This window comes from Genypterus blacodes, unplaced genomic scaffold (genome assembly GCF_046128005.1).
Source record: "Genypterus blacodes isolate CSIRO-AG114 ecotype Tasmania unplaced genomic scaffold, CSIRO-AGI_Gbla_v1 ptg000040l_1, whole genome shotgun sequence".
Classification (NCBI taxonomy): Eukaryota; Metazoa; Chordata; class Actinopteri; order Ophidiiformes; family Ophidiidae; genus Genypterus; species Genypterus blacodes.
The window spans coordinates 653,333-933,525 of record NW_027466853.1 but is presented as its reverse complement, the minus strand read 5'-3'; the positions used below and the strand labels follow the sequence as shown (position 1 = coordinate 933,525).

At 44.9% G+C, this 280,193-nt stretch overlaps 19 protein-coding genes, 5 long non-coding RNA genes, 2 other non-coding genes and 2 pseudogenes across 41 annotated transcripts in view; 16 read left to right on the top strand and 12 right to left on the bottom strand.

Annotated features, from left to right (window-relative positions):
• Positions 1 to 7,729, bottom strand: part of adcy3a (adenylate cyclase 3a) — a 17,961-nt gene extending 10,232 nt beyond the window's left edge. Inside the window, exons 1-9 of the mRNA XM_076148464.1 lie at positions 7,514 to 7,729; positions 5,320 to 6,559; positions 4,922 to 5,071; positions 2,934 to 3,064; positions 1,859 to 1,970; positions 1,249 to 1,376; positions 848 to 1,006; positions 494 to 659; positions 1 to 16 (exon numbers count right to left, since the gene is read on the bottom strand). The exon at positions 1 to 16 is cut by the window's left edge and continues 104 nt beyond it. Coding sequence (XP_076004579.1) covers positions 1 to 16; positions 494 to 659; positions 848 to 1,006; positions 1,249 to 1,376; positions 1,859 to 1,970; positions 2,934 to 3,064; positions 4,922 to 5,071; positions 5,320 to 6,003 — 1,546 coding nt within the window. The 5' untranslated portion in view covers positions 6,004 to 6,559; positions 7,514 to 7,729. The remainder of the gene's footprint in view (positions 17 to 493; positions 660 to 847; positions 1,007 to 1,248; positions 1,377 to 1,858; positions 1,971 to 2,933; positions 3,065 to 4,921; positions 5,072 to 5,319; positions 6,560 to 7,513) is intronic.
• Positions 7,730 to 11,994: 4,265 nt separating this feature from the next.
• Positions 11,995 to 16,617, top strand: preb (prolactin regulatory element binding). The gene is made up of 10 exons (XM_076148476.1): positions 11,995 to 12,177; positions 13,295 to 13,481; positions 13,694 to 13,898; positions 14,061 to 14,314; positions 14,555 to 14,635; positions 14,729 to 14,856; positions 15,560 to 15,733; positions 15,995 to 16,067; positions 16,186 to 16,345; positions 16,483 to 16,617. The coding sequence occupies exons 2-10, from the start codon at positions 13,344 to 13,346 to the stop codon at positions 16,575 to 16,577; spliced, it is 1,308 nt and encodes a 435-aa protein (XP_076004591.1). The 5' UTR covers positions 11,995 to 12,177; positions 13,295 to 13,343; the 3' UTR covers positions 16,578 to 16,617.
• A 2,178-nt stretch (positions 16,618 to 18,795) lies between these two features.
• On the bottom strand, positions 18,796 to 23,882 carry LOC142999080 (uncharacterized). Its single transcript, XR_012963257.1, has 3 exons — positions 23,775 to 23,882; positions 22,349 to 22,641; positions 18,796 to 22,240 (listed from the first exon to the last, which is right to left on the bottom strand). It is a non-coding gene; the product is annotated as an uncharacterized LOC142999080 (long non-coding RNA).
• Positions 23,883 to 49,252: 25,370 nt separating this feature from the next.
• Positions 49,253 to 57,075, top strand: LOC142999078 (uncharacterized). 2 transcript variants are annotated; one of them, XR_012963255.1, is made up of 3 exons: positions 49,253 to 49,331; positions 53,413 to 53,582; positions 53,668 to 55,140. It is a non-coding gene; the product is annotated as an uncharacterized LOC142999078 (long non-coding RNA). The 2 variants fall into 2 exon arrangements; XR_012963254.1 differs by lacking the exon at positions 49,253 to 49,331 and adding an exon at positions 56,961 to 57,075 and having other exon boundaries at positions 52,865 to 53,582; positions 53,668 to 54,441.
• Positions 50,240 to 50,345, bottom strand: LOC142999179 (U6 spliceosomal RNA). Its single transcript, XR_012963293.1, has one exon. It is a non-coding gene; the product is annotated as a U6 spliceosomal RNA (small nuclear RNA).
• A 2,293-nt stretch (positions 57,076 to 59,368) lies between the features above and the next one.
• Positions 59,369 to 59,437, bottom strand: LOC142999181 (U6 spliceosomal RNA; annotated as a pseudogene).
• Positions 59,438 to 65,751: 6,314 nt separating this feature from the next.
• On the bottom strand, positions 65,752 to 70,384 carry LOC142999079 (uncharacterized). Its single transcript, XR_012963256.1, has 3 exons — positions 70,356 to 70,384; positions 66,090 to 66,173; positions 65,752 to 66,004 (listed from the first exon to the last, which is right to left on the bottom strand). It is a non-coding gene; the product is annotated as an uncharacterized LOC142999079 (long non-coding RNA).
• LOC142999178 (U6 spliceosomal RNA) lies at positions 69,343 to 69,448 on the top strand. Its single transcript, XR_012963292.1, has one exon. It is a non-coding gene; the product is annotated as a U6 spliceosomal RNA (small nuclear RNA).
• Positions 70,385 to 88,665: 18,281 nt separating the features above from the next.
• Positions 88,666 to 111,526, top strand: dnajc28 (DnaJ (Hsp40) homolog, subfamily C, member 28). Its single transcript, XM_076148462.1, has 33 exons — positions 88,666 to 88,809; positions 89,626 to 89,887; positions 90,360 to 90,382; positions 90,627 to 90,876; positions 91,138 to 91,181; positions 91,272 to 91,545; positions 91,711 to 91,790; positions 92,059 to 92,332; positions 92,875 to 92,912; positions 94,010 to 94,316; positions 95,059 to 95,096; positions 95,704 to 95,965; positions 96,478 to 96,500; positions 96,745 to 96,994; positions 97,256 to 97,299; positions 97,390 to 97,663; positions 97,829 to 97,908; positions 98,177 to 98,450; positions 98,993 to 99,030; positions 100,128 to 100,434; positions 101,178 to 101,215; positions 102,329 to 102,635; positions 103,379 to 103,416; positions 104,519 to 104,825; positions 105,179 to 105,216; positions 105,305 to 105,372; positions 106,171 to 106,385; positions 106,506 to 106,762; positions 106,939 to 107,067; positions 107,155 to 107,281; positions 107,378 to 107,413; positions 108,109 to 108,210; positions 110,280 to 111,526. Exons 2-33 carry the CDS (start codon positions 89,635 to 89,637, stop codon positions 111,413 to 111,415), a joined length of 5,931 nt encoding a protein of 1,976 aa, XP_076004577.1. The 5' UTR covers positions 88,666 to 88,809; positions 89,626 to 89,634; the 3' UTR covers positions 111,416 to 111,526.
• Positions 111,527 to 111,577: 51 nt separating this feature from the next.
• On the bottom strand, positions 111,578 to 112,949 carry LOC142999076 (potassium voltage-gated channel subfamily E member 1-like). 2 transcript variants are annotated; one of them, XM_076148483.1, is made up of 2 exons: positions 112,810 to 112,949; positions 111,578 to 112,296 (listed from the first exon to the last, which is right to left on the bottom strand). In XM_076148483.1, exon 2 carries the CDS (start codon positions 112,247 to 112,249, stop codon positions 111,794 to 111,796), a length of 456 nt encoding a protein of 151 aa, XP_076004598.1. In that variant the 5' UTR covers positions 112,250 to 112,296; positions 112,810 to 112,949; the 3' UTR covers positions 111,578 to 111,793. The 2 variants fall into 2 exon arrangements, with proteins under 2 accessions (XP_076004598.1, XP_076004599.1); XM_076148484.1 differs by having other exon boundaries at positions 111,578 to 112,277; positions 112,810 to 112,944.
• Positions 112,950 to 113,789: 840 nt separating this feature from the next.
• Positions 113,790 to 117,626, bottom strand: LOC142999075 (sodium channel regulatory subunit beta-1). 2 transcript variants are annotated; one of them, XM_076148482.1, is made up of 6 exons: positions 116,675 to 117,626; positions 115,891 to 116,057; positions 115,161 to 115,395; positions 114,603 to 114,762; positions 114,015 to 114,071; positions 113,790 to 113,929 (listed from the first exon to the last, which is right to left on the bottom strand). In XM_076148482.1, the coding sequence occupies exons 1-5, from the start codon at positions 116,715 to 116,717 to the stop codon at positions 114,026 to 114,028; spliced, it is 651 nt and encodes a 216-aa protein (XP_076004597.1). In that variant the 5' UTR covers positions 116,718 to 117,626; the 3' UTR covers positions 113,790 to 113,929; positions 114,015 to 114,025. The 2 variants fall into 2 exon arrangements, with proteins under 2 accessions (XP_076004597.1, XP_076004596.1); XM_076148481.1 differs by having other exon boundaries at positions 115,891 to 117,626.
• A 1,282-nt stretch (positions 117,627 to 118,908) lies between these two features.
• Positions 118,909 to 143,774, top strand: gramd1a (GRAM domain containing 1A). 4 transcript variants are annotated; one of them, XM_076148467.1, is made up of 21 exons: positions 118,909 to 119,364; positions 119,786 to 119,926; positions 122,242 to 123,271; positions 130,300 to 130,516; positions 131,547 to 131,567; positions 131,918 to 132,002; positions 132,211 to 132,314; positions 132,550 to 132,645; positions 132,984 to 133,064; positions 133,543 to 133,661; positions 134,265 to 134,583; positions 135,245 to 135,398; positions 136,060 to 136,206; positions 137,262 to 137,383; positions 137,710 to 137,852; positions 138,510 to 138,613; positions 138,989 to 139,213; positions 139,751 to 139,835; positions 141,234 to 141,341; positions 141,910 to 142,030; positions 142,136 to 143,774. In XM_076148467.1, exons 3-21 carry the CDS (start codon positions 122,802 to 122,804, stop codon positions 142,223 to 142,225), a joined length of 2,811 nt encoding a protein of 936 aa, XP_076004582.1. In that variant the 5' UTR covers positions 118,909 to 119,364; positions 119,786 to 119,926; positions 122,242 to 122,801; the 3' UTR covers positions 142,226 to 143,774. The 4 variants fall into 4 exon arrangements, with proteins under 4 accessions (XP_076004582.1, XP_076004584.1, XP_076004583.1 ...); XM_076148468.1 differs by lacking the exons at positions 118,909 to 119,364; positions 119,786 to 119,926 and adding an exon at positions 121,007 to 121,094; XM_076148469.1 differs by lacking the exons at positions 118,909 to 119,364; positions 119,786 to 119,926; positions 122,242 to 123,271 and adding an exon at positions 120,725 to 121,094.
• Positions 143,775 to 145,058: 1,284 nt separating this feature from the next.
• Positions 145,059 to 156,255, bottom strand: scn1ba (sodium channel, voltage-gated, type I, beta a). The gene is made up of 7 exons (XM_076148435.1): positions 156,218 to 156,255; positions 155,243 to 155,460; positions 147,765 to 147,937; positions 146,748 to 146,985; positions 146,197 to 146,338; positions 145,933 to 146,004; positions 145,059 to 145,851 (listed from the first exon to the last, which is right to left on the bottom strand). Exons 1-6 carry the CDS (start codon positions 156,253 to 156,255, stop codon positions 145,938 to 145,940), a joined length of 876 nt encoding a protein of 291 aa, XP_076004550.1. The 3' UTR covers positions 145,059 to 145,851; positions 145,933 to 145,937.
• Positions 156,047 to 161,195, bottom strand: LOC142999142 (uncharacterized). Its single transcript, XM_076148579.1, has 5 exons — positions 161,027 to 161,195; positions 158,196 to 158,555; positions 157,834 to 158,091; positions 157,647 to 157,688; positions 156,047 to 157,175 (listed from the first exon to the last, which is right to left on the bottom strand). The coding sequence occupies exons 1-5, from the start codon at positions 161,112 to 161,114 to the stop codon at positions 157,036 to 157,038; spliced, it is 888 nt and encodes a 295-aa protein (XP_076004694.1). The 5' UTR covers positions 161,115 to 161,195; the 3' UTR covers positions 156,047 to 157,035.
• A 2,194-nt stretch (positions 161,196 to 163,389) lies between these two features.
• Positions 163,390 to 170,029, top strand: psmc4 (proteasome 26S subunit, ATPase 4). 5 transcript variants are annotated; one of them, XM_076148524.1, is made up of 11 exons: positions 163,390 to 163,476; positions 164,153 to 164,251; positions 165,145 to 165,331; positions 165,730 to 165,876; positions 166,137 to 166,246; positions 166,553 to 166,646; positions 166,869 to 167,036; positions 167,299 to 167,375; positions 168,153 to 168,321; positions 169,428 to 169,483; positions 169,636 to 170,029. In XM_076148524.1, the coding sequence occupies exons 1-11, from the start codon at positions 163,444 to 163,446 to the stop codon at positions 169,747 to 169,749; spliced, it is 1,254 nt and encodes a 417-aa protein (XP_076004639.1). In that variant the 5' UTR covers positions 163,390 to 163,443; the 3' UTR covers positions 169,750 to 170,029. The 5 variants fall into 5 exon arrangements, with proteins under 5 accessions (XP_076004639.1, XP_076004638.1, XP_076004642.1 ...); XM_076148523.1 differs by having other exon boundaries at positions 163,396 to 163,476; positions 164,157 to 164,251; XM_076148525.1 differs by having other exon boundaries at positions 163,411 to 163,559.
• A 1,156-nt stretch (positions 170,030 to 171,185) lies between these two features.
• LOC142999100 (beta-1,4-galactosyltransferase 3) lies at positions 171,186 to 185,999 on the top strand. Its single transcript, XM_076148519.1, has 8 exons — positions 171,186 to 171,434; positions 171,680 to 171,905; positions 179,700 to 181,082; positions 182,869 to 183,104; positions 183,599 to 183,786; positions 183,925 to 184,047; positions 184,174 to 184,278; positions 184,362 to 185,999. Exons 3-8 carry the CDS (start codon positions 180,809 to 180,811, stop codon positions 184,603 to 184,605), a joined length of 1,170 nt encoding a protein of 389 aa, XP_076004634.1. The 5' UTR covers positions 171,186 to 171,434; positions 171,680 to 171,905; positions 179,700 to 180,808; the 3' UTR covers positions 184,606 to 185,999.
• A 1,112-nt stretch (positions 186,000 to 187,111) lies between these two features.
• LOC142999099 (uncharacterized) lies at positions 187,112 to 191,544 on the bottom strand. The gene is made up of 5 exons (XM_076148518.1): positions 191,215 to 191,544; positions 189,561 to 189,741; positions 189,141 to 189,279; positions 188,834 to 188,941; positions 187,112 to 188,411 (listed from the first exon to the last, which is right to left on the bottom strand). The coding sequence occupies exons 2-5, from the start codon at positions 189,701 to 189,703 to the stop codon at positions 187,494 to 187,496; spliced, it is 1,308 nt and encodes a 435-aa protein (XP_076004633.1). The 5' UTR covers positions 189,704 to 189,741; positions 191,215 to 191,544; the 3' UTR covers positions 187,112 to 187,493.
• A 158-nt stretch (positions 191,545 to 191,702) lies between these two features.
• Positions 191,703 to 195,567, top strand: LOC142999101 (uncharacterized). Its single transcript, XM_076148520.1, has 10 exons — positions 191,703 to 191,860; positions 192,300 to 192,324; positions 192,631 to 193,154; positions 193,510 to 193,572; positions 193,795 to 193,833; positions 194,033 to 194,278; positions 194,509 to 194,541; positions 194,702 to 194,746; positions 194,943 to 195,014; positions 195,151 to 195,567. The coding sequence occupies exons 1-10, from the start codon at positions 191,815 to 191,817 to the stop codon at positions 195,162 to 195,164; spliced, it is 1,107 nt and encodes a 368-aa protein (XP_076004635.1). The 5' UTR covers positions 191,703 to 191,814; the 3' UTR covers positions 195,165 to 195,567.
• A 500-nt stretch (positions 195,568 to 196,067) lies between these two features.
• lsr (lipolysis stimulated lipoprotein receptor) lies at positions 196,068 to 203,779 on the top strand. 2 transcript variants are annotated; one of them, XM_076148515.1, is made up of 11 exons: positions 196,068 to 196,307; positions 197,360 to 197,689; positions 198,192 to 198,311; positions 198,569 to 198,625; positions 200,078 to 200,224; positions 200,462 to 200,659; positions 200,885 to 200,941; positions 201,101 to 201,217; positions 202,006 to 202,303; positions 202,498 to 202,957; positions 203,046 to 203,779. In XM_076148515.1, the coding sequence occupies exons 1-11, from the start codon at positions 196,268 to 196,270 to the stop codon at positions 203,079 to 203,081; spliced, it is 1,860 nt and encodes a 619-aa protein (XP_076004630.1). In that variant the 5' UTR covers positions 196,068 to 196,267; the 3' UTR covers positions 203,082 to 203,779. The 2 variants fall into 2 exon arrangements, with proteins under 2 accessions (XP_076004630.1, XP_076004632.1); XM_076148517.1 differs by lacking the exon at positions 198,569 to 198,625 and having other exon boundaries at positions 196,070 to 196,307.
• Positions 203,780 to 216,436: 12,657 nt separating this feature from the next.
• Positions 216,437 to 221,970, top strand: mag (myelin associated glycoprotein). 2 transcript variants are annotated; one of them, XM_076148554.1, is made up of 10 exons: positions 216,437 to 216,482; positions 216,867 to 217,235; positions 217,381 to 217,677; positions 218,962 to 219,219; positions 219,591 to 219,851; positions 219,957 to 220,265; positions 220,390 to 220,489; positions 221,092 to 221,188; positions 221,473 to 221,526; positions 221,812 to 221,970. In XM_076148554.1, the coding sequence occupies exons 1-10, from the start codon at positions 216,437 to 216,439 to the stop codon at positions 221,968 to 221,970; spliced, it is 1,950 nt and encodes a 649-aa protein (XP_076004669.1). The 2 variants fall into 2 exon arrangements, with proteins under 2 accessions (XP_076004669.1, XP_076004671.1); XM_076148556.1 differs by lacking the exon at positions 221,473 to 221,526.
• Positions 221,971 to 225,712: 3,742 nt separating this feature from the next.
• Positions 225,713 to 231,482, top strand: LOC142999140 (sialic acid-binding Ig-like lectin 5). Of its 2 annotated transcripts, XM_076148575.1 has the most exons (9): positions 225,713 to 226,131; positions 226,366 to 226,449; positions 226,793 to 227,125; positions 228,084 to 228,404; positions 229,206 to 229,499; positions 229,615 to 229,890; positions 229,975 to 230,086; positions 230,179 to 230,248; positions 230,660 to 231,482. In XM_076148575.1, the coding sequence occupies exons 2-9, from the start codon at positions 226,389 to 226,391 to the stop codon at positions 231,032 to 231,034; spliced, it is 1,842 nt and encodes a 613-aa protein (XP_076004690.1). In that variant the 5' UTR covers positions 225,713 to 226,131; positions 226,366 to 226,388; the 3' UTR covers positions 231,035 to 231,482. The 2 variants fall into 2 exon arrangements, with proteins under 2 accessions (XP_076004690.1, XP_076004692.1); XM_076148577.1 differs by lacking the exon at positions 226,793 to 227,125 and having other exon boundaries at positions 225,731 to 226,131.
• A 1,396-nt stretch (positions 231,483 to 232,878) lies between these two features.
• Positions 232,879 to 234,077, top strand: irgq2 (immunity-related GTPase family, q2). Its single transcript, XM_076148406.1, has one exon. The coding sequence runs from the start codon at positions 232,879 to 232,881 to the stop codon at positions 234,016 to 234,018; it is 1,140 nt and encodes a 379-aa protein (XP_076004521.1). The 3' UTR covers positions 234,019 to 234,077.
• Positions 234,078 to 234,487: 410 nt separating this feature from the next.
• Positions 234,488 to 241,398, top strand: LOC142999145 (B-cell receptor CD22-like). Of its 3 annotated transcripts, XM_076148581.1 has the most exons (15): positions 234,489 to 234,580; positions 235,105 to 235,179; positions 235,283 to 235,672; positions 236,129 to 236,380; positions 236,766 to 237,026; positions 237,253 to 237,528; positions 237,929 to 238,207; positions 238,320 to 238,589; positions 238,891 to 239,157; positions 239,434 to 239,515; positions 239,600 to 239,672; positions 239,797 to 239,933; positions 240,120 to 240,251; positions 240,346 to 240,418; positions 240,821 to 241,398. In XM_076148581.1, the coding sequence occupies exons 2-15, from the start codon at positions 235,131 to 235,133 to the stop codon at positions 241,031 to 241,033; spliced, it is 2,754 nt and encodes a 917-aa protein (XP_076004696.1). In that variant the 5' UTR covers positions 234,489 to 234,580; positions 235,105 to 235,130; the 3' UTR covers positions 241,034 to 241,398. The 3 variants fall into 3 exon arrangements, 2 of the variants coding, with proteins under 2 accessions (XP_076004696.1, XP_076004697.1); XM_076148582.1 differs by lacking the exon at positions 236,766 to 237,026 and having other exon boundaries at positions 234,490 to 234,580; positions 240,821 to 241,395; XR_012963271.1 differs by lacking the exons at positions 239,600 to 239,672; positions 240,346 to 240,418; positions 240,821 to 241,398 and having other exon boundaries at positions 234,488 to 234,580; positions 240,120 to 240,247.
• Positions 241,399 to 247,964: 6,566 nt separating this feature from the next.
• LOC142999095 (uncharacterized) lies at positions 247,965 to 261,522 on the top strand. The gene is made up of 5 exons (XR_012963258.1): positions 247,965 to 248,224; positions 248,717 to 248,983; positions 249,239 to 249,327; positions 249,423 to 249,489; positions 261,401 to 261,522. It is a non-coding gene; the product is annotated as an uncharacterized LOC142999095 (long non-coding RNA).
• On the bottom strand, positions 251,038 to 258,828 carry LOC142999037 (B-cell receptor CD22-like). Its single transcript, XM_076148428.1, has 11 exons — positions 258,655 to 258,828; positions 258,105 to 258,186; positions 257,279 to 257,641; positions 256,893 to 257,189; positions 256,094 to 256,345; positions 255,751 to 256,011; positions 255,402 to 255,668; positions 254,708 to 255,004; positions 254,538 to 254,619; positions 253,781 to 253,850; positions 251,038 to 251,633 (listed from the first exon to the last, which is right to left on the bottom strand). Exons 1-11 carry the CDS (start codon positions 258,679 to 258,681, stop codon positions 251,604 to 251,606), a joined length of 2,028 nt encoding a protein of 675 aa, XP_076004543.1. The 5' UTR covers positions 258,682 to 258,828; the 3' UTR covers positions 251,038 to 251,603.
• An 11,931-nt stretch (positions 261,523 to 273,453) lies between the features above and the next one.
• On the bottom strand, positions 273,454 to 275,601 carry LOC142999045 (myelin-associated glycoprotein-like; annotated as a pseudogene).
• A 2,524-nt stretch (positions 275,602 to 278,125) lies between these two features.
• LOC142999096 (uncharacterized) lies at positions 278,126 to 280,084 on the top strand. The gene is made up of 3 exons (XR_012963259.1): positions 278,126 to 278,582; positions 279,108 to 279,182; positions 279,286 to 280,084. It is a non-coding gene; the product is annotated as an uncharacterized LOC142999096 (long non-coding RNA).
• The window catches only part of LOC142999044 (B-cell receptor CD22-like), a 5,173-nt gene continuing 5,063 nt past the window's right edge, over positions 280,084 to 280,193 (top strand). Inside the window, exons 1-2 of the mRNA XM_076148434.1 lie at positions 280,084 to 280,087; positions 280,132 to 280,193. The exon at positions 280,132 to 280,193 is cut by the window's right edge and continues 190 nt beyond it. Coding sequence (XP_076004549.1) covers positions 280,084 to 280,087; positions 280,132 to 280,193 — 66 coding nt within the window. The remainder of the gene's footprint in view (positions 280,088 to 280,131) is intronic.

Genomic DNA, 280,193 nt, shown 5'->3' with positions numbered 1-280,193 from the left:
AGGTTACAGACAGCTTCTAATGGGAAACAAGCAGTTAACAAGTAATTAGTGACAATGAGTCTATAAATAAGGTGTTAAAACATGACTGTCTAAGTCTCAAAATTGGTTATTCACAACATATCTCTGGTATATAAATCCGTTATCAGAGCTGCATGGTTGTGTCTGATTGAACTGGGCTGTGGTACATTCACAAATACACATTCAATAACTGCACCCCAAATTTGCTTTGCTACTTTAGCTGTTTTGTGTTTTAATGTCAAATGTTTGTGATGTTGCAGTGGATTTAGCAGAGTAGGGCAGATGTTCTATGTTGTTTACCAATCTGCCTCTTTGTTCATGAGGTCTCTAGGCAAGGACAGTAACTATCTCCCTGTCCTATCCATTCCAATTCAATGGACAGTCTGGGATAGGGTCTTTATTTCAGGTAACCTGGAATTCCCCTTAAGCATCCAGCTTTTCTTTTCTGTTTATGGTGATCATTTAAGTCACTCACCACACCGCTGATGCCATTCTTGCCCACAGGTCCTTTGGGTACGATCACGAGGAAAGTCTCAATCCCTCTTTCTCTCAGGTAGTCACAGCGGTCACCTCCATTTCCCGGCTCCACGTCAAACTCCCCATGAAGACACTCCATGGTGCTCTGTGAGATATGGACACGACTGGTCCAGGCAAAGAGAGGGGTCAAAGTTCAGACACAAGAGTGGGTCCACCAAATAGCATTGGAAACAATTCTGTGATTTATTATCAGGATACTCAGGACTGCATATTGCTCTGAATTGTGTGGTTTTCACTTCATGCTAATTCCTTATAGACATATTTTATCTTTTGTTGGAAATAGAAGTATTACCCAGGTATTCCTCCTGCCTCCATTTTGTTGGCCACAGTGACGTCGGTGGACCAGACATCGTACTGCCAACGTTTCTGACCCAGGACTCCCCCAAGGACCGTACCACTGTGTACTCCAACTCGCATGTCAACGTCTGTCTGCGTTTTCTCACGGACATACCTGTTGTTGGTTAACAAAGCAACCAAAACACAAACATCAGCAGGGAAGACAGCTTACTTACTTACTTTAAATCACCAACCCACTCAGCCAACCTCACAGATATCCACACAGAAAGGAGCTAACAAATACAGAGACAGACAAACAGAACCAGGCTCCAAGTTGTGATCAGAGCTCATAAGTAGCCCGGTAAAATGCAATCTGCACGGATGCAATACATTCATTCACTTCATCCCTCTACTCACGAGATGGCCTCTACCATGGCCAGGCCCATCATGATAGAGCATGCAGCGTGGTTCTCCCTGTAGTCTGGCAGTCCACAGATACAATAGTAGCAGTCTCCCAGAATCTTAATCCGCAACTGGTGATATTTCTGACAAAAAAGATGATATTTTGTTATGTACATGAAATGTGCTAATGTAATCAATGATCTAAATAGATTAAACATGTTGCACCACAGATTATGTGTTTTCAATCAAAGGTCACCAGTGGCCACTCCAAAGACACACACAGGCAAGGTCTCTAACTATTCAGGAGGAAGAGGATGCAACAGTGTTTTGTGGCCACAAGGGTTTCTTCACTTACTGCCAAGTAAATCCAATTTTCCAATACATGTTCTGTGGAGTAAATTACTTATTCTCCTTTTCAAATGCGAGTCCACTGTGTGAAACATGGGGTCTAAATTTCAGGCTTCATTCTGTCATTCCATTATAAAACCTTCCCTCTTTTCATGCATGCAAATGATACATCATGATGTAGAAATAGAAATGGAAGATTAATACACAAATATGATTAAAATGTATCACTGGGAACATGTAAGTATCATAAGGCAGTTAGGTAATAGTTAAGACTTACTGCAGCCAGTTTGTCAAAGCGAGCAAAAAGCTCATTGAGCAGCTTGACCAGCTCGTGAGCACTGCAGGACGATGACAGCTGGGTGAAGCCGACTATGTCTGCAAATAATATACTGCACAGCAACAAGAGACAACAGAGAGAAATACATCACTATCATTCCATAATCACAACATTACACTGCACTCTACAGTATACTGGTGCTGCAGTGTTTGGCCTTTATTTCCAACATGACAATGAATAAGATAAGTTAACTAATAATCAAATACATAACATAGCAACCACAGACTGAACAGGGAGAGCAGCCTACAGCCCACAGTACTAAGCTGAAGTGAGATTATCTGTTGGGTCATTTATAAGGATATTTACACTGATCATTGAAAAGACACTATGGGGGTGAAGCATCACAAATGAGGTTCCCTTTAATCATAAATGTATAATGTTTGCCTTTTAAGTTATATTAATGCAGTATATTGTTGGTTAAAGCTACAAAATGTAACTTTGAAAATCCTGATATGAACCATATGCAGAGTGCTCTAGGTTCTAGGCAGCAGCTCCTCCTAATGGAATTATATTTATACAAAAACTAAAGCCCGTTTCAGCCTGACATATAATTCCATCAGTATGAAATCTGGGTGATGTTTTTAAACTGTATTTGTCGGGATATTTGAATGGTTTGATCTGATCTTCTATACATGCTGCAGGGATTTTGCTTCCTTTCAGCCTTAACATCATTACATCATTAATTTGGGGCTATTAAGACATTGTTCCGTGTCACACTGTGCGGGTTTGAGGTCAGGAGTCTGCACAGTGCACATGGCCGTGTTAAGCTTGTGTACTGCTCCTCATGTAACAAGGCACCTGATGAACAGATAAGCTGTTTGGAAGTGATGCAGCTGAGGACAGCAATCACCTGCTGTCTCAGCTTGTGTGGCCTACTGCTTTGCCGAGCTATTGTTGCTGACATTACACATGTGCGAGCCATTATCCTTTAAGGAAACATGCTGGGAAAACACAAAGCAGCAACACAATAAACAGAAAAGATCTCTGCCCTGAATGTAAATATGAGGCAAGTTACCTGACATTTTCGTGTCTGTACATGTACATGGTGTTGAACTGCTGCATCTCTTTCTGACTGGGCTCTTTCTTCATGTCCTGGAGCATCTCATCAGCTATGTGCTTTGGAAGGATGGACAGCAGCAAACGTTCCTGGGGAGGGGACATGTCCAACATTTATAGTGAGCACAAGATGCAGTACTTCCAATCTAATATCACCTGACCCTGTGAGTGTTCTCAAACTCCGTATATCACCTATAATCTAGTTATTTATTATAGACTCATTGTCCAAAGCCGCCAGGGACAACGGTGGAGATCCAGTCAGAACTCATATTCAGTGTTTTGTCTAGAGAGATGAAAGGTGAAAAACTCCAGTAACATCTCTTCTTCTTTAGTCATTAGCAGCAATTTGATCTTGGGATGTTAAAGCAGACCTGAGCGGTGATCAGTAATGTTTGGCTTTATGAGATGAATAGTGATATACTGTATGCATAGAAACAAATGACATCCACATCTTTCGTAATGAGTTGGGTTTGCAGGAGAAATCACAAATGTCCTACAACATGGTATCTGGAGAGTGGGAGTGTAATTTTTCTTGGAGTACATTTGTTATTTCCTCCACACACACACACACACACACACACACACACACACACACACACACACACACACACACACACACACACACACACACACACACACACACACACACACACACACACACACACACACACACACACACACACACACACACACACACACACACACACACACACACACACACACACACACACACACACACACACACACACACACACACACACACACACACACACACACACACACACACACACACAGCTTCCTGTGCTCCGGCAGGTTTGGTAACTAGTTGCACTTTGTCCTGACAGTTGCTCGTCTTTGTGTTTTAAATACTCAACAGGTTTTCCTTTCAGCTCCACCTCGTTGGCGATTCACCAAAATCAAACACTTAGAGAAGAATCCAAATCCAATCCTGTGTGAGGCACTAAGATCCAAACCAATGCTTTTTTCGTTTTTTTTTTTTTTTTTTTTTTTTATATAAATCAACCAAGCAAAAATGTAACCAGATACATTCATAATTGACATATTTTGCATTATTGCTACTACTGATCTGATACAATCACTAATCCAAAAGGCGAAACGGTTTGGCTGAGAAATACTGTGTAACAGTAATACCACGTTAGCACTCATACGTAACAACGCCACAATGTGTGACATTATGGGAAAATATTGTTTGCATACTGAAGGCTCTGGCCCAAACTTTCAACTATTATGACTACAAATGAGTGAATTTTCATGCGTAGCAAATTTACAGAGTCTGCCGAGTGCTTACATGTAGAGCAGTTCACTTGTAAAGTCACTACAGTCATTTGTGGTGTCAATAAATAAATGGATTACATTGGGCCGGGAGCTAAATGGCCTCAAACTGTCAGTCAACACACACGTATGTTCTATGTAAATAAAACACAGTCGTGCACTTGATCAGTACATTTTTTAAATGCAAACGGAGATCTAGTTGTAATCACCGAGTGCTGAGCTTTAATATCATTATCATAACTGTTGGCTGGTGGGTGGTGGGGGGCGAACAGGCTAAGCAAGTTGACTGTGTGATTACAGCAGACAGACACAATCTCTAGAGGGCAGTTACCATGGTAATCAGCAGCAACCAGAAGCTTTTTACCTGGTTGGTGGCCCTCATCTCCCAGCAGCCCGTGCTTCACAATTAGCATTCTGGAAGTTTAGCCCACCACTATTGTTGTTTTCATCTTAGCCTCACCCTCTCTCGTTGAGGCTACCCCTCATCTGCTCCCTTACTAAGTCATCTTTCTTGAAAATATTTGGATCTCTCACTACAACCCTGTGTTGATGTCAGTTGGAAGGGGGGGTCACTGTGCACAACTTGCTCTCACACATACAAAACACCAGTTTTCATTCATAACAGGAACCAAACCCCTTTGCTGCCCACCTCACCTGTTGCTGGCTCTGCTCCTCCAGGTTGAGTTTGACCTCCAGGGACTGTCTGGCCTCCAGGAAAGCCTTACGATGCTTGCGGTCAGCCATGTAGTATGACATGACCCCCACGGTGATGGCACACACATATATCACAATATTGGCCAGAAGCTTGTCAAAAAAGATATGAGGCAACAATTAGGGGTCATCATAAAACACACTAAAATACACCAACACACACATACATTATCCTGGAATATACCTATATTTCTGTATCTTTATTCATTTGTTCACAATGTCAAAGCTCCATAATAGAACTGACTTGAATCACAGTAACCTTAAGAACTGAACTGCAGCTTTATGCAGTATTCAACAATGGGATCAGGAGTCCCCTACTGTATTTCCTGTTCCGCTCTCACCTGTTTGCCCAGTGCTGCCCCCTGGATGTCCTCCTGCTGCTGCTGGGCAATGGTGACACCCAGAACCAGAGTGTGGACCCCACAGGACACAGTAGTGATGAGCACAATTGGTGTCAACCTCAAAGGCAGTGTGAGGAAAAAGGAGAAGCTGAAGAAAGCCTGCCAGCCTACAGTGTCACTGGCTTGGTGGAAGCGAGCGTAGTTCAGACCTAGGTAGCAAAATATCTGCGCTGCTATGAGAACCCACAGTGCGTAGGGCACAACCCGCCGAGAGATCCGGTCCGGCAGCAGCTCGAATCGGCACAGAAGGTAGAGGACGATATCTGCCACCAGTCCCACTGAGGCCACCACCACGGAGGCCAGCTTGTCGCTGGTGTAGACCACAGCGCACATGACGATGATGTAGCTGTCAAAGAGGGCAGCGAACACCACCAGCACCAGCAGCGTTTCGTGTCTCTGCCGTCTGAAGTAGGTCTGGTAGAGGTTCTCCAGCGACTCGGGCGCGAAGGTGAGGCGCATGAAACGTGGCAGGCAGAGGCAGCATCCTGAGCTCCGGACCGTGACTTCATGTGTCCTCCCCACCGCCTGCCCGGGGTCAGACGGCAGGGTCACCGAGCAATCTGCCGAATACTCCGCCGAGTACTCCGGCTCGGAAAAGGCCCGGTTCCGAGGCATATTGAACATTTACTGGTTGGCCTTGTTGTCTTTCGCTTTAATTAAATAATAAATGGACGCCCGTTTGTTGTCCTACAGGACTCTGAACCTTCGGGCAGACATTGGGTCCTATCATCTGATTCTTTCTGTTCTGCTCAGTAACCACCCATTCACCCTGAGAGGCCACATACAGTACGTGTCATGAATCACAAGTAGTGTCTTGATTGTCAGTCCCTGAAAACCGGTCATGTATCTTCTTACATGGTTGTGCTGATTGTCACTCTTAATGACGTGTTCTGACTGAGTTAACACCGTGTCATCTGCACAGGTTGAGCAGGCGGACACATCAGTGCGGTCTTACTGAGAATACCCACTTCTTGTTTCACCATCCAGCTGTTTTATGAATGAGACGGTTTCACCGGTGCTTTCCCAAATGTGTACTCCATATCTGTGTGCCATGTCAGAGTCCATGGTAAAGTCATCCAGGGTGTGCCAACACATATTATGTTTCCATGGCGTCCTCTGTTTCCATTCCTCTGGGTTGGTCCATCTTGTTTGGCGCTCCCATTGTCACACCTTACATGACCTAAATCAAAAGGAGACATGACGAGGAAATTACCTTCAGGATTAAACACAGATGTGTTTGTTCTGCGATCTGCAAAACTTGACAATCGGGTTAGACTACAGTACAATCATTCTGCTCACCCTCTGCTCTATGAACAAACATCATATCAACATCCGTGTAGAAGTTATAACTGCTGGCAGAAAGACAACTAAGAATTTACATATCTTTTATATCTAAAAGGCTTTTTGTTCTGGTAAACATGAGTCCAAAGTGATATCTTCTGTTGGTCAGACCGACATATTTACATTTACATTTTGTTGAAACATTGATAAGCAACTACAACCAGGAAATATGAAAATTTAAATGTCAGATTAGATTAAATTTAACAGATTTTTATGGCGGATTATTTCTACGTCGTAGCTAAAATGTAAATGAGGAAATCTTAACCGTTATGCCGGCAATCGTGCAAACTAAAGTGTCTGTTATTTACCGTCGTGGTGTGCACACAGGAGCGTGTGTGTGTGTCTGTGTGTGTCTGTGTGTGTGTGTCTGTGTATGTGTGTGGTAGGCCTTCCTAGCGACATGTTGCGCTCCATCTGAACAATGTAAATACAGGAGTTCTGACAACAAAATCAAACGAAAAATCCGTCCACAGTGTCGGGACATGTTCTCACGATGATTACTGTGTACAAGCAGCAAATCGCGGTGCGGAGATAGAAGAGAGAGAAGCAACGTAGAGCCGAATACGCCACTTATCACCCAACAAACTGCTTCAAATGGCTGCTTTAGCATCTGGAAGCCTAACACAGATGCTGCTGAAACAGGATTTTCACTTTCGATAGTCATGGCGTACGTGTCATCTCATTCCCATTCAGCTTTTCGGTTGGAAATTGTAATTTTAGTCCTCAACTGTCCAGATGCGGTAAAACACATTTGTATATACAGTATAGAATCAATACTGCTGGGTCCGTTTACCGTCTGTTCATCCAGTTTTCCAGTCTCCTTTTAGGTGCGAGCCATTCCCGTTAAGGTGTCATCGGTCATCCTTAAACACGACTGCGTACATGTTCAGCTTCGGTCTGTTGTAAATCGAACATGGCTCATGGAAAGTCAGCCTCCCAATCTCCCGCACCTGGCTGGCTGTGTGGCTGTTTGCTCGCCACTGTTTTCCGCAGACGACACGGTACTGCTCCACTGTCAAGACACGTGGACTCCTTATACAACTTCCGGTCAATTTCAAAATAGAGCTCTTCGACGAGGCCAGGCTTACCCGTTGGCACGTTGTTATTGTTTTGCAAGTTCACAAGTAAGCCTCCGGACATGGACCTCAATTCCCCCCAGTCAAGTCCATACTCGAGACAGGCATGTCACAGGTAAATCCTGATAAAGCCAAGTCAAGTCATGAATCTTAAACTATTAAGTAAAATTAACCCACTAAGCCATATCACTCCAATCTCCTCCAAACTTGGCAAAAAAAAAACATTAGTTTAAGGTTCCTGCATTTGCATAGGGTTCTTTTCATTTCATTTAAATACAATTGGCAGTTTTATTTTCTATTTGCATAGTAGTGGGGTACATGAGTGGAACCACCCTTCTTTTAACAGGCAGAAGTTCCCTGGCTGGCTGGCTTTTGCAATAATCTTTAACAAAGGACAGGGGTCTAGAGAATGAAGGAGCTAGCATCTACTTTCCTCAGCCTGTGTTTGCTCAGGGCCATGCAGCTCTACACAGCCTTCTCCTGGGGTAAGATGAGGCTGTGACCATAGCACAAAAACAGGCAGTGAGAATCAGGCCAGGCAGGGGTGCACCGAAGCAGGCAGCACCCAAGCTGCAGGCTGTGCAAAGAGGCCACATAAAGAATGTAGCACATAGTGGCAGTTTGCAAAATGCAGGTAAGAAAAGCATTTACTGAACATCACTACCAAGTGACCAGGCTTGTGTACAAGAACCTGGTCCACATGGGAGACAGCCTAACAGGTGGTTGAGGAGGACGGAGGGAGGAGGAGGACTTCCTGATACTGACAAACAAATGAGTACTGGCAAATCAACCATTGCGTTGGTGCCAGATTGCAGGGTCATTTTGTTTTGTCTTGTCAACATATCAATGTGTCCTGATCTTGAACTCATTTCCATTTGATTCGGATTGTCCTGACATTTGAATACTTGTGCATTGGCACTCAAATATAAAGTAACTGTTTGGAGTAACTTAAGTGAGCTCTGTTATCAACAGTGCAGGTAACTTTGACATGATACACGTTTAGCCTAATTATCTTGATAGACCATTAACATCAACTATCATTTGGTAGTAACCTTTGGTTCATGCAAAAATGGAAATGAATAACAGCAACTGCATGCTCAGGGTGCCACTGCGGTGTCGGTGAGTGGTAAAAGTGTGTGTATGTACAAAGATATGCATACATACTTGGCTAAAAGGGTTGGTTCCCTTAAAATAAGAACAAAAAAAAACATTTTTTTCTGAAACACCTTGAATCTGACCAAAGTAATCAGCACCCGGCATTTATTATTCCATATTTAATAGAGCAGACACTTTGATTACTGATCTAACATATTATTTTAAATAATAAACCAAATGAAAATGGCCTGTACAAAATTATTGATACTCATTAGAAGTGATAAAAACTACACTGTGAATTAGTGATTCTAGACATAACACAATGAAATTATCAACATTTTCAGAAGAAAACAAATTCCCCAAATAGTGCTTCATATTGCATTTTGTACATAGTAAACAAACAAACAAATCAATCATTCAAATCAATTAATAGACTATATCTGAAATGGGACAGGGTGTATAAGTATAAGTCTTACTCCTAATAGCTAGTATCCAATCACCGTTTACTTTATGTCACCTACAACCTCATAAAACACAATACATACTTACGCGACCATAAATCTGCATTACTTTGAAGGGACAGCGACAATGATTCCGGTTTTATTGTGCCAACTTAACGCGTCTAACGCTGCATCTCTTATACTCCAGGATGGCAGAGTAAACCATTCATGAAGATCATTGTGTTTCTTCACTTTTTGACTCGCATGTCAATAAATCAGGTCACATCAAGGCAATTAACTCTTTGCAGGGAATCATGGCGCTGCAGAACCGAGTGTCCGCCCGCTCGGATCGCTCGCAGACCTAAACCGAACCACCGAGTGGCCTCAGGCTGCTGCGGAAACCATCACCATCCCCTCCTGCAAGCTCATTACAAGAAAGCAACGACAACATCAATAATTTTGCCTACTTGTGCCACAGATCAGACTATTTTCATTCTGAACAGTGCTACACAAACTGCATGTGTTCCGAGCTCTGAATCAGCTCAGGATGTGTGCTCACTGCTCAGATCAGCGTGTTTACTTCTCTGCTTTATATGGTAGAGGAGAGGCGGCTTCATGTGTTCGTAAAAATAACACGTGAACATCATGATTCGCAAAGGATCTAATTGATTTCACGAAGAGACGGGAAGTGCATCAGGATCAGGTGCAGCCAGGTTCCTGTTTCTGAGCTGTGCCAGACACCAATACTAATGCACCATCACGTTATGTAGTAATGCACGGCCACACTTAGACCTTTATGGAGAAGCTTCCATTTAAACTAAGCTGAAGGGGAACATATCATAATCCAATTGTTTTCAAGCAAGATGTTTTATTTTATATTTTCATTTGCAGCCTACAATGTGACTAAAGGTCATGAATCTGAAAATGCATTTGTCAGTACAGTAAAGTAAAATTCTCCTCTAGCCGTATACTTGATTGCATGTCATGGATCTGTCACAATTTGTTTGTAAACTTAACAACGCTGGCATCTTTCTCTGACACAACGAGCAAGCCTCTATTGATGTTTCCATTGAAACCCTGGAAACTCTAATCAATACCTGTTGTAGATTGTTGTCCATCAACCAGAAGCATTTCATCAGCATCATCTTCCAGTTTCAATGCCTCAAAATAACTCACAAGGTCATAGTAGTTTAAACACTCAGATCCACACCCACCCACACACACACGCACACACACCTACTACACCCACACATACACACGTGCCTGCTATGGCAAATGTAGATTAAGAGTTGAGACTACGTGATAGGGAACATGTCAACTTTACCCTGGGGAATAATTTGATTGGACCTTTGCCTCCCAAGTGGTGTAGCCTATAGGGAATTGCCATATGGACATGTCAACTATAATCAATTTACTGCGGGATTTTCCTAATGATGTTAGTGTGAGGATACAGATTACCACAGAGGACAGCCAGTACCATGATTAATATACTGTATGCTTCAGCTGCAGCAGCCAGTGGAGACAGATGAAGCGTTAGATGAGGCATGACTGCCTTTCCCGACAGAGGACGGCAGGTTTGGGTTCATGGAAAGATGGTTTGGTTTATGGTACGCAAACAGATTTCAATTACATACTGATAGATTAAAATGACCACCTATGTAAAAATGTTGGGGATAACATTCGAATATTTATACACACTTTTTTGTCACGTTTTTGAGGATAATAAGACCTTTCTTTATTTCTCTAACTTCTTGTGAGTGGGGCTAATGAGAAGATTGAAGTACATGAGTGTGGGGCAGAGGTGAAAATGGCAACAGCTGGTGTTCAGGTGGGGAATGTCAGTCCCAGAACAACTACAAAAATCTGTATATTCAAGTTATTTCACCCAACAGGAAGTAATCTCTGCTGTACACTGTTTATGGAATATACTGATGACGTACTTGTTGCTGTACTGTTTTGGCAATTACATTTAATGATGAAGCAGTGCTTTCTCTATCCTAAATTCTAAAATCAATAATAATGTATCAACCTCATAAATTTGACACTGTAAAGGAAAACAACAACAAAAAACCATCACGACCAGTTGAAGTATATTCTTTGAAGAAGCATAAGATATGGTTGAATTGTGTTGAATGTTTTGATTTAAGTGAGGAATATTCTTTTAAGTTTGAATGTGAAATGCATTGGTAAAAGATGTGATGGATGTGGATGACCGAAAGAAACACTGGTCATCTTCATTTCATTGTATTTAAATATTTGGCTTAGAAAGACTGAATGGAAGACACAATCACAAGCTGAAGGGGTTAACCAATATAATATAATATAATATAATATATTAGATTATGTGTTACTTTGTAATTTTATTCATTCTAACTAATTTTATAATAATTAAGTTTGTGATCGCCATATTGAGATTTAAACGTGCTAGTAATATAATACTATTTTGATTTTTGCAGATGTGTAAATAAAGTATGTTCACATTTATTTTGATCATCCTGATTATCACACTCGTCGTTTTATTATGAATGACAATAAAGTCAATATTACATTATCAAATGAAGTACTGCTATATCAGTTACCTTGTAATACTGTTTATTGTAATACATATGTATTGATTTAAAGACCAAATCCAAAGAGGCGGATAGTGACGTCATGACGTAGCGTACGTCGCTGACGTGTAGGTAGGGAAGTGGTGGCTCTGTGGTTGAGCTGTCGTTAGCTGCTAGCTGTTAGCTAATCCCTTTCATTCTAAACATTTGCGCCACTGACAGCTCACAATGGAGCTACATGTGTTAGAACTGAGCCCATAAGCAGAGGACGGAGGAGACACCGAAGCAACCGGCCAGGTATGGAACACAGCATGAAGGGAACAGCGAGACCGCGATAGGCAACTTGAGTGCTAATTGAAACTAAAATAGCTAAAGCTCGCTGCTGAGTTGGCAACATGACAGTCCTTAAAGCCATGATTCTATGATAAGAAAGCATTCTGGACTGTCACTTTTACGCCGGTATCGAACTGATGGCTGTCAGCAGCTTAAGCTGATCAGGCATCAGTGCAGAGGTGAGCAGTGCCTCCTGCACCACCTGAGCCCGCTCCGCTCCGCTCCGCTCTGCTGCAACCTGTATTGTTTAACACAAACCACGGTGTTGACACAAACACAGCGCAAACGTAAAGAGCGTAAAGAGAGCTGTCGCCTCATGTTTGAATACTTCGAGCGTTTTGTCTCACATTTAGCTTTAGTCTCTGTGTCAAGTGACTCACCGTTAGTTTACTTAACACTTAGAATGGCTTCATGCTTCATGTTATGATTGTAGAAACGAAGGCTTCAATCAAAACAAGCGTCTAAAAAGCTTCTACACTAACAAAAGTTTTTGGCTTCTTGAGTATACATTCAGAATGGCGACATCTGCTGGTCAATTGAGTATTACACTACACGCAGGCTGTCAAGGTGGCAATCGGGGCTGCGCCAAATGGAGAAAGATTGCGATTATATAAGTAACATTAAGCTGTGCACAATCCATGCAATGAAGGGTAGAATGGACTGTATATGATAAATATGTAGAAAAACTTGAAACATTCACACATTTATTTTGAAACTAAAAAGTAAACTTGAAATTCCGCAACCATAGAACTCGTGGTGTGTGAGGAAGTGGTGAAAGTCATGGAGCAGATACCTTATCTTATCGGTTATACACTGTCAATCAAATCTGCCCCATCAAAAGAGGCTGAAATGTCACTGAAGGGTTGGATTAGCATGTAATTGATGTAAATTATCTGATACCCATTGATAACATATGAAAGAATTTTAAGCGATGTGCCGCTCCGCTCCAAATAGGGGTTTAAGTTTTAGAAGAGTCCATCCCTACATTAGGCCAAAGCATCCTATAGATACACTTCAATACGTCACCAATTGAGCTGTCGTATCCAGTGTGCGCCATTTCTTAACCCTCTACTCCCTACAGGTGGTGTTGTCAGTGGTTTTATGAAACTATCTAACAGACTTGCAACACAATGATGAGAAAACGGAGGGTGCCAGATCTGTACAGGGCCCCCTTTCCCCTGTACACCATCAAAGTGGACCCGGAAACTGGATTGGTGATCACAGCGGGAGGAGGAGGGCCTTCTAAAACAGGCATTAAGAATGCTGTGGTAAGCAGTGTCAGACAAATGGACACATATGGTATCATTGAATATGCATGAATTGTTATAATTAGTGTCGGCCTGTGTGTAAACCATGAGGCTGCTAATGCTGTGCAGAAACAATGTCACCAATTGAGCTTATTATATTTCACACTACATGACACGAGTACATATGAAAAGACATGTGGCGCATCAGCATGACTTGTGACTTTGTGTTTCAGCACTTCCTGGATTTACAGTTGGTTGGAGACCATCAATACACTGCCACACTCGTCCACTCCCACGATACCGACACACGTGCCACCATGAACATGGCAGTAGGCAACGGTGTGATCGCTGCAGGGCAGGATGGGACCTGTTGCCTGATGCAGCTTAAGCACGGCCGTCCAACAACTACTGCTGCTGCTGCTGCCGCTGCCAAAGATGGTAATTTGAAATCCAATTCCAATTTAAAATGTAAGGAAAAGGTTTGTATTTACAAAACCTTTAAATGTGGGGTTTGTCTACATGTAAATAGTTATCCTTCAGTGACTGCAGGCATTTGGAATATCTGATGATTTGATGAACAAGTGTGTGTCGTCCCTACAGCTGGTAACAATGTGCAGCAGGGAAATGCCAGGAGACGAGCAGGGAAAGAAGACAAGGGAGGACAGGGCAAAGCAACAAGCGGTGGAGATGCGGGACATATGAAGGACGAGACGGCTCAGATCTCTGTGACGGGTCTGGCAGAGCTGCAGTCAGACCTCAACCCCGATGACCCTCTTCAGAAGGTTGTTAGGTTCAGCCGGGACTTAGGCCTTCTGCTGACCGGGGGCACAGATGGGCACATCCGAGTTTGGGAGGTAAACATGACATCATCCCCTAAGACCGGAACACAAGGTTACTGAAGTTGTGTTTGAATGAAAGGTGTAAAAGGATTACATGCAAACGCACACATGAAACAAATACTGTGTATGGATTCTAAAGGTTCTATATTCCACTGCATCACATCCATGCCTAAACCTTCCCCTCTCCCATATCACAGTCTGCTGCAGACCTCTTAACTTTCAGCAAACAAACTTGTCCTATCCACTTTCCCATAGTTTCCGTCCCTAAAGAAAGTGTCTGACTTCAAAGCACATGAAGGGGAGATTGAAGATTTGGATATGAGTCCACAGAACAAGGTTATTCACTCACACCTCTTCCTCACATTTCATTTACATTCCATCTTGATTCCCTATAACAACTAACATCTCGCTGTCTCTGTTCCCATGTAGCACCTTGTGACTGTTGGTCGGGACTTTGCGTGCAGCGTGTGGAGCGGCGACCAGTTGGCCATGAGTCTTCAGTGGCATGAAACCATGACCGACATTGGAGAGAAGACGTACCGCTACATGGGTTGCAGGTAAAAATGAGAACAATCAGAATATTCATTGATTGAATCACAATCTTGCAAATGGAGACTTGTGATTGGTCCAATACATTTCAGATATGAATGCATGATATAAAAATGCTGATGTTGCAAGGTTTACATTATCTTACGATCATTTGGCAGACGCTTTTATCCAAAGTGACTTACATTACATTACCACCCACTACAGAGGGGGGAGCAATTGAGGGTTCGGTGCCTTGCTCAGGGGCACCTCGGCATGGACTCGAACCGGCAACCCTCCGAGCGGAAGCTCTACCCACTGGGCAGTAGTATGTCAGTAGTGTGTCAGCATGAACATCAAGCTGCTAAGATATGCTCTCATAGCTTTCACCTTCATCATGTTTTGCAGTGTTTTTGCTCCGTCCTTCCTCTCTCCTTTTCTCTTGTCCATGTTTAGTGTGCACACAATGACACCAAACAGACATATTTGTGTATTTTAAGTCTAAAATTGACTGTTTGCAAGACCAAAAATCCTCTTCACAGGCTGTGTTTTATGTTCCTAGTGCATAGAAAAGTTCATCTGTGAAACTGTGATTATTTGTCAAACTTGCACCGTGACCTCTTTAGTAACTAAGTCATGTGCTGTATGAGCGTAGCAAAGCTATAGAGTCACATCTGCTCTTTATTTCCATATGAAATGTAGTTGAGTGTTTGATTGTGTTTTGGCCTCTTTTAGATTTGGAAAGGTAGAAGATGAGAAAGATTCCCTGAGGCTTTACACCGTCCAGATCCCCCATAAACGAGAAAGAAAGCCACCTCCTTGTTACCTCACCAAGTGGGACGGCAAGAGCTTCCTCCCCATGCTGACGGCTCCCTGCGGCTCTGAGGTCATCTCCAGCCTGGCCGTTAGGTAAGAGCCGGACCTTTCATCCCACCTCAACTGTTTTGCCACAGACCTGCATACAGTTGCTGTGTAGCCAAATCAACCAAACTTCCTAACAAATTGGGTCGAAAGCGACTTGAGGCTTACGTGCGTCGAAATTCAAGGAATGATCATTTTGCTCTTCTTCTTACAGTTAGGAGTAAGTGCCGTGTGCCGGTGTTAGTTAGACATTGTCCTCGACTCGCTAAGTGTTAATCTAATCTCCAACTTCATCTTTATCTTTCACAGTGACTCTGGAACATTTCTTGGCCTTGGGACTGTGACTGGATCAGTAGCTATCTATATCGCTTTCTCACTGCAGGTCAACATCATTTTTGTATACGTTTCCCAAACCAATGACTGGTGATTAAATAGCTGAACTGCTCATTGATCTGTGCTAGTGCATCTGATCATCTGCTGCTGTGTCTTTGTGTGTGCAGAAGTTGTATTATGTGAAGGAGTCCCATGGCATCGTTGTGACAGACATCGCCTTCCTGCCTGACCTGCTCAAAGGCAAAAACGTCAAAGGCAACAATGAGACGGCCTTGCTGAGCGTCGCTGTGGACAGTCGGTGTCAAGTCCACGCTGTACGCAACCGAAGTAAGACACTCTTGATACTTTGTGGGTAATTAATAAGAATCACAGACAGCTACAGCAGCACCATGCGAACTGACCAACAATTTTAAACTCAAACTAGAACTAAACTAAAAGTGTTATTGTCATTTTTTCATGGGCAGGTTCTTTCCCCCTCTGGTTGGTGCTGTTCCTGTGCGGCCTCATGGTGGTGGGAGCAGTCCTCCTCCTGCAGAGCCTCCTGCCCGGATTCATTTAAGTCAGAGCCTCCACAGATCTCCGCTTGACTTCAATATCGGCACGGAATAAACATCTGAATCATAAAGGGTCTCCAAGCCTGACCACCGACTAGTTTTGATGTCGCTCTGTGTTCCCCCTCAGCTCTTTGCCCAGTGTTGTTCCTCTTTTACTGTCATAACCCAGCAGAATCACACCAGGATTGACTTTGGGCATCAGTCTTCAGGGTGGAGTTTCAGGAAACACCAATACCAATGTGTGTGTGTGTGTGTGTGTGTGCAGGGTGGGACTTTTATCAGGATGTTTAAGGAACAGTGTATAATATATAAATACATGTGAACTGATTCATAGACAATGGCTCTCATTTTCTTTTTAGCACTCCTCTTTGATTTAACCATGCAAATCCTTTATGAAGGACCTTTTTGTACTTTGATCAGTGTTATCTCACTGCATCCACTAGATGGCAGCAAACACTGTACAGCTCACGGTGCTCTGGCTAGAGTCAACGTTCCACTCATTCAGTGTATCCGTGTAAACATTGGATTTTTGCATTCAAATATACAGCTGCAGATTGTGCTTGCTTGCCTTCTTTAAGTCTGCTGAGCATTCAGAGTTTATCAGCAATACCCTATTTGCTACAAATCTACAAACATACGAGATATCTGTTTTGAGCTAACTTTAACATTTCTTTACTTTACGATCCTTCTTACTATGACTATATTGCACAAAACGTGTCTGAAAGTGAACTGAGACTTTAAGTAACCTTTTGATGTTAGGGTCCAGATGAAGTCCGTTATAAGGATGATGTCATATGTAAAGATGCGGCATAAACTGGTCTAAAGCTCATAATAGCCACATCAAATAGTTCGGAAATGAATTTATAGTGAGACGAGATTCAGACTGAGCTCAACTACAAATTGTGCCATGTGATGTTTCCACCCCTGACAGTGATTAAAACAACATTTTTATATATTTGTTCACTATAGAAATCATAAGCATATTACTGCGTTTGGTCAGGACTTTTTATCCATAAACATTAAGATTTCACATTTATGTACAATAAACATTCCAAACAAACCAAATCAATCATTTACAACCGCAGGGGAGCCTCATGCCATCTCATTCAACCTTGCCCACTGCGTGTGTGTCTGGCTGGAGCTTCCCCTAGAGGTCAGTGTGTGAGAGAATCGTGATTATTATTTAGAGGTTTTGTATATTTAAATATGAATGCCTTGAGTTACGTGGGGCAATCGATTTGGCTGCAAATCATCTTGGCGGCACAGGAAATAGTGGATCAGCACTTTATTGAAGCTGAACGCAACATTGAAATCTACTGTCTAAACCACGTGACTGCAGGCAAACCGTGGTCCGGATGTCATGTTGGTACCGTTGGCCACTGTGTTGCACACTTGGGCACTCAAATGCACTGAGCACTTTCCAGGTTGCGTCTATTTATTTCTGAGGACTCTTTTATCATGACATATAACTTATATTTGTATCGTTTTTAATTAATAGTGTAGGTGACTGGAGGCTTGAATGTTTTTGGTGTTTTCTGGTATTTGTCACGACTTCCCACTGGCACTCACTGTTGGCACTGTAGCCCATTTTACCGCACCTCTTTGCTTTATGAGAGTAAACCATCAGCAACTAGCATAAGCTAATTGTAGTGAGACTGAATCACTTTAATATATTTGCTGAGCTACAGTGAGGCACAGATAAATATGTCCTTAAAGTGATACTGAAGTACTGATGACTCATTTACATGTCAACTAGGTCACTACCTGTTTTTTGTAAGTTGGAGCTTTCTGGATGTGTTGCTCGAAACATGTTGGCCTTTGAGTGGACCTTTACACACCCCTGTGCTGAAACACTGTAAAGCCTCTCTACATTTATTCTAAGTTTGCAGTAGTTGGATAAATATAATAAATATATTGTGTTGTCTGTTGCTTCATAAAGATGATTATCCAATGATATTTTACCCTGAAATGCATTTCTAATGTCAAGTAGCTGAGAGATTATTGTGGAGGAAAAACAGCACGTGTGGTATTATGAACCTCTATCTTCAGGGTCTTTTCAGAGGTGTGTGGACCTGAGTTGAAGGCAAATATCTCCAGAATGATACAAAAAACAACGTCAGTAATCGAGTTCAGATGTAAAATATGAAGACAATTGATATTATATACTGTATTTATTTCTTAACATACAAACCCCAATTCCAATGAAGTTGGGACATTGTGTAAAATGTAAATAGAAACAGAATACAATGATTTGCAAATCCTTAACCTATATTCAATTGAATACACTGCAAAGACAAGATATTTAAGTTCAAACTGATAAACTGTATTGTTTTTTTGCAAATATTCACTCATTTCGAATTTGATGCCTGCAACACGTTCCAAGAAAGCTGGGACAGGGGCAACAAAAGACTGGGAAAGTTGAGGAATGCTCAAAAAACACCTGTTTGGAACATTCCACAGGTGAACAGGTTAATTGGAAACAGGCGAGTGTCATGATTGGGTATAAAAGGAGCGTCCCCGAAGTCGCTCACAAGCCAGGATGGGGCGTGGTTCACCACCTTGTGAACAACTGCGTGAGCAAATAGTCCAACAGTTTAAGAACAACGTTTCTCAACGTACAATTGCAAGGAAATTAGGGATTTCATCTCTACAGTCCATAAAATCAGCAGAAATCTCTGCACGTAAGCGGCAAGGCCGAATACCAACATTGAATGCCTGTGACCTTCGATCCCTCAGGCGGCACTGCATTAAAAACCAACATCATTCTGTAAAGGATATTACCACGTGGGCTCAGGAAGACTTCAGAAAACCATTGTCAGTTAACACAGTTCGTCGCTACATCTACAAGTTAAAACTCTACCATGCAAAGCGAAAGCCATATATCAACAACACCCAGAAACGCCGCCGGCTTCTCTGGGCCCAAGCTCATCTGAGATGGACTGACGCAAAAGTGGAAAAGTGTGCTGTGGTCTGACGAGTCCACATTTGAAATTGCTTTGGGAAATCATGGATGTCGTGTCCTCAGGGCTAAAGAGGAAAAGGACCATCTGCATTGTCAGTGATGCTCTTATTAGTTTTGTTCAGTTAAATGGTGTGCAGGATTACACATTAGGAGGAGGAGATGAAGGAAACGTAGGGAGTTTGACTCTTCAACTACCTACTACTGCCTACCTATGTTGAACACACTTATTGGAAGTCACTTTGGATAAAAGCGTCTGCTAAATGACCGTAATGTAATGTAACTACAGACCTTTTTGTTTGTTTGTAGAGGACAAGGTGGTGGGTCAATTAAGCTCAGAGGAGGGTGGCGTGCATTTATTTGAGGAAGTCTCTTTACGTGGTGTCTTTATCTTTACTTTGAGCTTTCAGTAAGGGAAGTTCGAGTGTAGGCGAAATAACACCGTCATTTGGTAGCTGAGAGTAAAATTGTCGACCAAAACAACATTGTGCGCAAAGGAAGGCGAGGGCGCCATGACAGTTTGGGAGCTCGTGTGGAACGCTTCACAAATTTGCGTGTCATCCTTGCGCCCAGAGGGGAGGGATGTTCTGTTCCAGTTGGCAGTTTCACCCGAGTTTCCGACATACGCGATTGTCTTATCTTATTTGGCCCTGAACTCTACAAGCGAGAGGTGTGAGCGAGCGCCACTGCTGTCATTCATCTGTCGTTTCTACTAGAGAGAGCGCGCAACACAATTGCAAGTCATTTGAAATAACTTTCAGCTACAAACTCGAACCAGGCAACGTATTACAACCTACTAATTTAATGGTCTTTTTTGTCTCCCAGCAGCCAAAGTAGTGTCTGACAGCAGAATTCCAAATTTCATTTGAAATTATTTCAAGCTACAAACTCGAACCAGGTAAGAACATACTACCTACTCCTTGCTTATATTTTTTTGTCCCCCAGCAGCCAAAGTAGCGTATTAAGTTTGTGTAAAGAAGAAACTTGTAATTAGTGCCGGCTGGCTGGCTAAGCTATGTCCACGCACATGTCCCTAAATAAATAAATTTGTGTTTGTGTGTCTTCGGTAAGGAGGACGACCGTTATGATAACCATACTTCAATGTTGCAGTGATATATTGAAGTGTTAAGTCAAGTGCGGCGCTGGCTACGCTGAAATGTAATGTTCTGTCGAATATAGTGTTTGTACTTGGTCATTGTCTTAATTTGACTGTTTTTAAGGGTTAAAGTGGTTTATTTCAGTGTGTTTTTGAAGTTTCTGCCGTGAATGGACAAATGACGTTGAGAATGCTGGCGAGTTTGAAATGACTGTGTGGGTCTATATATATTTTATCGTATTTTCCTTGCTGGATGTGTCTTTGTTTATCTACATTTTTTTACCAATAAAAGTAATTGCAGTGTGTGTGCGTGTCCCTGAAGTACTGTAACTGTGGGTTTCACTGTCGGTGATGACGGTCAAGTGCGTGCCGCAGCTATTATGATTTGTCAATGAAGGTGTTTTTTTTCCTTTCTAGCAGTATGGACCACAGACCGAAGTTTGTGCTGATAGCGGGCTCCACCAACATCAGGCTCCAGGCCACGCCAGAGGCCCTGGCTCCGGAGAGGAGCGGGCAGGCCCAAGACAGCAGGCGCATGTGCAAGGCCCCAGCCACGGTCTTGAGGGAGGCGGTGGAGGGGGTCCGAGAGGCGGGCGGCAACCCGGCCCACAGAGGCCAGGTACTGAGCCAGATGACTGTTCAATTTGGGCGGTACTACGGCCAAAACTTGGCGAGCCACCGGAAGGAGCGCGAGGCGGGCAATGTCAGCAGCAGTCCCCTCATGGTCAACAAGGACGCGCTGCTGGAATACGCTCGCCTCTACCCGCCCATGGTGGCCTCCCTCGCCAACAAGGGGAGGACGGGTACCGTGGCAGAGGGCGACTGTAAGGTGGGCTTCGGCCCGCACGCAGAGCTCACTTACAGTCAGCTGTACAAAGGGCAGAGCACGGAACTCACCAGGTAAGATGACGGCATGTGAAGCGCACAATGAACAACAATGCTGGCATAGTTTCATGCTTCTCCCACATTTCCTTTCATCATAGTTACAGGACAAGGCTGGTGACGCTGGGCACCCGGTTGGCCCTGCTGCAGCGCTACCTGAAGCGTAGGGACCGTGAAAGGCGGCGGCAGCAGCAAGCCGGGAAGCTTGTCTCTCCCCTCAACCTCTGCTTCTGCCTCCACTTCGTCCCTGGCTGCTGCGGCGGCACCACCACATCGAGCCAAGAAGCAGCGCTCGGCGGACCACGTCCCATCTGGTGAGTAGCCATTTCCCGTCCCCTGACAATGAAAAAGACTATTCGTGACCCCGTATGCTCGTGTGACTGTTGTCGCATAATGCATCAGCTTCCCGGGGCGCCAAAACATGCTCCTCAGACTCCTTTCGCTCCGGCCGCTGCCCTCCCCCGCCCCCTCATTTTGTTGAGTGGTAATGACATAGTGGGCCGGCCGTTAAACAGTGTGTTTCAATCAAGCGTGTCCTCTGGAAGAAGATCCTCTGGCTGCCGGGGCACTCTGCCCAGAAGGACCCGGGGAGGGGATCCTCTGGCAGAGGCGCCGACGGAGGGAGCGGATCAGTGTGGACCATGGGGTGCCGGGCTTGGGGAGCAGCACTCGTGGCGGGGATGGCGTCCACCAACTCGGCTGTTAACCGGGCAGTCACACCCCGCTTGTGCCTATGGAGTCATATAACATTGGTTGTAATCCAAAATTGTAATCCAAATAAAGACGTAGCACACACACACAAACACACACTCACTCACTCACCCATCCATTCTTCTTACCACTGTGCCAGAGTGTGCTGGTTGACGCTGAACAGTTAGATCCTGGTCTGGGATGATGCTATTGTAGTTCTGGAGCATCAGAGTCCACCTGGTGACTGTCATCCCCTTCAGCTTGCGATTAGCAGGATGGAGGACGCACAGCTGCCTGAAGATGGCCATGGCCATGCACGTGTGTGCGCCCGCTGACTCCTGCCTGCTCGCTCCTCACCACAGCCAGGACCTCTGGCGTGGCGTGGAGCCTGATGTTGGCGGAGCCCGCCTTCAGCACAAACCTTGCAAACACGTCCGTACTGCTAGAGAGGAAGCAAAGGAAAAACAAAACCCTTCTTTGACAAATCATAATAACAGAACATGATAACACTCATGACACAGGAAGGATGAAGAGGTGCTGTGATTTCAGTGGCAAAAAGGTCTAGTTCACTCAGGACTTTTACCCCCCCCCCCACACACCAATACAGAGTCTTACACACACTGTCAGGATACAAGCAAGATAATGTCAATTATGTGGACAAAAAACACACAACTACCTCTTTTCAGACACGAGTGTGGCTGCACTTGACCGTGGTCACCCACAGTGAAACACACAGTTAAAGTACTTCAGGGACACGCACACACACTGCAATTACTTTTATAGGTAGAATAATGTAGATAATGTCAAAGAAAATGTACTATAACCATGACGATATTATAGTACTGGTATGTAAGTGAACCATGTGTTCTTGGAAATCATTTAATATTATGTATCTGTTCAGTATTAGAAAGGAAGTACACAGTTTGTCCTTAACCTTGAGTGTTTTACCAGAATCATTCATCCATCATCAGCGAGGAAGCGACATTAGGTCTTGGCAGGTCACTGTGACAGGGTTACTAAGGTAGCCAGGGCCAACAATAGAACAATGGAAATGCCCCCACCCTGATAGAAAATTATGTTGGATCTTGGAAGAACTCAGTGTTTGCGCGTACGTGTACTCACAATGAGATGTGAATGAATAAAGAGAAAGAAGCCTCAACCGTCTCCACAAATTGATATATAGAATTATACTAAAACACAGACACAATCCAGTAAGGAAAATACAATAAAATGTTTTTTTTAATACACAGTCAAACAGTCTCTCTCACACACGGTCTCACACAGACACACACACACAGTTATCATTCCAAGCTCGCCAGCATTCACAACGTCATTTGTCCGTTCGCGGAGACTTCAAAAACACACTTCAACCCTTAAAAAAACGGTCAAATAAAGACAACGACCAAGTACAAACACTATATTCGACAGAACATTACAATTCTTAACGGACATGTGCGTGGCCTTACCTACGGCTTACCGCACTTGACGTTAGCCGGCCGGCACAAATTACGAGTTTCTTCTTTACACAAACTTAATACACTTTGGCTGGGTGGGGGGAAAAAAGCAGTGCCTTACCTGGTTCGAGCTTGTAGCTGAATATTATTTGAAATTACTTGCAATTATGTTTTTCTAGTGGAAACAACAGACGAATGACAGCGCGCGCTCAAACCTCTCGCATGAACAACTTAGAACCGACTGAGCTCCCTCGATTAAAATGTATCACTGCGAGGGCGGGGCCGTCCCTCCAGCCAACGAGCGCCGGGGAGGGGGCGCGGCCTTCCAATTGACTGAGCCAATGTCGCTATCCGGCAAAATGTCGTGATCCCAAAACTCACTGCTCCCGCTGAACTGAGGTCCGTTTGGTTTCGACTTTCGAGGCGCCTGACGTCACCGCGGTCACCTGGCCGTGTGCATCGCTCCGCCTCACGTTATTTAAACGCTGCTCACCCCTATTATACACGCACTGGTGAATCTGCACACAGCACTGATTGTTCCTGAGCTAGTCACCAAAGAATCTCACTGTGTGTATGATTGTGTATGTGATAATAAATATTATTTGATTTGGGGTGGAGGAGACACTGAGACTAATCAAGACAGTGTGAGCATATAAACGTTACGTCACGCGTGCAACATGGCTAATGTTATACCAAACGCATACAGATAACTGACTTGAAAACTTTGTCACTAAATTTGGACTAAAATTAATAAATGTCATATGACTAATATCTGACTTAAATCACAAAACAAATATCTGTGGCTGAGTCCAAATCTCAAATGAAAATCCCTGTCGAAATCAACAGGCATCAGCTCATTAAGGGTGAGAACACAGCTGAGCTTCCTTAGGAAGCTGTGTCCGTCCACAAGCGGCTTCCTGCACTTTCCCCGTCTCCTTATCTGGAATACTGGAATACTTCCATCAGTTGTTTCACTGCCCCTAATAAGCAGCACAGTGTGGCACTTTATTGCCTTTTCCTCCTTTGTGAAGCAGTTACTAATACTGGCTTTTCACATGCTCACCTATGAGCTGTAAACATGTTTTAGGTAGATTGAAGCGAGCAGGGACGAAGATTGAAGCGTGCCAGGACAAACTGGGCAGAGGCTGCATGACCAGTAGAGACGCTGGTTACAAGATGACACAAAGCTTCTGGATGGTGGAGAGGTACAGCGTGGAGGGGATCATCCAGTCTGCTCTGCTCCTCTACCAGAGAAGCACGGGAGAAGAGAGACACAAAGCTGCAAGTGTCCCACAGCACAACTTGCGACAGAATATGGAGAAGCATAAAAGATGAAAGCACTATAGTACGACTTGTGTTATCCAGATGAGGTATATGATGCTGAAAGTAAAATACGAATTACCAAAGTAACTTGTAAATGCAGTGCTGTAGAATGTAGAAGAATGAATGGTAACAAGCCAGCATAATAGACATCAAGGTCATATGAAGAAAGAATCAGAAAGCTGCAAACTGCAGTCAGACTCAATGATCAACGGCAAGCACTGATAAACCGCACAATTCTTTATCATTGGGGGTAGATTTAATCCATCAGACAGTAAATGCAGTAAACATACTTTTTCTTTCGTCATCAGCTCATCTGGTTTTTCTGCAACCTCTGCTGGAACAGACCACAGTAGCAGTGCAAACAGGATGACAAACCCTGATTCTACACCTCAATCCACTCTGCGGAGGTTTTGATTGATGATTGATGATTGATTTTGGAACCTTTTTCTTTTTACACAAGTCATGTTCTCTATAGCAAAGTCCTTTTAAGCGATCATTCCTGGATACACGTTTTAAAACTCTGTAATGATTTACTCGATTCAAAATTCAACATTATTTATACAACGCCATTCGCAACAAACTATCTATTACTGTTATTTATTGTCCATTACTTATCTTATGCAGTGACACTTGATGCTCTTATTAGTTGTGTTCATTTAAATGGTGTGCAGGATTACACCTTAGGAGGAGGAGGAGATGAGGGAAGTTTGACTCTTCAACTACAGACGCGTCCTCTGTGTGGGGGCGGGGCGGGGCGCTCACTGCCGGGCTCCTGGCTGGAAGTGTGAAGAAGAGGAGGGGCGCGAACAACTTGGCTGCCGTCACCTGCGCTACTGGTGAGAAACCTCTACTGTAACATTGATTGGGACTCTTTCATTTGATTAATTGACAGTTAAACTTTCTCCAGAAGTTTCGTCACAGATTGGGTTTGCTTCATTAGGTCAACGGCCTCATTTCGGGTTCTTTTTGTTTGTAGGGGACAAGGTGGTGGGTCAACTAAGCTCAGAGGAGGGTGGCGTGCATTTATTTTAGGATGCTTATGGTATCTTTACGTGGTGTCTTTATCTTTACTTTGAGCTTTAAGTAAGGGAAGTTTCGAGTGTAGGCGAAATAACACCGTCATTTGGTAGCTGAGAGTAAAATTGTCGACGAAAACAACATTATGCACAAAGGAAGGCGAGGGCGCCATGACAGTTTGGGAACTCGTGTACTGGTGTCCATCCGACTCGGATGGACACCAGTCCACGACCAGTCCAATGCCAGTGACATTTTGGATAACACTGACATTCGGAACACCATGGCGGAATTTGCATATATTCCAATATCGGTGTCGCACAGTCTGCAAAAGGTGAGTCTGGGACGTTCTATTTGTAACTGCTGCCGCTCGTACGCCGTTGGTCACGTTAAATTTTTGTAAACATGGAATGCTGCAGTACTGCTCGCGGCCTGAATTGTGAGAGGGTTCGCGGACGTTGCGCCGTTTGACCGCTGAACCTAACCGGGTTGAAAATGAGTCCTGTGTTTGTTTGCCAACGTCTGTTTTGGAGAAAAATGGCAGATTTGGGGCGCAATTGTCTCCCAATCCTCAACTGGTTCACTAATGATGGTTTGTGTATGTAATGTGTATGAATGTGAGAAGCTGCAGTACCGCTCATGGCCTGCAGCTGGCGGTAATGCAAGCGGGGGTGGCGCTGTTTCACATGGAAACAAACCGGAAGTAAACAAAGGCTGAATGAATGATTCTTTCTTTTGAGCTAAAACTGTTAAAATGTGGAACGCTTCACGAATTTGCGTGTCATCCTTTGCGCCCAGACGGGAGGGATGTTCTCGGTTCCTAGTTCCTACTTTACTAGAAACTGCTTGAGCATGTAAGCCTACGGGAGTGCCTACTTTTGGGTGAGAGTCTAATTGGCCTGGCGTTTGAACCTGAGAGCCAGATTGGCTGAGATAACTGGAAGGCCGCGCCCCCTCACCGGCGCTCATTGGCCGGAGGGCGCGGCCCCCATAAACCGCCGTGAGCGAGCTCAGTTTGCCTTGAACTTTGCAAGCGAGAGGTGAGAGCTAGCGCACGCTGCCGTCATTCATCGGTCGTTTCTACTAGAGAGATAGTTATTTCAAATGACTTGCAATTGTATTGCGCTATACAATTGCAAGAAATAACTTTCAGCTACAAAGTCGAACCAGGCAACGTATTACAACCTACTAATTTAATGGTCTTTTTTGTCTCCCAGCAGCCAAAGTAGTGTCTGACAGCAGAATTTCAAATTTCATTTGGAATTATTTCAAACGACAAACTCGAACCAGGTAAGAACATACTACCTACTCCTTGCTTATATTTTTTTGTCCCCCAGCAGCCAAAGTAGCGTATTAAGTTTGTGTAAAGAAGAAACTTGTAATTAGTGCCGGCTGGCTGGCTAAGCTATGTCCACGCACATGTCGGTAAATTAATTACTTAATTTGTGTGTGTGTTTCTTCGGTAAAGTGATTTATTGAAGTGTTCAGTCAAGTGCGGCGCTGGCTACGCACATGTCCGTAAGAAATGTAATGTTCTGTCGAATATAGTGCTTGTACTTGGTCATTGTCTTTATTTGCCCGTTCCGTGTAACGTAAGTGTTGAAGTGGTTTATTTAAGTGTGTTTTTGAAGTTTCCGCCGTGAATGGACAAATGACGTTGAAAGGAAAGCCTTTTGAAAGTAATATAATAACATATAATGTTATGATAGATATATATATATTTCTTTCTCCTTGCTGGATGTGTCTTTGTTTATTTACCTTTTTTTACCAATAAAAGTAATTGCAGCGTGTGTGCGTGTCCCTGAAGTACTGTAACTGTGGGTTTCACCGCAGCCATTATGATTTGTCAATGAATGTGTTTTTTTTTTTTTCCCCCTTTCTAGCAGTATGGACCACAGACCGGCGTTTGTGCTGATGGCGGGCTCTACCAACATCAGGCTCCAGGCCACGCCAGAGGCCCTGGCTGCCGGGAGGAGCATGCAGGCCCAAGACAGCAGGCGCATGTGCAAGGTCCCGGCCACGGTCTTGAGGGAGGCGGTGGAGGGGGTCCGAGAGGCGGGCGGCAACCCGGCCCACAGAGGCCAGGTACTGAGCCAGATGACCCTTCAATTTGGCCGGTACTATGGGAAAAACTTCCAGTGGCTGCTGACCCACGACGTGGGTTACGTCGCCAGTCTGCTGGTGAGCCACCGGAAGGAGCGCGAGGCGGGCAATGTCAGCAGCAGTCCCCTCATGATCAACAAGGACGCACTGCTGGAATACGCTCGCCTCTTCCCGCCCATGGTGGCCGCCATCGCCAACAAGGGGAGGACGGGTACCGTGTCGGAGAGCGACTGTAAGGTGGGCTTCGGCCCGCACGCGGAGCTCACTTACAGTCAGCTCTACGAAGGGCAGAGCACGGAACTCACCAGGTAAGATGACGGCATGTGAAGCGTACTGTGAACAACGATGCCGGCATAGTTTCATGCTTCTCCCACATTTCCTTTCATCATAGTTACAGGGCGAGGCTGGTGATGTTGACCCCCCAGGGTGCGGGCACCCGGTTGGCCCTGCTGCAGCGCTACGTCAAGCGGAGGGACCGTGAACGGCGGCGGCGGCGGCGGCAGCAGCAGCAGCAGCAAGCCGGGAGCTCGTCTCTCCCCTCGACTTCTGCCTCCACTTCCTCTCTGGCTGCGGCGGCGCCACATCGACCCAAGAAGAAGAAGAAGCAGCAGCAGTCGGCGGACCACGTCCCGTCTGGTGAGTAGCCACTTCATAGCAATGAAAAAGACTACACTATAGGCGACCTCGTACGCTCCTCTGACTGTTGTCGCATAATGTCAGCTTCCCAGGCCTCCTCCACTTCCTCTCCGGTTCCCGCTGCCAAGAGGCGACGCTCGGAGGACCACGTCCCGTCTGGTGAGTAGTCATTTCCCGTCCCCTGTCATTGTGAAAGACTATACGTGACCCCGTATGCACGTCTGACTGTTGTCGCGTAATGTATCAGCTTCCCAGGGCGCCGCTTTGGATAAGCAAAAGCCTGACGAAGATGACCGGTTGATGATGGAAGCTGCAGACGCATGTGAGGAGAGCATCGGGGCTTCCGGTTAGTATTATGCGCCTGTAGTATCAGCTCTTACCATTTGTACTGCAGGCTGGCCTGCGACACGAAGGTGATTGAGCAGATGAAAAGGAAGACACTTTGAAACAGCGGCACACGCCTGCTGTTTTTTTGACAGGTTAACACGTGAATTTCTCATCACATGTGAATTTCTTCTCAGGACACGCTCCTCAGACTCCTCCCGCTCCGGCCGCTGCCCTCCTCCGCCCCGCTCCCTCGCCAGAGGTTTGTATTTGTGCCAAGTGGAAATGACGTAGCCGGCCGTTAAGCGGTGTGGTTCACTCAATCCCGCAATCAATGTCCTCTCGTGCCATTTCAGATTGCCTTGCCAGAGCCCTGGAAGCGATCTCTGCCACGAGAGCAGCAGGCGTGGGTCAGCGAGGCCCTGTTCACCCGCGACAGAACGGGAAGGGTGGTTCTGAGGCAGGACCCGCAGATGATGAACTGCCCTCCTGAGCTGCGCAGAGAGTACAGCCAGCCGCCGTCCAGCCCGGATGCTTTCTTCCAGCGCCCCTTCTTCCTGTGGGCCCCGTACCGCCTCTGGCGCGTCAACCTGCAGTGCCCCTTGTGCCAGCACAAGCTCACCGCCTGTGGGTTTTACAAGACGGTGCGCAAAGTGCTGGACAGGGACGGCTGGTACTACATGGGTACAGAGTACCTGGAGTGCCAGTACTGTAGGAAGAAGGTGGCATCTTGGGCAGACTGCATCATCTCCCAGCTGCGCCCTCGCCAGAGGCGGTGCTTCCCAGCTGTGCTGACGTACAGGTAAGAAAGCATCCGGCGTTCCTACACGTGGGGAAAATGCATCGTCGCACATTTGAAATGTAACCGTCTGCCCCGTTTGTGCGGCCGCAGGCTGGCGTGCGACAAAAAGGTCATCGACCAGATGAAGAGGAGGACGCTCGGTAACAGCGCCACCAGCCTGCTGTCCGTCATACAGGATCAGCACGAGACTGACTGGAACGAGCGAGCCGGCCTCTACCTGGACATCATGCGGGACTTTGGCCTTCCCATGCCACAGGCCGCGGCTCCTCTTCCCGTGCCGGCCATGCCTGCGTTGCCCAGCTACCAGTGGATGCTGTCTGTTTACGCCAAGGCCACATTCGGTAGGATAGACGAGCTCAGGGCCAAAGTTACGTCTGTCTTCGGCTCTGTCCTGAAGTTGGACGCCACGAAGAAGGTAGGTAGCTTTTTTTTGAACCCGGGCTCCTCTCACTCCATCCGTAATGTCAGCAACACTTTAACACCGGATACTGTCGTCCGCAGGTGACCAAGAAGCTGGCCGGGGCCGACGCCGGCACCGCAAAGTGGTGCGTCAACGTGGGAAACGAACAGGGCCAGGTGCTCATGTCCGTCCTCACTGCGGCCGAGGGCTACGGTCTAAGGGACATGGCCGACGGCCTCCAGGAGCGGTACCGGCGGGCGGGGGTGGAGCCGCCGTCCCTCCTCTATGTGGACCGGGACTGCTGCCGGAGTGACGGGGGGAAGTGCGCGCCGGCGGCTCTCTTTCCGCGGTGGAGCCAGTTGCAGGTGAAGCTGGACATCAAGCATTTCATCCGCAGGCTGGCGTCGGGGGTGGTCACGGACAGCCACATCCTCTATCCCGCTTTCATGCGGCGGCTGTCCATGGCCATTTATGAGTGGGACCCGGAGGACCTGGCCCGCTTGCGGAGAGCCAAGGGGGCCTCGGCTGGCACAAACCCGCTTCGCATCCAGGAGATGGCTCGGCACTGTCGCCGACGCACGCGGGGCGCGCGGGAGACGGAGCGTCTCCTGGAGGAGGCGCTGGCAGATTTCGGCGTGGCTGTGGACCAGATGGGCGTTCCCCTCCTGGACAGCGCCCGCATGGCGGCCACCTGGGCGACAGAGAAGCGGCATCTGCCTTGTATCCAGGTAATATGCGCGTGCACAATACGTCGACCCTGTCTTTACATTGCCTCGCATCTTACCCCCGTGTGTGTCGTCACGTACAGGACCCACCGGGCATCCCGCTCTACGCCAGGGTCGGACAGGTGACCAAGGACGGGGTGGTGCTGCCCGTGTTCAGGTGCGCGCGCGGCTCTACGTCCTTGGAGTCGTTCCACCTGCACCTCAACAGGTTCATTCCGGGTGAGCAGAAGCGACAGCCACTTGAGGCTCTGACTGTGAACTCAGACATTTGATGTTGTGTTTGTGTCATCGTTACTGTCAGGATAATTCTTTTCTTCAGGCACGGGGACTTCAGAACACTTGGGTTGAGAATTTATTGCTGCAGCAAGAGTCAAGTCAGTTACAATGTGTGGTCATTGCAGTCTGGGTTGACTGATTTTCTATAGCTCAAATCGTCATCCTCTTATACATGGTTGCCAGAGAACTTTGTCCCTGTCACTCACAGTCTTGATCAGTTTAACAATATCAACAGGACACATTACCCGAGTAAATCACAAGTTATCAATATCAGTAGGAAACATCTTGGTGCAGACTGTCTGAGTCAATCATAAGACTCTAGTCTCTAGTCAGACTGCTCGTTTCCTCCTCTACTGGACTGCAGCATGCTCTTATCCCATAGTATAACTCAATCAAACAGTTACTCCTTAGGCTAAGTACAGATTTAGCAAGGCCGTGAGAGATGCTAAGAAACGGTACTCGTGGAAACTGAAGCAGCAGTTTGCAGCCAGTGACACTGCATCTGTGTTGAAGCCTGTCACTTTAACTATAAACCTGTCAGTCTCTATCAGTCTCTAAATGATCTGTGCCTCGTTGAAAGGTTGAATGAGTTTTACTGTCGCTTTGATGGTCAAGCTGTTAGTGCTGACACCGTCCCACACGACACCTACAGCTATCAGCAGCCTCCACCTCCTCACATATGGCCCTCACATCCACCTCGTCAACGTTCCTCTCACCTCTAGAGAGGGACGTTAAGGTGCTGTTCACGAGACAGAACCCCCGCAAAGGTGTTCACCGTCACCTTTAACACCTCATTGGAGACATGCCATGTACCAGCCAGCTTCAAAGCCTTCACCCTCATCCCCATCCCCAAGGACCACTGGATTTAAGGACTACAGACCCATTGCTCTGAGCGCCTGGTGCCCCCCCACCTGAAATCCCTCAACGACCCGGCCCCCCTGCAGTTTGCCCTCAGAGCGCCCTCACCAAATATGTTGTTTGATTCTTGTCTTTTTTTTTACATGTTATATGTACGCACCAAGGACCAGAGCATGTTCCTCTTAAGTGTAAACTTCATTGGCGAATAAAGTTATTCGGATTCTTACAGGCACGAGTGCAAACGGCTTGCACTTCCAAATGTACCTGTTGGACGGGCTGGCGGCGTGGAATGAGGACAGGGCGCGTGTCGCGGCGCGTGCCACGACTGACGGGCAACTAACTGAGCGGCGGCGGCGCGGCTACGCAAGCCAAGATGTGCACACATTAAACCAGATGGCCATGGAGATGTACGGGCACATTCTGGTGGAGACGTACATGCAGCCGCTGGAGTACACAGGTAGCAGAGCATTTTCACCCTTTGCAGGGAAGCCTGGTGCTTTGCGTCCCAAAAGCTCATGTGGTTTTCTCCTCCCTCAGGCGAATTGATCGGCATGGACTACCTGTACGCCCAGACCGGCCGGCCCCTCCAGGAATTTAACGATGACCCGGATGAGCCGGACAACCTGGAGGAGCTGGAGGGACAGGGGTTTGAGGAGGAGGAGGAGGAGCAGCGCGCGAAGCTCTCAGATGAGGTGTTTGAGGATTTCCACCTCAATCTCACTGATGACAGGTTTTGGCGCCCCTCCCAGCCTCTCATACCTGCCAGCTGTGCTGCTGCTGTCATCCTCAGCCCTGCTGCTGCTGCTGCTGCTGCTGCTGCTGCTGCTGACGACGCCACCGCCACCACCACCACCAGCTCGGCGAATGTCATCGCCCGCCCTGCTGCTGCTGTCATCGCCCGCCCTGCTGCTGCTGACAACGCCGTCGCCACCACCAGCTCGGCGACTGTCATCGCCCGCCCTGCTACCGATGCCGCCTCCACCTCTGCTGCTGCTGACCACGCCCAGGGGGACAGCGTGGATCCACACGGGGTTCCCGGCTACCAACATGTGGTCAAGCTGGCAAAAGCTCTGGTGGCGCTGCGGGGTCAGGGCTTTGTCACACAGGGCCAGGTGGAGGAGCTGGTGGCTTTATGGGAGAATCTCCCAGAGTCAGACAAGGGCCCTGTGGTGTACCCCCCTCGTCACAGGACCGAGCTGGTGAAGGGGAGATTCAAAAAGTATCGGGCCAGCAGTCGGGCCACGGCTCAGTGGCCCGACTGCAGCCGGCTGGTGGATGCCATCTTCCGCCAGCTGTGCGTCCTCCATCCGGCCAATCGCAGGCTGAGGGGGATGACGGTCACCAGGTGGACCCTGATGCTGCACGATTACAACAGCATCAGCAGCGCCGTGGAGGTACACCCGGCGCTGCGGTCCCGCACCAGGATCCGGCTCTTCAGTGTCAACCAGCACACTCTGTCGCAGTGGTAAGAAGAATGGATGGATGGGTGACTGTGTGTGCGTGCGTGAGTGTATGCTACGTCTTGAGTTGGATCACAACTTCACCAATGTTATATGACTCCATAGGCACAACCGGGGTGTGACTGCGCGGTTGACGGCCGAGGTGGTGGACGCCATCCCCGCCATCCCCGCCATCCCCGCCATGAGTGCTGCTCCCCAAGCCAGTCAGGCCATCCTGCCCACCAGGGAAGGCACGACGACGACGACGACGACGACGACGGCGGCGGCAGCGAAGGGGCCTATGGTGTACAAGGCGGCAGCGAAGGGGCCTATGCTGTACAAGGATCTGCCCCCTCCTCCGCCGGCCCCAGTTTGTGTGGTCGCCGCCATCCCCGCCGCAAGTGCTCCTCCCCGGGCCCGCCTGGTCCACACCGATCCGCACCCTCCGTCGGCGCCTCTGCCAGAGGATCCCCTCCCCGGTCCTTCTGGGCTGAGTGCGGCGGCCGGCGGATCGCGTTCCCTTTCCTCTTCTGTCGCCACAGCCCTCTCGGTCGTCACAGACGCCCCTGTGTTGGCCAAAACGACGGCGTGGCGCAGAAATCAACTGGAACGGAGGAGAGCGGAGGCGGCGCTGAGAGGGGTGACTCTCAAGCCTCGCAAAACCTGGACCATCACCTGCAAAGACTGTGGCCAACCCAAGACTAAAGAACTGGGCCACAGGGTGTTGAGAACCGCGTCGGGGCAGAGGGTTTACTTCTGCCCTGTGGAAGCTGCTGGGAAGTCCCCGGAGGAGTGGCTTGCCTCCCTCCCTCCTTAATTGCACCGCTTTTTCTTGTTGTTTATTTATTGTTATGTTTTGGCCAAAATGTTGTCAAAATATAATTTTGCTTTCCACCAACTGGCTGCTTCGGGTTGTCTTTTTTTTTTTTTTTTTTTTTTATACGAAATGAGTTGGATGCTGACAAACAATGCCGGCTTTATTAGGAGGACGCATTGTCAAACCAACCAATACAGCGGCAACGACTAATTGACGTTATTGACGAATACAATTCATTCAGAGTTACAATTGACACACCGACAAACACAACACATTAGTCAAACGTCGTCTTTATTATTATTATGTCGTGGAGCGCGAGGAGCACTCCGTTGAGTGCGAGGAGCGCTAACAATAACAAAGGTTCCACGTGGAGGGGCGGGCCCCGGTCAGCTGAAGACAGTCCCCCCGTTTTGTTTCGACTTTCGAGGCGTCCGACGTCACCGCGGTCACCTGGCCGTGTGCATCGCTCCGCCTCACGTTATTTAAACGCTGCTCACCCCTAGTATACACGCACTGGTGAATCTGCACACAGCACTGATTGTTCCTGAGCTAGTCACCAAAGAATCTCACTGTGTGTATGATTGTGTACTTGATAATAAATATTATTTGATTTGGGGTGGAGGAGACACTGAGACTAATCAAGACAGTGTGAGCATATAAACGTTACGTCACGTCTGCATTTTGGCTAATGTTACACCAAACGCATACAGATAACTGACTTAGACTTTGTCACTAAATTTGGACTAAAATTAATGAATGTCATATGACTAATATCTGACTTAAATCACAAAACAAATATCTGTGGCTGAGTCCAAAACTCAAATGAAACTCCCCGTAGAAATCAACAGGCATCAGCTCATAAAGGGTGAGAACACAGCTGAGCTTCTTTAGGAAGCTTTGTCCGTCCACAAGCGGCTTCCTGCACTTTCCCCGTCTCCTTATCTGGAATACTGGAATACTTCCATCAGTTGTTTCACTGCCCCTAATAAGCAGCACAGTGTGGCACTTTATTGCCTTTTCCTCCTTTGTGAAGCAGTTACTAATACTGGCTTTTCACATGCTCACCTATGAGTTGCAACCTTTAACCAATAACCATCACTTACTTCCCTTGTAATGTTAAATAGCAGGGCTTCGGTTTGTCTGTCACAGAAGGTGTTTACCAGTTTATACCTAGCCTCAGTATTTACATTGTTCATTGATTTATGTTTGACCCATGCCAAAATATGATCTGTGATACTGTGCATGTGATCATGTGACATTTCACAACACGACAATGGATTGTGGGCCTGTGACAAATGCAAAGATGCACCACCTGTGTCCTCCAAATATGAAGAAGTGAAGGTGTTTTTGAAGGTATGACTCTCTGCATCAGTTGTTATGTAGGCAGTGAAATGTGGATTTAGAGCCCAGCAGTAGTCATGTCTTGCGATGCTCTGAGGATTCACTGCTTTGTGGTGTTCATTTTGGCATTTTTTTGATGTAACAAAGTCCAGGCTGTGCTGCTTTATTGCTCTCAGTTTTGCTGCACGAGAGCCTTGGTGGTTTGTTGGACCTTAATGCTTTTTCTTTCTTACCTCTTACAGTGTGCACATGTAGAAACTGGTTCAACATGGACGCCCAGTAGCTGAGCTCTTCTGTCCTTGTTGTGGTTCCACTGAGGAAGCCCATAAGCTCCATTCAGAGACGAAAAGATGACCTACTCCTTCTTTTGTCCCGATTCTCTGACTAGCCTCTGATTGGCCAATGCTTCAACGTTTTCAGCGGTAAGGTAGCGGACCGAGGGGACCCACCGCTCGGTTCGTGTAGTCACTCACCGATTGATTTTTAGCAACTTCTCTTAGGTTTTTGTGTAATTCTATACAAACTTAAACCAGGTAAGGACTACCTCTATTCTCCAGTGAACGCATATTTTGCGTCTGTCGTTCGCCTCGAACGGGAAATAACTTTGTTAATGCAGACGGGCTAGCTATGGATGTTTTTATGAATGCCTTCTTGTTGTGTTTATTTGACCGTGAAAGTGGTTTAAGTGCGTTTGTCCCCGCAAACGGACACATAACTTGCTCAATGCTGGTAAGCCAAGGAGCGGAGACATTACTTGGTTAATGCTGGACCTTTGCTGGATGTGTCTTTATTTTCCCGTGGATTTGAGTGTGTGTACGTACCCGCGAAAGTTGTATTAACTGTGTTGCACCACGGAGGACGGTCAGGTACGCACACACGGCCGCAAAAGGTTAGAGATGCCCCACACGCTTGATAAATGTGAATTGGACGTTACATTACATTACAGCAGGTATCATGACAGTGTCATAATATTTTGTTATTATTTATAAACGGTGGTTGTTTTTGCTTTATTTTCTGGAGATATGGATCACAGGCCCGAGTTTGTGGCGCAAGCAGCCTCTGCTGACCTGAGGCGCCAAACCACGCCGGACCAGATGAGGACGGGGACCGCAGCAGAGGGCCGAGCTCACCTCAGGTCAGCTGTATGAGGGGAAGAGCAGAGATCTCACTTGGCCAGATCTTAAGATGAGATACTTTATTCATCATCATGTTGCATGCAATTCACAGCAAATCGCATGCAATTGCAATTTAACTCGCACCCCCTCATATCACACACACACACACACAAACATTACACACACACATGCATTACAGAGGGGGTGCAGGGCAGCCCTTCTTCGGCGCCCATGGAGTAGTTGGGAGGTCGGTGCCTTGCGCACGTGCACCTCGGCAGTGCTCTGGAGCCAAACTGACAACTTACCAGCTACCAGTCTGCTGACTTGGTCCACACGGGGGACTCGAACCGGCGAACCGATCAGCTAGTTTTTGAGAATCCCGTGTGCATGTCTTCCTGTGCCGTTTCAGATTCCGTTTTCTCCCTCAACCTGGATGACTGCAAGCCCTGTTGGTGCGCAGGAGGAGAACTCAGATGAGGACGGTCATTCCCCAGGGTGTTTCCTTTGCTTCTTTGGTCTGATTTGGCTGGTTGTTTTCATTGCTATTAGAAGTGAGCTCTTTTTCACTGACGTGACTGCTCTGTGTTACACAGGACAGCCTGGGTCCACCTATGACCACCTATGACTCCATAGGCACAAGCAGATATCGAGTGGCAGGACGACGTCCACCCTGGTTAGTGCCGTCCCCAGTATGAGTGCTCCTCCCCCAGCCCCTGTGCCCATCTGGGCTGCAATGGAAGGCACTACGAAGGCAGCAGCCCAGCAGCCCGTCATCCTCGGAGACCTGCCCCCGCCACCGCCACCGGAGGATCTCATCCCCGATCCTTTGGGGCTGAGTGCCCCGGCCACCGCCTCCACCTCTACTGCCTCCGCTGCCTTCTCTGCCAGCACTGGGATTCCAAGAACAACTGCATGGAACAGGAAGTGTCTGGAGAACAGGAGAGCAGAGGCAAAACAGACAGGGCTGTCTATAAAACCACACGCAACCTGGTGTACAACGTGCAAACATTGTGTCCAACGCAAGCTAAAAGAACTGGGCCACAGGGTGTTGAAGAAGCCATCCACCGGGCAGAGGGTTTACTTCTGTCCGTCGATAGGCGGTGGGCATAAGTCTCCAGAGGAGTGGCTTGCCTCCTTGGTTTAAATGTTATGATATTGTTATGGTTATTAATGCACCTTGAGTTTTTATCTATTACTCCTTCATTTATCATTGGAATTTGCATTGTGTTGCTGTTGCACAATTACTTGTGTATTAAGTTGAATGCACTTGCGTGTTTTATGCAATTCTGTATCTGTATCTAAGATGTTTCTGTAAGAGTAAATTTCTTTGGGGAACTCCAATCCTTATCCTCTAATCCTTTCATTTTTATTGAATAGGAATTTATGTTCAACAAGGACGCGCTGCTCTAAACGTACTGACTTCTGAACACAGTAACACTTTCTTTTCAACCAGCCAATCCTCCACTGAGAGGCTTTTCTGCTTTGAAGCTCTTGGGTCTTCTCACCTCGTCAGTCTGATACAGCACACGTTGACATAAGATGAAGTCCATCAATCATTATGATCTTGTTTATCAGCTTGTGTCCTTGAACTGATTGGTTTGATTTATAGGACTCAGTTGTAAACAAATATATCTTATTTCATGGGGCGTGTTGCGTCGTATCAACCTGTATGTTGAGTTTGTTTTACAGTTTTCTAATCAATATCACCCATGAGCAGAGGCTGCATGACCAGTAGAGACGCTGGTTGCCAGATGACATCCGTCACACAAAGCTTCTGGATGGTGGAGAGGTACAGCGTGGAGGGGATCATCCATTCTGCTCTGCTCCTCCACCAGAGAAGCACGGGAGAAGAGAGACACAAAGCTGCAAGTGTCCCACAGCACAACTTGCGACAGAATATGGAGAAGCATAAAAGATGAAAGCACTATATTAAGACTTGTGTTATCCAGATGAGGTATATGATGCTGAAAGTAAAACACGAATTACCAAAGTAACTTGTAAATGCAGTGCTGTAGAATATAGAAGAATGAATGGTAACAAGCCAGCATAATAGACATCAAGGTCATATGAAGATAGAATCAGAAAGCTGCAAACTGCAGTCAGACGCCATGATCAACAGCAAGCACTGATAAACCGCACAATTCTTTATCATTGGGGGTAGATTTAATCCATCAGACAGTAAATGCAGTAAACATACTTTGTCTTTCGTCATCAGCTCATCTGGTTTTTCTGCAACCTCTGCTGGAACAGACCACAGAAGCAGTGCAAACAGGATGACAAACACTGAATCTACACCTCAATCCACTCTGCGGAGGTTTTGATTGATGATTGATGATTGATTTTGGAACCTTTTTCTTTTTACACAAGTCATGTTCTCTATAGCAAAGTCCTTTTAAGCGATCATTCCTGGATACACGTTTTAAAACTCTGTAATGATTTACTCGATTCAAAATTCAACATTATTTATACAGCGCCATTCGCAACAAACTATCTATTACTGTTATTTATTGTCCATTACTTATCTTATGCAGTGACACTTGATGCTCTTATTAGTTGTGTTCATTTAAATGGTGTGCAGGATTACACATTAGGAGGAGGAGATAAGGGAAGTTTGACTCTTCAACTACAGACGCGTCCTCTGTGGGGGGGCGGGGCGGGGCGGGGCGCTCACTGCCGGGCTCCTGGCTGGAAGTGTGAAGAAGAGGAGGGGCGCGGACAACTTGGCTGCCATCACCTGCGCTACTGGTGAGAAACCTCTACTGTAACATTGATTTGGACTCTTTCATTTGATTAATTGACAGTTAAACTTTCTCCAGAAGTTTCGTCACAGATTGGGTTTGCTTCATTAGGTCAACGGCCTCATTTCGGGTTCTTTTTGTGTGTAGAGGACAAGGTGGTGGGTCAATTAAGCTCAGAGGAGGGTGGCGTGCATTTATTTTAGGATGCTTATGGTATCTTTACGTGGTATCTTTATCTTTACTTTGAGCTTTAAGTAAGGGAAGTTTCGAGTGTAGGCGAAATAACACCGTCATTTGGTAGCTGAGAGTAAAATTGTCGACGAAAACAACATTATGCACAAAGGAAGGCGAGGGCGCCATGACAGTTTGGGAGCTCGTGTACGGACACCAGTCCACGACCAGTCCAATGCCAGTGACATTTTGGATAACACTGACATTCGGACCACCATGGCGGAATTTGCATATATTCCAATATCGGTGTCGCACAGTCTGCAAAAGGTGAGTCTGGGACGTTCTATTTGTATCTGCTGCCGCTCGGACGCCGTTGGTCACGTTAAATTTTTGTAAACATGGAATGCTGCAGTACTGCTCGCGGCCTGAATTGTGAGAGGGTTCGCGGGCGTTGCGCCGTTTGACCGCTGAACCTAACCGGATGTAAATGAGTCCTGTGTTTGTTTGCCAACGTCTGTTTTGGAGAAAATATGTCAGATTTGGGGCGCAATTGTCTCCCAATCCTCAACTGGTTCACTTATGATGGTTTGTGTATGTAATGTGTATGAATGTGAGAAGCTGCAGTACCGCTCGCGGCCTGCAGCTGGCGGTAATGCAAGCGGGGGTGGCGCTGTTTCACATGGAAACAAACCGGAAGTAAACAAAGGCTGAATGAATGATTCTTTCTTTTGAGCTAAAACTGTTAAAATGTGGAACGCTTCACGAATTTGCGTGTCATCCTTTGCGCCCAGAGGGGAGGGATGTTCTCGGTTCCTAGTTCCTACTTTACTAGAAACTGCTTGAGCATGTAAGCCTACGGGAGTTCCTACTTTCGGGTGAGAGTCTAATTGGCCTGGCGTTTGAACCTGAGAGCCAGTTTGGCTGAGTTAACTGGAAGGCCGCGCCCCCTCACCGGCGCTCATTGGCCGGAGGGCGCGGCCCCCATAAACCGCCGTGAGCGAGCTCAGTTTGCCTTGAACTTTGCAAGCGAGAGGTGAGAGCTAGCGCACGCTGCCGTCATTCATCGGTCGTTTCTACTAGAGAGAAAGTTATTTCAAATGACTTGCAATTGTATTGCGCTATACAATTGCAAGAAATAACTTTCAGCTACAAACTCGAACCAGGCAACGTATTACAACCTACTAATGTAATGGTCTTTTTTGTCTCCCAGCAGCCAAAGTAGTGTCTGACAGCAGAATTTCAAATTTCATTTGGAATTATTTCAAACGACAAACTCGAACCAGGTAAGAACATACTACCTACTCCTTGCTTATATTTTTTTGTCCCCCAGCAGCCAAAGTAGCGTATTAAGTTTGTGTAAAGAAGAAACTTGTAATTAGTGCCGGCTGGCTGGCTAAGCTATGTCCACGCACATGTCGGTCGGTACATTAATTACGTAATTTGTGTGTGTGTTTCTTCAAGTGCGGCGCTGGCTACGCACATGTCCGTAAGAAATGTAATGTTCTGTCGAATATAGTGCTTGTACTTGGTCATTGTCTTTATTTGCCCGTTCCGTTTTTTGTGTAACGTGTAACGTAAGTGTTGAAGTGGTTTATTTAAGTGTGTTTTTGAAGTTTCCGCCGTGAATGGACAAATGACGTTGAAAGGAAAGCCTTTTGAAAGTAATATAATAACATATAATATTATGATATATATATATATATATATATATATATATTCTTTCTTTCCCCTTTTTTTTACCAATAAAAGTAATTGCAGCGTGTGTGCCTGTCCCTGAAGTACTGTAACTGTGGGTTTCACCGCAGCCATTATGATTTGTCAATGAATGTGTTTTTTTTTTTTTTTTCCCCCTTTCTAGCAGTATGGACCACAGACCGGCGTTTGTGCTGATGGCGGGCTCTACCGACATCAGGCTCCAGGCCACGCCAGAGGCCCTGGCTGCGTGGAGAAGCATGCAGGCCCAAGACAGCAGGCGCACGTGCAAGGTCCCGGCCACGGTCTTGAGGGAGGCGGTGGAGGGGGTCCGAGAGGTGGGCGGCAACCCGGCCCACAGAGGCCAGGTACTGAGCCAGATGACCCTTCAATTTGGCCAATACTATGGGAAAAACTTCCAGTGGCTGCTGACCCACGACGTGGGTTACATCGCCAGTCTGCTGGTGAGCCACCGGAAGGAGCGCGAGGCGGGCAATGTCAGCAGCAGTCCCCTCATGATCAACAAGGACGCGCTGCTGGAATACGCTCGCCTCTTCCCGCCCATGGTGGCCGCCATCGCCAACAAGGGGAGGACAGGTACCGTGTCGGAGGGCGACTGTAAGGTGGGCTTCGGCCCGCACGCGGAGCAGCAGCAGCAAGCCGGGAGCTCGTCTCTCCCCTCGACTTCTGCCTCCACTTCCTCTCTGGCTGCGGCGGCGCCACATCGACCCAAGAAGAAGAAGAAGAAGAAGCAGCAGCAGCAGTCGGCGGACCACGTCCCGTCTGGTGAGCAGCCATTTCCCGTCTATGAAAAAGACTACACTATATGTGACCTCGTACGCTTGTCTGACTGTTTTCGCATAATGTCAGCTTCCCAGGCCTCCTCCACTCCCTCTCGGGCTGCCACGGCGACACATGGACCCAAGAAGCAGCGGTCGGCGGACCACGTCCCGTCTGGTGAGTAGCCACTTCATAGCAATGAAAAAGACTACACTATAGGCGACCTCGTAAGCTCCTCTGACTGTTGTCGCATAATGTCAGCTTCCCAAGCCTCCTCCACTTCCTCTCTGGTTCCCGCTGCCAAGAGGCGACGCTCGGAGGACCACGTCCCGTCTGGTGAGTAGTCATTTCCCGTCCCCTGTCATTGTGAAAGACTATACGTGACCCCGTATGCACGTCTGACTGTTGTCGCGTAATGTATCAGCTTCCCAGGGCGCCGCTTTGGATAAGGAGAAGCCTGACGAAGATGACCGGTTGATGATGGAAGCTGCAGACGCATGTGAGGAGAGCATCGGGGCTTCCGGTTAGTATTATGCGCCTGTAGTATCAGCTCTTACCATTTGTACTGCAGGCTGGCCTGCGACACGAAGGTGATTGAGCAGATGAAAAGGAAGACACTTTGAAACAGCGCCACACGCCTGCTGTTTTTTTGACAGGTTAACACGTGAATTTCTCATCACATGTGAATTTCTTCTCAGGACACGCTCCTCAGACTCCTCCCGCTCCGGCCGCTGCCCTCCTCCGCCCCGCTCCCTCGCCAGAGGTTTGTATTTGTGCCAAGTGGAAATGACGTAGCCGGCCGTTAAGCGGTGTGTTTCACTCAATCCCGCAATCAATGTCCTCTCGTGCCATTTCAGATTGCCTTGCCAGAGCCCTGGAAGCGATCTCTGCCACGAGAGCAGCAGGCGTGGGTCAGTAAGGCCCTGTTCACCCGCGACAGAACGGGAAGGGTGGTTCTGAGGCAGGACCCTCAGATGATGAACTGCCCTCCTGAGCTGCGCAGAGAGTACAGCCAGCCGCCGTCCAGCCCGGATGCGTTCTTCCAGCGCCCCTTCTTCCTGTGGGCCCCGTACCGCCTCTGGCGCGTCAACCTGCAGTGCCCCTTGTGCCAGCACAAGCTCACCGCCTGTGGGTTTTACAAGACGGTGCGCAAAGTGCTGGACAGGGACGGCTGGTACTACATGGGTACAGAGTACCTGGAGTGCCAGTACTGTAGGAAGAAGGTGGCATCTTGGGCAGACTGCATCATCTCCCAGCTGCGCCCTCGCCAGAGGCGGTGCTTCCCAGCTGTGCTGACGTACAGGTAAGAAAGCATCCAGCGTTCCTACAGGCGTGGGGGAAATGCATCGTCGCACGTTTGAAATGTAACCGTCTGCCCCGTTTGTGCGGCCGCAGGCTGGCATGCGACAAAAAGGTCATCGACCAGATGAAGAGGAGGACGCTCGGTAACAGCGCCACCAGCCTGCTGTCCGTCATACAGGATCAGCACGAGACTGACTGGAACGAGCGAGCCGGCCGCTACCTGGACATCATGCGGGACTTTGGCCTTCCCGGGACACAGGCCGCTGCTCCTCTTCCCGTGCCGACCATGCCTGCGTTGCCCAGCTACCAGTGGATGCTGTCTGTTTACGCCAAGGCCACATTCGGTAGGATAGACGAGCTCAGGGCCAAAGTTACGTCTGTCTTCGGCTCTGTCCTGAAGTTGGACGCCACGAAAAAGGTAGGTAGCTTTTTTTGAACCCGGGCTCCTCTCACTCCATCCGTAATGTCAGCAACACTTTAACACCGGATACTGTCGTCCGCAGGTGACCAAGAAGCTGGCCGGGGCCGACGCCGGCACCGCCAAGTGGTGCGTTAACGTGGGAAACGAACAGGGCCAGGTGCTCATGTCCGTCCTCACTGCGGCCGAGGGCTACGGTCTAAGGGACATGGCCGACGGCCTCCAGGAGCGGTACCGGCGGGCGGGGGTGGAGCCGCCGTCCCTCCTCTACGTGGACCGGGACTGCTGCCGGAGCGACGGGGGGAAGTGCGCGCCAGCGGCTCTCTTTTCGCGGTGGAGCCAGTTGCAGGTGAAGCTGGACATCAAGCATTTCATCCGCAGGCTGGCGTCGGGGGTGGTCACGGACAGCCACATCCTCTATCCCGCTTTCATGCGGCGGCTGTCCATGGCCATTTATGAGTGGGACCCGGAGGACCTGGCCCGCTTGCGGAGAGCCAAGGGGGCTTCGGCCGGCACGGACCCCTTTCGAATCCGGGAGATGGCTCGGCACTGTCGCCGACGCACGCGGGGCGCGCGGGAGACGGAGCGTCTCCTGGAGGAGGCGCTGGCAGATTTCGGCGTGGCTGTGGACCAGATGGGCGTTCCCCTCCTGGACAACGCCCGCATGGCGGCCACCTGGGCGACAGAGAAGCGGCATCTGCCTTGTATCCAGGTAATATGCGCGTGCACGATACGTCGACCCTGTCTTTACATTGCCTCGCATCTTACCCCCGTGTGTGTCGTCACGTACAGGACCCACCGGGCATCCCGCTCTACACCAGGGTCGGACAGGTGACCAAGGACGGGGTGGTGCTGCCCGTGTTCAGGTGCGCGCGCGGCTCTACGTCCTTGGAGTCGTTCCACCTGCACCTCAACAGGTTCATTCCGGGTGAGCAGAAGCGACAGCCACTTGAGGCTCTGACTGTGAACTCAGACATTTGATGTTGTGCTCGTGCGTGAGTTTTTTGTGTCATCGTTACTGTCAGGATAATTATTTTCTTCAGGCACGGAGACTTCAGAACACTTGGGTTGAGAATTTACTGTGCTCACCAAGGACCAGAGCATGTTCCTCTTAAGTGTAAACTTCATTGGCGAATAAAGCTATTCTGATTCTTACAGGCACGAGTGCAAACGGCTTGCACTTCCAAATGTACCTGTTAGACGGGCTGGCGGCTTGGAATGAGGACAGGGCGCGTGTCGCGGCGTGTGCCGCGACTGACGTACAGTCTGGGCAGCGAACTGAGCGGCGGCGGCGCGGCTACGTAAGCCAAGATGTGCACACATTAAACCAGATGGCCATGGAGATGTACGGGCACATTCTGGTGGAGACGTACATGCAGCCGCTGGAGTACACAGGTAGCAGAGCATTTTCACCCTTTGCAGGGAAGCCTGGTGCTTTGCGTCCCAAAAGCTCATGTGGTTTTCTCCTCCCTCAGGCGAATTGATCGGCTTGGACTACCTGTACGCCCAGACCGGCCGGCCCCTCCAGGAATTTAATGATGACCCAGATGAGCCGGACAACCTGGAGGAGCTGGAGGGAGAGGGGTTTGAGGAGGAGGAGGAGCGCGCGGAGCTCTCAGATGAGGGCTTTGAGGATTTCCACCTAAATGTCAATGATGACAGGTTTTGGCGCCCCTCCCAGCCTCTCATCCCTGCCAGCTGTGCTGCTGCTGTCATCGCCCGCCCTGCTGCTGCCGCCGCCGCCACCGCCACCAGCTCGGCGAATGTCATCGCCCGCCCTGCTGCTGCTGTCATCGCCCGCCCTGCTGCTGCTGCTGTCAATGCCGTCGCCACCACCAGCTCGGCGACTGTCATCGCCCGCCCTGCTACCGATGCCGCCTCCACCTCTGCTGCTGCTGCTGACCACACCCAGGGAGACAGCGTGGATCCACACGGGGTTCCCGGCTACCAACATGTGGTCAAGCTGGCAAAAGCTCTGGTGGCGCTGCGGGGTCAGGGCTTTGTCACACAGGGCCAGGTGGAGGAGCTGGTGGCTTTATGGGAGAATCTCCCAGAGTCAGACAAGGGCCCTGTGGTGTACCCACCTCGTCACAGGACCGAGCTGGTGAAGGGGAGATTCAAGAAGTCCAAAGCTCCCAGTTCGGTTCCCGGTGTGGAGAGCATGAGGCGGTACGTTTTTTATCGTTGTTGTTGTTGTTGGCTTGGCAGTCTGGCTGTTTTTGCACCAGCTTGTGTACCTGGGTGCTCATTCTCATCTCATCCTAGGTGTCTTGGAAGACAAGGGATCGGTTCCACGGCTCAGTGGCCTGACTGCAGCCGGCTGGTGGATGCCATCTTCCGCCAGCTGTGCGTCCTCCATCCGGCCAATCGCAGGCTGAGTGGGATGACGGTCACCAGGTGGACCCTGATGCTGCACGATTACAACAGCATCAGCAGCGCTGTGACGGTACATCCGGCGCTGCGGTCCCGCACCAGGATCCAGCTCTTCAGTGTCAACCGGCACACTCTGTCGCAGTGGTAAGAAGAATGGATGGATGGGTGACTGTGTGTGCGTGCGTGAGTGTATGCTACGTCTTGAGTTGGATCACAACTTCACCAATGTTATATGACTCCATAGGCACAACCGGGGTGTGACTGCGCGGTTGACGGCCGAGGTGGTGGACGCCATCCCCGCCATCCCCGCCATGAGTGCTGCTCCCCAAGCCAGTCAGCCCATCTTGCCCACCAGGGAAGGCGTGACAACAACGGCGGCGGCGGCAGCGAAGGGGCCTATGCTGTACAAGGATCTGCCCCCTCCTCGGCCGGCCCCAGTTTGTGTGGTCGCCGCCATCCCCGCCGCAAGTGCTCCTCCCCGGGCCCGCCTGGTCCACACCGATCCGCTCCCTCCGTCGGCGCCTCTGCCAGAGGATCCCCTCCCCGGTCCTTCTGGGCTGAGTGCGGTGGCCGGCGGATCGCGTTCCCTTTCCTCTTCTGTCGCCACAGCCCTCTCGGTCGTCACAGCCGCTCCTGTGTTGGCCAAAACGACGGCGTGGCGCAGAAATCAACTGGAACGGAGGAGAGCGGAGGCGGCGCTGAGAGGGGTGACTCTCAAGCCTCGCAAAACCTGGACCATCACCTGCAAAGACTGTGGCCAACCCAAGACTAAAGAACTGGGCCACAGGGTGTTGAGAACCGCGTCGGGGCAGAGGGTTTACTTCTGCCCTGTGGAAGCTGCTGGGAAGTCCCCGGAGGAGTGGCTTGCCTCCCTCCCTCCTTAATTGCACCGCTTTTTCTTGTTGTTTATTAATTGTTATGTTTTGGCCAAAATGTTGTCAAAATATAATTTTGCTTTCCACCAACTGGCTGCTTCGGGTTGTCTTTTTTTTTTTTATACGAAATGACTTGGATGCTGACAAACAACGTTGGCTTTATTAGGAGGACGCATTGTCAAACCAACCAATACAGCGGCAACGACTAATTGACGTTAGTGAAATACAATTCATTCAGAGTTACAATTGAAACACCGACAAACAACGTCACATTAGTCAGACGTCGTCTTTATTATTATTATGTCGTGGAGCGCGAGGAGCACTCCGTTGAGTGCGAGGAGCGCTAACAATAACAAAGGTTCCACGTGGAGGGGCGGGCCCCGGTCAGCTGAAGACAGTCCCCCCGTTTTGTTTCGACTTTCGAGGCGTCTGACGTCACCGCGGTCACCTGGCCGTGTGCATCGCTCCGCCTCACGTTATTTAAACGCTGCTCACCCTTAGTATACACGCACTGGTGAATCTGCACACAGCACTGATTGTTCCTGAGCTAGTCACCAAAGAATCTCACTGTGTGTATGATTGTGTTCTTGATAATAAATATTATTTGATTTGGGGTGGAGGAGACACTGAGACTAATCAAGACAGTGTGAGCATATAAACGTTACGTCACGTCTGCATTTTGGCTAATGTTACACCAAACGCACACAGATAACTGACGTAGACTTTGTCACTAAATTTGGACTAAAATTAATAAATGTCATATGACTAATATCTGACTTAAATCACAAAACAAAAATATCTGTGGCTGAGTCCAAAACTCAATGAAAATCCCTGTAGAAATCAACAGGCATCAGCTCATAAAGGGTGAGAACACAGCTGAGCTTCCTTAGGAAGCTGTGTCCGTCCACAAACGGCTTCCTGCACTTTCCCCGTCTCCTTATCTGGAATACTGGAATACTTCCATCAGTTGTTTCACTGCCCCTAATAAGCAGCACAGTGTGGCACTTTATTGCCTTTTCCTCCTTTGTGAAGCAGTTACTAATACTGGCTTTTCACATGCTCACCTATGAGCTACTGTAAACATGTTTTAGGTAGATTGAAGCGAGCCAGGACAAAGATTGAAGCGAGCCAGGACAAACTGGGCAGAGGCTGCATGACCAGTAGAGATGCTGGTTGCAAGATGACACAAAGCTTCTGGATGGTGGAGAGGTACAGCGTGGAGGGGATCATCCAGTCTGCTCTGCTCCTCTACCAGAGAAGCACAGGAGAAGAGAGACACAAAGCTGCAAGTGTCCCACAGCACAACTTGCGACAGAATATGGAGAAGCATAAAAGATGAAAGCACTATATTAAGACTTGTGTTACCCAGATGAGGTATATGATGCTGAAAGTAAAATACGAATTACCAAAGTAACTTGTAAATGCAGTGCTGTAGAATATAGAAGAATGAATGGTAACAAGCCAGCATAATAGACATCAAGGTCATATGAAGATAGAATCAGAAAGCTGCAAACTGCAGTCAGACTCGATGATCAACGGCAAGCACTGATAAACCGCACAATTCTTTATCATTGGGGGTAGATTTAATCCATCAGACAGTAAATGCAGTAAACATACTTTGTCTTTCGTCATCAGCTCATCTGGTTTTTCTGCAACCTCTGCTGGAACAGACCACAGAAGCAGTGCAAACAGGATGACAAACACTGAATCTACACCTCAATCCACTCTGCGGAGGATTGTATTGATGATTGATTTTGGAACCTTTTTCTTTTTACACAAGTCATGTTCTCTATAGCAAAGTCCTTTTAAGCGATCATTCCTGGATACACGTTTTAAAACTCTGTAATGATTTACTCGATTCAAAATTCAACTTTATTTATACAGCGCCATTCGCAACAAACTATCTATTACTGTTATTTATTGCCCATTACTTATCTTATGCAGTGACACTTGATGCTCTTATTAGTTGTGTTCATTTAAATGGTGTGCAGGATTACACCTTAGGAGGAGGAGGAGATGAGGGAAGTTTGACTCTTCAACTACAGACGCGTCCTCTGTGTGGGGGAGGGGCGGGGCGCTCACTGCCGGGCTCCTGGCTGGAAGTGTGAAGAAGAGGAGGGGCGCGAACAACTTGGCTGCCGTCACCTGCGCTACTGGTGAGAAACCTCTACTGTAACATTGATTTGGACTCTTTCATTTGATTAATTGACAGTTAAACTTTCTCCAGAAGTTTCGTCACAGATTGGGTTTGCTTCATTAGGTCAACGGCCTCATTTCGGGTTCTTTTTGTGTGTAGAGGACAAGGTGGTGGGTCAATTAAGCTCAGAGGAGGGTGGCGTGCATTTATTTTAGGATGCTTATGGTATCTTTACGTGGTGTCTTTATCTTTACTTTGAGCTTTAAGTAAGGGAAGTTTCGAGTGTAGGCGAAATAACACCGTCATTTGGTAGCTGAGAGTAAAATTGTCGACGAGAACAACATTATGCGCAAAGGAAGGCGAGGGCGCCATGACAGTTTGGGAGCTCGTGTACTGGTGTCCAGTCCACGACCAGTCCAATGCCAGTGACATTTTGGATAACACTGACATTCGGACCACCATGGCGGAATTTGCATATATTCCAATATCGGTGTCGCACAGTCTGCAAAAGGTGAGTCTGGGACGTTCTATTTGTATCTGCTGCCGCTCGTACGCCGTTGGTCACGTGAAATTTTTGTAAACATGGAATGCTGCAGTACTGCTCGCGGCCTGAATTGTGAGAGGGTTCGCGGGCGTTGCGCCGTTTGACCGCTGAACCTAACCGGATGTAAATGAGTCCTGTGTTTGTTTGCCAACGTCTGTTTTGGAGAAAATATGTCAGATTTGGGGCGCAATTGTCTCCCAATCCTCAACTGGTTCACTTATGATGGTTTGTGTATGTAATGTGTATGAATGTGAGAAGCTGCAGTACTGCTCGCGGCCTGCAGCTGGCGGTAATGCAAGCGGGGGTGGCGCTGTTTCACATGGAAACAAACCGGAAGTAAACAAAGGCTGAATGAATGATTCTTTCTTTCGAGCTAAAACTGTTAAAATGTGGAACGCTTCACGAATTTGCGTGTCATCCTTGCGCAGGGGCCATGCTAATCTTCTCTGTATCGTTCCAATTTTAGTATATGTGCTTCCGAAGAAACACAATTACACCACCCGAACTCTCCCCTTATGAACCGGGACCGACAACTATGCAGCCACAGTGCTGGTTGGGACGTCTGGAGCCTGCCAGGGCTCGGGAAGACGGTTTAAAAACAACCTGCAAACTATACAAAACACATGGCACTGATTTACCACCATAGAGTGTATCATGTGGACATAATATGTCTCAACAGTGACGTTAAACAGATCTACAGTAAACGATGATGATGCCATCCAAAGTGATGTGATGTGAAACAGACTGTACAGCGTACTAAACGATAATGACGCTATCCAAACTGACGAACTCAAAACAGTGATTTTCTCTACATGATTTTGGCCGCCAAAACAGCCACACAAGTCTTAGTAACATGATTCCTAACGTGTAGGCATTATAAATACCTACATGTTAGGAATCTAGGTCCACTCTGACGTCGCGCGTGCTGTGTGGGCATTGTGGGAAATCTATGATAAGCATGCGTGACCTCAGCTCCGACGGTTGGACGGCTTCGTGGGCAGGAGACACAATCGTATGGATTTCTACATTACTACATTATTTAAAGGATCACGCGATGTTTGCTTTAACCTCTAACTCTATGCTGAGTTTAAAGGGAAAGGAAGTGTAGTTGATTCCCCTCACATTGTGCAAATCGGTCTTAGACTGCCATCTAGCGGTGATCGCGCGGCATTACAATGGAGTGACCTACTCGAATCAGAAAGTCCACACTAAACACACAGCGTGCTGTTCACACAATTCTCACAATGCCAAAGCTGCGTATATTGGGTAAGTGCAATGCACATTCGGCGCGACATTCAGGGGGACCCCCGTGCCACGCACATTGATCTTCAGCCAAATCTTTTTTGTTTTGTTTTCTTGTGGTTATTTTGTAGATTGTAGTTGTGCTCCTTCAGTACCATTATACTTCCCTTGATTAGCTCAATATTGTTGTTTTACGTAGCAATGCAGTGACTAGAAGCTTTTTAGCTTTTCTTTTTTAGCTTTGCTAATGATGTTTTAGTGGTGGCACATTCCTTCATTTTTATTGCATTTGTCACAATAATCCTCAAGAGAATTTGTCTCTTATTTTCTTGTATGTGTAACCAGTTGATTGAACTGCGGAGCAAACCTTGATTTTTTTTTGCCAGAAAGTGACTCAAACTTCATGATAGCAGAGCAGTTTGGACGCAGTTTGCACACCATCCTTAAGTTTAGATCAGTTATCGTCTATGAAATGCTGACACATAATACACAGTAGTATTATGTTTAATACTGATGCACATGTATATAAGCTTCAAGCTTTTAATGTAGAAAAAGATAATGCTACTAGCAACAGAAGTAATACATGTGATGAATTGTAGTCCTTATATTAGGGGTAACAGTATACGGCTAGCGTAGTAGCGATCGATCTTATCAGAGTGTGGTGAACCAAAACAAAGAAAAGACAGAACAATTAAAATGCGACTGAAGTTGTGTTCATCCCAAACTTGGTGTGTGTTGTTGAAGAAGAATGCAGTGAACAAGTACTAGTAGGATTGGTGATTATACATTGAAGAATAAAATGAATGACAGTGGTTCTTCTGCTTCTTCTTCTTCTTCTTCTTTTCCTTTCGGCTGCTCCCTTCAGGGGTCGCCACAGCAAGTCATCCGTCTCCATCCATCCCTATCCTCTGCATCCTCTTCTCTTACACCTCATATCCTCCTTCACTACATCCATATATCTCCTCTTTGGTCTTCCTCTAGGCCTCCTGCCTGGCTGTTCCCACCTTAGCATCCTTTTCCCAATAAATTCACTATCCCTCCTCTGTACATGTCCAAAACCATCTCAGTCTGGCCTCTCTGACTTTAGCTTATGTACTCATTCCTGATCCTATCCATCCTTGTCACTCCCAAAGAGAACCTCAACATTTTCATTTCTGCTACCTCTAACTCTGCCTCCTGTGCCTTCCTCAGTGCCACTGTCTCCAAACCATGCAGCATCGCTGGTCTCACCACTGTCTTGTACACCTTTCGTTTCGTTCTTGCTGAGACTCTTTTGTCACACATCACTCCTGACACTTTTCTCCACCCGTTCCAACCTGCTTGCACACGTTTCTTCACCTCTTTTACGCACTCTCCGTTGCTCTGGACTGTTGACCCTAAGTACTTCAAATCCTCCACCTTCTTTATCTTTTCTCCCTGTAACCTCACTGTTCCACTCGTGTCCCTCTCATTCACACACATGTACTCTGTCTTCATCCCTCTTCTTTCCACTGCATACCTCCACCTCTCCAGATTTTCCTCTACCTGCTCCCTGCTCTCACTACAGATCACACTGTTATCTGCAAACATCATGGTCCATGGAGATTCCTGTCTGACTTCATCTGTCAATCTAGCAAACAAGAAGGGGCTCACGGCTGATCCTTGTGCCTTCCTTGTGCCGGTCCCAAGCCCGGATAAATGCAGAGGGTCGTGTCAGGAAGGGCATCCGACGTAAAACCTACGCCAAAAAATCAATGATGCAAGTTAATGAATGACAGTGGCTACAATGGGGAAATTAACAGTAGAACCACCGGTTGCCTGCTGCAATAGACGTTGTGAGCATGTAGAATATTGTTGGTGTGAGTGCGTTTTTGAAGTCCTAATGAACAGAGAGAACTTCAGTTTTATGCCAGTAACGTCAATGTTTACATGTGCAGTTGATTCCATTTTGACCCCAGTTAACCTGCAGCTGCCATTGCTACGTCAGGCTGATGTGCTTGTCTCCATTAGTTCAAACTTTTCTGCATGCCTGCAGTCCTTTTTTGTGTGCAATTTGGTGCATTGAATTAGCCCATTTAGTGTAACTGTGTAACTGTAAACCAAAGATTAATGAAAACAGTCAAATGAATAACTCCAGAAACCAGCCTTATGTTCAGTGGGAACACTCAAACAGTAACTTTATCAAAGTAACTGTAACACAGAAGTGACAGTCGGTCACAAATTACTTGATAGTTCATGTTAAAGACAGATTGCAATTGAAGCAACCGAGTGCCCAATGAAATGACTGCGCCTCCAAGTGTCACAGCGCTGACTGTCCAGTTCTCCTCCTAATTAGCAGCTGAGGTTGCAGGGGTCAGCGGGAAAGATGTCGGCTGTGAGGAGGCCTCAAAACTCAGTGTTCCCCAAATTGTCATCCACTAGCTCCTCCATCTCTCCAAAGTCGTCCTCCAGCTGTTCATCCATTGTTAAAAGTCCATGAGCAAGTGGCCAGTCTGCGCATACAGGGTAAGGGAAAAGAATATTGGCTTCTATAATTCCACAAAATACATGGATTTGTGTAAATGAGCTTTGCAAACTTTTCTTTTCAAAGTATTTTGCGCAGGGAGCTTTGGACCTCTTAAATCTCCCCTTCACCAGCTCGCTCCTGTGACGTGGGGGGTACACCACTGGGCCCCTGTCCCCTTGGGGAGATTCTGACACAAACCCACAAGCTCCTACACCTTGCCCTGGGTTATGTAGCCCTGCTCCATCAGAGCGTTGGCCAGCCGGACGACGTGATGGTACCCGGGAACCCCGTCAGGATCCACGCTGTCCCCCCGGGCGGCAGCAGAGGTGGCGGCGGCGGCGGCGGCAGCACAGCTGGCAGGGATGAGCGGCTGGGAGGGGACCCAAAAGCCGTCGTCGTCCAGATCACGGTTGAACTCCCCAAACCCCTCGTCCGGGAGCTCTGCCCGCTCCTCCTCCTCCTCCTGCTTGTTGTCGCCCTCCTCCCCCGGCTCCCTTGAGGTTGTCAGGCTCATCCGGGTCATCGTTGAATTCCTGCATGGCCCGGCCGGTCTGGGTGTACAAGTAATGCATGCCGATGAATTCGCCTGAGGGAGGAGAAAACCATATGAGCTTTTGTGACGCAAACCACCAGGCTTTCCTGCAAAGGTTGAAAATACTCTACCTGCTACCTGTGTACTCCAGCCGACGCGTGTAGCCTTCACCAGAGTGTGCCCGGAAAACTCCACGGCCATCTGGTTCAACGCGTGCACACCCTGGCTAGAGTAGCACCGCCGCAGCTCAGTCCGCTGCTCAGACTGGCTGTCACTCGCCGCATCGCGCGCGCGGTCCTCGTTCCACGCCGCCAGCCGGCCAACAGGTACAGTTGTGTTCAAAATAATAGCAGTGTGTTTAAAAAAGTAAAGCTCAAAGTCCTTACAATAGTTTACAATCATTTATTTTCAAAACAGTAAGTTTGAAAATAAAAGCACAATTCACTCAATGATGTTGCAATATAATACAAAATACAATAAATCAATCATCAAACTCCCACCATCATAAACAACACAAAGGGCAGCAGTAGTGTACTCCAACCGTGGGCAATGTTGCCTCAACATCAACAAAAAGTGCAGGAACAAGTGCAATTGTTGCCACAAATTGAAATACTACCAAAACAAAAAGTGCTCATTATTATATTGTGACAACATTTTGGCCTAAATTCACAATGAAGAGTGCGCACTCAATGATGCTGCATAAATTATACCAGGAGTAGTGTACTCGTGTACTCCAACCGAGGGCAATGTTGCTTCACCAACAACAACAACAACAACAACAACAACAAAAAGTGCAGGAACAAGTGCAATTGTTGCCACAAATTGAAATACTACCAAGTGCTGCATAAGTACTAGTAGTAGTAGTAGTAGTATTACTCCAAGGGCAATGTAAACAACAACAAGTGCAGGAAAATTGCACAGCAAACTCGTACAAATACTACCAAAGCAGCAGAACAACAAAGTGCTGCATAAGGAGTAATAGCAGCAGTAGAACTAAGGGCAGCATTGTTGTTGCAAACAAATTAAGGAGGGAGGGAGGGAGGGAGGCAAGCCACTCCTCTGGGGAGTTTTGGCCGTTATACCGGCCAGTGAAGTTTCATCTGGCTCAGTACCTGGCCTCTGTGGGCCGGGTCGCCGCCCGCCGATCGGACCCCCCCCCCACCGCCTCCCTCAGGACTGCGGCCGGGGCCTCGCACGTGCGCCTGCTGACTCTGGCCTGCCCGCTCCTCACCGCAGCGTGCCGTGGCGTGGAGCCTGATGTTGGCAGAGCCCGCCTTCAACACAAACTTTGGCCTATGGTCCATACTGCTAGAAAGGAAGGAAAGGAAAAACAAGCTAGGGCTGCACCTAACGATTAATCTACAGATTATTTTTTGGATTAGTCGATTAATCTATAGATTCTATTTATTACGCAATAAAACAAGGTTTTCCCCCAAATTACATATTTATCACATTAATTATTCAATATTTTCTTCAATCATCTTCTCTTGAAAACAAACAAATGTAACAAAGATTTGCAGTCCATTATTCCACAACTAGCCAACTTTTGACTGATAATCTTCGTTTTACAATCCAACATATTGCTTATTCAAGTGAAAGTGATCGAGAGCAATCTGCATTCCACAACAAAACTACATGAGTCGCAGGTCAGTTTGGTCTGATGGGGGGGGGGGCAGGTCAGTTTGCGCTTCCGCACGTCAGCTGGCAAATAACCGCTTGCGGCTAGCTAATACACTACTTTGGCTGCTGGGGGACCGATAAACAGGCAGGTAGTAGGTAGTAGTTCCTTACCTGGTTCAGGTTTGTAGCTGAAAATTTTGGGAAACTACTTGCAAACGACAGATGAATGACAGCAGCGTGCGCTCACACCTCTCGCTTGTAGAGTTCAGCACCGACTGAGCTTTCTCGCGAAAATTTATCAGGGGCCGCGGCCTTCTAATTGACTGAGCCAATGTTGTTCTCCCGCAAAATCGCTAAGCCAATCGCGTGTGCCGACAACTCGGGACTCTGCTCCGTAGACTTGCCTGTTGCAACAACTGGGCCCTGTAAACTGGAACAGCAACTGTCCTTCCCCTCTGGGTGCTGCCTTCGGCCGCCTGTTTGACACTGTTTGATTTCACCAATTGAACTCCACACTGCTATTATTTTGAACTCGCAGCTTTCAATCTATTCGATTCAATTACACAGAATAAGCAGCAGGCTTGTCATGACTGTTGGCTCTATTGGTTTTCTATGACTCTACTACACCTACTAGTAAATTATTTGCCATGTTGATAAATAATTTCGACCAAAAACAGTTGTTTATCTGGTTAGTGATGTTAACCTGCTATTATTTTGAACACAACTGCACATCTGAAAGTGCCAGCCGTTTGCATTCATGCCTGTAAGGAGTCACGGTGACACGCGTGCGCACGACATCAAATGTCCCCGAGTCCACAGTAGAGGGCGACACGGGAGTGGATTTGCACTCCTGTCCTGTCCCACTCCCACAGAAAAAAATCTTGTCCCGTCCCAGAGTAAAAAAGAATTCCTCTCCCCTCCCAGTAAAATGACTCCCACTCCCGTCCCGCTCCCATTTTTTTTTCTTTCTAGTCTTTAGGCAATACATTGAATTTGATTTGATCTTCTCCCCATTCTTTTTTAGATATCTTTGTGTGCTGCAGTTTTATTTAAAAAGATATGGCAACAGGAACAGTTCATCGGTGGTAGTATAGGGAGGCATCTATTGCCTTAATCCAAGCAAAAAACCTTCACTGAAGGGCACAAAATAATCTAGTGTAAGGAAATCTATAGATCATAGACTACTGCATGATATCAAGGTAACATTTTTGTATTACAATAAAAGTGTGGAGTGACTCCAAGGGCCGCGCGCACACCTGAAGACTGGCAGCACCACCCCGCCCTTTGGCTGACCCTGGTGTAGAGCCCGATGACGGGGGGTCCCGGACGTGACGACACACACGGGGTAAGTGCCGGGTCACGGCGGCAACGCAATTAAAGACAAGGTCACTGTATTGTACACGCATATTACCTGGATACAAGCCAGATGCCGCTTCTCTGTCTCCCAGGTGGCCGCCATGCGGGCGCTGTCCAGGAGGGGAACGCCCATCTGGTCGGCGCCAAAATCTGCCAGCGTCTCCTGGGCGCTCCGTCTCCCACGCCTCCCGCGTGCTGCGGCGACGACAGGGCCGAGCCATCTCCCTGATGCCAAGTGGCCGCACGCACGCGTAGGCCCCTTTGGTGGCCGCGCACTTCCCCCCCGTTGCTCCCGCAGCAGTCCCGGTCCACGTAGAGGAGGGACGGCGGCTCCCCCCCCGCCCGATGGTACCGCTCCTGGAGGCCGTCGGCCATGTCCCTCAGACCGCCTCCCTCAGCCACCGTGAGGACGGACAGGAGCACCTGGCCGTGTTCGTTCCCCACGTTCACGCACCATTTGGCGGTGCCGGCGTTGGCTCCGGCCAGCTTCTTGGTCACCTGCGTATGACGTTATCCAGTGTGAAAGTGGAATTGACATTGCGGTGCAAAAAGGTCCCTACCTTCTTCGTGTCGTCCAACTTCAGGGCCGAGCCAAAGACGGATGTGACTTTGGCCCTCAGCTCGTCTACCCTGCTGAACGTGTGCTTGGTGTAGATGGACAGCACCCAGTGGTAGCTCTGCAAGGGGGGCATGGTCAGGACGGGAGGATGGGCCGTGGCCCGGAGACATCAAACTGCCGACGGGCAGCTAGGTAGAGGCTGCTTTCGATGATTCCAGTTGTGGAAGTGCACAGCCTCCAGTGAGCCCAGCAGGCTGGTGGCGCTGTTGCCAAGTGTCCTCTTCTTCATCTGTTCCATCACCTTCTTGTCGCACGCCAGCCTGCGGCACAAACGGGACAGACGGTTGTGTTTCCAATGTGCAATGATGTTATTGACCCAAGCTCACCTTACAGTCGCCCTCTGCCGCGGTGCCCGTCCTCCCCTTGTCGGCGATGGCGCCGCCCGCCATGTGCGGGAAGAGGCAAGCGTACTCATTACATTACATTACGAGCATTTAGCAGACGCTTTTATCCAAAGCGACTTACATTACATTACCACCCAGAAAGTTACAGAGGGGGGAGCAATTGAGGGTTCGGTGCCTTGCTCAGGGGCACCTCGGCAGGGACCCGAACCAGCAATCCTCCGGTTTCCAAGCGGAAGCTCTACCACTGAGCCACTGCCTCCCTCCACTACTCCAGCAGCACGTCCTTGTTGTCCATGAGGGGGGGGGCTTACTTGCCCTTCGTACCGCTTCTATTACTACTTATGCAGCACTTTATTGATCTGCTTTGGTAGTATTTCTAATTTTTAGAAATTAGTTCAGAAATTTGTTTCTTTGTTTCTTATGCTGCGCAATTGCACTTGTTGTTTTTCCTGCACTTACTGTTGTCTACATTGCCCTTGGACTACTACTACTTATGCAGCACTTTTTGTTCTGGTAGTATTTCTATTTGTGGGAGTTTGTTATTGTTATTTATGCTGTGCAAGCAACATTGCCCTTGTTTGGAGTAGACTACTTATGCCGCACTTCTACTACTTCTACTACTTGTTCTTGTTCCTGCACTTTTTGTTGTTTATGGTAGGAATGTTGTTATTTATCTTGAGCAAGCAACATTGCCCTTGGACGACGACTACTACTACTGCAGCACTAATTGTTCTGCTTTGGTAGTATTTCTGTTTGTTATTCGTTTAATTTCACTTGTTTTTCCTGCACTTTTTGTTGTTTATGGTGGGAGTTTCAGTATTTATTTATTGTAGTACTTTGGTTGTATTTGTATTATGTGTGCAACATCATTGCACTGTTAATTGCCACTGTTGATTGTTAATTTGGTCCACAATGTTGTCATAATATAATAATCTTGCTCTCTGAAGTTAACGACTGGCTGGCTGCTTTGGGTTGTCTTCTGTTCTATATGAAATCTTGGACACTTACAGCAACGTCACAGTCAAACGTCTTTATTATAACACATTGTTAAACAAACCAATACAGCACCAACATCGAAATCAAATTCATTAAAAGTTACAATTGACAACAGTCGGTCGTCCACCGGCTCGCTCCCTCAAACGCGCACTAACTCTAATACGCTAGTGTGCGTCAATAACAACAACAGAGGGTACACGTGGAGGGGAGCTAGCTAGCTAAAAAGGTAAACATGCGGTGCTCCCTCTCCCGAAACAGCTGACAAACTCGAGCAAACCCCCCCGTAGTGGCATCCCGCAGCCGCGGGAGGACCGAATATTTTGCAGGGGTCATGCTTATCTTCTCTGTATCGTTTAAATGTTAGTATGTGTGCTTCCGAAGAAACACAACAATGTAACGAGAACTCTGATGAAATTCTGGGACCGATAACCATACACACAACTGGGTGGTAGGGACGTCTGGAGCATGCCAAGGCTTGGGAAGACAATGTTTTTCTCTAAACTAACAGTTACAATACATACGTTAGGAATCTAGGTCCAATCTGACCCCGCGCGCGCTGTGTGGGCATTGTGGGAAATCTATGATAAGCATGCGTGACGTCAGCTCCGACGGTTGGACGGCTACTTGGGCAGGAGACAAAATCACATTGATTCCCACATTACCACATTATTTAAACGATCGTATGATGTTTGATATTTACTCCAAGTCTATGCTGAGTTTAAAGTGTTATGGTGCTGAGTCTATGACTCCAGGCAGCACAACACGTCAAAGGAAGTGTAGTCGATTCCCCTCACACTGTGCAAATCAGTCTTAGAGTGCCATCTAGCGGTGCTAGCGCTGCACTACCATGGTGTGACCTACTCGAATCAGAAAGTCCACACTAAACACACAACGCGCTGTTCACACAATTTTCACAATGCCAAAGCTGCGTCTATTGGGTAAGTGGGGGGCGAGAAAATTTTCTTATCTACAGAAACAAGGGAAAGAAATCAAAGACAATATGGTCGTAACAGTGTAAACACATGGTAATATACAAGAAACAAACAAACAAAAAAGCAATAGGTATCAGTGACAAATAAAAAATGTAGGGCAAATTAGTATGAAGAACCCTTCAGAAAAAGTTTGGTAACCACTGAGAAAAAGATAGTTAAATAAAAGTAATAAAAGTAAACATTTGCAATATGAACCTGTACTTCTTTGCACTAAAAAAAAGGGGGGAAAACTTGGGGTTTTCCATTTACATCCATTTATAGGTTGTTATGCTACAATTTTACTAATCCGGTCCACTTGAATCTAAATTGGGCTGAATGTGGCAGAAAACTAAAATGAGTTTGACAACCCTGCACTAGCTCCTCCATCTTTCCAAAGTCATCCTCCAGCTGTCCATCCTCACCAGGTTGCTCCTTGCTGCTGTCTAACTCATCTAGGTCACGGTTAAAAGTCCAAGAGGAGGTGGCCAGTCTGCGCATACAGGGTAAGAGAAAAGAATATTGGCTTCTATTGTTCCACAAAATACATGGATTTGTGTAAATGAGCTTTGCAAACTTTGTTTAGTATTTTGCTACTTGTGTTGTAGTAAAGATTCCCATTTTCTTTCAATCTGACTTTTATTTTCTCCACCTTCCTCAATTACCTCACTTCCTTCCTATCCTATCCTTCACTCAGCACTGATTGAGTTCACCTGTTCACTCCTGATTCAAACCCTGCTCACCCTTTCACTCACTCTTTTCCTGATCACCACATGGGGCGTCTGTGTTGGCTGAGAGGGCAGTGGCAACAGAAGAAGATCCGGTGGCCGGGGCACTCAGCCCAGAAGGATCGGGGACGGGATCTTCTGGCAGAGCGAGCGCTCCGGTGGACGACCGACTTGTCAATTGTAACTTTCAATGAATTTTATTTCAATGTCAATGTTGGTTCTGTATTGGTTGATTTAACAATGTGTCATAATAAAGACGACGTTTGACTGTGATCTTGTTGTTGGTGTCCAAGTGATTTCATATAGAAGAGAAGACAACCCAAAGCAGCCAGTAGTGGAAAGCAAGATCATTATTATATTGTGACAACATTGTGGACCAAATTAACAATGAACAGTGCAATCAATGATGTTGCATAAATAATACAAATACAACCAAAGTACAACAATAAATAAATAATCAAACTCCCACCATCATTAACAACAAAAAGTGCAGGAAAAAGAACAAGAACAAGTGCAATTGTTGCACAGCATAAATAACAATAACAAACTCCCACAAATAGAAATACTACCAGAACAAAAAGTGCTGCATAAGTAGTAGTAGTCCAAGGGCAATGTAAACAACAATAAGTGCAGGAAAAACAACAAGTGCAATTGCGCATAGAAATACTACCAAAGCAGATCAATAAAGTGCTGCATAAGTAGTAATAGAAGCAGTACTAAGGGCAAGTAAGCCCCCCCCCCTCATGGACAACAAGGACGTGCTGCTTGAGTACGCTTGCCTCTCCATCGCCGACAAGGGGAGGACGGGCACCGCAGCAGAGGGCGACTGTAAGGTGAGCTTGGGTCCGCACGCAGAGCTCATGTACAGTCAGCTGTATGAAGGGCAGAGCAAGGAACTCACCAGGTAAGATGGCGTGTAAAGCGTACAATGAACAATGTTGGCATAGTTTAATGCTTCTCCCACATTTCTTTTTATCATAGTTACAGGGCACGGTTGGTGACAATGACCCCTCTGGTTGCGGGCACCAGGTCGGCCCTGCTGCAGCGCTACGTGAAGCATTGGGACCGTGAAAGGCGGCAAACAAAAACATCATTGCACATTGGAAACACAACCGTCTGTCCCGTTTGTGCCGCAGGCTGGCGTGCGACAAGAAGGTGATGGAACAGATGAAGAAGAGGACACTTGGCAACAGCGCCACCAGCCTGCTGGGCTCACTGGAGGCTGTGCACTTCCACAACTGGAATCATCGAAAGCAGCCTCTACCTAGCTGCCCGTCGGCAGTTTGATGTCTCCGGGCCACGGCCCATCCTCCCGTCCTGACCATGCCCCCCTTGCAGAGCTACCACTGGGTGCTGTCCATCTACACCAAGCACACGTTCAGCAGGGTAGACGAGCTGAGGGCCAAAGTCACATCCGTCTTTGGCTCGGCCCTGAAGTTGGACGACACGAAGAAGGTAGGGACCTTTTTGCACCGCAATGTCAATTCCACTTTCACACTGGATAACGTCATACGCAGGTGACCAAGAAGCTGGCCGGAGCCAACGCCGGCACCGCCAAATGGTGCGTGAACGTGGGGAACGAACACGGCCAGGTGCTCCTGTCCGTCCTCACGGTGGCTGAGGGAGGCGGTCTGAGGGACATGGCCGACGGCCTCCAGGAGCGGTACCATCGGGCGGGGGGGGAGCCGCCGTCCCTCCTCTACGTGGACCGGGACTGCTGCGGGAGCAACGGGGGGGAAGTGCGCGGCCACCAAAGGGGCCTACGCGTGCGTGCGGCCACTTGGCATCAGGGAGATGGCTCGGCCCTGTCGTCGCCGCAGCACGCGGGAGGCGTGGGAGACGGAGCGCCCAGGAGACGCTGGCAGATTTTGGCGCCGACCAGATGGGCGTTCCCCTCCTGGACAGCGCCCGCATGGCGGCCACCTGGGAGACAGAGAAGCGGCATCTGGCTTGTATCCAGGTAATATGCGTGTACAATACAGTGACCTTGTCTTTAATTGCGTTGCCGCCGTGACCCGGCACTTACCCCGTGTGTGTCGTCACGTCCGGGACCCCCCGTCATCGGGCTCTACACCAGGGTCAGCCAAAGGGCGGGGTGGTGCTGCCAGTCTTCAGGTGTGCGCGCGGCCCTTGGAGTCACTCCACACTTTTATTGTAATACAAAAATGTTACCTTGATATCATGCAGTAGTCTATGATCTATAGATTTCCTTACACTAGATTATTTTGTGCCCTTCAGTGAAGGTTTTTTGCTTGGATTAAGGCAATAGATGCCTCCCTATACTACCACCGATGAACTGTTCCTGTTGCCATATCTTTTTAAATAAAACTGCAGCACACAAAGATATCTAAAAAAGAATGGGGAGAAGATCAAATCAAATTCAATGTATTGCCTAAAGACTAGAAAGAAAAAAAAATGGGAGCGGGACGGGAGTGGGAGTCATTTTACTGGGAGGGGAGAGGAATTCTTTTTTACTCTGGGACGGGACAAGATTTTTTTCTGTGGGAGTGGGACAGGACAGGAGTGCAAATCCACTCCCGTGTCGCCCTCTACTGTGGACTCGGGGACATTTGATGTCGTGTGCACGCGTGTCACCGTGACTCCTTACAGGCATGAATGCAAACGGCTGGCACTTTCAGATGTGCAGTTGTGTTCAAAATAATAGCAGGTTAACATCACTAAGCAGATAAACAACTGTTTTTGGTCGAAATTATTTATCAACATGGCAAATAATTTACTAGTAGGTGTAGTAGAGTCATAGAAAACCAATAGAGCCAACAGTCATGACAAGCCTGCTGCTTATTCTGTGTAATTGAATCGAATAGATTGAAAGCTGCGAGTTCAAAATAATAGCAGTGTGGAGTTCAATTGGTGAAATCAAACAGTGTCAAACAGGCGACCGAAGGCAGCACCCAGAGGGGAAGGACAGTTGCTGTTCCAGTTAACAGGGCCCAGTTGTTGCAACAGGCAAGTCTACGGAGCAGAGTCCCGAGTTGTCGGCACACGCGATTGGCTTAGCGATTTTGCCGGAGAACAACATTAGCTCAGTCAATTAGAAGGCCGCGGCCCCTGATAAATTTTCGCGAGAAAGCTCAGTCGGTGCTGAACTCTACAAGCGAGAGGTGTGAGCGCACGCTGCTGTCATTCATCTGTCGTTTGCAAGTAGTTTCCAAAAATTTTCAGCTACAAACTTGAACCAGGTAAGGAACTACTACCTACTACCTGCCTCTTTATCGGTCCCCCAGCAGCCAAAGTAGTGTATTAGCGAGCCGCAAGCGGTTACCTGCCGGCTGACGTGCGGAAGCGCAAACTGATCTGCCCCCCCCCCCCCATCAGACCAAACTGACCTGCGACTCATGTAGTTTTGTTGTGGAATGCAGATTGCTCTCGATCACTTTCACTTGAATAAGCAATATGTCGGATTGTAAAACGAAGATTATCAGTCAAAAGTTGGCTAGTTGTGGAATAATGGACTGCAAATCTTTGTTACATTTGTTTGTTTTCAAGAGAAGATGATTGAAGAAAATATTGAATAATTAATGTGATAAATATGTAATTTGGGGGAAATCCTTGTTTTATTGCGTAATAAATAGAATCTATAGATTAATCGACTAATCCAAAAAAGAATCTGTAGATTAATCGTTAGGTGCAGCCCTAGCTTGTTTTTCCTTTCCTTCCTTTCTAGCAGTATGGACCATAGGCCAAAGTTTGTGTTGAAGGCGGGCTCTGCCAACATCAGGCTCCACGCCACGGCACGCTGCGGTGAGGAGCGGGCAGGCCGGAGTCAGCAGGCGCACGTGCGAGGCCCCGGCCGCGGTCCTGAGGGAGGCGGTGGGGGGGGGTCCGATCGGCGGGCGGTGACCCGGCCCACAGAGGCCAGGTACTGAGCCAGATGAAACTTCAATTTGGCCGGTATAACGGCCAAAACTCCCCAGAGGAGTGGCTTGCCTCCCTCCCTCCCTCCCTCCTTAATTTGTTTGCAACAACAATGCTGCCCTTAGTTCTACTGCTGCTATTACTCCTTATGCAGCACTTTGTTGTTCTGCTGCTTTGGTAGTATTTGTACGAGTTTGCTGTGCAATTTTCCTGCACTTGTTGTTGTTTACATTGCCCTTGGAGTAATACTACTACTACTACTAGTACTTATGCAGCACTTGGTAGTATTTCAATTTGTGGCAACAATTGCACTTGTTCCTGCACTTTTTGTTGTTGTTGTTGTTGTTGTTGTTGTTGTTGTTGGTGAAGCAACATTGCCCACGGTTGGAGTACACTACTGCTGCCCTTTGTGTTGTTTATGATGGTGGGAGTTTGATGATTGATTTATTGTATTTTGTATTATATTGCAACATCATTGAGTGAATTGTGCTTTTATTTTCAAACTTACTGTTTTGAAAATAAATGATTGTAAACTATTGTAAGGACTTTGAGCTTTACTTTTTTAAACACACTGCTATTATTTTGAACACAACTGTACCTGTTGGCCGGCTGGCGGCGTGGAGCGAGGACCGCGCGCGCGATGCGGCGAGTGACAGCCAGTCTGAGCAGCGGACTGAGCTGCGGCGGTGCTACTCTAGCCAGGGTGTGCACACGTTACACCAGATGGCCGTGGAGTTTTCCGGGCACACTCTGGTGAAGGCTACACGCGTCGGCTGGAGTACACAGGTAGCAGGTAGAGTATTTTCAACCTTTGCAGGAAAGCCTGGTGGTTTGCGTCACAAAAGCTCATATGGTTTTCTCCTCCCTCAGGCGAATTCATCGGCACGCGTTACTTGTACACCCAGACCGGCCGGGGCCATGCAGGAATTCAACGATGACCCGGATGAGCCTGACAACCTCAAGGGAGCCGGGGGAGGAGGGCGACAACAAGCAGGAGGAGGAGGAGGAGCGGGCAGAGCTCCCGGACGAGGGGTTTGGGGAGTTCAACCGTGATCTGGACGACGACGGCTTTTGGGTCCCCTCCCAGCCGCTCATCCCTGCCAGCTGTGCTGCCGCCGCCGCGGCCGCCGCCGCCACCACCTCTGCTGCCGCCCGGGGGGACAGCGTGGATCCTGACGGGGTTCCCGGGTACCATCACGTCGTCCGGCTGGCCAACGCTCTGATGGAGCAGGGCTACATAACCCAGGGCAAGGTGTAGGAGCTTGTGGGTTTGTGTCAGAATCTCCCCAAGGGGACAGGGGCCCAGTGGTGTACCCCCCACGTCACAGGAGCGAGCTGGTGAAGGGGAGATTTAAGAGGTCCAAAGCTCCCTGCGCAAAATACTTTGAAAAGAAAAGTTTGCAAAGCTCATTTACACAAATCCATGTATTTTGTGGAATTATAGAAGCCAATATTCTTTTCCCTTACCCTGTATGCGCAGACTGGCCACTTGCTCATGGACTTTTAACAATGGATGAACAGCTGGAGGACGACTTTGGAGAGATGGAGGAGCTGGTGGATGACAATTTTGGGGAACACTGAGTTTTGAGGCCTCCTCACAGCCGACATCTTTCCCGCTGACCCCTGCAACCTCAGCTGCTAATTAGGAGGAGAACTGGACAGTCAGCGCTGTGACACTTGGAGGCGCAGTCATTTCATTGGGCACTCGGTTGCTTCAATTGCAATCTGTCTTTAACATGAACTATCAAGTAATTTGTGACCGACTGTCACTTCTGTGATACAGTTACTTTGATAAAGTTACTGTTTGAGTGTTCCCACTGAACATAAGGCTGGTTTCTGGAGTTATTCATTTGACTGTTTTCATTAATCTTTGGTTTACAGTTACACAGTTACACTAAATGGGCTAATTCAATGCACCAAATTGCACACAAAAAAGGACTGCAGGCATGCAGAAAAGTTTGAACTAATGGAGACAAGCACATCAGCCTGACGTAGCAATGGCAGCTGCAGGTTAACTGGGGTCAAAATGGAATCAACTGCACATGTAAACATTGACGTCACTGGCATAAAACTGAAGTTCTCTCTGTTCATTAGGACTTCAAAAACGCACTCACACCAACAATATTCTACATGCTCACAACGTCTATTGCAGCAGGCAACCGGTGGTTCTACTGTTAATTTCCCCATTGTAACCACTGTCATTCATTAACTTGCATCATTGATTTTTTGGCGTAGGTTTTACGTCGGATGCCCTTCCTGACACGACCCTCTGCATTTATCCGGGCTTGGGACCGGCACAAGGAAGGCACAAGGATCAGCCGTGAGCCCCTTCTTGTTTGCTAGATTGACAGATGAAGTCAGACAGGAATCTCCATGGACCATGATGTTTGCAGATAACAGTGTGATCTGTAGTGAGAGCAGGGAGCAGGTAGAGGAAAATCTGGAGAGGTGGAGGTATGCAGTGGAAAGAAGAGGGATGAAGGCTAGCCGCAGTAAGACAGAGTACGTGTGTGTGAATGAGAGGGACACGAGTGGAACAGTGAGGTTACAGGGAGAAAAGATAAAGAAGGTGGAGGATTTGAAGTACTTAGGGTCAACAGTCCAGAGCAACGGAGAGTGCGTAAAACAGGTGAAGAAACGTGTGCAAGCAGGTTGGAACGGGTGGAGAAAAGTGTCAGGAGTGATGTGTGACAAAAGAGTCTCAGCAAGAACGAAAGGAAAGGTGTACAAGACAGTGGTGAGACCAGCGATGCTGCATGGTTTGGAGACAGTGGCACTGAGGAAGGCACAGGAGGCAGAGTTAGAGGTAGCAGAAATGAAAATGTTGAGGTTCTCTTTGGGAGTGACAAGGATGGATAGGATCAGGAATGAGTACATAAGCTAAAGTCAGAGAGGCCAGACTGAGATGGTTTTGGACATGTACAGAGGAGGGATAGTGAATTTATTGGGAAAAGGATGCTAAGGTGGGAACAGCCAGGCAGGAGGCCTAGAGGAAGACCAAAGAGGAGATATATGGATGTAGTGAAGGAGGATATGAGGTGTAAGAGAAGAGGATGCAGAGGATAGGGGTGGATGGAGACGGATGACTTGCTGTGGCGACCCCTGAAGGGAGCAGCCGAAAGGAAAAGAAGAAGAAGAAGAAGCAGCAGAAGAACCACTGTCATTCATTTTATTCTTCAATGTATAATCACCAATCCTACTAGTACTTGTTCACTGCATTCTTCTTCAACAACACACACCAAGTTTGGGATGAACACAACTTCAGTCGCATTTTAATTGTTCTGTCTTTTCTTTGTTTTGGTTCACCACACTCTGATAAGATCGATCGCTACTACGCTAGCCGTATACTGTTACCCCTAATATAAGGACTACAATTCATCACATGTATTACTTCTGTTGCTAGTAGAATTATCTTTTTCTACATTAAAAGCTTGAAGCTTATATACATGTGCATCAGTATGAAACATAATACTACTGTGTATTATGTGTCAGCATTTCATAGACGATAACTGATCTAAACTTAAGGATGGTGTGCAAACTGCGTCCAAACTGCTCTGCTATCATGAAGTTTGAGTCACTTTCTGGCAAAAAAAAATCAAGGTTTGCTCCGCAGTTCAATCAACTGGTTACACATACAAGAAAATAAGAGACAAATTTCTTTGAGGATTATTGTGACAAATGCAATAAAAATGAAGGAATGTGCCACCACTAAAACATCATTAGCAAAGCTAAAAAAGAAAAGCTAAAAAGCTTCTAGTCACTGCATTGCTACGTAAAACAACAATATTGAGCTAATCAAGGGAAGTATAATGGTACTGAAGGAGCACAACTACAATCTACAAAATAACCACAAGAAAACAAAACAAAAAAGATTTGGCTGAAGATCAATGTGCGTGGCACGTGGGTCCCCCTGAATGTCGCGCCGAATGTGCATTGCACTTACCCAATATACGCAGCTTTGGCATTGTGAGAATTGTGTGAACAGCACGCTGTGTGTTTAGTGTGGACTTTCTGATTCGAGTAGGTCACTCCATTGTAATGCCGCGCGATCACCGCTAGATGGCAGTCTAAGACCGATTTGCACAATGTGAGGGGAATCAACTACACTTCCTTTCCCTTTAAACTCAGCATAGAGTTAGAGGTTATAGCAAACATCGCATGATCCTTTAAATAATGTAGTAATGTAGAAATCCATACGATTGTGTCTCCTGCCCACGAAGCCGTCCAACCGTCGGAGCTGAGGTCACGCATGCTTATCATAGATTTCCCACAATGCCCACACAGCACGCGCGACGTCAGAGTGGACCTAGATTCCTAACATGTAGGTATTTATAATGCCTACACGTTAGGAATCATGTTACTAAGACTTGTGTGGCTGTTTTGGCGGCCAAAATCATGTAGAGAAAATCACTGTTTTGAGTTCGTCAGTTTGGATAGCGTCATTATCGTTTAGTACGCTGTACAGCCTGTTTCACATCACATCACTTTGGATGGCATCATCATCGTTTACTGTAGATCTGTTTAACGTCACTGTTGAGACATATTATGTCCACATGATACACTCTATGGTGGTAAATCAGTGCCATGTGTTTTGTATAGTTTGCAGGTTGTTTTTAAACCGTCTTCCCGAGCCCTGGCAGGCTCCAGACGTCCCAACCAGCACTGTGGCTGCATAGTTGTCGGTCCCCGTTCATAAGGGGAGAGTTCCAGGGGTTTAATTGTGTTTCTTCGGAAGCACATATACTAAAATTGGAACGATACAGAGAAGATTAGCATGGCCCCTGCGCAAGGATGACACGCAAATTCGTGAAGCGTTCCACATTTTAACAGTTTTAGCTCAAAAGAAAGAATCATTCATTCAGCCTTTGTTTACTTCCGGTTTGTTTCCATGTGAAACAGCGCCACCCCCGCTTGCATTACCGCCAGCTGCAGGCCGCGAGCGGTACTGCAGCTTCTCACATTCATACACATTACATACACAAACCATCATAAGTGAACCAGTTGAGGATTGGGAGACAATTGCGCCCCAAATCTGACATATTTTCTCCAAAACAGACGTTGGCAAACAATCACAGGACTCATTTACATCCGGTTAGGTTCAGCGGTCAAACGGCGCAACGCCCGCGAACCCTCTCACAATTCAGGCCGCGAGCAGTACTGCAGCATTCCATGTTTACAAAAATTTAACGTGACCAACGGCGTACGAGCGGCAGCAGATACAAATAGAACGTCCCAGACTCACCTTTTGCAGACTGTGCGACACCGATATTGGAATATATGCAAATTCCGCCATGGTGGTCCGAATGTCAGTGTTATCCAAAATGTCACTGGCATTGGACTGGTCGTGGACTGGACACCAGTACACGAGCTCCCAAACTGTCATGGCGCCCTCGCCTTCCTTTGCGCATAATGTTGTTCTCGTCGACAATTTTACTCTCAGCTACCAAATGACGGTGTTATTTCGCCTACACTCGAACTTCCCTTACTTAAAGCTCAAAGTAAAGATAAAGATACCACGTAAAGATACCATAAGCATCCTAAAATAAATGCACGCCACCCTCCTCTGAGCTTAATTGACCCACCACCTTGTCCTCTACACACAAAAAGAACCCGAAATGAGGCCGTTGACCTAATGAAGCAAACCCAATCTGTGACGAAACTTCTGGAGAAAGTTTAACTGTCAATTAATCAAATGAAAGAGTCCAAATCAATGTTACAGTAGAGGTTTCTCACCAGTAGCGCAGGTGACGGCAGCCAAGTTGTTCGCGCCCCTCCTCTTCTTCACACTTCCAGCCAGGAGCCCGGCAGTGAGCGCCCCGCCCCGCCCCCACACAGAGGACGCGTCTGTAGTTGAAGAGTCAAACTTCCCTCATCTCCTCCTCCTCCTAAGGTGTAATCCTGCACACCATTTAAATGAACACAACTAATAAGAGCATCAAGTGTCACTGCATAAGATAAGTAATGGGCAATAAATAACAGTAATAGATAGTTTGTTGCGAATGGCGCTGTATAAATAATGTTGAATTTTGAATCGAGTAAACCATTACAGAGTTTTAAAACGTGTATCCAGGAATGATCGCTTAAAAGGACTTTGCTATAGAGAACATGACTTGTGTAAAAAGAAAAAGGTTCCAAAATCAATCATCAATACAATCCTCCGCAGAGTGGATTGAGGTGTAGATTCAGGGTTTGTCATCCTGTTTGCACTGCTTCTGTGGTCTGTTCCAGCAGAGGTTGCAGAAAAACCAGATGAGCTGATGACGAAAGACAAAGTATGTTTACTGCATTTACTGTCTGATGGATTAAATCTACCCCCAATGATAAAGAATTGTGCGGTTTATCAGTGCTTGCCGTTGATCATCGAGTCTGACTGCAGTTTGCAGCTTTCTGATTCTTTCTTCATATGACCTTGATGTCTATTATGCTGGCTTGTTACCATTCATTCTTCTATATTCTACAGCACTGCATTTACAAGTTACTTTGGTAATTCCTATTTTACTTTCAGCATCATATACCTCATCTGGGTAACACAAGTCTTAATATAGTGCTTTCATCTTTTATGCTTCTCCATATTCTGTCGCAAGTTGTGCTGTGGGACACTTGCAGCTTCGTGTCTCTCTTCTCCCGTGCTTCTCTGGTGGAGGAGCAGAGCAGACTGGATGATCCCCTCCACGCTGTACCTCTCCACCATCCAGAAGCTTTGTGTCATCTTGCAACCAGCGTCTCTACTGGTCATGCAGCCTCTGCCCAGTTTGTCCTGGCTCGCTTCAATCTTTGTCCTGGCTCGCTTCAATCGACCTAAAACATGTTTACAGCTCATAGGTGAGCATGTGAAAAGCCAGTATTAGTAACTGCTTCACAAAGGAGGAAAAGGCAATAAAGTGCCACACTGTGCTGCTTATTAGGGGCAGTGAAACAACTGATGGAAGTATTCCAGTATTCCAGATAAGGAGACGGGGAAAGTGCAGGAAGCCGCTTGTGGACGGACACAGCTTCCTAAAGAAGCTCAGCTGTGTTCTCACCCTTTATGAGCTGATGCCTGTTGATTTCGACAGGGAGTTTCATTTGAGTTTTGGACTCAGCCACAGATATTTGTTTTGTGATTTAAGTCAGATATTAGTCATATGACATTCATTAATTTTAGTCCAAATTTAGTGACAAAGTCTAAGTCAGTTATCTGTATGCGTTTGGTATAACATTAGCCATGTTGCACGCGTGACGTAACGTTTATATGCTCACACTGTCTTGATTAGTCTCAGTGTCTCCTCCACCCCAAATCAAATAATATTTATTATCAAGAACACAATCATACACACAGTGAGATTCTTTGGTGACTAGCTCAGGAACAATCAGTGCTGTGTGCAGATTCACCAGTGCGTGTATAATAGGGGTGAGCAGCGTTTAAATAACGTGAGGCGGAGCGATGCACACGGCCAGGTGACTGCGGTGACGTCAGACGCCTCGAAAGTCAAAACAAAACAGGGGGACTGTCTTCAGCTGACCGGGGACCGCCCCTCCACGTGGAACCTTTGTTATTGTTAGCGCTCCTCGCGCTCCACGACATAATAATAATAAAGACGACGTTTGACTAATGTGACGTTGTTTGTCGGTGTGTCAATTGTAACTCTGAATGAATTGTATTTCACTAACGTCAATTAGTCGTTGCCGCTGTATTGGTTGGTTTGACAATGCGTCCTCCTAATAAAGCCGACATTGTTTGTCAGCATCCAAGTCATTTCGTATAAAAAAAAAAAAAGACAACCCGAAGCAGCCAGTTGGTGGAAAGCAAAATTATATTTTGACAACATTTTGGCCAAAACATAATAAATAAACAACAAGAAAAAGCGGTGCAATTAAGGAGGGAGGGAGGCAAGCCACTCCTCCGGGGACTTCCCAGCAGCTTCCACAGGGCAGAAGTAAACCCTCTGCCCCGACGCGGTTCTCAACACCCTGTGGCCCTGTTCTTTAGTCTTGGGTTGGCCACAGTCTTTGCAGGTGAGGGTCCATGTTTTGCGAGGCTTGAGAGTCACCCCTCTCAGCGCCGCCTCCGCTCTCCTCCGTTCCAGTTGTTTTCTGCGCCACGCCGTCGTTTTGGCCAACACGGGAGCGTCTGTGGCGACCGAGAGGGCTGTGGCGACAGAAGAGGAAAGGGAACGCGATCCGCCGGCCGCCGCACTCAGCCCAGAAGGACCGGGGAGGGGATCCTCTGGCAGAGGCGCCGACGGAGGGAGCGGATCGGTGTGGACCAGGCGGGCCCGGGGAGGAGCACTTGCGGCGGGGATGGCGGTGACCACACAAACGGGGGCCGGCGGAGGAGGAAGCAGATCCTTGTACAGCAAAGGCCCCTCCGCCGCCGCCGCCGTCGTCGTCGTCGTCGTCGTCGTCGTCGTCGTCCCTTCCCTGGTGGGCAGGATGGCCTGACTGGCTTGGGGAGCAGCACTCATGGCGGGGATGGCGTCCACCACCTCGGCCGTCAACCGCGCAGTCACACCCCGGTTGTGCCTATGGAGTCATATAACATTGGTGAAGTTGTGATCCAACTCAAGACGTAGCATACACTCACGCACGCACACACAGTCACCCATCCATCCATTCTTCTTACCACTGCGACAGAGTGTGCTGGTTGACACTGAAGAGCCGGATCCTGGTGCGGGACCGCAGCGCCGGGTGTACCTCCACGGCGCTGCTGATGCTGTTGTAATCGTGCAGCATCAGGGTCCACCTGGTGACCGTCATCCCCCTCAGCCTGCGATTGGCCGGATGGAGGACGCACAGCTGGCGGAAGATGGCATCCACCAGCCGGCTGCAGTCGGGCCACTGAGCCGTGGCCCGACTGCTGGCCCGATACTTTTTGAATCTCCCCTTCACCAGCTCGGTCCTGTGACGAGGGGGGTACACCACAGGGCCCTTGTCTGACTCTGGGAGATTCTGCCATAAACTCACCAGCTCCTCCACCTGGCCCTGTGTGACAAAGCCCTGACCCCGCAGCGCCACCAGAGCTTTTGCCAGCTTGACCACATGTTGGTAACCGGGAACCCCGTGTGGATCCACGCTGTCCCCCTGGGCGTGGTCAGCAGCAGCAGAGGCGGCATCGGTAGCAGGGCGGGCGATGACAGTCGCCGAGCTGGTGGTGGCGACGGCGTTGTCAGCAGCAGCAGGGCGGGCAATGACAGCAGCAGCAGGGCGGGCGATGACATTCGCCGAGCTGGTGGTGGTGGTGGCGTCGTCAGCAGCAGCAGCAGCAGCAGCAGCAGGGCTGAGGATGACAGCAGCAGCACAGCTGGCAGGGATGTGAGGCTGGGAGGGGCGCCAAAACCTGTCATCATTGAGATTGAGGTGGAACTCCTCAAACACCTCATCTGAGAGCTCCGCGCGCTGCTCCTCCTCCTCCTCCTCAAACCCCTCTCCCTCCAGCTCCTCCAGGTTGTCCGGCTCATCCAGGTCATCGTTAAACTCCTGGAGGGGCCGGCCGGTCTGGGCGTACAGGTAGTCCATGCCGATCAATTCGCCTGAGGGAGGAGAAAACCACATGAGCTTTTGGGACGCAAAGCACCAGGCTTCCCTGCAAAGGGTGAAAATGCTCTGCTACCTGTGTACTCCAGCGGCTGCATGTACGTCTCCACCAGAATGTGCCCGTACATCTCCATGGCCATCTGGTTTAATGTGTGCACATCTTGGCTTGCGTAGCCGCGCCGCCGCAGCTCAGTCCGCTGCCCGTCAGTCGTGGCACGCACCGCGTCACGCGCCCTGTCCTCATTCCACGCCGCCAGCCCGTCCAACAGGTACATTTGGAAGTGCAAGCCGTTTGCACTCGTGCCTGTAAGAATCAGAATAGCTTTATTCGCCGATGAAGTTTACACTTAAGAGGAACATGCTCTGGTCCTTGGTGCGTACATATAACATGTAAAAAAAAGACAAGAATCAAACAACATATTTGGTGAGGGCGCTCTGAGGGCAAACTGCAGGGGGGCCGGGTCGTTGAGGGATTTCAGGTGGGGGGGGGCACCAGGCGCTCAGAGCAATGGGTCTGTAGTCGTTAAATCCAGGGGTCCTTGGGGATGGGGATGAAGGCTTTGAAGCTGGCTGGTACATGGCATGTCTCCAATGAGGTGTTAAAGGTGACGGTGAACACCTTTGCGGGGGTTCTGTCTCGTGAACAGCACCTTAACGTCCCTCTCTAGAGGTGAGAGGGTCGTTGACGAGGTGGATGTGAGGGCCATATGTGAGGAGGTGGAGGCTGCTGATAGCTGTAGGTGTCGTGTGGGACGGTGTCAGCACTAACAGCTTGACCATCAAAGCGACAGTAAAACTCATTCAACCTTTCAACGAGGCACAGATCATTTAGAGACTGATAGAGACTGACAGGTTTATAGTTAAAGTGACAGGCTTCAACACAGATGTAGTGTCACTGGCTGCAAACTGCTGCTTCAGTTTCCACGAGTACCGTTTCTTAGCATCCCTCACGGCCTTGCTAAATCTGTACTTAGCCTAAGGAGTAACTGTTTGATTGAGTTATACTATGGGATAAGAGCATGCTGCAGTCCAGTACAGGAGGAAACGAGCAGTCTGACTAGAGACTAGAGTCTTATGATTGACTCAGACAGTCTGCACCAAGATGTTTCCTACTGATATTGATAACTTGTGATTTACTCGGGTAATGTGTCCTGTTGATATTGTTAAACTGATCAAGACTGTGAGTGACAGGGACAAAGTTCTCTGGCAACCATGTATAAGAGGACGATTTGAGCTATAGAAAACCAGTCAACCCAGACTGCAATGACCACACATTGTAACTGACTTGACTCTTGCTGCAGCAATAAATTCTCAACCCAAGTGTTCTGAAGTCTCCGTGCCTGAAGAAAAGAATTATCCTGACAGTAACGATGACACAAAAAACTCACGCACGAGCACAACATCAAATGTCTGAGTTCACAGTCAGAGCCTCAAGTGGCTGTCGCTTCTGCTCACCCGGAATGAACCTGTTGAGGTGCAGGTGGAACGACTCCAAGGACGTAGAGCCGCGCGCGCACCTGAAGACGGGCAGCACCACCCCGTCCTTGGTCACCTGTCCGACCCTGGTGTAGAGCGGGATGCCCGGTGGGTCCTGTACGTGACGACGCACACGGGGGTAAGATGCGAGGCAATGTAAAGACAGGGTCGACGTATTGTGCACGCGCATATTACCTGGATACAAGGCAGATGCCGCTTCTCTGTCGCCCAGGTGGCCGCCATGCGGGCGCTGTCCAGGAGGGGAACGCCCATCTGGTCCACAGCCACGCCGAAATCTGCCAGCGCCTCCTCCAGGAGACGCTCCGTCTCCCGCGCGCCCCGCGTGCGTCGGCGACAGTGCCGAGCCATCTCCTGGATGCGAAGCGGGTTTGTGCCAGCCGAGGCCCCCTTGGCTCTCCGCAAGCGGGCCAGGTCCTCCGGGTCCCACTCATAAATGGCCATGGACAGCCGCCGCATGAAAGCGGGATAGAGGATGTGGCTGTCCGTGACCACCCCCGACGCCAGCCTGCGGATGAAATGCTTGATGTCCAGCTTCACCTGCAACTGGCTCCACCGCGGAAAGAGAGCCGCCGGCGCGCACTTCCCCCCGTCGCTCCGGCAGCAGTCACGGTCCACGTAGAGGAGGGACGGCGGCTCCACCCCCGCCCGCCGGTACCGCTCCTGGAGGCCGTCGGCCATGTCCCTTAGACCGTAGCCCTCGGCCGCAGTGAGGACGGACATGAGCACCTGGCCCTGTTCGTTCCCCACGTTGACGCACCACTTGGCGGTGCCGGCGTCGGCCCCGGCCAGCTTCTTGGTCACCTGCGGACGACAGTATCCGGTTTTTAAAGTGTTGCTGACATTACGGATGGAGTGAGAGGAGCCCGGGTTCAAAAAAAGCTACCTACCTTTTTCGTGGCGTCCAACTTCAGGACAGAGCCGAAGACAGACGTAACTTTGGCCCTGAGCTCGTCTATCCTACCGAATGTGGCCTTGGCGTAAACAGACAGCATCCACTGGTAGCTGGGCAACGCAGGCATGGCCGGCACGGGAAGAGGAGCAGCGGCCTGTGTCCCGGGAAGGCCTGTGTCCCGCATGATGTCCAGGTAGCGGCCGGCTTGCTCGTTCCAGTCAGTCTCGTGCTGATCCTGTATGACGGACAGCAGGCTGGTGGCGCTGTTACCGAGCGTCCTCCTCTTCATCTGGTCGATGACCTTTTTGTCGCACGCCAGCCTGCGGCCGCACAAATGGGGCAGACGGTTACATTTCAAACGTGCAACGATGCATTTCCCCCACGCCTGTAGGAACGCTGGATGCTTTCTTACCTGTACGTCAGCACAGCTGGGAAGCACCGCCTCTGGCGAGGGAGCAGCTGGGAGATGATGCAGTCTGCCCAAGATGCCACCTTCTTCCTACAGTACTGGCACTCCAGGTACTCTGTACCCATGTAGTACCAGCCGTCCCTGTCCAGCACTTTGCGCACCGTCTTGTAAAACCCACAGGCGGTGAGCTTGTGCTGGCACAAGGGGCACTGCAGGTTGACGCGCCAGAGGCGGTACGGGGCCCACAGGAAGAAGGGGCGCTGGAAGAAAGCATCCGGGCTGGACGGCGGCTGGCTGTACTCTCTGCGCAGCTCAGGAGGGCAGTTCATCATCTGCGGGTCCTGCCTCAGAACCACCCTTCCCCGTTCTGTCGCGGGTGAACAGGGCCTCGCTGACCCACGCCTGCTGCTCTCGTGGCAGAGATCGCTTCCAGGGCTCTGGCAAGGCAATCTGAAATGGCACGAGAGGACATTGATTGCGGGATTGAGTGAAACACACCGCTTAACGGCCGGCTACGTCATTTCCACTCGGCACAAATACAAACCTCTGGCGAGGGAGCGGGGCGGAGGAGGGCAGCGGCCGGAGCGGGAGGAGTCTGAGGAGCGTGTCCTGAGAAGAAATTCACATGTGATGAGAAATTCACGTGTTAACCTGTCAAAAAAACAGCAGGCGTGTGGCGCTGTTTCAAAGTGTCTTCCTTTTCATCTGCTCAATCACCTTCGTGTCGCAGGCCAGCCTGCAGTACAAATGGTAAGAGCTAATACTATAGGCGCATAATACTAACCGGAAGCCCCGACGCTCTCCTCACAGGCGTCTGTAGCTTCCATCATCAACCGGTCATCTTCGTCAGGCTTTTGCTTATCCAAAGCGGCGCCCTGGGAAGCTGATACATTACGCGACAACAGTCAGACGTGCATACGGGGTCACGTATAGTCTTTCACAATGACAGGGGACGGGAAATGACTACTCACCAGACGGGACGTGGTCCTCCGAGCGTCGCCTCTTGGCAGCGGGAACCGGAGAGGAAGTGGAGGAGGCCTGGGAAGCTGACATTATGCGACAACAGTCAGAGGAGCGTACGAGGTCGCCTATAGTGTAGTCTTTTTCATTGCTATGAAGTGGCTACTCACCAGACGGGACGTGGTCCGCCGACCGCTGCTTCTTGGGTCCATGTGTCGCCGTGGCAGCCCGAGAGGGAGTGGAGGAGGCCTGGGAAGCTGACATTATGCGACAACAGTCAGACAAGCGTACGAGGTCACATATAGTGTAGTCTTTTTCATAGACGGGAAATGGCTGCTCACCAGACGGGACGTGGTCCGCCGACTGCTGCTTCTTCTTCTTGGGTCGATGTGGCGCCGCCGCAGCCAGAGAGGAAGTGGAGGCAGAAGTCGAGGGGAGAGACGAGCTCCCGGCTTGCTGCTGCTGCTGCCGCCGCCGTTCACGGTCCCTCCGCTTGACGTAGCGCTGCAGCAGGGCCAACCGGGTGCCCGCACCCTGGGGGGTCAACATCACCAGCCTCGCCCTATAACTATGATGAAAGGAAATGTGGGAGAAGCATGAAACTATGCCGGCATCGTTGTTCACAGTACGCTTCACATGCCGTCATCTTACCTGGTGAGTTCCGTGCTCTGCCCTTCGTAGAGCTGACTGTAAGTGAGCTCCGCGTGCGGGCCGAAGCCCACCTTACAGTCGCCCTCCGACGCGGTACCCGTCCTCCCCTTGTTGGCGATGGCGGCCACCATGGGCGGGAAGAGGCGAGCGTATTTCAGCAGCGCGTCCTTGTTGATCATGAGGGGACTGCTGCTGACATTGCCCGCCTCGCGCTCCTTCCGGTGGCTCACCAGCAGACTGGCGACGTAACCCACGTCGTGGGTCAGCAGCCACTGGAAGTTTTTCCCATAGTACCGGCCAAATTGAAGGGTCATCTGGCTCAGTACCTGGCCTCTGTGGGCCGGGTTGCCGCCCGCCTCTCGGACCCCCTCCACCGCCTCCCTCAAGACCGTGGACGGGACCTTGCACGTGCGCCTGCTGTCTTGGGCCTGCATGCTTCTCCACGCAGCCAGGGCCTCTGGCGTGGCCTGGAGCCTGATGTTGGTAGAGCCCGCCATCAGCACAAACGCCGGTCTGTGGTCCATACTGCTAGAAAGGGAAAAAAAAACAAAACACATTCATTGACAAATCATAATGGCTGCGGTGAAACCCACATTTACAGTACTTCAGGGACACGCACACACACTGCAATTACTTTTATTGGTAAAAAAAGGAGAAAGAAAGAATATATATATATATATATATATATCATAATATTATATGTTATTATATTACTTTCAAAAGGCTTTCCTTCTAACGTCATTTGTCCATTCACGGCGGAAACTTCAAAAACACACTTAAATAAACCACTTCAACACTTACGTTACACGTTACACAAAAAACGGAACGGGCAAATAAAGACAATGACCAAGTACAAGCACTATATTCGACAGAACATTACATTTCTTACGGACATGTGCGTAGCCAGCGCCGTACTTGACTGAACACTTCAATAAATCACTTTACCGAAGAAACACACACACAAATTAAGTAATTAATTTACCGACATGTGCGTGGACATAGCTTAGCCAGCCAGCCGGCACTAATTACAAGTTTCTTCTTTACACAAACTTAATACGCTACTTTGGCTGCTGGGGGACAAAAAAATATAAGCAAGGAGTAGGTAGTATGTTCTTACCTGGTTCGAGTTTGTCGTTTGAAATAATTCCAAATGAAATTTGAAATTCTGCTGTCAGACACTACTTTGGCTGCTGGGAGACAAAAAAAGACCATTAAATTAGTAGGTTGTAATACGTTGCCTGGTTCGAGTTTGTAGCTGAAAGTTATTTCTTGCAATTGTATAGCGCAATACAATTGCAAGTCATTTGAAATAACTTTCTCTCTAGTGGAAACGACCGATGAATGACAGCAGCGTGCGCTAGCTCTCACCTCTCGCTTGCAAAGTTCAAGGCAAACTGAGCTCGCTCACGCCGGTTTGTGGGGGCCGCGCCCTCCGGCCAATGAGCGCCGGTGAGGGGGCGCGGCCTTCCAGTTAACTCAGCCAATCTGGCTCTCAGGTTCAAACGCTAGGCCAATTAGACTCTCACCCGAAAGTAGGAACTCCCGTAGGCTTACATGCTCAAGCAGTTTCTAGTAAAGTAGGAACTAGGAACCGAGAACATCCCTCCCCTCTGGGCGCAACGGATGACACGCAAATTCGTGAAGCGTTCCACATTTTAACAGTTTTAGCTCAAAAGAAAGAATCATTTATTCAGCCTTTGTTTACTTCCGGTTTGTTTCCATGTGAAACAGCGCCACCCCCGCTTGCATTACCGCCAGCTGCAGGCCGCGAGCGGTACTGCAGCTTCTCACATTCATACACATTACATACACAAACCATCATAAGTGAACCAGTTGAGGATTGGGAGACAATTGCGCCCCAATTATTTTCTCCAAAACAGACGTTGGCAAACAAACACAGGACTCATTTACATCCGGTTAGGTTCAGCGGTCAAACGGCGCAACGCCCGCGAACCCTCTCACAATTCAGGCCGCGAGCAGTACTGCAGCATTCCATGTTTACAAAAATTTAACGTGACCAACGGCGTACGAGCGGCAGCAGATACAAATAGAACGTCCAAGACTCACCTTTTGCAGACTGTGCGACACCGATATTGGAATATATGCAAATTCCGCCATGGTGGTCCGAATGTCAGTGTTATCCAAAATGTCACTGGCATTGGACTGGTCGTGGACTGGACACCAGTACACGAGCTCCCAAACTGTCATGGCGCCCTCGCCTTCCTTTGCGCATAATGTTGTTCTCGTCGACAATTTTACTCTCAGCTACCAAATGACGGTGTTATTTCGCCTACACTCGAAACTTCCCTTACTTAAAGCTCAAAGTAAAGATAAAGACACCACGTAAAGATACCATAAGCATCCTAAAATAAATGCACGCCACCCTCCTCTGAGCTTAATTGACCCACCACCTTGTCCTCTACAAACAAAAAGAACCCGAAATGAGGCCGTTGACCTAATGAAGCAAACCCAATCTGTGACGAAACTTCTGGAGAAAGTTTAACTGTCAATTAATCAAATGAAAGAGTCCAAATCAATGTTACAGTAGAGGTTTCTCACCAGTAGCGCAGGTGACGGCAGCCAAGTTGTTCGCGCCCCTCCTCTTCTTCACACTTCCAGCCAGGAGCCCGGCAGTGAGCGCCCCGCCCCTCCCCCACACAGAGGACGCGTCTGTAGTTGAAGAGTCAAACTTCCCTCATCTCCTCCTCCTAATGTGTAATCCTGCACACCATTTAAATTAACACAACTAATAAGAGCATCAAGTGTCACTGCACAAGATAAGTAATTGACAATAAATAACAGTAATAGATAGTTTGTTGCGAATGGTGCTGTATAAATAAAGTTGAATTTTGAATCGAGTAAACCATTACAGAGTTTTAAAACGTGTATCCAGGAATGATCGCTTAAAAGGACTTTGCTATAGAGAACATGACTTGTGTAAAAAGAAAAAGGTTCCAAAATCAATCATCAATCATCAATCAAAACCTCCGCAGAGTGGATTGAGGTGTAGATTCAGGGTTTGTCATCCTGTTTGCACTGCTTCTGTGGTCTGTTCCAGCAGAGGTTGCAGAAAAGCCAGATGAGCTGATGACGAAAGAAAAAGTATGTTTACTGCATTTACTGTCTGATGGATTAAATCTACCCCCAATGATAAAGAATTGTGCGGTTTATCAGTGCTTGCCGTTGATCATCGAGTCTGACTGCAGTTTGCAGCTTTCTGATTCTTTCTTCATATGACCTTGATGTCTATTATGCTGGCTTGTTACCATTCATTCTTCTATATTCTACAGCACTGCATTTACGAGTTACTTTGGTAATTCGTGTTTTACTTTCAGCATCATATACCTCATCTGGATAACACAAGTCTTAATATAGTGCTTTCATCTTTTATGCTTCTCCATATTCTGTCGCAAGTTGTGCTGTGGGACACTTGCAGCTTCGTGTCTCTCTTCTCCCGTGCTTCTCTGGTAGAGGAGCAGAGCAGACTGGATGATCCCCTCCACTCTGTACCTCTCCACCATCCAGAAGCTTTGTGTGACGGATGTCATCTGGCAACCAGCGTCTCTACTGGTCATGCAGCCTCTGCCCAGTTTGTCCTGGCTCGCTTCAATCTACCTAACATGTTAACAGCAGAGTGGACCAGACCAAAGCCTCCATCCCATCCATCTTCCAGGAAGTCCTCAAGATTGGCTCCACCAGAAAGGCCAGATAATGATCATGGGTGATATTGATTAGAAAACTGTAAAACAAACTCAACATACAGGTTGATACGACGCAACACGCCCCATGAAATAAGATATATTTGTTTACAACTGAGTCCTATAAATCAAACCAATCAGTTCAAGGACTCCCTGAGACAAGCTGATAAACAAGATCATAATGATTGATGGACTTCATCTTATGTCAACGTGTGCTGTATCAGACTGACGAGGTGAGAAGACCCAAGAGCTTCAAAGCAGAAAAGCCTCTCAGTGGAGGATTGGCTGGTTGAAAAGAAAGTGTTACTGTGTTCAGAAGTCAGTACGTTTAGAGCAGCGCGTCCTTGTTGAACATAAATTCCTATTCAATAAAAATGAAAGGATTAGAGGATAAGGATTGGAGTTCCCCAAAGAAATTTACTCTTACAGAAACATCTTAGATACAGATACAGAATTGCATAAAACACGCAAGTGCATTCAACTTAATACACAAGTAATTGTGCAACAGCAACACAATGCAAATTCCAATGATAAACGAAGGAGTAATAGATAAAAACTCAAGGTGCATTAATAACCATAACAATATCATAACATTTAAACCAAGGAGGCAAGCCACTCCTCTGGAGACTTATGCCCACCGCCTATCGACGGACAGAAGTAAACCCTCTGCCCGGTGGATGGCTTCTTCAACACCCTGTGGCCCAGTTCTTTTAGCTTGCGTTGGACACAATGTTTGCACGTTGTACACCAGGTTGCGTGTGGTTTTATAGACAGCCCTGTCTGTTTTGCCTCTGCTCTCCTCTTCTCCAGACACTTCCTGTTCCATGCAGTTGTTCTTGGAATCCCAGTGCTGGCAGAGAAGGCAGCGGAGGCAGTAGAGGTGGAGGCGGTGGCCGGGGCACTCAGCCCCAAAGGATCGGGGATGAGATCCTCCGGTGGCGGGGGCAGGTCTCTGAGGATGACGGGCTGCTGTGCTGCTGCCTTCGTCGTGCCTTCCATTGCAGCCCAGATGGGCACAGGGGCTGGGGGAGGAGCACTCATACTGGGGACGGCACTAACCAGGGTGGACGTCGTCCTGCCACTCGATATCTGCTTGTGCCTATGGAGTCATAGGTAGTCATAGGTGGACCCAGGCTGTCCTGTGTAACACAGAGCAGTCACGTCAGTGAAAAAGAGCTCACTTCTAATAGCAATGAAAACAACCAGCCAAATCAGACCAAAGAAGCAAAGGAAACGCCCTGGGGAATGACCGACCTCATCTGAGTTCTCCTCCTGCGCACCAACAGGGCTTGCAGTCATCCAGGTTGAGGGAAAAAACGGAATCTGAAACGGCACAGGAAGACATGCACACAGGATTCTCAAAAACACACTGATCGGGTCGCCAGTTCGAGTCCCCCGTGTGGACCAAGTCAGCAGACCGGTAGCTGGTAAGTTGTCAGTTTGGCTCCAGAGCACTGCCGAGGTGCACGTGCGCAAGGCACCGAACTCCCAACTACTCCATGGGCGCCGAAGAAGGGCTGCCCTGCACCCCCTCTGTAGTGTGTGTGTGTGTGTGTGTGTTTTGAGGGGGTGCGAGTTAAATTGCAATTGCATGCGATTTGCTGTGAATTGCATGCAACATGATGATCATCTTAAGATCTGGCCAAGTGAGATCTCTGCTCTTCCCCTCATACAGCTGACCTGAGCTCAGCTTGCAGGCCAAACCCCACCTTGCAGTGGCCCTCTGCTCCGGTCCCCGTCCTCATCTGGTCCGGCGTGTTTTGGCGCCTCAGGTCAGCAGAGGCTGCTTGCGCAACAAACTCAGGCCTGTGATCCATATCTCCAGAAAAAAGCAAAAACAACCACCGTTTATAAATAATAACAAAATATTATGACACTGTCATGATACCTGCTGTAATGTAACGTCCAATTCACATTTATCAAGCGTGTGGGGCGTCTCTAACCTTTTGCGGACGTGTGTGTGTGCGTACCTGACCGTCGTCCGTGGTGAAACACAGTTAATACAACTTTCGCGGGTACATACACACACTAAAATCCACGGGAAAATAAAGACACATCCAGCAAAGGTCCAGCATTAACCAAGTAATGTCTCCGCTCCTTGGCTTACCAGCATTGACAAAGTTATGTGTCCGTTCGCGGGGACAAACGTTATAGCACTGTCATGAAACAAACCAGCAATGTTGTTAACACGGTCACTTCGCGCGCGGGAACAAACACACTGAAAAACTAAAACGTCCTTAGCTAGCCGGCCGGCATTAACAAAGTTTATTTCAGTTCGCGGCGGACAACACACACACTTCATACACTTTTATTTGAAAATAAAAACAATAACAAGGTGGTTCTTACCTGGTTAAGGATTGTGAAATATACAAAAACCAACGCAAAGTAGCTGGAAATGAATCGGTGAGTGAGTTAACGAGTCGAGGTGTGTTCGCTACTTAACTGATACGAGGTGAAAGACGACAGATGCGCTGCGCTCGCCCCTTTAGTGTAATTGCCAGGCCCCGCCCATTGGCCAATCAGAATTCACAAAGTCAAGGCCGACTGAGTTCGCTCGCTTAGAAGTAATGAAATTGCGGGAGCGGGTTGCAATAGACTAGCCAATAGGCTTCTCCCAAAAAGGCGGATTCGAGCCAATAGGCTTCCCCCAAAAACTTTTGCAGTATGGTCTGCGGGCCGTATGGTGTGGTTATCGCGGGCCATTTGCGCCCCGCGCGCGCTGTGTGGGAATTGTGGGAAATCTATGATAAGCATGCGTGACGTCCTCACCGACGGTTGGACGGCTACGTGGGTAGGAGACTAAATCATATGGATTTCTACATTACTACATTACTTAAATGATCAGGTGATTCTTACTATTAACTCTAACTCTATGCTGAGTTTAAAGTGTTTTAGTGCTGAGTCTATGTTGCCTGCTGCAATAGAAGTTGTGAGCATGTAGAATCTTGATGTTGTGAGTGCATTTTAAAGTTCTAATGTACAGGGAAAGACAGATTGCAATTGAAGCAACCAAATGCCCAATGAATGAATGTGCCTCCAAGTGTCACAGCACTGACTGTCCAGTTCTCCTCCCAATTAGCAGCTGAGGTTGCAGGGGTCAGCGGGAAAGATGTCGGCTGTGAGGAGGCCTCAAAACTCAGTGTTCCCAAAAAATCATCGTCCACCCGCTCCTCCATCTTTCCAAAGTCGTCCTCCAGCTGTCCATCCTCACCAGGTTGCTCCTTGCTGCTGTCTAACTCATCTAGCTCACGGTTGGAAGTCCAAGAGAAGGTGGCCAGTCTGCGCATACAGGGTAAGAGAAAAGAATATTGGCTTCTACTGTTCTACAAAATACATGTATTTGTGTAAATGAGCTTTGCAAACTTTGTTTAGTATTTTGCTACTTGTGTTGTAGTAAAGATTCCTATTTCCTTTTATTCTGACACTAATTTTCTCCACCTTCCTCACTTGCCTCACTTCCTTCCTTCCCTAAGCACTGATTAGTGGTGGGCGGATCGATCCAAATATCGATAGTATCGATACCAAATCGGTCTCGGATCGATACTAGCCTGGTGAGATCGATTCTTTACTTTAAGTTCCGCTCGTTTGCGATGCTGCGGTTTCGGCAAAGCAGGCAGCCAGGTCGCCGGACTCGCCGCTCCTGTGTCAGCGCAGAGCAGGCACCCTTTGCTCCTCCTCCCCCCTCTTGTGTTTAGGTGTTGCGCCGTCACGTAAGTCACGTCACGTGACTTAGACGAGCTAAGCAAACAATTAAGTTGCCGGCTTAGAGCCACTGCCACCAGCTCTGCCGCAACTCCTGAAACTACCTCAAGCTCGTCTGGAGGGGCTGCTTCATCCCCATCTGCAGCAAAAGGTGGGCTATGGAAAGAATTTGATTCTAAAGTCCTAGCCTCTCAGCAGCATCGGACAACTGGCACTGATGCCCAAATTGAGATGCGCAGGTACACTGAGGAAAGGTCAATTCCTCGGGATCAGGATCCACTACTTTGGTGGAAAAACAACGAACAAACATTCCACTCTCTGAGCAAACTTGCCAAAAAATGCCTGTCAGTGGTTGCAACATCAGTGCCAGCTGAGAGGATTTTTTCAAAAGCAGGGCAGTTAGTGAGTCACAAACGAAGTGCATTAAAAGCAAAACATGTTAATATGATACTGTTCTTGAACCAAAACCTGTAACCAAAACGTTTTTGGTTTCCGTTCTGCACAGACTAACTAAAGGCTTTGGAGGTTGTTAAGTTGTTTACATATTATTTATATTATCAGTTGTTTTTGTTGTTGAGAATTTTTATTAAATTTTTGTATTATAGTTTACAGTTAACAGTACTTGTTTGTTTCAATTTGTTTACTGGTTTGTGTACACTTTTTATTTAAGATTTTTCTGAAAATTATTTTATAATAAAGCATTTTCTATTTAATTATAAACTGTCCTAATTCTGTTCTGGGTTTCAACTATTTAATGATAAAAGAGGAAACATCACAAAAAACACCTAAGGTAATGAAAATTAATTGAGATTTAGCAATTCAATGACGCATCCACCTTATTTATTGAAAAGTATCGGTATCGGTATGGACGATACTGGCCCGTATTTACTTGGTATCGGATCGTTACCAAAATATGCAGTATCACACCACTAGCACTGATTAAGTTCACCTGTTCACTCCTGATTGAAACCCTGCTCTCACCCTTTCACTCACTGTTTTCCTGATCACCACATGGGGCGACAGTGCTGGTAAGCGGTTTCTTTACTTTTATTCTATGCATGTGAGTAACTCAGTATATAATTATTATTAATATAATTACTGTAGTAACTTGCACGTTTAACTTTATTTAATTTAGTTGATTTATTTAATTTCGTGTGTCATAATTACATTTTTTGCACAGTTGTTTTATATGTTGAACACACCAACGACCAGTACACATTCCTTTTAAGTGTAAACTTGATTGGCAGTTCCACTGCGCCAGTGTATGCTGGTTCACGCTAAACAGTTGAATTCTGGTCCAGGGCAGCAGCACTGGGTGTTACGCCATGGCGCCGCTGATGGCGTTATCGTCCTGCAGCATCAGAGTCTACCTGGTGACGGTCATCCCCTAGGGCTTGCGGTTGGTAGGATGGAGGACGCACAGCTGCCTGAAGATGGCATCCACCAGCTGGCTGCAATCGGGCCACTGAGCTGTGGACCAGATCCCTTGTCGTCCCAGACACCTAGGATGGGATGAGAATGAGCACCCAGGTACGTAAGCTGGTGCAAAAACAGCCACACTGCCAACAACAACAACCAAAAACGTACAACCTCATGCTCTCAACGCCGGGAACTGTCCTGTCCTTGACTACTTAGTCACTTCTGAACTCCTCTGATAATCACCCAGAGTGTCTGCAGCCAGTTGGGGGTCACAAAATGATTGCAGTGTGTTGGTGTGCTCTCATCAGTGCATGGGGGGTGTGAGTGGTCAGAGGGGGATGGGATGAAGTCAGAGTGGCTCCAGGTAAGTCTTTATGGTAGATGGAACACATTACAGATTATTATTGCTTCAGTATGTTTCAGTCCACACACAACTATCATCTTCTGCTCGTACCATAATCACTTAGCTCTGGGAGGATTATGCTTGAGCTTTAAATTCCATTGATGAAAAGGAAAATTTTGTTTTATCAACAATCAACCCTTTCTATCAATATGTATGTAATGTAGCAAAAGGATATAATGAGATTACAGTAATCAAACATTAGTAGCCACCAATAAATAAAAGTCAGTTCTGCTTTCAGAGCAATGTCCTTAGCCGAGTGAATACTACAGTTTTCATGTTTCATCTTATATTGGAGTACAAGGTCCTTCATAGGTTGAACAAATTGGGCAAAGTGTGTTTTCACACTTACTGTAGGTTCAACTGGACCAGGATTAGTTTCTCTCTTGAGACTGTGCTGTTCAGACAGGTCAGAACACAGTAATCCTGTGGCAGCACAACCACACTGACAGCTTGTGATGGTGCTCTCAGTCTGGTCTCAAGTGAACGGCTCTTTTGTGGCATGAACATGACCTGCTCTAACAAGCTTACAACTAACTAACCAACTTCACATCATGTTGACCTCATGACTGAAGCAGCTGAATGCAGCTGTGCACTCTGTGTAGAAAGCAAGATTGTTGTATTGAACGTATGATCAGCTTTAAACGTATTGAAAGAAAGAGGACAATCATTGTTTGAAGAATGAATGGTAACAAGCCAGCATAATAGACATCAAGGTCATATGAAGAAAGAATCAGAAAGCTGCAAACTGCAGTCAGACTCGATGATAAAAGATGAAGATTATTCGTATCTGCTGTAGATGACACTTGTGTGTAGTTGCTCAGGTTGAAGGCATTACAGTGGTTGATGCTGTGCTGTCGCTGACAAGTTGTAACATATGCAGGGAGGAGCCAACGACCCTGTCGGTTTCCTGCTTTCTGACTTGAGGATTCTTCACAACTGTTTGGTTGCAGAGAGGAGACAGAGACTCGGTGAGTTTACATTTTTATGTCCGGTGAAGCTTACATCAGTCATCAGGACGCCGATTAAATCAGCAGCAACAATCAGTAAGGAGGGTCTTTACTTTTGCTTTTACTTTTGATGGTGGCGCTTCTTCTCTATCGGCCTGCATGTGAAATGTTTATATGTGAATGTGACGGAAGTCAAAGCAGGTTTCAGAGTTATGATACTTGTCTTGTACTATTTAAAGTTGGACACACACTTGTTGCTGTGCTCAGTTGGTGCTTTAAAGATGAACTAGGTGGAGAGGAGACTCTCCCAGGGTGTACTGAGCCCCTGAGCAAGGCACCGAACCCTCAATTGCTCCCCCCTCTGCGAAGGGTGGTAATGTAATGTAAGTCGCTTTGGATAAAAGCGTCTGCCAAATGATCGTAATGTAATATAATGTACTGCGCTCTGGCAGCTTCCCGCAGGCCTGTAGTAGTCAGCTAATAATTGACGTTTGCACGCAGCGCCACTATCGGTAAGGGGTAGTACTGTGCCGTACTACCTGCTGAGTCGCATTTAAATTTTTTCATGGTTCAGTTTTTTTTTACCACAGTTTCAGAATCCCTGGTTTAGCTAATTTTAGAATAGATGATCTACTATAGATGAACTACTATGTGCTTCCCCTGGATAAAATCGGTCTACACTTATTAACAAGTTTCATGTCTGAAAATATCCATTGGTGAGTTTATATCTAATGTGAAAAAAAAGTTGATAAAAGAGGAAACTAAGTAATACACCTTTACAGTAATATTCTATATGTTTCAATTCAAGTGTTGATTTGTATTAATCTCACATCTGTAAACAAATAACATATAATTTTCCTGGCAAAGTGTTTCCATGTCTTTAGAGTTGAGTCTAATATTTGTATTTACCAGGAAGCAACGATGGAAACCAGGCAGATGCTTTTGGAATCACTGCAACGTCTGAGTGATCCAGAGCATGAGAGATTCAAATACGTCCTGATAGACCGACCTCATTGCAGAAAGAGAAGGATGATGGCTGAGATGCAGAGCACAGTTTTTCAGATAGTGCTGACTTTCCGCAAACATTCTGTGAAGATGATCTCAGATATTTTAGATAAGATACACCGGAGCGATCTGGTGCGGAGGCTGTCAGGCATCAGCCTGGGTCCTCCAGGTTAATATGAAAACTAACTAACTAACTAACTAACTAACTAACTAACTACATACATACATACATACATACATACATACATACATAACTCTCTCTCTCTGGCACTTTGTCAGCCAGATGCAATTAATTTAGCAATTTAGCCAAATGTTTCAAATCAAATTAATCAAAAATTTGTAGAATAAAAATTTAAAACAATTCAGAACGTTCCAGCAACATTTATGTGGCACCTGTGTGCAATGGAGTAAAACCTGTTTCCCTTCATATGAAGGTAATTTTTAATTGCATCAAGTTGTATTTTTAAATCAACTTGGACTCAAATCCACAGGCCCAACTGCACAGAGTTTATTTGGCTCTTTTAGCTCACTGTTTTGGTGTTCTTATTATTACATAGTTTACTTGCATATTTCTTACCAACTCTTGTGTTGGTGCAAACAGCTTCATAACATGTAAGTATTTGTTTTTCCTTTCTCCTCAGGGAGGACCTCTGTGGATGAGAAGGTGAGAGTTACAGCAATGTTAAAGAGGAAGTCTGACGTTACTATTGTGCAATTCTACCTTCTACCTTGTTGTTACCATTGTAACAACAAGGTAGAAGTAATCAGTATAATAAGTAATCAGTAGCCTAAGTTTCCTCAATTAATATGATAAAAGTTGTTATGATGTTCATATAATCCTCAGATGTCCAAGATTCTAACATCCATTAGACAGCACAAGTCTTTAATAAATCATTTCAATTTTACAGGTAGCATCAATGAGGACCATCACTGAGAGGCTTTTGGAAGCACAAAATGATTTGACCATTGTAGAAATGTATGCATTCAGAGAGCATTACAGTGGAGAGTTGGGAAACAGACTGACCACTGTCTCTCATTTGATGAAGTTATATGGGAAAAAATGTGTGCATGTGACCAGTAGGATCCTAGACAACATACACAGAGAAGATCTAGCACAGAGGTTAGACTCTCTCTCACACTGGAGGGTGGAAGATCAAGGTAAGTTGTTCAAAGACAAAATCATCATAAATATCATCATCAATCATAAAAAGTACTGATCACATTATACAGTGTGGCACGTAAGGACCAAGCCAGTGGGGATTCTCTCTCCTTGTTTGTTTTGTTTCCTTTAACATCTGATGCTGATGTCATTTTGGTGTTTGTGCAGTAGACCACAGAGCAAAAGTTTGTTGATCTCAACATTACTCATGTACCAGGTTTTGAAACAATTAAGAAGTAAATAACCTTCTTTCTCCTCAGAGAAACACAGTGTGGATAAACACCAGACTGCACTGATCCAGAAAGTAAGAATTCTTTTTCTATTTATTTTAAGCAGTAGTATTATTAGTAGTAATCATTTCATCATTTCAGGAAGTGAAATCTTTGAATTGCAGGTAGCAACTGTGGCTGCAGTTAAAGATCTGATTTTGGGATCACTCAATGATCTAAGAGATGGTGACTTTGAGACTTTCAAAGTGCTCTTGCTGCAGGAAGACCTCCCAGGCCCCCTGATTGGGCCACTGGGAATAACACACAGGAAAACTGTGATGGATCTGATGGTGGATCGTTTGAGCGAACGGTCTCTAGAAGTGACCGAAAAGATTTTCAAGAAGATGAACAGGAATGATTTGATACAGAGCTTCTCAAACCTCGGTTTAGGGCACACAGGTAAGTACACGTTACAGAATTTGCCTTTAGCTCAGATGGAACTCCTTTTTCTCTTCCTGTCTTTCTTTAAACATAATGCAATTGTCAAATACTGCAAAAGCTCGAAGTCTGATATATGTTGATTACAACATGATGTTTAATTATTTCCAATGTCCTTTTCTCCAGAGACATGCCAGTCTGCATTGATCAAGAGAGACACACACGTCTCTGGCCTCACAGCGATTTCATTGCACTTTAATCATGCGGTAAATAAGGGATAAATTCTTTGTGATGTCACTTTATACAGTACAGCTTCCATCACATCATAATCAGGTTGTGATTATAATGCTCACACAAATCGAATGCTTGATTTAATTGGATGGTTCTTCTGGTTTTGCTGGTTAGTGCCACTCTAACGTGCACAAACAAAGAAAATGAAAAGTGAAAGCAGTGCAGAGTTAACTGTTAAACTATTGTTTTAAACATTTAGTCAGTATACAAATGATCTAAGAGACTGACTAACTCCTTACCCAGGAAACAGCTGAGACGGCCATCATAGAACTGCTTTTGGAAATACTGAATGAGTTGACTATTGATGAGCTCAAGAAGTTCACGCACCACATGAACACACTCTATCCCTGGGGAAGAATGGAGGATCTGAAGGGGGCAAACAGACTGAGCACCGTGGATCTGATGATAGAGACCTATGGCCAAAGGTGTGTGGAGGAGGCCGGGGACATTTTGCAGATGTTGTCAGACACCAGCTCATCATCTGAAGATGAGTCTGGAAGAAAAACCTCTGTTAAAGGTAATAACTACATAACTGTATTTATAATAATATATTACCAAAGGGTTCATATGTAGTGTGAGTGATTGTCTGATTGTGATTGACTACAAAAGGGGGGGCCCTGCAGAAAAAGTTTGGCAACCATTGCCTTATACTAAGCACTGTTGTCATAACTTTTGTTTTAGTTGCAATACTAGCAGCATGAAACACAGGAAGAAGCGAAGGTAAATTTCAGCCTTCTGTTGAGAATCTGTAGCGTTGGTAATGAACATCCTTGGGGAAATGAAGTTGGCTGATGTGTGTTCCCTCTTGTTCTTATAGATCTTGTTCGTCTTTTATTTTGTCTACTACATCTTTGATTACCTGCTAGTTTTTTAGTCGGCCTGAACGTTTGGACTTTGCCTTTTTGGATGCCTGCCATTATGTTGAGCTTTGTTTTGGAACTGTTGTTTAAATGCACACTGCTCCATATCCTTACTGCTTGTGTTTGAGTCCTCACTCTGTAACTATGTTCCAGTGACAGACATCAGACTAATCTGGTTCTTTCTTTCCTTTCTCCTCAGAGAAACAGTCTAGGGTGGCATTCCCATCTGCACACAAAGTGAGCAATGTGATTTCATACATTACAATTTTCAAATCAGATGTGTGTTTGTGACTCACCAAAACATGGCGTCAGAGAGCTTTCTTTAATACGAGCGAGCTACGAACAGTTAACAGCAAATGTGCTGACAATAATTGAGGGTGTAAAAACAGGAACATGGAGTTCAAAACTCTGTTTAAGCAGATAAAACATCTACCACACATGCAGAGAGGAGAATGCACTCATACTTGCCAGTAGAACGCTTGTATTAGGATACATTCTGACGCCATGCTGAAGGGATGAGGTCATGTCTCGTACCGAACTACGGCACTCTGGGAGTTTCACCCAAAGAAAGAACTTTGGCCAAATGATCGTAATGTAATGTAACTCAACATGAGCTTTAAATCACCTTAACTAAAGACCTGAAGGTTTCCAACACACAGGTAAGAGACGGGAGGTTCAAGCTGATTTGTTTTTAGAACAAAATGTAAACAAAATGTAAAACACCAAGCTGGAGATTGGAGGCAAAGTTTATCAGCAATTAGACAGTCAGAGGAAAGTTGTTAAAAAGGTGTAAAGCTAAAGAAGGTAACTGACTGCTCCAGAAATAACAATGTTCAAACATGGAAGGCTGCAGTCCGACTGCTGGGGCCTTGTACATTCACACAGGGACGAACGTTTCACTGTCACGCGTGCTCCAGATGTCAACACACACACGGCACACACACTGCCTGATTCAGTGCACTGTGACCCTGTGTGCTCAACGCTCAATAACAATACAAAAGGAGAATGTCTGCATACTAACATGAGTACGGCTCATAGGAAACCTTCCATAGTAGAAATCACAGTTTAACCTGGAGGCAGCAGGAAGAACAGTAACACACCTGTTCAGACAATCAATGATTTAAAGGCAAACATGAAGTAGCTGTGGGAGGGGGCGTCTGAACTACAGCTGCAGAACAGAACTACAGTGGCTGAACTGTTCAGTTTAAAGAAATTGGAGATGTATTTCTTCTGGTTACACTCACATGATTAATATTCTGACAATAATGAAATAAATGAGAGCGGTGAAATTACTTACATACATGCTCTCTGAACATTTGCTTTATATTTACCAGGAAGAAGCAGAGGAGACCAGTAGAGAGAAGCTTAGGAGAACATTTAGGTGTTTGAGTCGACAGGGGCTCCAAACATTCAACTGCTTCCTGATTGGAAGATTTGACCAGATGGGACTATTCCTGCATTTAGGAGGACGCGGAGGTGTAGAGGACACAGTGGATCTGATGATGAGGACCTTTGGCCAACAGTGTGTGAACGTGGCAGAGGATATTCTGATAAAAATGAAAAGGCATGATCTGGTGCAGATGTTGTCAGACACCAGCTCAGGACCTGAAGATGAGTCTGGAGGAAAAACCTCTGTTAAAGGTAATAACTGCATTACTGTATTTATAATATTATATTACCAAAGGTTCCATATGTAGTGTGAGTGATTGTGATCTGTGTTTGAAATCTGTGACCTGCTTTGAAATCATGCTGATGCCACAACATCAAGCTAAACTGCCTTGTAGTCCTGAGGGCTACGAAGGGAGTTTGTGCTTCAAATCGGAGTTATTGGGACTACGGGTGTGATTTCAAACGTGGGCGTGTCGCCGTGGCAATTTACACTCGGAGTAGGGGCCTGTATGAAGAAGGAAGCGAAGATTTTCTTATCTACAAAAGAGGGGCCTGCAGAAAGAGTTTGGCAACCATTGCCTTATACTAAGCACTGTTGTCATAACTTTTGTTTTAGTTGCAATACTAGCAGCATGAAACACAGGAAGAAGCGAAGGTAAATTTCAGCCTTCTGTTGAGAATCTGTAGCGTTGGTAATGAACATCCTTGGGGAAATGAAGTTGGCTGATGTGTGTTCCCTCTTGTTCTTATAGATCTTGTTCGTCTTTTATTTTGTCTACTACATCTTTGATTACCTGCTAGTTTTTTAGTCGGCCTGAACATTTGGACTTTGCCTTTTTGGATGCCTGCCATTATGTTGAGCTTTGTTTTGGAACTGTTGTTTAAATGCACACTGCTCCATATCCTTACTGCTTGTGTTTGAGTCCTCACCCTGTAACTATGTTCCAGTGACAGACATCAGACTAATCTGGTTCTTTCTTTCCTTTTTTCTCAGAGAAACAGTCTAGGTGGGCATTCTCATCTGCACACAAAGTGAGCAATGTGATTTCATACATTACAATTTTCAAATCAGATGTGTGTTTGTGACTCACCAAAACATGGCGTCAGAGAGCTTTCTTTAATACGAGCGAGCTACGAACAGTTAACAGCGCGCTGTGAAAATAAACCAAATGTGCTGACAATAATTGAGGGCGTAAAAACAGGAACATTGAGTTCAAAACTGTTTAAGCAGATAAAACATCTACCACACATGCAGAGAGGAGAATGCACTCATACTTGCCAGTAGCATTCTTGTATTATGATACATTCTGACGCAATGCTGAAGGGATGAGGTCATGTCTCGTACCGAACTACGGCACTCTGAGAGTTTCACCCAAAGAAAGAACTTTGGCCAAATGATCGTAATGTAATGTAACTCAACATGAGATCTAAATCACCTTAACTAAAGACCTGAAGGTTTCCAACACACAGGTAAGAGACGGGAGGAAACTAAGTAATACACCTTTACAGTAATATTCTATATGTTTCAATTCAAGTGTTGATTTGTATTAATCTCACATCTGTAAACAAATAACATATAATTTTCCTGGCAAAGTGTTTCCATGTCTTTAGAGTTGAGTCTAATATTTGTATTTACCAGGAAGCAACGATGGAAACCAGGCAGATGCTTTTGGAATCACTGCAACGTCTGAGTGATCCAGAGCATGAGAGATTCAAATACGTCCTGATAGACCGACCTCATTGCAGAAAGAGAAGGATGATGGCTGAGATGCAGAGCACAGTTTTTCAGATAGTGCTGACTTTCCGCAAACATTCTGTGAAGATGATCTCAGATATTTTAGATAAGATACACCGGAGCGATCTGGTGCGGAGGCTGTCAGGCATCAGCCTGGGTCCTCCAGGTTAATATGAAAACTAACTAACTAACTAACTAACTAACTAACTAACTAACTACATACATACATACATACATACATACATACATACATACATACATACATACATACATACATACATACATACATAACTCTCTCTCTCTGGCACTTTGTCAGCCAGATGCAATTAATTTAGCAATTTAGCCAAATGTTTCAAATCAAATTAATCAAAAATTTGTAGAATAAAAATTTAAAACAATTCAGAACGTTCCAGCAACATTTATGTGGCACCTGTGTGCAATGGAGTAAAACCTGTTTCCCTTCATATGAAGGTAATTTTTAATTGCATCAAGTTGTATTTTTAAATCAACTTGGACTCAAATCCACAGGCCCAACTGCACAGAGTTTATTTGGCTCTTTTAGCTCACTGTTTTGGTGTTCTTATTATTACATAGTTTACTTGCATATTTCTTACCAACTCTTGTGTTGGTGCAAACAGCTTCATAACATGTAAGTATTTGTTTTTCCTTTCTCCTCAGGGAGGACCTCTGTGGATGAGAAGGTGAGAGTTACAGCAATGTTAAAGAGGAAGTCTGACGTTACTATTGTGCAATTCTACCTTCTACCTTGTTGTTACCATTGTAACAACAAGGTAGAAGTAATCAGTATAATAAGTAATCAGTAGCCTAAGTTTCCTCAATTAATATGATAAAAGTTGTTATGATGTTCATATAATCCTCAGATGTCCAAGATTCTAACATCCATTAGACAGCACAAGTCTTTAATAAATCATTTCAATTTTACAGGTAGCATCAATGAGGACCATCACTGAGAGGCTTTTGGAAGCACAAAATGATTTGACCATTGTAGAAATGTATGCATTCAGAGAGCATTACAGTGGAGAGTTGGGAAACAGACTGACCACTGTCTCTCATTTGATGAAGTTATATGGGAAAAAATGTGTGCATGTGACCAGTAGGATCCTAGACAACATACACAGAGAAGATCTAGCACAGAGGTTAGACTCTCTCTCACACTGGAGGGTGGAAGATCAAGGTAAGTTGTTCAAAGACAAAATCATCATAAATATCATCATCAATCATAAAAAGTACTGATCACATTATACAGTGTGGCACGTAAGGACCAAGCCAGTGGGGATTCTCTCTCCTTGTTTGTTTTGTTTCCTTTAACATCTGATGCTGATGTCATTTTGGTGTTTGTGCAGTAGACCACAGAGCAAAAGTTTGTTGATCTCAACATTACTCATGTACCAGGTTTTGAAACAATTAAGAAGTAAATAACCTTCTTTCTCCTCAGAGAAACACAGTGTGGATAAACACCAGACTGCACTGATCCAGAAAGTAAGAATTCTTTTTCTATTTATTTTAAGCAGTAGTATTATTAGTAGTAATCATTTCATCATTTCAGGAAGTGAAATCTTTGAATTGCAGGTAGCAACTGTGGCTGCAGTTAAAGATCTGATTTTGGGATCACTCAATGATCTAAGAGATGGTGACTTTGAGACTTTCAAAGTGCTCTTGCTGCAGGAAGACCTCCCAGGCCCCCTGATTGGGCCACTGGGAATAACACACAGGAAAACTGTGATGGATCTGATGGTGGATCGTTTGAGCGAACGGTCTCTAGAAGTGACCGAAAAGATTTTCAAGAAGATGAACAGGAATGATTTGATACAGAGCTTCTCAAACCTCGGTTTAGGGCACACAGGTAAGTACACGTTACAGAATTTGCCTTTAGCTCAGATGGAACTCCTTTTTCTCTTCCTGTCTTTCTTTAAACATAATGCAATTGTCAAATACTGCAAAAGCTCGAAGTCTGATATATGTTGATTACAACATGATGTTTAATTATTTCCAATGTCCTTTTCTCCAGAGACATGCCAGTCTGCATTGATCAAGAGAGACACACACGTCTCTGGCCTCACAGCGATTTCATTGCACTTTAATCATGCGGTAAATAAGGGATAAATTCTTTGTGATGTCACTTTATACAGTACAGCTTCCATCACATCATAATCAGGTTGTGATTATAATGCTCACACAAATCGAATGCTTGATTTAATTGGATGGTTCTTCTGGTTTTGCTGGTTAGTGCCACTCTAACGTGCACAAACAAAGAAAATGAAAAGTGAAAGCAGTGCAGAGTTAACTGTTAAACTATTGTTTTAAACATTTAGTCAGTATACAAATGATCTAAGAGACTGACTAACTCCTTACCCAGGAAACAGCTGAGACGGCCATCATAGAACTGCTTTTGGAAATACTGAATGAGTTGACTATTGATGAGCTCAAGAAGTTCACGCACCACATGAACACACTCTATCCCTGGGGAAGAATGGAGGATCTGAAGGGGGCAAACAGACTGAGCACCGTGGATCTGATGATAGAGACCTATGGCCAAAGGTGTGTGGAGGAGGCCGGGGACATTTTGCAGATGTTGTCAGACACCAGCTCATCATCTGAAGATGAGTCTGGAAGAAAAACCTCTGTTAAAGGTAATAACTACATAACTGTATTTATAATAATATATTACCAAAGGGTTCATATGTAGTGTGAGTGATTGTCTGATTGTGATTGACTACAAAAGGGGGGGCCCTGCAGAAAAAGTTTGGCAACCATTGCCTTATACTAAGCACTGTTGTCATAACTTTTGTTTTAGTTGCAATACTAGCAGCATGAAACACAGGAAGAAGCGAAGGTAAATTTCAGCCTTCTGTTGAGAATCTGTAGCGTTGGTAATGAACATCCTTGGGGAAATGAAGTTGGCTGATGTGTGTTCCCTCTTGTTCTTATAGATCTTGTTCGTCTTTTATTTTGTCTACTACATCTTTGATTACCTGCTAGTTTTTTAGTCGGCCTGAACGTTTGGACTTTGCCTTTTTGGATGCCTGCCATTATGTTGAGCTTTGTTTTGGAACTGTTGTTTAAATGCACACTGCTCCATATCCTTACTGCTTGTGTTTGAGTCCTCACTCTGTAACTATGTTCCAGTGACAGACATCAGACTAATCTGGTTCTTTCTTTCCTTTCTCCTCAGAGAAACAGTCTAGGGTGGCATTCCCATCTGCACACAAAGTGAGCAATGTGATTTCATACATTACAATTTTCAAATCAGATGTGTGTTTGTGACTCACCAAAACATGGCGTCAGAGAGCTTTCTTTAATACGAGCGAGCTACGAACAGTTAACAGCAAATGTGCTGACAATAATTGAGGGTGTAAAAACAGGAACATGGAGTTCAAAACTCTGTTTAAGCAGATAAAACATCTACCACACATGCAGAGAGGAGAATGCACTCATACTTGCCAGTAGAACGCTTGTATTAGGATACATTCTGACGCCATGCTGAAGGGATGAGGTCATGTCTCGTACCGAACTACGGCACTCTGGGAGTTTCACCCAAAGAAAGAACTTTGGCCAAATGATCCTAATGTAATGTAACTCAACATGAGCTTTAAATCACCTTAACTAAAGACCTGAAGGTTTCCAACACACAGGTAAGAGACGGGAGGTTCAAGCTGATTTGTTTTTAGAACAAAATGTAAACAAAATGTAAAACACCAAGCTGGAGATTGGAGGCAAAGTTTATCAGCAATTAGACAGTCAGAGGAAAGTTGTTAAAAAGGTGTAAAGCTAAAGAAGGTAACTGACTGCTCCAGAAATAACAATGTTCAAACATGGAAGGCTGCAGTCAGACTGCTGGGGCCTTGTACATTCACACAGGGACGAACGTTTCACTGTCACGCGTGCTCCAGATGTCAACACACACACGGCACACACACTGCCTGATTCAGTGCACTGTGACCCTGTGTGCTCAACGCTCAATAACAATACAAAAGGAGAATGTCTGCATACTAACATGAGTACGGCTCATAGGAAACCTTCCATAGTAGAAATCACAGTTTAACCTGGAGGCAGCAGGAAGAACAGTAACACACCTGTTCGGACAATCAATGATTTAAAGGCAAACATGAAGTAGCTGTGGGAGGGGGCGTCTGAACTACAGCTGCAGAACAGAACTACAGTGGCTGAACTGTTCAGTTTAAAGAAATTGGAGATGTATTTCTTCTGGTTACACTCACATGATTAATATTCTGACAACAATGAAATAAATGAGAGCGGTGAAATTACTTACATACATGCTCTCTGAACATTTGCTTTATATTTACCAGGAAGAAGCAGAGGAGACCAGTAGAGAGAAGCTTAGGAGAACATTTAGGTGTTTGAGTCGACAGGGGCTCCAAACATTCAACTGCTTCCTGATTGGAAGATTTGACCAGATGGGACTATTCCTGCATTTAGGAGGACGCGGAGGTGTAGAGGACACAGTGGATCTGATGATGAGGACCTTTGGCCAACAGTGTGTGAACGTGGCAGAGGATATTCTGATAAAAATGAAAAGGCATGATCTGGTGCAGATGTTGTCAGACACCAGCTCAGGACCTGAAGATGAGTCTGGAGGAAAAACCTCTGTTAAAGGTAATAACTGCATTACTGTATTTATAATATTATATTACCAAAGGTTCCATATGTAGTGTGAGTGATTGTGATCTGTGTTTGAAATCTGTGACCTGCTTTGAAATCATGCTGATGCCACAACATCAAGCTAAACTGCCTTGTAGTCCTGAGGGCTACGAAGGGAGTTTGTGCTTCAAATCGGAGTTATTGGGACTACGGGTGTGATTTCAAACGTGGGCGTGTCGCCGTGGCAATTTACACTCGGAGTAGGGGCCTGTATGAAGAAGGAAGCGAAGATTTTCTTATCTACAAAAGAGGGGCCCTGCAGAAAGAGTTTGGCAACCATTGCCTTATACTAAGCACTGTTGTCATAACTTTTGTTTTAGTTGCAATACTAGCAGCATGAAACACAGGAAGAAGCGAAGGTAAATTTCAGCCTTCTGTTGAGAATCTGTAGCGTTGGTAATGAACATCCTTGGGGAAATGAAGTTGGCTGATGTGTGTTCCCTCTTGTTCTTATAGATCTTGTTCGTCTTTTATTTTGTCTACTACATCTTTGATTACCTGCTAGTTTTTTAGTCGGCCTGAACGTTTGGACTTTGCCTTTTTGGATGCCTGCCATTATGTTGAGCTTTGTTTTGGAACTGTTGTTTAAATGCACACTGCTCCATATCCTTACTGCTTGTGTTTGAGTCCTCACTCTGTAACTATGTTCCAGTGACAGACATCAGACTAATCTGGTTCTTTCTTTCCTTTCTCCTCAGAGAAACAGTCTAGGGTGGCATTCCCATCTGCACACAAAGTGAGCAATGTGATTTCATACATTACAATTTTCAAATCAGATGTGTGTTTGTGACTCACCAAAACATGGCGTCAGAGAGCTTTCTTTAATACGAGCGAGCTACGAACAGTTAACAGCGCGCTGTGAAAATTAACCAAATGTGCTGACAATAATTGAGGGCGTAAAAACAGGAACATGGAGTTCAAAACTGTTTAAGCAGATAAAACATCTACCACACATGCAGAGAGGAGAATGCACTCATACTTGCCAGTAGAACGCTTGTATTAGGATACATTCTGACGCAATGCTGAAGGGATGAGGTCATGTCTCGTACCGAACTACGGCACTCTGGGAGTTTCACCCAAAGAAAGAACTTTGGCCAAATGATCGTAATGTAATGTAACTCAACATGAGCTTTAAATCACCTTAACTAAAGACCTGAAGGTTTCCAACACACAGGTAAGAGACGGGAGGTTCAAGCTGATTTGTTTTTAGAACAAAATGTAAACAAAATGTAAAACACCAAGCTGGAGATTGGAGGGAAAGTTTATCAGCAATTAGACAGTCAGAGGAAAGTTGTTAAAAAGGTGTAAAGCTTAAGAAGGTAACTGACTGCTCCAGAAATAACAATGTTCAAACATGGAAGGCTGCAGTCCGACTGCTGGGGCCTTGTACATTCACACAGGGACGACCGTTTCACTGTCACGCGTGCTCCAGATGTCAACACACACACGGCACACACACTGCCTGATTCAGTGCACTGTGACCCTGTGTGCTCAACGCTCAATAACAATACAAAAGGAGAATGTCTGCATACTAACATGAGTACGGCTCATAGGAAACCTCCCATAGTAGAAATCACAGTTTAACCTGGAGGCAGCAGGAAGAACAGTAACACACCTGTTCAGACAATCAATGATTTAAAGGCAAACATGAAGTAGCTGTGGGAGGGGGCGTCTGAACTACAGCTGCAGAACAGAACTACAGTGGCTGAACTGTTCAGTTTAAAGAAATTGGAGATGTATTTCTTCTGGTTACACTCACATGATTAATATTCTGACAACAATGAAATAAATGAGAGCGGTGAAATTACTTACATACATGCTCTCTGAACATTTGCTTTATATTTACCAGGAAGAAGCAGAGGAGACCAGTAGAGAGAAGCTTAGGAGAACATTTAGGTGTTTGAGTCGACAGGGGCTCCAAACATTCAACTGCTTCCTGATTGGAAGATTTGACCAGATGGGACTATTCCTGCATTTAGGAGGACGCGGAGGTGTAGAGGACACAGTGGATCTGATGATGAGGACCTTTGGCCAACAGTGTGTGAACGTGGCAGAGGATATTCTGATAAAAATGAAAAGGCATGATCTGGTGCAGATGTTGTCAGACACCAGCTCAGGACCTGAAGATGAGTCTGGAGGAAAAACCTCTGTTAAAGGTAATAACTGCATTACTGTATTTATAATATTATATTACCAAAGGTTCCATATGTAGTGTGAGTGATTGTGATCTGTGTTTGAAATCTGTGACCTGCTTTGAAATCATGCTGATGCCACAACATCAAGCTAAAATGCCTTGTAGTCCTGAGGGCTACGAAGGGAGTTTGTGCTTCAAATCGGAGTTATTGGGACTACGGGTGTGATTTCAAACGTGGGCGTGTCGCCGTGGCAATTTACACTCGGAGTAGGGGCCTGTATGAAGAAGGAAGCGAAGATTTTCTTATCTACAAAAGAGGGGCCCTGCAGAAAGAGTTTGGCAACCATTGCCTTATACTAAGCACTGTTGTCATAACTTTTGTTTTAGTTGCAATACTAGCAGCATGAAACACAGGAAGAAGCGAAGGTAAATTTCAGCCTTCTGTTGAGAATCAGTAGCGTTGGTAATGAACATCCTTGGGGAAATGAAGTTGGCTGATGTGTGTTCCCTCTTGTTCTTATAGATCTTGTTCGTCTTTTATTTTGTCTACTACATCTTTGATTACCTGCTAGTTTTTTAGTCGGCCTGAACATTTGGACTTTGCCTTTTTGGATGCCTGCCATTATGTTGAGCTTTGTTTTGGAACTGTTGTTTAAATGCACACTGCTCCATATCCTTACTGCTTGTGTTTGAGTCCTCACTCTGTAACTATGTTCCAGTGACAGACATCAGACTAATCTGGTTCTTTCTTTCCTTTCTCCTCAGAGAAACAGTCTAGGGTGGCATTCCCATCTGCACACAAAGTGAGCAATGTGATTTCATACATTACAATTTTCAAATCAGATGTGTGTTTGTGACTCACCAAAACATGGCGTCAGAGAGCTTTCTTTAATACGAGCGAGCTACGAACAGTTAACAGCGCGCTGTGAAAATTAACCAAATGTGCTGACAATAATTGAGGGTGTAAAAACAGGAACATGGAGTTCAAAACTGTTTAAGCAGATAAAACATCTACCACACATGCAGAGAGGAGAATGCACTCATACTTGCCAGTAGAACGCTTGTATTAGGATACATTCTGACGCCATGCTGAAGGGATGAGGTCATGTCTCGTACCGAACTACGGCACTCTGGGAGTTTCACCCAAAGAAAGAACTTTGGCCAAATGATCGTAATGTAATGTAACTCAACATGAGCTTTAAATCACCTTAACTAAAGACCTGAAGGTTTCCAACACACAGGTAAGAGACGGGAGGTTCAAGCTGATTTGTTTTTAGAACAAAATGTAAAACACCAAGCGGGAGATTGGAGGCAACGTTTATCAGCAATTAGACAGTCAGAGGAAAGTTGTTAAAAAGGTGTAAAGCTAAAGAAGGTAACTGACTGCTCCAGAAATAACAATGTTCGAACATGGAAGGCTGCAGTCCGACTGCTGGGGCCTTGTACATTCACACAGGGACCACCGTTTCACTGTCACGCGTGCTCCAGATGTCAACACACACACGGCACACACACTGCCTGATTCAGTGCACTGTGACCCTGTGTGCTCAACGCTCAATAACAATACAAAAGGAGAATGTCTGCATACTAACATGAGTACGGCTCTTAGGAAACCTTCCATGGTACAAAACACAGTTTAACCTGGAGGCAGCAGGAAGAACAGTAACACACCTGTTCAGACAATCAATGATTTAAAGGCAAACATGAAGTAGCTGTGGGAGGGGGCGTCTGAACTACAGCTGCAGAACAGAACTACAGTGGCTGAACTGTTCAGTTTAAAGAAATTGGAGATGTATTTCTTCTGGTTACACTCACATGATTAATATTCTGACAACAATGAAATAAATGAGAGCGGTGGAATTACTTACATACATGCTCTCTGAACATTTGCTTTATATTTACCAGGAAGAAGCAGAGGAGACCAGTAGAGAGAAGCTTAGGAGAACATTTAGGTGTTTGAGTCGACGGGGGCTCAAAACATTCAACTTGTTCCTGGTTAGAAGATTAAAAAAGACGGGACTATTCCTATATTTACGATGGAGCAGAGATGTAGAGGACACAGTGGATCTGATGATGAGGTCCTTCGGCCAACAGTGTGTGAACGTGGCTGAGGCTATTCTGATAAAAATGAAAAGGCATGATCTGGTGCAGATGTTGTCAGACACCAGCTCAGGACCTGAAGATGAGTCTGGAGGAAAATCATCTGATAAAGGTAATAACTGCATTACTGTATTATTTATGATATATTTCATGCTAAAGGTTTCATATTTAGTGTGAGTGTTGATATTGATCAGTGATCTGTTTTTGAAGTTTGTGATCCTATTTTAAATTTGGCAGATGCCCCAACATCAAGCTACACTCTGCTGTCGTCCTGCTAATGACATGTTTGACGTGTCTGTGCAGAAATTGATTTCCACCTTAATTAACAAGAAGCTCACACGTTAGCATTTCTCAAGATTCAAAGAAATCTCTGTTATTGTCTGGACAGAGACACAAAAATAGTAGAGTAAATCACTCTTTGTCCATCTTCTCACTGGACAGCAATGTACGTTTCTCTTTGTTTAGGACCTGAAGAGAGTCCTGAACCATGTGGCAGTGTTGTGGTAAATTCATACATTTACTTACTCATTTCAAAATGATTGATCAGTATTGATCCCTCTGATCTATCAATCCATTTTCCTTACCCTGAAGCAGAAGTCTGCCGTCTGGACCAAAGTCCAAGCTGAAGTCAGCAGTGTGGACGAGACTCCAACTTACAGGTGAACTTTATATATTTAGCTATATGTTACAATCATCAGACCTGATGGAAAAACCAAAGATATGGATCTTGGAAGATTTGACAGACCAATGCAACATTAATGATAATATAAAGCTCAAACTGATTGTAATAATCTGCCTGCTTCTATTAGATCTTTTACTTTTTTTCATATTCACAATTTATTCTTGACTACTCAGTGAACTCATGACTACCAACAAACATCCAGCTCCTGTTTAGGAGTCAAAAACTCACTTAGTATGCATGCACATTCATTTTTTAATGTATATAAATGTATATATTGTTTGTATATTGCATATTTATATTGATCTTTTTCTACAAAATGTGTATCTTTGTCCCATACAAAGTGCTGGTGCATATACTACGGGTCCCAGGGGTAGATTTGGCCGCAACAGACATTTTACCTGTGTTAAGGAGGTGAACGGCAGAATCACTAATCGGTCAACCAGTCTGAAGGCCCTGAGTGCTTTCCCATTGATTCCCCCCACGCAACCGGAACAAATTCAAACCTTCCACCCCCCTGATATGCGCAAATAAACACCTTAAACTCAAATAATACAGTGACAATTAATATAGACAGAAGTACTTTAAAATTAATTGATCAGGTTTCTTTTCTGAATAAGATACATTCATACAGTAATCCAAAATGAGATTAAAAGGGTTTAATCCTCATGTGGTCAAGGAATATTGGGTGTGCCACACATAACGTAACTATTCAAATGAATGATGTTGTCAATATTCAGCATTGAACATTTAATGTCATTCTGTTCTTTTCTTTCAGCCTTCAGTCTGAAGCAGGTCACTTTGAATGCAGTATGTCTGGTTTGCGCTGGGTTTGTCACGAAAGGGTCACCATCAAGTACCAGTTAAACACTTGGCTGGAACACAGGGAGAGACTGGCAGGCACAGGGTACACACCTGCAGGTCCCCTGCTGGACATCACAATTGCTGATGGAAAGTTAGAGGAAGTGTATCTGCCACACTGGATCTGCATCGGTAAGCGGATGTTTAATGAAATCGCATGATTTGTTTGTTGTTTAATACCATGTGTGTAAATGCTTGCATGGGTACGATCAGTATGTCCTCACCAGACTTGTTCATTTGTGTGTTGTGTAGAGGACATCTCTGATGTGTCTGACAAGTTTGCAGTCCTACACATGGATCTCTGTGGAGATGCTGTGGAAGTGGAACAAGTGTCTGAGGTCACACCATCCCATGTCAAACTGACAAAGCCCCACTTCTCTCTTAAAGGGATCCTGATAAGACTTGGCTTTCAACAGAGAGTTTACTGTTACATGTTGATATATAGCTCCAGCGAAGCCTTCCTCACGTTACATGTGTATCTGATCCAACGAGATCCTGGACTACGACAGGTTATTAATTTCATGTCTCCCTCCCAGCACAAATCACAACAGGTGCAAGACGGCAATTATCAATACAATATTAAACCATAGTCATTAAGGCACTTTATCAAGGCACTAGTTATAATTTCAGAATAATACTTTTATTTCATCATAAGACCCCCCTTGTGTTTTGTCTTTTTCCTCAGGCTATCAATAAGGAGAGGTTGTCCTCTGGGTACAAAATCATTGTAAAACCTCATCCAGTGGAACCTCTGAAAATCAAAAACCGTTTCTTCCTCACAGCAAACTTGGACACTGCAGTTATTTCTCCTGCGGTAAGGTTTGAACCTTCTTGTAACAGTTGAAATAATCACTTATGAAAAGTTAGAAACTCCTTCATTTCCCTCCATGCTCTCCCACAGGCAAACCTTCTCACAATAGAAGAAGACCCAAACTTCTACGAAGTGTTCGTTGAAAATCCAGACACTCACATCATGCTCACACTCGGAAATAGTCGTGGACCAGTATGGACCCACGAAATCCGAAAGGGTCAGTGATTTTAATTTGCAGTGTTAATGAAGCAAAGGCTTACACAGTTACTGAAATCAGCTAAATATCAAATCTAAAATCTGCCTTTTATTTCAGATGAATACCAAAGCCGAAACCCTGCAGCTGCACCGGGTGAGATATGATGATTCCAATTTGTTTGAATTTTCCTGCAAATCAGCGCCGAGGTCAAATGCAAGATGAGATTAATGTAAAGGATGGACGATAAGCACTTGGCATCATGACCCATCTCACACTCGTTGCTCCCTGCACAAAGATTCACTCAAGTATTGGATGGATATGTAGCATACACAAGTGCTTCTGTGGACTGGTTTAGGTTTTACATAAATGTAAACAAATGATGCTGACACAACTATAGAGGCCGCCAAAAATGACTTACAGCTGCTTTCCAACAGCCTAAATACTTACTGTGCAAACTGGGAAGACATTTTAGATGGTGACATTAGTGATAGTTCACTATTTTATTCGATAAAATGTTGATTTGGTGTTCAACCTGATAGTCAATAGATACTGAAGCGACTTCAACAGCTGTGAGTCATTCTCATTCCCTCTGTCCCAGGGAGCCAGTTTGTGGATAAACACCGATATGACTTGATTCAGAGGATGAGCAACATCAAGATGATTAGACAGCAATGGAAGAACATGTATTGAGCAGATTTGTAAAAGAAGATTACCCAAGAAAAATATTTTGTTTCACCTGCCCTGATGATTAAAGAGAGCGATCATTTTGTCACTGCTAAACTGAATGATCAGTAAATGTATTATGCCATTGTAATTCCCCCTCCTCTTTCCTTGTCTTTGTCGTCTAGCAGCTGGTGGATCCTCATCTGGAGCAGCAGGAGGATCCGCATCTGGAGCAGCTGGAGGATCCTCATCTGGAGCAGCTGGTCCTCTTTCCACTGTACAAGAAGGTAGGTGCACTTATTCACTATACAGGCTTATTAATGCCTCTCAAAGTGACACATGGCCCTGTTAGTCCTCACTGGGCTCAGACCATCTACAACAAGCTGAAGGAAAACACACTTTGACTTATTTTCTCACTTTGTCAGAGAGTGGAATGTTTTTTTTTTAATAAATGGGTAAACGTAGGTTTTTAGTGGACTGTGTAATGTCATTTTTTATCTATCGACATTTATTTGATCCCAACTATTAAGACTTGCCACATTATTTAGGGGTAAAATCAGTGCAGTTGGTAGTTGTTTAGTTAATGTGATGTGTAAATGTTTACAAACCCAAATGACATCACTCAGCTTTGCACATTTCTTTCTCTCTTTTTTGATGCATGTCATCTTTTTGTTGTTGATACCATGCCATGTGAGCATGTTGAAGTCTGTAATTAGTGGTTTTATTTTGTATTTATAAGATGTTGCTACTATTCTTGTTGCAGATTCTAAATAACGACATAAGGGGTAACAAATATTAGAAACACATAGAAACAAAGTACAATCCATTTCAACAGCCACGCAAAATACAAACCCAAATATGACCACAGTGTGGAATCAACAAATAGAATTACAAAGACAGAAGTTATTCCTGTGCTCTTGTATTTGATTGCACTGGATTGAAAAGTTTGACTGTCGCCTCATAATTCATAAACATCACATTTCTTTCCATCTTTCCTCAGTGGAGGACTTTCTGGAGAACAATGAAAAAGATCTGATCCAAAAAGTGACTAAAATAAATGTCAAACAGATTTTGGACTCCCTGAAAATGAAGAGGGTTATCGATCGAGAATGTTACGGTACAATCCAAGGGACCGGTAGCTCTCAGAATCAAATGAGGGAGATCTTCAGAGTGATAAACACTCAGCAGGGCAAAATGGAATTCTACAAGATACTTGTGGAAAAGGAGCCTTTGCTTATGGAGGAGCTGAAGACAGAGATGTAATTGTCAGGTTGAATCGCTCCTTCAACCTAGCATCGGGCCAAAGTGTTTCTTTGTGGTCGTGTCTGTGAAATTATGAATGGATGTTGTAATATCTGTCTGGATAATGGGATTGTCTTAAAATTGTTATGATGTTGTATTTTTAAATGTGTCAATGCAAAGTCAAAACCATTTTACTGTAGCAGTGGGTTTGTACTTCATTAAGAGATTTACATCAGACTCAAATAAGACTGATTGAAGAAACAGCCCAATGATTGTGAAACAAACTGTTTACATTTTACTTCACTTCACTTCACAAAAAGAGTTTTTTGAGTTTTTTTTTTTTTTTTAAAGATTTCGTTCCCATCCTGCCATTTTTCCCTTTGTGACATTGTATGGGATATTGGGCTATTCAAATGAAATGGACTTGATGGACCTCATCCAGTAGGGGGCAATAGAGCAAAGGAGCCAGGATGCTGCCCGCTGAGTTACACGCGAAGAAGACCTGAAAACAACAAACCGACCTGTCTGTCTGTATTTTGTAACGTCATTTAGTCGGAACCGACGGAACCAGAACGGGTTTGTGTTCCACCACTCAGTTTTATGTTTTTAACGGCCTCGTTGTTAGCAGAGAACATTCATGTGGCCCTGGCGTTCATTGGTTCCATAACTGTTTAAATCTGCAGTCATAATAAATGCATTAGTTATCTGAATTCTTATTTCCGTTTTTGATCATAAACCTTCATGTTTTAATGTGAAATTGCGTTGCATTGTTTAGCTAAAATATCTTAGTCGCGTTGCTATGCGATTTGCACAGCCAAATGTTGGGACATTTGATTTTAAAACAAAACGATTGCCTACATAAAATGCATATTGACATTTTATACATCCAGCATGAAGGGCTAATTCAGAACTGATGTGTTTGGTAAATATCAGGTTAGTTACCCTTAAATATCTCACATGTTCTTAATTATATCAGTACTAATTTACTTCTAAAGTCTTCAGTCTGTGGCTGCCATAGAAACATGACATCTTGTTTACCTTGTCAATGAAACCCGATACTGGTTGATACTTTCTATCCACTGCAAAAACTCAGTCTCCTGACTTTCCTCCACAGTGGCCAGCATGAGTTGTACTTTCAACCTTCTACTTGTTCGCAAGAATATTTGCCATGGCCGTCTTCTGCTCACGTCGGCTCGGTGGTCTCTGATGGTCCGGACACTCAGCACTGTTCCTCAGATCAGCCGCAGTCTGCGAGAGAGCTACATGCTGCTGCAGCTGCCTGATGAGGGAAGCAGCAGCCCTGCGCAGGTTAAAGAAGCGTACCTGCGCCTGGCCAAGCTCTACCACCCAGATTCAAGTGCTCCAACCGCAGATGCTGCCCTGTTTGCTCAGGTTGAGGGGGCCTACCGCGCTGTGCTGGCACACCAGAGCCAGACTAAGAGATCTGAACCAGAGAAAGAAGTGGATGATGATGGGAAGTTCAAAGGTGCTGCACTTCAACACAGACACTACCTCAACTATGAGGGTGTGGGTTCTGGCACACCCAGTCAGCGTGAACGTCAGTACAGGCAGGTTCGTGTGGATCGTGCAGCTGAGCAGGTTTTAAACCACAGGCAGAGGGAGCATGAGAGGGCTGCAGCTTCAGACGGGGCGTTGGTGGAAAGGGACATGCGTCAGCGCAGCCAGAAGATCAAGCTCACTCAGGCAGTGGAAAGGCTGGTGGAAGACCTGATCCAGGAGTCGATGGCCCGTGGAGACTTCAGGAATCTGAGTGGTGCTGGAAGGCCGCTTAACAAGTTTGAGCACAATCCTTACGCTGATCCAATGACCCACAACCTCAACCGCATCCTCATAGATAATGGCTACCAGCCATCATGGGTCGTCACGCAGCGCGACATCCGAGAGACCAAGACTCAAATCCGTGACAGGCTACTGGAGGGGAGAGCCAAGAAAGGTGACCCCATGACCCCGAAAGAGCACAGCCAGTGGGAGCAGCTGTGTGCGTCGGTTGAAGAGGACCTGGGGAAACTTAACAAGATGGTGGACAATTTCAACCTCATTGTACCGACGCTCAGCATGCAAATGGTTCACTTCAGTCTGTCTCGGGAGATCGATCGCGCAGAGACAGGAGCCAGTCAGGAGAGAGAGAGGAAGAGGAGGAGGGAGGAGAATAAAAGAGGCACAGCAAAAAACAAGCCTGAGAACTCTAAACAAGGGCTGATGTCATGGATGCAGAATTTACTCAGATGACAACACAAAATGTAAATGTAAACATGTTGGAGTCCATATTTCATTGATTTATTTGAACAGTCACTTATTACAGAGCATGGGGCAATATGTCATAAAGACCTGAACTCAGTATTTAGACATCAGTGCCGCTGATCAATGTTGCTGTATGCTCATGCTGTGATTTCTCCACATAGACGGGATATAGATTTGTTTGTTTGTTTGGAAAATTTCAGAATCATGGTCCTGATGTTGTGTGAATGCCTCTGCTGTAAAGGAAGATGGGAAGGCTGCATGTGTGGCAAACTAGTTTCTGTGAAATTATAGCTTTGAAAATACAGACAAACATTTTTAACATTTGGCTGCCATGTGACATTCAATGATTAAGTCATTGGAAACATGTCAGCGCTGAAGCTGAACATCTTGGCGTGACGCTTTCCCGCCTGCTAGTTGCTCCATTGTTGCAGGGTTGCAGATGACCACAGGCTCCTTGCCACAGGACCCGCTGCCTGTTGTGACCCTGTGCAGTGCCTGAGCGACGGCCCTGGATGGGCTCATCACTTTGCTCCAGTCGTGGGCGATGTACTGGTGATAAGGATCGTGGGAGTTCTCCAACTTCTTTGAGCGAATGTAGCTGAGCATGATGCCAAACGTGAAGAAGCTGAACATTCCCACCACCAGAAGAATATACATGATGCCCTGAGACTGGGGGTGAGCCCTGGACGTGGCTGTGTGGTGCAAAGCCTGCTGGATAGTGGAGTTCTGAGGTATCCAGGGAGTCAGCACGCCTGTGCGGTTGAGGCAGTGCTGCAGAAAGAGCAGGAGCGACTGCAGCTCGGTGGTGTTCATGTGTGACATCGCTGACCTCTGTTGGGTATTCAACAAACTGCAGGCAGAAGGGAGAGCTGTCGGTAAAGCCAAGCATAGTTCAATGTTACTGCTGGGGTTTAAAGCCATTTCATGGTTTTTAACATTCTGGAGATATTTGCACTTTTCAAATGAGGCTGGCAGGTGTAACACATATCTGCCCGTATGCAGGGTTTCTATGGAGATCTCATCGGAATATTTGACTGATCTGTAGAAGGAATTTGTTATGGAAAAGTTGGAATTTTTTTAACCTTTACATCAGCACCGTTTTGTAGATGATTACATTCACACATTTCAATTACATGTAGGATGAATGAAATTTAAGGAACGAGATAATGTTGTGAGTGGTCAGAAAATGTTCCAAATGCCACGTTCATATCAAACAAAACTCATCTCTCATCTCTCTCTCAGCAGCTGGTGTGATTCGAAACGTTCTAGTGTTCGGCTTTAAACAACTTTGAGATGTAGATTTATCGCCATGTGAGTGTAGCTGAAGGTGGAATCGAGAATTGTGTAGCATTTTCCCTGCAAATAAGATGTGTCTGTCTTACCTTTCAAGCACAGCGAGTTACTTCATGTTTCCATAAGCATCCTCAGTCTATTATGTGTCTCCACAGGCAGCAGGGCTATAAGCTGCCCTCCTCCCATAATGCCCTCCTATCTGTCGCTTGTTCGGTCGACGCAACATGTTCAACGTTTCAACACATTTAATGAAACGCGGAGGTCACAGGGCAATGTCAGAAGCTCCGTACAGGGCGGGACTGTCGTGGTCAGTACGGGTCTGTACGGGAAAGCCGAGTCTGCGTTTGGGTGCTGCATGTGCGGGGGTGTGTGTGGTCATCGATGGGACGCAACCAGCCGCAGGAGGAGAACAAAGCTGCTTTCAGACTGGAGGTAAAGTAGACACACTGCAGCTCAGACCAGATTGAGTTACAGCACAGTCTCCTCTAAACGTCCTTAAGTCCCTGTCACCACGTGTGTGTCTCCGTGTCTCTCTGTGTGTGTGTGTGTGTGTGTGTGTGTGTCCTTATTTCTGCCTAAAACCAAAAATGAATAGGCATTTAAGAAAGTTATTTGAAAGTTACTTTTGCTAGTTTACCCTTTTAATTTGTCCAGCGTTCATAAAGGAGGAACTAAATCCTGAACTTCATCAGGTTGAGTCAAGAGTTTAATGTATTTTCTCCCTAAACATGTTCATGAGGTGTTTAATTACCAATACACACAACACCCTGTAAAAGCTTTATAATAGTTAGTTCTTCCTATGCAAGTCAGTGTCAAAAAGAACATTTCTTTGTCATAAATCTGTATTTGAGTACAGACGGTAGACAGAATACAGCATAATCACAAACAAATCAAATCAAACTGCTGCTTGAACCTGTTGAGACACGCATACAGACGAGACAAACCTGTTTACAGCTCAGTGAAGGATGTGTCACCCAACAAAGTTAAGACATCAGGGTTCCTGCATTTATATTATTAAGAAATCAAGACTTCTCAGATACGCTTGAACTGATTTAAGACCTCTCACAGTGTCCCCCTTTACTGTTTACATGGTTCGGTTGTTCCGTACAGGTTCCATGTGACCAAGACTTAAGCCTCTTACAACTGAATCATTTGCAGTGAGAGTCTTGGTGCAGTTATGATGGCAGATGTATTGGAGGATCTTTTCACCTGGTGGAGACAAAAGCATGAACCGTCTCTATTGTAGTCACGTGTGTAAATAATAGAAAAATCAGAGAGGAGAGATGTTACGTACAGGCGGTGGCGTTACTCTAGCTGCACTCCATCACAGCTGTCTTTGGATTCTAATAGTCTGGAAATAGAAAAGAGGACAAATGAGAAAACGGGAGTCAACTCTGGGTTTTTACAAATCAGGCACTGGAAGGGTTCAGGGGAAGAGATCGCTCATGCTGGAATCAGTGCCACACTGCAGTGGATCAGGGTCCCGTTAGACCTGGAATATCAGGCCAAGTCTTCAGTTGAGAGGTCCTCCCCCTGAACCAAACACAACTCTCCATTCTCACCGGCAAACTTCTCTGTTTACTGCCAATTCTTTCTCTTAGGTAACTTTCACTTCATACCGAAACATACATTCTTCATTAGAAAAGAGAAAGTGTAACAAATATCCTGCTGTGGAAATACATTTTTTTTCAATTTACTTAAATTGGAAATAGTGTAATTTTAACTATGTGATTAAAAATAAATAAATAAACGATTGAAATTTTGCGATTCACCTTGATCTCTTGATCTCAGTCTCTCTTAGAAAAGAAAAGAAATGTAAGTAAATACGGTAGTCACACACAATAAGTTGTCAATATGATCAGATGAAGGAGACATGACTCACTCCTCCTGAGCCTTCAGGGCCTTGCGGGCCTCGCGAGCCTCATGCTCGCCAGAAATCTTCTTGTAACAGTAAACCAGAACCACAATCAGCCAAAGCTGGACGACCACAATCAGCACGCACATCATTATCTCTGAGATCACTGACGTCAGCTCCCGATTGGCTAGGGGCGTAAGAACCAACAAGAAGAAACAATTATTGCAGCAGAATGTGTTTATATTATACTTTCAGCTCTACAAACACAGTTGACACCTGCTGGAGGAGGCAAATGTTGATTTACAGCAAAATCCAATCTCCAAATATGACGTGGCAATTAACTGTTTTCATTCATTAATGGAATGTGTGATTTGGGATGTCAGCAGGGCAGGTAATGGTTAGGAAGACTTAACCCTTAAATCAGGATTGATGATCAGAGTACAAGGTAGACGTTTTCGATGATTATGGAATGTCACTTGGATTTAGAAGGATATCTGGCGCCCTCTACTGTTTATCTGATCCGACTCATCCTATAAAATGAAAGATAGAGTGATTTTTGTTCATGTACAATATGAAGAAGCTCACCTACAGCCACCACGTTGAGCTCCACCTCCTTCTCCACAGTGACTCTCTCATCAAAGTGTAGCATAAAGAGGGTGCGGTGGAAGGTGCACCTGAACGTGCCCGTGTCATTAAAGGTGACGTTATTGATGTAAATGGCTCCAATCTGGAGGTCACGGCTTCGTGTTCCGTGCCAGTCCAGGCGGCCTGCAAAGTCGTCGTGCAGGATGTTGGCGCTGGGGTGCTCATAGTGGAAGATCTGAGAGGCGAGGAGAAGGAAATGAAGAGTTTAGTGGCACTCGGTGTGTTTCCTCTTCACCGGAAACTGTTACATCAGTGATGTCCTCCAAACTAACAAAGTTACAACAGTGATGTCATATTTATACCTTACCAAATTGTCTATTTTAGACTAAGAATGACTAATCATAGTTCATTTGGCTCTTATTTAATGATCCAGCAAAGTGCAACTACACTTTTAATCGCCACAATGATTACAGAATATGTTGTGTGTCCTACTTTAGTGGTATCATTTTGTTACTAATGTTTTACTAAAACGCAATAATATGGTTTTATAATATTAACCTTAAATCTTCAAATTAGGGCTGGAACACATGGAAACACCATCACGCTTCCCCTTTCACATCCCTAAATGTGTCCCTACACAGATCCACCTGGAACGACGCACCTATAGAGCCAAACACTCACACTGCAGTTCAAAACATGAGCAGTGAGTGTTGTTGTTGTCTGCGCTCACATGTTTGAACTTCTCGTCTCCTAGCGGCTTGAAGTGCCAGTCCAATGTAGTCCGGGCAGCGACCTCTTCTCTTTTCTTGCAAGAGATGCAACCGAGTTTGAATCCCTGTCCTGCCACAGCCTCCGTCATAGAGTCCACCTCTGCACAGCCGCCATGGCACTGAGACACTGAGCAGAAGAGGAGGAAGAAGAAGAAGAAGAAGACGACAAGTCGCACAGAAAAAAAGGTAAGAAGAAGCATAAGGAGAAAAATAAACAAATAACACAATACATAATAGTAATGCTATTCTTGAAGAAAATGTGCAGTGATTTCTGTGTGTGTGTGTATGTGTGTGAGAGAGTGTGTGTTAGTATGAGAATAGCTTGGTAATGTGTGTTCGTTGTGTGTCTCTCAATCAAGTTTAGTTTTTTCCAGCTGTTTGTTTGTACACACAAGTGCATGCAATTACAGACAAAGACCGCTGAGTCAAAAGGCAGGAAATGCCTGAATCTATCCATCTATCTATCTATCTATCTATCTATCTATCTATCTATCTATCTATCTATCTGTCTGTCTGTCTGTCTGTCTGTCTGTCTGTCTGTCTGTCTGTCTAATACAAATACATAAACATACATTCAGTGCACAAATGAATCAGTATTATATAGAAAATATACTTGTTACTTTGTTTATAGTCTGTTGATGATGATGATGATCTTGATTTCAGAGAGATTGAAAAGCTCTGAAACTGAACTATCAACAGCAGAGATGTCTCATAAATCAAAAACAGGAAGACTTTAGCACTTACCTAAAAGATGAAAGAAAACTAAAACACACAATTGACGCATCATTCCCTCTGCGGCTACTCTTTTTTCCCCAGAGAAGTGGAATAAAACTTTGAGCTATGGCGTTAAACTGCTGTTTAGATTAAGCTCCCATTATTCCACCCGCTCCCAGATTCGTGTCATCTTCCTCTTCGTTCTTCACTCAAATGAACAAACTGTCATTGCTTCATCTGTTGCAAACAGCTGTGTTAGATTTCACAAATCTGTTTTCAAAAATCTAAAAACATGGATGAAGAAAAGTGGAGTGTCAGTAGCTCTGTGTTGTTAAGTCTCCCCCTGCAGCCGGACTTTAAGGCAGCTATATTTAGAGTGTGGAAATGCAGGAGACTCGGTGGACGTTTGAAGGGTTGAAAGCCAACAAGGAACCTGAGAGGACGAGACCTGATCCGCAACTACGGCACGAACGCCCGACTCAGGACTACAGACTTTTACTACTGATTTGTTTTTCAAAGTACGCGGTGTCGCAAACAGGAAGCATTTCTGTCATGGTTCTACTTCATTGGTATGGTTTATATGGATCTCCGCTGACATTTGTTCTTTATTAAACAACAGCAGCAAAGTCTGACATGCAAAGTCACCCTCCAAGTATTTTGTTAAACAAATGATGTTGGACAAGCACCTGCTGGCAGAAGTAAAGCCTCCCATGCAAGGTTAACATGTCAAGCTCACGCTCTTAGCTCTGTTTTAATGCATTATCATACTTTATTTTTGTCTGCTGGGAGGTTTTCTGTCTTTATGTCCTTCTGTACAGGTCAGAGGTCATGCTTAGTTTCAGAGGAGTGTGTGTTTAACTGACAGGGCTTCTGTGTTTTGCTCAAGGACACAAGAAGAGTGTGATACCCCTGGCGTTGAGTTGCACAGTATGTTTGTCTTTGTAGAGTTTTGTGCAACTCTTTCTTCTCCTCACCCCAAACTGAATGGATGTTGAAAATGTCTCAAGTTCAGCTTGACATGATCTTTGCAGATCCATCACACCTTTTCCCCCTCTGGGTTAACATATATAGATTGTGTGCAGGATGAGGACAGAATGTGGAATGGTCTCAGCTACAGGACACTTTTCAGCTGTGGTTTCATAACATGTCACACATCCAACATGTCTGTGTATATGCTCAATGTTTCATTTTATTTATGTTTTGTTAGTGTTCAGTCATCCATCCTTCATTCCTTCATTCAACGTATTTCATGTGTAATGTGTCAGATGTACATTAAATTGACTTCTGTTCTAATTTAGCCATTTTGTGCACATGCATCAAATTCCATTTGCCTCTGACTGCTGTTGTTTGTAGCTGTTGGTGAGCTTTAATTGATCTTTGGTGGATTGCTTGGCTGCACTGTTGTGTAACACAGAGCAGTTCAGTGCCAACTCTGATTGGTAAACATGCAGCTGTTTTTTGTAATTAGCCATGAGACAGTACAGAGTGGAAACCTAGGACTCGGCAGTATGGTGGCTTCTTCATGGAAACGGCCCTGATGAGTTAAATGATGATAAACTCACCAAAGGCCATGGCTGAACACATCACTCTTATCAGCTGCATGTCTGTATTTCATGAAACTTGTCTGTTTGTCTTGTGTGCTATTTCAATTTGTTCTTGTTTTCCTGACTAACTTGCCTGCTAACAAAATATTATTCTCCATCAGGTGAACTTAGAGACCTAATGTGTTGCTTGCAGTTCTTTCCAGTCGCATGTCGTCATTCATTCTAACTGGTCCACCGTTGTTCTTATCAAATTTGATCTATGGTGGTCTGACAGTCACTCGGTGACATCAGCCAATCAGCAGAACAAGGCCATTGAAGTCAAGGTTGCCAAAACAGACAGTGACCATTGACTGAAGGCCTCAATTTACGCACTGAGTTGAGTGGCAAAGATAATGACGCCGTAGATACAAGCAGAGCACTGATAGGGTCGATAGGAAAGGGGTCTCTTTTTTCGAGGGGGTGGGGGGGGAATCATTTGCAGTTGCTTCAACACAAAATAGACACATGATTGACAGGATAAACCTACAGGCAAGGCTGTCTTACTGTCTTGTGATTTACTTGGATGACGTGGAAAAGCTTTACACTTGGAGGGAGGGCGAGAGAGGAGGGTGGGAGGGAGAGAGAGAGGGAGGGAGCGAAGGAGGGGGGGGAGCGAGTGAGTGTGGGAGAGAGAGAGTGAGAGAGAATGAGCAAGGGAGCGAGAGAGAGACCTTGGTTTTGCAAAAAACATGAGGGGCGGGCAAACTTCAAGGAAATGTTGACATGATAAACCCCCATGCAAGTGTGCGTTGCATATTTGGGGACAGGCCTGCTCCTCTTTGACCCTACACACACACACACACTGACAGTTAGCGACACACCTCCTTTCTCTCTATGCTGGTGATGTTTTTTTATTTTTAGCACAGCTCAGGTTTCCAGTCTCCTATTCAGCAGCAGGAAGCGCTCAGCTACACAACTCTGAGAGGAGAGACCCGGCTCGCCGTCTACATATGCAACCATCACATTCCCTGCCGCTCAAGTCGCAACAGTCAGGCAGGTGGAATGAGAAGCGAAGAAGATGCCCGTTACACTTACGGAGAGATTTGAAATTGCCAAGTCATTGTGATGCTCTGTCATTTACTGGGAGGCAAAGGACACTGAAGAGGCTGCTGGACAAACCTCAGCTCTGACAGGCAGGTGATGGAGCACACGTGCTTTGGAGGATATACTGTACAGTATGTTGCGCGTATTCCTTTTTTACTTAGAAAACCTATTTAAAAAAGATGAAGCGACTTTTTCCAAGGCAGGGCTGTAATTTGCTGTAGTTTATAGGATCTAAAATGGTGTTGATGGTGAAGTATAATTAAAAAAAACTGTTTGTAGAGAGGAATGGGAAAGTAGTTTGAAAAGGAATCTTAAGAGACCGTGTATATGTTTGTGATTAAAAAGAAGGTGAAGCAAATGTACTGCCTTCTGCTCTACACACCATATCTGATACATCAGTTTAAATTTGCAGCAATTTTTTTTTCGCAACATTTTATGGCACAATTTATATGTAATAGTATATTTAAGTCCCCTCCTGTAAACGATTTAGCAATATTTCTTCTCTTTTTTTCAGCGTCTGTCAAGGTGACCTGTCCACCGTCCTGTGTATTGTATTGTTCCAGTGGTAGAAGATATCAAATGTCTTTCGGGCTGCACCTGAAATACACTGATTCAGGCAAATCATATGAAGCAATGCTGCTCCAGGAGGATCACGGTGAGCTGAACGATGGCCATATAACTATTTATTACGTATCACATTGTTTTCTGTTTCAATTAATGTTTAATAACTTTCTTGAATTAAAGACAAAATGTGCTCAATTGAAAGACGTAACCCATGACAACAGCAAAGGCTCAGGCTACAATTTTCAGGTTACAAACTGCACTTAGCCTTTTTGGGCACTAGGGATCGCACTGTGTCTGTCAATCCATTTCAATAGACAAACCGCAACTCCCTTCAAATTAACTCTCAAAATCTGCTAAATCTGTGGACGAACTGCACTGTGACTGTATCGCTGTTGTCTCTTATAGTTTGAAAACTACTTTGAATTAATAGCAAAATGTCTACATTAACGAAACAGGAAAAAAGCTACTTCACGCGTCGATTTAGATGCAGTCTGTGCTACTTTGCTGAGTTAATTTTGCATTCATTGAACTTATTATTGTTGATTATTATTGAATTCGTTTTTGTCGGATTTAGTTACGCTTCCAGCTGTTAGATGAACGATATCAAACACTCTCGACTCGCCACATCCTCTGAACAGTTATTTCCCCGGACTGTACCACAAAGTTTGTTGCAGGGGTGATAGTTTTGTTTTTTGTGGGATTCTATAAATGTATGTACAAGGTGACAAAATGTCAAAGTCGCCTTTATTAGTTGTTGTGGTCTTTTTAATGATTAATTGGTGGTTTGTTGATAACCACGAAACTATAACTGTACTTATGCCGGTTAGATTTCTTCCAACCCCCCTGTTTGAAATGAACGAACCGAATGTCTGCCTCCGTTCCATTTCACTTTTCGACAAAAAGCTTATTGTCATGAGAGTTTAATGGCTTGTTAGCTACCAGTGCTAACTCGGTCCTGGTGCTTAGCTTGTGTTTTATATTAAGGCGCCACTGTGCCTAAAATGAAACACGTCGTTATGGTTCTTTCGGTGCTGGCAAGATAGTCTTGTTCTTTTGGGAGCTGTCGGTCCTCGGTGGTCGGGGTTTGCTAAGTTACTAGCCGAGGCTAACTGTTAGCTGCAGCCGGCAAATGCCCGTCGAAGAATGTTGATGTGTTCCTGTGAGAAGGTGGATTTCAATATCACTCCCCGCACCGTCGCCCGGCTCGTTTTCGAAGCCGAGCAGGACAACAGGAACGGAGGGAACTCGTCAAATGGCAGGTAGGAGCTCCGTGTTTGGTGTTGTGGTTCCATAGCGGATTCACATGACTTCATGCTGCCCTTTGGCTACTGTTTGTCACCACACAGGGCGACATCAACAGGTGCTGTTTGTGTCTGCTGGTGTTCTGTTCTTACTTAAGACGACAAGATTCGATGAGCAATGTTAATAAGTGCTGAAACCCGGGGATTAGCTGTTCCTCTAAACTTGCCTCATGTCGCTGAAATCCGAGAACCAGAGCTTGTGTGGACGATGTTGGGCTGGATCAGAAATGGCCGAGGTGGTGCGATGTGTCCCCTTTGTAATGTCTTTGGAACAGCTTGAGCTGACCAAAGTGTCGGCCGAAGTGAGCCGGTAGCACAGGATCATACTGGATTACTGTAGACATGCAGGCCTGTGCCAAGATTGTTTTTATTTAAAGCAGATCTCAGCAAATACTGTCTGATTTGCTGCGCCCTTGTTTTTAGAAGTGCCTGCTTTGATGGCAGACAATGGTGTGACACTGAGACACACACACACACACACACACACACACACACACACACACACACACACACTTCCCTGCGAGCCATGGTGGCAGTGAGACCTTGAAATACAAATTTTCAAAATACCTGTGTGACTTGTGCTGGGTGAAGTGAAGATCATTTTTGTTGTTTTGGAGCCATTTTGTAGGATTAGTTGTACTTTTGCATGTGAGGTGAAGTGTGGAAATGCTGGCAAACTACCAAAGCACCAGTGAAGTATTATGCTATAGCGTTTTCATCCAATCGCTGCGTCCTGAAACTTGGCAATCTTATCTATGTGTTAACCAAAGATTTGGCAATTTCTGAGTTGATTCTTGAAGGGAGCAAAAACATGATTAGTATGTCATGAACGCAATAACTAGATCGCTCGCAAAGGCAGAGCAATATGAAGCATAGGATACTAACAACAATCCCACCATACATCAATTCAATCTGTATATTGATTATCTTTGTGAAACCATTTGTCATACTGCCCATAACTGATAAGGAACAGACAGAAATAGCCTAAGCATTACAGACATTTAGCACAGTTGATAGGTTTAACAAGTACTACAGTTTTAGGATGGTGTACTGAGATGTAGGCTGGCCTTTTGAATGCAAAGTTTCTCCTCTGTTTACTTCCTAGGTAGCTACTTCCTGGCGTAAATCTTATGTTTTCTAAGATTCAGCTGTTGCAGGGATAAGGCTGCTTATGCAAATACAGAGGTGAAGCCTGCCAAAGGGAGGAAGCAGACACTGGACCGTGCAAGAGGTGTATAGAAGAAAGGAGTGAGGCACGTGAGAACTGGATGACAAAGCATCCTAGGCGGTCTCAGTCTGCAGACTGGGCCCCCAGAAATGGGACGTCTTTTAAAAGTTGATTTGAGAAGGCCCAAGCAATGACCTTTCAGACCTTCTGTTGCATCCTTCTTCACTTTGGAGGAATACCCACGACACTTTCACCTGATGTCCTCTGCAGTTTCCCAAGTTACAGAGAACCTTGATGTGAAAATGTTTCCTGAAGATTTGAATCAGCGAATCATCTTTGGTCATGTTTAATGTTATTTAATAGACTTCTGGTGCTTTGCATGGAGAGGCATCATTCTTTCCAGACCATTATTTTGCAAGCATGACTGGAATGTTTATTTGGTCATGATCTAAACATCCTTGAGTGAAAGTGAAGATTACCCAAGAAAAAGTCTGACAATGACTATGTCCTCACCTGTGGGACTAGAAGGAAGCACGCTGGCTGGGCCCATCCCCATTCCAACGCTGACTGTCCTTCCACCATCCTCCGACACAGAGTCCTGGTCTCACTCACCCAGCCCCAGACGGTCCCGCATTGGCCACCATAGTCGATCTCATCGTAGCAGGAGCCGAATCAAGAAAAGGAACGAGCAAGAGCAAGGTGCCTCTGCTAAGCCGCAATGGGGTGAAACCCCACAAATTGTAATAGAGGATGCTGGGGAAAAGCTCAGCATTAGACACCTTAGCGCCTCACCCTCACCCTCAGTAGCTACTGAGAAGGATGGAGGAGAGCCAGATGAGGGAAACCGTTCACAGGACCTCCTTCTACCACCACCTCGGTCCTGGTCACGTAGCCCATCCCCCAGCCGCCGCTCCCGTTGGTCCCTCAGGAGCCTGCTCAGCAGAGACTCCGACTGGGAGAGTTGCAGGTTAGTGTGCTGGCTTCCTCCCACATAAACTGCCAGTGAAGAGAGGATCATGCTCTTTCGTGCAGCAGAAATGTCATTTTTGTGGTGTGATGCAGTTAAAGGCTTCCCTCCTTCCAACGGGGATCACTTATCTTGCAGCACTACCATGTAAAGTTCAGTGGCTTAGAACATAGCGTCCCCACGGCCAGTGCTATGTTTGACAGTCACGTGGGTGTTCTAAGCTTATAGCTCTGTGAAACCACAGCCAGTTTGCATTCAGGCCTGCTGAGACCAGATTTGCCTGCACTGAGAGACTGGGGGGAGGGGGGGGGGGGGGGGGGGGGGATATCGCCTGCCTGCCTGCCTGTTGTGCATGTTGGTGTAGAATCAAAATTAGGCCTTAAAGCTGATAGAGATTTATACTGAGTTGACTTTTATCTAATCTCTGTCCAGGTCAACTATTTTGGAATGTGGTGGTGTTGATTATCTAACAGCAAAAAAACAGAGGACAGATTTGACTGCTAACACCCTGATAAAATTTTGTGTTGATTCATGCTATGATCTGATGCCAGAGAACCAGCAGGCCAGGGACCACATGTTATAAATTCAATGTGGTGGATGAATGCATGTACAACCCTGTATTCACAGTGATGACATTTGAAAGGAATGGTACAGGTGGCCTCTCTTTAAATGAGGGGAAACAGAAAGTTAAACTCATTTGTACACAATGAAAGCGAGTCCGCTGTTATCAAGGGAGGAAAACTGAGCTGGGTCGGTCACAAGGAGCCACAGGCGGGGCTTATGCGCCACTTAGCACTCGTCTGAAGCGTGACGTCAGCTTCAGCCAATGGGAGCAGTCTGATGATGTCATGTATGTCCAATCAGGGGAGGTCTCCACACTGCTGCAGTGTGTTCAGTGGGCTACCAGGGCAAGTGGAGGGTGATTGTCTCCTGTGCTGTACACGAGCAGCTGTGCCCTTGTCCTCCTCATTTACCAGCCGTGTTGTTGTCGTGTCCAGATCACACAAATGTCTGAGGACTTCCAAAGCGAGAAAACGTCTGAGCTAATTAAAATAAAGGATCAGTTATTTCAGGACTATATGACCCTAATCACACAGAGTTCTGCCATGGCTGTCAAGTGATCTCAGGAAGCTTCAGATTTGAGGCAGCTTGACCTTCATGATGAATTCGGATGGGGATGCGATTGCTCAGACGGTATTCCGAGGTTGGTCGTAGACAAGTCTGACCAGCTATCATGTGCACTGTGAATGCAAATGTTTCCATCACTGCACGGAAGGATTGTCTTGCTAACCTTAGGGTGTGTGCATGCAGCAGGACAAAAGCCTCCGTCACACATCCACCCTTGATTTGTGGAACAATAAACTTCCTAATTGATTGGCCTTCCCAGACAATTTGGACGGGGGTGTAACGTCTGCACTAAATGCAAAATAGCAAGTCATCACTGCTCTTCTCTCTTTTCTAGGTGTATAATCGACGGGAAATGCCCGTTTTTTTCTGTTTTGCCATGGGAGAATGGGAGAGAACATCCAAATTGAAGATGGAATTAAATTTGAGACATCAGTGATGCATTCTGAGGCCTGTCTAAACTTCATGTCAATACCATTTGGGCATCCGGTACATATAGAAAGACTCTCACCACTTCATTTCTGTTTCTGATATGTGAACATGCTGGAGGTTCCACCCTCATTTTCCCTCCTGATGCTGGTTTGCTGATACTTGGGCCTGGTTTAGAAGCTGCTTCACTGCGTCTGTGTCGTGTCCTAAAGCTAGTTTATTGAACTGAGCATCGAATGAAATCTTTCTCAAATCAGTAGTACTATCTGCATTGCAACAAGCGGGTGCTTTGTTTGATTGCAGTTTGGTTGAATCTCATGGTTTTCCTGTGTTGTTGTTGTGTTTTGCATGTTGCGAGCTCCCAGCCTGTATGGGCGATCAGAGCTTCACCACCTCTGCATTCTCACATTGTCCTTCCTTTTGTTTTTTTGCCACAACACTGTTTTCTTTTTGCATAACTCTGTGCCCTGTTGCTGTGTGAAGCTCTGAGATTATGATGGACCGTCAGAAAAGCAGATTACGCACAGGGAGACAGAATGCTGGAGATGTGGGCCTGGCCCAAGACCAGCGTGGATTATAATGTGGACTCTAATCCATGGGAATGGTCAGAGGGATTGAGGGTTAAGAGATTGGGTGGCCGGCCTCTGGGCCTCGGCCATGTGGTTTTCACTACAGCCTCCTTGTTCATAATGTTAACCATGCCAAATAATGAGCCGATTTTTCCACGCGTGATAATTGCACGTAGTGATCGAGCTGTAGCACCGACGGCGAGGAGTCGGTCTCATCGATCCCAGGTCTAATGTACGTCTGCGTCGCTGCTTGGCCTGTGCGGTCCCTCTCGTTTCTCCAACCCACGAAAGCGAGATGAAACATAATCTGTAAGGACGTTAAACTTGACACCAAAGGCTGATTTGTTTTGAGACCTCTTATATTGGATTATCTCCCTTATAGCTGGATTTAACGATGGTTCTGCTGTATTGTCTGAATCGGGGCATGTGTGTTCCCCTTCTTTCCGTCTTGCTTCTTTGTGCCCTATATTGCAACCTTAACCTCCTCTTGAAATTGTCTTCTTCCATTTGTAACAGGTTGAGCCTAATTGTGAGCCTGTAAGGATCTGTCTGAAAGGTTGGCCTACGCAAGGATAATTATTTAAACCCAGACCTTTCAGTCAATCGTCATCTGACAACATGAAGCCATTTATCACAAAGTTTAAAAACAACAACAACAACTACCTTTTATTTGAGGCATTTTATCAGCCTGTGTGTGTGTGTGTTAACCGATTGACCATAGAGGAGCAGGGAGAGGCTGTAAACGGTAAAGAAGAAGCCATTCACCACAAAGATAACTGAGGGTGGGTGAGCAAGCGACCGGCTGTTTGTGAACCTGGATTCAGATAACGCCCCTCAGTTTGACCCTCCTCCTTCTGATTCTTAGCGCCCCCCCCCGTTCAGCACTGACTCGCTGTAAGCAAGACCTCAGTCACCACATGGAGCCCCCCCCCCCCTCCTCCTCCTCCTCCTCCTCCTCCACCACCCTCCCTCCCTGTCTCTCCTCTGCCTCTCTGCCCATTTACAACGGGGATTACGAATGGACGCGGCGACGGCAACCCGTTACCGGGTCCAGGAAACCGCATAGAGAGTAGCGGTCCGTCCGGTACCTGGCCGCGAGGTGGAGGGTTGTCGATCGAGATGGGGAATTGAACACCCGGCCGCGGGACGGTGCACGATGGGCGCGTTTTTACCCCGGAGCTAAGCGACGACAACACGGCCAGAGAGCTGACATAACGTCCGGAGCGGCCGGCCGGCTGGAGCTGCACACACACACACACACACACACAACACGGAGCGCCGGGTGCCGTTAACGACACGGGGGCAACGCGTTTCTGTTCGGAATCATTTGGATCGCGAACACCCCATGACATGTTCGAGTAAGTAACACGAATAGAGTGTGTGTGTGTGTGTGTGTGTGTGTGTGTGTGTGTGTGTGTGTGGGAGGGAGGGAGGGAGGGAGGGAGGGAGGGAGAGAGAGAGAGAGTAGAGTCCCTGTCTGCTCTTACTGCGCTCAGACTGGAACATGGGAGCGACACACGGAGAGGTTCCCTTCTAAAGCCCAAGTGGGCGCTCACAGGCTGCTGTAGGCGCCGTGAACAAAACAGCCCGCAGGTTATTGTGTTCATCCCCACCAGGTTCACTCGGTCAGCCGGTGACTGAGAGCTCAGCCCCTCCCGTCCCGATCTGCACCGCGTAGCTCTTAGTAACTGAAGGTGCTTTAGTCCTCAGTCAGGTTCTGTCCTCCCTTATCTCATGGGGGACAAAGTAGCTGAACTGATCTAAAGAGCTGTAGGTCAGTCCGCTTTGATAATGTGTCAGGAGGGACTGGGTTTAGTCAGAATACTTACTGAATTAAATCTGAATGGTAACAACAAGGCGCTTGTTTACAATAAAATGCATCATACAGAAATCATACGTCGGTAATGTGTATTTGGTTGATCCCATTTATTGAAGTGGGTTCTCAAATGCACAGATTTAATGACTGCGCCCACAAAGAGTCCTTGAGGTTGAGGTTTGATCTTCACGGATAGAAACCGACGAGGCGATGAACAAATACAGCCGAGTCCAGCGGCTAAGGCAAACTGCAAAAATGACCGTAGCCTCCAGAAGGTTGCCCACGTCAGGTGAACAGATCAGTGTGTGTGTGGGAAGCCTTCACACTGCTGCCATGGATGGTGTTCCATTTAGGCTCAGGCTGGATTGAACTCTAGTTTCTGTAGACACACACTGACACATACACCAATCGCACTGACTGACCGCACAAGAAGCTTATTAGCGAGATCCGCCGTCTGCCTAGTGCGTTTATCTCAAAATAGGTTATTACCGCATAATGGCACATACAGTAGGCCTACGAGATTTGGCAGTCTTTCCTTTTTAGTCAATATTTTACTGTTTTGTAGCGCCATGAAGCTCCTTAAACACGTGAGCAATGTATCACCCTGAACAATCTAAGAAGACCATAATACACAATGTTGTACTGATGAGTGATTGGAGTATTAATCAAGCTGGAAGCCAGCCAAAGCTCAGGTTGGTGATTGCATGTTTACTCAGCCATCAATGGGACAGTGACACCTGATTCACTGTGTCTACTTAGGGAAACGCAATTGATCAAATAAGTTGCCTCTGTTGACAGTGTGTTACCTTTTCATAACGCCAACTGAAGGAACATCGGTGGAGAAGATGTGGCAATGTGTGAGATGTTTATAACACAGATCTGATGAGGTATACGAATGTTGGCTTCCCTGCGGTGATTGAGGGTTCAGGGCCATGTGGTTTATGCCTTCACTAGTGTTCCCTGGGCGACGCTCATATTGACCGACGGCGTCCCCTTTCCCGTGTTGCTCTTGTCAGTCTGGTTGGCAGGTTATAGGAACATAACTGAAGCTCTTTCACGACGAGCTCATTCTGTGGTTCAAAACAACAAATCCTCGTTAAAATGAAGTCAGCTGAAGAACATTTATAGTACTGTTTGTCTATTGCAATGCTGCTGCTAATATGCTGCTGATAGTCTACTGATAACATTTAATCTAAAGCATGTTTATGCCTTTATTTCGACCATGAGCGCATTTGGTAAGTGATTTTGACACATATAGGTATATTTCACCTGTTAGCTCAGACTGAGAAAGCAGCACAAATTGTGACAACACTGAAAAATGATTTGGTGAAGCAGCTGAGGCAAAGCAAGGGTTAACGTGGGAACAATTGAGGAAAGAATTGCTTTGGCTGTGGAGAGCAACAGGGCTCCTGACGGGTTATTGAAATGTTGAGTAATCGATTTAGAACAATTCTTTTCAACTGTCTTCACACCAAGAAAGAGCCAATGAGGGAGCACACCCGTGTCGAGGGAGTGAGTGAGTAAGCAGAGGATTCATGGAGTTGCAGGGTTTGTCACTGCATATTTACTGATTTACAGCCACCTGGTTGCTGCTGCCTGCTGTGGGAAGTTTCATTAAAATTGTGATAAATAGATGTTTGTCTTTCTGACTGATGGTGGTTGTGGCACACCAACAAGCAAGCAACCAAGGCAACTATGTTCTGGCATACATAAAGCTGTGTTCTGGAACAATTTGGAAGGAAAGTAACAACAGGATGATTTTGAGGGGCTTTGTTAAACAACCCAAGTCTGCTGGCACCATGTTTGTGATTCATATAAGATGGCAATCATACCGGCTACAAGTTTTAACTCAACAATTGATCAGAAACATAACGGCTTCAAGGCCACTAACACACAGAAAAGCAAGCAAATAACATCTATCATTACATTATAATTTTTTTTTTGCAATTTGTTTTTTATTGAAGCAGACATTGTACATGACATTGTGCATACAGGTGTAGGATATTTTGGAGATCATTTTTTTATATAGAAAGAGGGGAAAGAGGAGAGAGAAAGATAGAGAGAAGGGAGGAAGGTTGTATTATCACTACAATTGTTGTTGAACTTTATATATAGACCCTGAGGTAGAGTACAAGTAGACTGGAGTTGTAATGATGTCACAGGGTACATACAGAACTTACAGGATGATGTTAAACAGCAATGTAGGCTAGTACAAATCGCATCATAGGTTGTGATAGAGAGAGAGAGAGGGGAGAAACAAACAGGAAAGAAAAGAACCGGAGAGAGGACATCCCACCCCGAAACCCCACCCAACCCCACAGTCACACAACCCCGCATTCACACACCCCGTCCTGGCCTGCCTGAAATGCAAAATAAAATGAAAAATAAAATAAAAAGGAACTGCTCTGTGGTCTGGTATTCAGTCACTGGTCTGGCATAGCCTGTAGCTCTGTGAAATAGGAGAGGAAAAGTTGCCATCTCTGATAGAATTTATCAGTGTGGTTCCTCAAAGTGTATTTGATTGTCTCGAGTCTAAGAAAGTACTTTGTATCCTTAAGCCATTGCGAAATAGAGGGAGGGGAGAGGGATTTCCAATGTAGGAGCAGGCGTCGTCTGGCATGCAAAAAGGTGAACATGATTTATTTGGTGGGGTGTTAAAACGGTGTAGGTCATACGGAGTACCGAAGATGGCAATATAAGGGGAGGGTTGAACTTGCATTCCCAATATGATGGATAGTATGTTAAAGTGACAAGCACATGACACATTTGTAATCAAAATTCAGAGTTTTTATCATCTGATTGTTTTTCATCGCTGCCTGTGTCAAGTCAAGATGCCAGTGCAGCTTTGACCAGGGGATACTTTGTAAATCTGAGGGTCACATCAAGCACAGAACGTCTGATGAATTCCCCACTCAGCAATGTTTTACTCTATTGTTGAAACTGCTGTGTTTCATGTTGTGTGTTTGTTGGTGTTTGGTATCTCGTCCATTTAGAAGCGACCTGGAGCTGTGAAAAACTTAGAAATGAAATATGGCGTCGTGCCTGTGTTGACCCCGAGCTAACCTCACTGTGTCTCCTTCTGTCCACAGTACGGCCAGTAACTCTCCGCGCAGCACGCCTGGCAGCTCTCCCTCCCTGCGGCGTAGGGTCCTTGGAGGAGGCAGGGCCAGTGAGGGTGAGGGAGGGGGCGAGAAGAGCAGCGGGGGAGGAGGTGGTCCAGATAGCCCCCTGCCCTCCGTGGCCTCAGCCTCCTCCCTGACCTCTGCTTACCCCGTTGCTTCTCGCCATTTCACACGCAATGCCAAGGTAATGGAGAACAAACCACTGGTAGAATGATCCAACCTGATTGAACAGACACTTGAGTTATGTACGTTGTCTTCCGTATTGTTCTGATGATGACGTACATCTTAAGGAACCTTTCCGACTGACGACGGCACACAAATCATTCCTGCGTCCTCTTTCATTTCAGTCAGACTACATTAATGATGTGATCTTAATGGAGGCTGGTAAACAATACAGAGTATTCCAACAAAAACGCACTTCAAGGTCATCCTAAAATCTGCATTTGCAAATCAAATACATTCAAACGCCGCTAGAGTGTACGTACACCTCACAGTACGTACACACTCTAGCATCATAAAGTTCCAGACTTATTCACCACAGAAGCTGGATCACAACTAGTTTGAACCGCTGTGCAGGCCGGAGTACCAGTTTGTGATCCAACTTCCACCTGTGCTGTGTAGCAACACGTCCACACCAACGTATACTTGCAACATGGCACTGGGACACACCGCCTCCACACTAGTACACTCTCAGCCATGATGGATATCTGCATGTAGACGATATCTTTTACCTTTTTAATTGAGTCATATCAGCTTAGTAAACAATAGCTGCAATTCACAAATGGTTACGTCGGCAGGCAAATGAATAACTAGCAATCCGGTGATGACTTGGCATATGTAGCATGTTATTGAGGCCTTGGATGACCTGTGTGTTTCTGTGTTAGTCCCCTTTAGCCTCTTTACTGTGTAAGCCAGAGCTGATTGTCTTCCTTATACCAGGTCAATGAAGCATAACCGGTCAAAATGAAGAAGTGCAGCCAGTTTGGCAGATATAGAAAACGTGTCATGATTACGTAAAACACACTTGGCACAGGGACTGGAGTTTCCCACCAACATCCAGCACGCCTACTTGAACGGCTTGCTTGTAGATTTTCCATATCTGTATAAAATCAGGGTTTGAAATTGCACTGTTGCCCAAAGCCATTGCTGCTTTTAATGCTACAGAGAGCGTTGTGTACTGCTCGCCACTGAATGTGCTGTTCTTTCCTTTGCAGAAAATGCAGAGCTGGTACAATGTAAGTATACATTAACAGGCCCTCATTTGGCCTTTCTGCTGTAAGGCGCTTTATATTGCTGACGGTGTAGTCCGAAGTGGTGGACCTAGTTGACATTGGGAAATCCTCAGCATTAGAGCTGAAGACGGAGCTTTTGTCTCCCACCCTCACTGTGCATTTCTATCCACACAGTGCTCAATTATTGGCTTTGTTTCTGATTACATATTTTGGGCAGAAGTCCCCTTTTTTTACTCTTTTACTATGACCTTAACTTAGTCAGGTGACTCATTCTAGCCCACAGCTCTCAGCTGTAACACAGGCTAGTGGGGAGTTTGAGTAACTAGTTCTTCTTTCCCTTTCGTCCTCCTCAGGTGCTCAGTCCCACATACAAACAACGGAACGAGGATTTCCGTAAACTCTTCAAGAAACTGCCAGATACGGAGCGACTTATCGTGGGTGAGTGAAAGACAGAGTTACATAAACATGGGAGACGTGTTGACGTACAATTAATGCTGTTTGTGCTGAGCTCTCTGGGGTAAGCCTGCACCTGCGTCATAATACACTGCAGCACCTTCAATCCTTTCTAGAATCTGATAGAAGCACAAGTCAAGTTAGGTTGTCGGTGTGTCTTTCTGTTGACTGACCTCATTTTCTCTTTGCTCAGACTACTCCTGTGCTCTGCAGAAGGACATCCTGCTCCAAGGGAGACTCTACCTGTCAGAGAACTGGCTCTGTTTCTACAGTAACATCTTCCGCTGGGAAACAACTGTAAGTCATAAAGGCACTGCCGCTGTGTAAACAGTCACACGCGCGCAATCAAACAAACGTTTAAAGCTGGTTAATGTCACACTTTGAATCAGATAACAGGTCCTTTTAGTGCAGGTATTTGCAGAGTCATATAGATAGGCCCTGGCTATTGGTAAGATAAGAAAGAGTGTTACACAGACAGGCGGTATACACGCGGAGAAATACACACAGTAACTCCTTTCCCTTCTCCATTCAGATCACTATCCTGCTGAAAGACGTGACCTCTCTGACCAAAGAGAAGACTGCCAAGCTCATCCCCAATGCCATCCAGATCAGCACTGATAATGAGAAGGTCAGACACAAGCGCGCTCACAAGGCCACTCACCTTTCCCCATTAATGTTGGAATTCACAAAGCAAACTGACAACAACACCATTAAGCACAAGAGACTTGAATTAGCCAGTCTGTTCCTCTGCCAGTCTTCTCTGCTCAGTGAAGCGTCAAAGTGCCAGTTAATTGTTGATTCTGTTTATTACAAGTCGTTTTTTTTGTGCCAGTGAAGCAGTATGAAGTCCAGCTGATTCTGCATTTTCTCCACTGGCCCGTGACACAGCAAACCAACCTATCAACCGTCACATTTGTTTTTCTTTCCCTTCTTTCCTTCCTGTCACACTTGTATTCACCTTCTCAGCACTTCTTCACATCTTTCGGAGCGAGGGATCGCAGCTACATGATGGTCTTCCGCCTGTGGCAGAATGCACTGATGGACAAGGTACATCCTCCCTCTCCCACTCCTCTGATGGTTTTTGCCACAGCCTCATGTGACACGGCTGGTAGTTAAAGTCTCAAAATAGAAGACGGTGTCAAGGAGCAGGATACAGCCACAAACATCAGCTTTGGGCTAGAATCTAAATCACTAGTATTTGCTGAATGCTATGAAGGTAGAGATATTTATGGGAAAACTGGTGCAGGGGCACTTTGGCAGATTAGTGCATCACAGTACACTCTGATACTGCAGCATAATAGACTGTAGGCTATATATCAGAGTCTGCAATTAACTTCATGCTCCTTCTGCCAAGAGTTTGTGTACTTTCAAACTAAATAGCTGCCAAGAGCAATCATCTAATGCGTAATTGTGTTGAGAAGCAGTGTTCTTCCTAAATGAAACGAGAAGGATAATGAATCATAACAAACCATTTCAGTGTCCTGATTAACCTCATATACCAAGTGTCTCTCTGTGTCCCTCTCAGTCCCTGTCCCCTAGAGAGCTGTGGCACATCGTACACCAGTGTTACGGCACCGAGCTTGGCCTCACCAGTGAAGACGACGACTACGTCTCCCCCACCGCCGAACACATGAACGGCCTACTGTGAGTGTTCCATTGCTGCTATCAGAGTATAATGATATCTCATCTGGAATCCCATTTCTGCCCTCACTGCCTGACATTTCGTGCTGTTAAGTGAAATACAAACATTACATCTAAACTAATCGATAATAACTCATTGATCTAAACAGCGCAACTATTACTATAAGTGAAGTAAACGGATAAATGCATTGGTGTAAGGAGAGAGTAATGCTTTTATTTTTGTGTCTTGAGCTAAGCACTACTGAATGTATTTATAAATCACTACTCTTGGTAATTCATACCGTTCACTCCGTCTCAGATTGACGGAGTGAACGGCCCCATTTCCTGTTGTCTTTGCTTTCACCCTCTTATGCAAGTGAATACACGACTGCTTACAAAAGAGAGATGTCAGGCCAGTGGTTATACTTTGTACTCAAGCCTGTCATTGCTGGTACTCTCTGAAGCATTTACCGCTTTACATTAAGCCGTGTATTTGGTGTTAGCCAACATGACGATTCAGTGAAAGATTCCCAGCCCTGATGCATGAACATTTGTCTTTGTGGCCTCACAGTGACACTCTCTCTGTTTTGTGTTGTCTCACTTCTTCTCCCCCCTCTCATTAACCAGGCCAGTAGACGAGTCGGTATCAGTCACCGATCTACTAGACCTGAGCTCGGTGTCGGTCCCTTCCACCTTCAGCTCCCCGCCATCCCTGGTGTCCTGCAGTCTAGCTAGCCCTTCATCAGCCGCAAGCCTGGTGGGCTCTTCTCCCCTCTCCTCTTCCTCCTGTCTGCCCATAGACGTGCCCTCGTCATCCAGCCACAGACTCAACTCTGACAGCCTGGAGCCCAGCCCGCCCAGCTCCCACGGCTCGCTGCAGTCCGCCACTCACTCCGCCTCGGCCTCTGCCTCGGCCTCTGCTCCGGCCTCTGCTTCTGCCTCATTTGTGAGTGCAAATGCTCCACAACCACATCCACTGACACATGCGGGTTTGCAGGAGATGACGTTCAAGATAAAGCAACACATAACTGTAATGGAGCCATCGTCCACATTTTAAAATGATTTGATCTGAGTTGATCTTTGGAGAAAGCCATTTTTACCTACAAAGTCCTGCTCATATATTCAGTGCAGTTAGTATTATAGTGTTGCATACTACTACTAAGGGCATTCAATTGCAAAGTACTTAGCCCCTCTAGGAGATTAGAAACTCAACCTCATTGCCTTTTCTGCAAAGGAACATGTAAGAGGGAAAGTTTCTGGAGCATTGCACACGTCACTGAAATATAAAATTGCACTAGACACACACTTGAACACAAATGTACTTCTTGACCTAATATTGGCTGTGTGCCAAATCTGTCCTGCTCAAATACAGCTGTGGTTTGTTTTCATACAGCTTTGTCTTGATTTGATCTATCAAAGTGTTCTGCTGACTGAATTAGTTTCAGATGAATTGCATGTCTCCATGTCTATGTTTGCTCAGGCTGTGTCAACACACCTTCAGGTCAGCCCAGGCCTTCACTCTCTCAAGTCATATGACGATGGGGTGATTTCCTTAAAAAGCTCCGGGTAACTCTCCTCCGCCGTGCCTTTTCCCCTCACTGCTCTAGATTCTGGGAGAAGGCGGGGACAGTCTGTCAGAGTCGGCCAATCACATGCTGCCCCCTCCAGCCACCAGCCTGGGAAACCTCTCCTCATTGGACATCGCCAATGACTACGACCTGCCCACTGACCCCAGCAATTCTTCTGACACACAGGAAGAGAGTGAGTGTTGTTGGTCTGTCTGAACGCCACAACTTAATGTACATGCAGATTTACATCAAGCGGATAAAGGGACAGATGATTCAACATGACTTGATTAATTTAGTCTTAAACCTGTTTTTCTAGCCCATGAAGCACACAGTTATGCTGTTATGCGCTTAAGAAAGCTCTGTGTTTTTATCTTTTCATATTCCTCATTCCCTCTCCTGATCAACTGACAGCTAAGCTAATGTGACACCGCACAACTAAGAACAGTGTGGCTTTTAAAGGTGTAACTGTGAAGCTATTAGCTGCAGGTTATCTCACATTCCCCTGAACCAAATCTCAACAATGACCTCAGGAGTTTTATGTCTGCTGCTGAGAACAACTTGTGTGTCGTTACAGTCGGGTGATGCCTGTTTTGGTCTGTTTTTTTTTTTTGCTTTGGCACAGACGGATGTTTAACCTGAAATCAACTTCATGTTGACAGATGATTAAATACTTGCTTGGAGGTTTAAGGCGTTGTTTGAAGTTCCTAGACAGCCCAGTGGCAGCACACTCCACACTTCATCAAAATGTCAAAGTGGCACCACTGCTGGAGACTCTGTAACTGGGAACAAAACAGGAGTGAATATTGATCCACCATTGAAATCGGAACACAACTCTTGCTTTTCTCTGTCTTCAGGTGAAGTGGAATCTTTCTGTGCTAACCTGAACGGGCGGCTGCACATCAACACGGTGGTCCGCATGAGTGTGGACAAGCTGCACGACCTGCTGTTCTCCGCTGACACACACTTCATCCGGCACCTCTTCTCCCAGCGACACTTCACTGGTAATTGAAAAACACTTGCGCACACACGATCATTTCTGATGACAGAAAATGGCCGCACAAGGAACTTAACTTTGCTTTTGTGACGCTGAGCCCTTTGGCGAGAGACGGTGCTTCTACGCCGTGAATCAATTGTTAATGAGAATTCTATTTCAGCAGATGGTGCGTTCAATGGATCCCATTTAAATTGTAGTGATGTGGAGTAGGCACTACATGTTTTGAAGCAGAGTAATGTCAGATGAATGTGTTGACAGTTGGTCACCTCTAGTTACACTCACCTCTAGTTACACTCACCTCTAGTTACACTCACCTCTAGTTGTGAGATGTCACCCAGCAGCTGTGATCTGGTGCAAATCCAGGTAAGACTCTGGATGTTATGGAGGGAAACACAATAGTGTTCAATTTTTCAGACAGGGCTCACATTAATTGAGTTACTGTGAAGTACTAAAAAGGGACAGACACACACACCCATCACTTCCACCATGTAGCCCAGATGAAGCCGATTCAGTGGCCATTCATTTCACTTCAGTTCAGCTCCCTCTGCCTGCCACGCTAGCCCCTTGGTATGCCCCTACACTCGCCGTGGGGCTGCACCGCTCAGTTTAAGAACCACCAACCCCCCCCTTAGAGACTACACTGCAGCCCACTGTGTTGTGGCACTCGCTCTCTTTCTCATGAAGAAGTGTGGATTGACCCTGTCTTCATTTCTTTCTTCCCCCCCCCCCCGAATGCTCTTCATCTCATGATCCTCATCTTTCATTCATAGATTGCTGACTTTTGCTGTGTTTTTGCTGTCTGTCTGTCTGTCTGTCTGTCTCTCTCTCTCTCTCTCTCTCTCTCTCTCTCTCTCTCTCTCTCTCTCTCTCTCTCTCTCTCTCTCTCTCTCTCTCTCTCTCTCTCTCTCTCTCTCTCTCTCTCTCTCTCTCTCTCTCTCTCTCTCTCTCTCTCTCTCTCTCTCTCTCTCTGTCTCTCTGTCTCTCTGTCTCTCTCTCTGTCTCTCTGTCTCTCTGTCTCTCTGTCTCTCTCTCTCTCTCTCTCTCTCTCTCTCTCTCTCTCAGACCTGTCGGTGGGCGAGTGGCAGCTGGACAGCAGCAGCGGGAGTACCAGCCGCGTGCTTTGCTACACCATCGCCCTCAACAACCCCCTCGGCCCCAAGACCGCCCCTGTGGAGGAGACGCAGGTCAGTCCGTCATGAAAACACAGACCGTCACTCATCTCCAGGCTCATCCCGTTTGTTTGGCGGCTTTATTAGAAGCAGAAGTGCAGAGAGGATTTTGCTTTATGAGGCAATTGTGTTTTTGTGTTTTTTTCGACTTGCATCCCTTCCTGTTATGTGGTTCCTGTTAAGTTCATTTCCTGCGTGTAATTGTTTTTGTGATGTCATTGTTACCTGTACCTGTACATGGTGAGGTATGTTAAGCCGCTGCGTTATAAAAGGTGTTTGTATGCATGTGTGTGCTCAAAATTCTTCTCCCGTCTTTACCTCCATCCTTCCTGTGCTTCCAGACATTGCACAAGAGCAGTGCCCGGGGCGAGTGCTACGTTGTGGACTCTGAGGTCATCACCTCCGGCATCCCGTACCAGGACTACTTCTATACCATCCACAGATATTGCCTCACCTCCATCAACAAGCACAAGAGCCGACTCAGGTGTGTTGTCTTTTTCCCGCCCAACTTGCAGTGTTTCCCCTCAGAAGCCGATAAAGGCACAAGTCATGGATATTCGGTAAAGGCGCAATCCCGTTAATTCAGCCCATGCGTACCTCTCTCTGCTCTTTATTGCAGCACAGACCAAAAAACGTAGCGACAGCAGTTAATCATTTTTATCAGTGGAGGATAAAGTGAATGAGCTAAATGGAAAAGGCATTGTGGCATTCTTGTAAGGTGTAGAAAGGAGATAATCAGAAAACACAAGCACACAGAGAGAGCAGCTGACGGTGACGGAAGCCGCTTACCCCGAGCTGGCAGCAGGCACAGGAGTCACTTTGGGCCAGAACTGTGAATAAAACACAATTCCAAATACAGGAACCATGAGATCCATCACATAACCACATTTCAACACTTTGGCTTCATCCCATCGCCCCATTTCGAATAGATGATGCAAGCTGTAATTAAGAGGCCTGTGAGGACCACAAACCCTCCCTGGTATGAACCAATCCTACCAGGGCTTTCTCCCAATTGTCTCGTCTGGCCTTCCTTGCTGCTTTCCTACTATTTAAAAAAAGAAAAAAAAAAGGGCCGTCATGCTTTTGTGTCTGCATATTGTGAATTTTCTAAGCTGGCTTTGTTTGCTTTTCCTCTCCCCAGGGTTTCCTCAGACATCTGCTACAGGAAACAGCCGTGGAGCCTGGTGAAGGCCCTGATTGAAAAGAACACCTGGAGCGGCATCGAGGAGTATTACAGACACATGGGTGAGTCACATGCTCGGCCTCTGAGTGAGCTATTCAGGTTTATTTCCCTTTCCCTAAAGCACAGAGGCAGATCGTGCAGAGAGTCAGTATGCAGTTGAGTCTTTGCTACGCATAATGAAAGCTTGTTTCATAGTCCGCTGCCACTCACTTCAGTTAGTCAGGATGTGTTGTTACATGCCGCACTCTGTTCAAATCAGGAAATATTAATATAAAGTCAACCCAAGTCGGAATCTCAGCCAAGTATCAGATGACAGCTTTCAGCTCTGAAAATGTAGGAAGGATTTATACACAGCCTTACCTAAGCCAGTCTGTCGGTACTGTTCCTGTATTATGTGTTTACTAAACATTGTCGCTCTCTCTCCCTCCCCCGCGCAGAGAGCGAGGTGTGCAAGCTGGAGACTCTGTTGCAGTCCGAGGTCTCCGTGGTAACCACAGGCGAGACGGCCGGCCCCGACTCTGCCAAGACCCCGCCAGCCCTGCGCCGCCGCAAGCGCACGTGCTCGCGGCGGCCAGGCGACAGGGAGAGGGAGGGAGGAGGCTTGGGCGCGAGCGAGCGAGGAGAGAGAGGGATGGGAGAGGAGAGAGACAGGAGAGAAGCCAGTAAGTCGGCCAGCATCACTGGTTCAGGCAGTGTGGGTTAATGTCGGAATTTCTGTCCTTGCCATCAACAGTGAAGGTCACCGATCCAAAGGGACTAAAACCAGGGTCCATCTTCTGTGCAATGCTGACCTCTAGTGGTCGTCTTTGAAACAAATTGTTCTCGTTCTCCCCTTTCACATACATTTTTTGCTGAATATTTTTTCTGAAGAAAGCCTGTGACACAATAATGAGCATCAAGTTATGGGACAACTTTGGATCTGGTTTTTAAACATTCAGAGTGAAAGAAAAGCAATGGAGTGAATCCGGATCTGTCACGTCCGTGTGAATGAAGGCAAAGGGATAATAAACAGAGTGACAGCAGCTAAGCACAGCCAGTAAAGATATGGAATAGGAAATGACATGACGGTGTCACCGTGGAGTTTCAAATGACTTCAGTGTTGCTACTAAATTTTGGCTTAAAATGATTCAGTTCTTTTAAAAGAAAACGTAATGATGCATTAACAGTGTTTCAGCCTGGGTGTGTGTTTGTGCTTCCAGGTGCTCCGTTTCTGAAGCTGGGGGAGCGATCTCGGGGCGGAGGACACAACAGCATATCCACCGTCCTCCTCATCGTCAGCTTCATGTAAGTCCAGTGTGAATAGTGGTGATGTTCATGCCGCTGAACCCCCCCGGTTATTTTCATGTATGACAGTTTCCAGAGTCTTGATCTTTATTTCACTGCATACTGAAGAGATGAAGATGCTAGATTGTCCCTCCAGTCATCACACACACAGTGAGCAGACCAGAGTGTCTCTGAATGGAAGTCTTGCTGTATATATTATAAAGCTTTTCTGTAGGAAGTCGGTACAGGCTACACACAAAGGTTGCATGTAGTATGTGTGTCCCCACATGTGGTTCCTCCTCTTAGTCATATGTCCTTTCCTGTGTATTGTGTAATTGTGGGTGTGTGTGTGGACAAACTTGTGGAGCACACAATGGTCCACCGTTAGTTCTTTAAACTGGAATACATTACAGTACGCAAATCTTGTTTTTGTAGGTGACTGGAGGGGTAAAGCTCATGTAATTGACCAGTTGGTGTCATGTGATGCAGAGACATATTGATAGTGTAAGTTCAGGCTGTGTAGCCCAACACCTGAACCCGAAGCTTTGAGTATTTGTAGGTGTTTCTTCACTACACACACTTGAAACAGCTGAACAGCTCACTAAGTGGTATTCAATAATCATGAATGTTCCCTTGGGTCACCTACGTCAGCGGTTTTCCATGCCAGCTTGGCCTGATACCCGAGGCCCAGGTTTGGGACCAGGGTGGAGGACCGGTGTGTAGAAGGAGGAAGCATGGAGAGAGGCATTCTTGGCAGCATAACCCCAGAGTGGCAGCGCCGAGGCTCATCCTTTTCCCCCTCCAGCTTCACTCCAGGGTGGTCCTGGCCCTCATGTTTGAATGGCTCAGGTCTTAACACGCTCTCGAGTTTGCGTGATTTGAGTTTGAATCATTCAAATCCAGAAATCCAGCGACATCACTCTCTAAGTCTGTATCAGGGTCTGAACTTTCATTTGTTCAGACCAAACTGGATGTGAGTGTTATGCTGCATACTAACAGCCTCCCAATGCTTTTCTTACCATTTCTCCTCCTTTCCCCTCCTTTCTGCAATGCGTCTTGTGCATAGGATCTGTATCAGGTACTGTATGAGAGGCTTTGATATCTTCTCAGTGTCCAATGTTCCTGCAGGAAGAATCCACCCCGCGATGTTTAGCATTCAGCACTTGTCATCGCACTTCACACACACACACACACACACACACACACACACACACACACACACACACACACACACAGTTTACAACGCAGGGTGTATTTTTCCTGTAGTAAAGTCAAACTGTGCTGTGAGTGAGAGCGTAGCAGTGCACACTTACAAATCCGGGCTTGTGTCTTGTGACTTGCCTGATTCTTCCGGGCGTCTTGGTGATTTGGATCAGATTTGAGAACAGGAGTGTAATTCAGTCCATCTCTCCCCTTCAGCCTGGTGGTGCTGGTGGCTCTCAACATGCTGCTGTTCTACAAGCTGTACTCTCTGGAGCGAGCGGCTCATACACTGGAGACGTGGCACTCCTACTCCGTTGCTGACAGGTAAACACGCCGAGTTGTTTTCCAATACAAATATAGCCTCTCTATAATGCGCCGCTCCTCGCCCGGGGGAACGCTGCCGTTAATTGGTGCTCGCCCTCTTCAAGAGGTTTTCCCCATGTGGGGTCTGAGGTCAGCAGTATTCCACAGAGGGAGACGTTATTGCGTAACCGATGGGAGTGTTGTGCTGATCACAGGGAAAGAGGAGGAATGACTTCTTTTATTTAATCTAATCTGATTTGATTTCATGTCTTGAGTGGTTGAAGGTTGTGGGGTCGACGACGGTCTCTTCCTATTCGCCTCCACAAATCTTGATTCCCTCATTTATATTTCACTCAGTGCTCAGGTTATGGATTCATATCCTGGTGTATAATGTGGATCACTTACACGCCGTAGCTTCAACTGATGCTCTAGGTTCAAACTGCATTTCAGGCTGACCTCGACTTGGATGAGCCTCTGTGGTCCATGATATTTCAGTGCTTGTAGCCGTAGATTTGTTTGGAAGTGCAGTCCGGCCTTCAAGTTCCCACATGTGTTCTCTCCACTTCCCGCTCTCTCTCCTCTTCCTCAGTCCGCTCCCTCAGACGGCGGCAGAGTGGGCGCAGGTCTTGCAGCTCCAGAGGCAGTTTCACCAGGCCCAGCTCAGCAAGTGGCAGCAGATCCTGCAGTCCTCTGTCACACTGCTCGACCAGGTGTGTGTCTGTGTGTGTGTTTGCGTGTGTGTGCTGGTTTCTGCCCAATGTGTGGCGGTGCTCGTGTACGCCGCCTCTTTAAACTTTTGTCTCTTCCTCTCCCAGATGAAGCAATCTTTAGAAAAGCTCCACCGCGGCATTGTGGTCCCAGAGGTGCAGCCGGACCCCCCCGCAGACGGCCTGGCCGAGTCCTGAGCCGCACCACCTCCCATCGGCGCCCCCTGCCTGTGAATACACCCTGCTGGAGTAGCAGCGCGGAGGCGGGCATTTCAGCAGGGGCGGGGCGGGGCTGCAGGCCGCCGCCGCCTCCTCCCTCGTCAACTGAACCCGGGAGCGGGACAATGTGGGAGCCACGTTACCCACAATTCCCCTGGCCTGACAGACTTGAATTGGTGATGTTCACCCTCAGCCTCAACCAGTAACACGTTTTGTAAAGTCGGTCAGCTCCGGACCACAGCAATAATCGGCGCACAGCTGCAAAGTCGCCTGTTTGTACTGCATGGAAACGGGCCACAGGTGGGCCGGTTCAGCCATCCACTCCTCTTAAGCCTCCTGCTGTGCTGCCTAGTAACCGCTCACGCCTCCCACGGGACCCCAGAGACATGTCACCATAGCCACCCACATTTCCGGACGACGCACCTTATTTTCAGAAGATCCCATTTGCGCAGACGGTCCCGCTTTCAAGTCGGTCTCGTCGGTCCGCAACATTTCAGAGGTTCGGATCTGTGATTCCAGAAAGTGGGAGGGAGAGCCTCCTAGTCCTGGGAGCCGCTCCGTACCTTTACCTCTATTGACTGCCTGCTGAACTGAGGCGTTCTGAGGACGCCGCCTGCTGTCCGGATGGGGAGGAATTAGCCAGCGAGAGGCGAGAGAGGAGAGCGCAGAGGTCCAGCCGGCTCCCAGCTCTCGTCCTCTCTCTCTCTCTCTCTCTCTCTCTCTGGCTGCTTTCAGTCTTTGCATCTGGGGTTTGTTGTTCCGTGCTCGAGGTCGACATTTCAACACGCACCTGTATTTTTAGATGTGAAACAGCACTGCGGGGGAAACATACACTCTGAACACTGAGAACATACTCAGAACTCACTCAGAACACACTGAGAACACACTGAGAACACACTCCCACCGCTCCCATCCCGGTGGGTTTTTATCTTCTGTGAAAATCAAAGTGTGACTGGGTCGTCTGTAAGGACATCAAGCTGCATCTGACTGTTTCCTCGGACCTTTACAGTATTTATTACCAATGACTTTATTTTGAAGTCCTGTCCTGCTCTCCAGAAGTCATTTGGTGGGTATTTTGTGCTCTGTGTTGCTGTTTCAGCCCGGACCAAGAAAGATCACCAGAGCGATTATTGGTCAAAGCAATAATACAGACAATAGTGATACTAGTACTTTTTGAATGTTAGAAACAAAGTAGTATATAATGATATTAAGGAATTGTGTGTGTGAATGTGTGTAGGAGCAGAGAAGAGAAAACAAGCAAATACGTTTTTTTGACTTGACAGATGTGTGCGAGACTGCAATGTTACATCTTCAAATGTTACATTTTGGTATTATCACTTCCTGAGTTTGTTTTGGTTGTATGTTTGATTTGTTTGTTTAGTTTTTCTGGAGTTTTTCTGAACCGTGTCCGGCCGCTCACTCTTCTTACCTTAGAGCCAAACGGTAACCGATCAGGATCACTGTAGACCCGACCAGGTAGATCATAGTCCAACCATTTCTAACCAAGGACCAACCTGAACGTCACAGGCCCAGGTGTGGAAAAAGGGAATCCCATTTGCAGTATTTAGTCTTTTTTTGTGTTTGTAACCTCCGACTTACCCGTCCTCTTTTTACTGAGTTCCTTTTTCATTTTCTATCTTTATTATTTTGTCATCTCTGTTGTCTTCTCTGTCCTCTGTGCTCGTTCAGCCCCGCCCCTCATTCTCTCTCTTCCCGCCTTTGCACTGAAACCATCAGCTGTGGAAGCTCCGCCTGGCCCTGCTGTGCACGGCCATCAGCGGAAAACAAAAAAAAACTAAAATGTAATATTTATTTTGGGTTGGGGGAGGGGGGGGGGCAGGGTGGACGGAACAAGGAGAGACGAAGACGGACGGGACACAGTGATGAGAATGTACTGTAACAATGTGATTGTACACAAAGACATGGAGAGAAATGAAAAGTTCTAAAATACGCAACAGCTTGCTTGTCTCTCTCTCTCTCTGTGTGTGTGTGTGTGTGTGTGTGTGTGTGTGTGTGTGTGTGTGTGTGTGTGTGTGTGTGTGTGTGTGTGTGTGTGTGTGTGTGTGTGTGTGTGTGTGTGTGTGTGTGTGTGTGTGTGTGTGTGTGTGTGTGTGTGTGTGTGTGTGTGTGTGTGTGTGTGTGTGTGTGTGTGTGTGTGTGTGTGTGTGTGTGTGTGTGTGTGTGTGTGTGTGTGTGTGTGTGTGTGTGTGTGTGTGTGTGTGTGTGTGTGTGTGTGTGTGTGCGTGCGTGCGTGCGTGCGTGCGTGCGTAATAGCAGTGTCTGGCTGCCATCTAGTGTTAGCCAATATTCAACAATTGAATTGTTCACAGCACACAGTTCTTAAGTGGGTTAAGAGCCCACGGCAGTGAAAAATAACATCCACTGCAAAGCCCTTAGTTTCTGCAAAGACACTGAAACGTAAACCTTAAGTATAGGAGTATCTATTGTGGATGAATTCCGACTTGTGTCCAGATACATGGGTGCTTGGTGTGACGCAAATGAGAGAAAACAACAGGCAGGCAGTCATCTTCTCACCTACTTGACAGGAAGTCACATTTTCACCCACATGCAATCTGATCCAAAACACCAGCATGCAATGAAAGATGTCAGCAATGAGAGATGTAGATGAAATAACCTCACAGCGCAGATGAGAGTTTAAAAGGGACGTTGGTCTGCTAAAAAGGTTTCATTTTAAAGATGAATTCCTTATCCATTAATCTGAAATACTTCCCCAGTCTAATATAAAACATTTCAAAGCTGACTGCTGCTTTTATTGTCCATTATAGATATACAAAGAAAGATCTGTGCCTGATCAACATGAGAAGTCATAAGTTCCACCTATTGCAAACATGTTTTAGTATAAATCTGTGCTAATGCTGACCAGCGTTCTTCCATATAAACCACCACTAGTGTGGGTTTCATTAAGGTGAAGACGATCTCTATTCAGTGTTTCTTCTGTATTTACATTTTACCACCGCGAGGAATTTTAGTAGTAAGAGTAAAATGAGACGGCAAATGTTACATTTAATGTTTGACTCAAATGAATTCAAGCCACTGTTGTTTTATTTGATTGGGATGTTTCCTTTTATTATGAATAACAAAACAATTTTCAGCTGCATAAATTCTCAGAGGAAACATTGAAAAGGGCTTCGGCACAAACGTCGTCTTCGTCAACGTCAGCCAAACCAAAACTGACTCAACAGCGTGATGTCAGAATTAAGTCATTGGTCGTTTTGAGACGCTTCTAAACATGCAGATAGTGAATATTGAACGTAGGCCTGTGTTGTACTCAGTAGTGAAGTTTATCTTTGCTTACTTTCACACCTACATACAGCACAACTCTCTCTCTCTTTCTCTCCCGCTTTGTCTCGCTGCATCAGAACCTGAGGGATCCACTGTGTCAGGCAGAACAGCTGACACTTTAGTCCTTTCATCCTTTCACAGAATGTCAGTAAAAGAGGGTTTGGAGGAGAAGTTTTCCCTCTCTGTGCCTCTGTTTCCCCATCATGTGGAGACGGTGGCGGGATGGGAGCGATGGGGAGAGAAGAGGGCACAGAAGTGGGTGTGAAACTCCTGAAGGAACATGTCCAGAGCTCTCCCTTGACCTGGAGGAAAAAACAACAAAATCAATGAATATAAGACAGCAAAATAAGAAGAAACCCAATAGAGAATCCGGACCAACCTACCGGTGCTACTCTTCTACTTGCACGGCCGCACAATTGTCTTTACTCTCCGACGCTATCGCCAAATACTCCGCTCTGATGAAGGAAGAGAGAAGAAAAGGGTGAAATTCGGACGCAGACGCAAAATGGAAACTTTGCCTCTTTGGAGTGTTTAGTTTGGTAACCTTTAAAAATGTTTTTCTTTGAGTTTAGTAATTCATACATGAAGATACATTTACACTTCCCTATAATGTGTGTGTGTATGTGAGTGTTAGAAGTGTGACAGACGTGTTCTCTCGTAGGGCTTCCTCTCCTGCCGCTGCAATCTTTTTGTAGCAGTAAATCATCTCCACCAACAGCCAGAACTGCAACCCGATGATGGTAACGTACATCATCACCTCCGACAAGATGGATGCCATTCCCCTGGTGACTACAGAGAGAGAGAGAGAGAGAGAGAGTGTGTGTGTGAGAGAGAGAGAAGATGCACTGTAGTATATGTCTGGTGATGAAAACAGGTGCGATTCCTACGATAGAAAGCCTCACAGTTTCCCAGGCTACACATTTTTAAGATGAGTCATAAATTATGACGACCTGAATGACATCATTTACATTTCTTCTGATGTTCACACGGGCTCAGTGTTGGGTTGTATCTCCCTAAAAGTTAAAGGTTATACCGCTAATTCAGCTCCTATGAATCTGCCTCCCGCAACTAATGAAGGTTGAGAGGACCGAGAATTGAGCCCTGCGGGACACCACCTGGCTATTCAAAGGTTGTATTCAGCTTTTAAATCAAAGGGAAAGTGATGTTTGCAGGGAGACTTTCCCATTAAGAGTCTTACGTCGTTTCACCACGTTCATGTCGATGGTCTTGTTGGTGGTGGTGTCATAATTATAGTTGGGGTACAAGAGGGTGCGTTCGAATTTGCACATGTAAGTTCCCGTGTCGTTGAAAGTCACGTTGAGGATGTAGATGGATCCGTCCTGCACATCTATGGTGCGCTTGCTGCCGTTCCACTCCAGACGGTCCATAAAACGGTCGTCTAGGATTTCACCTGCCAGATTTCCATAGTTGTATATCTGAGAAAGAATCATGGATTTTATGAACCAATAGAGTAAAATGAAAGATTTCAGCTCGTGTGTTTGAATGAAAGCAGTAGTTGTCTTTGTCATGCAGATGGTGATGATTCCAGTTCCAGACCAGGCAGCTGCTCTACTCCTTCCTCTTTATTGACCAAACATCCGTTTCTGACCTGACCGCTGTGCCTCATGCTAAACTAGCGGATCCAGAATCTATACTGTAAATGGCTAATGGAATCTCTCCTGCTGTGGGTGGAGGCATACGCTGTAATAGCCTCTTAGCTTTGCCTGGTGTGAACTCTGCAGCTGACGCAAAGTAAAAAAAAAAAGGCCCTACATGAAAAATGCAAGACTCTGCTCTCTCTCATGATAAATGCATAGCTGCCGTTTCCCACAACGGCTCTTCTTTCCAAGTGCCTGATGAACCTGTACACTTCTGTCTTGATGAGGCTGCTTTGGTCTTTATCTGTGTTTTTGTCTCTTTTCAGTATCTGGACACATGACTTCTAATTACATTGGGGAGAAAAGCAGCTGCTGTAAATGTAACAAACTGTCATTTGCTGGAGAAACTGGATTAGGTTATTGAATTTTAGGTCACCTGGAATTACATTTCCTTTGGGAATCAATTTAAAGCTGAAAAGGGGAATCCCTGTCTTCAACTACATCCACATTCGACAGTGGGTCGGCTTGACCCACATTATCCCACGAGGGGAACATCCAACATTTTCCAGCTGAGAAACACGTGTTACACATTCTTCCATTTTCTACTTCTCACTCACATTAACGTAGCTGTCGTCTTTTTCGCCCCAAGCTTTGAAGTACCAGGCGACGGTGGCTACGGCATGCGCTTCGGCCCTCATCTTACAGGAGATGCAGCCCAGTTTGAAGCCTTCGTTGGCCACAGCCTCTGTGTCCGAGTCCACCTCCACACAGGCTCCTTGGCACAGCGATGCTGCAGAGTGAAGAGGAGGGGGAAACCGCGGTTAGAGACGTCCATCATCACATCGCTCCGTGCAGCTCACAGGGTTTATGGGTAAGAGCCGTGGGGGGCCGGCATCGTCTTTTCCGTGAACTTGAGGAAAAGGTTCTGCTGTTTTCAACTATCTAGTGTCTAGACAACGATGCAAAACAATGTTAGCTGCTGTAACATTTGCATTTTGCGTGTTTGCTCCTGTACCTTGGTGCATGCGTGTGTTTTTTCTTGAATCGGGCAGAGCTTCCTTTTTTTATTTCCACTCATTTCAGTTTATGGTTTGCTGTGAATTTGCTTGATCTCACTAAATTATTTTGAATGCTTGAGGTGATTCCCATTTAGGGCACATTTATATTGGAAATTGAGCGGAAATACCGAGGCTGCAGTGAGCAATTCTGTTTCCTTGCATTCTGACAGTTGATTATGGAGCTAAACTCATATATAGAAGCGTGAGTCTATATATGTCATTATCATCATGACACATACTTCTCATCGGCCGAGAGTTACACACCTGCAACTCCAAATGTTTCTCTCTCACACTGCAACTTGCAGTTCCCATTGAGGCCCCAGCTTCGCTCTCAACCAATGATCTTGTGCTATTCTCAACTTTGACCTCTGGGGAAGGTTTTGATTTGTTCGTGACATGGCGGGGAGTGAGGGATAAGCACAGGAAACAAATAGCACAAGGCTGGTCAGATGAACAGTTACTCTGAGAAATCATCAAGCATTTGGTCGAGATTGAAGGAGGACGCGTGCCATCTTTTGCCGTACGTGTACAAATCGCTACACAACTCCCTGGAAACCAAATATTGCAGCACCACAGTTAGACGTTTGTAACAATCACGCCGCCACATTGCAGAGAAACAGGGGAGGGGAGGGAGGAATGAAGGGAGAGAAGGTTAGCACAGTGGCAGCCATTTGTACTAAAGCACGGGGAGAGCGGCAGCAGCTGGCTGATGCACTGCAGAGAGAGAGAGGAGAGAAAAGAAAGGAGGAAAAGAGAAAGTTATTCATCACAGGCTCAAAGAATACACCCGAGCCAAAATGGGCTTATGGCAGTCTAATGCTGCATTCAGGTGCTCACAGGGAGGTGGTGAATGCCAGATGGTAAAGTGGTACATATGAGTTCAGTGCTTCTCAGAGGAAACAAGCAAGTGAGTGTGTGTGTGTTTGCGTGTGTGCGTGTGTGTGTGTGTGTGTGTGTGTACTTCTAAGGCATCAAACTGCATTCAAAATAATAGATTTCTTTGCTAAAACATCAACTTTGGTCCACCTAAAAGCTAAAGTAGTTGCTGATTAAGTTTTCTTATTAGTCTCTTATTAGTTCTCTTATCTTTCGCTCTCAAAACGTTGTCTTGATTGGAATCAGCTGATGATTGTTGCCAATTTTATGGTCAGCAACAGATGTAAAAACAGAACGCAATTTAAAAATATGTTTCCGCAAAAATATAATTCATTTAAAAATAAGGAATTATGTCCAAGTGCTATTTTAATCCAATTCGAAGATAATTGTGTCTGTAGTGTGTGGGAAGAGCAGGACAGGACAGAGACAGACAGGGAGACACAGAGGCACAGAGACAGACAGTCAGACAGACAGACAGGCAGGGAGCGAGACATTCCATGCAGAGGAACAGGAAAGGTTTTAGATGGCTGGCATAGTGACGGCTCAGAGAGAAGGAGGCGGGACCTGGAACACAGACAGAGGAGACACATTTCAGCACACTTCTGACAATAAATCACAAGGGCGAGACACAGAGACACAGAGACACAGAGACAGACAGGGACAGACAAACAGATCCTGCAGGGAGGGGGGGGGGCTGGACCGCAGAGAGATGCAGAGAGACACAGAGAGACGCAGACAGCATCCGGTCCACCAGACTCCAGCTACAAGCATAGAAGATATTCCAAAACCCGCAGCTTAGGAGAACTCACTGTTTCACAACCTAGATGTTTGTTTACCTGCCATTTAATTCAACCTTCTGCAGGGCTGAGAGACCAGTGTTTTTATTAAACAGGCCACAAGTGCTGACGCTGTATGAGCGTGATGGAAGTCACTGGGGAAGACTCATCATCGAACACAGAGGGAAACTTCACGTGTCTGTGAGGGGAAAACACACACACACACGGTTTAAACGGATTTGGTTCACGTGTGGCCGTGGTCAATCAAAAAAAACGACCTCTAGGCCCACTCAGTTGATTGATCAGTTAATCTAAAGGTCATGTTCTGATCTGATCTCATGCACTTTCTGGTGGAGCTGTGCCTCTTCCTCAAGTGACAACCTCTGCGCCCTGCATCTCTCTCTCTCTCTCTCTCACTCACTCACTCACTCACTCACTCACACGCACACACACACACACACACACACACACAAATTGAAATCTATTGGCGAACATTTCAATTGACACTGTTTGATCGCAGCTTCACACAAAACAATAACCATCCGCTGAGGTTCACTACCTTCATGAGCAGCTCCCCGAGGAGGGACAAAAGTAAGGAATGGAAACTGGATAAGCACCGGCAGGAGAGAATGCCTGTTTCCATGGACATAAACACTCACACACACACACACACACACACATACACACATACACACATACACAACCTGGGGAAATGCCAAGCATCCATGACATTTCCCTTGACTCGGAGCAAGCCAGAGACTCTCCACTGGAGCACAAGTTAGAAGCTATCTTCTCTTTAGTTTTGGCACAAAGGCCCTTAGTAGGTTTGGAGAGATCTTGTTGTGCAAAATAGAGCAGAATCTGTGATCTGTCTCTCAACCATGAGACACAGGAGTAGCATTCAGTCGTCCTCAACAAACCCAAAGCTCAAAGACTATTCAAGCCTTTCTGCTGCCACAATATTCCAGATTGTCTTCATGATGATCCAAGCAAGCAAATATGTGAAGGATTTGACTCCAAACACATGCACATTCAATCCTACTTGTTTGTTGCTGCACTGGTGGGTCAGTATGTGACAGAAGATCAAGAGGCTTCGTGTTGTCTGGAGTTTCCTCTCTGTCAACCAGTAATGGCACACATACACACACACACACACACACACACACACACACACACACAGAGAAAGGATCTGTTCCTGTCCTGATTCAGAATGAGTGCTTGTCCTTGCCTGCTCTTGTGTGGCTCTTATGCACACACACACACACACACACACACACACACACACACACACACACACACACACACACACACATTTTCTAGAAGCACCACCTCAGTGACGTCAGTGTGCTGATGCTGAGCAAACACTCTAATGTGCTTCGTGTTCTCATCCTGCTCGTCTCCAAGATGTGAGATTATAAAGGTCGTCACTCTGATGAGCCTCATCACTGCAGTATTGCTATTCATCAAGAAATCAATAAATGCTCAGGTCTTGCAAGGCGGAAGGTCGTTTGAATGACATACAGACACACACAGTCATTCAAAGCTCCTGTGTGCATGAGTCAGAAAGCTACAGAACACACACACAGAGAGAGATCACCGAGCCGAGTCACACAGCTGGAAGAACAAGGGCTCAGGTGTGTTTGTGTGTGTGTGTGTGTGTGTGTGTGACATCCAGCATGTAATTGGGCCGCTGCACCTCATTAGCTCCACTTCTTGCTGCAGATCAGTGGGTGAAGATGTCTCCTGCTAGAGTTGCATTTTTATTCTTCTTTGTACTTTTTTAAATTCTTTGTTGAACTTTTTTCAGTCTTGAATTCGTCTTGATGAATGAAAATCCCCAACATTACTTGCTTTTACTGCTTTTTGGACTTTTACTTGTTTTTTTGCTTTTTGATTTCATTTGTCTAAGCTGATCCAGCTGACTCGGCAGACACACACGTTAGAAAACATCACATGCAAGACTACAAACATAAGGCACTCTTCATCGTTTATCTTGCTTAAGTGCAGTTGCAGCTCTAACTTGTTTATTTTCCTCCTCTGCCTTTTCAAAGATGGTTTCAGATAATGGCGTTTTCCATTTGTGCGGATGCTGCGGTTTTTATGGCAGTGATTGAATGGACATCAGACACAGATCTCAGCCTTTAAGAGACGCCCAACTTCTTCTTCCATCCTGTTAGTAACGATCCTCCATCAGTCCGCGCCGAAACCATTTGCGGGCTAAATGGCTCCTCCCCGCTGAGATTGTGCATTAGGCGAAGCTGAATCTCAGCCGATGGGCCTCTGCTGTCAGAGAACGAGGTCACGTGATGTCATGTGAGACAAGAGCATCGCCCATCAGGAGAGACGGCGGTTAAACGTTGCCTGTGGTCTCGTTCCTCCATTGAATCCAATTAAATGCAAAAAATATTTGTCTGGTTTTTCACAACTCAGTTCAATAAATGTAGTCTCCAAACACGTCTGAGCCTGATTCTGTCACCGTGTGGACACGAACACGTCTGAGCCTGATTCTGTCACCGTGTGGACACGAACACGTCTGAGCCTGATTCTGTCACCATGTGGACACGAACACGTCTGAGCCTGATTCTGTCACCGTGTGGACACGAACACGTCTGAGCCTGATTCTGTCACCGTGTGGACACGAACACATCTGAGCCTGATTCTGTCACCATGTGGACACAAACACGTACACACACGTTTGGTTTGTAAGTCTTTGTGAATTGGACGGCGGGTTGAATTTAACAGTTGCTCCAGCTATGATAGTATTGATCGTATTGATAGTAGTGCAGATCACAGCCGGGCTCATCCAGGGGTGTAAACACACCCTGGCAGTTGCTGATCTATTTACAACAACAACAACAACAACAACAACAACAACAACAACAACCACAACCACAACAAAAGTGAGTGCGACAAACATTGACAACGCACCGCTGTTTTTAACCCAATGCCTCAATTTGTTTGTTTGTTTTTCCAGAGAGTCCATCCAATATCCTGTCTCTCCTTGGTCACCGCCTCAGTCCTTCCAGCTGTCAGACCGGCTTTCTCCTAAACTCACAGCAACAAGTCATCATCGCTGAGAAGCTCTCAAGTCTCATTATGTGGGTTTATTGTGTAAAGTCCTTTCAGTTCAGTTTACCAGCAACTACAAAGGCCTTTGAAGTAGCACAGCCACTCACACACTCACAGAGAGAGAGAGAGAAAGAGAGAGAGAGAGAGAGAGAGAGAGAGAGAGAGAGAGAGAGAGAGAGTGAGAGAGAGAGAGAGAGAGAGAGAGAGAGAGAGAGAGAGAGAGAGATGAACATCATGTCCCATAGTGACATACAACAAAACATGAATGGTCTAATTGTTCTGGACCTTTTCACATACAATGGCAGTTGTTTGATGTGTGTGTGTGTGTGTGTGTGTGTGTGTGTGTGTATACATGCCTTATTGCCTTCCAGTTTAATGCGGCCTCATCTCATTACTTCATTTAAAAAAATTAACAGCGGTTTAAGCTTTTAGTGAGCAATCCACTGCAATAACACACACATACACACACAGAAACACACACACTTCTTCGTCTGAAAACACACATATACAGTAACTTCAAAAGTGTGCCGAAGAACAGAGCAGACAGACAAAAACAGACGAAACACCTTCACAGAAACCCGCCGGACGATCAATCACATGCACGCCTAGGTGTTGCCATCACAGCATCGCCATGGCAACAAACCACTGCCCACTCACCTTGGAGCGCCAAGAGGGCCAGAGGAAGCAGCAGCAGCAGCAGCGTCTGCACTGAAGACATCCTGGCAGGGGGAAAGACTGGCGGGTCTCAGCGGCGCAAGCACACACAACTGCACACACACACACTCACTCACGCACACACACACCTCAGCTTGGGAGACACAGACAGATGAGACAAGCTGGTGATTGTGGCCGGACACCCGACTGAGGCGAAGAGCCTGAGAGGTGAGAGGAAGATGGTCCTTTCCCCTCCGCAAGCGCACGTGTGGTATTATGTTTCCCTGATAGGTGTTGGGGGACACAGGGTGTGTCTCCTTCTCCTCCTTTTCTTCCTCCTCCTCCTCCTCTTTTTTTAGCTGATACGGATGCTGGGAGGGGTTCGGTTCTCTCGCTCCTCAGATCTTCTTTTGCACCTGGAAAACTTGGCAGCAGCAGCAGCTGAGCAGGGCCCTTAACTCCACTGCTCCTCGGGTCCGAATCGCTCTCACTCAGCTGGAGCGCGCCTCCAGCCTCCCAGAGCGCCAGTGTATAGAGTTACAAGAGGGAGGGAATCACTCCGGGTTTCAGATTTCGACCTCTCCTCCTCCTAAAAGGCCTTTGTCCAACTATTTATACTGCCGCCGCTGCCACAGGAGGCTGGGCTGCACACCCACGGGCTCGACACCGCCTGAGCCTTATAATGTCAGAGAGAAGTACAGTGAGTCCCGATCTGGCTAGAAAATGGCACTGTTGATGTGATTACCAATGCAAAACTACTGGAAGACTTGTGATCCTGTGCAGGAAATGGAAGTGGCGGTGTGAGACTCGTGCAGCGAGGTCGGAGTGATGCGCAGGTTGAAGTCAGTTAGAGGCAGTGGGATGTCACATGCATGCCAGAAAGGCCCGCTTTCATTCAAATAAAGGCGGCGTGAGCAAAAGAAGAGGCATGCTGCAGCACGGAAGCATGTGGGAGCTTTACCCGCTCGTATCCGCCTCTTTTTGGAAGGAATCGATTTATCTCCTTCGTCGCTGTTATTGCGACCGTACCAAAAGTTATTGCTTCCCATTCATGCTTCAAACGGCAGAAACGCGGCTACAGATCTGTTTTTCGGAGTGAAGTTTCAGACAGAAGATCCGGGCCGGATCTCCTGGTCGCTCCTTCTGTCGTCTTAGCTGCTCATCCCAGTGAAATCTGTGTATTTACATCAGATTAGAGCCGGCGAGCTGGAAGGTTGAGCAGCATGCTTACTGGCAGCAGCATAGGCGAGCCTCTCAGACGGGTCAGCAGCAGATGCAAGCAGCCTCAAAGTAGACGCAGAGGCATGCATTGAGCAGCTGGGGGTTATTTACAACGGTATGCATGTGTGTGTGTGTGTGTGTGTGTGAGTGTGTGTGTGTGTGTGTGTGTGTATGTGTGTGTGTGTGTGTGTGTGTGTGTGTGTGAGTGTGTCTTCGGAGCGAGTCTGCAAGAGAAAAGTGCATTCCAGCGGCGTGGCTGTGAGGGCGGCGTGTGAACTTGGATAAGCATGTAAAACTATAACAGACTAACATGCAGGCGAAACAAAGAAAGCAGACGGGATGAGTGATCTCGCAGTAATGATTCAAATCGTTTCTGTCCTCTTTAAATTCAGACACATCCGATAAAATGGAGCGGAGCGCACATGCAACATCTCCTTTTACCTGTCAAAGTCCTTTTATCTTTACAATCCTGGGCTGTTTCCCTCTCAGGCGTCCTTGGGGTCCTATTGAGAGATGACAGGTGGACGGTTTCCCCTCCACATCTGGCCGTCAGATTCTCAAGGCCTCTCTGGTGGGTTTCGCCCTGGGGACAGCAGTGCGCAATTAATAAAAGGACCAGAGATGGAGATGGCGTCAGATTTAACAATGGAGCAGAGGACCTACATGGTGTGACAGAGGAAGGAAGCCGCGCTGATCACATCAGCCTCATGGGATGGGTGAAGGCAGGGGAGGGAGGAGGAGGAGGAGGAGGAGGAGGGAGGGTGTGATGCGTTGCAGCAGGTTGGTTGAGACAGAGGAAGAGGAGGGAGAGGTATAGAGCCGTTGTTATGGCAACAGAGTTTTGCAGGAAACCCCCACGTGTCAAAAGAATCTTCTTTGTTTTGATTGATCAATTACTGTGTAAAAGGTAACAAAGAGGTTGAAACAATATAAACAAACTGATTCAATTTGACAATAATGAAAACTTTTAGCTTTCATGTTTGAACAATAACTTTAAACGATTGAATCTGTCTTTAATAGAACTTCTCTCTTGTTTCAGCTCTAAACTTCCTCTTGTGTCTGAGTAGAGAACAGAGATAACAGAACAGGTGATTGAACATGACACATATATTTGGCTGTGATCAATCACTCATTGTTCAGAATAAGATAAGATTGATTTCATTGTTTTGGGCTCAATTGCAGCATAAACATTAAACTTAATAAAAGTACGACCTATAAACGTTGCTGCCAAGTTTATTGAATATGTTACTGTCTTTAATCTGCAGAGGCAACACACAAAACATCGAGATGCACCTTATGTAACACAATCCAATCAAATTATGCAACAGGGAGCCAGAACAGCACATTCACTTCTGCTGATTGTGTTTTTATTCACCTTCGCCAAAGCAGCATATTTTTCATCAAATAGCTCATTACTGCACAGACTGGCTTTGTAGGTTGAGTGCCTTGCTCATTTGCACCTGAACGGAGAGCTTTTCTCATTTGGTTGTGTTCCCTTTTATTCATGTAACTTTCAGATCACAGACTCTCTCTCTCTCTGCAGCCACTGAGCTCTCTGAGTGATTAACCCACATAAACAAGAGCTCAGAACACACACACACACACACACAGAGGATGTGTCCAAATAGGTGCATTGAAACACTCTGATTCAGCTCAGGGGGGAATTAGTCCAGTGAGTGTGTTGAGCCATCAGTTTGGCCATTTCATTAGACCAGGATGGAGGATTACTGTGCTGATGGCGTCACTCCCCTACCCCAGTCAAATGCACCATACCATTAGCATGTGAGAGACAGAGAGAGCGAGAGAGAGCGAGAGAGAGAGAGAGAGAGAGAGAGTTAGTTAGTTTTATCTCAGTGACGAATCCAGATATAGATTGTATTTAAATGACTTGCAGCCAAAGAGTTGTGTTGCTTGTCATTATAGGATGACAAAATAATGGTATAGTATCTAAATGGGGAAAGTGATGTTGCATCAACTCGCCACTAGAGGGGGATAAAGTATAAATTCTAATTTTTCATCTCGCACAAAAACATTGGAACCACTGAAGTCTGTACATATTCAATTAAAGGTGTTACGAATGAATAAACAAGACTAATACAACCCATATGTACAGAAGAAGAACAGTATTTATGCTACAATGTACACAACCACTTTAAGTTTGTCTTCTGATGCATCATTCCAGAGTAGCGATGACAAAGACGCCTGCAGGAAGCATCTGACAGGTCTCATCTCCATCAGTGAGACGCTCCACTGCAGCCACGGCTGTGCACCAACAGGGCAGTGAGCACGGCCAGGAGGACAGTGACTGGCACCAGGATGAGCAGCAGGTACAGGAGCCACGGCTGAGGCAACACCGCAACATCTGGATCTGCCTCTGGGAAACACAAACCAAGGCTATGAATCATAATCCTAATAAACTACATTAGGTTCGATCAAATCACACCTCAATACAACAATCACTGGATTTTAATGTGGACCAACGTTAAAGCGATGCAAGATTTCTGTTTGTAATGTCCAGGGTTGGAGTTCAAAAGCCTTTGATTAAGCTCTTCTTAAAGAAACTCATCCCTTTTGGAGGTTTTCAATAAAGAAAATTCGGAGTAAAACCTAACTTTAAATGTATAAATGTTCACAGAAGAGCAAAGAGGCTAAATACATTCCTCCATGACTCAAATTAGATCTGCTACTTTCTTAATCATCAATTAGCTGTACAGTTTCCTTTCTTTGATATCAACTATTACATTAACGTGTGGTTGAACTATGCGCTGACACATCTACATAGTAGCAGACCTCGTCGTCTATACGGCAATTTTATACCTTAATATGAAGAGAAATCTGGACTCACCTGCTGTTTCATTTTTTTCACCACCTCCATCGTTGGTAATCACTGAGAAGAAAGGATCAAACAATCGAACACACTTCTACAGGATCGCCCTTTATTCCGACATTTCTGCAGCAGTGGGATTGGCTTTCAAATTAACCCTTAACTATCCAGATGAGTTAGACAGTTAATTTATAACAGATATATTTACCAGCCCCATTGTAGAAGAAGATCTTTGTGGTTATCAGCTCTGCATTCAGGTGCAGCTGACACTCATATTCCTCACTGCAGTTGGGAGTGACGCTTTCAGACAGTGTGACATACGGTAAAGTTTGCTCTGCTGGTTTTTGGATTTTGAGGTTTAATCCTCCTTGTAAAATGGACAAAACAAAAGCAGGATCCCAGGACACATTCACTGCACACTGGAGCAGGTTGGAATTATTACTGGTGGTGTTGAAGAACATGGTGTCTGAAATGAGACCAAACCCACATGCATATGAAACTGCACACGCATTTCTATTGCTACATTCCCTCTAGACTTGCAAAGCCAAACATGTATATCCTTGTATTTACCATACACTAGCAGTGAGGTGCCTTCTCCAAGTTTCCTCATACTTCCTTTGCTCTTTGTCGTAGCGATGGTGACTTTGCACAGGTATGTCCCACTGTCGTCCCACTGGACACTCCTGAAAAGTATGGACTTGTTGGAGGAATGACGGTCCATGTCCAGACGGTCCACACGTCCTTTATATCTGTCCAAAGGGGGGAAAACTTTGTCCCTCTCTTTCCTGTCAGGCACCACATTCTCCCAGTACATAAGCGGTGCACTCGTCAGCTTTTCATCAACGATGAGCTCGCATCGCATGACCACGTCATGACCAAGAGAGGTGACAATGACAGGAGGCTGAAGTACTGTGATGAGCAAGTGAACACCTGGGAAACAGACAAGAAAATCAGTAAATTAATAAATGAAGTACTCAGAGCACAAAGCAGTGCCAAGACTGAGCATTCCTCTCTAACTGAGCACCCAAAAGAAGCATTCTTGTTTTTTGTAATCTGACTGTACTGTCCTCAGTCCCTGCTACCATCCACTGGTAACCTGGTTAAACAAAGCAAGCAGTCTGAATGGTTGTCTAGGGCTCAAAAATAATGTCCAAAACAAATGCACTCACTTTAAAATCCTATAATCTATCATAATGTCCCTTGGCCCACATCCTTGATACAAACTTCTTATACAAGAACTCTCAAGGACATTTTAGATTATCTGCCAACACACACATGCAAACACACCTGCTTGGGAGCAACCACAGGATATTGGTGTATTGTAACGATTTCCTGTTGATATTCTCTGTGAGGTTTGTGGTGGCTTTGTCACACTTTCTTATTTCTTGGATTGTTACGTACTTCTTCTTATTATCATAATTTTCTTTTCATTTCTACACTCTAAAAAGTAATTCAGGGGACCTTTTACCACCAATTAATTAGATGCATGGTTGCAAGATAGAAATTAAAATTTATTGATTTAGATCAATTTTTGAAGTTGCAAAAGTTATTTTGATGAGTTGTGTTTACATGATAATGTTGGTAATTACATCAACTCAATATTGTGTGTAATTTAAACTCAAATTTCTGTATGAATTGATTCAAAACAAAATTCAAGTTGTAGTAACTTTATGAAATTGGCTTGGTAACTTAATTTTTCTCCACCTTGAGTTCAAGTCCCCCCCCCCCCCCCATGTAACATGCCTGGACGAATTCAGACAGTTAAGACTGTGAGGACCTGTAGCTGAAGAAATACGTTACAAAGGAAATTTTTAAGGTGACTATAATTTCAACCTACAAATAAATTCTACTAAAGCAATGTATTTGGGCATATTCTCAATTGTAATATGAACAATAGTGGACCCATGCACAGACGTTAGGCTACACCTGCTAATACAGTTGATGGAATATGTTGTACTACTATATGTAGCTAACGCTAGTCATATTTAGCAGTGTAATTTGGCCATCCAACCCTTTATTTTAGCACAACAGTGAAGAATGATAAAGTTTCATTTGACAAATCTGCTCAGCTAGAGAGGGCTTTTCATTTGTGCTGTGGGGAGGAAAATCATGATTAATTGCTTATTTGTGTAACTGTCAACTACATTATGTAATCTAAATTCATTTGCTCATTTCATCCAATGTTGCTTTTATGTCTATGTTAGGTGAGATATTTGTATTGTAAATTGGACTTTGGTTACTATTGTGATACAACTTACAGTTTGGAAAAAGTAGTTGATACAACTACATTTTTTGAGTAATCAACTTAAAAAACTTGTGTTAATGCTACCAATTATCAAGTAAGCGGTAATTAAAAATACGTTTGATTGTAGCGGAAATGCTAATTCCCCTAACTCAATGTAGTTTGTTGGTTAAACATAATTTCATTAGAAGTTGTCGTAACTCAAAAAGATTGATGCAAACTGTTGCGTTAATTTTTTTTGTTGAGCCAATGCTTTGTTTTTAGAGTGTACTGTCTTCAGGGAAAAGTAGATATATTCTGAAATAACAGAATGATTTGACAGTACACCAGCAGAACAAAAGCCTTCATTATTAAGACGCATTTGTGGACTGGTTTTGATGCCGTGTGTGTGTGTGTGTACTGACAACCTGGTCCAGAGCTGAACTGGGTGATTGGGATTTTGTAAAGTCAAAGTTGAACAATTTAGAAATGTACATTGTTGTTAAAAACCTGCAGCTTTGATGACATCACTCTTGTAGTTTTGGATTAATGGATGACACCACTTTGTAAGTGTGGTGTCATCACTGTTGTATATTTTAAGTTAATTTAGAGTCTCATACTGTTGTAAGAAGCATTGGAGGCTACACAGTGTTTTCATCGTGTTTGACTTGTTTTCTAATTGAATATTTAAAGGAAAGTTCAGTATTTCTGTTTCCAGGCTGACCTAGAAAGTAAAACATCAATGCTGAAGAGAAAGCAAGACGTGTCTCTACATAAGGTACTGTAGTGAAGATGACCCAGCTCTGCAACCTGTGTGTGTGTGTGTGTGTGTGTGTGTGTGTGTGCGTGTGCGCGTGCGCGTATGTGTCTGTGTCTGTCTGTCTGTCTGTCTGTCTGTCTGTCTGTCTGTCTGTCCGGAGCTACAACGAGCACTATCTCCTCTTCACATGACAAAAACATTACCTCATGGATCTGGCATTTGCACTTTCATTCCATTTCATTCTAATAAAATCTTAATTAGCAGTGTCTTTTTTTATTGGTATTACTAATAAATAAATATTAATATAAAGCTGCAAGTACATAAAAAGAGTGAAAAAGAAATCAAACCTTCTTCTCACACTGACGGTGGATCATACAAATATGATCCATCAAAAAATGATTGAATTTATTTTTGTTTTACCTGTGAGAGCAAAGTAGAGAAACGTCAGCGTCATCCCTCCATATTTCTTATAGATCAAAGTGTGATGCAGCTCAAACAAGAGGATCATATTAATCAAGAGATGATCCACACTACGGAGATCCGTTAAAGCAATGTTAGCTTTATGAGTGGGTTAATGTGCACACTGCACACTTACTCACCACTTCCTCTCACTGCATCAGCTAACACTTTTTTTCCAAGTCAATGTTTTAACACATTTGGCATTTCATTGTTGCTCTGAAGGTGCAGAGGCCTCAACGCCTCAGCAGCAGGCACATGTGATGGAACTGAAAACATAGGAAAGTACGTGGGTGAATCTTCTGGCTTACAATAACGACAATCCTGTCAGCATGTTCTGCTGTTCTGTTCGAAGCCCACAGCTGAAACCTAATCTTCAAACCCACATGGAAAATGACTATTATTGACGCCTAGTGTGTATGTGAGAAAGATTACATCTGCAACAGGCTAGTCAGGAAAACAAATTTATTTTTCTGACCAATAGAACCTTTGTAAATATAAATAATTAAGTAGAAGAAAACCGAAGAAAAAAAGCTGTATTTCAATCTAATAATAAATATGCAAACAAAGTAACAAAGAGCCAAATAAACACACATTTGCACTTGTACCCTTGTCCTCCTTATGTATTTGTACTGTCATTTGTACTGTCATGTACTGTTCCCCGATTGTATGTACTTTGTACCCCTTATTGTGTGTACTTATTATTATTATTATTATTATCTGCATGCACTCTTGATAAGATAAGATAAGATAAGATGAAATTTTATTATCCCGAGGGAAATTACTGTGCAACAGTTACAGTACAGCATGAAAAAACAAGAACCAGAAATCTGAAATCACCCAAATGCAATAATGAAAAGTGCAAGAATGCAAGTAGATAATAAGTACACGATAAGTATACACAATAAGGGGTACGAAGTACATACAATGGGGGGAACAGTACATGAAAGTATAAGTACATAAGGAGGACAAGGTTACAAATGCAATGTGCATCTGACTGAGGCATGAGTAATGACAATCTATACAACTACAGCACACACGTGTGTATATATGACATACAGCAACGTTAAGTGCAATATACTATAAGGTGACAGTGAAGCAGGTTGGGGGGGGGCGGGGCTCAGATCCCTATGTCCCCACCGTCCCGAGGTAGTCCGATGGCCACAGGGAGAAAGGATTTCCTATGGCGCTCAGTAGTACACCTGGGGGGAATGAGTCTGTTACTGAAGGTACTCTTGTATGAGGCCAGCACCTGGTGGAGAGTGTGAGAGTCATTGTTCATTCTCCTCTCCGACACACGCTCCAACGAATCCAGTTCAGCCCCCAGGACGGAGCTAGCCTTCCTGACGATCTTAATGATCCTGTTGGCGTCAGCTGACCTCGCCCTACTGCCCCAGCACACGACCGCGAAGAAGATGGCACTGGCGACCACAGACTGGTAGAACATCGTCAGCATGGTGTTAGAGACATTGAAGGATCGAAGCCTCCTCAGGAAGTAAAGTCGGCTCTGTCCCTTCTTGTAAACAGCCTCAGCGTTCTTCGACCAATCCAGTTTGTTGTCCAAATGGACTCCCAGGTATTTGTATACCTGCACACAGTCACCCCATTGATGGTCACAGGTGTGGGGGGGTGACTTCTTCTTGCGGAGGTCCACCACCAGCTCCTTAGTTTTGTCAGTGTTGAGCTGCAGGTGATTCAGCTCACACCACTCGACAAAGGAGTCCACGACACCCCTGCTTTCCTCATCCTTTCCCTCGGTGATGCAGCCTACTATTGCAAAGTCATCTGAGAACTTCTGCAGGTGGCAAGACTCCGAGCAGAATTTGAAATCGGATGTGTACAGGGTGAACAGGAATGGTGATAGGACCGTACCCTGAGGGGCCCCAGTGTTGCACACCACAGTGTCAGACACACATCCACTGTTCTGTAACTGTTCCACAGTAGTTTCCTTCGGGATAATAAACTTTTATCTTATCTTATCTTTATAATCAAATCAACATTTCATTTTTATGTTTAATGTCAAATATAATTAAAGGTGTTGAGTAACATATAGAATAACATAACATAAAACACACACGGACACCTAAACATTTTATAATTCTGTAGATTACCTCAAATATGATTAAGACACAAATTCAACATATTTTAAATGTGGTTTAAAGGTAGTTTTTTGTGTGTGTTTGCATCATTCTAATGAACTGCAAAAGTGTCCAAGAAGACGAGTATGCGTGTTTTATTCAATAATAAGCGTTTTAACCTGCTTTCACCCGTTGTTGCGCATAAAAACAGCGAACGATCGTGTCCCGCATTCCAGAACTACATTACCCATAAAACCTTGCACACCGGATTTACGTCACACACTCAGTCGATGAAAAATCAACATGGAGGACGTCGTATCCGTGGAGAAGAACCCGGTATGAAATAGTGCGCTTGATTCCAGATTTTTTTTTCTACGTTCAATAGATAGACTTTCTCTGGTAGCCTTTTGTAAAAACAGGTATTTGAACGTTCCTACCTGTAGCTTTGTGTCTTTGTCTGTTGCTGTTTTCGCCCGTTTGCGCTGCTGAAACGTAAACGTGCCAATTCATTCTCTACTCACTGTAATTGCTATGTCATGCAAGTTAGCAGCTAGCGTTAGCGTGATGCAGATAAAGCCCGAGAAAAACAGTTTTCACAAATCCCGAAGCGGTTTTTGTGCAATCATTGTATTCTAGTTTACATGTTAAACGCTTGAAGTGTGTCTTTTATACACATTATGCGTCGTTAATAGCTCCGAATGACCAAACTTTGCGGCACCTAGCTTGTATCTAGCTGGAGACAGTGCTCATGGCTGTTAGCTCTTTATTTGTTTTTGTTGTGTGCTTGTATGTTTTGTGTCGTCTCATGTTCATAAACAAATGATTCTATTTGACTTTGCTGCTGGTTTACTGCTGATCAACCAATCAAAATCATGTGTTGTTTTAATATCTGTGTTTTTATTTACTGCTGTGTTTTTACTGTTACCTGTAATGCTGCTAAACAATTCCCCAGTTTGGGATAAATAAAAGTATTTATCTGTTTATCTGTCTATCAATCTATCTTCCAACTCAGGAAGAAATCCCAGCTATGTTGAGCTCCAGACCTCAGACGGGCCTGTCCTTCCTGGCACCAGAACCAGAGGACCTGGAGGACCTGTACAGCAGATACAAGGTCAGACATCGAAACAATTCAACTTATATCCATTTGGTGTTCTGGTCGGCGAAGACAATTAATGCTGGAATCTTCTATGAATTATTTAGTTTGTTTGTCAAGTTAAGTTTGTGTTTGTGGTTTCCAGTTTGTCCAAAGTGAGGATTGTTCGGCCATTTGAAGGAATTGTGCACTTGAGAGCATCCATTACCATCAACAAAATCCTAATTTTGAAGAATCTAAAATGAAAACTCCCTTTGTCCGTCGTGTCTGCCCACACTGGTCCGACCCAATTTGTCTTGTAAAAAACTTGTGCCATAGGTGGGAACATTATCGCAACTAAATCCGGCAGAAACGGCAAATGACTAAATAGTCTCAAATATAAAGTAATAGAGGAAACCTCAGTACATTTGGTGCAGACACTAATCTGCTCCTGATCAAATTGGAAATCTAAAACAAAACCACTTTCTGAATGTGTGTTCTTGAAAAGCAATTGGACCTAAATGACCCGAATGATATAAGAATAATCTTTACAAGGCAAAATAATGAATGTACATTGCAGATAGTAGTGTATGACCCAAACATTGCTCCTGCATAGATCCATGCATGTTTATTCTGAAGCATTAATCAAAGTGTCCACTAGATGTCGCCCCAATAGAGGGTTGCTCACAGGATCATAACATTGTTTTGTATCTTGAATTACAGCCAACGTATTAGATCAGATGACATAAACACCACAGTTGAAATAGTCAGTACCTCCCAGACATGCAGTTGCTTTTAAGTGGCTCTTTGCAAACTTTTATTTTGCATTTCTTTAGATCCATCTGTGTCTTCATTTGATCCTCATCTCTTCCTCCGCACAAAGCCCCCCCCCCCCCCCCCCGTTTAAATTCCCTGTGCTTACTGTGTTACAGAAGCTGCAACAAGAGCTGGAGTTCCTGGAGGTGCAGGAGGAATATATCAAAGATGAACAGAAGAACCTGAAGAAGGAGTTCCTTCATGCCCAGGAGGAGGTGAAGAGGATTCAGAGCATCCCACTGGTCATTGGCCAGTTCCTAGAAGCTGTTGACCAGAACACGGCTATTGTTGGCTCCACAACAGGTACAATTTGAAATGCCAATTAACCTATTATCTATTATAGTGACACATTATGAAGAGATTTATACACTGCCTGTCATTTTAAAATTATATTTGTGTCCTTAGATTCCCTTTATTGTTGTATAGATTGTGTTAGTGAGCTAAAATTGCTGTGTGGTAAATTCTCAGGAAGTTGCAGTAGTGTTGAGCATGGCTTTGTGCCCAAGCCTGAATAGACCTGACAGATGCCTGTATGCTGTATATTTTAATGCTTTGTCCTGTTGTGGATGAAAACCAAGAAGAGATGCCCTATATGCAGTCATATATCAATTATTCAACGTCTAGAACTTGTATTTAATCTATAATGACTTGTGTGCATGTCTTATTACTCCTTTTTCTTTTTCAAAATGTTATTCTCTTAGGCTCCAACTACTATGTGCGCATCCTGAGCACCATTGACAGAGAGCTGTTGAAGCCCAACGCCTCTGTAGCCCTGCACAAACACAGTAACGCTCTGGTTGATGTTCTCCCACCTGAAGCCGACAGCAGCATCATGATGCTGACTTCAGGTAAGAGCTTGAACATGCACAGTAGGCATGTTTAAGACAAAGCTCTGCCCTCCTGGGTCGGCTGCTGGTGCTGCTGCTATGCTCCACTCGAGATTTAACTGTTAATAATTTAGATGGATTTCTTTTTTTACCTGAGTGGAACATGTTATTTTTTAAGTTCTTAAATTATGTAGGTGATTTTCTATGTAGTTTACTCTATGCTGGAAGTCAAAGCTTGTATTACTTGCCTGTCTCTAACAGTTCTGTGTTTTTGCTCCCAGACCAAAAGCCAGATGTGATGTATGCTGACATTGGTGGTATGGACATTCAGAAACAAGAAGTCAGAGAAGCAGTGGAGCTGCCCCTCACACACTTTGAGCTCTACAAACAGGTCAGATAGTCACCAGGAATGTGATGGATATGTTGATTGGTGCGTAGGTGTGAAAGCACCCCTAGTGTCTTCAGTTCACCTGTTAGTTTGGATATTTGTGGTAGTTCTGATCGCACAATGCTCAAATGACCGTGTAGACCCAAGCCAACCAAATAAAGGCGATGCTATGTAAGGAAAGGAGGTTGAACTGTGGTGTGAAAGCGCCCAGAATATGATTCACAGTCTCTGTTGTAGATATTTAAGGAATGATTTACTCATATTTTGAATAGCTGCTGATCTTCACCTTTTGAATATTTGCTCTTTCAGATCGGCATTGACCCCCCCAGGGGCGTCCTTATGTATGGACCTCCAGGATGCGGCAAAACCATGTTGGCCAAGGCCGTGGCACACCACACCACAGGTAAGGCAGCTGCGTTAGACTCACATATGGGACTGGTTATTCATTGCTATATTGTGTTCTTTTCTCTGTGCCCTAGATTGGATTGTGGTTGCTTAAAGCCTACAACATAAACTGCTATACATCATCTCATTGCATACGAATTCTACTCTGGATCTTTTATGTAGGGATTATTGATAAGGAACATGAAGTAATCAATCTTTGACAATTGTCTCTGTCTTCCAGCGGCATTCATCCGTGTGGTGGGATCTGAGTTTGTTCAGAAGTACTTGGGTGAAGGTCCTCGTATGGTACGTGATGTCTTCCGGCTGGCCAAGGAAAATGCCCCGGCCATCATATTTATTGATGAAATTGATGCCATCGCCACGAAGCGCTTTGATGCACAGACTGGAGGTACACACACACACATTCACACGTAGATGGAGACAAACCAAAATACTAACCGAGCTCAGGTTGTGGGTTGATTTACAGGCAAACACACACTTTATTCATTGACGTGTAATCATCGCTAGGTGTCCTATTGAACACATTGACTTCCATGTATTCCTGTACTTTATTCCTACACTTTTTTTATTGTTTGATATTTATGATCACAGTCCTCTAACTGTGATTGCATTATACTAAAATGAATGTCCTGTCTTTTATTCCCCTGCAGCTGACAGGGAGGTGCAGCGAATTCTGCTGGAGCTGCTGAATCAAATGGACGGCTTTGATCAGAACGTCAATGTGAAGGTGGGCCGTGTTTATTTTTCTTCTCTTGGTCCCAGTGATGCAGTTTGGGTTAGGGTCGGTTAGTCACCAAGCCCCTGCCTCTTCATCCCAGCGCAGACTCCGTTATGCCTCACAGCCATTGGCTCCACCTATGCCCTGTGTCCATTCCTCCATTTACAAAATTCCTCAATGGTTTGTTTGTGTGCTTGAGAGCTTCCAAAGAACTTTTAGCCTGTAAGCTATTTGCAGATGTTGTTACTACTCGAAGTAGTACAAAGAATGTCTTCAGTGTTATAACATGTTTACTGTCTGCCTGTTTTATTTGTGGATTTTGAAAAGGAGGATTGTTGTCATGTGCTTTGTCACACTGTAGGAATTTCATTGACAAATGTTGTTATGAAGAGTGGGTAAACTTAGAATCTGATTGTAGATGTTTAGAGAAAGCTAAGCTACTAAAGCAGCTGGGATGTAATTGCCCTCCACTAACAAATGCTGACAGTGGCAGTGGTTGGTCCCCTCATTTAAGATTTCACCTTTCTTAAACGTTGTCCCTTTTGTGCATCATACAATTTGACTGTTAACCATTCAAGTCAAAGTCAGATTCCTGAGTGGCTGCTGGTCCCTATGTTCACAAAACACCAACTGGATCGATAGGATGCCGTCCTCTCCTGCTCTGTTCTCACTATATGCTTACCTTTTCATCAAGTTGCCAAAAGCCCTGCTTTAGAAACCACATGATATGATTTGAGTCTGATATAATCATCACATGACGTCTGACAACACCTGAATCCCCCTCAGGTGATCATGGCCACCAACAGAGCAGACACGCTGGACCCGGCCCTGTTACGTCCTGGTCGCCTGGACAGAAAGATTGAGTTCCCACTGCCTGACCGCAGGCAGAAACGTCTCATCTTCTCCACCATTACCAGTAAAATGAATCTCTCTGAGGAGGTTGACCTGGAGGACTGTATCCTTTTGGTTCAACAAGCATGAATGTATGTCTTAATATATGTCTATAAAAGAAATCATAGCATTTTCGCCCTTAAAACATTTTTATCTATCGTAACACATTTACTTCAGATTTGTTGTCTTCCACTGCTGGGAACTGGCAGTTTGACAAAATGGCTTCATTTCCTCTCTGTGCCCAACCAGCCTTTATTTCAGTATGGGTGGAATTCGTCGTTGCTGTTTTTTGCAAGAGGTCAGCATTTTCTGCTGGCTGGGTGTCGCTCCAGTTTTCTGCTCTGTTCTTTTTTTTTTTTTTACCGTGAATCCACTCTGAAGACGTTCCTGCTCATGAATCCATTGAATGCCTGCATCCCATTGGGGTGTATTCATATTTTAAAGTGTGTATGTGAGCAGTATACAGCATGAAAAGCTACAGTATACTGGTACATTATTTACTCTATTAGTCCCATGTGAATGGGTGGGCGGAAAGATACATGGTCACTGAGGGATTCTAGGTTGATAACTTAATGGTCATTAAGTTATTGTAGATCATAGAGAAACAAAGAGGCAGCCAGCAGAAACCAATCACTCCTTTTGTTCCCTGTTATTGTCCAGCTCAGTTATTCTCAGGAACAATTGAGTTGTGTTGTTTGGCCTTGATCCATTTGTTTGACTGCCTCAATATCACATTTCAACATGAAGCTTTGTGGGACTCCACCGCAGCTGATGCACCGTTTCATTGTGTTTCCTGTAATGTCTTAACTGAGTTACGAAGGCACAGCGTCCATCACTGCCTGCTGATTACAGCTCTCTGGTGATGACACAAGACTCTGCCCATTAAGCAGTGGCGAGTTTGTTTTTTCCTGGCCATGTATTTCCTAACAGCAGAATGAGACACATGTGACCTTTGGTAAATTAATCAAATACAGAATCACTGCTTCCATCTGCTGAAGAGTTTCAACTATTGTTCATTTGGATTTGAATTTTCCTGCGACACTGTTTGGCTTCATATATATTTATACTTTTTTATAAATATATATTTATTTATACACACACACACGATTCAGCCCCTTGCATGTGTTTTAGTGTTGCTGCTTTGTTCATTTGTCCTTAACTAATGTGTAGATGTGGCCAGACCAGACAAGATCTCAGGAGCGGACATTAACTCCATCTGTCAGGAGGTGAGCCAGAGCATTGTTGTTCTCCTTTGCTTTCAGAGTACAGATGAGCTTTTTCCATTTTCTCATAGAATAACTAAATGTATAAATCATTGCATTTGCTGTTTGTTTTTTTTGTCTGTTTTAAACTTTGCCCATTTCTTTTGCTGTCTCAGGCTGGCATGTTGGCAGTGCGTGAGAACAGGTACATCGTCCTCGCCAAAGATTTTGAAAAAGCTTATAAGACCGTCATCAAAAAGGATGAGCAGGAGCACGAGTTCTACAAGTAGATGACAAATGCATCCGGAAAAAGAAATGTCCAGAGACACAAGTCTGTTCTGAATGATGTCTGCGTCTGTATCCTCAGTGTGTCTTTAGTGGATTCTCATTGATTTTCAGACTTCATTTACTCCCTGCAGTACAAGGCTGAATGTCAGCTTAGGCCATGAGAAAGATACACTACCACATGACACCAGGGTTTAGGTTTTTTTGTACAAGCACTCTAGTGGTTCCTGTATCTATTTGACCTTTATTGTAGCTAGAATAACAGCAGAACATTTGTATCTATGTGTACTCACTTGAAAAGACATTATTAAAAAAAAATCCATTAAAGATGTTTTCCATAAAAACAATAAGTCCTTGTTTTATTGCTTTTCAATATCAGGCTTTTGATAGATAAATAAGCTGTTAAAGGAACGGAGCAGCAATGTAGTAGCAAAGTGGAATGGATTGCTTGAACAATATCGACACGCATAAAATGGATTTTACTGTGCAACCTGTTTTGTCAATTTCAACCATAATGCAGATTCTTGTCCGGCCCATGCTGCTGCCCCATCAAAATGTCTGGTTATATATTCCGACGTGTGTACCTTTTCTAAATAACATTTGCAATTTATTGCCAGTTTTGGAAGCAGATACTGTGACAGCAGAAGCAGCAGCCATTGCATCAGATAAACCTATCGTCTCCTAAATATACTCCCTCCATTGTCTTGATCTTTTGAAGTGATGTGGTCAAGATTAACGGTGGCCACCTGTGGGCCGAGCTTCCCCCTTTGTCCTGAAAAGCTGTCTCAAACATTTTACATGACGTGCTGTTTGACATCCTGTAAATTCTGTATGTACCCTATAAAATCATTGCAACTCCAGTCCACTTGTACTCTACCTCAGGGTCCATGTATAAAGTTTAACAACAATAGTAGGGATAACACAAGACAGTGCTTATACAGTTATAGGACATTTTGGAGATCCTTTTTTAATACAGGAGGGGGGAGTTGTAGTTCTCCCTTCTAACCACAGGTAGGCGGGAGTGCGTTTACAATAGTATCCATCATGAATATAAATACAGCAATTCTAGCAAAGTGTCACCATTGTCCTACAATAGTATATATCTATGTGGGTGAGACTACAATAAGCTCTTAATAAATCCATCTATTAAATATTAAGTCACTTAAATAAAATCAAAGTCACCAGAGTAGTTTAATCTAGCTGTTTATATAATCTAAAACATTCAAATCCAGCAAGAACAGCGAATTCAACATATTGCCTCCTAGGGAAACAAGACACATACATTTGTTAATTAGCCTGATCGATTCATCAAAACGTTTCACTCCTAGACATTGTCAGGATATTGGCTTCCTAAACGGAGAAGCAGGAAGTTTCGTTGGCCCCCGAATATTTGGGAATAATCGGCCCCCTCCTCCCCTCTCCCTGCTGATGAGCAACACAGACATCAGTCTAGAGGTCTATGAGAGTTGGAGAATCCCTGATCAACGCGAGTGGTTGTGTTCTGTCAAATAGTCTAATCATATTGTCAGGGTCGCTGGGTCGCCAGTTGTGGGAAGTGGAACTAAGGACATAAAAGAGACGAATAAAACAAAAGACCCGCTGGGTGGTAATGTTGCGTTCCATTTCCTCCCCTGCTCCACGTCATTGGTGAGATAGAGGAAAGATTTGGTACAGCTTTGGCTCTTCATGGGTAAGTTTGGAAGTTGTTATTTTATTTTGAGATTTAATCTTCCTTGTTTTCACATGATTATAATTTCAGCTTTTTCTGATTGTTGTTTTTCATATTTCGTTTCTCTGTTATTTTGTTCCGATGTGGCACTTTTCACTGTTTTTTGAACGTGCCATTCAATTTTAAACAAGTATTCTAAATTGTGAACTTCATTGACTTTACGGGACCATGAATACCAATCTATGAAACTTGTCCATCGTGGGTAGTTCGTTACAAACCCACTGAGCCTGAGTGATGTGAGTGGAGCTTCAGGAGGAGGAACCGCTGCGTGAACCTCGGCGAGCTCGCTGTTCGACTGTAGCAGAACCCCGGACGTCCACGTCAACGCAGCATCAACTTCTAAACATATCTGAACCACGGGAGAGGTTTGACTTCTGGTGGAAATATCGACGACTGGCCACTAACGAACCAACGGAGGAACCAAACTCCCCGGTAAGAGACAAACTAACCGCGAATCTACCGCGAAAAAACGTCTGCTAAGCTAGCTGCCTCTACGCTAGCTAACTAGACCCCCAGGAGCGTTTAGCCTGGTTGGCTCTGCCGTCACAGCTGGATTAGTTGTAAATTTGAGCTCAGGGATGAAAGTTAGAACAGATTTAGATATTTGTTGTGGCTACATTGTAGTTGGAAAAGTGCGATTAGTTGGCGTGCATTGATTAAACGAGTTACACAACAGTTAGCTGTACATAAAAAGTCAGAGCCAGGGGAAGTAAACAAATGGATCACAAACTGCTTTAAATTGGTGCTTACATTGTTGGGGAATGGGGAATGGGGAAAGACGCAAATTACCGATCATAATTTTTAAAAAGTGTTTGTACTCACTCCTCAATCTAAACTGCCGCTGTCAGCAGCTCGTTAAAGTTTAGTCAACTTAGAGCCGCAGCCCCCCGCGAAATGTTTTTAAAAGTTAGTCAAGATTCTGCGATACTTCTAAAATCAGGCAAACAATGTAAGTAAAGAGCTTTACACGGATTAGTGATTTAAGTATGAAGTATTTGTGAGGAGTTTTGAGTCTCAGGGCGCGACTGTGTGGCTTCATACCAACAAACCAACTCAATCACAGCTCAAAGTCCCTATTTACCCATTTTAAGGTTTATTACCCCCCCAGAGCCACCCTCCGCCTCTCTCTACACACACCCACACACTCTGCTGGACTGTGCCCATACTTGAACCTGTGCAAGGGTCAGATGGCAAGACTCCTCCTTTATTTTCCATATTAGAGGGCCTGTGCATGTCGCGGGCACGTTATCACACACACACACACACCTCCGTGTGGTCAGCCTGATACACTCCGTCCTCATTTGAGTTTGTGTGTAGTCACCAGTAGTGCTTCTCATTGTCTGGAAACACAACACGTGCAATGCTTCACAGGTGTTAAGCGACTGTGATTACATTAAACACAACATATAGGATCTCTTCAAATGTGTCAAATATGTCAAACACGGCTCATATACAACTGACTCACTGTTTCACACTGTTTTATATGTTTACTTTAACACTGTCTTCAAAATCATGTTTTGGATATTTCAAAATCAAATCAAAAACTAAATTGTGTATATTAAGAAAAAGAATCAGAGTAAGAATGTTATTCCAAACTATGAATTAGCAGCCCAGACTTTATTGAATGAATTAAAAGTCACCTCCATTCTTATAGTCACATTATATTCCTATCAGGAGGGCCATTGGATTCATTGTGTAGCCATAAACCATTCATTTGCATTTAAAGAAAATAGGATTTCTTCTCAGCGGCGACTGTCCTGATACCTCAACCTCCACCTCCTATCACACTGCTGTTCCTGTTCCTGAACATGCGGTAGAGAACAGCAGGTTCCTCTCTGTATAAGACCGTAGTAATGATAGCGTTTGGTTTACTTAACAAGGAAGATCCCTTTAGTCCCAAATCTTGAGATGATTATTATTTGAAAGCACAAGGTGCAATATTCTCACAATGTTGCTGTGACACTGATCCAACTCATTGTTGAGCTACAGTTCCCCTCTGATCCTATAGTGTCTTGTGTTAGGTGTCACACTGTCTAGTTCAGCACGTTGGCCATCAAAACGACAAGTGACAAACGACATGGTTGCTGCTCGTCAGTCAGCAGTGTAGCTCTCATCAGTCCGGTGTACTTCTGGCTGCATCGCCTGTGGTGTTGAATCATGTGTGTCATGTGTGGCGTGCTGCTGTAGTTTCAAAGTGAGGATTATAAGACCACAGGGAGTTTCCCTTATCACCACGGCTGCCAGCTTTGCATCACACTGATTGGATGGTTGATTGGCCCTGAGGGTTTGGTTATGGTTGGAGGTGAACACTGCACTATGGAAACTGCATGAACACCCAAGGGAAGAGGAGGACGCTGGTGAGGAAGAAGGACGGTGAGGAAGAAGGACGGTGTTTTTCCCCTCTTCTCAGAAGTCTGTCCCAGCAGAGTTAGACCTGAGGGAACAGTCACAGAGACGTGTACCAGCTGCACCCGCCATGAATGGCCAAGGCGCAGGATGGGTTGCCATGGCAGGGACGCTGGCACGCGATCTTATGCAGACACATCTTTTCTCAGGGCTTGTCTGCATGTTATTTAATCGTGTTCTCAGTTGGTTGGTGAACCAGACCGCAGCTCGCTTGCCAATAGAGAAACTGAATACCCCTCCGCCCCCCTCGGCTCAGGTTTTATTTTGGTGAGGCGCCAGGCTTTGTGGTGAAAGACTTGATCACTGACTTGACAACGGGAGTTTTGGGAAGTAATTTAGTCGCATACAGAGCAGGTTCACATTGAGAGGTTTGAGGAAACGGAATGCTGAATGACTCACTGAACACCTCATCACCTTTCAGCCGTACAAAGTCTCACCAATCTACACGTGTTTGAGATTCACTCTCACATGAGTTTACTGCAAAAATGGTAGTGGAGCATAAACATCATTTAATATCCAAAACTAGAGTTTAGTTTAAGTTTTGGATATTAAATGATGTTTTTGCAAGTTGGGGCCTGTAAAGCAAACATTAAACTAGCATAGGAGTCAAGGTCACAATCAGTTCCACACCAAGAGACGATTATACTAACAACAATACAGCTGAATCCTACAAGTTACAGTTCATGGACATTAAAAGTAGTTTGACTCTTAAGGTTTACATTTGATAATTGCCTTCTGCCCTGTCGATAAAGGGCCGACAATGTAAGAGTCAAAGATGACCTGGAGTAATGTGTAAGTATGATGTCATGGCTGTAGCTTTTAGTTTTGTTTATTTAAGTGGCTTTAAAGCACAGGTGTCAAACTCAAATCCGGCCCGCCAAGTCATTTTATGTGGCCCGGGAGAGCAAAGAGCTCTTATGCGTAAATTGTCCATGAACTACATTTCAATGCATACAATGCATGTCGATTTTGCGTCCCGTGAAGTGACGGCATCCCGACGCTAAAATGCAGCGTTTCCACATCAGCATCAGATCAGCGTTTAAAGAAGTTGATTTTCCGAGGATAGATTCTCTGATATTTTCGTAGATGCTTCCTTCATGTAATCTCCGTCTGTGAGCGGCTTTCCGTGCCTTACAATCTTCTCAAATCAATCTTCTTGATGGAACCGTCTCCCCAGCTTTCCACAGCAGTATCCAAATCGCTCTTTTACGTTCATTTCCTGCTTTGTACTTTCACTAAATGTTGCGTGTTTATTCTGGAAATGTCTTTGAGTATTTTGCCTTTTACTTCTCTTATTTATTATAATTTCTCTCTCTCATCTCATTATTATTAATTATTATTATTTCTCTCCTGTATTGTTGTCAGTGAAAGCAAATTGCAAATTGTCCAGGCAGAGTTAAACTCTGTTCCTCCAAGACTTTTTTTGGAGATAGTGAGTCAGTTCAGTTCATATTTCTACACAGATGTGGAAATGTATGTACATTTAAAATCATACAAGTTGTTTTGTTCCTGCAGAAAAAGTTTGGGAAACACTGACTTAAGAAATTTCAGGTTGTTCATCATATGTTTTGTAGAAAGATAGTTAAATAAAAGTAAACATCTGCAATATGAGCCTGTACTTCTTTGCATTAAAACAAAGGGAAAACTTTTCCATTTACATCCATTTAGAGGTTATAACACTATGATTTTACTAATCCGGCCCACTTGAATCTAAATTGGGTTGAATGTGGCCCCGAACTAAAATGAGTTTGACACCCCTGCTTAGAGTCAGACACTGTTCAAGCATTTCAAATGTAAAGGGGAGTAAATGAACTAAAGAAAGAAAGCAGCAATGTGATTCCATATTATTTAGGCTAAACTTTAAATAGCTAAGGCTAACTGGCATTTAAGCAACACTGTTAAGGGGCAAGAACCTACACGTGTCTAGACTTTTATTCTGGTGGGTCATCATTGATTTGCTCTGAGGCCCTGGTTTAACAGTGACAGGGGACACAATGGATGACAAATGACAAAAAAGGTTTGATTGAATAAAAACATGTTTCTTCGTGGCTCGGTGTCTCCAGACTCCGCCCACTCACCCCTGGGTATCCAAAATGGTATTGAATTTCGATACTTCAGAGTATCGTACAGACTTGAAATTGTAGCGTCATGACAACCCTACTCCCTTAACCTTTTGGTATTGGAGTACAGTTAAACGGTGTGGTTACCTGGTTACCAGTGCCTGTGGGCCGTATTCAGATCACAGGTCACATCCAACCCCCAGTTCAGCTTCACTCCAAACCAGCAGAACAACATTTACTACTGCGACAAAGAAAGCAAACTTCTTGTCGGTGAAATAAGAAGACCAATTTGAAGAAGTCTGCTCCCCTTTGCCACTGCCGCACATTGATAAAGTGATAATGATGATGAGATAAATCGTCCATTGGCTCCAGCAGATGGAGTCTTTCCAAATCCACTCTTATGTTTGACTTCTGTGGTAACTGTCACACCAGCAGGAGGGAGAAGGAAAGTCTGTGAGGCCCAGGGAGATCACACAGAGGGGCGTTTCCCTAATCTGTCGCAATAGTTGTGGAGAGTCAGATAGAATTGAACGGTTGCCAATACAAAAGTGCACTTTGGCACCAGGGGCCAAGGTTATGTAAATCTCTCAGGTCAGTATATTGGGATTTAAAGCTACGCCTCTGTGCTGAAGGGTGCTCAGTTTGATTGGAAGCACGTGTTGATTGAAGTTTAATATTCATTGAGCATTCAAACGGCTTCATAGATTCAACATTTCAAACTAGTGTTCTGATCTGTTCTGAGTGTGGAGGCTGGGACTTGAGGGCTTTTCTCCCCTGTTAACCATAGCAGGTTTTCAGGGATTTACAATGAAGCCCTGGCATTTAAGACCGGGGCATGTTGGCCTGATGGCACGGTCCAGCTGATGTGACAGGCTCATCCCGTAGAGCAGAGCCCTCCCGTGTGCTTTGGCAGGGGTCAGAGGTCAAAGCCTTATCCAGACGGCAGAGCTTTGTTAGTATAGGAAGCTTTCCTTTCCTTTCCTTTTGTCTCTCCTCTCCTGGAAGAGTCCCTCAGCACATCTGCTCCGCTTCGCCGCCGCATATTTTCATCTGCCTCTCTGCTGTAAATATTTTTTTTTCCCCTTCACAAGCACACATCTGGCAGCTGAGGATCAAAGACAGAAAAAAGCCCAAACTCGAAAGCTTCCTGTTTAATTTCCTGCCGTCGCAAGTTTGTAGTTCACGTCAGCCTCTCGGTTGTGTCGCGGATAGTCGAGATTACAACTGATTCCACCGGGAGATGAAGGAAGACGAGGTTTCGCTTGAGAAAATGTGACGTGTGCACAAACGCTGCTAATGAGTCCCGGGGCCGTGACGGCTGGAGAGGAGAAGTAACGGAGGAAGGCCACTGAAGCGGGACTTTGGCTTTGGCAGCAGAGACTCAGTAGGGATGTCTGAATAGGTGACCCCCACACACACTGTGAGTTGGAAAGGCTGCTCATTTATCCCCATTTTAGGGCGACTGCTGCGGTCTCTGGAGCTGCGCATGTGTGCGTTGTGCCGTTCCCCCGTTGCATCTGAACAGCCGTGTTAACCACAAGCCTCGGTCCCCAGACGGTGATCTAAATATAAAACTCCCACCCCCATTTGTTCCCTTGTCTGCTTTTCATGTCGAAGCCCTCCTCGGTTCCTCTCGCATCAATTCGTGTGTGTGTGCAAGCATGCATGCGGACGCAGCATACGTATGTATTATGAATGCCCCTTGGGTAGAAAGGAGAAGGTCCCGTTTGTTGGCTGTGATCTGCCATCTCAGTTTTAAGCTCAAACTGTCGCGGAACGAAAACGGCCGGAAGAAGCTTTCCTTTGATACTGCGTTGAATTCCTAGCGTAGACATGAGGAATGTTTGTTCAGGAGAGACAATGAGCCCAAAAGTACATAGTGTAACCGGACTGTTGGCGGCTCTCTCTTCTCCAGCTGCTCCAAGTTGCTTTGTCTTTCACCCTCTCGGCTAACACAAACATTTGTCTGCATCGAGTCACAGGCTCTCTTTTATATGCGTGTTAAGTCCCTGCTCCAGCTTTGTTCCAGAAGCTTCCCCTCTGCCAAGTTCTCCCAGCATACGAGCCAGCATAAGCACAATATGGCCCTCCAGTGCCGGCTTCTTTCGCCTGCGAGGAGGAAATATAACACGTTACAATGACTGGGGGCCCGTGCGTGATGGGCGAGTGGGAAGGGGCGTGTCACGGATGTTTGGAGTGCAGCCCCAGTGGGATAGACGGAGGTATGATTCAATGTCATGTAGCGGCTCACGCGAACGCACTACGGTTTGTCCTAGAAGACTTGATCTGTTGAATAAGTCTTAAGTGAAAACATTCAAACGTGTGGATGTTGTAAAAGGACTGCACATTCTGAACACTGTGCTTTATTGTTCCTTGCGTAGAACTGTTATTCCTTATAGAGATGACAGTTTTCCAGCAGCGGAGGCGAGTTTCCCTCCTGTGGGATTAAGCTTTGTCGTTATGTCCTGATCTATATAAACCATATCCATCATCTGTGAGGTTATTAAGGGGGCTGGGCAAAGTGAGAGGGTCAATCCCTCCATCTGCCTGCATTTCCATCAGCAGATTTAGAGAAAATCATCTGGAGATTTTCCGCTCGCCTTTCTGAGCCCCATATTCTGAGGGAAAAATGATTTATTATCCCGGAATGGAAAATCCTCCTGAAGCCAAAGCTGAATACTTTGAGTTTAACTCGACTAACAGCTGAGCCTCAGCCATGCAGCCCAAACACAGTGTTCTCTGCATTATGACATGATGTTACCTCAATTACAATACTTAAGACTACATTCTGTGATAGCAAACATGACAGACGATTCCTTCTCTCACCTCCTCCCACCTTCCTTTCCTCCTGCCTCTCGTCTTTGCTTCTTTCCTTCTGCAGAAACAAACTGTGTAGCAACCCCCGTGTGTGTGTGTGTGTGTGTGTGTGTGTGTGTGTGTGTGTGTGTGTGTGTGTGTGTGTGTGTGTGTGTGTGTGTGTGTGTGTGTGTGTGTGTGTGTGTGTGTGTGTGTGTGTGTGTGTGTGTGAGAGAGTGAGAGTGAGAGTGAGAGTGTGTGAGAGAGAGAGATATGTTGATAGTTTCGGTGTGTGAGAAAGATGAGAGAGGTATGTAAATAAACCCTCACCATTGTTTCCAGCTAGCATATCGAGCAGAACACACACTGGTCACGTGACCATGCATCACATGTAATTAGCAGCTACACGCAGAGAGAGCAGGCCTGGAAACACACCTGGCTGAGATGAGTGGAAATGCTGGCAGTGTGTTGTTAACGTGCAGGCGTGAGCTCAGTCTCGCCGCACAATTACGCCTGTTTAGTCAGTAACTCCACTTAGTCTCACTAATCTGTTCAACAGCGGCCTCATGGGCCTCAGTAGGACTAAGATCAGTGAGCTTAGGCCAGTTACTTTCACCAGCACTAATCCATTTGTGAAATGAGGATGTGTGTGTCGGGCCAACACAACAAATCAAGGCTCTCATGCAGCGTGTTAGGGGAGTTTCATCTACGTTGGGAGAGTCTGGTGCTGCAGGTCTCTTTGGTTGGGGGTCTGATGAATCGCCATGCAGCAGTGCTGCGGTGTCGCCGTGTAAACAAACACACAATTAGTCATTGTTTGCACAGGGGGGGGAATATTCTGCAGCAGGTAGGAAAGTGCAGATGTCATCGGTTTGAAGCAAAGCTAACTGTCGCTCCTCCTCTCTGGTGTTTTCTCTCTCCCCCTCTCTGTCTCTCTCTCTCTCCCTCTCTCTCCCTCTCGCAGAGTCGTGCTGCACTGATCCACATCCTGCCCATCCAGCGGTGCCACCGGTTGTCGGCCAGCGAGCTCGTCGCTGCGCATCATTATGGAACAATAGCAGTGGGCGTCAAACCTCTCCCTCCTCCTCCTATTCTTCCTCCATCTCCTCTCCCGGTTCTTTCTCTCTCTCTCAGCTTGACCCTCCACCCCAACCCTCCCGCAGCAAATACACACTCGCCCACACAAACCAATCCCCCTGACCACTCCTCCCACGCTGGTCACGGTCTGCCCCCCCTGTCCCTCCAGCCAGTCAGGCAGGGAGCGGATGGATGGCGTGTATAATCCTCTGTAAAGTACAGGGCCTATACGGGCTGCATATGCTCCTTTTTGTCGCGGCGGCCGTTGTTGTTGTTGCCGAGGCCTCCCCCAGGAGAGATCATGAGAGAGAACAGAAGGCAGCATAAAGCGCACAAAGGGAGAAAGGGAGAGGTAGCGAGCGAGTGAGAGACAGACAGAGAGAGAGAGAGAGAGAGAGACACTGACGCTGGCATTTATTTGACTCGAGGACGATGAGCTTTGCAGGGCAACGAATGGAATTCAGTGAGGGATGAAACTACATGATGTGGGACGGGCAACACCTCCCCACAGCAACCAGCAACTGGAACAACTGTAAACTTTGGACATATCTGCCACACACGTACCTGCAGCGGGGAATGCAGTGAATCAGAGCAAGGCGACTGACCTTTTCCTCCATTGACCTTTTTTCTTTTTTTATTCAGCTTATTTTTGGTCGTCTCTTTAGTTTCCAGTCCACCAAAAGTGCCTTTTTTTTAAAAATACAGTTGTTGTTTTAAACGTACTGGTCTTTCTCCATCTTCCAGCTCCATATTGCCACAGATGATTGCTTTGTACTTCCTCACATGAACCTTCCCATTCAGTGCCTGTAGGTTAAGGAAGGTGCATAGTAGCAGAAGCCTCTTCCTCACCTAGTCATCATAACCACGGCCACCTCTCTCCACTCTTGATTGAGCCAACGTAGCCCCAGCATCGGCTCACCTGAGTGCTGCCCTGACTTTGCGGCCCGCCTCCTCCCGCCTGGCCTCCGTTGCTGTCGGCGACACAGAGCGCTCGCCATGCTAAGCATCCAGTCCAAATGGCGCTACCTGTTCATGTTCCTTGGCATCCAGCTGGTGGTGATGGCGCTGCTCTCCAGGGAGGGCTACCAGAAGAGGGTCACCTACTTCATCCGAATCTTCCGCAAGCCCGACAGCAGCGGCTCCACGGGCCGCAACCACACAGTGGGTGGCATCGCCAGTGGGGACGTCTATGCCAACCTGTCCCACCTAGCCAAAGGCCATAACCATGGAGACGGCATGCCCCTCTGCCCCAAGACGTCCCCTTTGATAGGTGAGTTCCGCTCCCTCCTTCCATCCGTTCTCATTTAATACACAGATAATTCATCACACAACGCCACCAGTCGTGAACGGGGGTCATGAACGGGCGCCACGAGTCCTGTGTGTGTGTGTGTGTGTGTGTGTGTGTGTGTGTGTGTGTGTGTGTGTGTGTGTGTGTGTGTGTGTGTGTGTGTGTGTGTGTGTGTGTGTGTGTGTGTGTGTGTGTGTGTGTGTGTGTGTGTGTGTGTGTGTGTGTGTGTGTGTGTGTGTGTGTGTGTGTGTGTGTGTAAGAATAGACACACACACACACAAAAGCTGGCGCACACTGCAGTGCTGGTACAGTTAACAAGAACACGGACACACTAATTTACAGCTCATACAGTTTTTCATCATCTGCTCCAATGGCTGCTGAGGAACAATAGTAACTGGAGAGATGTAGCGTAGGTGTGCCGGCCCACACACACACACACACACACACACACACACACACACACACACACACACACACACATCTCTTTTTGATCGGTGCTGTAGAGTTCTAAAAAGAATACAGACAACCTCTGAAGATGGTAACTCATCAAACAAACCTCAGATACATGGAAGGATAGCAATGATAGAAACAGATAGATGTTAAATGAAGTGTGTGTGTGTGTGTGTGGCAAGGTGGAGCAACATGTGCAACACACACACACACACACACACACACACACACACACACACACACACACACTTCATTTGACATCTATCTGTTTCTATCATGCGGCTCTTTGAAGCAGCTGTCTGCAACGATAACGCTGCAATCAATGTCCCTACACTACGTAGATTTAGATTGCATCTTATCCCAAGATTAGGACAAAGTGGAACACAAGGAGGCTCCAGTTTGGTTTGCATTGCTATCCTTCCATGTATCTGAGGTTTGTTCCAATCCAACTGCGTATAGAGTGAATGTAGTTCAGGTCTGCTGTGACAGAGCAGGTTGCCGTGGTTCCTGCTTCCGACCTTTGCAACTTCCTGCATGATTTCCAGTAAAATGAAACTACTTCCTGATACCTAAGCCAAAGGTCATCAGCTCTTTTTCTGACACCTGGAGGAAAGGTGGAACTGGTTTGGCAGAGGGAGAGCGGCTGATCTTTGTACTCCAACAGTATGGAACATGTGCATAGTGCCGCATGAGCCCAGACTCTCTCTCTCTCTCTCTCTCTCACACACACACACACACACACACACACACACACACACACACACACACACACACACACACACACACACACGCACACACACGCGAAGGCCGGCTTTGTTAAAACAAAACAAGAAATATCCCAGCTTTTAAAGATGTAATATTTGGACAACAGGCTGTGTGTGTGCTGCAGAGGATGAGGAGGCTGAAGTTGGACAGCAGCCTGTGGTTTGAGTGTGATGCAAGCTGTGGCTGAAGGCTGCAGGCCGTTTCACATCAACTGTAAACATCCAGCACATCCTGATCACTCAGCTGTTAAAGCAGAACTGAGGATCAGAAAGTGTTAGTTTGGAAGCATCTGTGCTTTCCTCAATGTAAACACAACAAATGTGCAGGAGGACTCTGATGAGATCTCACAGGGAAAACTCCTGTCTTCTTGTTGAAGAGAAGACTTTATTTATTCATTTAGGTGGAATCAGTAGGCAGAAGCTTGTTAGAATAAAGCATTCATGTTGACTGATTAGAGCCCTCAGGGAGCTCTCACCTCAGACTCCCCACTTCCCCTCCTCGCATATTTGAAATCCAGACCAGAGAGTGACGGCAAAGTGTTCCCTGCTTACAGGCGGGCCGATCCACGTCAGCTTTCCTTCAGGGCTCACTCTGACCGACGTCCAGAGGAAAAACCCCCTTGTGGTCCGAGGGGGGCGCTACAGGCCGCCAGACTGTGAGGCGAAGCATCGAACGGCCATCATTATCCCACACAGACACAGAGAACATCACCTCAAGTTCCTGCTGTACTACCTGCACCCTTTCCTGCAGAGGCAACAGCTAAACTACGGCATTTATATCATCCATCAGGTGAAACACACACACACACACACACACACACACACACACACACTCCGGCAGTGTTTGTTTTGTATTTGATTATTTCCGACCTTTCCTACCTGGATGGATGAATCGGGTCCTTAGTAGACTTTGGGCCGTCCTGCCTGGCTGCAGTTAGTGGCTGGATGAAGTCTGCCCTCTAGTGTTCAGCTCTGGCCCTGCATACCAGTGACTGGACGCTTGAGCTGCTTATAGGTTTTAATCCCTTTAAAAACGTTGTTTAAAATCGGTTCATGTTGACTCCTCAGCACTTCATCTCTTTATCTCTCACCATGGGGTTCTGGCATGGCATCTGTCATTGCTGATTCCATTGTTGATTTATCAATATTTGAAACTGTCAACCATCTGGATCAGGTTCAGACTCAACTTTGAAGCATACACACGCACAACTCCACTTCAAAGCACGCACACACACACACACACACACACGTTGCAGTGTTGACTTTGAGCATTTGGATCCGCAGGCAGGAAACTACACTTTTAACAGAGCCAAGCTGATGAATGTGGGATTCCGCGAGGCCATGAGGGAGGAAGACTGGGACTGTCTGTTCTTCCACGACGTGGACCTCATTCCTGAGGACGACCGCAACACGTACGTCTGCGACTCCAACCCCAAGCACGCGGCCATCGCCATGGACAAGTTTGGCTATAAGTGGGTGATCTCTCTCGCTCTCCCTAGCTGTCTCTCGCTCTCTCTCTCGCTCGCTCGCTTTCTCTCTCGCTCGCTCGCTCTCTTTCTCTTTACAGATTTCTCTTCAGAATATCTAAATGCGTTTGTATTTCTCTCCAGGCTTCCATACAAGATGTACTTTGGAGGAGTGTCGGCTCTGACGCCACTACACTACCTCAAAATGAATGGCTTCCCCAACAACTACTGGGGCTGGGGCGGCGAGGATGACGACATCGGAGTGAGGTGAGGCGGCGTGTCACACAGTCCGACTACTACAGATGCAGGAGAAACGCTTTTGCTTGAACCACTGTGTGTGTGTGTGTGTGCGTGTGCGTGCGTGTGCGTGCGTGTGTGTGTGTGTGTCCTCAGGGTTTCTCTGGCAGGGATGTACATCACACGTCCCTCGCTGAAGACGGGCCGTTACAAGATGATCAAACACAAGCTGGACAAAGGCAACGACGTGAACCCAAAGAGGTAAAGTAAGAATCTGAACGTGAGAGAATCGAAACTTCCTGCGGGTCGTCCTCAGAATTCACTCCTCCCATCGCCTTTCCCAGGTTCAACATGCTGGCCAAGACACGTCAGACCTGGAAGCAGGATGGGATGAACACGGCCGAGTACGAGATAGTGTCACGGCAATACATGCCCCTCTACACCAACATCACCGTCAACATCGGCACCGAGGCTGGCCTGCACGCACCTCCGCCGCCGCCGCAGCAAGGCAAAGCTGCCGGGGAAAACCAAGCAAAAGGCCCGATCGGCCGCGACGCCAAACGGAACGAGAGCCACCCGGAGAAATGAAGACAATAACGCTACAAGACCACTAGCCCTTCGCCGACCGTGGGTCCAGCGGGCCGGCGCGGCGTCCCTCGCCCATTTTAGGCTTTTTATCCCACAACGCAGGACTTAGCAGCTAGGGGAGGATCATAATCACATTCAGCTGGAGTTCGCCTCTATGCTGGGGCACCCGTATGAACAAACTGTGAACAGGAAACGTCAAACCCCGGCTCTCCACTCCACTTCCTGTTAACGCCTCAGATTTTCTTCTTTTTGTTTTTGTAGAGCCTCAGCAAAGAGCGAAAGGTAAAAGTCGGACTCTGTGAGTTTATGTATCTGCAGCGCCATGGCCGCTGGCTAAACCTTGTGATGCCTTAGAATCTGATCGAATTGTTGTTTCTTTGCCTTCGTACCTTCTGATATTTGTGACATTATGGAGCGCCGCACCCTAACGTAGACAGAATCCTCATTTGTTGATTTTTTGTTGTTTCTAAGCCACTGATTACACGAGGACAGGAGGCCGTGGTTTGTTTCCAGCCGAGCGTATGAAGCTGTTAGGATGGAGACCGAATCAAAGGAACCCATGTGACGATCTCACGTGTTTGACCGTGATCACTGCTGCTGTTTCCCCACGCCACTCGGTCCCTACCCCCATCCCTCTGAACGTCCCCTGGGCCCACCCCTGGTCTGCCATGGTTCCTTCACGCACATGCTGCTGTCCGCTCCAAACGGGAACCCGGACACCGCCGCGGTTTGGCTGCTGTGTATCCTAAAGCCAAACCCAACATTTCCTCACGTCGTCAAAGTTACGACAGCTGTAGACGGTTGTTGCCTTTGTTGGTATATACTGTAGGACATTAAGATAAGTAGTCAACACATAAATGGGGCCCTAGGGGTCACGGGTCTCGAGCGTAGTATCGGTGTGTTCAGCGCAGCCTTTCAGCCCACGTTCCTTAAATCAACACGTCCATCCGCCACAACCTTATTGTTCTTCCGTGTGCGCTTGTGAGTTTGCCTTTATCAGTGACGGCCGGACGGAGAAGCCGATTGGGTCGGTCGCATCGAAATGGAGTTGGCACTGCTCGTCTCAGCTCTTTGTGGCGGAGTGGAGCTTTGTAATCGCCTCTCATTGTCCTTACAGACTTGAACTCAATCTGTCTGCCGCAGCCAAACGATTTGAATCGTCAGCTGTCCAATTTAATCCATCTAGAGAAGCGCGTTAGTTCAGTAGCTGATGTCCAAAAGCACATTATGACAAATGTCTCCCGATTGCTGTCGACCATATTCAAATTCAAGCGTGTGTAGTCGCTCCTGCTTTGATTGTTTTTCATGTTTTTGCTGAAGTGGAAAGAACTACGAGCTCCTCTGTGTCAAAACTAACACAGATGTATATGTGGAGCTCCAGGCCTGGCTGCTTCTCCCACAATGGAACCTAAATGAAAGCAGAGAGACGAGATGAGACGCTGGTTACGCTGCTCGCCAAGAGTAACACGGAGGCACCTTTTATGTCCGCCTCTTTCCTTTTCTGTCTGTCAAAGTCCTGAGATTCCACGCGCTTCCACACCCGAGCTCTTCCCACCGGTGCCCCCGTGCTGCATGTCCCACCCTCCTCCCCCTTCCTCCCCCTCCCGTACGCTGAAACCAAAGATGGCGGCACGGACAGAGACGAGTGTGAAGGTGTGTTCTGGTTTTGCGTCGCGCCGCGCCGTCGTCGCTCCCCCCGCCCCCTCCCGCCTCGTCGCAGCTCAAACGCCAACTTTATTTTGTGCTTCGGCAGCATTGTTAAGTCCAACCTCGTATTCAAATTTCTGCTTTGAATGATTCCTTTTTTTAAATCAGATATGGCACAGTTCAGTTATTCTGTATTATCATTTGGAGCGTCAGTGTATGATTGATTGATGAATTGACTGATTGTATTTCTCTGTGGTTGAGCTGCATACAGTATGACTGCCGACTCGTCACTTTTGTTTTGCCCGGACGTGAGCAGAAGGTGGCGTCTTTTTTTTGTTTTTGATGTGAGTTTATATGAATCTCCTTCGTTTGTTCATTGAAGCAGCAACAGGATCTTTATATCAGAAGGTCAGTACGCAGGCAGACGCCCATCAGTGAGGTTGTGTGTGTGTGTGTGTGTGTGTGTGTGTGTGTGTGTGTGTACTGGATTCTGTCTTATTGCAACTTCAAAATGTGAGTTCCCTTGTGTGTGTGTGTGTGTGCTGTCAGGTAGAGAAACATAATGAATGTGACAATGGAAGCTGTGTGTGTTTCCAAAGCTGGCAGTGTGCAGCCGTGGTATTGTTTAGTCTTTCCTGATTGGACTCCTTTCTGACGGGCACATGCTCAGTCGCCACAGCGTCGTACCGAAGGAACCCAAGATTATTTTCTGCTCTCTTTATGAATTCTGCACAGTCCAGAGTGGCCTTATCAACATTAATAAAGTTATGATTCAAATGAAATGCTCTCCTCTTCTTCCTGATATGATGGTGATAACATTTGCTGAATACTATAGGCCCAGAGTTTATTGCTTAGTAGCAGTATATTAGTTTAGTATTCGTAAGCAGTTTTGCCAGTAGACGCTGGTAGTTACACAGGAAATAACAGAAAAAGACAATAGCAATTGTGTTCATCATCTGGTCCAAAGGTTGACCTTGGAGAAGCCACCAATATGCCATAAAACATTCACAGCTGGTTGTTTATAATACAGATGAGAAAAGAAGCTCAGACACAGATCCATAACACATTTCATGCTCATATAACTTTGCTTACTCTCAGTTTATCCTTCAGCGGAGTAGATGTATGTTATTCCAACTTGCATATCTAAGGGACAAACGATTCCTAACACACCTGGAACTCATCTGAAAGAGCACCCATTCATTCCTGTGGGAGTCCATTCATTAGGAACCTGCCTCCCGCTCTTAGTTGCTGTTAATGGTTATATATTTCACTATCTTCCCGTCTTTTGTCACTATCTCCGTCTGCTCCCACCTCCCGTCTTTCTCCACAAAGCGTTTAGAAACCACCTTTCCCGTTATGGGCAGGCTGCGGGCCAGATCGGGGTCGTCCTGTAGCAGCTTCTTCTTCAGGGAGTCCTGTGAGAAGTCAGCTGAGGCCATCGCCTCGGGTTTCTTCTTGACCTCTGTCACTTGATGAGGGGGCAAAGCTGCAACGTCTGCTTGGGGCAACGGATCTCTGTTGAATGGTGACACGCCCCTTTTATGTGGGGGTGGGCCCTTGTTGTTTGGGGATAGGTCCCTGTTAAATAGAGGAGCTCTGTTCACATGCAGTCGATCCATCCTCCGGGCGGCTGGGTCCCTGTTGTGTGGGGGTAGGTCCCTGTTAAAAGGTGATGGGGATATCTTCAAAGGGGATGGATCCCTGGCACCTCCGTTCATAGGGGATGGAGAACGGTTTGGGATATTTCCCTGGGTGGAGGGCGGTTGAAGGCGATCTATTTGAACTGGTGCCGTGGGGACAGTTTTCACATCCGTGGCCCTCCGTATAGCACCGATAACTCCAGCCATGGTGGCCCTCAGAGAAGGGTTCGTCTCCACCATCCTGCAGACAGCGTTGCAGTATGCCTGATCCCGCAGAGTCTCCTTGATCTTGTCTGGACAGACGCTGGGAGTGTGCAGTCGAATCCTGGCACAGAGCTCGGCTATGATTTTCCCCATGGCCCATACGTCTGAGCGCTGGTCCCTCTGGCTGCCAATCCGCAGAACCTCGGGGGCCGAGTAGGCCTCGTTCCCCATGTCCATGGCAGAGTTCAGACCACGTCGGAAGAACTTTGCCAGTCCCAGGTCGATGATTACAGCTCTGTGTGTGCCATGCTCCACCTGAAAGATTCACATCAAGTTAGAAACCTGTCAAGAATTGGAAACCACAGACGAGTTCAATTTACAAGTAAGACACCTCTTTCCTACAGCATCAAGCTAGTCTGGCTTTACATTAGCCAGTCGCTAGCAGTTTAGCTGCTATCATGTGGCAAATGTCTAAATGAATAATCAAATAAAAGTCAATGTAGAGTAAGATGGAATGAATCAACGCAATTCATCAGCCATGCTAAACACCACACACCACAGTCAAATGATGACAAATGATTTGATTAGTTATGCTCAGTATTGCTGGAATCATTACACACCAAGGATCAAACTAGACTGTCCCCACGAGGGGTTAACTAGTGGCAACATGCAAATAGCTGCATGGGGTGATGTCTGCTGGGATTCCAGCCAATGAGCAGAGCTTTCTAATCACTCACCATGATGTTTTCAGGCTTGAGGTCTTGATGGACAATATCACGAAGATGGAGGTGAAGCAGGCCTTCACACATGCCCGTGATGATTTTGCCTCTGTTAGATGGAGTCAACTGTCAAAAAAGCAGATGGAGTTTAGCTGCCCGGGTCTCCATTTTGTTCATGACACTGACAGCACCTTCCTGCCACTGAGAATCACACTCTTTCCTCTACAATTAACTCTCAGTATCTCTGTAACTCACTGAATCACTGTCACGTGCCATTGTGTGTTCAGCGTGAGCACTTCATTCCTTTGTCTTCCTTTGACTTTACCTGTATTTTAGAGCTTGATGCTTTGAAGATGGTGGTCTCCAAATCCTCTCCAAAGATGAATTCCAGGGGAATGACCCATTTACAGTCTTTCAGAGTTATGTCGCCCAGAAGCTTCACGATGTTGGGATGTTTTGCTTTACTGCAGAAGCGTCAACAGTTAGGAGGGAGCAAGGAGAGGCAGAGATCAAACAATATGATCAAATACAAAGTAGAGAAAATATCCAATTACAATATAACATCAACAACATTTAAATAAATACAAATAAATTACTCAAACTAAATTAATCCAATAAAAAAAAAAGTAAAAAAACACAATACATAAAAAGAAAGAATTAAAATACTAAAAAGAGTAAAAAAAGAAATAAAAAATCTATTTAAATATATATTTAAATAATTGAACGTCACTGTACTTGTACTCACTTGTACACTTGGCTCTCTCGGTCCAGGTCGTGCTTGCTGATGAGGTGGTGAGGGACCCTCTTGATGGCAGCCCAGGTATCATTGTACTTTTCTTTGTACACCTTCCCAAAACAGCCCTGTGCTATAGTGCTGGTGGACGCCATTTAGGTATTGGTGTGGGGCCTGGAGGGGGGGGGCAATACTGGAAGACATCATTATTATTATTAGTAGTAGTATTGTTATTACAGGTGGAATAAATCATTAATATTGTCAGGTTCATTCCAGTTCTGGTAAAAGACCATTTAAGAGGCGGCAGTAGCTCAGTCGGTAGGCATTCCGCTTGGGAACCGGAGGGTCGCTGGTTCGAGTCTCCCATGGACCAAGTAAGTGTACTGGTAGCTGGTGAGTTGCCAGTTTGCCTCCAGGGCACTGTCGAGGTGCCCCTGAGCAAGGCACCGCACCCTCAACTGCACAATTAGATCAATAACTCCATGTGGAACTATGTGGAGTATTTCTGTGCCAGCGATTCCACAGAAATGTTGCCTGTACAATGCCTTGGCAAGTCCCCAAAAGCGTGTTGAAACAGTCTTTGATAAGGTACACAAGAAAACTGCATCAAGTTCTCAGGAACACTGACGAGACGAAGAGATAAACAAACGACTTAACGAAAAACTTCTGATCTTTAAAAGGGGGGCGCAAAAGAAAAAGTTTGCGAACCACTTGATTAAGGAATTGACTAATTTCACTTCAACAATTAAGGAAATGAGGAACAGTGCAACAATCCCAACATTACCATTTTAGAATATAAGACATGAAGAATCTAGAGTATACAATAGCTTATGACATGTTAGGCGTAAGTGACAGGTGACGAGTTAATCGCCTCAAGTGACATTACAACATCACTAATTCAATGTACTCCAACTGATCTTCAGGGAAAAATGTCGAAATGAGACCGAACTCGTTGTGAAGGGTGTGCCGCCTCCGATGTGTGTGTGTGTGTGTGTGTGTGTGTGTGGGGGGGTTCTCTCTCAATTATCAAAAGAAAAAAAAGCTATGTTACAGGGACATTCTTCTTCTTATATTCTAACAGGAATAAACACACCGATAAGTCTGGCAGGCCCCTCACCACCTGTGTGTGACCTCAGCCTTAACTACGTCTGTTGTGTCAATAAGTGCTCCAGTGCACAGATCTAAACAGACATGTTTAGGGTGTCAAGCATTTTGACAGACCAGTGTCGTCCAGTTTAACACACTTTGTCAGACTATGAGCTGAGTGTTGTTTCATAGTGAGATATAAAACCTGACAAACTGGTAAGTCCACGCAAAAATGCGCAGTAAATATTTCCCTTGGCATAAGCTAATGCAGGATGTTAGTGCCAGACCACAAAGCAAACGGCCACGTTTCACTCGCAACTGCTACAAAGTTTGATATGACGATGGTCTTATGGCGTAAGTCCCCTTCCAGCAGGCAGTAACATTGACAAGGAAATGACAAGGAAAATAACTTCAACCAGTGAGCTCATGATGGCTCCTGGGTGGACTGGTTGGAGGCCGAAAAGGAACTAACAGCATAAAGGTTGTCATTAATTTGTCATAACACTGACCTATAAATGTTACAGAACTCTAAAGAGGTGATCTAAATCGATGTTCTTCGATGATTTTGGCGGGCACTTACCTTTGTGTGGTAGATGGCAAGCTGTGGTGTCAGGTCTGAACTCGAGTTGACATACTTGTGTGTCTTTATACCTGTTCACACCCTCTGGTATCTGCTCCATGGCCTGGAGGTGAGCAGACACACCCTCCTACTGCAGCACCCAGTAGCACCCAATGCTCCTCCCATACTCCACACCAGGAGTACTACCTCCTGAGCACCAAAGAGCAGTAGTGAGGTTGGGAGATCTGATCCGATTCTTAAAAGTACATCTGCTCTGCTTTTGGTAGCAGCTCTGAAGTCGCTCTCTCTGTCTCTCATCCACAGAGGAAAAGGCGCCGGGCGGTACACAGATGATATCACACACATAAATGCTGAAATTCAAGGATGTAAAAATCACTCAATCAATAAATGTTCAAATGTAAACAAAAACAGGACAGGGGCTGGCCATCTCTGTATTTTCAAACCCTGGCTACGGCTCTGAGCCTAATGGGCGTGGCCCTTTCTAACCTCTAGCTTCCACTAGATGGAGATCTTCTCACATAGACAGCGGACAACTTTAGAAACGACTTTCATTTTCCGTCAGTTGTCTTCCTGGTTGCTCTTATTGCTCACATTCGGAAAATGGCTCCACAAATACAAGACGAGTTTGCAGATCCTCAACCAGAAAGTAAGTTTCTTTACGTTTTGTCATTTGTTTGTGTTTGAAATGGTATTATTGATTCTACTCCTTTGTAAAGTGGAAGTAATAGGCCCTAAGCCTGTTCATTCATTCCTGGCCAACCTGGCAGACTAGCTTGAACCAGATTTAGATTCCTCTGCGGACTGAGAAATAAAATTATTTGGGCTTTGATCTAACAAACTACGGACATCAGTCATAGAATAGATTCTTCTAGATTTCTTTCTTTTGAATAGAGTCTTTTTATGTCCAAACAAAGTTGTCATTTCACAACACCGTGACGGGCCTCGTGTTTCTCTGATATGTGTGACGGTATTATATTTGTTTTATATCCGGGTGCAACACAGAGTTTTAAAAGTAAACACATAAACCTGAGTGGTGTTACCTGTCGTAATTGAATGAATTCAGTTACATCACTTTATCTTTGCAGGTGGCCAGTGCCTGCCTGAGAGTGGGTAAGTATGTTTATCATCACAAATCTGAACCTGAAACCTGTATAGGTCATTTTGGATTGACTCACTTCAGTCCCAGAATAGACAATCTTCTTTGTATTTAGTTACTGATATGCAACATTGAATGTTGCAAAATAACAAGAGCACACCTGTGGTCTCCGGTACGATGATGCTAATATAAAAGCTTCATGTTGTTGTTTGTACATTTGCTCAAATAAACATGTTTGACTTGAACAGTAACTGCTATAATAAAGAAGTTAACTTAACTTAACTTAACTTTAAATGTTGCATTCTTCTTTCACATTATAGAGATGATGGGCTGTCCTCCAACATGGAGCACATGTGCAGTGAATATGACAACATATTACAGAATCCCCTGCCTGTTGCAGCAAAGTTCACATTTGTGAAGCCAATATTTCCAGATGAAGATCTTAATCTGAACCACCCGGTGACAACAGAGGGGACGGGTGCGAAACTATCAGGGCAGGGCCAGTCTGCAGCCAGTCAAAAGGCAGATGGTGACAGTTATTCTCTACCTCTTGAGGCAGTGAAGAACTACCTGATGTCATTACCATTCCAGGAAACATCATCATGCAGCATGCAACTGTCACCTTCAGGTTCCAGCAAGAAACCTGGGGAGGACATACCATATCTGATAGTCCCACCCAGTGAGGAGGCCTCTGTAAAGCAAGAGGAAGAAGCTAAGAAGTGCTCAGTTAGAAAGAGAAGCAAGAGAAAACATTTCGTCCACATGAAGGCCATCAAGCACAGGAAACCAAAAGGGAAAAATCACTTTCAAAGGAAAATCAGAGGGAGAGATGCTGCTGCTGCAGGTAAGCTCTGGAAAGGTAAATATAATATATATATATATGTAAATATAGTTTGTATTGTTTGACAATTGAGTCTAATGAATGTATTTACTGTTGAATATTTTACTATTTTACTATTACTTTTATTTTTTTCTCCTATGTTGGATTATCTACTAAAGTGTACTTATGTGTTATGAACATGATGTTATTTAAACGCTAAACATTGTAATTCATATGTTATTCCGATATCTCTGTGGTGACAGAATTAATGCAGCCTTGTAAAACTAACACTTTGTTGCTTTTTAAATGTAATTTTCCTCAAGAGAAATCTGCAAGGTAATGGAATGCATGTTTATATGTGTTTTTTTCTCATATCTAGTGTTTTGTCTCTTGTTGAATGCTGCATTGGTGGCAAGTGCTCATGAGGCTGAGGGACCTGTTGGTATGTGGAGTGAAGCTGGTCAAACATTTAATGATTAAAATGTTATCATGTAGGATATAGTGCATGTATTATTATTATTATTATTATTGTTATTATTAATGTTATCATTCTTTCACTTGTATAGCAGGAATAATTACATTGTATATTGTACCAGGAAAATGGTTCAATAACTTGTGATTAACTATTAACTATTCCTCTTAACTATTGTTTTTTTTTATTTAGTACCTCTTAAAGATGCTCAAACCGCAGCAGGACAAAATTGTAAGTAGTTTAAATTTTAGGAAATTACCCAAATGTTTGACTCAGTAGATTTTCTCTTTATCAGCACTAACTTACGTTATAACTCAAACTGATACATGAACCTTTAAGTTGAGGTGGGAGCTGCTCAGCACAGCCACAGCACCCTGTGGGATTGGTCATGTAGTCTTCATTCATTGATTATTTTGTGTTTTGGCCGCAGTCACCTGTTTTGCCATCAACGACCCAAGATGCTCAAATCATCTGAAGATATTCGACAAGAACGACAACCGGCTCTATGAGAGAGACAACAATGAATCCATTTCCAATTGCTCTGACATTTTCTTGCCTGCTAAGAGCTGTAACGTGTGCTCCAGCCAACTAAACCACGCCATCATCTGCTCCGGGATCCATGACAAAATTGAGGTTGAGGACTGTGATGGGCTGATCAACAACATTACTAAATCCTGTAAGTTTATATTCTGAAAATAACTTCTTTGCTGTTTGTAGGTTGAAAGATATTTGAACATGAATTGCAGAGCATCTTTTACACATATATACAGTATTATTATCTTATATGCAGTTGTTTCCACATTTGCCTCATATTCTACCTTGTACTCTATGATTTTGCTGTCAGTATACAGTGTGTATGAATAGCTCAACCTGAAAATTAATCACAGTTTTGTGTGTCTTCTCCAGCCTGTCCCACCACAAGAGCCCGTGCCGAAGCCTGTAAGTATCAAGACTTCATTTTGCTTCAAAATCTATGCTATCCAAACATTGCCAAAGGAACTGATTCATATTGACTTTAACACTGATGTAGCACATTTTAAAGTTCATCAATCATGAATGACAGTTTGTGATGCTATTTCAATCTCTGTCTGTTGTGTAGTTAAATACTCTGGTCGTGATCACCCTGGAGCCATCGCCAGTTTTGGTACGTACATTATATCTATGAGACAAATACATTGAAAGGGCTTTTAAATTGTCTTTAGTATGCTGCACAACATGCAGACACCCTATGAAACACACGGTCCGTATACAAGTTGATGATGATAGAGAGATGCAGAGTGAGGGGGCGCCCAGGAGCAATTTTCTATTCATGCATAACAGGAATATCTTTGCTTTTACAGTCATATTTGCAGTTGTGGTAGCAGTGTTGGCTGTCTGTGGACATAAACACTACAAAGCAGGTCGAGTCCAAGGTAAGTTCAGTTCTTCTTTTTTTTCTCATATCCTCTATTTAGTCATTCCTTTAACCATAGCCTAATTCACATTTGAGAACAAATAAAATGACAAACATTGACAGTGTGCCTTCTTTTGTGTTCTTTCCTTTAACAGGACTCAACGTGTGACAGTGCTTAAGACTACATATATACGTCCAAAACAAAGCTACATTCTTCATGTGCTCTCAATTAGATTTGAGAACATTACGCATCATTATTTTACATCACATTTGATTTTGTAAATGTTGCATTATTGGTGAGGATTTGCATTGTGTTGGTTTGCCTTTTTTTTTTTTTAGATGATTGAGATTTGTATCCATTGCTACTGGTAGTTGATAATTTAGGTTTTAGGGTTTGAAATTAGGACACAAGAGCTTTTAGTTTGTAATTGTATCACACAACCTCAAATTAAATTGTAAGCAATTTAAAGTAATAATCATTTATCAGTTTGTATCATTACTTTTTGACTTTGTCCTACTTTGAATTTTTGCTGAAGCACCTGGCAGAATAAAATGACGAAACTCTCTCGCTCACTCACTCATTTCAAACCATTAAAACCTAATTTAATGGTTTGTCTTTTGACCTGCTGATGATTCAGGAGGAGAAAGTACCCTCATATGTACTGTCATTGTAGATTTAGATAGTTGTTCCCATAGACGCACGCACGCGCACGCACGCACACACACACACACACACACACACACACACACACACACACACACACACACACACAGAGTTCCCACATAAAACGAGAGTTGAACATTAACAAACAAAGCGCTGATACTGTAATCTGGACCGTACCAACTAGCGTGGGGGTGAGTGGTTGTTCAAAGGTCAAATACAAGGATTGGGTATTTCGATGGTTTTTTAGATTAATAATTAATTATAATTTTAAGGACTTCTACACTGTGGTCACACGGCATTCTTGTTAAATAAACCCACAATTTGACACAAAAACAAACCCACATGCACCTTAACACACCCCTGTGTGTCACAATGTTTGCCTGAAATTCACCTGCTGGCTGCTCTACGGATGTGGGGCGTTCAGGTACTCCTCTTGTTTCGACTTCCATATCCGAAGACTCAAAATGGAGCTGACGCTACCTGGCTGAAGAAGAAGAAGAAGAAGACGGAGTTTTGCTATATATCATGCCTTCTCTCCAGGTTTAGTTTTACATTTCGGTTAATAAGTAATAAGTAAGTAGACTGAGTCGCAAGGAAAAGGATTAAAAATGTTTTGGACTTTAATCGCCGCCGTAGTAATCGCAACAGGTAAGCCAGGCCTCTCTAGACTGGGTGGGCCCTCTTCCGCCTGTGTCGCTTCCTAACGTTTCGCTGTTCGAAACTCGCTGTATTTTTGATATTTTTTTGTAGCCACTTTTATTTTTTAAATAGATGCTGTCATGCGAGTGAAAAGTAAATTTTAGATGTTGTCGTAGATACATTTGTCAATGATTGTCTTAAGAGGTCGATCGTCGCGTTACGTTCATGGCCTATTCTGTAGTTTATTTGTCACCGCCGAGGAGTCGTCGAGTTTGACGCGCATTTTAAGAAATACAAATGCGCAGTTTCCTCATTGATGGGTTTTATTTGTGTTTATAGGTAAACAATGATCGCCTTTACAAACGCAGATGTCATAATCTTGCACTGTTTTTTTAGTTTTGACTATTTTACTGTTTTATTCTGGAAAACGTCGTATTGTTTACCATCAAAATGGATCTAACAAGCAAGAAAACAAATGTAAGAAACACCAAGGTACCACGATGTAACCATCAGCGCTTGATGAAAAAATAAATATAAATAACATTATATTGTGTTTTAGATTAATAGATGGATACTTTATTCTGTCATGTCGCTCCCATATCTTTCAGGAAATTCCGTATAGCTGAATAAAAGTAAGATAAAACAGACTATCAAACTAACTATCTATATAAAAGCCGAGTAGATAGCAGATCAATAACAGAAACTGGTCTGATTTAGTTATAAAAGAAAGTCAGCATATCATAAATTATGTAGAACAATTACAAAAACATGTAATTCTAATAGATTGGCGTTACTGGTTCAAATAGATAGTAAATTAGCGCTTTCAGTGGGTGTGTGATTATTATGTGATTATGGTCACTGTGCTGTCCGAGGTGAGTCATCACATTTGCTCTCAGTGATACTCTGAAATAATGTCTGCCACATGCCACACCCTGACGGCTTTGTGGACAAACATTGTAAAGTCACCACCTGACCTATTGCTGAAAGTCTGAATCTCATGTTCACGTTCATCCCATATTGTTCTCCTGATCTCTTCAATGTTTGCTCTCTCTCTTCCTCAGGGTCCATCAATGCCATCTCGGTCCAGTGCCCTCAAAAGAGGTACATCATTATCCTCTTCCAGCCAGTTACGCTGACCTGTAACTACCAGACAACCGCCACTACCCCGCCTGTCATTACATGGAGGTACAAGTCTTACTGCCGGGATCCCATCCAGGCTGCGCTGAACCCAAGCAGCGCAGAGAACATCATCTCCCAGAACAACCCCGACTACAACCCCAACATCGAATGTGCAGACAACCTCCGGACAATTCGCATAGTGGCGTCCAAACAGGGCAGCGCCGTCTCCCTGGGAACAGAGTACCAGGGGCGCAGAATCAGCATTATGAACAGTGAGTTGAAACAGCCCTGTATAATGTGTGTGTGTGTGTTCTGTCTGTGCATCTGCTCTGTTGCCGTAATGAAACTGTTACAACAGAGTGAATTCTGTAAACACTAATGCGTTTCTACCTCTAAGCCCTCTGTATCTGTTTCCACTTATAATTTTAGTTGGGCAAGTCGGACAGAAACACAGACATGAGCAGAGGAAACGTGACCCAGAGTTTAGAGAGACGGTCCACATTTTTTGAAGGGCACAAATAGATACAGAATTCCTGACCTCTTTCGAAGGCAGCCAAATAAGAAAAGATCAAGATCAAGCTGTACTATTCAGTAGTGTGGTTACAGAGACACAGTGACAGGACTGACCATACCTTCTTACTGAGTCTGAGTAATGCTTCTTTCATGACATAACCATAAACACAGGATGTCAGTGTGTTGATAACAATGGTGATAACACTAAACATGTAAACTGCTATCAGTCATTCAGACCCGTTTGTTCATTGTTCCATTCAGATGCGGACCTAAATATTGCTCAGTCAGCGTGGGGCGACAGTGGCGTTTACGTCTGCTCAGTTGTTTCTGCACAAGACCTCACCGGCAGCAGTGAGGATTACACAGAGTTAATAGTACTCGGTAAGTACCTCCTCACACACTTCTTCATCTTCATTCACACACACACACACACACCACACACAGCTCTGCACACAAGCCGCACTCCTTCCTCCTCCACAGCACTTTTGTCCTTAAATCCTTTCATTTCCTCTTTGCTTTGCGATGCTTTGTGGCCGACGTCATAGGACCTTTAGAAGTGTCAGGCGGTAAACATGGAAATTTAGGAAGCTACCAGGAGGTCACTTTAAAGTAATTGTGGCTTTATCTTTCTTTCACAGAGAGAAAGTCAAATACTTCTGACCTCCTGCCTGGAATTGAGTTACTGGTTATGGAAGGTATTACAAGCGTTTTGCTATGAGGTGTAGAGATGTAGGGGGAAGCTGTTTTTGGATGATCTTACTTCTATCATAGTAGACTTTGGGCCTGGATTAGACTCTTTATATGCAAATAGGCCGCTTTCCCCTTCTGCTCACACCACAAACATGTTTTAACACCCAGGAAATGCATCAACATAATGAGAAATCAATTTTGCATCTCATGCAAAATGCCCGTTGTGGTACTTCAGTCAATGTTTCTGGTTATTTTAGTCTCTGGAAATCAGTTTCGGTAGTTCATTGAAGTGAACTCCTCCCCTATCTTTGCTGCTATTTGGTATGACATGCCTGATGGGACTTGCAGAATGACTCTCCAACCAGTCTCTCCGGTTTGACTAAACTTCAATGGAAATACCCAGAGTGCAGTAGTGAACACATGTTTCTGCCTAGAGCCCCTGGTGACGGCAGATGCAATGGGCCTGTTGTGTGTAGTTCATTTATCTTTGAAAGGTCACAGTACGAGTGCAGATGTGCTGCTGACTGAACTTCTCTCTGACTGGCAGCTGCATGCACATAGTCACAGTCTCACTGAGTTCATGTCTCACACATCCAAACGGATTGAGACCGGATAGATTCATCTGTGTTTGACAGCTCGAGTGTGTTTGCTGCATTGCGTCATGCTGCTCTGATTAGCTGATTCCTGCTAAATGATCCATCAATAAGTTGTATGCAGGATGTCTGGTTCTGGCACCTCAGTGGTGGAATGATCTCCCGACTGATGTCAGGACAGCGGAGTCGCTGCCCATCTTTCGCCGCAGGCTGAAGACCCATCTCTTCAAGAAACACTACCCGGATCCTCCCTCTTAGGACATCACCTACTCTGTCCTAGCTCTTCTGATGCTCTTGTTTTCTAATCTTTCATTTCTAATTTGTCCTTTTTTCTTTCATTTCTAATTTGTCCTTTTTTCTCATTCATCATAGTACCTAACTTATTGCACTTCTACTCTAGCTCTAGTTATGCTCTTAGCTGTTGGTTTAGGAAGGAAATGCGCTTACGATTTCTTGTGACCTGAAGTTGTTTTATCAACCTTTGTTGAACACACTTATTGTAAGTCGCTTTGGATAAAAGCGTCTGCTAAATGATCGTAATGTAATGTAATGTAATATGCAACAGGCGCTGTGCTTAATGCATCCGGTGTTTCATCTCCTGTGTGTTCACCAGATTTCCTGAACTAGCTGTGGTCTCCTCAAAACCAACTGTCGACTCTCTGGCTTTCCAGTAGCGTCAGATGCAAAAAAAATACCCTTCTCAGAAGCTGAAACGATGACTCACCTTGACTCAGTTGACTTATAAAGGAAGAGCTTTGTGGGGGTGGGGGGGAGGGCGAATGTTCTGATGTATTGTGACAGAAAGTGATAACTGTAAGAGATGTGTGAAAGCTAATATAAGGAACATCTGACTTCCCCATCCAGACTGGCTCCTGGTTGTTTTGGTGGTTTTGGGCTTCCTCCTGCTGCTGCTCCTGATTGGAATCTGCTGGTGCCAGTGCTGCCCTCACACCTGCTGCTGTTACATCAGCTGCCCCTGCTGCCCGGACAAATGCTGCTGTCCACGGGCACGTGAGTACCAAACATGCATTCGCTCGAATCAACCTGCATGGAGTTATCAGCTTATCTGAGAGCCAACACACGGCCTCAAGCTGAACACAGATGTGGCTGAGGTCAAGTGCCTCTCAGGTCTGAATGTATTAGTAAAGCTACATTCCTTGCCGTGTGTTGCTGGTCACTTGACTGTGTATCCTGTCAGGACCAACATCTTTCCTTATACTTTCCCTTATATCTTTTCTTCTTTTCTAGTGTACGAGGCGGGAAAAGCAGTGAAGAAAAGTATGCCCAGTCATTACGCCCCCACCCTTTACGCTCCCAGTATGTACGCTCAGCCAGTGTACTCTGGGGTCAACCAGCCCAGTTTCCCCCTCCTTCCTCTGCCCAACGGAGCCGGGGCCCCGCCTCCCCACAACGGGTACGGCCGTGAATATGACGGAGCCAGCTCAGGTGAGTGTGCAGTCAGACAGCAGCTCAAATGAAAGTGCAAAGACATTGTGTGATGCGAGTTATTTCCTGACACACACACACACACACACACACACACACACACACACACACACACACACACACACACACACACACAGCTACACTTCATCCATAGAAACAAACACTACTACATGGCTGAGCCTTGTTTACCAGTTGTGTCATTTGGTGTGTTTGTGTCCTCTGCAGTGGGGCATGGCTCCCAAGTGCCGCTGCTACACGACCTAGATGGTGGAGCAGATCCCAGTGAGTAACAGAAATCAGTAGAATTCTTGTTTTAGGTGTTTTGGTGAAGTGAGGGTTAAAGGCCTCCAACACGTCGCTGCCCTAGTGACTCTAAATGGAAGTTGATGTTGAACCTTACTCTCACAAGCTGAAATCTGCCTCGGTGTTGTTCCTCGGCAGCTCGTAGTGGATATCGTATCCAAGTGGACCCCAACGGGAACGCCACACGCGCCACCTATTACATGGAGCAGGAGCTGGCCAACCTGAACCTATCAAGACCTGCAAACTACAACCGCTGTGAGTGTGTGATCAGTGTGATGTTCTGGCTCCACGTGTTGATGGTGTAGTAAACGCTCGCCACGCAACTGTGGGGGAAAAGGTCACTTCCTGCTTTAGAGTTCATGGCTCCTCTGTGTGTCAGGTTAGACAGTTTTGTATTTACTTACTGACAAGATATCTTTTTACCTTTGTTCGATTATTGATAGTAAGAATGTCGGGAAAAACAACAACACAAGACGTCGGATTCAAACCCACAAATCTTTTCCTTCACACCTACACACCTTCACACCTACACACCTTCACTGATGCTGTGAACAGGACGGCTTTCTTGTCTTATGGGGTTTAGTTTACTGTGAAACTCTGTGACTTATCTCAGTCCTTTAGATTATGTAGCTGTGGGAAATATTCAAAATTCTTCTCACAAAAAATCCGCTGAGAAGCAACAAGATGTCAACATCGCATGAATGAGCTTCGGCCTTCAAAACCTCTAAGTTTGAAGTGATTATTAATCAATACCATTTATTTATTCATTCATTTATTTATTCATTCTGAAATCAAAAGCATGTGTGTCCTGCCCTTGCCCTTGGCCAAGGCACTGCTCCCTGGTGGTGCTCTGTGGCTCCTAATGTATGTAAGTATGCACATAAGCAGAGCATCAGAATAACATAAAAATAGATAAAAGTGCAAATAGAAGTGTGGAATAAAACACATTCTAATGACAAACAATCAGGATAAAGGACGTGGCGGTTTTATTGTAAATTTTATTGTAAATTCTCTGAACGTTCTGTCTTTTTCTCTTCTGTCAGTGGACGCCATGACTGAGGTCAGCTCACTTCACGAAGGCCCTGACCCCAGAGGTCGGGGGGGTCGTTCCCAACCCCCCCCTCTGGCCACAGTCTATGACCAGGATGAAGCCATGAGCACCATCAGCAGTGTTTCCCAGTACGTCCACCGCCGCGATGACCCTCCACCTCGTGGCGGAGGCTACATGGGTGGCCACGCACGCTCCCGCTCCATGGACAACCTCGATGACATTGGGCGCCGCAATGGCCGAGACGTTCATACGCCAAACCGCCGCAATGATGGACCCCGAGGCAGGCGAGGGTGAGTTATGTGAGCTGACTTTGTCCCGGCCCGTCCTTGTCATTTGGTCCACTCTGCACACTTTATCTAATGTTTGTTTACTCTCAGTACAACAGGAGGACGAGGGACATCGTTTTACTCCCCAGAAAAACATCAAATCCTGACCAATTACAAGTTATTGTTGAACCGCCATATGTTGCTCTCCTTCTCTTCAGCTCGGATGATGAGTGGAGCAGCAGCGGGCGCAGTGGCCACGACCGCGGCTATGATGACCGCAGACGCCGTGACTACTCCCCAGATGATCGTCGCAGAGGAGGAGGCGGTGGGAACGACAGCCTCCAGGGCAGACGCAGCCGTAGCCGTGACGACCTGATGGACTTGGAGAGGGACCGCCAGCGAGGCGGCGGTGCCAGGGGCGGACGAGACGACTATGATGACAGCTTCCTGCGAGAGGCCATGGAGAGGAAGAAGCTGGGAGAGCAGCAGAGGGCCCGCAGCCGCGAGCGCCTCGACAGCGACAGCGCCCGCTCGGATACACGGGGAAGAGCACCGCCCCTCCCCGTGTCCCCGCCCTCTGGCTACCCTGGTCGCCGTGACAACTACCCACCTCCTCTACCGCCACCCTACAGTGACGACGAAAGCCTTTCGTCCTCAAAGAAGAGCAACCTCCGCAAGGTGAGCCCCACCGATTCATTCAGTCTTCATTCTTCTGATCAAAGTCGACTTTTCCTGACTCATTTTCACGACGTTCCTTGTGTTACAGAATGGAGCCGTGAGTCGGGAGAGCCTGGTCGTCTAAGAGAAACCCAAAGTGGTGCAAACCGCTGTCAAACAAAAGGATGATTTCATTAAGTCTGTAAATATAATTCATGACGCTTTTTTTCTGTGATTTTTACGTGACATACTAAAATTGACTGTTGATGCCTGATGTGTACATACATGTGTACATACATGTGTACATACATGTGTACATACATGTGTACATCTAACAGGGAGGAGGAGTAGGAGCACCAATAGCTTTATGTGCCTTTTCATGTATTAAACATTGTGGCTGCCACAAGTGCCTTAATATGTACAGAAGTTAAGTTGTAGATATGAAAGTCAAGTTGAAATAATATTCTGGGTGTCTTAAAGCTTGAAACCTTTCTGTGGCGTCAGCAGGGTCTCAGCATGAGCATTCACTTGGATTCATAAGGGATTTATGGATTTGTTTTCATGTTTGTTTTGTTTGTTTGTACTTGCAGGGAAAAATGAATTCCTTTTATTAGAGAAACGCATATTTACATCACATTTATTACTTCTTTGCCTTTTACAGTGGGCTCCACTGCAGAATGCGTTGTGTACTTCAATTTTGTAGTGTTTTAGTTTAGTTTTTAGTTCAGTATTTTGTACTTTTTACACAGAATTTCATGTTTTAGTCCACATGTAATGGACTCTGAAAATTCAAATGTTTAATGTGATTCCCTCATTCATTTTACAATAAAGGTTTAATTTCCAGGCTCTTTGTCTTATTTGTGTTCGACCACTGAATGTCACTGTTGAGCACTGGATTTGGACGGAGAGATGGTTGGTCTTTGGTCAGTAGCAGTGCTGTGCTGATGTACCACATACTGGAGCTCTGTCACTGCATCTGGTCAAAAGCCCCAAAAAAATGTCAGATTTGGAGCTGTGTCCTTTTTTACATGCATCCACAGAAGAGACGTCCTGTGCTGAGCAATGTGTAGATTATAATGAAATCCTTATTCTCACTCTCTACATGTAACCTTGATTTGATTTAAAAAGCCCGGATAATACAACAGGATGATTCTTTATGTGTGTGTGGCTCAGCTGTACAGTGTGATGAGAACAAACAATGAAGTGATATCTAGATTTCTGAAACACGAGTTTGCAAGAAGATCAAATTCAAGATTTCTATACCATGGAAAAGTGCGCTTTGCGGGACTTTGTTGAGCTTTGTTGCTTCTCCGTGTTCTATTGCTCTCATGTTTCTTATTTACACATTTATTTCTAACGGTTCATTTGAATAATGTGCTTTGTTAATTTATTTTGGAATTTATTCAAGTCAGTTGATAATATGTTCAGTTGGATCTTTATAATTAAAATAGTGGTTTTCAGTGAGATGATACTGAGGTGTTATTTGGAGTGTGTGTGATGTGATGGGACAGTTGTCTCCTGAGCTCTTACTGTACTCTGCAGGTGTGAGCAGTAGCAGCAGCTTGTATTCATTCTCCCTCAGGTTGGGCGGCAGTAGCTCAGTCCCCTAAGTGGACGGCTGGGTACCAGAGGGTCGCCTGTTCAAGTCCCCCATGTTGACCAAGTAAGCAGACTGGTAGCTGGTGAGTTGCTGCTACTGTGGTGTTATTTGGACTGTGTGTGTGATGTGATGGGACAGTTGCCTCCAGAGCACTGCCGATGTGCACGTGAGCAAGGCACCGAACCCCCAACTGCTCCATGGGCGCCGTATAATGCATACAACCCCTCTGTATTGTTTGTGTGAGTGTGTGTGTGTGATATAAGGAGGCAGTAGCAGGCAGTAGCTCAGTGGGTAGAGCTTCTGCTTGGGAACCGGAGGGTCGCCGGTTCAAGTCCCTGCCGAGATGCCCCTGAGCAAGGCACCAAACCCTCAATTGCTCCCCCCTCTGCGAAGGGATGTAATGTAAGTCGCTTTGGACGAAAGCGTCTGCCAAATGATCGTAATGTATAAGGGGCTGCAGGATAAATTTCAATTGCATGCGATTTGCTGTGAATCGCATGCAAAATAACGATTAATGAAGTATCGTATCTTCTTCACCCCAAAGGTCAGTTACAGCTTGACTGCAGGTTTTCATTTTCTCCACATTTTTCGTCTGTTCATCATGTCGGTCTTTATTCTGTTCCCTTCCCTCAGGGCTCACACACTCCAGGCCGGTGAGGACGACCCTGGAGACTAAAGGTCACTAAAGGTAAATCCACTGAAAATGTGTCAGGTTCTAATAATATACTGAAAGAAATGACAATAATACAACATAAAATAAATAAATTAATCAAAACCCTTTACAGGCTGCTGAGTCAGCATCATCTCAGCTTCACATTAGTGGTTGTTGCATGTTTTTGCTTTGTTATAAATGTACAGTACAATTCCATGAATATGCGTCATATAGATACTTAGATACTATAGATATTTTTAGTTTGTCAGATTCATATTCTTATCCAAGTATTTAACAAATTGCACCTATTGATCATGTGATGAACATTCTGGTTTTCATGATAAGTGTGTTACTTCTGGACCAAAACCTATGATCCATGTTGCAATGTTAACCGATTAGTTGCGACAACAAATGTCAGTCAGTAAGGCCGCTGAGAAGCTGAACCGTCTGGAAGTAGCGACTCGAATTGACCCAACTGAGATCATCATATGTCATCATGAGAAGGAGGGACACAGTGGGAGAGGGGGAGAGAGGGACAGGGAGAGAGAGGGAGAAAGAGAGAGACAGGGAGAGGGAGAGAAAGAGAAAGAGGGGAGGAAGAGAAAGAGAGAGACAGGGAGAAGGAGACAGGGAGAAAGAGGGGAGGGAGAGAAAGAGAGAGAGACAGTGAGAGGGAGAGAGAGAGAGACGGAGAGAGAGAGAGACGGGGAGAGGGATAGAGAGAGAGACGGAGAGAGACGGGGAGAGGGATAGAGAGAGAGAGAGAGAGACAGAGAGAGTGAGAGAGGAAGAGAGACAGAGAGAAGGAGGGGAGGGAGAGAGAGAGACAGAAATAGGGAGAGATAGAAAGAGAGAGAGACAGGGAGAGAGGTAGAGAGAGGAGAGGAAAAGAGAGAGATAGAGAGGGAGGGAGAGAGAGAGAGAGAGAGAGAGAGAGAGAGAGAGAGGAGGAGGAGAAGAAGAAGAAGATGATTTTCTGTCTTTCCCTTGGTGAGCTGTGACTCTTCACTGCAGATCAGCTGATACGGTAAGAGCCACTCTGTTCACTCTTCACTGCTTTTGATTTTCAATGAATGTTTTTCTCTGCTCTGAATCTTAAATATGTAGAATTTGTGATATATAGGTTATGGTATTGTTGCCATGATAAAATCATTTATTCACTATACTAATTATAATAATAATTCGTATAGGATTCACACAAAACTTCTGCATATGAAATCCCATAATGCCATGAAGTCTCTGTGTCTGTAGTCTCTGGCTTTTCCCTTTCTCATGCTGCTTAAAGATCTGATGAAAACAAACTGTGGTTTGGTTTTGTTGTGGTTGCAATTCTCTGGACATCAACATATGGAATGATCTGTTTCTGAAGAGGTAGATCAGAAGCTTTAAAAGAGCTTTCAATTTTAAATTTGTGTCTGAAAATTGTGTTTAAAAATTACCCACATATCAAAAACACTCCGAGCGGCGCAATGACAACTGGAGCACAAAGTGAGAATCGAGACCAAGCAGGGCAGATTTGAGAGGAGTTACACCTTTGGGATTAAATTCCCTCATAACACAGAGACAGAGTCAGAGACAGAGACAGCTGCACCTCAGAGCCTTTAGAGCCCAAAACAGAGCAAATAATGAGTGGGATCGGTGATTTTCTACCCTAATTTTCATAGAAGTGTCATGTAAAATGCTCAAACTGTGAAATAAAAAATCATATACACATTGTGAAGGATGGAAATACAAGCTGCTAGTGTTTCCTTTATGGACACCATCCATCATTCCTGTCCAGTAAAGTGGACAGCCGGACAATGAATCCATTCTCAGTGTTGCTCTGTCTCCGTCTCTGTCCAGCACAATCCCAACAACGCCCCCTACTGACAACGACACCCTGCCTCTCCTCACCTCCCTCCTTAGTCACACCATGCTGAGGAGGTGTGTGTGTGTGTGTGTTTATCCTGCCCTGTGTGGATACTGGTGTGTGTTTTATGCTTAATATTACACCAAGAACCGTCCCTGTGATAGTTTGGATGCAGATGTGGATTTACTGGATTCTGGACTCATTTTAGGAATTTAGCTTTTCGTTTCCTCCTATTTTCACTCATGCCTGTTGGTTGGTTTGATTTTGACGAAAAGAAATGGTAGAAGGGCGGGGCTTGTTCCAGGCAAGAGGGCAGAGCCTGTTCCAGGTTCTGGTGCCGATTCAGGTCCAATTGCAGATCCAGGGTTTTTGAAATGATTCCTTAACGTTGGGAGTGTGTGGCAGAGTGTTTGGGTCAATGACTTCAAGATTTGCACACCAATCTCAATGGAGACTAGATCTGGCTGATTCATCCCTCCCATGATACACCATCCATCCACTTTCTGTTCAGGGTTACACACACACAAACAAGCTCAAGTCACACTCCCATTTATAGTTACGGGCATTTGAAAGTTTCCACTCCGCCTACCTGTGTGTCTTTGGAGTGGGAGGACGCAGGAACACCTGGAGAAAAGAGGCCCAAAGAGGGGAACCGAGGAAATAGAGATAGAGCAGATGTGTCCAGATGTTATATGAATCCTGTGCAAATAGGGCTTAAAGTACTCAAATATCTCCAACAACATGGGGAAAAAAGATATACCAAAAAAAAGTAAATAACCTGAATTTCACTTTTATTTGAAGTATTTATTTTCTCCTAGATAACATTTCTGAGGGGCCCAAAGTTCCCCTGCAGTCATAACTCTTAGCAATAGCCCTGCATATGCAAATGCAGAGGAACATGGTTGCCACTGGTCGCTCGAGTACACAAAACAGCCACAAGGGCCGAGAAATACCACAAGAGCGAAAGTTCGAACAAGACAGCGAGCTAAGACAGAGAAAAAGCAGCGAGGGCAGAGAAAAGGGGATTGTTGTGATTAAAAGACAATTATCTGTGCACATCGACTTCCCAGTGTTGTGTGGTGTCAGGCTCGAGCTGAGCTGTCCTCTCCCAGAAGGCCTCGGGAGACAATGGCTTCTGTGTCAGGAGGGTGTGTGTGTGTGTGTGTATGTGTGTGTATGTGTGTGTGTGTGTGTGTGTGTGAGGTTTCAGGACACAGCAGGGCAGAGAGGGCCCATCACCCCGCTAACTGGGCCGATAAACCTAATGTCATATTTAGCTTTGATAAAGAGAGATAAGCTGGCGAAGTTTAACAGTGAGGTATGACCAAACTGGAACCTCAATATTATTAAAAAATAGAATAGAAATATGTCATATTTGAGTACATGGAGATGTGTGAGTGGCTGAGCAGAAGACGACTCGTTTAAATTACTTACAAGGGAAACGATAGAAGCTGTAGGATAGAGAATAGAAACGCTTTAAGCCAGTAAACACGGCACAGAGCACGTATACTCACTCTGAGTGACACAGCTGGATAATGCAGTTGTATATTGATCTATTCAGGCATGTAAACGTCTTTCCTCAATGGGCAGACTCACCTCATACCGGGATTACGCAACACCTCAGCTATACTGCACCTGATGGAGCATGTTCACCGCTTCATTGCATTTCATTGCCTTGAACTGCAGTGAGGACAAGTACTCAGGCGACACAGTGCCTGTAAACACACACACACACACAGTGCCTGTAAACACACACAGTGTCTCTGCTCGCGTCGGCACATTCACCACAAACTGTGCATGCTTCATATATTTGACCTTACTGCCAAACATAATCGTTATTCTCCTCATTTCTAAACTTTGACATTGTTGGGAGTTTGTGTTGTACATTAGTAACAACACAAGTGAGCAATCATAGCAGGGCGGTAAAAGAGACAATGACCACGACGTCCTGTTTTTGCCCATTCTGCACGGTGGCGCTGCAGCAATGGAGACGCCTATTAAAGCGTTGCAAAAGTGTGTTGTCCATTTAATTACGTCCCTTAGAAATCAGCACACAGATCCATTCCCCCATGATGAAGTTCTGTTACTGTTGTAATGTCATGACTCTGACACGATGCACCTCAGAGTTCATTGTCGGATAGGGTTCTCTGTCTTGACACACAAATAGATTCAACTGAAATCACACACACACACACACACACACACACACACACACACACACACACACACACACACACACACACACACACGCACATTTAACCTTATTGTTCTTTCATTTCATCTGTCATAGCCTCTTCACCACCCTCATCCTCCTCATCACATACTTCAAAAAAGGGGATGCTGACTCTATCAATCCAAAACCATAGAATATGTTCAGTTCCATCCAAAGTAAACCAGCTGGTGGTGTTGTACAGAACGGCCTTGGAGCTCAAAGCCTCACCCATATTTGTTGGGGCGAGCGAGCGAGCGAGGGGGGAACAGTGTGGCCTTTTGTGGCCCCTGTGTAGTGCGGGGTGTGTATTTATGAATGGCTAAGGGTCAGGGTGAAGCTCCAGAACAATGCTGCTATACTGAACCACTGATTTCCATATGGGAGGGATGATGATGGTGGTGGGGGGGGGGGGGGGGGGGGGGGGGGGGGGTGAGAAGGGGAGGGGGGGGAGTTTATTCTCCACCGGTGGGGCTTGGTACAGAGAGTGGCGAGAGGTCTTGCTGGCTGGCGTGACGCTTTGCGAGCTGTGCGTGCGAGTGTCAGAGTCGGGCTGCTGGAGCTGCTGATCGCCTGGAGCTCGGCCACGTTCACCTCCACAGGTGATCTATCTATCTATCTATCTTTCTATCTATCTATCTATCAATCTATCTATCTATCTATCTATCTATCTATCTATCTATCTATCTATCTATCTATCTATCTATCTATCTATCTATCTATCTATCTATCTATCTATCTATCTTTCTATCTATCTATCTATCTATCTATCTATCTATCTATCTATCTATCTATCTATCTATCTATCTATCTATCTATCTATCTATCTATCTATCTATCTATCTATCTATCTATCTATCTATCTATCTATCTATCTATCTAATCTGTGTCTTGTCAGTGGGCATCTGGATGGATTTGTTGTTATTTTAGTTTAAGGTCACACACCTACAGTTGGGGTGAGTGTGTGTGTGTGTGTGTGTGTGTGTGTGTGTGTGTGTGTGTATGCGCATTCGTAGTTGAGGTGATAAGGGAGCGAGTGAGCGACTTGATGAAAGTGCGGAGATGAGTCAGAAGTTACTGTTTGAGTGTGTGTGTATGTGTACCTTATTGAATATGCATGCATGAGTGTTTGTATCTGTGTATGTGTATGTGTGTGTGTGTGTCTGTGTGTGTGTGTGTGTGTGTGTTCTTCAGTGTAAGCGAGGCTGTTAAAAGCTCAGCCAATTATTACTGGACAGATTTCCTATCTTGTGCCATTAGCACTGAGCTGTCTCTGTGATTGTGTGTTAGCACATCCACACACACACATCCACACACACACACACACACACACACACACACACACACACACACACACACACACACACACGTGATGCCAGGTAGCTTTGGATTACACACGCAGCCAGAACAGGTTTACCGTCCTTGTGCAGTCCAGTGTGATCTACTGTGTGATGCTTTAACGCCGCCTGCCTCTGTTTGGCGCACAGACACACTCGTTTGTTCTTGCTGTGGGCTAATTATGCTCAAACATCAGAGTTTTTAAACCGCAGTTTTTAAACCGCAGAATGACAAACACAGATCAGCAGACATCAGATGGGAGTTTCAAATTCAGACGTGTATTTGCAGCCTCCCTGATTAGTGAGAATCAGAACTCAATGATTGTTTCTTAACCTGATAGATGACTAAAATGTTATAATTAGTTATTAGAACTACACACGTTCGTTAGACTTTGTGTGTAGAGGCGTCCCGATCGGTGCTTCACGTCATGGTGCTTCACCTCACGGTGCAGTGAGTCAGGTGGAGGTTTGGGGATTTCAGGGAGCCGTGCTTTGTTTGTCTGCATGGCCGAACAGGTGACGGCTCTGCTTGTCGGCCCTTTTGTCCGGAGCGGAAGGGAGAGTGTTGTGCTGTAATGAGCGAGGAGGCCTGCGGCTCACCATCTGCCCACTGAGCTGGGGATTGCTGGATCTGTGCAAAGACGCTGGGGTTGCCAGGTAGAGGAGAGGGAAATCAGCTATCGGTGCTCCTGGTGGCTTATCAGCTTGGTGATCTGCCAAGTGAAGCTTTGCTGCATTTCTGTGCCTTTACTTAAAGAAGCCCAGGCATCTACACCTCCTATTCAACGCTAAATATCTGGTTAGCAAACTGGAAAACTCAAACGGGTTTTACATGAATGCTTCAAACGTCCGTGTGCTTGTGTATTATTACAATAATACACAGATATGAGTACCTAGAGACATCTTTGGACATTTGATGTGGTCTCATATAAGAATCACAGTAAGAGTGCTTGTGTGCATCCCTGACGAGGCCGGCTGTAATGGTTTCATGGTCTCTGATAACCTCAAAGTCCAGTCTAAAGCGTTTATTCATGCCAGCTCTCTGCAGTGCTTGGAAAGACTGGATATTGGCATAAATCTGTGTTTTTGTTTGTGTCTGTGTGTATCTGTGCGTATCTGTGTGTGTGTGTGTGTGTGGTGCGCCGGGCTCATTGCAGCTCGGTGAGGCGTGTGTGGGAGGGGCAGCAGTCATGTTTTAAGACCATCTGCTCCTCTGAGTATTTTAGTGGGGGCCTTTTGCTTACGGACCAGCGCACGTCACAGGCAAACAGCAAAGCACAAGCTGTGAGCGGGCCTGTTCCGGAAAAATTCCTCCACTTTCTCTCCTGTACAATGGGCAGTGTTCTGCGGACAAGGTTCCCATTCTTCCTCCCAACAACCCCAGCGAAGCTCTCGTAAACGCACCGTAGATGATATTCACAATGAAAATGTTCTTCTTGGCACAGTTGAGTGTTTGTGTGTTGTGTTTCAATCATGTAAAATGACTCATAACACGCGTCAGCACCTGATTTAGCAGAGCCGATTGTTCAGTGTGACGTGGTCATCTCAGATATTGGAAGATGAGACTCTGGAAAAGGATCTGAAATGAGCGAAAGATGAACACTGATGGAGCTTTAGACGTCTTTAGGCTCAGACCACCAGCGTTTGGCTCACTTGTGTTAAACTGGAGTATTTCCTGTGTCAGACTTTGATTTAGAGGGAAATATTACAGTATTTCCTCTCTGGCTGCAGCAGATTCAAGTCATTTGTAATGACAACACAGGAAGACAAACACAAACAAGGACACAAAGGGAAAGATCTGATATTTATGTCATCATTCAGCTGACCTCAAAGCAGGAAAGTTTTGATTTAAGATTTGGAGGTTTAAGACATGCCCTCAGTTTGGGGCTCAACATTCAGTGTCATTTGTTATTTTCACTCCAAATGTGATATTATCTGGTACATTCAAGGTTTCTCCACACTATTTGGTGAAAACCTTGTATATCCAGTGTGGCGAATGTTTGCAGTGCTTAGATTTGATTCAGGTGTAAATGTGAAAGCTAAGGAGTGCAGGGCTCATAAGTGTGTTAGCGACTACTTACATCATGTGTTGGTTAGATGTAGACTTTATTTTCTAAAGAAGGATCACAAAAATGAAAACTGGACTGGCGCGTTTGCTTAAACTGGCCGCTCTCTCTCTGTCTACGTGTTTTCTCCTTCTCTTGTACATAATGACTACATTCCCAGCTGAACAATAGCAGGAGGGTGAGGTTACACACAGCACAGAGGAGACGGAGAGGAAGGTCGCATAGCTGTACGCCCCACACTGTGTGTGTGTGAGTGTGTTAGCGCGCCCTATGCTGCGTGTGTGTAGGGTGGTATGGCATGCCGCGTATTCGTTTGTACGCCGCTTGGACCGTCAATGCTGTATTCTTCCATCAAATCCCCACCCCTCTCCTTCAGTCCTCACTGTCCCTCCTCCTCATGTGTTTATGCCGGGATTCCCTTGAGATGATCCACACGCTCGGTTGATGCCATCACTTGGCCGGTGGCCCAACGGCTTCTGGATTCAGTGACTCACCCGACATGTAATGATGAGGGAAAATGAAAAGTGTGGCTCGGAAAGACAAGTTGCCTTTGTTCCGCTGTATGTAAACTAGGTGGACGTCTGAGTGGATCCAGTTTATGATCCCCGCCTACAAACATTCCAAAATTTGTGTTGTGCAAAGACACAGAGAGGATGAGGAGCAAAGTGGTGGCATTTCTGTTGACACCTGCTTGTGGATTTAGGTTGAGACTGTTTGAAGTAGTGATTTTAACAGCCACAGAAGTCATTAGCTCACTATTAAATGAGTGCCATGACAGAAAATTAGGTGACTATGAACTATTTTCTATTTTCAACAGTTGCTGAATCCAGCTTATTGAAAGACTTCCCACTTGGGGACTATTTTTGGCTGTACTTTTGCACAATATAAGTCATTGATGAAAGGAAAATATGAGTCATGAACAGTAACAGACTCCTCTGCTGGACAGAAGCTGCACCGTGAGTCATCACTTCCATCACTGTGTCGGTGTTTGCCCCTATCAAAAAGTTCAACTGTTGTCTACAAACTTAGTTTTGACCCTTGGAGCGAACAAGATCCAAACTCATAGTGCGACACATTGGGACACATATGGGAGAGCAAAGAGAATTGGACGAGCAGAGGAAAAGAATGCTGAGTGGGCCAAGAAACGGGCCCAGAAATGCCTGAACGCATATTCAGAGCTGCCCACGGCACATGTAGACCAGAGCCGACACAGGCCCTCTCTCTTCCCTCTGCGCTTGTCTCCTTCTTACATCTCTTCATCTCAATCTGTCCTTTCCCACAGAATCTGATATGTAGGATTTCTTAGTCTGCATAAAAAGCCACCGAATCAGGGAGAAGTTCTTCAATGCGGCGGCAAGAAAAGCAGACTGAGAGCGAGCAGGAGCCTGGCGCTGAGGCTGGCATGAGGCAAGGGATTTGTGTGCGTGCCGTGTGTGTGTGTGTGTTCTTGTAAGTGTGCACACGTATGCTCGCTCTGTGCCAGCCGTTGTTGCGCCCCGTCAATGAGGTCGTTGTTGTTGAGGCCGGTGGTGGTGTCAGTGGTCCTGCCTGGCCGCCGGGCTCTTCTGTCCTGCTGATGCTGATGCACGGCTCGCCTGCGTTCACACACTCGTCCAGCTCCGGCCTTTTGTTTTGTGGCACAGATGGTGAAGCTTGACGCCACACTGGAGAAACGTTAGGATTGTTACAGCCTACAGAGTGGCATTATGGCCTCCAAGACGTCGAGAATTGTGACTCATTTGTGTCCAGGATGTTCCAGAAAAAGAACAGGATCACAAAAACTATAGAAATCGTATTGGCTTATAAAGTAAATGTGTGCCTACTTGACACATCCTGATACATCCGCTCTGAATATTTCTCTCTATGATCAGGGCTGATATTGCTCATGGATTTTCTGGGGGAAGCTGTGATGTATTTAATCATGAAGCTCTAAAACACAAATGCACTCTCTTAGTCGTGCCATCTGTACACACCGGCTGCTCCAGCGTCAGCAGGCCATACTCTGCTTCTGTGTTCAGTTTACATCCGCTGCACATGGAAGAAGACAGATTCTTATAGATATATTTAGTTTGTTAGTGAGTTCCCAAAAGCAAAAAAAGCCAGTTATTACAGGAAAGTCATCAGCGTGAATGGTTTGGTCCCAAAACACGCATACCTCCACCAAGGCCCAACAGTCCTCTGACACTCTCAGTCACTCTTTTGGCAATATGACAGACAGACAGACTTGTTGTACAGTGGTATTGCTGACATCACTCTGGATTCTGATCCATGTAGATCATAGGCTACAAATTCCTGATGTCTTTGATGATACATACAACTTAGAAAGAGAAGAATGTGTTACACGTTGACATCGACACGTTACCAAAATAATGGACCAATCAAAAACAAAGCTTTTAGTTGCAATTTACAAAATTAAAATGAAAAAGGATAGTACGTCTTCTAAAAGTGTCTGGTTATCTATCCTTGTATAATGCTAGTTATAGTTGAGAAACAAATGTTTCTTTGTTTTTTTGAATAATCCATTACTGTATAATGTTGATGTATTAATTTTTCAATGCAGGACAAACACTTCATAATGCTAGTTGTAGTTGTGGTCTCCAAAATTTCCAACGAGGAGTGTCTGAGACCAAACTGAAACCATTTGAGGTACTGAGTAATGCCAGTAAGAGTGAAGTTGCCACATGTGTCAGCAACACAAATAGATAGTTGATTGAGTGAACACAAAGTAGTATGGTAGTGCTAGGTGACATTGTGACGCAGGTGAAAATGCTCTGTAGTTAAAGGATCTTACGCTCTGCAGAGTGTTGCTGAGTTGTGGTCGACAATGGCAACAACAATCATGAGTGGAGTTGGTACACTTGACTGATACTGTGTTTGGTTGGATTCTTCCCTATTTGGACGCCAGATCATAGAGTGAAAGATGTTGGCAGAGCAAACAGGATGGAAGCCAACAAGAGGACACAATTTGCTGCTTCATCATTGATGAAACAAAGTCTGAAGGCATTTGTTTTTCTTGTGTGGTATAGAATGAAGCTACAGACGTTTTGTTTTTTGTTTGCCTGGAGACCTTGAAATAAACTGGTTGGCCTGATGGTGGCGCTGTAATAACCACTTTTCTGTTTTGGCCTTTAACTTTTGGACCGTAAGTCACAGAATGAGAATGTTTTCCCTGGATTCCTTGAGTCTATCAGCATTCATATATTTAGGCTGCCTTCTAGTTCCTCATTTATTTACAGCAGACATGATTTGTTTCTATTGCTCTTATCCTGGTCCACTGTGGTTAACCAGCACAGTACAGTACAGTACCACAACAGTAGACAAGCAGGTGCTCTCTGATGCTGTATTTGTGTGTTTGTCTGTGTCAGTGTGGTTCTGTGGGCGTGAGGGGGGCGGTAAGTGATGTCATCAACCGATGAAGCTGACGTTCCTGTTTTCCTTTTTTCACAGAGAAAAGAAGCAGGAGCAGCCTGTCAAGCTGTCTAGGTGTAAGTGAGCGCCCTCTAGTGGAGCGGCTGAAAACACATCACTGCAAGAGATTCTGTCTGTTTTCACCAATCAGCATTTCAAGGTGAAGTCCAGTCCAGTTCTAAGTTACAGTTCATGCTGATTCTAACAGCAAACCAAGAACATCTGTTTTCATTGCTTGACCTTCATCCGGAGAATGAGTACATGAAACAGAATGAGCAAAAAAACTGCCTCTATATACAAAATCTGACCCAGAAACCTTCAGATACTGACTGTATGTTATGCGTTACAGAGGTCTATGGTCCAGCACTGAGCAGAGATCATGTGGTATTTGGAGCTGCTGTTTCCACTGCTGTTAATCTTCAAAGGTAATAAAATAGCTTTCCCATAAAGTGTTGAAAAAAGTTCATGATTTTCAAGTCAATTACGTTCAAACTTGTTTACCGACATTGTTTCACTGTGAGTTGGAGCATTCTGGAGATAGGTGGCATTCACTTACCAGGTCTGTAGTTAGATTTGAGTCCCAGAAAGTGACGTTTAGTACCTGAGAGAATGTTGATTCCACATAACATCTGTCTTTGTTCTTTTCACGAAATAGTCCATGGTTCCATAAGGGTCCAGTCAAAGGCCTAAGGGTGGGATAAGTGAACGCCAAACATCTCCAGAATGCTGCAACTTACGCAAAAACAATATCAGTGATCTGGTTTGTTGTCTTCATATCTGTCTTGACTTTGGATCCTCTTTTCTGTCAGATGCCAGTTGCCAGTGGAATGTTTGGATACCCCGGGACATTGCCGCCATGACAAACTCCTGCGTGGTCATCCCCTGCACCTTCATGTATCCATCTGGAGTGAGGCCGTATCGTGGCATTCACGGTATCTGGTACTTCGGCCAGCCCTACCCTCAGCTCTTCCCTCCTGTCGTCTTCAAATCACGTACAGATATCGTGCACGAGAGCTACAAGGGCCGAACCAAACTTTTGGGCGACCTGCACCAGAGGAACTGCACACTGCTCATCAACAACATCGGCACTGAGCACTCGGGGAAATACTATTTTCGTGCTGACCTCGGTGGAGCCAACATATATACGTACCCAGATTACGCTGAGCTCAGAGTTCTGGGTAAGTCACCAATCAGTGTACAGTTGCAACAAATGTTTCTTTGTTTTTTTGAATAATCCATTACTGTATAATGTTGATGTATTAATTTTTCAATGCAGGACAAACACTTCATGGAAGAAATCCAATGATCTCTTTCTTTCTCCAGATCAGCCGAACATCGACGTTCCAGAGGAGATTGTTAGTGACGAGCGTCTGGAGCTGACGTGTTATGCTCCTGATAACTGCCCCGACATGAGTCCAGAGATACAGTGGATATACACCGACTACCTGCCCGACCCAGAGTTCAGCTCAGAGTACGTGGAGGAAAGTAACACGGCTGTAATCTCCAACACGCTCATCTTCACACCCAGACCGATGCACAACGGGCAGCTGCTGGGCTGCAGGGTGTTTTACCCCAACACCACATTCGTCTACGAGAGGCTCATCTCTCTCGACGTCAAGTGTGAGTCACGTTCACACACACACACACACACACACATGTTTGCTCAATATCAGACATCAATACTTCTGTGGTATCAACACGAACCCATCAATCCTACTCGCAACTAGAAAGTCTACGTGAGATTGAAAAGTATCCAAGTCTAAGCATCCATGTTGATACTTTTATCTTAAATACTAAACCTGACCTGGCACGACAGACTCACAAAGTTTGATTGATAAGTTCTGAGCCTAGTATAGCATTAGCCCAGATGTGTTTTTTTTTTTTTCCAGTTTGATCTCTTTCCAGCTAGACACATTTATGACAAAGGTGCTGGAAGGATTTTGTGCAAGTATTGGTGTGTAGATTGATGTCTTTGTCTTCGTATGATGTTTGGGAAGAGGTCTCAGAGGGCCAAGGTGGGGTGGAGCCTGGGTGGTGCTGCAGTACATCCACAAAACGTATTAAAGTCATTGCACACTTAATATACTTTATACACTCTACAATGTGTTTCATTCACATAAGACAACTAGTACAAAGTGCAGCAGCATTGATAGAACATATGTCCTCTTTCACTTTTTTCTAATGCTGCCGACCTGTCCCAGCAAAAGCAATAAAATCACACTTTCACAATTGGAGGCTTTTTAGTTTTCATAGCTGGAATTTCAGAATCCCTTGCAGTGGGAGATATTTCCTGGCACCTAATATCAGCCAGCAAATGGGTTTTTCAGGGGAAATGTTGCCGCACAGTGAAATAATTGTTTCTCCGCCACAGATTATGCTCCAGTTTTAGACTGTGTGGGTATGAAATTCTGACAAACTGCCCGTTTAAGTGGAGTCTATTCACAGAGAAGAGAAATCAGGCTTTAACAGCAGCCAAGGCTCATTTAGTTTATAATGGAACTTCATCACAATTTGCCAACCTCCAGACTGCAACTAGCAATCAGTAAAGGTGTGCCAGTATAGCTGATTTCTTGAATGCGTACTTGGACACTTTACTGTGAGTGTAACTTTCAGATGGTCCCTTGCTGAGAGCAGCCAACAACCAATCAGAGCCGTGGCTTATTTGCATACAGTCAACGCCCCCTTAAAACAGCTCAGTCTAGAGGGGCTCAAAGCACAATGCAATCACTGGGTTTGCCCGGATTTTTTTGTCAACAAACTCTACACACTCTACAAACTCATATGAAAGACAGAACGTACTAATATGGAGCAAGATATAGGTATAATGTCCAAATAAGTTTACCAGTGGTGGTATGTTGAGATGAAGCCTTGATGTTATAATGATTTCCTTCCTCTCCCTGCCAGATTCTCCACGCTCAGTGTGGGTGAACGTCTCCTCAGAGGTGATGGAGGGCAGCTCAGTGATGCTGCACTGTGAGGTAGACAGCAATCCTCCTGCCAAGATCTCCTGGATGTTTGGAGACGAGGAGTTGCTGTGGGACACGGCTTCCAACCTCTCGCTCTCCCTGGATGATGTGGTACCAACACAGGAGGGACTCTACACCTGCATCGGCGACAACGGATACGGATCCATGAACACTTCTATGTACCTGGCTGTCAAGTGTGAGTCTGTATGATGATGACGTTTCCATTTCTATGAGCTGTTTCACTTCCTCTCCCACATCATGAACATTAAAGCATTTGTAACTGAATCGTGTCAAGCCTTTAAACAACAATGAAACTTGAAAATGATGAAATGCTGCTTTTATATTGGAGGTTTTGTTTTCATTTAGTGTAGAGTTTTTACATTTAAACACAGATAGGTTTTCTTTTGTACAATTTCTAGATTCAGTTCAACAACAATATATCATTGAATTTCCCCCCTCAAATGTTCTATAATTTCTTTTAAGCAAAGAATCTCTTGAATTTCTTCCCTTAATGAAATGGATTTAGTTACTTAGTAACATGATTGATCTGGATTTCTTCCCTGGCAGATCCTCCTCGTGAGCCTCAGGTGAACGACTCTATGACGGTACAAGAAGGCAACTCGCTGTTCCTCCACTGCAGCACTCAGGGCAGCCCGGCACCGACGCTCACCTGGCTGAAGGACGGAGAGCTGGTGGGCACCATCACCGCTGACGAGCTGTCGGTGCTAGAGATTGCGGAGATCACGCCGCAGGGGGACGGGCAGTACCGCTGCCTGGCCGAGAACGAACACGGCCGAGCCAGTAGCTCCTTCAACATCACCGTGGAGTGTGAGTGGTTTGATGTTCTGCATTTCATTCAGCACTACAGTCATACCAACGTATCTCCTGCTGTTATACTGATACACTAACTGCTCACTGTCCTTCCTGCCTCAGATGCTCCAGTGTTCCTGGAGGAGTCAAAGTGCACTGTGGTGAGGGAGGGCGTCCAGTGCGTCTGCATGGCCACAGGAAACCCTGAGCCCACCATCGAGTTCTATCTGCCCGACCTGAACATCACCATCAACGAAACAGATGGCCGGTACAATTACTACACACACACAGACGGACACACGTCCACAGGCATGATCAAGCTGAGGGAGAAAGGGGATCGGCTAGGCAATGGCGGCCCGGCCGTCAATGTCCACTGCAGCATTGCCAACCTCTACGGGACAGAAAGCGTTCTGCTGGAGCTACAGCAGGAGAGTGAGTAGAATTGAACGCCAGGTTCTCATGGCGGAGATGCGACTGCTGTGATTTCTTCCCATAGTTGTCCTTGTTGACTTGGTCCGCCAACTTTTGTAATAATGTGATTGCCTTTGTCTTTTAGAGAAGTACATGATGGCAGTAATAGTTGGAACCATTGGAGGAGTAGCAGTCATAGCCTTCATCATTGCTGCAGTGAGATACGTTGGCCACAACAACAAGAAGTGAGTTTACTTGACAAACTAATGGAGAAAGCAATGTGAGGCAGAAGTAGTGATTTTCTGAAATCCAAGGAAACACTTGAGCCTAGTCATCCATTCTAAAACACATTGATGCATACTGTATATGAGTGAATGTTGGATTGCTGGACGTGAGAATCCTTTCCAGAGCAATTTCAGTTTATTTGCCATGACAAGTGCCTGTTGAAATCCTTGGAGATCCACATTGGCGGCCTTGTGGAGTGGGTTAGCAAGCTGGACTAACCTTATACTTTGCAGGCACAATTCCCTGCTCTGACACCGCTTTGATTCCTTGACCTGCTATGCTAAATACAACCCAGGTTGCCCTCTTAACCAAGGTGCTTAATGTTAGCCCCATGGCATATTTGGACCCCAAAAATAGCAAGCTTTCTATGAGAAATCACCCCTGAAGTGGGTGTGAGCTCAGCGACTAAACCCATAAAATAACCACGTCACTCACAGCCCCGGTTTGGCCTTGAGCGTAACCTCATAGAGCTTGTTGTTTTAAAATGGATGCCCAGGCTTGGCGTGTTGCCCTGCGTTAGCGGCAGTGAGACCGAGTCTGATTATGTGACTCCGTCCCCCAGAGAGAATGGCAACCCTAGGCAGGACGTGGTCCTGGAGAACCCAGCTTTGTACTACAGCGCAGTCAAGAGGGACAAACAAAATCTCAGGAAGAAAGTGGTGAGACATGCTGATGTCAATGATTATGGTTCTAATGCAGGATGGGTTGGATGACCATTCTCACATTATTAGTTTGGGGTTGGATTTGTGTATTAAAAGTGATAATTTTCCGACCCCATTTGATCTTTGAGAATGAGGAAACGTAACCTTTGTTCCTTGATGGAATCTCTCCCACTACCAATCTAGTAGCTCCAACCATGACCTTTCCAAACACTGTTTTTTCTTGCTTTCATCGCTTCTCTGCGTTTTTCTGTCTGTTTTTCTCTCCCCTAACTCTTGCACAGCTTAAGACAGAGCTGTTGGGCTCAAAGTTTAACTCCATTCTAGAGGAGACTACGGTAAGGTTCCTAAACAGATCCCCATTAAAAACACAAGCCTCCTTGCATAGCAGCTTCTATGTACTGCTGTTGGTTTCCATGAATGGCTGCGCTATCGCTAACAAAAAACGCCAGACTAACATGAAACATCTCAGTCTCCTTGTCGGCACCTGTTCTATGTTGACCAGTAACACCTAACACGATCTTCTCTCAGTGGTGTATGGTGTTATCTGTTGCGCTGCTCTGTGTCATCACCACCACGCCGCTGATTCGTGACTGATGGCCTTTGTGTCTTTCCTCCGGCAGGGAGAAGACAGCGATTACCAACCTGTGGGCTCTCTGGCAGAACTGGAGAAACAAGAGCTGAATTATGCTGCTTTGGAGTTCATCGGGGCCAGATCCAGGGAGGGGGCCTCAGGGAGGGGGGATGATGGCAGCAACTATTCTGAAATCAAAGCCAAATGAATCGCGATCCTTCCCTGATCCCTCGGCTATGCGAGACGCAGTGGCAGCCCCGTTCCTTCCCCTCTAATAATCCCACCTTCCTCCTACTGGATATCATCCTGCACATGATGACTTCTTGTTTGTCATTTTGTCAGATTCCTCAACATACAATGTACCACACTGTATCCACCTCACAAGCCACCATTTGGGAAAACTTTCTGGGTTGGATCACGACCCACTGGACAATGTAAAAATACTTTGAATTTCCAATTCCGGGTTGAGTTGTAGTACATAAGTTCTTCACCTTCTAATTTGTGCAGTCTATGTTGTTGCTTCCTCCTCGTTTGTCATTTCTTGGTGTTGTCAGACGGTGGATATCTGGTTACATCCGCCTCAGTACATCTGTCTCGTTATTGTCACTGTGTCTGCTGCAAGTCGAAGCATCGGGGAAAGGGGAAATGGCGCTTTTTGTTCTGTTGTTGATGTTTTGTTCTGTGTTTGGGTCGTTTCGTTCATCTCTTCCTCCTTTGGTCACCCAAACAAGATTATTTATTGAGATGAGAGATGGAAATGCACCCCATCAAATGGGCATCAGTATGTCGTTTTAGTTTAATGTAGTGTGTGCTTAGCTCTAATGTAGGACCATCACACTATGTGTCCTGGCCATAAATTGGCCCTCAAGTTGAGTTGAACATATTTTAGACACTTTGAGCTAATGAAGCTGAAAATACAAACTCACATGAAGTCAGTTGAACTTCTCATCAAGATGTTTAAAATAATCAAAAACGCAACTTCCATTAAATTCAACATAATCTAAGCAGAATTTAGCCTTGCACTCAGCACTGTCACTGGTTTTTGGAAGCTACATCGCATTAATACAGATAACGATGCCGTATTCATAAATAACCAGCAAGCATACAGAATACAGAAGTTCTGGATGCCGCAAACACAAAGAAGACCTTGATGTGAAGAAGAACAGCAGTGATGGAACAAGAAAGGCAAAGGTTAAATCCTGTTAGATGTATTGTTGTGCCTAATAAGGTCTGATGAAGAAGAAGAAAAATATTTATGTTAGAAATTTTGGACTTTACACACCCTGACATGGATGTGATGATGATGATGACGATGATTGATTGATGATTTCTGGAGGAGTTTTGGCTGGCCTCCAGTGGGTTTGCATTGTCAACAGCCTTCCGTAAAAAGAACTTCCTCAGTGCAAAGTGTCTGAAACCTCTGGAACTCTCTAGATGACTAATGCAGGACCTTGACACATAGTTTGACAGTCCTGCATCAGGGCTAGTGTGTGCTGTGACTCTGTAGTCATTCATCATAAATCTAAGTGTTTAGAAATTGTCACCCTCACTTGTGTATGAAAAGAAAATAAGACAGAAATTCGATATTTGTCATGAAACGTCCATTGCCAAAAAATGTCACGGCCGATTCATTTTCCAATTTACTATAGAATGTGTTGAGATTTCAGAAAATTTCTTAGAAATACAGGAGTAGACCACAACATATTTGCGTGACTGGCCAACGTATATCTGTTTGAGACAATGTGTATGTGTATGCGTGTGTATTCAAATAGTGCTGAAGGATCACAGGACATTGATTACTGGGGTCTTTAAGGGAGGGGCAGAGCATCACTTTGTGTTTGTAAGTTGATGATTTATTCTCACAGTGTTGCATCGGATGTTTGTATGAGAAAAAGTGACACTGACTAGCCAGTAGGTTGTGCTATTCAGAGACATTTGCTCAGTACATGATGTAATATCAAAGCCCACTAACGGTCTAACTAGGTAATGATTTTTAAATAATATATTAATAAGATGTATATCTATAGGGATGCCAGTATGTAAATACCCTGCATGGCTGTTCTATGGTTGTATTGGGATTCACCCTCTGAACAATGTCTTAATATGAGTTTAGAGAACGGCCCCAATGTCTAAATTACAGTACAGTACATCAAAACAAATCATGCATTTCACAGTATATTTGTGGCTATGTTTACATGCAGAGGAGAAGCCTGTTATTGGACAAACTCTGTGGGGAAGAGTCATGAGAAATCACTCTAACTTTTACTAAAAAATCCCCTCCATTACTTAAGCTCATGCCTAAAGCTTTCTTTATGTTTATCGGTACACTGGTGTAGCATTTGCATACTCGTTCAGGTAAAATCCAACGCAAGCGGCACGTTAATGAGCTGCTGCATGTTTAAGACCCACAAACTGTGTGTGTGTGTGTGTGTGTGTGTGTGTGTGTGTGTGTGTGTGTGTGTGTGTGTGTGTGTCTGTGAGAGAGAAGTATAGCGAAGGTGTTGAGGCTTGAGTAAGAGGCTTAGTGCCACGACATCAGACGCAAATTTAGGATTTAAATAAACTGATTAATCAACTGCCTGGGCTTAGATGTCAGATTCATTGATCACTAACAAGCTAATTACATCATCCCTCAAATTTCATGCCTCTGAAACTTACCGTCAGACTAAATGAGGTCTTCATTTTTGCCTGACGGTGTGTTTTAAGAATAGTTTTCCCCGACATGTAAATGAGGAAATACCAGGGTAACACCCCTGTTAGTGCTAGCGCTTTTACCTTGTTTATTATTTACTTTACGTTTATAATCAGTACAGTTAAGAGAACCGTTCTCTGTGCATCCAAACGCAGCCCTTCTGACCCGTATCTGCCTTTTATTAAGACATTGTTCTGTCAGTGTTATGATGGAGGGTTGGATTTGCTGGCCTGCTTTCTTAAATTGTCATTATGGACAAAGTCAACAACCGTTACTGTATTTGAACGCCTCATGGGGGTTTTATTTTTTTGTAAACATGGGGCATACAATGTAAAATTATGAAATCTGTCTTAGCTAATCTTTTGTCACAGTGTGTTGTAAAGCAAATTTGTTTGTCCTCTACTTTGTTGTTATCATAAATATTATCGAGAGGTTTTTCTATTAAATTGACACAATAATTCAGATCAGGGTTTTGTTAAGCGCTGTTATTACTTAATGACAGTAGGTTTTCTGCAACAATCTAGTTTGCTTGCTTTTTTATTTTAAACACTTTCATGCCTCAAGCAAATTCATCTGTCTTCACTTCCATGTAAACATAAATAAAAAATGAAACAATGCAAAATGTAAATGTTTGATTATTAATGCAAAGACATATTGTGAGGAACATTCCCACCCCCACCTGTGCAACTGCCACTGTGACTCCAAGACTCTGGCTCTGGAGTGTGAGTGATGGAAGGTCAAGTGTCCAGTGGGGGGGCCAGCGAATATCCATATACAATTAAAAACAGAAACAATTCAAGAAAATAAAAACAGGATAAAACAGAATAAAACAGGTAAAAGTTACAATTGAGTTCAATTAAGTTTCTCCCAATGCAATATGCAGCCATATTAAGTTCTAATAATGAACCGATTTCCTTTCTGACTCACGAATGCCTTACTGACTTAAATTAGATACTGCAAATCTTGCAGCTAAACACAAACAGGAAGTTGGCAGAGATGCAGAATGTAATGCCATATAAGGCCAAATGAGGGAGAGATCCCTACAGGGGCTTTGCTTAGCTTGTGGAATTGCAAAACTACTCAAAAATGCTGTAAGAATTGAAGAACAGGATAAATGCAGGTAGTTTCAGTATAGCTTCCAGTAAACATTACATTACATTACATTACGATCATTTAGCAGACGCTTTTATCCAAAGCGACTTACAATAAGTGTCTTCAAGTGTGTTAAACAAATGACAAGTTTGTGTAAAATTTCTGCAATTTCACCATCAATGTAAGTTAGTGCAGAATTATATTGCACAGTTATGCAAAATCTGAAAAGTCCCCTACTTCATTTTCACCACAATGATACTTCCCTTTTCTGAGACTTTCACACAACATCACGGCCATTACATCACCATGGATTTTAAAAGACAATAACAATAAGATTCAGTGATCAAGTTACATTTTCCCCAATCATTTGATCATTTTATTTTATTATCTACATATATAATCACCTGGTAAGAATTGTGTGAACGTGTGATTGTCTGGAGAGAAGCCGTAATGCAGCGAGCAGAGTAAACTTCCTGGAACCTCGCTGCAGCATAAAGAGAGAAGAAGAAGTACAGAAGTGCCAGGAGGAAGAGTCAGTTCAGGGTCAAACTGTGAAGACGAGGAAACGCAGGGAGACACAAAGAGGTACAAATCTACATTTACAGCTGTGAATGTATTTTTAATCTTTTATTATTAGTGAATTCCTTCCTCTCTAACTCTCCCTGTATACATGCATGTATGTTAAGAACCACCCAAGTTCGTAACTATTCATATTTGAATCATGTGACTGAAACAGAAACTATACGCAGTAAACTGTGAAATAAATGTTCCTGCATGTTTGTAGCACTTTAAGGTGTGTTTGATTCTGGTTCTGTTCAGGCTCACTGGAGCATCGATTCAGGATGTTTGTTCTCATCTGGGCGACTCTGCTCTTCTCTGTGAGAGGCAACAACACTGCCACAGGTAATGTCATATAACTCTTAGTATGTTTCCTTTGTCATGCTCCAAATGTGCGAGTACTTTATTCTGTAATATAGTAGGGAATACCTAATGTGATAAATATTGTGATAAAGTTGCAAAACTCAAACTTTGCCTTTACTTCTGTACTTTATTGATGTTGTAACTGTAACAGTAAAACAAAACAACCTGTTTTTATTCAGTGTGCACAGGCACTTTCAAAGCTCATTATGGCAGCTGGCATTTGTTCAGTGCTGTGGGATTTTATGGATAATAGTCATTAATAATCATCATTACTTGCATCACAATAAATCTGCCCATCTTCTTTGTAATGTCTTTGTACAAACAGAAGGAGAAATAACGGCTGAGGCTGGTCTCTGTGCTGTTGTGCCGTGCATTATTACAGATGATGTCAACATCACTGCTCTTCATTCTGCAGTTTGGCTTAAAATAACAAAAAAAAATTGTAGTAAGGATATCATATTCCACTCTAAAAACGCCTCAAAAGTTCATTGGGGTTTTTTACGACGAGTGTCACTACTGGAGCCCAACTTGACTCAGAGGAACTGCAGCATCATCATCAATGACCTCATCACCTCGGACTCTGGATCATATCAACTTAGACTGAATAGTATGAAGCTTCAGTCAAAAATCCAGCATGAGGCAAATATCTCCATCAAAGGTATCAAGTAACATGACAAGTACACATGCTCGATAATGTTCAGTGCATTGGTTTGCAATTGAATATATGAACAAGTTGGAACACTTTTATTCTTTAATTTGTTTGACTAATTTTCCACTCCTGGTATTATCTAGAACAGAGGTCTTCAACAGGGGGTGCCATTGCAGCCTGGGTGCTGTGTCTGAAATTTTAGCTCTCCAGCTTCTTCCTTGTCGAAGATATGGGCTTGAAGTTTCAGACACAGCCTCCAGGCTTTAATGGCATCAATTTGTGTGAATTTGGGGAACAATGAAACAATTCTGAAAAAGTTGACCTCGCGGTCATCTTTTGTAAAACTAGAGAAAATTTGAAAAGCCCATATCTTGGACAAGGAAGGAGTGAGAGAGCAAAAATTTCAGACACAGCATCCAGGCTGCAATGGTATCATCTATGGCACTTCATAGTAACCATGGACCAAATGGGTCATTTTTGTCGGAAGGAAGGAAAGAGCTAGATTAGAATTAGAATTTCAAACACATCATCTAGATGGCACTAGAATCATTTACTGCAAGTTTGGGGTAAATTCAACCACATCATCTAGATGTGGTTGAATTTGTCGCATTTGAGAGAGCGCATTTCTCTCTGTTGAATTCATACATATGTAAATCTGATTTTGTAAGAGTCAGTGCCTCCCCAGCCACTAATCTCACTGCACGTCACTGAATAGCTTAGAATTGAATGCACAACAGGGTAGCTATGTTTATACATGGCACTAGGCCCAGTTTGATATAAAACACAATTTTACACAATATATATAGTCGGGGTCCCTGCTCCATCTCTCAGTCAGTTTGGGGTTCCTTGGCCTGAAAAACGTTGAAGACCCCTGATCTAGAACACAAAATGTAATTAAGAACTGCTCACCATTTAGGACCTGGACTTAGTCCTACATATGCTCTTTGTTTATGTCTTCCTCCCTTAGATTTGACCCAGAAGCCCACGCTGATGGTTCCTGCATTGATAGAAGGGCAGAATACCACGCTGACCTGCACAGCTCCAGGCCGCTGCTCTGGATCTGCTCCCAACATCACCTGGATGTGGAGAGAGAAAGGACAGAACACCTCCTATGTCGCAAGGAAATCCATTGACTACACCACCAAGAATCTGACTCGTGTCACACAGAGGCACAGCTCTACTTTGACCTTCAGCCCCACAGTCAAACACCACGGTACAGAGGTCACATGTAAGGTCAAATTCAAGGGTGGCGTGACGACAGAGGAGACGCTGACGCTCAATGTGAGCTGTAAGTAATGCTTTTCCTTTACATTTTTCTTTTTAAATCGTAAACTAACATTAGTCCATGTGCATACACAGAAACTGCTTTTGAATATTTTTAGGTATAGACCTAATTAAGAATTAAGAAAAGAAATTAATTTTAAATACTGAGCATCTTAAAAAAAAAATTATTTAATTTTTTATTTCAAACTTTGTTGTGCTCTTCTTAATCCACAAATATCTTCACTCTCATTCACTGCAGAACCACTGTGCACACTGAGTGAAAACATGATTCTCTGTCCTGTCTCTTTAAACCCCAATCCCCAAAAGCCTGCCACATCCTGATTGTCCAGCTGTGTCAGGCATGAGACTTCTTAAGAGGTTATGTCATCATGTAAACATGTAACTTTTAGTGACATATAAGGTGAAGTGAAGGCGACTCAAACCCAGTAGGTGGCAGCATATACATGTTTTGCAAGTCTGCAAAGCGTATATAATGATATTAATCCAAATAGAACGCTTTACATCATATAATATACACTGTGTATTATAATTATTGTAATAATATTATTAACAAAATCTGTTTCCATGATTTGCATCTTCAAAACATACAAAATAAATGTTAATGAAACAGTCACCAACTTCCTCTGATCAAATCCAGCTGCTTCCTGATTAAATAGCTGCAAGACAGTGAGCAAACTGAAGTGACGACAGCAAAGTTGTTCCTGTCAAAAGTGCTTCACATTTTCATTTTTTTATTTTTTAAGGCTGGCGAGTCTTTGATGTGTGCATGAACAGAAAATAATTTCCCCCAACATTTATCTCACAGACATGACCAAACCAGAAATCAGTGGGAAATGTGCTGTTGAAGTGGGCGACGTTCTGAATCTGACCTGCAGCGTCCACAGCTTTCCTCCATCTGTTTCAAGCCCATATGTCACGTGGACCAAACCTGACGGCAGTCGAAACCTGGAAAACCAAACCAATCCTGAGATGCAAAACGGCGTTACCAGGGCAACGCTCGTGATCTTTAATGTGACAGCAGCAGATTCTGGAAGATATATCTGTACAGCAAAACACCTGAACAAAACCATGATGGAAACGGCTGACATAAGACTGATGTGTGAGTAAATAAAATATGTATACATTCATATTCTATATCAATCTTTAAAACCTCACAGCTGCATTATGAGCGGTTTTCTAGTTGAGCAGTGATTCTTCTTCTGGTGTGTCCACAGCTTATCCAAACATTCTAAACGTGTCGGTGTGTGTGCTTCGGTCGGAGCTCCTGACCTGTGTGTGCATCAGTGAGGGCGTTCCTTTACCCTCCATCACATGGCCGCTGTTTGAGAACCACACAGCCATCACCACTGAGTACAGCCTCACAGTGAACAGCACCATCATCGTGCCTGTAAAGGACGGCAGCAACGCCACTGCTGAATGTGTCAGCAGAAATAAATTCGGGGGAGTAAAAAGGAATCTCAACATAATCAAAGACAACTTGGGACAAGAGGGTAAATGCTCAACTGTAGACATTAAATACAAACAAAAAAGAGGCAATAATTGCTTATTTTAATCATTTCTCCTCTTTACTCTAGATGTGCTCAAAGGCCTTTTAAGAACACTTATAAAGATGGAAGTGGTTATTGCATTTTTCTCTGGTGCCCTGCTTGGAGCTGCCATCTGCTGTTTGGCGAAGATTTGTCGCAGGTATGTTCAGTCTCATGTTCAGTCTCACGTCAGGCTCGCTTTACTGTGTGATAACTCTCACATGTACCTGACAACAATGTTTCTTTTCCCAGGAAAAAACAGAAGAGCACCGTAAATCTGGCAGGGACCCTGGAGTTGGTGACCAGTGAAGACAATCGACTGGTATGTTCTGTTATATCATTTCAGTAACTAATTGACTCATCAGAGCTAAAGTCTGTTTTCAGTTGTTATAGATTTTCAATGATAAATACCCACATTTCCTTTTGAAATGAATACATTTCTAATTTTCATCTGGATTCAGTATCCCTGTGTAACCAAAAGACGTTCACTTATTTCTGCAGCAGGTAATTATTTGCCTGAAAACAGTAAAAATGTGCTGGAAACTAACTCTTAACTCTTATTTTCCAAAGAAATATAAAGATTCATCACTGTTAAAATATTCCAAATGACCACAATCATGTAGAAAAAAAAAATTCAAAATATTGAGTCCCACACATCCAGAAGACATGAACAGCCCAGTAAAGTCCTTTTGCGTTTGCAGCACAAACGAATGTTATTTCAATGTTCTCACAGATAAATGATGACCAAGGAGCAGAAAACAATCAGATACACAAGGAGGAAGCAGATGAAGGCGGAGCAGACAGTGACAGCAGACCAAACGATGTGGAGTACGCCGCCATTGAATTTTCACTGTTGAAGAGGGAGAGTCCCAGTGAAGCAGCAATGAAGCAGGAAGCTACGGAGTCGGAATATGCTGAAATCAAGACAAACCAGATCCAACCCAGTGGCGAGGGAGAGCAAGGTCAAGTATTGGATGCTGAAGAGGAGGAGGAAGATGAGATAATGATAGAGGAGGATGAGGAGATGAAGGATTGTAAGCCAGAGGAGGATGAAGATGAGGAGAGGCCAGTGTATCCTAATGTGAAGGATAATATCGGTGAGGACTGATGCATTATGGATGTTATTTTGTGACCTGATGTGATTGGATGAGTCGTCTGAGGGTCAAGTTTTACTCTGATGTGTCTACTTGCATTCAGACCTGTAAATAACAAAAATGTCCAAAGTTTTTATGAGGAAACTGTCGGTTTTTAGAACCAAATTCAACCTGGTGAGAGTTGAAGAGACGCCACAGGTGGAGGCCTTGGTCAGCTCTGTTGTAAATAGTTATAGTAAACCAAAAATATACAAGTTACAGTGGAATAAAGTAATTCTATGTATGAAGCATATAAACCACATTGTTTTGACTTGCTGTAATCTAACCTCCATCATGTCATTATGTATCTAGAGACATAAAACACTTACAAAGGCTTTTGCTGAAGCGGACTGAATTGACACAGATTTTTGCCATGTTTGTAAAAAAAATGTTTATAAATGAAATAAAACAGCCAACACTTTCTATTTGATGTGAAATTGAAAATATTTATTTTGCTTCGTAAGAACTGATAGTTTTACTGTCTTATGTACTGGAAGAAAGGTAAAGTAAATACTTGTTAGGATAGCTAGAGTTGTTACATGAAACACATCAGAGTCACCAGAGGAAGTTTAATTGTACATTAAGAATTACACAAGCTTGAATAGATGTTATCAAACAGATGCCGGAAATGGGCGCGTTGATGAGAATGAGGATGTGAGTCAAAAGTTGTGTCCAGACCTCAAAGCAACCAGCAGTGGTTTTGCATTCTCACAGAGAGGAAGGCGCGGCTCTGTGGCCGGCTGTCAAACAGTCACTTGTCTACTGCACATTCGGTCCTTTCTCACCATTATGTTTGTTCCTCTTTGTCACTTGGCCTTGGTTTGAAACTCAGAATTCATAGCAACTTTCATCGACAGTAAATGAAAGTTATGGAAATGAAACAAACTCTATGCAGGTACTGCCTTTTGTGTGTGTAATGTTTTCTTTTCTCTACATTACTGGATGACATCTGGAGTTGAACAGCGATTAAACAAATAAAAAACAATTTTCTGAAACTGTTCACAGAAGAATCTCACATCATCATCATCATCATCATCATCATCATCATCATTGCAAACATTAGCAAACAGTGGGACATGTTTCTTAATAGTGACATTTAAAGTGAACATACAGATTTACATTTAGGGGCTAAATTAAAAAAACGTTTTTATGCCTTATTCTGCTCAAGACACAATTCTACTCACTGAGTGAAAACCCAGCCAGCACACTTCTGATTTGCCAGCTCTATCGAAGTGAACTTTGCCAACATAGAACATCTATAACTATATGACATCATAGAAATAGAAACCATACTGTGTCCCCTTCAATGTAACCAAGTGTGTATCTGGGTCCTCTGCATGTATGAGCAGAAGTATACAGTCAGATATGTGCTAACACTCATTTGGGATTAAGGCTGAGTTTACAGGATTAGAATGTTCCACTCCTGGATGGACGACTTAAATGGATCAACCTGATCCCGTCGGTTCTTTAAAGCTGCAGAAGAAGCAGTATTCGGCCACTGGGAACAGACGCCTCAACTACAGAGTAACTTCTCTTCCAAGCGTACAGGTGAGGATGTTTCATACTGCTGCTACATTTAAAATGCTGGATCACCAAAAAGTCAACATTTACTAGATAGACGTGAGCTCAAACTGGGGTGAGAACTGCTAAGGGAGTCAAATTAAAGGGCTTTTATACAGTATGAGGGGTTCATGAGGGGTTTCTTCTTCAGGTTTTTCCTTTTTGTCTGTCTATAGAATCACAATCCCCCCTAATATGGATTAATTTATTAATGTTGGCATATGAATGACCTGCAAACGATCTTCATCTTTCCACAGAGATGGCCGATGTTCTCAGAGGCTTAAACCTCCTGGAGAGCCTTAAGGCGTCTATTGACAACAACAAATTATCAGATGTTAAGGACGCAGTTGAGGACCTCCTGATCAGCAGGATCAACTTAGCGGTGGTCGGGGACCGTGGAGCAGAAAAGGCCACTTTTATCAATTCCCTCCGTGGTCTCAGTTCTGGCGATGAGGGGGCGTGTCTGGCTGAATGCCCCGATGCTCCAGAGGAAGTGGCAGGATACCCAAATCCTAAACATCCTGACTTCCGCTTGTGGGATTTGCCCCCTGTCCCCTCCACCTCTCCTTTTGGACCAGAGGCTTACATGGACAGAGTCAAGTTTCCCCGCTACAACGCAGTGTTCATGACTTTCTCTCAGACGCCCCAACACAACAGTGTGGAGGTGTTCCTGGAAGCCCGTTCGCAACAACGAGAAGGTGTATACTTCGTTCTGTTTGCCTCGGCGAAAGACACCAAAAAGAGCCTAGAGGCCAAAAGGAAAGTCATTCTGGAAATACTGACTTCAGAGGGTGTTGCACAACCCAAAGTCTACCTGGTGAGAGCTTCCACCTTGGAAAAGTTGGACTTCCCAGGCCTGCTTGAGGACTTGAGCACAGACCTGCCGGAGATCAGAGCAAACGCCCTTCTCCTCGCTCTGCCGACGCTCACCTCCACCCTGGTCACCCAGAAAAAGGAGGCATTCAAAGCATTAGTATGGGCAGCGGCCTCTCTCTCTGGTGGGGTGTCGGCTATCCCAGTCCCCCTGGTGGCCTCCATGATAGATTGCAGTGTGGCGGTTCGGATCCTGACCAAAGCACAGATATCACTGTGCTTAGATAATGAATCAGTGGAGCGCTTGGCCCGACGACGAGGCACCGAAGCCTCAAGACTTAAAGCCCTGCGGACATGTGTGCTGTCATGTGAGGTCACCAAAGGGGAGGTGAAGAGGCGGCTGGCAGCGGCAGAAAAGGACTTGCCCACGGTATCGTCCAGACTGGTAGAGATGGCCATGCCCAGACACGCTCGCTATGCTAGCCGCTCCTTCACTGCCATGCTGGCCGCATTAAATGGTGCCATCGATGAAATGGCATCTGATGCAGAGAAGATGGTGACTGCTGCTTTGGGGGAGGAGAAGTGAGGTTTCATGGTGTGATGTCTCCTCTGTTTGACTCTGCTTCACTCCTCAGCACAACGAAAGAAATATACACCGTTCATTCGAAAACATTTTCACTTTCATTTATGTCTTTGAAAAGTATGAAAGGTTGTTGCATATTTAAGGAGGAAGTTTGTGAGTGTACAACAAACTGCAGTGCATCTGAGCAAAACTACTGAATAGAGGAAGTGAGTTTATTCACTTACAGCACAGTGAAGACTGAAGTGTCCTACAGTAAACTTCTGTTGTCACTTATAACAAAATATTGTACTGAAATAAATGAAGGTGTATCTTTTACTTTTAATTTAACCAAGGATTCAATTTAAGTTTTGGTGTGTGTGTGTATGTATTTCTTGTACGTTAACACCTAAACTAGAATGGCTGGGAAAACCCTGGTTACGCAGTGTAAAGGGCTGTGATCTGTCACTTGCATGATCGGACATGCAAACTGTTTCTCGGAGAGTCAATGTGATGAACTTCCTTTTTCAATCATAATCTCACTTTAGTAGCAATGAGAGCTGCAGACTGCACAGATGTCGTCTCTGAGGTCAGACTGAGATGTTTTCTGAGATAAAATGTTAATATTCCGTGTTAGAAAGTTGTGTAATCAAGCTAAAGTTGTGGAGTTTTACCATATCTATGCATGTGCTGATGGAGCCTTAAAAAACAGAGATACATTTGTAGAATATTACATTTGAATTGGTGATGGGGTCAAATACACAAAACAAATGCTTGTTTACTGTCAGGGACACAGTTCTAGACAGTTCTTTAGACATCTCAGGGTGTGTGTGTGTGATGTGTTTGCTTTAAATTCATGACTGGTGAAGCAGAAAAGAGTAAGATAAACACTGTAGAAACATTTCTATCTCAAAAAAGATATTTAAAGGTAAATAAATCTCCCAGTCAGAGAAGAGCTCAGCTGACAGCAGAGCATCAGTTTGCTGCACGACATAAAGAAATGAACACAACACCATCACAGTCATACGTCTCTGCAGGTAGAAGTAATATGATGATTATGATGTAAATACCTGCATGTATACACTAATACAACATTTGTGTTTAAATCTCCAGCTGCAGGTTTACATATAATTCCTAAAATGAATGTTTGGACAATCAGCTGGTTGGTGGCTTTCAGACTAACAATAAGTAAGTAGACTTTTCACTCTTCTGTCTGAATTACTATGTGATTTATTTTAGTGGTGCTTAGTTACTGCATCTGACTGATCCGTTTGTGTTTTCATTACTACAGGTTGCTCTCAGTCTTTCATCCCCCCCATCAGAATAGAGGACAGAAGTATAACAGGCAAAGTGGGGTCATGTATTGAAATTAGATGTACAATCACACGCCATTTTGAGTCTGACAATGCACAGTTGTTTTGGATAAAGGATCCAGTATGGCATGGTTCACATTATACAGGCACCAACATTTACAGTAAAGACCCATCAGACCCGACTGTCAGCTCAGACTTTACAGACAGAGTGACGTACCTCGGCCCTACAAGCTGGAAACTCAAGGATTCATCCAAATGCAACATCAGGATTTGTAGCCTGAAGGCAACAGACAGTGGAGAATACATGTTACGATATATTAAAGGAACGTACAAGTGGTCGCCAACCACCTTGCTCCTCTCAGTTGAAGGCAAGTTTATGAATCTTTTTTAACATTTTAACATTTAGACCATTTAAATGTACCTCGAAAAATATTTCACAAAATGTGCAAACATTTAAATATAAAGCTGGAACAGACAGATGTACTGAAAATAATAAGAAGCTTATTAGCGTGTGTGTGTACAGGACACAACTGAACACAACACAATTCTTCAATGGAATAAAAGTTAAACCTATAGAACTTATTTGTCACTAATTTGCCATAATTGTAGATTTTACATTGAAAATATTCTCAGGACACATTTCCTGTCACCTTTCATACCAATAGGTGGCGCACCAATTGCCACTGTCAGGATGAATATCACAGTTTGAGAACCACTGAACAAGTGTTTTACACTCTACCTTCATTTCTTTGCACTTGAATTGCGTCTATATGCAAATGAGCCTGTTCTCACTTGTGTTCACTTCCTCTTCTCTGTTGACTCAGACGCGCCCGAACACACGCGGGCTAAAATAAGCTCGAGTGACATCACCGAGGGACAAACTGTAACTCTCACTTGCTCCACCAGTTGGTACAGTTATCCCACTCTGAGCTGGTATAAGGATGATCAGGAAGTGTATCAATCACCAGTGTGGAGAATCCCATCAATCAGAGCTTCACACAGTGGAACATACAGGTGTAAAGCTACAAACACTTGGAGGGTAGATGAATCAAACCCACTCACTGTTGATGTGAAATGTAAGAACTTCTGTTTGTTAACAACAAACAAATGAATTATTTATGCTTATCGTGTTTCTATGAAATTCATTACATTACATTACGAGCATTTGGCAGACGCTTTTATCCAAAGCGACTTACATTACATTACCACCCTACGCAGAGGGGGGAGCAATTGAGGGTTTTTCGGTGCCTTGCTCAGGGGCACCTTGGCAGGGACTCGAACCGGCGACCCTCCAGTTCCCAAGCGGAAGCTCTACCCACTGAGCTACTGCCTCCCCCACAAACTCCTGATCATTACAGCTGTAACCCTCTTTCTTATGTAATTCATATACCTCTTAGATAATTAGCACTGTGGATAAATTAATAATAATAACTGGAGTAACATTAAAATCTTCCTTCTCAGATCTTCCCGATGTGGAAATACAGACGACTCCATTGACCTCTGCTCTTAAAGAAGGCGATAGAGTTACATTAGAGTGTCATGTGAAGAGAAGCAACCCAGAACCCCACTCATACCGTTTCTTAAAAAATTGGCAATCTATTGGTTGGACACAGACACTTTCTGTTGACAACATCAAGCCAGAGGACCGCGGCCCCTACACATGTGAAGCAACTAACCGGGTTGGAACTGGAAGATCACAGCCGCTGCAAATTAAAGTTCAATGTGAGTTTCACGTCTCACAGTCCCGTCTGCATCTTCTTTAGATTGTGTCATAAAAATGTGAGGGGTGTAATTGGAGGGTCTGACTTCCAAAAATCCCAGCAGTGCTGAAAGCAGCTTCACACTGCAGGTCAGAGGAAACCAGCTTGGCCTCCAAGTGTTGAGCAGTAGTTTTGCTGCATTATCACTGAAAATGTGCTGAATCCTTTTTTCGCTTCCTTTTCCCCAGACGGCCCAAGAAAATCTCACATTTCCACTGAAGGATCAAACCCCAGAGTGCAACTTGGGGGCCGTGTTGGACTGGTCTGTAATGCTGATGCATATCCTGCAGCCCACAGATACTCTTGGTACTACAACAATACACAAGAGCAGTTAGACTCCTATACCCACTCCACACTGTGGTTGTCCCCTGTGGAAAGGAGACATGATGGAAATTACACGTGCAGAGCCACCAACAGCATAAACACAGGAGAGAAAAGTGAACCTTTGCTTATTAAAGTTCTTTGTAAGTATTTGCATGACTTCCTCTCTGAGGTAGATTCAAGTAAACTAGGTAGTAAAGTACATTTATATAAATCATTACATTGAGCTGGTGTATGCAAGCCATTCATCATTTTACTGTAATACATAAAACAATCAAATTGAAAATGTAGCCAAATAACAAGATGTGCTTGTGAACTGAAAGCATCCACACACTATGAGGAGTCACAAGGCTGCAACTTGCAATGTAAATGTAAAAGAATCAAATCCATCTCAGGTTTGATTCTGCTGTAATTTATTGTTCATATTTTGCACGTTGTTTTATGAGGATGTTATCGTAGAAATAAGAAAACTGTATGAAGGCATCTTCTAACACAAATGATAAGAGGCTGGTAATGACCTGCACACCTTCTTCCTCTCCACAGATCCACCAACCAGACTGAAGCTCACTATGGTTACTGAGGTCACAGAGGTGCAGCTCATCACAGTCGTCTGCACTGTGGAGAGCTTCCCACCGTCCACTCTTACCCTGATACACTCCTACAATCTGCACCGTGTTACAGTTGCTCGTTCCAGTGATTTCCCTCCCAATGAACTCCATCACACTTTTAATGCAACTTCAGCTGAAGCAGGCGTTTACACTTGTGACGCCATCAACAGTGAAGGTTCGAGCACGAGCACTAAACAGGAGCTTGTGGTGAAATGTGAGTGATCTTCTTCGTTTAAATATCAGTTATTAATCTAGTCATTCCTGTCAGACCCAGTCTGAGTGATCTTCATGTACTTTATCTTGCAACTTATGTCTGCTACATGCAGATCGTCCCAAAAACGTCAAGGTGAAAGCTCAGCCTGGTCTCAACGTGAAAGAAAACCAAACACTCCGTCTGGAATGCAGCTCTGAGTCCAACCCATCTAAGACTTCAGTCACCTGGACCAAGACGAGTGGTGGGAAAGATGAAACCGTCTGGAGGGGAAACACCTTTGCTATCTCGTCAGTCAGTCTGTCTGACGGTGGGCTGTACAGCTGCACAGCCACCAATGACTTAGGAAGTGAGAAATCACAGCAGGAAGAGGTCAAAGTTCAGTGTGAGTATGAAAATGTGGATAAATAGAGATCATGAACGTTGATACAGTCAGTGTTTACTACAAAATGATGAGATTTCAGTTTAACTTCTGTCTGATACACACGACCATGATCATCTTCTTTTTAATGAAAGCTTGGCAAAGATCAAAAGAGATCCATGAATGGAAATAAGATGGAAATCTGTACATGTGCTGTTTTTGATGTTAATAAATTGTGCAACTTTGAAAATTCCTCTCATAAAGCAGCATTTCAAGTCAAATCATTTTGTATGAAGTCCATTTGTCCTCATTTCTTCCTGCTTAGATTCTCCTAAACACACAGAGATCATGAAGAGCACAAACACAGAGCCGGACGGGACGGAGTCAGTGACTCTGAGCTGCAGCAGTCACAGCTTCCCCCCGGTCAGCAGTTATCATTGGTACAGAGTTACGGAAGGTGAAAGCGAGGACCAGTTGGTGTCGGTCCATCAGAACCAAACAATCCGCTCAGACGAGCCGGGAAGTTACTACTGCATCTCGACAAATCGACTGGGCCAGAAGCGCTCTGAGAGAGTCCAGCTGTTTCTTCACCGTGAGTGCATTCAAAGCTTCACTCTACCACTTTGATCATGCAGGTCAGTTTGGGACTATTGGATTAAAAAGTAAGAACATTGTCATATAGGCCAGCCAGCATAGATGTTGCATTTAAATGATCATGCAGACCAAATTTTGTATAGCTCCATATCACACAGCAAAGGTCTGTGATTGTCCGGGTGCTTAGTCCACCACTGGAGTCAGAGCGAGATATTATTGACATATTATGATTTCTCTCTCTCTTCTTGTCTTTCTTTTCTTTCTCTGTCCACAGGAGGATTTGTACAGGCTCTACCCGCCATCATTATGACCCTTATCGCTCTGCTTGTGGTTTCATCCATTTGTCTTGTGTACAGGTATGAAAAAAAACGAATGTGACTTTGAACTTAAAACAATTCAAACAGGAGCTGAATCAGTGAATTGTCTGCTAATCTGTTCAGGCGCAGGAGAAACAAATCAATTCAACAAGGACGTCTGAACCCACAACCCTGCTGCAGATACTTTGGCTTTTTGGTAAACACATTTTCAGACCAATGGCTAATAATTGCGTTTAGTAGAAAATAACAACATGGAGCTTGTGTGTGTGTGTGTGTGTGTGTGTGTGTGTGTGTGTGTGTGTGTGTGTGTGCCCATTCAGGGTTCGCAGGGCGGCACCCCTGGAGGGAATCTGAGTGAATCTGGCAGGACGGAACCCTTCAGAAGCAGAGATGATCTTCTGCCAGAACATCTATGCGGCCCTCAGCCCGGACCCTGCAGACGTCAAGCAGACAAACCGTAAGACCGCAGCACCACACACTGACCCCCCAGGACAGAAGAATCATTGTGGGGCAGAGGGCAAAGGGAAAATACCTTCAGACACATCATAAACCGCAGATATGATCAGGGAATTTGTTTATTCTGTAAGAGCAGGAAAGCCAAATATAATCAAGATTCAACATCTTTTCCATTATTTTTCCACAGGTCTGCCTCCAATGTCAACGCCATTTACTCTACTGTGAATTTGCCACCAGGACAGCCAATCAGACAGCAGTATGGAGACATAGAGGATGATGATGTCAAGTACGCCTCCCTACACTTTGGGGTCAAGTGCAGGTAAAAAAAAATAAAGATGTTTTATATGTTAGGACGGAACTGGAAAGAAATGACTGCATTGCCACTTTCACAATATTTGTTTGGTTTTTTTAAGGAATGCACAGATTCCAAAAGAGTGTGAGGACGTTGTGTACGCCAAAGTGTCCAAGCCGAAACCTCGTAATAAGGTCAGTGACCAGTGAATCCCATTCTGTCACAGCAGGATTACACCTTTGGAATGAGGTTGTATAGTATCAGGTACAATTTAGTCAGAAAAGCAATCCATAAGCAAGCGTATTCCTTGAAAAGTACAGTTAGATGTACCGCAAAGTCCACATCTGGTGTCAGGAAGGAAGGAACTGTATACTTGAGTACAAAAACAGCAATCGGTCTTAAAGTCGATGGTACCTACTGCTTGTAAAGACATCAAAACAAATGTGCCTAAATTGTTGAGGTCAGGTTGCCATCCTGTTCTAAGCAGTGTTGTATCAAAGTATCTTAACAGCATTGACGTTATGTTACTATTTAGACTAACAATACTTTCTCTTGAGGCACATCAATCTGCTGAATAATCTCTACAATCCTCCTAGGCGGAACAAACACAAAAGGAGGACTACGAGAACCTCAGAGGAGCCCGAGCTGCCAAGACTCCAGAGTACAACAACGAAACGGACACCAGCGAAGAAGAAGTGGACGTCAACTACTCACAAGTGATGTTCAGGGCAAAGCCGAGTCCTGACAGAGGGAACGGAGACGGCGATGATGATGAGGAAGAGACGCAGTACACTCGGGTCAACATCTGAACGTACATAGAGTATAAATTGCTACAATATATTTATCTCTATTATCTCCCAGCTTGAGCTCATATGTGTATACAGCTACATGACTCATTAACGTGCAGTCGAAAGTGACAGATGGGACGAAAGTGAGCTGAATCCCCATTCACGACTCAATTATTCAAATTCAGATATGTGCTGGTTTTTATGTTCTACATGTTTGTATGTACTGATAAAGAAAACACAAAACGAATGAAGAAAATAAATGTATGTATATATAAAACAGCACCATAGCTATAGGATCTCACAGTATTAGCTCATATGTGTTTATGGCTTTATGAATCATTAATGTGCAGTAAATGAAAAAATGTGCAGTAAATGAAGTGTTTGTGTTTCCCTAACGTCATCTGCCATGGCTTCTCCGCGACACTGTGTCATTTGAAAGTGGCACCAAGTGACTTACATTACATTACCACCTTTCGCAGAGGGGGGAGCAATTTAGGGTTCGGTGCCTTGCTCAGGGGCACCTCGGCAGGGACTTGAACCGGCAACCCTCCGGTTCCCAAGCGGAAGCTCTACCCACTGAGCTACTGCCTCCCTTTAGGAAAGGGTAAACTTATTAAGATAAGATAAGATAAGATGAAATTTTATTATCCCGAGGGAAATTACTGTGCAACAGTTACAGTACAGCATGGAGCAAAAAAAGACCCAGAAATCAGAAATCAGAAATCAGAAATCACCCAACTAGTGCAATAATGAAAAAGTGCAAGAATGCAAGTAGATAATAAGTACAAACAATAAGGGGGGTACGAAGTACATACAATGGGGGGAACAGTACATGACAAAATAAGTACATAAGGAAGTGCAAGAAAAATATTAAAAAAAAAATTAACGTCGCATTTCAATTATCCCATGTTTCAGATATTTTTATTTGATTCCTCCGCATACCAGTACAGTGAGCCAGCGTACCACTGGTGGTACACGTACCACAGTTTGAGAACAGCTGGCTTAGAGAATCTCCTGCTTTAAAGTCACAGTCCAACATTTCAAGTTTCGAAGTGTGGATGACGTTTAGCCTAAATTAACGCTGTTTTGTCTCCATACTGTCTCCATCCAGATTTTGTTGCAGTCTTTGCACTAAACTAAGTAACGATATGTTAAGCTCAGTAAAACTAAGCTGGACTCAACAAAACACATCCAGGATTTATAATCATTCCTTTAATTTCTTATTTTCTTTTCTTTACTTAAAAATATTTGAGCTGCCAAGGGTTCTGCAGATAAAAAGCATAATGCTAACTTTGGTACAATGGGAGGCATGGGTGGTAGTAGCTGAGTGGGTAGAGCTTCCGCTTGGGAACCGGAGGGTCGCCGGTTCGAGCCCCTGCCGAGGTGCCCCTGAGCAAGGCACCGAACCCTCAATTGCTCCCCCCTCTGCGAAGGGTGGTATTGTAATGTAAGTCGCTTTGGATAAAAGCGTCTGCCAAATGCTCGTAATGTAATGTAATGTACAATACATCAAATGGCAACATAACTAACTAACTGTGAGATTAAAGTGATGATTCTAATTTTGTTATTTGATGCTTGTCAGCAACACGCACACACACATTCCTGAAAATGTTTCTATTTTGTACACCTGTATCAAACATACGTGTTTCTGGACACACACACTCACCCCATCAGCTTCTAAAGCGTGTGAGGAGTCCACCAACCCCTTGTCAGGTGCGTGGCAGCATCTCCTCTTCCTGAAAGCAAAAGGAAAACAATCTAAATTGACGACCATATTTACCTCCACTAAGGGTGTGTGTGACACACACACACACACACACACACACACACACACACACACACACACACACACACACACACAAACACACCCACACCCACACACACCCACACACACACACAGAAGAACCCATTACATTCCGGCTGTAATAACCATTTATCCATTGTAGCCCACAACTTTTAAGTCATAGAATCTTTGTCTATACCTTTTTGTACCGATTTGTTGTACCTTGTCCTACAATTTTGGATCATTTGTGGGAAGACGACAACAAAGTTTACATGCAGAATGTCTGAGCTGAACCGACCAAAAGTAGCATAGCAGGACGCGGCTCATTCCACAAAAAGTGCTTGCTCCTTAGGCAAAGAATTCAATATAACTCGACCTGATGGTGGCGCTATAACTCCAAAGAATACACTTTGTCAATAACTTTTTACCCTGACATGGTATCTCATTGTCGAGAGACAGAATAATAAATTTGAGGAAAACGCTGCCTTGGCGGAGGTATGTAGTTAGAAATGTTTGTGGGCGCCGTGTTCATGCTCATCTATCGCCAGGATGCTAAATGTTCACACGCAATTAAGAGGAGCCTGGAATGGAACCATCAACCCTGGTGTCATTGAGTTTGTTTCTCACCTGTGAATGAACAGCTGCAGCACCAGCAGCAGCACCAGAGCTCCCAGAGCAGAACCAATCACTATGGACATGGTGTGGAGCTCTGAAAGATCCCAACAATACAAACACGGTGACACCAAGAAGATGATGAACAGATGATACAAGAAAAACGGTAAGAAAGTGCAGACTTCTCTACCTGTCTGAAGGTCGCTCACAGACACATTCAGCATCAACCTATCAGAGCCCAGTGAGTTGATGCTGAGGCAGACAATGGACAGTGCCTCTTCATCCACTTGGCTGAAGGTGATGACGCTCCTCGTGCCCACGCTCCCTAAAGGCTCCTCTGTTGTCAGGAGGTCAGAGAAGCCATATATATCCCCATATATATATATATCTTCCAGGCACACAGAAATGTCCTCGTTTGGCATGTCGATGATCGTAGTGCAAAATCCTCCAGCAAGCAGTGCTGAAGTGGGTTGAGATCAAACCGACAAACTCACAAAGAACGCTGCTGGTCAGGCTGCTTCCATACGAGAGGTCGCTGTTGCCTCCTTGTCGCTTGTAGAGAGCAGCACAGGAGATCTTCTGCCGGTGGTGACGGTAAGAAGCTGTGAAGTTCATAACAGAGGTCACAACTACAGCACCCACTTCATCCTCAGTGTCACCTAAACTGGGCGTCCATGTGAGGGCTGGAAGTAGAATGGGACAGGGAGCTACGGCAGAGCAGGTCAGCCGCACCGGAGAACCCGACTCTACCTCCAGACTGGATGGAGTTATGGAAGGCCCCGGCAGGGATTCTGAGGCGTGAAACAATGAAGAACTGTTAAGAAAATTGTTTATGTGTAAGAGAACTGAGAAGAACTGAACAACGTGATACGACAAAGACCTTGCATTTGGATTATGACAGGTGTTTGGAAGTTGAACCTTGTGTTTGGGTTGTTACAGTGAAGTCTGAATTCATAATATTAATTTGGGGAAAATGGAAGGTTGTAGAAGATGGTAGTCCAATCCTTCTCACGCAAATTCCCTCTTAGGTGTCCTTGTACAATGTTTGAGTTTGTCTCTTCTCCAGTCATGCTGGGATCAAAGACCTGTCTTCTTGGGCTCCAGTATCCTCTCTTCCAAATGGCTTTACACGAATCGTCAAGGAGCGAATCCAATTGTGAGGGCAATGTGAACCTGCAGGGGATCATCACACAGGATCCATCGAGTCCCCTCACGTTCCTGGGCATGAACACTGCCCAGTTCTGGCAGGATATCCCTGAGGGGAGAGAAGAAAGGCTATAAATGCAATTTAAGTGCCTTAAGTTGAACAATCAGAGTCCAAAAATAACTCCTCCTATGTTTTTCTTCACAGCATTCTATGTTTTCTAATTTACTATTGGTTAGCAATCCGTGACAATACACAGAGGTTTCTGGGTGAAATGTTACAGGAAAACACTTCCTGATTCAACAGGAATGAATTTCACTACACATGTGACTTCACGAAGAGGAGCTTCTAGAGGCTTTGTTACATGTTACATAGATCAAGTTCAGTGGATCCATAAGGGCTCATTCACCTTCTGAACTGGTAAGAGACAAATGGCAAATACCAAACAAACTTCAAATTACCTATGGAGGTTGAATTTGAAGAGAGGCAGAATTCAGCTTTTTGTGACATTTATTCAGTTCACATCATTGGTTGATCAAATATAGAACATAGAACATCTGACCTTGGAGCAGACAGCATATGAGCAAAATGTTAACAGTCGCACTCGTGCTTTTGTCAGGTTGATGATCCCACACAGAGACCAGCTGGAAACACAGCAGAGGTCAATTCATTTAGAAATGGGCTTGAATCAGGAATTTGTGGAATTTTAGTTGTCATATTCAAGATAATTCTCAATTTTGTTTGTATAATGTTTCAAAGTTGCAGTGAAAAAGTACTGAATATACTAACTGGACCTTATTCAAAATAAGCACTAATGACATCATACAGTTGGACATTGAATATTTTAGAACAATGCAGCCAAGAGTCACTGGCAGGAGCGGAGGCGTGAGACATACCACATCGGGAAGAGAAGGATAAAGCTGTTTTCCACCTCCACGAAAAACCCTAATGAGTTAAAAATGTAGCGCTGCAGACTACACAGATGTCGTCTCTGAGGTCAGACTGAGATGTTTTCTGAGATAAAATGTTAATATTCTAATATTCTATTCTATAGCTTAAGTTGTGGAGTTTTACCATATCTATGCATGTGCTGATGGAGCCTTAAAAAACAGAGATACATTTGTAGAATATAACATTTGAATTTAGTGATGGGGTCAAATACACAAAACAAATGCTTGTTTACTGTCAAGGACACAGTTCTAGACAGTTCTTTAGACATCTCAGGGTGTGTGTGTGATGTGTTTGCTTTAAATGCATGACTGGTGAAGCAGAAAAGAGTAAGATAAACACTGTAGAAACATTTCTATCTCAAAAAAGATATTTAAAGGTAAATAAATCTCCCAGTCAGAGAAGAGCTCAGCTGACGGCAGAGCGTCAGTTTGCTGCATGACATAAAGAAATGAACACAACACCATCACAGTCATACGTCTCTGCAGGTTCTGTTTTCCTGTGCAGAAGTAATATGATGATTATGATGTAAATACCTGCATTTATACACTCATACAACATTTGTGTTTAAATCTCCAGCTGCAGGTTTACATATAATTCCTAAAATGAATGTTTGGACAATCAGCTGGTTGGTGGCTTTCAGCCTAACAATAAGTAAGTAGACTTTTCACTCTTCTGTCTGAATCACTATGTGATTTATTTAAGTGGTTGCTTAGTTACTGCATCTGACTGATCCGTTTGTGTTTTCATTACTACAGGTTGCGCTCAGTCTTTCACCGCCCCGATCAGAATAGAGGACAGAAGTATAACAGGCAAAGTGGGGTCATGTATTGAAATTAGATGTACAATCACACGCTTTTTTGAGTCTAACAATGCACAGTTGTTTTGGATAAAGGATCCAGTATGGACGCATAACACACATTATACAGGCACCATCATTTACAGAAAAGACCCATCAGACCTGACTGTCAGCTCAGACTTTAGAGACAGCGTGAGGTACCTCGGCCCTACAAGCTGGAAGCTCAAAGATTCATCAAAATGCAACATCAGGATTTGTAGCCTGAAGGAAACTGACAGTGGAATTTACATGTTACGATATATTAAAGGAAGGACCATGTGGAAGGCAACCACCTTGGTCCTCTCAGTTGAAGGCAAGTTTATGAATCTTTTTGAACATTTTTTCATTAAAACAATTTAAATGTATCTTCAAAAATATTTCACAAAATGTGCAAACATTTAAATTTACAGCTGGAACAGACAGATGTACTGAAAATAAGAAACGTATTGGCGCGTGTGCGTGTGTACAGGACACAACTGAACACAACACAATTCTTCAATGGAATAAAAGTTAAACCTATAGAACTTATTTGTCACTAATTTGCCATAATTGTACATTGAAAATATTCTCAGGGCACATTTCCTGTCACCTTCCATACCAATAGGTGGCGCACCAATTGTCACTGTCAGGATGAATATCACAGTTTGAGAACCACTGAACAAGTGTTTTACACTCTACCTTCATTTCTTTGCACTTGAATTGCGTCTGTATGCAAATGAGCTTGTTCTCACTTGTGTTCACTTCCTCTTCCCTGTTGACTCAGACGCGCCCAAAGACACTCGGGTTGAAATAAGCTCGAGTGACGTCACCGAGGGACAATCTGTAACTCTCACTTGCTCCACCAGAGGGCGCCCTATTCCCACTCTGAGCTGGTATAAGGATGATCAGGAAGTGCATCAATCACCAGTGTGGAGAATCCCATCAATCAGAGCTTCACAGAGTGGAACATACAGGTGTAAAGCTACAAACACTTTGGGGGAAGATGAATCAAACCCACTCACTGTTGATGTGAAATGTAAGAACTTCTGTTTGTTAACAACAAACAAATTAATTATTTATGCTTATCATGTTTCTATGAAATTCATAATCATAACAGCTTTTCTGTAACCCTCTTTCTTATGTCATTCATATACCTCTTAGATAATTAGCACTGTGGATAAGTGAATTATAATAACTGGAGTAACATTCAAATCTTCCTTCTCAGATCGTCCCGATGTGGAAATACAGACGACTGCAGTGACCTCTGCTCTTAAAGAAGGCGATAGAGTTACATTAGAGTGTCATGTGAAGAGAAGCAACCGAGAACCTGACTCATACCGTTTCTTAAAAAATTGGCAATGTATTGGTGAGGAGCAGAGACTTTCTGTTGACAACATCAAGCCAGAGGACAGCGGCTCCTACACATGTGAAGCAACTAACCGGGTTGGTACTGGAAGATCGCAGCCGCTGCAAATTAAAGTTCAATGTGAGTTTCACGTCTCATAGTCCCGTCTACATCTCCTTTAGATTGATGATAGATAGATTTAAATATCAGTTATTAATCTAGTAATTCCTGTCAGACCCAGTCTGAGTGATCTTCATGTACTTTATCTTGCAACTTATGTCTGCTACATGCAGATCGTCCCAAAAACGTGAAGGTGAAAGCTCAGCCTGGTCTCAACGTGAAAGAAAACCAAACACTCCGTCTGGACTGCAGCTCTGAGTCCAACCCAGCAAAGACCTCAGTCACCTGGACCAAGACGAGTGGTGGGAAAGATGAAACCGTCGGGAGAGAAAACACCTTTGTTATCTCGTCAGTCAGTCTGTCTGACGGTGGGCTGTACAGCTGCACAGCCACCAATGACTAAGGAAGTGAGAAATCACAGCAGGAAGAGGTCAAAGTTCAGTGTGAGTATGAAAATGTGGATAAATAGAGATCATGGTGAGGCAGTGGCTCAGTGGGTAGTGCTTCCGCTTGGGAACCGGAGGGTCGCCGGTTCGAGCCCCTGCCGAGGTGCCCCTGAGCAAGGCACTGAACCCTCAATTGCTCCCCCCTCTGCGAAGGGTGGTAATGTAATGTAGGTCGCTTTGGATAAAAGCGTCTGCCAAATGATCGTAATGTAATGTAATCATGAACGATGATACAGTCAGTGTTTACTACAAAATGATGAGATTTCAGTTTAACTCCTGTCTGATACACACGACCATGATCATCTTCTTTTTAATGAAAGCTTGGCAAAGATCAAAAGAGATCCATGAATGGAAATAAGATGGAAATCTGTACATCTGCTGTTTTTGATGTTAATAAATTGTGCAACTTTGAAATTCCTCTCATAAAGCAGCACTTCCAGTCAAATCATTTTGTATGAAGTCCATTTGTCCTCATTTCTTCCTGCTTAGATTCTCCTAAACACACAGAGATCATGAAGAGCACAAACACAGAGCCGGACGGGACGGAGTCAGTGACTCTGAGCTGCAGCAGTCACAGCTTCCCCCCGGTCAGCAGTTATCATTGGTACAGAGTTACGGAAGGTGAAAGCGTGGACCAGTTGGTGTCGGTCCATCATAACCAAACAATCCGCTCAGACGAGCCAGGAAGTTACTACTGCATCTAGACAAATGGACTGGGCCAGAAACGCTCTGAGAGAGTCCAGCTGTTTCTTCACCGTGAGTGCATTCAAAGCTTCACTCTACCACTTTGATCATGCAGGTCAGTTTGGGACTATTGGATTAAAAAGTAAGAACATTGTCATATAGGCCAGCCAGCATAGATGTTGCATTTAAATGATCATGCAGACCAAATTTTGCAAGATCTGTGATTGTCTTGGTGCTTAGTCCTCCACTGGAGTCAGAGCGAGATATTATTGACATATTATGATTTCTCTCTCTCTTCTTGTCTTTCTTTTTTTTCTCTGTCCACAGGAGGATTTGTACAGGCTCTACCCGCCATCATTATGACCCTTATCGCTCTGCTTGTGGTTTCATCCATTTGTCATGTGTACAGGTATGAAGTATGAAGAAAAAAAACAACAATGTGACTTTGAACTTAAAACAATTCAAGCTGGAGCTGAATCAGTTAATTGTCTGCTAATCTGTTCAAGCGCAGGAGAAACAAATCAATTCAACAAGGACGTCTGAACCCACAACCCTGCTGCAGATACATTGGCTTTTTGGTAAACACAATTTCAGACCAATGGCTAATAAATGCATTTAGTAGTAAACAACAACATGGAGCGTGTGTGTGTGCGTGTGTGTGTGTGTGTGTGTGTGTGTAACCCATTCAGGGTTCGCAGGGCGGCACGCCTGGAGGAAATCTGAGTGAACGGAGCCCTTCAGAATCAGAGATGATCTTCTGCCAGAAAAGCCATGCAGCCCTCAGCCCGGACCCTGCAGACCTCAAGCAGACAAACCGTAAGACCACAGCCCCACACACCAGGACAGCCAATCAGACAGCAGTATGGAGACACAGAGAATGATGATGTCAAGTACGCTTCCCTACACTTTGGGGTCAAGCAGAGGTAAAAAAGAAAGACGTTTTATGTGTAAGGACGGAATCGGAAAGAAATGCCTACATTGCCACTTTCACAATATTTGTTTTGTTTTTTTAAGGAATGCACAGACTTCAAAAAAGGGCTAGGACGTTGTGTACGCCAATGTGTCCAAGCCGAAACCTCGTAATAAGGTCAGTGACCAGTGAATCCCATTCTTTACCAGTGTATAGTATCAGGTACAATTTAGTCAGAAAATAAATCCATAAGCAAGTGTATACCTTGAAAAGTACAGTTAGATGTACCGCAAAGTTCACATCTGGTGTCAGGAAGGAAGGAACTGTACACTTGATAACAAAAACAGCAATTGGTCTTAAAGTCGATGGTACCTACTGCTTGTAAAGACATCAAAACAAATGTGCTTAAATTGTTGTGGTCAGGTTGCCATCCTGTTCTAAGTAGTGTTGTATCCAAGTATCTAAACAGCTGTGACGTTATGTTACTATTTAGACTAACAATACTTTCTTTTGAGGCACATCAATCTGCTGAATAATCTCTACAATCCTCCTAGGCGGAACAAACACAAAAGGAGGACTACAGGAACCTCAGAGGCGCCCGAGCTGCCAAGACTCCAGAGTACAACAACGAAACGGACACCAGCGAAGAAGAAGTGGACGTCAACTACTCACAAGTGATGTTCAGGGCAAAGCCGAGTCCTGACAGAGGGAAAAGAGACGACGATGATAATGAAAGTAAAGTATATATTACTACAATATATTTATCTCTATTATCTCCCAGCTTGAGCTCATCTGTGTATACAGCTACATGACTCATTAACGTGCAGTAGAAAGTGACAGATGGGACGAAAGTGAGCTGAATCCTAATTCACGACTCAATTATTCAAATTCAGATATGTACTGGTTTTTATGTACTACATGTTTGTATGTACTGATAAAGAAAACACAAAACGAATGAAGAAAATAAATGTATGCATATATAAAACAGCACCATAACTATAGGATCTCACAGCTTTAGCTCATATGTGTTTGTGGCTTTATGAATCATTAATGTGCAGTAAATGAAAAAATGAAAAAATAATTGAAATTGTAATATGTATTAATTTTTCTGATTTTTAGACAAACACCAACATATTTGTTTTTTAAAATAGTTTTCACAATATAAAACATACTAGAGGGCTTTATATTTTACATTCATTTCAGAAAATGTATCAACATAAATAATCCCAAAAAAATAATACACTATAATAAAGAAAAATACATACAAGTACATATAACAAAATGTCTCTTCTTTTTGAATTCCATCATAACTGACAGTATTTATTTGTGATACGCCGATATCTCCTAATAATATGCAGCTGTATCAGTCTGGCTCCACTGCGTGATGATCAAAGTTGATCCCTCTGTAATTTCTGAATTCCCTTCCTTGAGTAATCTTGGTTACAGGATTAACAAAAACACGGAATGATGTCAACGTGATGTTGCAACTGCAGCGGCTTGACAGTGCATTGTTTCAATGCTTCAACCTAAACTCTTTGTTTGTCTCAGAGTGTCAAAAAAATATGCTTATACTTGAACTTTACAGTTATTAATGAAGAGAATTAAAGCTAACAAATTAGAGCTGTGAAGTTAAATTTAAACAGTCGTCGCCCCCTGGACATGAGCCCCAAGAGTTGACCTGACCTGGCCTCTGTGACCTCTGTGACCTGCCTCCTTATCTGTTCCCTCTCCTCTGCTGCCTCTTGTGGCGTGAAGGCGGATCTCCAGAATGGAAGCGTTGGTTTAAATCACATCCACTTGTAAAGAGCCGGGCTTGGGGGGGGAGAAAGAGGTGAATGTTTGTTGCTTTGCTCACACACACACACACACACACACACACACAGCATGTGTCAAAAACACAAACAACTGTACTTCAAACACACAGCATTTTGGCAACTATTTATAACTCTTATAGGCCTGACAGAACAGAAAGTCCTCCTAAGCTGCACCATCATGCTCATATCTGGAATAAACAAGTCAATTTGCAAAACTTGCATCACCAGTAGTCTCGTCCAGTTTTATGGAATAATAGCGACAATTTTTAATGCATTTAATCAGTGTTTTCCTAACGTCATCAGCCATGGCTCCTTTTCTCCACGACACTGTGTCATTTGAAAGTGGCACCAAGTTTAACTGTTTGGCAACCTTCTTGCCCCACATTATGTGTACCATCTCTTTGGCTAATGGTAAACACAGCTGTTCACCAGCGCTACTATCGGCAGAGGCGGACAGTAACGGAGGACATTTACTTGAGTACTGTACTTAAGTACACTTTTTAGGGATCTGTACTTTACTCGAGTATCATGTTGGGGGAGTACTTATGACTTTTACTCAAGTACATTTGAAAGGCAAATATCGTACTTTTTACTCCGCTACATTTCTATCCATAACCATAAGTACTCGTTACTTTTTCTAGAAAAAAATAAAAATAAAAAAGCGGGGAAACCCTGTGGATTCAGTATTTTGTTGTTTCCTTCTCAAACGTGATTGGATTGTACAGGTGCCACTGACAGGGACAGCCCACTAGCAATCAGGAGAATGTTAGAAAAAATTACGGGGACTTTTACCTTCTGTAAAACGGTTCGGAAAAACTACCTCAGATAATACTCGTCCTGAGCGAATACGACCCTGTAAAAACGTATGTAGGTAGTCCATCATGTCCTGTTTAAACGTAGTTTTCACTGTTTCTCATGCATGGAGGCACTTAAAGACGCCCTCAGTATCGTTGGCAGTCGAAATATAATAGCCTGGGGCAAAACTGAAGTGTTCTGGACATACGAACACCGATAAAAAAAGAAAGTCAAATTTATCAGAGGCCGAGACTTAACCACCACTGTTGATGGGTAATATTTGTCTTCATTAATTATTATCAACTTGTCACACATAGGTTTAGGAATACTGTGTGTGTGTGTGTGTGTGCGCGCGTGTTGTCACACATACACACAAATTAGCTGCATTTTCTTTTCTCTTCTTGCATATAAACCCATTCATTCAAGCACGATTTTATTTTCATAATTTGTTACATTCTTCAAGGTATTAACATTAAAGATTCCATAAAAACTCCATCCAGGAGGTTTCTATATGTAAAGGTAAGCGCTGTGGCAGTAATAGTACAATATTTAGAAAATGTACTCTTGGTACTTGAGTACTTTTAAAAACAAGTACTTCAGTACTTTTACTTAAGAAAACAATGACTGTAGTACTTTTACTTGTACTTGAGTAAAATTTAACAAGCGGTATCTGTACTTTTACTTAAGTAATGAAGCTGTGTACTCCGTCCGCATCTGACTATCAGTAAGGTTAGTAGTGTGCCATGTGCAAACATTTATGAAAGGCTAAACTTATTTTACGTCGCATTTCAATTATCTCATGGTTCAGATATTTTTATTTGATTCCTCCGCATACCAGTACAGTGAGCCCGCGTACCACTGGTGGTACACGTACCACAGTTTGAGAACGGCTGGCTTAGAGAATCTCCTGCTTTAAAGTCACAGTCCAACATTTCAAGTTTCGAAGTGTGGATGACGTTTAGCCTAAATTAACGCTGTTTTGTCTCCGTACTGTCTCCATCCAGATTTTGTCTTTGCACTAAACTAAGTAACGATATGTAACTAACTCAGTAAAACTAAGCTGGAATAAACAAAACACATCCAGGATTTATAATCATTCCTTTAATTTCTTATTTTCATTTCTTTACTTAAAAATATTTGAGCTGCCAAGGGTTCTGCAGATAAAAAGCATAATGCTAACTTTGGTACAATACATCAAATGGCAACATAACTAACTAACTATGAGATTAAGTGATGATTCTGATTTTGTTATTTGATGCTTGTCAGCAACACGCACACACACATTCCTGAAAATGTTTCTATTTTGTACGCCTGGATCAAACATATGTGTTTCTGGACACACACACTCACCCCATCAGCTTCTAAAGCGTGTGAGGAGTCCACCAACCCCTTGTCAGGTGCGTGGCAGCATCTCCTCTTCCTGAAAGCAAAAGGAAAAATTCTCTAAATTGACGACCATATTTACCTCCACTAAGGGTGTGCGTGACACACACACACACACACAGACACACACACACACACACACACACACACACACACACACACACACACACACACACACACACACACACACACACACACACGAACCCATTACATTCCGGCTGTAATAACTACTTATACATTGTAGCCCACAACTTTTAAGTCATAGAATCTAAATTGTGGATTCTTTGGGTCTTCCTGAACAAAATCCAACAAAGATTTGTTGTACCTTGTCCTACAATTTTGGATCATTTGTGGGAAGATGACAACAAAATTTACTTGCAGAATGTCTGAGCTGAACCGACCAAAAGTAGCATACCAGGACGCGGCTCATTCCACAAAAAGTGCTTGATACTTAGGCAAAGAATTCAATATAACTCGACCTGATGGTGGCGCTATAACTCCAAAGAATACACTTTGTCAATAACTTTTTACCCTGACATGGTATCTCATTGTCATGAGACAGAATAATAAATTTGAGGAAAACGCTGCCTTGGCGGAGGTATGTAGTTAGAAATGTTTGTGGGCGCCGTGTCCATCTATCGCCAGGATGCTAAATGTTCACACGAAATTAAGAGGAGCCTGGAATTGAACCATCCACCCTGGTATCATTGAGTTTGTTTCTCACCTGTGAATGAACAGCTGCAGCACCAGCAGCAGCACCAGAGCTCCCAGAGCAGAACCAATCACTATGGACATGGTGTGGAGCTCTGAAAGATCCCAACAACACAAACATGGTGACACCAAGAAGGAACAGATGATGCAAGTGAAACGCTAAGAAAGTGCAGACTTCTCTACCTGTCTCAAAGTAGCTCACAGACACATTCAGCATCAACCTATCAGAGCCCAGTGAGTTGATGCTGAGGCAGACAATGGACAGTGCCTCTTCATCCACTTGGCTGAAGGTGATGACGCTCCTCGTGCCCACGCTCCCTAAAGGCTCCTCTGTGGTCAGGAGGTCAGAGAAGCTATTGCCAAGCCCCCCAGCCACTTGCCAGTCCAGGGAGGGTGGCGGGTTTCCGTGACTGTCACAGGTGCAGCGGATCTCAGATGAAAGTCTGACGCAGCCGGAGGAGGGCAGCACCTCCGCAGCAACTGAGGGGAGAAGAACATGTGTTTGAGTTATACCTACTGTATATAAGGGACTGACAAACTCGTGTCAACAATATTCTTCTATAATCAAAAGTACGAGGGGCTACTTGTGGACACCTGGAAATCCAATACTGTGTAGAACTGTGAATTTTTGGAGCGTTTGGAATGAAACCCTGAAAATTCTGAACTGGATATTGAAGGTTGTCCAATCCGTGAAATCCTTTTTAACTTAGAAACCTTGTAGATCTTAATTTATGGACACATGTAAGGTTTGTTTGAATGATTCCATACTTCTGTATGTTCTCGGGCCTCTTTACCATTTCTAAAACACTCGAGATAATGTAGACTGTGTTGTGGCAAAACTAAGTCTGATAATCAGATGACTGAAACTGAAACTCACACGTTACATTGATGCTGACAGGTCCAGAGTTTCCACCTCCGTGGACATTCGCAGCTTCACAGCGATATTTGTCCTTGGACAGTTTGGTTACCATAAATGTGAAGTTGCCCTCTAACCCAACCATCTCCTCCTTCTCTCCGTCCGCTCTGTACCAGGTGAAGTTCTCTGCTGCTGGGTTTGCAGCGGTTCTGCAGGTCAGATTCACAGAAGTACCGGCGAGCAGTGAACCAGAGGGGTCCACCAGCACCCAGGTGTTTTTCGGGGGATCTGAGAGAAAGAGAACAGTTGTTTCTGCGGTTGTTTGTTTTTTGTTCTGGGCTTTGTTGCTTGTTGTGTTATATGAACTCACATTGAACGTCCAGTAGAACTGTTGGTGATGTTTGTCCTCCGAGCTGGTTTGTTGCCTTGCACCTGTAGCCTCCAGTGTGGCTCGGGTCGGCTAGGGTTAAGACCAAGGTAGACCCGGACTCTCTGGTGTCCTGGTCGTCCCTGAACCAGGTGTAGTTCATCACTTTTGGGTTTGCGCGACTGCTACAGGTCAGAGTAACTGAAGTACCCTCCAGCACAGGACTGGCTGGCTCCACGATGACTGAAGTCTCCTTGGGTGGAACTTGAGAGCAGACAGAAACACCAGCATGAGTTGTGGGACAGTTTAGCGTGTGGTATCTATTTGTGTGATCATTCTTACTCACATAGTAAGTCTATCTGGGTGACCGGTGAGCTCTGGTTCCCAATTCTGTTGCTGGTCATGCAGTAAAATTGCTCATCTGAAGCGTTGGTTACAAGCCAATACTTTGAACCCACCGCTGTGACCTGATCTCCATCCACTTTATACCAGGTGTAGCTGCTCACAGATGGGTTTGCGTCTGCACTGCAGGTCAGAACCATCCAGCTGCCTTCTCGCACTGGACCAGGGTCACTCACTGAGGTGTCTTTTGGTGGATCTGGAAGAGCATTTTGAAGATCTTCTTAAAGGACATGTTTTTTTTTTTGGTTTCTTCTTTGATCTAAACCATATCATTTCGTTTGTTGTGCTCCCAGGCAAAATGAAAGCGTTATGTCGCTCTAAAACCCCCAAAAATCCCTTTTTTCTATACACAAGTTGTGTAAATACCTTCTGTTGCAAAATGTGAAGTGAAAATTAGATGTAGAAACCCTATTTGTTACTTCGTACTTGTCCTGTATTCAAAGTCCCCTATAGCAGTTCCTTTTATAGATCTAAATAGACGTGTGGAGTGTCGGTTGAAGATACAGATTCTTGTAATCGCAAGAATAAATGCCACAGTGAGGAAGGAGAAATTATTCTACTTTCAATGGGGAAGTACAGTTATTAAGCAAAAATATCTGTTATATATATATATATATATATATTTATATATATATTTCTTCCATGCACACAGAAATGTCCTTGTTTGGCATGTCGATGATCGTAGTACAAAATCCTCCAGCAAGCAGTGCTCAAGTGGGTTGAGATCAAACCAACGAACTCACAAAGAATGCTGATAGTCAGGTTGCTTCCATACAAGAGGTCGCTGTTGCCTCCTTGTCGCTTGTAGAGAGCAGCACAGGAGATCTTCTGCTGGTGGTGACGGTAAGAAGCTGTGAAGTTCATAACAGAGGTTACAGCTGCATCACCCACTTCATCCTCAGTGTCACCCAAACTGGGCGTCCATGTGAGGGCTGGAAGTAGAATGGGACAGGGAGCTACGGCAGAGCAGGTCAGCCGCAACGGAGAACCTGACTCTACCTCCAGACTGGATGGAGTTATGGAAGGCCCCGGCAGGGATTCTGAGGGGTGAAACAATGAAGAACTGTTAAGAAAATTGTTTATGTGTACAAAAACAGAGAAGAACTGAACAACGTGAGAAGACAAAGACCTCGCATTTGGATTAAGACAGGTGTTTGGAAGTTGAACCTTGTGTTTGGGTTGTTACAGTGAAGTGTGAACTCATAATATTCATCGTGGGAAAATGGAAGGTTGTAGAAGATGGTGGTACAATCCTTCTCGCGCAAATTCCCTCTTAAGTGTCCTTGTACAATGTTTGAGTTTGTCTCTTCTCCAGTCAGGCTGGAATCGAAGACCTGTCTTCCTGGGCTCTTCCAAATGGCTTTACATGAATCGTCAAGGAGCGAATCCAATTGTGAGGGCAATGTGAACCTGCAGGGGATCATCACACAGGATCCATCGAGTCCCCTCACGTTCCTGGGCATGAACACTGCCCAATTCTGGCAGGATATCCCTGAGGGGAGAGAAGAAAGGCTATAAATGTAATGCAATTTAAGTGCCTTAAAGTGAACAATCACAGTCCAAAAATAACTCAACGTGCCTCCTACGTATATCTCCACAGCATTCTATGTTTTCTAAGTTACTATTGGTTAGCAATCCGTGACAATACACAGAGGTTTCTGGGTGAAATGTTACAGGAAACCACTTTCTGATGCAAAAGGAATGAATTTCACTACACATGTGACTTCACGAAGAGGAGCTTCTAGAGGCTTTGTTACATGTTACATGTAACAAGTTCAGTGGATCCATAAGGGCTCATTCACCTTCTGAACTGGTAAGAGACCAATGGCAAATACAAAACAAACTTCAAATTACCTATGGAAGTTGAATTGGAAGAGAGGCAGAATTCAGCTTTTTGTGACATTTATTCAGTTCACATGATTTGTTGATCAAATATAGAATATAGAACATCTGACCTTGGAGCAGACAGCATATGAGCAAAACGTTAACAGTCGCACTCATGCTTTTGTCAGGTTGATGATCCCACACAGAGACCAGCTGGAAACACAGCAGCGGTCATTTCATTTAGAAATTGACTTGAATCAGGAATTTGTGGAATTTTAGTTTTCATATTCAAGATAATTCTCAATTTTGTTTGTATAATGTTTCAAAGTTGCAGTGAAAAAGTACTGAATATACTAAATGGACCTTATTGTTTCAAAATAAGCACTAATGACATCATACAGTTGGACATATTTTAGAACAATGCAGCCAAGAAACACTGTAATATTAACTAAATTAAAATAGCTGTTATGTATTGAGGGAAAACTATGAAGACTCCCTTAAAAATTAATTCTAATACATAAACATTTTAACTTTCAAGTTAATTCAAGTGAATAGGAAATGAGAATTTACATACATACACTTGACTGGATTATTGTATGGAGAAAACTTTAAGAAAATGCTTTATCATAAATATTTCACGACACAATCATCCATGGGTGTTTCCTAGAGATAAAGTTTTACCTTAAATCCAAGGATGAGCTTCAGCATACGGAGTCCTTCTGGATAAATATGAGGGAAACAACACAGTGGCAAAGCTGCCTTGACAAAGGAGTGAATCTAAAGGAGTGAATCTAAAGGAGTGGATCTTAAGGAGTGGATCTTAAGGAGTGAATGAAGGTTTCACCAGCACTGAATGATCAGAGGTTCACATCCAAACTCTCAGTCTCCTCAGACTGGTGATGGTTCTGGTTGGGGTGGGGGGGTGGTGGGGGGGGTGGGGGGGTGGGGGGTGGTGGGGGCAATAAAGCTGTTGGCCAATAAAGAGGAAATGAACACACTTTGTGCTGCTGCAAGAGCACTGTGAGTAAAGACATGACAGGAAATATGTCTTCATACGCTGTGACACAGACAGTCACATTTACATTCAAGCTTAACTGAACATAACTGAAACACTCCAGCAGATGGCAGTATATTATTGTATCAAGAATTCATTTATATTGAATAAATTGAATAAATAACCAATTGAGGATGTTGTGTCTTTTGTTGCTTGTGTGTTAACAGTTGCTTTGGCTTGTTTTAATAAAAATCTGCAGTCATTAAATCAGGAATAACTCACACACACTTGAACTCACCTCAGGTCACTTAAACACGGATGCATCACTGCGGCAAGCAAGTTTCAAACCTCTGCAAATAAAATCTCAGTGTATTTGTATACAATATCAGGTGTTAGTTTGCCAAATCAACAAGCTTTTTATTCATTTTTAAAGTCTACTTTCAATGTGCATTTGATATCATATCAGACTATTACTCATGTTTTTGTAAATGGTGAGCATGAGAGATGGACGTTTAGAGTTTAAAGACACTAAAAGTGAGACCAAACTAAATCAAAGTAAAGATTAAATAGTGCAGTAATAACAGTGTGTACCTTCATCTTTATATCAAACCCAGATACATTTTCAAATAACTTAATCCATGAAAATGGATTAACTGTATGTTTTTCTTTATGAAAATAAAGATATATACCATGTGGACATTAGAAGAGGAACGCCAAGTAAACTAGGAAGTAAAGTACATTTATATAAATCATTACATTGAGCTGGTGTATGCAGGCGGTTCATAATTTTACTGTAATACATAAAAGAATCAAATTGAAAATGTAGCCAAATAACAAGATAGGCTTGTGAACTGAAAGCATCCAGACACTTTGAGGAGTCACAAGGCTGCAACTTGCAATGTAAATGTAAAAGAATCAAATCCATCTCAGGTTTGATTCCGCTGTCATTTATTGTTCATATTTTGCACGTTGTTTTATGAGGATGTTATCTTAGAAATAAGAAATACTGTATGAAGGCATCTTCTAACACAATTGATGAGAGGCTGGTAATGACCTGCACACCTTCTTCCTCTCCACAGATCCACCAACCAGACTGAAGCTCACTATGGTCACTGAGGTCACAGAGGTGCAGCTCATCACAGTCGTCTGCACTGTGGAGAGCTTCCCACCGTACACTCTTACTCTGATACGCTCCTACCAGCTGAACAGTGTTTCAGTTGCTCATTCCAGTGATTTCCCTCCCAATGAACTCCATCACACATTTAATGTAACTTCAGCTGAACCAGGCTTATACACTTGAAACGCTAAAAACAGTGAAGGTTCGAGAACGAGCACACAAAGGGAGCTTGTGGTGAAATGTGAGTGATCTTCTTCATTTAAATATCAGTTATTAATCTAGTAATTCCTGTCGGACCCAGTCTGAGTGATCTTCATGTAGGAAGTGAGAAATCACAGCAGGAAGAGGTCAAAGTTCAGTGTGAGTATGAAAATGTGGATAAATAGAGATCATGAACGTTGATACAGTCAGTGTTTACTACAAAATGATGAGATTTCAGTTTAACTCCTGTCTGATACACACGACCATGATCATCTTCTTTTTAATGAAAGCTTAGCAAAGATCAAAAGACATCCATGAATGGAAATAAGATGGAAATCTGTACATCTGCTGTTTTTGATGTTAATAAATTGTGCAACTTTTTTAATTTGTAAAAGGTCCTCTCATAAAGCAGCACTTCAAGTCAAATCATTTTGTATGAAGTCCATTTGTCCTCATTTCTTCCTGCTTAGATTCTCCTAAACACACAGAGATCATGAAGAGCACAAACACAGAGCCGGACGGGACAGAGTCAGTGACTCTGTGCTGCAGCAGTCGAAGCTTCCCCCCCGGTCAGCAGTTATCATTGGCACAAAGTTACGGAAGGTGAAAGCCAGGACAAGTTGGTGTCAACCCATCAGAACCAAACAATCCGCTCAGACGAACCGGGAAGTTACTACTGCATCTGGAGTCAGAGCGGAATATTAATAATATATAAATACTTTGATTCTCTCTCTCTTCTTGTCTTTCTTTTCTTTCTCTGTCCAAAGGAGGATTTGTACCCGCCATCATTATGCCCCTTATTGCTCTGCTTGTGGTTTCATCCATTTGTCTTGTGTACAGGTATGAAAAAAAAAAAGAATGTGACTTTGAACTTAAAACAATTCAAACAGGAGCTGAATCAGTGAATTGTCTGCTAATCTGTTCAGGCGCAGGAGAAACAAATCAATTCAACAAGGACGTCTGAACCCACAACCCTGCTGCAGATACTTTGGCTTTTTGGTAAACACATTTTCAGACCAATGGCTAATAAATGCGTTAAGTAGAAAACAACAACATGGGGCGTGTGTGTGTGTGTGTGTGTCTGTGTGTGTGTGTAACCTGTTCAGGGTTCGCAGGGCGGCACCCCTGGAGGAAATCTGAGTGAATCTGGCAGGACGGAGCCCTTCAGAATCAGAGATGATCTTCTGCCAGAAAAGCCATGCGGCCCTCAGCCACGACCCTGCAGACCTCGAGCAGACAAAACCGTAAGACCACAGCACCACACACCAGGACAGCCAATCAGACAGCAGTATGGAGATACAGAGAATGATGATGTCAAGTACGCTTCCCTACACTTTGGGGTCAAGCAGAGGTAAAAAAAGATGTTTTATATGTAAAGACAGAATCGGAAAGAAATGCCTGCATCACCACTTTCACAATATTGGATTGTTTTTTTTGCATAGGAATGCACAGACTCCAAAAGAGTGTGAGGACGTTGTGTACGCCAATGTGTCCAAGCCGAAACCTCGTAATAAGGTCAGTGACCAGTGAATCCCATTCTTTACCAGTGTCACAGCAGGATTACACCTTTGGAATGAGGTTGTATAGTATCAGGTACAATTTAGTCAGAAAAGAAATCCATAAGCAAGCGTATACCTTGAAAAGTACAGTTAGACGTACCGCAAAGTTCACATCTGGTGTCAGGAAGGAAGGAACTGTACACTTGAGTACAAAAACAGCAATTGGTCTTGAAGTCGATGGTACCTACTGCTTGTAAAGACATCAAAACAAATGTGCCTAAATTGTTGAGGTCAGGTTGCCATCCTGTTCTAAGTAGTGTTGTTTTCAAGTATCTGAACAGCTGTGACGTTATGTTACTATTTAGACTATCAATACTTTCTTTTGAGGCACATCAATCTGCTGAATAATCTCTACAATCCTCCTAGGCTGAACAAACACAAAAGGAGGACTACGAGAACCTCAGAGGAGCCCGAGCTGCCAAGACTCCAGAGTACAACAACGAAACGGACACCAGCGAAGAAGAAGTGGACGTCAACTGCTCACAAGTGATGTTCAGGGCAAAGCCGAGTACTGACAGAGGGAACGAGACGACGATGATGATGATGAGGAAGAGACGCAGTACACTCGGGTCAACATCTGAACGTACATAAAGTATATATTACTACAATATATTTATCTCTATTATCTCCCAGCTTGAGCTCATATGTGTATACAGCTACATGACTCATTAACGTGCAGTAGAAAGTGACAGATGGGACGAAAGTGAGCTGAATCCCAATTCACGACTCAATTATTCAGATTGAGATATGTACTGGTTTTTATGTACTATATGTTTGTATGTACTGATAAAAAAACACAAAACAAATTAAGAAAAACAATGTATATCTATATAAAACAGCACCATAACTATAGGATCTCACAGCTTTAGCTCATATGTGTTTGTGGCTTTATGAATCATTAATGTGCAGTAAATTAAAAAATGAAACATAATTGAAATTGTAATATGTATGAATTTTTCAGTTTTTTTGGACGAACACCAACATATTTGTTTTTTAAAATAGTTTTCACAATATAAAACATACTAGAGGGCTTTATATTTTACATTTATTTCAGAAAATGTATCAACATAAATAATACAAAAAAAAAAATTACACTAATAATAATAATACATAAAATATAACAAAATGTCTCTCCTTTTTGAATTCCATCATGACTGACAGTATTGATCTGTGACACACCGATATCTCCTAATAATATGCAGCTGTATCAGTCTGGCTCCACTGCCTGATGATCAAAGTTGATCCCTCTGTAATTTCTGAATTTCCTTCCTTGAGTAATCTTGGTTACAGGATTAACAAAAACACGGAATGATGTCAACATGATATTGCAACTGCAGCGGCTTGATGGTGCATTGTTTCACTGCTTCAACCTGAGCTCTTTGTTAGCCTCAAAGTATCAAAATATGAAATATAAAATATCCTTTATACTTGAACTCTTAACTCATAAATAGCTTTACAGTTATGAATGAAGAGAATTCTAGATAACGAATTAGAGCTGTGAAGGTAAATTTAAATAGTCGTCGTCACCTGGACATGAGCGCCAAGAGTTGGCCTGACCTGACCTCTGTGACCTCCGTGACCCCCATGAGCCCTAACGTCTGTCCCCGGTGTAGGCTGCAGCCTCCTTATCTGTTCCCTCTCCTCTGCTGCCTCGTGTGGTGCGAAGGAGGATCTCCAGAATGGACACGTTAGTTTAAATCACATCCACTTGTTTTGTTTTGTTTTTTTTGAAATTTGTTTTTATTAAAGCAGATATTGTACATGACATTGTGCATACAGGTGAAGGGAATTTTGGAGATCATTTTTTATATAGAAAGAGGGGAAAGAGGAGAGAGAGAGATAGAGAGAAGGAAGGCAGGTTGTGATATCCCTACTATTGTTGTTGAACTTTATACATAGACCCTGAGGTAAAATACAAGTGGGCTTGAGTTGCAATGAAGTCATAGGGTACATACAGAACTTACAGGATGACGTCAAACAGCAATGTAGGTTAGAACAAATCGCATCATAGGTTGTGATAGAGAGAGAGAGAGAGATAGGGGAGAAACAAACAGGAAATGAAAAAAAACAAAGAGATGGCATCCCGCCCCGAAACCCCACCAAACCCCACATTCATACAACCCCGCATTCACACACCCGCCTGAAATGCAAAATAAAAAGATAAAATAAAATAAAAAGGATCTGATCTGTGTTCTGGTAATCAGTCACTGGTCTGGCATAGCCTGTAGATCTGAGAAATAGGAGAGAAAAGGTTGCCATCTCTGATAGAATTTACCAGTGTGGTTCCTCATAGTGCATTTGATTTTCTCGAGTCTAAGAAAGTACATTGTATCCTTAAGCCATTGCGAAATAGAGGGAGGGGTGAGGGATTTCCAATGTAGGAGCAGGTGTCGCCTGGCAAGCAAAGAGGTGAACATGATGATTTCCTTTTGTGGGGTGTTAAAACGGTGTAGGTCATACGGAGTGACGAAGATGGCAATATAAGGGGAGGGTAGAATTTGTATTCCCAATATGGTGGACAGTGTGTTGAAGTAACCCGCCCAGTAGTTGAGGAGCCTGGGGCAAAGAAAAAACATGTGGCTTAAGTTACAGTGAGGCATCAAACATCTATTACAATTCATCGTCATCTACGTCTGTACACATTTCAGCCAATCTGGATTTAGAGAAGTGGACCCTGTGCACGACCTTGAACTGGATAAGAGCGAGACGGGCACAGGATGAGGCAGTATGCAGGTTGCGTATGATATCGTCCCACCAGTCTATGTTTGAGTTTGAGTTCAGTCTCCCAAGCAGCCCGTGTTTTCGAGTTACATAGGTCCCCGAGGTCCAGAATACGGCTGTAAATCTCAGATATAGTCCCACTTGGGGGAGTCCTGAACGATACCAGGTCTTCCCACATGAGTTGAGGGGGAGGGGAGGGGAAGTTTTGGAATTGGCTGCAGGCAAAGTGTCTGATTTGCAAGTACCTAAATAATTGGTTAGCAGGTAGTCTGAGTTCAGTTGACAGCTTGGAGAAGCTGTTGAAACTGCTATCAGAGTACAGGTCAAGGAAACATTGTATGCCTTGGTGATGCCATGCTGAGAAGGAAGAGTCCAAGAAAGAAGGCGGGAACAGGTGGTTGTTGCGTATTGGACCCAGGGTGGAGGCGTTTACGAATTTAAAGTGTTTCCTGAATTGGTACCAAATCATTAGAGTATTACGAACAACAGGGTTCTTAGTGAATGGGAAATGGTTGGGAGGGACGAGTAGATCAGGGCAGTGGCGGAAGGAGGGGAAGGAGCACGATTGGGCTTCGAGCCTGCACCAAGGTAGCTCAGGGGAATTCACCCAGTAGCAGAGTTTGTCAATATGGAATGCCCAATAATAGGATTGGAGATTTGGAAGGGCGAGACCCCCACTGAACTTACATCTTTGTAGTAGTGTTTTGCGGATCCTTGGAGGCTTCGCACCCCAGATGAAGGCGCTGATCATTTTGTCTAACGAGTCAAAGAAGAGTTTCGGAAGGAATAGAGGAAGAGATTGAAACAGGTAAAGGAATCTCGGCAGAACGTTCATTTTGATCATGTTTATTTTCCCAATTAAGGAGAGCGGTAAACTGTTCTATCTAAGAAAGTCAGTTTTCAGGGTTGAAGTGAGCGCGGTGAAGTTGGCGGGCAGGAGGTCAGAGAATGAACGGGTCACATTGATGCCGAGATACTTACACCCCGAGCTACTGAGGTTAAAGGGGTGGTCTGTTTGGCGGAGTTGCAAACTTAAAGTGTTAATGGGGGAACACTCGCTCTTAGAAATGTTGATTTTGGATGTGTCAAGGATGGACAGGACAGCTGGAAGACTAGATATGGGGTCATCTAGGTAGAGCAACGAGTAAGCCATTACGGAGTACGCCTTTAAAGAGAGTGGAAGATTGTAATGAGATGGCCAATGGTTCGATGGCCAGGGCAAAGAGGAGTGGAGATAGGGGGCAGCCCTGGCGGGTCCCCCGTTGTAGTGTGAAGTAGTCTGAACGAATATTGTTTGTGTGGACACTAGCCTGTAGTGATGAGTATAATAATCTGATCCAGCTGCTGAATTTGTCTCCGAAGCCAAAATGCTTCAGTACTGCAAATAGGTATTCCCATTCTACCCTGTTGAAGGCTTTTTCAGCGTCCAGGGAGATTACAATCTCTGGTGAGGATACAGAGTGAGAGGAGTGGATAATATTGAGAAGGGTGCGAGTGTTAAAAAATAATTGTCGCCCTTTAATAAAACCATTTTGTTCTTTTGAAATAATAGTGGGGACGACTCTTTCCAGGCGAAGAGCGATCGTTTTGGCCAAGATCTTAACATCAGCGTTTAAAAGGGATAGGGGTCTGTAGGAGCCACAGGCGGTGGGGTCTTTGTCTATTTTGAGGAGGAGTGCTATTGAAGCTTGACGCAGCGTGGGTGGGAGTGTACCTTTCTCTAGTGATTCATTAAACATGGCCAGGAGTAGGGGTGCGAGTTTAGTGTTGAATTTCTTGAAAAACTCTATGGGAAATCCGTCGGGGGCCAGGTGCTTTATTGGATTGCATGGCTCTGATTGCGGAGAGTAGTTCTTCAACGGAAATTGAAGAATCCAGAGCTATCACAGTGTCGGAGTTGATCATTGGGAAATTGAGGTTGGCAAGGAACTGAGTCATCTCATGTATTGTCTGAGGGAAACTCAGACTTGTAAAGGGAGCGGTAGAATGATCTAAATGTGGCGTTTTTTTCCACGGGGTCAGTAGTGGGGGTGTTTGATATGGTGCAGATCTTGGGTATCAGACGGGAGGTGGATTTTGTTTTAGACTGGTGTGCTAGTAGACGACTGGACTTGTCGCCATCTTCATAGTGAGTAGCACGCGATTGTAGTAGTAGGCGCTCGGTATCCTTGTTGGTTATAAGATCAAATTCGGTCTGGAGGTTAAGGCATTTCTTGAGAAGTTCTGGGGAGGGGCCGGATGCGCACTGCTGATCAAGGGAGGAGATGGCAGCGGAGAGATTTTTAACCTTGGTGTTGTATTTTTTCCTGGAGTGAGAGGAGTAGGAAATAATTTGGCCTCTAAGGACTGCTTTCAGCGACTCCCAGAGCAACGAGTGTGAGGTAGAGTAGTTTTTGTTGAATGAAAGAAAGTCGTCAATGGAATTAGAGATCTTGTTGCAGAATGTGTTACCTGCCAGCAGTAATGAGTTAAATCTCCACAGGCGAGGGGAGGATTGGTATGTAGCCAATTGAATGTCTAATAAAAAGGGGTGCATGGTCAGAGATTAAGATGCCTAGGTAATCAGAGGAAGCGACGCAGGATTTGAGAGAGTTGTCTATGAGAAAGTAATCTATCCTAGAGTATGAATTGTGTACCTGGGAAAAGAATGAGAACTTTTTGAGCGAGGGGTTGCGAAGTCTCCAAGGATCGATCAGGCCGTTCTGGGAAGCAAAGTCAGAGAACGCTTTGGCCATTGCTGACAGAGAAGAAGTGCGGGGGTGTGAGCGTTCTAGTGCTGGGTCCAGTACGCAATTGAAGTCGCCACCAAGTATTAACTGATGGGTGTTTAGGTGAGGAATGATACTGAGTAATCTGTTGGGGAACTCAACACTATCAAAGTTTGGCGCGTAGACATTTACCAGTAACACCTTGGTTTGCATCAATGTGCCTGCAACTATAATAAATCTGCCGTCTTCATCAGCAACAATGTCGGTACATGAGAAGGGGGTAGTCTTGTTGATTAGGATGGCAACCCCTCTGGATTTTGAATTGAAGTTGGAGTGGTAAACTTGGCCAATCCAGGGGGGTTGCAGCCTATGATGGTCTTTAAGCTTGAGGTGGGTTTCTTGTAGAAATATTACGTCAGAGTTGAGCCGCTTCAGGTGACAGAAGACCCTGGATCTTTTAACAGGGTTGCCCGTGCCGCGAATGTTCCAGGAGATTAAACGTACAGGCATGTCAGAGCAGGAGCTGGTATTCAGGTAGGCAGAACACATTTATATGAGAGGACTGGATTGAAGTACACGAAGCAGAGGCCAGGACACCCAACACACACACACACACACACATACACACAGAACCCCATGCACACTGACACACCAAATAGTCTCCTCGGAGGAGACAGCAGTGTAATACTCGGGAAGTCAAGTTGTTGCCACACAGTGGAGGCAACAATTTGGGTGGAGAAAGAGATCAAGCTAACCATGTAAGTAGCAGATATCAGATATAGGAGGAGAAGCTCCCGCAGCATCCAAATTATGTAACTATATGCTTTAGACAATTACTAAGTTAGAGTGTTTTGTTTTGAGACCCCATAATGGGTGGGTGGAATGAGATAGATTTTTGTACCAGAAATTGGTTTTAGTGAACAGATAAACAGAATATGTGAGTCTTGAACATCACCCCTTCGACATGGTGTTGACATAGCTTTGGGCTTCTTCAGCGGAGAGAAAATTCCTTTCAGCTCCTTTGTAGGTGATTCGAAGACGGGCCGGGTAGTAAAGACCGTAACAAACTCCATCCATGCTTCGTAGCTGGTTCCTGCTAGCGGACCGGGCCCGGGCCACTTTCAGGGTATGATCGGGAAACATGGAGATCCTCCTACCACCGGTGTTGGTCAGCTGAAGGTCTCGAGCCCGGTGGAGGATGTTTGCGGCATCGATCGAGTGGCAGAACCGGACAATGATGGGGCGAGGACGCTGTTAATGGTGGTTTCTTCTGGTATGTCGATGATTCTTATGTTGTTGCGGCGCGTGTAGGCTTCGAGTTCTTCGCATTTATCCTGCAGCTTGGTTATCGCGGCGTCGGAGGTGGTCAGGTGGGATACGATGGAGGCCTGTTGAGTTTTTATAACTTGTTGCTCGGCTTGGATCGGGGCCAGAGCGGCTCCGAACGCCTCCATTTCATGTCTCAGCGCCGCTTGGGAGACTGCGAATTCTTGTCTCAGCGCTGTTTGGGAGTTTGCAATGTCTTGTCTCAGCGCCGAAAATTTTTCGGGCTCATATTGTTTACTTTAATGACCAACTAGTGTAGACTTTGTTGGGGAATCTTCGGTCAAAAGATGTATTGGTAAAAACTGGCAAAACACGATGATAGAAGCACTTTTGGATGAGATACTGCGGGAGACTCTTTGACACGCGTCCTACTCCATCGGTTGCTCAACAGCGCCCCCATCCACTTGTAAAGAGCCGGGCTTGGATGGAATAATAACGACTATTTTTAATGCATTCAGTCAGTGTTTTCCTAACGTCATCTGCCATGGCGTCTATTCTCTTCACTGTGTCAATTTAAAGTGGCAACAAGTTTAACTGTTTGGCGACCTTCTCGCCCCACATTATGTGTACCATCTCTTTGGCTAATGGTAGACACAGCTGTTCGCCAGCGCTACTATTGGTAAGGTTAGTAGTATGCCGTGTGCAAACATTTATGAAAGGCTAAACTTATTATTAAGTCGCATTTCAATTATCTCATGGTTCAGATATTTTTATTTGATTCCTCTGCGTACCAGTACAGTGAGCCCGCGGATCGATGGATGGACGTCTCCATCCAGGTTTTGTTGCAGTCTTTGCAATAAAATAAGTAAAGATATGTTAAGCTAAGTAAAATTAAGCTAGACACATCCAGGACTTATTATCATTTCTTTCATTTCTTATTTTCTTTACTTTACTTAAAAATATTTGAGCTACCAAGGGTTCTGCAGATAAAAAGCATAATGCTAACTTTGGTACACTACATCAAATGGCAACATAACTAACTAACTATGAGATTAAAGTAATGATTCTCATTTTGTTATTTGATGCTTGTCAGCAACACGCACACACACATTCCTGAAGATGTTTCTATTTTGTACACCTGTATCAAACATACGTGTTTCTGGACACACACACTCACCCCATCAGCTTCCAAAGTGTGTGAGGAGTCCACCAACCCCTTGTCAGGTGCGTGGCAGCATCTCCTCTTCCTGTAAGCAAAAGAAAAACACTCTGAATTGACGACCATATTTACCTCCACTAAGGGTTTGGGTGACACACAGACACACAGACACACAGACACACACACACACACACACACACACACACACACACACAGAAGAACCCATTACATTCTGGCTGTAATAACCACTTTTACATTGTAGCCCACAACTTTTAAGTCATAGAATCTAAATTGTGGATTCTTTGGGTCTTCCTGAACAAAATCCAACAAAGATTTGTTGTACCTCGTCCTACAATTTTGGATCATTTGTGGGAAGACGACAGCAAAGTTTACATGCAGAATGTCTGAGCTGAACCGACCAAAAGTAGCTTCCCAGGACGCGGCTCATTCCTCAAAAAGTGCTTGCTACTTAGGCAAAGAATTCAATATAACTCGACCTGATGGTGGCGCTATAACTCCAAAGAATACACTTTTTCAATAACTTTTTACCCTGACATGGTATCTCATTGTCGAGAGACAGAATCATAAATTTGAGGAAAACGCTGCCTTGGCGGAGGTATGTAGTAACAAATGTTTGTGTTCATGCTCATCTATCGCCAGGATACTAAATGTTCACACGAAATTAAGAGGAGCCTGGAATTGAACCATCCACCCTGGTGTCATTGAGTTTGTTTCTCACCTGTGAATGAACAGCTGCAGCGCCAGCAGCAGCACCAGAGCTCCCAGAGCAGAATCAATCACTATGGACATGGTGTGGAGCTCTGAAAGATCCCAACAATACAAACATGGTGACACCAAGAAGGAACAGATGATGCAAGAGAAACGGTAAGAAAGTGCAGACTTCTCTACCTGTCTGAAGGTCTCTCACAGACACATTCAGCATCAACCTATCAGAGCCCAGTGAGTTGATGCTGAGGCAGACGAAAGACAGTGCCTCTTCATCCACTTGGCTGAAGGTGATGACGCTCCTCGTGCCCACGCTCCCTAAAGGCTCCTCTGTGGTCAGGAGGTCAGAGAAGCTATTGCCAAGCCCCCCAGCCACTTGCCAGTCCAGGGAGGGTGGCGGGTGTCCGTTACTGTCACAGGTGCAGCGGATCTCAGATGAAAGTCTGACGCAGCCGGAGGAGGGCAGCACCTCCGCAGCAACTGAGGGGGGAAGAATATGTGTTTGAGTTATACCTACTGTATATAACCGAGACTGACAAACTCGTGTCAACAATATTCTTCTACTATCAAAAGTACGAGGGGCTGCTTGTGGACACCTGGACGTCCAATAATTCGTAGAACTGTGAATTTTTAGAGCGTTTGGAATGAAACCCTGAAAATTCTGAACTGGATATCGAAGGTTGTCCAATCCATCAAATCCTTTTTAACTTAGAAACCTTGTCGATCTAAATTTATGGACACATGTAAGGTTTGTTTGAATGATTCTATACTTCTGTACGTTCTCGGGCCTCTTTACCATTTCTAAAACACTCGAGATAATGTAGAGTGTTATGTTACTGTTTTTGAACATTTCATGTTAATACATTGCTGAAATACGTCATCTAGTGGTCGCTTTAATTTAAGATTCTTTTGTAATAGTAGAAGAAGAAAGTTCGCTAAACAGGAAATACGTTGTCACGATCTTACCGAGGTACATGGCCGCTCTTCGCTCCTGGTTTCTCCCTTTGGTGTTTGTTAAAGCATTGTCAGTAAGTATTACATGCTAAGTAATCTGTGATGTTACTTTTGTACTTACCTGGTGTACGTTTGCATGTTTTTAGCGCTTTATTGTTATGTTAATTAGTCCGCTTTTCGTATGCTATTTCCGCTGCTAATCGCCATGTTAACTGCCGTGATTTATCGTTTGAGCTACTTGCAATTTATTAATCTACACTGCTCAAAAAAATAAAGGGAACACTTAAACAACACAATGTAACTCCAAGTGTATCACACATGTGTGAAATCAACCAGTCCAGTTAGGAAGCAACACTAATTGTGAATCAATTTCACCTGTTGTTGTGCGAATGAAACGGACAACAGGTGGAAATGAGAGGCAATTTGCAAGACTACCCCTATAAAGGAGTGGTTCAGCAGGTGGTGACCACAAACCATTACTCTGTTCTCCTCATTTCTGGCTATTGTCTTGGTCACTTTTGAATTTGGTAAGTGTTCTCAGCCCTGGAGGTAGCATGAGGCGGTGTCTACAACCAACAGAAGTTGCCCAGGTTGTGCAGCTCATCCACGATGGCACATCAATGCGAGCTGTGGCAAGAAGGTTTGCTGTGTCTGTCAGCACAGTGTCCAGAGCATGGAGGAGATACCAGGAGACAGGCCAGTACACCAGGAGACGTGGAGGGGGCCGTAGGAGGGCAACAAGCCAGCAGCAGGACCGCTACCTCCTCCTCTGTGCAAGAAGGAACAGGAGGAGCACTGCCAGAGCCCTGCAAAATGACCTCCAGCGGGCCACTGATGTGCATGTTTCCGCTCAAACTGTCAGGAACAGACTCCACGAGGGTGGTATGAGGGCCCGACGTCCACTAGTGGGGCCCGTTCTTACAGCACGACACGGTGCACGGCGATCGGCATTTGCCAGAGAACACCAATATTGGCAGATTCGCCAGTGGCGCCCTGTGCTCTTTACAGATGAGAGCAGGTTCACACTGAGCACATGTGACAGACGTGACAGAGTCTGGAGACGCCGTGGAGAACGTTATGCTGCCTGCAACATCCTCCAGCATGACCGGTTTGGTGGTGGGTCAGTAATGGTGTGGGGAGCCATTTCTTTGGATGGCCGCACAGCCCTCCCTGTGCCAGCCAGAGGTTCCCTGACTGCCATTAGGTACCGCGATGAGATCCTCAGACCCATTGTGAGACCATATGCTGGTGCAGTGGGCCCTGGTTTCCTTTTAATGCATGACAATGCCAGGCCTCATGTGGCTTTAGTGTGTCACCAGTTCCTCCATGATGAAGGCATTAATGCTATGGACTGCCTGTTCCCCAGACCTGAATCCAATTGAGCGCATCTGGGACATCATGTCTCGTTCCATCCACCAACGCCACGTTGCACCACAGACTGTCCAGGAGTTGACTGATGCTTTAATCCAAGTCTGGGAGGCGATCCCTCAGGAGAACATCCGCCGCCTCATCAGAAGCATGCCCAGGCGCTGTAGGGAGGTCATTCAGGCACGTGGAGGCCACACACGCTACTGAACGTCATTTTGAGTTGTCTGGAGGAATTTTCGCTGACGTTGGAGCAGCCTGCAATGTGATTTTCCACTTTTATTTGAGTATGGTTCTGATGCTAGACCTCCCTGGGATGATAATTTTGATTAACGTTGATCATTTTTATGTTATTTTGTTCTCAACGCACTCTACTGTGTATTGAATTGAAAATTGTATTGATTTACAACTGCAGTATTTCATTAAATGAGATCTAAGATGTGTTGTTTAAGTGTTCCCTTTATTTTTTTGAGCAGTGTATATGCAACTTATTGTAATGTATATTTCCTGGTTGTTTATTGTCACAGTTTCACAAAATAAGGATAAGAAGGAATGGAAATGAGGAAGCTGCTGAAGTAAATTCAACAAACCATCCGTCTTTTGGAGTTTCTTCTTGTTCCGTGTTTAGCTGTTTGGATAGCTGGCGCAGCATCTAGCAAGGCCATTTACATAGAGATAAACTGTGTTCTGACAAAAACTAAGTCTGATAATCAGATGACTGACAGCTTGGTTACCATAAACGTGAAGTTGCCCTCTAACCCAACCATCTCCTCCTTCTCTGCGTCTGCTCTGTACCAGGTGAAGTTCTCTGCTGCTGGGTTTGCGGCGGTTCTGCAGGTCAGATTCACAGAAGTACCGGCGAGCAGTGGACCAGAGGGGTCCACCAGCACCAAGGTGTTTTTCGGGGGATCTGAGAGAAAGAGAACAGTTGTTTCTGCGGATGTTTGTTTTTGTTCTGGGCTTTGTTGCTTGTCGTATTAGATGAACTCACATTGAACGTCAAGTAGAACTGTTGGTGATGTCTGTCCTCCGAGTTGGTTTGTTGCCTTGCACCTGTAGCCTCCAGTGTGGCTCGGGTCGGCTAGGGTTAAGACCAAGGTGGACCCGGACTCTGTGGTGTCCCGTTTGGGTTTGCGTGGCTGCTACAGGTCAGAGTAACTGAAGTACCCTCCAGCACAGGACTGGCTGGCTCTACGATGACTGAAGTCTCCTTGGGTGGAACTTGAGAGCAGACAGAAACACCAGCATGAGTTGTGGGACAGTTTAGCGAGTGGTATCTATTAGTATGATCCTTCTTACTCACATCGTACGTCTATCTGGGTGACCGGTGAGCTCTGGTTCCCAATTCTGTTGCTGGTCATGCAGTAAAATTGCTCATCTGAAGCGTTGGTTACAAGCCAATACTTTGAACCCACCGCTGTGACCTGATCTCCATCCACTTTATACCAGGTGTAGCTGCTCACAGATGGGTTTGCGTCTGCGCTGCAGGTCAGAACCATCCAGCTGCCTTCTTGTACTGGACCAGGGTCACTCACTGAGGTGTCTTTTGGTGGATCTGGAAGAGCATTTTGAAGATCTTCCTAAAGGTCATGTTTCTTCTTTTGGTTTCTTCTTTGATCTAAACCATATCATATTGTTTGTCGTGTGTATCGTTAAAACTGTTCACAAAACAGCTCCCAGTCAAAATGAAAGCGTTATGTCGCTCTAAAACCCCCAAAAATCCCTTTTTTCTAAACACAAGTTGTGTAAATGCGGAAATTTGAAGTGAAAACAGGACGTAGAAACCCCATTCTTTACTTCGTACTTCGTCCTGTATTCAAAGTCCCCTAAAGCAGTTCCTTTTATAGATCTAAATAGACGTGTGGAGTGTCAGCTGAAGATACAGATTCTTGTAATCGCAAGAATAAATGCTACAGTGAGGAAGAAGAAATGATTCTTCTTTCAATAGGGAAGTACAGTTATTAAGAGAAAATATCTGTTATATATATATATATATATATATATATATCTTCCAGGCACACAGAAATGTCCTTGTTTGGTATGTCGATGATCGTAGTGCAAAATCCTCCAGCAAGCAGTGCTGAAGTGGGTTGAGATCAAACCGACAAACTCACAAAGAATGCTGATGGTCAGGTTGCTTCCATACGAGAGGTCGCTGTTGCCTCCTTGTCGCTTGTAGAGAGCAGCACAGGAGATCTTCTGCCGGTTGTGACGGTAAGAAGCTGTGAAGTTCATAACAGAGGTCACAACTCCAGTACCCACTTCATCCTCAGTGTCACCCAAACTGGGCGTCCATGTGAGGGCTGGAAGTAGAATGGGACAGGGAGCTACGGCAGAGCAGGTCAGCCGCACCGGAGAACCCGACTCTACCTCCAGACTGGATGGAGTTATGGAAGGCCCCGGCAGGGATTCTGAGGCGTGAAACAATGAAGAACTGTTAAGAAAATTGTTTATGTGTAAGAGAACTGAGAAGAACTGAACAACGTGAGACGACAAAGACCTTGCATTTGGATTAAGACAGGTGTTTGGAAGTTGAACCTTGTGTTTGGGTTGTTACAGTGAAGTCTGAATTCATAATATTCATCGTGGGAAAATGGAAGGTTGTAGAAGATGGTGGTACAATCCTTCTTGCGCAAATTCCCTCTTAGGTGTCCTTGTACAATGTTTGAGTTTGTCTCTTCTCCAGTCAGGCTGGAATCAAAGACCTGTCTTCTTGTGCTCCAGTATCCTCTCTTCCAAATGGCTTTACACGAATCGTCAAGGAGTGAATCCAATTGTGAGGGCAACGTGAACCTGCAGGGGATCATCACACAGGATCCACGATCCCACTGAACAAATGTTCTACACTCTAACTTCATTTCTTTGCACTTGAATTGCGTCTGTATCAGAATCAGAATCAGAATCGCTTTAATCGCCAGTTAAGTTAACACTTAAGAGGAATTTGCTCTGGTCCTTAGTGTGTACAAATAACATAAAGAGACAACACAAAACAACATTTAAAACAACATATAAGAACAGCAGCTTGGGAATTAAAAAAAAAAAAATACACTAAATGAAATGAATTAGCTAAATGAGTACTGTTTAGTAAAGTGTTGAAAAAAAGGTGCAGGGGTTTATTGTGATAAATTAACTAAATTGAATACTGTAAGTAAAATAAAGTGAATGTGCAGGGGTTTGTTGTGAGGTCAGTGGAGGACCCGGGCCTTGTTGATAAGGCCCACTGCAGAGGGAAAGAGTTTGTTGAAATGAGAAATGAGCAACAACAAATGGGCTTGTTCTCACTTCTGTTCACTTCCTCTTCTCTGTTGACTCAGATGCGCCCAAAGACACTTGGGCTGAAACAGACACAGACGTTTTAAGAGAGTCTGTGTCACTGCCGTCACCTTCAGGAACGTGGCCCTGTGTCTGGCGGTGACCAGCTGCGTACCTGAGGGGGCCTGTGGACGCTCAGAGGCGGGGGCGACATCACGCAAGGGGACGAGCCGTTGCCGTTGGACCAGTCGGTGAGCAGCTTCTTCTCCTTGCGAGCCTGGAAAGGAAGACAGGAGCCGAGGCGTTGGACATACCACATCGGGAAGAGAAGGAAAAAGCTGTTTTCTACCTCCATGAAAAACCCTAATGAGTTAAAAACGTAGCGCTGCAGACTACACAGATGTCGTCTCTGAGGTCAGACTGAGATGTTTTCTGAGATAAAATGTTAATATTCCGTGTTAGAAAGTTGTGTAATCAAGCTAAAGTTGTGGAGTTTTACCATATCTATGCATGTGCTGATGGAGCCTTAAAAAACAGAGATACATTTGTAGAATATTACATTTGAATGTAGTGATGGGGTCAAATACACAAAACAAATGCTTGTTTACTGTCAGGGACACAGTTCTAGACAGTTCTTTAGACATCTCAGGGTGTGTGTGTGTGATGTGTTTGCTTTAAATGCATGACTGGTGAAGCAGAAAAGAGTAAGATAAACACTGTAGAAACATTTCTATCTCAAAAAAGATATTTAAAGGTAAATAAATCTCCCAATCAGAAAAGAGCTCAGAATCGCAAGAATAAATGCTACAGTGAGGAAGAAGAAATGATTCTTCTTTCAATAGGGAAGTACAGTTATTAAGAGAAAATACCTGTTATATATATATATATATATATATATATATATATATATATATATATATCTTCCAGGCACACAGAAATGTCCTTGTTTGGTATGTTGATGATCGTAGTGCAAAATCCTCCAGCAAGCAGTGCTGAAGTGGGTTGAGATAAAACCGACAAACTCACAAAGAATGCTGATGGTCAGGTTGCTTCCATACGAGAGGTCGCTGTTGCCTCCTTGTCGCTTGTAGAGAGCAGCACAGGAGATCTTCTGCCGGTTGTGACGGTAAGAAGCTGTGAAGTTCATAACAGAGGTCACAACTCCAGTACCCACTTCATCCTCAGTGTCACCCAAACTGGGCGTCCATGTGAGGGCTGGAAGTAGAATGGGACAGGGAGCTACGGCAGAGCAGGTCAGCCGCACCGGAGAACCCGACTCTACCTCCAGACTGGATGGAGTTATGGAAGGCCCCGGCAGGGATTCTGAGGCGTGAAACAATGAAGAACTGTTAAGAAAATTGTTTATGTGTAAGAGAACTGAGAAGAACTGAACAACGTGAGACGACAAAGACCTTGCATTTGGATTAAGACAGGTGTTTGGAAGTTGAACCTTGTGTTTGGGTTGTTACAGTGAAGTCTGAATTCATAATATTCATCGTGGGAAAATGGAAGGTTGTAGAAGATGGTGGTACAATCCTTCTTGCGCAAATTCCCTCTTAGGTGTCCTTGTACAATGTTTGAGTTTGTCTCTTCTCCAGTCAGGCTGGAATCAAAGACCTGTCTTCTTGGGCTCCAGTATCCTCTCTTCCAAATGGCTTTACACGAATCGTCAAGGAGCGAATCCAATTGTGAGGGCAACGTGAACCTGCAGGGGATCATCACACAGGATCCACGATCCCACTGAACAAATGTTCACACACTCTAACTTCATTTCTTTGCACTTGAATTGCGTCTGTATCAGAATCAGAATCGGAATCGCTTTAATCGCCAGTTAAGTTAACACTTAAGAGGAATTTGCTCTGGTCCTTAGTGTGTACAAATAACATAAAGAGACAACACAAAACAACATTTAAAACAACATATAAGAACAGCAGCTTGGGAATAAAAAAAAAAAAAATACACTAAATGAAATGAATTAGCTAAATGAGTACTGTTTAGTAAAGTGTTAAAGTGTTGAAAAAAAGGTGCAGGGGTTTATTGTGATAAATTAACTAAATTGAATACTGTAAGTAAAATAAAGTGAATGTGCAGGGGTTTGTTGTGAGGTCAGTGGAGGACCCGGGCCTTGTTGATAAGGCCCACTGCAGAGGGAAAGAGTTTGTTGAAATGAGAAATGAGCAACAACAAATGGGCTTGTTCTCACTTCTGTTCACTTCCTCTTCTCTGTTGACTCAGATGCGCCCAAAGACACTTGGGCTGAAACAGACACAGACGTTTTAAGAGAGTCTGTGTCACTGCCGTCACCTTCGGGAACGTGGCCCTGTGTCTGGCGGTGACCAGCTGCGTACCTGAGGGGGCCTGTGGACGCTCAGAGGCGGGGGCGACATCACGCAAGGGGCCGAGCCGCTGACGTTGGACCAGTCGGCGAGCAGCTTCTTCTCCTTGCGAGCCTGGAAAGGAAGACAGGAGCCGAGGCGTTGGACATACCACATCGGGAAGAGAAGGAAAAAGCTGTTTTCTACCACCATGAAAAACCCTAATGAGTTAAAAACGTAGCGCTGCAGACTACACAGATGTCGTCTCTGAGGTCAGACTGAGATGTTTTCTGAGATAAAATGTTAATATTCCGTGTTAGAAAGTTGTGTAATCAAGCTAAAGTTGTGGAGTTTTACCATATCTATGCATGTGCTGATGGAGCCTTAAAAAACAGAGATACATTTGTAGAATATTACATTTGAATTTAGTGATGGGGTCAAATACACAAAACAAATGCTTGTTTACTGTCAGGGACACAGTTCTAGACAGTTCTTTAGACATCTCAGGGTGTGTGTGTGTGATGTGTTTGCTTTAAATGCATGACTGGTGAAGCAGAAAAGAGTAAGATAAACACTGTAGAAACATTTCTATCTCAAAAAAGATATTTAAAGGTAAATAAATCTCCCAATCAGAAAAGAGCTCAGCTGACAGCAGAGCGTCAGTTTGCTGCACGACATAAAGAAATGAACACAACACCATCACAGTCATACGTCTCTGCAGGTAGAAGTAATATGATGATTATGATGTAAATACCTGCATGTATACACTAATACAACATTTGTGTTTAAATCTCCAGCTGCAGGTTTACATATAATTCCTAAAATGAATGTTTGGACAATCAGCTGGTTGGTGGCTTTCAGCCTAACAATAAGTAAGTAGACTTTTCACTCTTCTGTCTGAATTACTATGTGATTTATTTTAGTGGTGCTTAGTAACTGCATCTGACTGATCCGTTTGTGTTTTCATTACTACAGGTTGCTCTCAGTCTTTCACCCCCCCCATCAGAATAGAGGACAGAAGAATATTAGGCAAAACGGGGTCATGTATTGAAATTAGATGTACAATCACACAGGATTTTGAGTCTGACAATGCACAGTTGTTTTGGATAAAGGATCCAGTATGGAATGGTTCACATTATACAGGCACCAACATTTACAGTAAAGACCCATCAGACCCGACTGTCAGCTCAGACTTTACAGACAGAGTGACGTACCTCGGCCCTACAAGCTGGAAGCTCAAGGATTCATCCAAATGCAACATCAGGATTTGTAGCCTGAAGGCAACAGACAGTGGAATTTACATGTTACGATATATTAAAGGAACGTACAAGTGGAAGGCAACCACCTTGGACCTCTCAGTTGAAGGCAAGTTTATGAATCTTTTTTAACATTTTAACATTTAGACCATTTAAATGTACCTCGAAAAATATTTCACAAAATGTGCAAACATTTAAATATAAAGCTGGAACAGACAGATGTACTGAAAATAATAAGAAGCTTATTAGCGTGTGTGTATACAGGACACAACTGAACACAACACAATTCTTCAATGGAATAAAAGTTAAACCTATAGAACTTATTTGTCACTAATTTGCCATAATTGTAGATTTTACATTGAAAATATTCTCAGGACACATTTCCTGTCACCTTCCATACCAATAGGTGGCGCACCAATTGCCACTGTCAGGATGAATATCACAGTTTGAGAACCACTGAACAAGTGTTTTACACTCTACCTTCATTTCTTTGCACTTGAATTGCGTCTATATGCAAATGAGCCTGTTCTCACTTGTGTTCACTTCCTCTTCTCTGTTGACTCAGACGTGCCCGAACACACGCGGGCTAAAATAAGCTCGAGTGACATCACCGAGGGACAAACTGTA

Excerpts from the sequence above, each read along its gene's own strand:
- preb (XM_076148476.1), top strand. The coding sequence starts at position 13,344 with ATGATGAGAAAACGGAGGGTGCCAGATCTGTACAGGGCCCCCTTTCCC. Across the intron at positions 13,482-13,693 it reads CAGGCATTAAGAATGCTGTG|CACTTCCTGGATTTACAGTT; the intron begins GTAAGCAGTGTC and ends TTTGTGTTTCAG. Across the intron at positions 15,734-15,994 it reads ATCTCCAGCCTGGCCGTTAG|TGACTCTGGAACATTTCTTG; the intron begins GTAAGAGCCGGA and ends TATCTTTCACAG.
- dnajc28 (XM_076148462.1), top strand. The coding sequence starts at position 89,635 with ATGGAAACCAGGCAGATGCTTTTGGAATCACTGCAACGTCTGAGTGAT. Across the intron at positions 94,317-95,058 it reads AGGAAAAACCTCTGTTAAAG|AGAAACAGTCTAGGTGGGCA; the intron begins GTAATAACTGCA and ends CTTTTTTCTCAG. Across the intron at positions 100,435-101,177 it reads AGGAAAAACCTCTGTTAAAG|AGAAACAGTCTAGGGTGGCA; the intron begins GTAATAACTGCA and ends CTTTCTCCTCAG.
- LOC142999076 (XM_076148483.1), bottom strand. The coding sequence starts at position 112,249 with ATGTCACACATGAACACCACCGAGCTGCAGTCGCTCCTGCTCTTTCTG.
- LOC142999075 (XM_076148481.1), bottom strand. The coding sequence starts at position 116,130 with ATGCTTCTTCTTACCTTTTTTTCTGTGCGACTTGTCGTCTTCTTCTTC. Across the intron at positions 115,396-115,890 it reads GAGACGAGAAGTTCAAACAT|ATCTTCCACTATGAGCACCC; the intron begins GTGAGCGCAGAC and ends CTCGCCTCTCAG. Across the intron at positions 114,763-115,160 it reads GCTCAACGTGGTGGCTGTAG|CCAATCGGGAGCTGACGTCA; the intron begins GTGAGCTTCTTC and ends TTACGCCCCTAG.
- gramd1a (XM_076148467.1), top strand. The coding sequence starts at position 122,802 with ATGACTATGTCCTCACCTGTGGGACTAGAAGGAAGCACGCTGGCTGGG. Across the intron at positions 130,517-131,546 it reads ATTTCACACGCAATGCCAAG|AAAATGCAGAGCTGGTACAA; the intron begins GTAATGGAGAAC and ends TTTCCTTTGCAG. Across the intron at positions 141,342-141,909 it reads TCCTACTCCGTTGCTGACAG|TCCGCTCCCTCAGACGGCGG; the intron begins GTAAACACGCCG and ends CCTCTTCCTCAG.
- scn1ba (XM_076148435.1), bottom strand. The coding sequence starts at position 156,255 with ATGAGCAAGGCACTCAACCTACAAAGCCAGTCTGTGCA. Across the intron at positions 146,986-147,764 it reads AAGACGACAGCTACGTTAAT|ATATACAACTATGGAAATCT; the intron begins GTGAGTGAGAAG and ends ATTCTTTCTCAG. Across the intron at positions 146,005-146,196 it reads GAAGCCCTACGAGAGAACAC|AGCGGAGTATTTGGCGATAG; the intron begins GTCTGTCACACT and ends TTCCTTCATCAG.
- LOC142999142 (XM_076148579.1), bottom strand. The coding sequence starts at position 161,114 with ATGATCCTCTTGTTTGAGCTGCATCACACTTTGATCTATAAGAAATAT. Across the intron at positions 158,556-161,026 it reads TCTCTACTTTGCTCTCACAG|GTGTTCACTTGCTCATCACA; the intron begins GTAAAACAAAAA and ends TCTGTTTCCCAG. Across the intron at positions 157,176-157,646 it reads TGAAAAAAATGAAACAGCAG|AGGCAGATCCAGATGTTGCG; the intron begins GTGAGTCCAGAT and ends TGTGTTTCCCAG.
- psmc4 (XM_076148523.1), top strand. The coding sequence starts at position 163,431 with ATGAAAAATCAACATGGAGGACGTCGTATCCGTGGAGAAGAACCCG. Across the intron at positions 165,332-165,729 it reads TATTGTTGGCTCCACAACAG|GCTCCAACTACTATGTGCGC; the intron begins GTACAATTTGAA and ends TTATTCTCTTAG. Across the intron at positions 168,322-169,427 it reads GGAGGTTGACCTGGAGGACT|ATGTGGCCAGACCAGACAAG; the intron begins GTATCCTTTTGG and ends ACTAATGTGTAG.
- LOC142999100 (XM_076148519.1), top strand. The coding sequence starts at position 180,809 with ATGCTAAGCATCCAGTCCAAATGGCGCTACCTGTTCATGTTCCTTGGC. Across the intron at positions 183,105-183,598 it reads GCATTTATATCATCCATCAG|GCAGGAAACTACACTTTTAA; the intron begins GTGAAACACACA and ends TTGGATCCGCAG. Across the intron at positions 184,279-184,361 it reads AACGACGTGAACCCAAAGAG|GTTCAACATGCTGGCCAAGA; the intron begins GTAAAGTAAGAA and ends CGCCTTTCCCAG.
- LOC142999099 (XM_076148518.1), bottom strand. The coding sequence starts at position 189,703 with ATGGCGTCCACCAGCACTATAGCACAGGGCTGTTTTGGGAAGGTGTAC. Across the intron at positions 188,942-189,140 it reads CATCAAGCTCTAAAATACAG|TTGACTCCATCTAACAGAGG; the intron begins GTAAAGTCAAAG and ends CTTTTTTGACAG. Across the intron at positions 188,412-188,833 it reads TCAAGCCTGAAAACATCATG|GTGGAGCATGGCACACACAG; the intron begins GTGAGTGATTAG and ends TGAATCTTTCAG.
- LOC142999101 (XM_076148520.1), top strand. The coding sequence starts at position 191,815 with ATGGCTCCACAAATACAAGACGAGTTTGCAGATCCTCAACCAGAAA. Across the intron at positions 193,155-193,509 it reads GAGAGATGCTGCTGCTGCAG|TGTTTTGTCTCTTGTTGAAT; the intron begins GTAAGCTCTGGA and ends TCTCATATCTAG. Across the intron at positions 193,834-194,032 it reads AACCGCAGCAGGACAAAATT|TCACCTGTTTTGCCATCAAC; the intron begins GTAAGTAGTTTA and ends TTTTGGCCGCAG.
- lsr (XM_076148515.1), top strand. The coding sequence starts at position 196,268 with ATGTTTTGGACTTTAATCGCCGCCGTAGTAATCGCAACAG. Across the intron at positions 198,312-198,568 it reads CACAGAGTTAATAGTACTCG|AGAGAAAGTCAAATACTTCT; the intron begins GTAAGTACCTCC and ends TTTCTTTCACAG. Across the intron at positions 198,626-200,077 it reads TGAGTTACTGGTTATGGAAG|ACTGGCTCCTGGTTGTTTTG; the intron begins GTATTACAAGCG and ends TTCCCCATCCAG.
- mag (XM_076148554.1), top strand. The coding sequence starts at position 216,437 with ATGTGGTATTTGGAGCTGCTGTTTCCACTGCTGTTAATCTTCAAAG. Across the intron at positions 219,852-219,956 it reads CTTCAACATCACCGTGGAGT|ATGCTCCAGTGTTCCTGGAG; the intron begins GTGAGTGGTTTG and ends TTCCTGCCTCAG. Across the intron at positions 220,490-221,091 it reads GTTGGCCACAACAACAAGAA|AGAGAATGGCAACCCTAGGC; the intron begins GTGAGTTTACTT and ends TCCGTCCCCCAG.
- LOC142999140 (XM_076148575.1), top strand. The coding sequence starts at position 226,389 with ATGTTTGTTCTCATCTGGGCGACTCTGCTCTTCTCTGTGAGAGGCAAC. Across the intron at positions 227,126-228,083 it reads GGCAAATATCTCCATCAAAG|ATTTGACCCAGAAGCCCACG; the intron begins GTATCAAGTAAC and ends TTCCTCCCTTAG. Across the intron at positions 229,891-229,974 it reads AGACAACTTGGGACAAGAGG|ATGTGCTCAAAGGCCTTTTA; the intron begins GTAAATGCTCAA and ends TCTTTACTCTAG.
- irgq2 (XM_076148406.1), top strand. The coding sequence starts at position 232,879 with ATGGCCGATGTTCTCAGAGGCTTAAACCTCCTGGAGAGCCTTAAGGCG.
- LOC142999145 (XM_076148581.1), top strand. The coding sequence starts at position 235,131 with ATGAATGTTTGGACAATCAGCTGGTTGGTGGCTTTCAGACTAACAATA. Across the intron at positions 236,381-236,765 it reads ACTCACTGTTGATGTGAAAT|ATCTTCCCGATGTGGAAATA; the intron begins GTAAGAACTTCT and ends CTTCCTTCTCAG. Across the intron at positions 239,673-239,796 it reads GCAGATACTTTGGCTTTTTG|GGTTCGCAGGGCGGCACCCC; the intron begins GTAAACACATTT and ends GTGCCCATTCAG.
- LOC142999037 (XM_076148428.1), bottom strand. The coding sequence starts at position 258,681 with ATGCTGAAGCTCATCCTTGGATTTAAG. Across the intron at positions 257,190-257,278 it reads TGTCTTAATCCAAATGCGAG|AATCCCTGCCGGGGCCTTCC; the intron begins GTCTTTGTCTTC and ends TTCACCCCTCAG. Across the intron at positions 256,012-256,093 it reads CACCCAGATAGACTTACTAT|TTCCACCCAAGGAGACTTCA; the intron begins GTGAGTAAGAAT and ends TCTGCTCTCAAG.